At 46.8% G+C, this 223978-nt stretch overlaps 64 protein-coding genes across 70 annotated transcripts; 34 read left to right on the top strand and 30 right to left on the bottom strand.

Moving 5' to 3' along the window:
- Positions 1–136: 136 nt before the first annotated feature.
- E1B28_009726 (uncharacterized protein) lies at positions 137–578 on the bottom strand (the record flags this gene model as incomplete). The annotated part of the gene is made up of 3 exons (XM_043154639.1): positions 137–317; positions 386–462; positions 528–578. 3 exons carry the CDS (start codon positions 576–578, stop codon positions 137–139), a joined length of 309 nt encoding a protein of 102 aa, XP_043007094.1.
- A 21111-nt stretch (positions 579–21689) lies between these two features.
- Positions 21690–24006, top strand: E1B28_009725 (uncharacterized protein). Its single transcript, XM_043154638.1, has 12 exons — positions 21690–21876; positions 21940–22091; positions 22166–22246; positions 22311–22530; positions 22594–22603; positions 22667–22683; positions 22736–22952; positions 23010–23220; positions 23274–23467; positions 23528–23588; positions 23649–23762; positions 23830–24006. Exons 1-12 carry the CDS (start codon positions 21775–21777, stop codon positions 23861–23863), a joined length of 1413 nt encoding a protein of 470 aa, XP_043007093.1. The 5' UTR covers positions 21690–21774; the 3' UTR covers positions 23864–24006.
- Positions 24007–24972: 966 nt separating this feature from the next.
- E1B28_009724 (uncharacterized protein) lies at positions 24973–26542 on the bottom strand (the record flags this gene model as incomplete). The annotated part of the gene is made up of 4 exons (XM_043154637.1): positions 26427–26542; positions 26282–26373; positions 25423–26229; positions 24973–25355 (listed from the first exon to the last, which is right to left on the bottom strand). The coding sequence occupies exons 3-4, from the start codon at positions 25583–25585 to the stop codon at positions 24973–24975; spliced, it is 546 nt and encodes a 181-aa protein (XP_043007092.1). The 5' UTR covers positions 25586–26229; positions 26282–26373; positions 26427–26542.
- A 1386-nt stretch (positions 26543–27928) lies between these two features.
- E1B28_009723 (uncharacterized protein) lies at positions 27929–28759 on the bottom strand (the record flags this gene model as incomplete). Its single annotated transcript, XM_043154636.1, has 2 exons — positions 27929–28341; positions 28396–28759. 2 exons carry the CDS (start codon positions 28757–28759, stop codon positions 27929–27931), a joined length of 777 nt encoding a protein of 258 aa, XP_043007091.1.
- Positions 28760–28842: 83 nt separating this feature from the next.
- E1B28_009722 (uncharacterized protein) lies at positions 28843–30196 on the top strand (the record flags this gene model as incomplete). Its single annotated transcript, XM_043154635.1, has 5 exons — positions 28843–28945; positions 29002–29026; positions 29086–29194; positions 29249–29328; positions 29383–30196. 5 exons carry the CDS (start codon positions 28843–28845, stop codon positions 30194–30196), a joined length of 1131 nt encoding a protein of 376 aa, XP_043007090.1.
- Positions 30197–30315: 119 nt separating this feature from the next.
- Positions 30316–33396, top strand: E1B28_009721 (uncharacterized protein). Its single transcript, XM_043154634.1, has 15 exons — positions 30316–30511; positions 30571–30628; positions 30693–30976; positions 31036–31055; positions 31117–31248; positions 31309–31466; positions 31520–31613; positions 31671–31701; positions 31762–31840; positions 31914–32131; positions 32187–32231; positions 32284–32453; positions 32514–32688; positions 32745–33085; positions 33142–33396. The coding sequence occupies exons 3-15, from the start codon at positions 30961–30963 to the stop codon at positions 33157–33159; spliced, it is 1497 nt and encodes a 498-aa protein (XP_043007089.1). The 5' UTR covers positions 30316–30511; positions 30571–30628; positions 30693–30960; the 3' UTR covers positions 33160–33396.
- E1B28_009720 (uncharacterized protein) lies at positions 33397–36941 on the bottom strand. The gene is made up of 9 exons (XM_043154633.1): positions 36770–36941; positions 36612–36708; positions 36254–36560; positions 35397–36192; positions 34788–35348; positions 34618–34737; positions 34093–34560; positions 33888–34037; positions 33397–33826 (listed from the first exon to the last, which is right to left on the bottom strand). Exons 1-9 carry the CDS (start codon positions 36857–36859, stop codon positions 33554–33556), a joined length of 2862 nt encoding a protein of 953 aa, XP_043007088.1. The 5' UTR covers positions 36860–36941; the 3' UTR covers positions 33397–33553.
- Positions 36942–37717: 776 nt separating this feature from the next.
- On the top strand, positions 37718–38959 carry E1B28_009719 (uncharacterized protein; the record flags this gene model as incomplete). The annotated part of the gene is made up of 6 exons (XM_043154632.1): positions 37718–38031; positions 38086–38305; positions 38369–38441; positions 38503–38697; positions 38754–38824; positions 38883–38959. The coding sequence occupies exons 1-6, from the start codon at positions 37753–37755 to the stop codon at positions 38957–38959; spliced, it is 915 nt and encodes a 304-aa protein (XP_043007087.1). The 5' UTR covers positions 37718–37752.
- Positions 38960–41095: 2136 nt separating this feature from the next.
- E1B28_009718 (uncharacterized protein) lies at positions 41096–41695 on the top strand (the record flags this gene model as incomplete). The annotated part of the gene is made up of 4 exons (XM_043154631.1): positions 41096–41194; positions 41247–41284; positions 41341–41489; positions 41576–41695. Coding segments are annotated over 4 exons (406 nt in total), but the record flags the coding sequence as incomplete, so codon positions are not given.
- Positions 41696–42034: 339 nt separating this feature from the next.
- On the bottom strand, positions 42035–42982 carry E1B28_009717 (uncharacterized protein). Its single transcript, XM_043154630.1, has 5 exons — positions 42895–42982; positions 42716–42815; positions 42533–42650; positions 42374–42463; positions 42035–42315 (listed from the first exon to the last, which is right to left on the bottom strand). The coding sequence occupies exons 1-5, from the start codon at positions 42908–42910 to the stop codon at positions 42307–42309; spliced, it is 333 nt and encodes a 110-aa protein (XP_043007085.1). The 5' UTR covers positions 42911–42982; the 3' UTR covers positions 42035–42306.
- A 965-nt stretch (positions 42983–43947) lies between these two features.
- On the bottom strand, positions 43948–45345 carry E1B28_009716 (uncharacterized protein; the record flags this gene model as incomplete). Its single annotated transcript, XM_043154629.1, has 8 exons — positions 43948–44121; positions 44186–44277; positions 44337–44354; positions 44420–44752; positions 44878–44972; positions 45035–45112; positions 45173–45212; positions 45276–45345. 8 exons carry the CDS (start codon positions 45343–45345, stop codon positions 43948–43950), a joined length of 900 nt encoding a protein of 299 aa, XP_043007084.1.
- Positions 45346–45625: 280 nt separating this feature from the next.
- Positions 45626–45959, bottom strand: E1B28_009715 (uncharacterized protein; the record flags this gene model as incomplete). The annotated part of the gene is made up of 3 exons (XM_043154628.1): positions 45626–45756; positions 45811–45840; positions 45893–45959. 3 exons carry the CDS (start codon positions 45957–45959, stop codon positions 45626–45628), a joined length of 228 nt encoding a protein of 75 aa, XP_043007083.1.
- A 60-nt stretch (positions 45960–46019) lies between these two features.
- Positions 46020–52574, bottom strand: RPB1 (DNA-directed RNA polymerase II subunit RPB1; the record flags this gene model as incomplete). Its single annotated transcript, XM_043154627.1, has 15 exons — positions 52151–52574; positions 51906–52104; positions 51780–51850; positions 51034–51279; positions 50660–50983; positions 50361–50607; positions 50127–50304; positions 49997–50076; positions 49919–49940; positions 49821–49868; positions 49711–49771; positions 46951–49657; positions 46164–46892; positions 46093–46105; positions 46020–46026 (listed from the first exon to the last, which is right to left on the bottom strand). Exons 1-15 carry the CDS (start codon positions 52235–52237, stop codon positions 46020–46022), a joined length of 5019 nt encoding a protein of 1672 aa, XP_043007082.1. The 5' UTR covers positions 52238–52574.
- Positions 52575–52746: 172 nt separating this feature from the next.
- Positions 52747–53325, top strand: E1B28_009713 (uncharacterized protein; the record flags this gene model as incomplete). Its single annotated transcript, XM_043154626.1, has 3 exons — positions 52747–52801; positions 52866–53032; positions 53089–53325. 3 exons carry the CDS (start codon positions 52747–52749, stop codon positions 53323–53325), a joined length of 459 nt encoding a protein of 152 aa, XP_043007081.1.
- A 385-nt stretch (positions 53326–53710) lies between these two features.
- E1B28_009712 (uncharacterized protein) lies at positions 53711–55257 on the top strand (the record flags this gene model as incomplete). The annotated part of the gene is made up of 2 exons (XM_043154625.1): positions 53711–54284; positions 54338–55257. The coding sequence occupies 2 exons, from the start codon at positions 53711–53713 to the stop codon at positions 55255–55257; spliced, it is 1494 nt and encodes a 497-aa protein (XP_043007080.1).
- Positions 55258–55800: 543 nt separating this feature from the next.
- E1B28_009711 (uncharacterized protein) lies at positions 55801–56178 on the top strand (the record flags this gene model as incomplete). Its single annotated transcript, XM_043154624.1, has 1 exon — positions 55801–56178. The coding sequence occupies one exon, from the start codon at positions 55801–55803 to the stop codon at positions 56176–56178; it is 378 nt and encodes a 125-aa protein (XP_043007079.1).
- A 1817-nt stretch (positions 56179–57995) lies between these two features.
- E1B28_009710 (uncharacterized protein) lies at positions 57996–58479 on the top strand (the record flags this gene model as incomplete). Its single annotated transcript, XM_043154623.1, has 2 exons — positions 57996–58207; positions 58263–58479. 2 exons carry the CDS (start codon positions 57996–57998, stop codon positions 58477–58479), a joined length of 429 nt encoding a protein of 142 aa, XP_043007078.1.
- Positions 58480–59199: 720 nt separating this feature from the next.
- Positions 59200–60738, bottom strand: E1B28_009709 (uncharacterized protein; the record flags this gene model as incomplete). The annotated part of the gene is made up of 3 exons (XM_043154622.1): positions 59200–60224; positions 60282–60376; positions 60431–60738. 3 exons carry the CDS (start codon positions 60736–60738, stop codon positions 59200–59202), a joined length of 1428 nt encoding a protein of 475 aa, XP_043007077.1.
- A 232-nt stretch (positions 60739–60970) lies between these two features.
- Positions 60971–61463, bottom strand: E1B28_009708 (uncharacterized protein; the record flags this gene model as incomplete). Its single annotated transcript, XM_043154621.1, has 3 exons — positions 60971–61088; positions 61147–61274; positions 61335–61463. 3 exons carry the CDS (start codon positions 61461–61463, stop codon positions 60971–60973), a joined length of 375 nt encoding a protein of 124 aa, XP_043007076.1.
- A 168-nt stretch (positions 61464–61631) lies between these two features.
- On the bottom strand, positions 61632–63842 carry E1B28_009707 (uncharacterized protein; the record flags this gene model as incomplete). Its single annotated transcript, XM_043154620.1, has 11 exons — positions 61632–61786; positions 61843–61980; positions 62034–62156; positions 62219–62446; positions 62502–62823; positions 62888–62974; positions 63029–63199; positions 63253–63331; positions 63385–63482; positions 63546–63664; positions 63719–63842. 11 exons carry the CDS (start codon positions 63840–63842, stop codon positions 61632–61634), a joined length of 1644 nt encoding a protein of 547 aa, XP_043007075.1.
- Positions 63843–66220: 2378 nt separating this feature from the next.
- Positions 66221–68581, top strand: E1B28_009706 (uncharacterized protein; the record flags this gene model as incomplete). Of its 2 annotated transcripts, XM_043154619.1 has the most annotated exons (11): positions 66221–66401; positions 66456–66713; positions 66767–66831; positions 66886–67105; positions 67159–67248; positions 67306–67381; positions 67437–67501; positions 67560–67653; positions 67703–67817; positions 67888–68084; positions 68154–68581. In XM_043154619.1, the coding sequence occupies exons 2-11, from the start codon at positions 66675–66677 to the stop codon at positions 68579–68581; spliced, it is 1389 nt and encodes a 462-aa protein (XP_043007074.1). In that variant the 5' UTR covers positions 66221–66401; positions 66456–66674. The 2 variants fall into 2 exon arrangements, with proteins under 2 accessions (XP_043007074.1, XP_043007073.1); XM_043154618.1 differs by having other exon boundaries at positions 66252–66401; positions 66456–66831.
- Positions 68582–73532: 4951 nt separating this feature from the next.
- E1B28_009705 (uncharacterized protein) lies at positions 73533–74287 on the top strand (the record flags this gene model as incomplete). Its single annotated transcript, XM_043154617.1, has 3 exons — positions 73533–73575; positions 73630–74228; positions 74282–74287. The coding sequence occupies 3 exons, from the start codon at positions 73533–73535 to the stop codon at positions 74285–74287; spliced, it is 648 nt and encodes a 215-aa protein (XP_043007072.1).
- A 244-nt stretch (positions 74288–74531) lies between these two features.
- E1B28_009704 (uncharacterized protein) lies at positions 74532–76037 on the top strand (the record flags this gene model as incomplete). Its single annotated transcript, XM_043154616.1, has 5 exons — positions 74532–74766; positions 74827–75192; positions 75241–75405; positions 75460–75651; positions 75718–76037. 5 exons carry the CDS (start codon positions 74532–74534, stop codon positions 76035–76037), a joined length of 1278 nt encoding a protein of 425 aa, XP_043007071.1.
- Positions 76038–77231: 1194 nt separating this feature from the next.
- E1B28_009703 (uncharacterized protein) lies at positions 77232–80143 on the top strand. The gene is made up of 6 exons (XM_043154615.1): positions 77232–77465; positions 77515–77843; positions 77896–78220; positions 78276–78947; positions 79010–79704; positions 79760–80143. Exons 1-5 carry the CDS (start codon positions 77256–77258, stop codon positions 79661–79663), a joined length of 2190 nt encoding a protein of 729 aa, XP_043007070.1. The 5' UTR covers positions 77232–77255; the 3' UTR covers positions 79664–79704; positions 79760–80143.
- E1B28_009702 (uncharacterized protein) lies at positions 80095–83352 on the bottom strand. 3 transcript variants are annotated; one of them, XM_043154614.1, is made up of 12 exons: positions 83214–83352; positions 83047–83160; positions 82869–82981; positions 82691–82812; positions 81680–82638; positions 81479–81628; positions 81347–81422; positions 81167–81289; positions 80868–81106; positions 80692–80810; positions 80486–80635; positions 80095–80409 (listed from the first exon to the last, which is right to left on the bottom strand). In XM_043154614.1, the coding sequence occupies exons 3-12, from the start codon at positions 82901–82903 to the stop codon at positions 80316–80318; spliced, it is 2067 nt and encodes a 688-aa protein (XP_043007069.1). In that variant the 5' UTR covers positions 82904–82981; positions 83047–83160; positions 83214–83352; the 3' UTR covers positions 80095–80315. The 3 variants fall into 3 exon arrangements, with proteins under 3 accessions (XP_043007069.1, XP_043007068.1, XP_043007067.1); XM_043154613.1 differs by having other exon boundaries at positions 80095–80635; positions 82869–82927; positions 83047–83130; XM_043154612.1 differs by having other exon boundaries at positions 80095–80635; positions 82869–83160.
- Positions 83353–85218: 1866 nt separating this feature from the next.
- Positions 85219–89900, bottom strand: E1B28_009701 (uncharacterized protein). The gene is made up of 16 exons (XM_043154611.1): positions 89780–89900; positions 89698–89723; positions 89492–89641; positions 89325–89437; positions 89166–89263; positions 88605–89111; positions 88475–88551; positions 87385–88425; positions 86903–87329; positions 86779–86846; positions 86630–86724; positions 86472–86575; positions 86241–86408; positions 86035–86181; positions 85761–85976; positions 85219–85697 (listed from the first exon to the last, which is right to left on the bottom strand). Exons 1-16 carry the CDS (start codon positions 89816–89818, stop codon positions 85314–85316), a joined length of 3660 nt encoding a protein of 1219 aa, XP_043007066.1. The 5' UTR covers positions 89819–89900; the 3' UTR covers positions 85219–85313.
- A 72-nt stretch (positions 89901–89972) lies between these two features.
- E1B28_009700 (uncharacterized protein) lies at positions 89973–91054 on the top strand (the record flags this gene model as incomplete). Its single annotated transcript, XM_043154610.1, has 5 exons — positions 89973–90029; positions 90092–90322; positions 90373–90582; positions 90633–90836; positions 90887–91054. The coding sequence occupies 5 exons, from the start codon at positions 89973–89975 to the stop codon at positions 91052–91054; spliced, it is 870 nt and encodes a 289-aa protein (XP_043007065.1).
- A 940-nt stretch (positions 91055–91994) lies between these two features.
- E1B28_009699 (uncharacterized protein) lies at positions 91995–92585 on the top strand (the record flags this gene model as incomplete). Its single annotated transcript, XM_043154609.1, has 2 exons — positions 91995–92421; positions 92479–92585. The coding sequence occupies 2 exons, from the start codon at positions 91995–91997 to the stop codon at positions 92583–92585; spliced, it is 534 nt and encodes a 177-aa protein (XP_043007064.1).
- A 700-nt stretch (positions 92586–93285) lies between these two features.
- On the bottom strand, positions 93286–93747 carry E1B28_009698 (uncharacterized protein; the record flags this gene model as incomplete). The annotated part of the gene is made up of 1 exon (XM_043154608.1): positions 93286–93747. One exon carries the CDS (start codon positions 93745–93747, stop codon positions 93286–93288), a length of 462 nt encoding a protein of 153 aa, XP_043007063.1.
- Positions 93748–95893: 2146 nt separating this feature from the next.
- On the top strand, positions 95894–96358 carry E1B28_009697 (uncharacterized protein; the record flags this gene model as incomplete). The annotated part of the gene is made up of 1 exon (XM_043154607.1): positions 95894–96358. One exon carries the CDS (start codon positions 95894–95896, stop codon positions 96356–96358), a length of 465 nt encoding a protein of 154 aa, XP_043007062.1.
- A 1939-nt stretch (positions 96359–98297) lies between these two features.
- On the top strand, positions 98298–99941 carry E1B28_009696 (uncharacterized protein). Its single transcript, XM_043154606.1, has 7 exons — positions 98298–98545; positions 98595–98756; positions 98830–98923; positions 98977–99206; positions 99273–99479; positions 99527–99572; positions 99622–99941. Exons 1-7 carry the CDS (start codon positions 98470–98472, stop codon positions 99893–99895), a joined length of 1089 nt encoding a protein of 362 aa, XP_043007061.1. The 5' UTR covers positions 98298–98469; the 3' UTR covers positions 99896–99941.
- A 1157-nt stretch (positions 99942–101098) lies between these two features.
- Positions 101099–102125, top strand: E1B28_009695 (uncharacterized protein; the record flags this gene model as incomplete). Its single annotated transcript, XM_043154605.1, has 5 exons — positions 101099–101171; positions 101224–101385; positions 101451–101544; positions 101625–101851; positions 101908–102125. The coding sequence occupies 5 exons, from the start codon at positions 101099–101101 to the stop codon at positions 102123–102125; spliced, it is 774 nt and encodes a 257-aa protein (XP_043007060.1).
- Positions 102126–102201: 76 nt separating this feature from the next.
- Positions 102202–102573, top strand: E1B28_009694 (uncharacterized protein; the record flags this gene model as incomplete). The annotated part of the gene is made up of 1 exon (XM_043154604.1): positions 102202–102573. The coding sequence occupies one exon, from the start codon at positions 102202–102204 to the stop codon at positions 102571–102573; it is 372 nt and encodes a 123-aa protein (XP_043007059.1).
- A 367-nt stretch (positions 102574–102940) lies between these two features.
- On the bottom strand, positions 102941–104027 carry RPL19C (60S ribosomal protein L19C). 2 transcript variants are annotated; one of them, XM_043154602.1, is made up of 5 exons: positions 103962–104027; positions 103884–103903; positions 103475–103826; positions 103273–103417; positions 102941–103218 (listed from the first exon to the last, which is right to left on the bottom strand). In XM_043154602.1, the coding sequence occupies exons 2-5, from the start codon at positions 103885–103887 to the stop codon at positions 103132–103134; spliced, it is 588 nt and encodes a 195-aa protein (XP_043007057.1). In that variant the 5' UTR covers positions 103888–103903; positions 103962–104027; the 3' UTR covers positions 102941–103131. The 2 variants fall into 2 exon arrangements, with proteins under 2 accessions (XP_043007057.1, XP_043007058.1); XM_043154603.1 differs by having other exon boundaries at positions 103884–103898.
- A 1274-nt stretch (positions 104028–105301) lies between these two features.
- On the top strand, positions 105302–107808 carry E1B28_009692 (uncharacterized protein). The gene is made up of 5 exons (XM_043154601.1): positions 105302–105408; positions 105481–106436; positions 106495–106827; positions 106894–107011; positions 107065–107808. The coding sequence occupies exons 2-5, from the start codon at positions 105525–105527 to the stop codon at positions 107508–107510; spliced, it is 1809 nt and encodes a 602-aa protein (XP_043007056.1). The 5' UTR covers positions 105302–105408; positions 105481–105524; the 3' UTR covers positions 107511–107808.
- Positions 107809–107920: 112 nt separating this feature from the next.
- Positions 107921–110009, bottom strand: E1B28_009691 (uncharacterized protein). Its single transcript, XM_043154600.1, has 8 exons — positions 109847–110009; positions 109596–109787; positions 109446–109547; positions 109221–109382; positions 109071–109164; positions 108799–109013; positions 108543–108745; positions 107921–108470 (listed from the first exon to the last, which is right to left on the bottom strand). Exons 3-8 carry the CDS (start codon positions 109495–109497, stop codon positions 108117–108119), a joined length of 1080 nt encoding a protein of 359 aa, XP_043007055.1. The 5' UTR covers positions 109498–109547; positions 109596–109787; positions 109847–110009; the 3' UTR covers positions 107921–108116.
- Positions 110010–111776: 1767 nt separating this feature from the next.
- E1B28_009690 (uncharacterized protein) lies at positions 111777–112719 on the bottom strand. Its single transcript, XM_043154599.1, has 3 exons — positions 112256–112719; positions 112105–112197; positions 111777–112040 (listed from the first exon to the last, which is right to left on the bottom strand). The coding sequence occupies exons 1-3, from the start codon at positions 112433–112435 to the stop codon at positions 111906–111908; spliced, it is 408 nt and encodes a 135-aa protein (XP_043007054.1). The 5' UTR covers positions 112436–112719; the 3' UTR covers positions 111777–111905.
- A 541-nt stretch (positions 112720–113260) lies between these two features.
- On the top strand, positions 113261–114917 carry VPS4 (Vacuolar protein sorting-associated protein 4; the record flags this gene model as incomplete). Its single annotated transcript, XM_043154598.1, has 7 exons — positions 113261–113284; positions 113344–113455; positions 113508–113673; positions 113733–114068; positions 114120–114350; positions 114411–114850; positions 114907–114917. The coding sequence occupies 7 exons, from the start codon at positions 113261–113263 to the stop codon at positions 114915–114917; spliced, it is 1320 nt and encodes a 439-aa protein (XP_043007053.1).
- Positions 114918–116249: 1332 nt separating this feature from the next.
- E1B28_009688 (uncharacterized protein) lies at positions 116250–118351 on the top strand (the record flags this gene model as incomplete). The annotated part of the gene is made up of 8 exons (XM_043154597.1): positions 116250–116549; positions 116614–116725; positions 116811–117015; positions 117073–117082; positions 117159–117505; positions 117601–117849; positions 117900–118040; positions 118099–118351. The coding sequence occupies 8 exons, from the start codon at positions 116250–116252 to the stop codon at positions 118349–118351; spliced, it is 1617 nt and encodes a 538-aa protein (XP_043007052.1).
- A 321-nt stretch (positions 118352–118672) lies between these two features.
- Positions 118673–120439, bottom strand: E1B28_009687 (uncharacterized protein). Of its 2 annotated transcripts, XM_043154596.1 has the most exons (7): positions 120255–120439; positions 120015–120175; positions 119800–119961; positions 119653–119746; positions 119374–119594; positions 119121–119323; positions 118673–119050 (listed from the first exon to the last, which is right to left on the bottom strand). In XM_043154596.1, exons 2-7 carry the CDS (start codon positions 120088–120090, stop codon positions 118742–118744), a joined length of 1065 nt encoding a protein of 354 aa, XP_043007051.1. In that variant the 5' UTR covers positions 120091–120175; positions 120255–120439; the 3' UTR covers positions 118673–118741. The 2 variants fall into 2 exon arrangements, with proteins under 2 accessions (XP_043007051.1, XP_043007050.1); XM_043154595.1 differs by having other exon boundaries at positions 119653–119961; positions 120015–120189; positions 120252–120439.
- Positions 120440–120501: 62 nt separating this feature from the next.
- On the top strand, positions 120502–123153 carry E1B28_009686 (uncharacterized protein). The gene is made up of 7 exons (XM_043154594.1): positions 120502–120692; positions 120754–121447; positions 121500–121766; positions 121826–122091; positions 122159–122290; positions 122343–122846; positions 122914–123153. The coding sequence occupies exons 2-7, from the start codon at positions 120992–120994 to the stop codon at positions 123056–123058; spliced, it is 1770 nt and encodes a 589-aa protein (XP_043007049.1). The 5' UTR covers positions 120502–120692; positions 120754–120991; the 3' UTR covers positions 123059–123153.
- Positions 123154–123296: 143 nt separating this feature from the next.
- Positions 123297–126642, top strand: E1B28_009685 (uncharacterized protein; the record flags this gene model as incomplete). The annotated part of the gene is made up of 12 exons (XM_043154593.1): positions 123297–123467; positions 123525–123611; positions 123675–123785; positions 123835–123888; positions 123956–124039; positions 124103–124342; positions 124408–124497; positions 124556–124831; positions 124896–125006; positions 125067–125137; positions 125193–125227; positions 125294–126642. Exons 1-12 carry the CDS (start codon positions 123429–123431, stop codon positions 126640–126642), a joined length of 2547 nt encoding a protein of 848 aa, XP_043007048.1. The 5' UTR covers positions 123297–123428.
- A 327-nt stretch (positions 126643–126969) lies between these two features.
- E1B28_009684 (uncharacterized protein) lies at positions 126970–131138 on the top strand. Its single transcript, XM_043154592.1, has 9 exons — positions 126970–127204; positions 127271–127361; positions 127430–128021; positions 128144–128641; positions 128696–128905; positions 128964–129289; positions 129345–129498; positions 129555–129943; positions 129997–131138. The coding sequence occupies exons 3-9, from the start codon at positions 127842–127844 to the stop codon at positions 130808–130810; spliced, it is 2571 nt and encodes an 856-aa protein (XP_043007047.1). The 5' UTR covers positions 126970–127204; positions 127271–127361; positions 127430–127841; the 3' UTR covers positions 130811–131138.
- An 8634-nt stretch (positions 131139–139772) lies between these two features.
- Positions 139773–144099, bottom strand: E1B28_009683 (uncharacterized protein; the record flags this gene model as incomplete). Its single annotated transcript, XM_043154591.1, has 29 exons — positions 139773–139788; positions 139852–139919; positions 139973–140033; positions 140093–140153; positions 140857–140906; positions 140973–141104; positions 141171–141238; positions 141320–141406; positions 141477–141534; positions 141587–141610; positions 141663–141726; positions 141789–141829; positions 141894–141969; positions 142047–142160; positions 142234–142256; positions 142319–142342; positions 142403–142525; positions 142590–142621; positions 142679–142701; positions 142754–142798; positions 142857–142885; positions 142940–142977; positions 143028–143043; positions 143112–143130; positions 143199–143252; positions 143306–143326; positions 143380–143604; positions 143663–143747; positions 143854–144099. 29 exons carry the CDS (start codon positions 144097–144099, stop codon positions 139773–139775), a joined length of 1923 nt encoding a protein of 640 aa, XP_043007046.1.
- Positions 144100–144119: 20 nt separating this feature from the next.
- On the bottom strand, positions 144120–144445 carry E1B28_009682 (uncharacterized protein; the record flags this gene model as incomplete). Its single annotated transcript, XM_043154590.1, has 2 exons — positions 144120–144280; positions 144337–144445. 2 exons carry the CDS (start codon positions 144443–144445, stop codon positions 144120–144122), a joined length of 270 nt encoding a protein of 89 aa, XP_043007045.1.
- Positions 144446–144963: 518 nt separating this feature from the next.
- E1B28_009681 (uncharacterized protein) lies at positions 144964–147326 on the top strand. The gene is made up of 19 exons (XM_043154589.1): positions 144964–145097; positions 145150–145228; positions 145291–145304; positions 145363–145461; positions 145521–145530; positions 145587–145604; positions 145659–145684; positions 145742–145767; positions 145827–145864; positions 145919–145943; positions 146002–146013; positions 146064–146079; positions 146132–146174; positions 146224–146324; positions 146384–146443; positions 146506–146533; positions 146593–146647; positions 146711–146735; positions 146812–147326. Exons 1-19 carry the CDS (start codon positions 145033–145035, stop codon positions 147008–147010), a joined length of 939 nt encoding a protein of 312 aa, XP_043007044.1. The 5' UTR covers positions 144964–145032; the 3' UTR covers positions 147011–147326.
- A 927-nt stretch (positions 147327–148253) lies between these two features.
- Positions 148254–149420, top strand: E1B28_009680 (uncharacterized protein; the record flags this gene model as incomplete). The annotated part of the gene is made up of 8 exons (XM_043154588.1): positions 148254–148363; positions 148440–148476; positions 148553–148798; positions 148871–148946; positions 149008–149054; positions 149117–149171; positions 149240–149269; positions 149326–149420. 8 exons carry the CDS (start codon positions 148254–148256, stop codon positions 149418–149420), a joined length of 696 nt encoding a protein of 231 aa, XP_043007043.1.
- A 168-nt stretch (positions 149421–149588) lies between these two features.
- On the bottom strand, positions 149589–151209 carry E1B28_009679 (uncharacterized protein; the record flags this gene model as incomplete). Its single annotated transcript, XM_043154587.1, has 4 exons — positions 149589–150289; positions 150389–150416; positions 150470–150497; positions 150572–151209. 4 exons carry the CDS (start codon positions 151207–151209, stop codon positions 149766–149768), a joined length of 1218 nt encoding a protein of 405 aa, XP_043007042.1. The 3' UTR covers positions 149589–149765.
- An 881-nt stretch (positions 151210–152090) lies between these two features.
- On the bottom strand, positions 152091–156187 carry E1B28_009678 (uncharacterized protein). The gene is made up of 14 exons (XM_043154586.1): positions 156092–156187; positions 155991–156041; positions 155901–155938; positions 155662–155845; positions 155438–155605; positions 155250–155389; positions 155097–155195; positions 154802–155043; positions 154619–154749; positions 154446–154562; positions 152828–154389; positions 152558–152755; positions 152438–152505; positions 152091–152323 (listed from the first exon to the last, which is right to left on the bottom strand). Exons 1-13 carry the CDS (start codon positions 156115–156117, stop codon positions 152474–152476), a joined length of 2988 nt encoding a protein of 995 aa, XP_043007041.1. The 5' UTR covers positions 156118–156187; the 3' UTR covers positions 152091–152323; positions 152438–152473.
- A 25-nt stretch (positions 156188–156212) lies between these two features.
- On the top strand, positions 156213–158192 carry E1B28_009677 (uncharacterized protein). Its single transcript, XM_043154585.1, has 5 exons — positions 156213–156297; positions 156349–156926; positions 156987–157089; positions 157196–157374; positions 157433–158192. The coding sequence occupies exons 1-3, from the start codon at positions 156245–156247 to the stop codon at positions 157076–157078; spliced, it is 723 nt and encodes a 240-aa protein (XP_043007040.1). The 5' UTR covers positions 156213–156244; the 3' UTR covers positions 157079–157089; positions 157196–157374; positions 157433–158192.
- Positions 158193–161927: 3735 nt separating this feature from the next.
- Positions 161928–162762, top strand: E1B28_009676 (uncharacterized protein; the record flags this gene model as incomplete). The annotated part of the gene is made up of 5 exons (XM_043154584.1): positions 161928–162228; positions 162290–162372; positions 162437–162535; positions 162596–162655; positions 162715–162762. 5 exons carry the CDS (start codon positions 161928–161930, stop codon positions 162760–162762), a joined length of 591 nt encoding a protein of 196 aa, XP_043007039.1.
- An 857-nt stretch (positions 162763–163619) lies between these two features.
- E1B28_009675 (uncharacterized protein) lies at positions 163620–165377 on the bottom strand. 2 transcript variants are annotated; one of them, XM_043154583.1, is made up of 7 exons: positions 165288–165377; positions 165158–165229; positions 164587–165108; positions 164257–164525; positions 164157–164198; positions 163926–164103; positions 163620–163870 (listed from the first exon to the last, which is right to left on the bottom strand). In XM_043154583.1, the coding sequence occupies exons 1-6, from the start codon at positions 165349–165351 to the stop codon at positions 163990–163992; spliced, it is 1083 nt and encodes a 360-aa protein (XP_043007038.1). In that variant the 5' UTR covers positions 165352–165377; the 3' UTR covers positions 163620–163870; positions 163926–163989. The 2 variants fall into 2 exon arrangements, with proteins under 2 accessions (XP_043007038.1, XP_043007037.1); XM_043154582.1 differs by lacking the exons at positions 163620–163870; positions 163926–164103 and having other exon boundaries at positions 164177–164525.
- A 271-nt stretch (positions 165378–165648) lies between these two features.
- On the bottom strand, positions 165649–168825 carry E1B28_009674 (uncharacterized protein). The gene is made up of 12 exons (XM_043154581.1): positions 168616–168825; positions 168401–168565; positions 167910–168335; positions 167807–167856; positions 167677–167746; positions 167598–167624; positions 167410–167538; positions 167055–167353; positions 166944–166998; positions 166838–166889; positions 166148–166780; positions 165649–166082 (listed from the first exon to the last, which is right to left on the bottom strand). The coding sequence occupies exons 1-12, from the start codon at positions 168760–168762 to the stop codon at positions 165826–165828; spliced, it is 2310 nt and encodes a 769-aa protein (XP_043007036.1). The 5' UTR covers positions 168763–168825; the 3' UTR covers positions 165649–165825.
- Positions 168826–168841: 16 nt separating this feature from the next.
- E1B28_009673 (uncharacterized protein) lies at positions 168842–171763 on the top strand. Its single transcript, XM_043154580.1, has 12 exons — positions 168842–169138; positions 169267–169625; positions 169678–169997; positions 170048–170122; positions 170169–170223; positions 170276–170399; positions 170459–170512; positions 170569–170801; positions 170865–171013; positions 171071–171125; positions 171178–171476; positions 171532–171763. The coding sequence occupies exons 3-12, from the start codon at positions 169743–169745 to the stop codon at positions 171655–171657; spliced, it is 1425 nt and encodes a 474-aa protein (XP_043007035.1). The 5' UTR covers positions 168842–169138; positions 169267–169625; positions 169678–169742; the 3' UTR covers positions 171658–171763.
- Positions 171764–204956: 33193 nt separating this feature from the next.
- E1B28_009672 (uncharacterized protein) lies at positions 204957–205385 on the bottom strand (the record flags this gene model as incomplete). Its single annotated transcript, XM_043154579.1, has 1 exon — positions 204957–205385. The coding sequence occupies one exon, from the start codon at positions 205383–205385 to the stop codon at positions 204957–204959; it is 429 nt and encodes a 142-aa protein (XP_043007034.1).
- A 57-nt stretch (positions 205386–205442) lies between these two features.
- On the bottom strand, positions 205443–206107 carry E1B28_009671 (uncharacterized protein; the record flags this gene model as incomplete). Its single annotated transcript, XM_043154578.1, has 2 exons — positions 205443–205604; positions 205661–206107. 2 exons carry the CDS (start codon positions 206105–206107, stop codon positions 205443–205445), a joined length of 609 nt encoding a protein of 202 aa, XP_043007033.1.
- Positions 206108–207126: 1019 nt separating this feature from the next.
- On the bottom strand, positions 207127–207805 carry E1B28_009670 (uncharacterized protein). The gene has a single exon (XM_043154577.1). It carries the CDS (start codon positions 207770–207772, stop codon positions 207416–207418), a length of 357 nt encoding a protein of 118 aa, XP_043007032.1. The 5' UTR covers positions 207773–207805; the 3' UTR covers positions 207127–207415.
- A 95-nt stretch (positions 207806–207900) lies between these two features.
- E1B28_009669 (uncharacterized protein) lies at positions 207901–209901 on the top strand. Its single transcript, XM_043154576.1, has 3 exons — positions 207901–208185; positions 208247–208347; positions 208403–209901. Coding segments are annotated over exons 2-3 (1383 nt in total). The 5' UTR covers positions 207901–208185; positions 208247–208345; the 3' UTR covers positions 209784–209901.
- Positions 209870–212604, bottom strand: E1B28_009668 (uncharacterized protein). The gene is made up of 11 exons (XM_043154575.1): positions 212199–212604; positions 211822–212152; positions 211684–211761; positions 211395–211629; positions 211314–211337; positions 211173–211247; positions 210943–211108; positions 210832–210886; positions 210599–210776; positions 210440–210529; positions 209870–210366 (listed from the first exon to the last, which is right to left on the bottom strand). Exons 1-11 carry the CDS (start codon positions 212232–212234, stop codon positions 209979–209981), a joined length of 1656 nt encoding a protein of 551 aa, XP_043007030.1. The 5' UTR covers positions 212235–212604; the 3' UTR covers positions 209870–209978.
- An 83-nt stretch (positions 212605–212687) lies between these two features.
- On the top strand, positions 212688–213777 carry E1B28_009667 (uncharacterized protein; the record flags this gene model as incomplete). The annotated part of the gene is made up of 4 exons (XM_043154574.1): positions 212688–213071; positions 213119–213194; positions 213257–213504; positions 213565–213777. The coding sequence occupies 4 exons, from the start codon at positions 212688–212690 to the stop codon at positions 213775–213777; spliced, it is 921 nt and encodes a 306-aa protein (XP_043007029.1).
- A 391-nt stretch (positions 213778–214168) lies between these two features.
- E1B28_009666 (uncharacterized protein) lies at positions 214169–215836 on the top strand (the record flags this gene model as incomplete). The annotated part of the gene is made up of 3 exons (XM_043154573.1): positions 214169–214716; positions 214772–215431; positions 215515–215836. The coding sequence occupies 3 exons, from the start codon at positions 214169–214171 to the stop codon at positions 215834–215836; spliced, it is 1530 nt and encodes a 509-aa protein (XP_043007028.1).
- Positions 215837–215956: 120 nt separating this feature from the next.
- On the bottom strand, positions 215957–218268 carry E1B28_009665 (uncharacterized protein; the record flags this gene model as incomplete). Its single annotated transcript, XM_043154572.1, has 8 exons — positions 215957–216100; positions 216160–216344; positions 216427–216593; positions 216648–216758; positions 216838–216898; positions 216961–217502; positions 217568–217863; positions 217918–218268. The coding sequence occupies 8 exons, from the start codon at positions 218266–218268 to the stop codon at positions 215957–215959; spliced, it is 1857 nt and encodes a 618-aa protein (XP_043007027.1).
- A 95-nt stretch (positions 218269–218363) lies between these two features.
- Positions 218364–219631, bottom strand: E1B28_009664 (uncharacterized protein; the record flags this gene model as incomplete). Its single annotated transcript, XM_043154571.1, has 2 exons — positions 218364–219164; positions 219215–219631. The coding sequence occupies 2 exons, from the start codon at positions 219629–219631 to the stop codon at positions 218364–218366; spliced, it is 1218 nt and encodes a 405-aa protein (XP_043007026.1).
- A 2256-nt stretch (positions 219632–221887) lies between these two features.
- On the top strand, positions 221888–222467 carry E1B28_009663 (uncharacterized protein; the record flags this gene model as incomplete). Its single annotated transcript, XM_043154570.1, has 4 exons — positions 221888–222028; positions 222079–222144; positions 222207–222366; positions 222424–222467. 4 exons carry the CDS (start codon positions 221888–221890, stop codon positions 222465–222467), a joined length of 411 nt encoding a protein of 136 aa, XP_043007025.1.
- Positions 222468–223978: the final 1511 nt, after the last annotated feature.

Below are 223978 nucleotides of genomic sequence, written 5' to 3'. Positions count from 1 at the left end.
AAGCTCGAGACCAGACAAACATATTTGGTCATGTAGATGGTCCAAAAAGGGATCCAATATTACGATACAACCACCATCGGATTAAAATCATGAAATTTAATATTCCCAAAGAGGAAGACCACAGTTACACATGAAACTACACTAGGACACAGTCAGGGGGAGATAGAGAATCCAGACCGCTGTCACCATCATCAGAGCCAAATGATTCAAACGAACCCCCTACAACCATTCTGGAGACACCAAAACCTTCCCAACCTTCCCAATCGCCCAAACCACTCTCCACCGAACCTTCACCATCAAGAATTCCAGTACTGAAGCTGAACATTGAATACAATTCAAAATTGAATCAGCTAAATACAATTCTGCTTTGACAATTAGCACATACTGTAAAATCCCATGACTATCAGAAGCTTTCCAACCCTGATGCACATCCAGCACCAAAATGACTAGACCGGAGGGTATCTAGCAATGAGAACGACATCAGTCATTATGCATTCACGGTTGCAAATGGAAAATTACCCACATACCAAAAACTCTGGAAGAGGCAATGTCATCACCTGAGGGCCGGTATGGCACATTGTTAGCAATGGTACTTGGAGAATGGAGGAGAGACCTACTGACAGAAAGACTGTTGGATGTCGACTTGTCTTTGATGTAAAATTGGATAGAGAAGTATTGAATGCTATAAAGCACCACTGTGGCGAAAGGATACTCCCAGGTACCAGGAATGGATTATGACAAAACCTTCGCACCAGTTGTACACCTAGAAACATTAAGATTGATGTTAGCCTTGGCGGCAGCTGATGACCTCAATGGGACAATGGGACGTGAAGAGTGCCATCTATATGGTGATCTGAAAGAAGAAATTTATATGAAACCCCACCCGTGTCAGGAATTGAAAACTCTACTGATGCACTCAACAGGTGAGGTTTCAAGACTTACTCAGAGAATCATCTGTTGACACAAGTCAGGGGATTAGGGATGCACAATGAATACTACTAGAGGTTCACTACAGATTTACAGACTAGAGTGTGATTTGGGATTGGAAATACTTATCCAAGGGTTTGAATGGTTTCAGAAAGCTTAGAGGTGCTATTTGAGCAGTAGAATTCAGACAGAGCTTGGTTTGAGAGAGAGGAAACAGAATATATTGAGTAGATACTAGAAAAATAAGAGAAAGAAGCAAACAAACAGAGAGAGAAACAGAAGACAAAAGAGACAGGAACAAAAGACTACAAAGGCTACAAAAATCAAACCTCAGGCCTTATATACTATTCTGTTATCTATCTAATGAGTCATTAATGAGTCAATTAATACATGAGTACAGCTATGCTGACTAGAGATAAGAGATGAGTCAAAATGACTGTGCAAACCTGTGCAGAGATGACTTGCAAGCAGAATGTTCAGCTGGATTATAAAAAATTGAAGGGGGCCAGTACTTTTGGTTCATGACACCCGCGTCCCTTGACGACGGAACGGACATGTATGTCACCTCTTAAAAACCCTGTATGGACTAAAAGCAATCAGCAAGAGAATGGAACCGACAGTACATGGCATACTTACCTTGAACAGCATTTCACCATCTCAAAGCCGACTATGGACTGTATGTACACGCATTATTGATGGCGACTTTGCAATACTCGCAGTTTGGGTAGATGATATCATTGGATTCGGGACCAGCAGACATCTACTTGACGCAACTGGAGTAGCCCTATCAAAAGAAATTAGAAATCAGAGCTATGGGGGAACCGAAGAAAATGATAGGACTGGAGATTTACCGTGATTGAGCCAACCGTAGCATTCAAATTTCTCTTAGGAACGCTATATTGATGGTATTCTTGAAAGGTTCGGTTACGAAAGTGTGGATACGGTGACTATGCTGTTAGATCCTAATGTTATATTGAGAAAGGCACTAATGCGACTTAGTTTTGACTATGCTACAAGGTTCTTTTTGCACTTTAAAACAGTGCTACGGAGCGATATTTATTGTATTAAGAACTAGAGTGAGCCTCGAATTGCTAGTTAAAGCTAGTGCCGCTAGTAGAATGTGCCGTAGGCGCAGCTAGACCAGTTAGAGAGAGCCGTAGATCGTGTCAGAAAGGTCACTGTATGACCGTTCGAAACCTGTAGAACACTATGAGCAGAGGACTTAAGCGGTAATTCACCGAGTTCTACTCTCTACATTCTACTATGCACTGGCATATCAAGGGATTGTACTATTAGAAGACTTGTAGTCTTCACAGAACCGTTCGTAGCAGAACTTAACAAAGTCAAAAGACCTTCATACTAGGAGTACTACTTCTACGGGGGATTTAGTTGACAAGAAATCGGACATAGGACCGCACAGACTAGGAGAAATTTGATATGACCGTAGATCGAGTCCCGATCTGAGGAAAAGACAAAAAGACATGATACAGATCCCAGATCACAGATAGAGTACCTAGGAACCAGGCAGGAATGAACAACGGATCTCGGGAGTCCACACTGTTCATGTGCTATGGCGATTCGGAACTCTGGATCCATATGCTGGAACTACTTGGACACACAAAGTCCATATGATTTGATAACGTCGAAATGCAGGATAAGGTCCGTAGGCAGGAAATACCATATGATACGCCTATGTAGGTCCATTCTACATGCTGAAACAAGAATGGAGAATGGTCCAGATTGGTCCAAAACATATGATTCGAATACGGAAAAGCTCCGTAGACAAGATTCTGCACATGTAGCAGTCCCTAGCGATAAGACTCCGCATGGATTCGTAGCTACGGTTCATTATTTTTAGAGATAGAACAAGTAGAGATAGGATTACAAAGCTAGCATAGAAGTAGTATAAAAGCAGCTCATGTATCCGTAGATAAAAAAAAGTACTACCCGTGCGTAGGAAAGTCCTGAGTGGGTTGCCCCGTGAGTAACTGCTCTGACACCAATAGAGAGATTTGCCCTGTCTTTGTGCAGTGAAACGATAAGATTTGATTTGAACTATACGAGACCGTCGAGGTCAAAAACTAGAGAACTATCCGTCCGTAGGCCGCCGAGGTCTTGATTACTGTTTCGTGATCCGTCGAGGTCTTAGCGTTCGTGTCCGCCGAGGACTTAGTTTTCGTGTCCGTCGAGGGCAATAGTCTCCAATCGTTCGAATTAGTCTTACCGTAGACGAAATTCATAGTCCCACTTAGTCCACTGGACAATAAACAGAGCCCCTACAAACCTTAGAATCCCGTAGCTGTGGTGTTTTTACACTTGCAGTTACACATTGATTTCATAAGAACTTCATACGATACTGAGACTGTGATCTTGTGCGTAACCTTTGCCAAGCAGTCCACCCTTGCAATCTTTCCTGGTGTGTAGAGTTATTGATAGACTTTACATGGAGGTTTACTAGTTTTTGGGTTGATTTGGTGTTGGTGCTACTCCCATAGCTCTGATATTAGGTTGACTCTTGAGTGGTATTCTTCGCCCATTATCTGGTGACCACCGCAGGGGTGGAAATAAGATTACATTCAGTATCAAACGAAATATTGTGAAATTCCGGTAGTTTTAGCCCTACGGCGAGAACTACAAAAACAACAAAAAACAAAAGAACTTCTCTCAGAAAGATTAGTTCACAGCGACGTAATACTCGCACTTCACTAGCGGCTGGCAAACAAGTCTTACAGACACATAGTCTTACGGCTTTAGCATCTAGTACCCCAGCTCAAGTACCGAGAGCTGGTCAGTCTTCTCGATCTACGCGCAATTCTACGCAAGGAAGAGAAACTACCCAAGTTATCCCAAACGATTTAAGAAACCCCGGTTTCTCTTTTGACAGAAGTCCGAGAGAAGCTTTCCGAGATACGAGATCTACGCAAGGTCCTAGAAACCAAGCGTTAGAAAACTCCGTACGAAACCCCAGAGATTTTAACTGAAGACATTGAACCGTTTTCTTCACCGTTATCATCACTACCCTCCGAATACAATTCAGACTTCGACCTACGGGAAGAAGAGTTTTATTCTTTTGAACTAAACCCGAGTTTATTTCTTGAAAGACCGTTAACAAGTATGTCCCATATATCGAATGACCCAGTAGCGGCAGGTGCGCCAGATGAAGAAAGACCGATAAAGAAGTCCTGGACGGAGTTCTCTAAAGGTGCTTTGAAAGAATTAGACAAGGATACGTCGAAACGAAGGCTCCCCACATTCAACCGTCTAGATCCTGGAAATCTACGGGAATGGATGGCGGCTATCCTACAATATGGGAAAGTCAAGGGCTGGAAGTTAGATGAATCTTTTATCATTCTAGCAATGATTCAAATGGAGTTCGAGACCTCTCGACTCCTGGCACATCATTTACCATCTACGAGAGGCTATAGTTGGGCCGCTTTTGAGAAAGAGATGTTTGATTCGTTCCCGTTGATTAGGGATTTAGAAATAGGAGCACTGGAGAATTTAGATCTGTTGAAGGCTAGGTTCTCTGGTATAGGAGAAGAACAGCTACAAAAGCTTACTTCGTTTAATATGGAGTTTGAGTTTGAAGCAGACAAACTTGCAGGAAGTTTGTCAAATCGAGAGAAAGTACAGAAGTTTGCGGAATGTCTAGACCCGACATTCTGGCGAGAGATCAGAAAGAGGCTACGGGACCCTCACTACGTTCGAAACCTGCAGGCAGAAAAGCCCGTAGAAGTAGATAGTGGGTGGGTGGCTTCCCAGCTAGACCCTTTTGCTTTCTCCCAAGTTAGGGATATGGCTTTGACCATAAGTAATGAGTTAGTAGGCGATTGCTACGCACCACAGGGCTTAGATCCGGTTAGCTATACTCTAGGAGTGAAAGCGGCGGCTCCCGTAGGAACCCCTTTGATCACTCGTGCAAAAATCGAGCCTACGATAGCTCCATTGTCTTCGTACAAGAAGGAAATAGCTTCTGATGAGTTGACAATGAAACTTTTGGCCTCCGTAGACGCACAGAATACTCGAATGAACGACTTCGCGCGTGCAGTTTCTGAGCTTTCGAAGAAGATGCCTGACTTCAGTCAGCCTAACTTCTACAAAAACATGCAAGCTATGGCGTATCATAATGGAAGCCAAGGGCAGAGTAGCGGTGGATCTAGGCCTTCGAACCAGATCGCATCCAACTCTACGGCCGCGGGGCAGCCATATAGGGCGCCTACGGACAAAAATTGCATTATTTGTGATGAACCCGGGCATTTCTGGAGAGAATGCAGGCAAGCACAAGAGCTATCCCAGAAGAAGTGGATAGTTAAGAATGAACATACGAATAGATTGGAGATGTACGATGGGAATAACCTCCCACCGCCTGATCCAGTGAAGAAAGAATCACGAGCAGACAGAATTAGAGCTATCGCTAGAGAGAAGGGATGGCCAGGTGCTGAAAAGACCAGTTTCTTCTTACAAGGAGACTTGGATCTTGATGATGATCTCCCAGACCGTCAATCTGTGCCTACGATAGAAGTTTTGCTACAGAGAATTGCTGCTTTGGAGGTAGAGACTCGTCGCCAGTCGGGCGACAGCTCAAAAAACTAAAAGGTCCAATGATGGACTCCTCAGATAAGAGAGATAGATCTCGAGATACACAGAGGAGACCGGAGGACCCCAAAAGAATAAAATTACCACCAAAACCCAAGTAGTAATATCTACGCCGTCATTCTTAAGGAAACAACCGTATGTGATACCCCAGAGAAAGCCTTTCGAGGAAGAGGTCTCTGAAGAAGAAGAAGAAGCAGAATCGGATGAAGAAGAACCTCCGTCGCAGGTCGATAGACGTCCTTCTACTCCGCCGCCTAGGGTATTCGATAAAATTCAGCCCGTAGAACGTGTCCCACAACCAAGGGATTCGGTATTGCCCCGAAGTGTAATTCCTGAAGACAAGGGTGCTTCAAAATCTAAGAAGGTTCATTCCGAAAACGTGAAGAAAGCGTCTACGGAAAATCTTCAAAATGTTGAAACGAAAAGATATAAGCAACGGGTGATACAAGACCTAATTGACCAAATGATGGCCAATCCGGCTAATGTTTGCTTGAACAAGCTCACGGCTTCAGAAGAGTTCCGAAAGGCATTGCTACGGCGAGTTAGGAATAAGCACGTTCGAACGAAGAACTATAAAGCGTTCCTTCAGACGTTAGACTATCCGATAAAAGACTCTACGGCGGCTGAGGAATCTTTTGATGAAGAAGTGGAGTTTGTGAAAGTAGATAATATTGAGACCGTAGATTCGTTCGAAACCTTAGAAGAGGAAGAAGACGGATTGGAAGCGGGATCAGTAGTTCACCGAGATGTTGTGGAAGTTTATCGCACCGAGTTAGATTCTGAAGAAAAACAGAAGGTCGTGATAGTAGCTGGATTGTCCGAGGGTCTCAGATGTGTTTTTCCTGAGGTTAACGGTTCTACGGAAAGAGTAGAAGCGGTGATCGATGGTGGATCGCAAATAATCGCGATTGACGCATGGGTTGCTCAAGGATTAGGCTTGCAATGGGATCCGAATTCAGTGATTCACATGCAGTCGGCCAATGGACAGCTGAAACCAACACTGGGAGTGTGCAGAAATGTACCTTTCAAGTTTGGTGAAGTAACAGTATACTTGCAACTTCATGTGGTGGAGAAAGCTCCCTTTCAGATTCTCTTGGGTAGACCTTTCGATGTCCTAACGGAATCAAAAGTGCAAAACTTCAAGGATGGAGATCAGTGGGTTACGGTTTCATGCCCAAACAAAGGAATTCAAAGTGTCATCCCTACATACATGAGAGGGGAAGGCATTAAGATAAAACCTAAGCGGGAACCAACCCTACGGACGCAGAGTTCAGAGGAAGCGCAGAAAGAAAGAGAACAACGAGGGACTGAATCTTCAAATTTTCAGTCCACCTTGATGAATTGATAGAGGATCAAGGAGAGGTGGCTCTACAAATATCCGTAGATGCTCACGGTGTTCCACGAATTGAAAAATATAAAAATTTGATAAATACAAAATTCTCTCCTACGGAGCTGGCTGGAGCCTTCATAGAAGCTTCAAATAGTGAAAGGACTACTAGTCAGTCTGATTCGAGAGTGATGAAAAACATTGATATAAACGAAAAAGACCAAAAACACACAGAAGATACAAAACACAAAAACAGTGCTTCTATTTCTCCTTGTGTTACGGACAGTTTTCTTTCCTATTATTCATCAGCACCAGTTTCGAATTCCCTAGATTCTATACACGGTGAATCTACGGAACGAGAACGGTTGCTTTGTACTACTAGAAGAGGTTCAACCCTCGAAGGCTTCAACAGCCAAAAATTGGCACATCGATCGGACTCTTCTCAACAAGATAAGATAGATGAGCTTAGTGAGATCGCCGTAGACGACAGAGCTTTACTATTGAAGGCTCAAGATACCCATAGTCTATGTGAACTTGTTGATTCGCTTAGTACGAATTTCAAGGATCTCGCTGATGCGTCGAGAATTGAAGAAAATCCAGATAGATTGATACCCCCGTTGCTCCGACTACGAAGTTTTGTAGGGGGTGCGGTTGAAAATGAAAATGCATTTGATACAATGCTAAATGAAGCATCTGCGCTAGTGGATTATCACCAAAGGATGTACGAAAATCACTACCAAACCGACGAATGTATAGCCTTGGATTTGGATAGGTTAGCTAAGGATCCTGAGAAACGTGGAAAGACTTTGTTCAATGAACTAGCTTTTCATAAGGAAAGATGGTTGCAAGTCTACGGGACTATAGACAACTGTCCTAAGGACCTTTATACGGGTGAAACCCCGATAGATGAGATTCTATCGTCTACGGACTCTCTGAATGCCTACGTTATCGAACTTGATGCGTGTGTACAAGAGATGGGGCTTGCTCTACGCAACTTAGAAGGAAAGCTTTCGAGAGAAAGTCTTCCTACGAATTCATATAACACATTCTTGAGTAGCTCGCAGTCTATGGAGCGTGAGAACTATGTTTCCCAGGGTGCTACGGCGCTTGGAAAACATACAGTTCAGTCGGTCTACGGAAAATATAAGCCAGTAGCACTTAAAGTCCGACCACAATTGGCTAAGATGCCAGAAGAATTCCGAGTTCTTAGGAATATTACTGGGGATCCGCTTGAAGGGATGCCAGTACTATCACCGCACCCTCCTGCGTTCAGTCCAGGAGAACGGTATACAGAAGAACGTAGGGAAATCATAGAAAAGAATCATAATGAAGGCTTTCTATGGCCCGAAGAAATGAAATTGGTACACCATCTGATGAAAATCCAAGAGAAAGGATTCGCTTGGAGTGCAGATGAAGGTGGAACATTTCGAACAGATTTCTTCCCGCCGATTAAGTTTCCAGTGTTGCCTCACAAGCCCTGGGTTGAGCGTAATATCCCTATTCCACCTGGGATTTACGAAGAAGTCTGCCAGATTTTGAAGGACAAAATCGCAGCAGGAGTATACGAACCTACTACGTCGTCGTATCGATCGAAGTGGTTCATGGTACTAAAGAAAGATGGAAAGAGTCTACGGCTGGTTCATTCATTAGAACCATTGAATGCAGTCACGATTCAGCATTCTGGGATTCCACCTGGAACAGCTGAGATTGCTAGTAGCTTTTCCGGAAGAGCATGCATAGGAATGTTAGATATTTGGGTTGGATACGATGAAAGACTTATCGACGAGGAATCGAGAGACTTTACTACGTTCCAAACGCCCTTTGGTCCTTATAGATTAGTAAAACTACCTATGGGATGGACTAATTCAGTCCCTTTGTTTCATGAGGATGTAACGTACATTCTACGGGAAGAAATTCCTCATGTTACTAGACCATACATTGACGACGTACCTATACGAGGACCTAGTACTAGATATGAGTTGCCCGACGGAGGCTACGAGGTGATTCCTGAGAATCCAGGCATCCGTAGATTCGTTTGGGAGCATTTACAGAACGTGAATCGAATAGTTCAGCGGATGAAGTATGCAGGAGGTACCTTTTCAGGTCCAAAGGCTTTCATTTGTTGCGCTGAAGGAATGGTAGTAGGTCATAGAGTATCCTACGACGGTGAAAAACCTGTAGAGAAGTTTGCAGAGATCATTCTCTCTTGGGATCCGAAAAACTTCAGAAACAAAACTGATATTCGATCATTTCTGGGGATTGCAGGACAAATGTGCATGTTCATTAAGGACTACGCTAAGAAGACAAGACCATTGAATAAGCTCACTGGAGCTTTCGTACCATTTGAAATGAACGAGGAAGCTTGTGAAGCTGTCCGAGAGGTTCAAGATGGAATCCGTGATGCACCCGCGCTACGGCCCATTGACTATAAGAACCCGACGGGTATCACTTTGGCCGTAGATTCGTCTTGGCACGGTGTAGGCTATTACTTGTACCAAGTAGACCCCGAAAATCCAAAAATGAAGTTCTACAATTACTTTGGGTCTATAACGTTCAATGAGAGAGAAGCTCGCTTCTCACAACCTAAAAGAGAGCTCTACGGGTTACTTATGGCGCTACGAGCGTCGAAGTATCAAACTTTTGGATGTAGACCGTTGACCATAGAAACGGATGCCAGCTACATTAAAGGAATGTTGAACAATCCGGATAGTGCTCCGAATGCTAGCATTAACCGGTGGATTGAAGAGATCAGACTCTATCATTTTGAACTAGTTCATATTAAAGGACTTGTACATGGTCCAGATGGACTTTCGAGACCTCCTCCTGGTGGGATATCTACGCCTAGACCAGAAGGATGGGAAGAATTCCTGGTCGACGACGATGGTCAGCCAGTAAAGTTTCGAATGGGAGATGGAATCGAGGATGAACCTTTTGACATTGATACGTTCAAGGATGATATAGATCCGCGGTCAGGTTATTTGGTTTCATTAGCTGAGAAAGAACCAAAGTTGGCTACATCTGTCTTTTGCTATTTAGAAGACTTACGGTCTGCCGTAGATGAAGCAAACTTTGTAGATAAGATAAGAAATTGGGCGCTACGGAAACCTCCGGACTATGTTTCAACATTTTTGAAGCAAGTACCAGTGGTTCCGCCCGCCGTAGATGACAGTTGGAATGATTCTCATCCATATAAGCCTATACATGAATATATGAATGAGATTAAAAGGTTCGATGAGAAAGTTCCACAAATTGAAGAGTGGCTTCTAGATCCTGAAGCAGATTTTGTACGCGAGCTGCCTAAAAACGAAATGAACAGTTTCATTACATTGGGATCAAAATTCTTTCTAGACCCCGATGGGAGACTGTACAAACGATCTACGGATGGTTCTACGCAACATAGGTTGTATGTAGTTCCTGATAAGAGGATGTGGATGCTCGTAGCAAGTCACGATCATCTAGGACATAAAGGAATGTTTGCGACTAAGTCGATCTTGGAGAAACGATTTTGGTGGCCGCATATGGATAAGGACATAGATTGGTTTGTCCGTAGCTGTCAAGAATGCCAGGATCGAAGGCTTGATCTTTTGAGAATACCACCAGTGGTTACTCACACACCGTCGCTGTTCCAAGTGATCCATGTAGATGTTTTAAGTATGACTCCCGCTAGCAACAGTTGTAAACTGATTGTTCACGGACGATGCGCACTATCGAGATGGTCCGAAGCAAGGGCTATTCAAAGTGATACAGCCAGAATACTCGCAGAGTGGTTCTTTGACGATATCATTAGTAGATGGGGTTGTCCCGAGGAAGTTGTTACGGATAATGCACCACAAATGATTGCTATGGCAAGGTGGCTTACGGACAAATATGGTGTCCGTAGCATTAAGATTTCACCGTACAATTCTCAAGCAAACGGAAAGATTGAGAGAGCGCATTTCGATCTACGGAGCGCACTTTCGAAAGCCGTAGCGGGAGACCTTGCGAAATGGTACTGGTTTTTGAAGCATATTTTGTGGGCGGATAGAGTAACAACTAGGAAAGACCTAGGTTGCTCCCCCTACTTCTTTGTTACCGGTGCGGAACCTATACTACCGCTTGATATTGTGGAATCTACGTGGCTAGTAAAGTTACCCAACAGGTTTCTATCACGAGAAGAGTTGATTGGATTTCGAGCGCAAGCTCTAGCTAAACATAGAACGCATGTAACAGCTATGCGAGATAGAATTACAGAAGAAAAGCGTAGACGCTTGATCAAGTACGAACGGGAATATATACACACTATAAAACCCTTAAACTTTGAACCCGGAGACTTGGTTCAAGTACGGAATACCGCTATTGAAAAGAACTTGGATAGGAAAATGTTCCCTAGATACTTTGGGCCTTGCGTAGTCATTCGACGTACTAAAGGTGGCTCTTATATCTTAGCGGAAATGGATGGAACGTTGCTACGGGGAAAATATGGAGCCTTTCGCATCCTACCTCACGCGGCGCGATACCACATTGACCTTCCTACGGAAATAAAAGATTTAATTCAGCTATCTAAAGATGAGTTAGAAGCCATGGCTAACGAAGATGAATCAACTGAGTATGAACTTGGAGTGGATTACATCTTTGACCGGGCTCAAAACTTGAGGCTGAATGGTAATGCCTCAGCTACGGCAGAAAGTGATAATGAAATTGAGCTACCTAGCGAATCTGAGGATCCAATGGATGATCCAGTAAGAGTTACTAGGTCTGCTAAGAGGAAAGTCAGATTTTCTCAGATCTGACTGAACATATGAAACCGAAAAATCCAGTTAGATTCTAATAAAATCTAACTAGTGCACAAGTATACGAAATGACAGTAATATGAAAAGAGCGGACACCGTTTATCGCTACAGCCAGCCATTGTTAAAGAGTGATCTACGGAAAGATACACTACTGAATAGACTCCATAGGAGCGCCTGCATCCGCCTCAGTAGGCTGGTTTGTAGACCTCTCCTGTGTTGAAGTTGACGTAGCTGACTGTTCGACGGAAAGGGCGAGGCGGGAAAGGACTAGCTGATTTGCCTCGACGAGTTTTTCGTAGGCTGCCCGGTACGCTGCTCCTTGGTGAAGGATCGAAAAGGCCGATGCATTGACCTCCGTACGGAGGAGGGTCTGAATGGCGGCGAGGTCGGACGCAGAAAGGGAGTCCATACCAAAATGGGCCGGCATGCTGGCTATGACCTTGAGTACAGAGAGATGCGTAGACTCTCTGCATTTCTTCTCCTCTGTCCAACAAGTTGTCATAAGTGATGCTACGGCCACGAATAAAGAGAGGACGGTCCCAAGGTGGACACTCACCCTCAGATTCGGGCGTAAGGTCTACGCCTGCCTTATCGATACGAGCCTTCTTAGCAGGCTTTGCTTCGGTCTACGGAAAGATTAGAAATGATTTATATGAAACGAATAATGCGATCTACGGACCTCTTTCTTCTTGGAAATGCGAATTTTCATAGGATCCTTCCCTTTAGTGGCGTCCTTCATTTTGAAGTCGTCATTCTGATAAAAGGATTGAGCCGTAGATAGGTTTAGAACAAACTGGAAGGCTTACTTTATTGTTTGCTTCTTCAGTATCAGAGATTTCGATAGTAGCTTCGTTGCGAGAAGAGCTAGCTCCCTACGGCGAAGTCAATATTGAAAATTAGAAAGATTGATAAACTAAGAGCTTACATTCTTGCGCTTGATAGCAGATGCCTTGTTGCGCACAGCGCACATCTCGACGTAGAAGGATTTGGCCTTTGCGAAGTCAACGCTCTTATCGAGGGAGAACTGTTCGATGTCGGCGGTGACCATCTCGACGACGTTGCGATAAAGATCGAACGCGACATCGTCTTTGGCAGACTGGTAGCTTTGGAGCTTGGTCTGAACCTACGGCAGAAGCATTACAATGAAACAGAGACAAAAGAGCGGTGCTGAACGTACCACAACGTCAAGAAGCTGTTTGGTGAACAGCTCGGCGGACAGTTTGTTAGCGTAGGGACGCAACTGGCTGACTTGTTCAATGATTGGAGCAGCGCGTTCGACCCAGATTTTAGTGGGAACGAATTCGCTACGAGTGGACATTTTAAAGATATGAGAATGTAAGAGTTGAGAATTGGTTACTACGAATGCTGGTAGAGCTGGGTAGTGAGGAATTGACTATCTACAGTCAACCTTTTATACCTTTTACGCTCTACTATCCAGCCGTAGATGACTTTCTCTACCTTATGGTCCTAAAGGACTCCCGGATCCAACATCTAGTCAACAGGAGTTGACTGCTCATTTGTTTGGGGGAGAGGTACCTTAGGTTCCTGAAAATTTGACCGTAGATTCAAGTTTTGCGATTTGGACACCTACATGAACATACGGGTGTACCTACGGATCCTGAAAAGATAATCATCGCTTAGAAAAACTTATAAGCGAGAACCTACACGAGAGATGCATAGCGATAGGAATGATTGACCAATGTGCTACGGATAGATTCATCTAACTCCGAGCATAGAGATGAGCTACGGCCGATGAGACTTGGACTTAACAATTAGAGTTTCAAGTCGAGCTCATTTGAACTTAGTTCACACAGTATACAAATCAAACAAGTTTGATTATACTACAAGATATGAAATGATATTACAAAAGAAGAATTTTGGCGCCGTAGCGCGTACCAAAATACAAGATAATGAGGGCTAGACACCCAATACAAGTCCAATACCAAAAGACAAGAAAACTACAATCGTAGGCTATGGATACAAACAAGATATGACAAGATATAAGGCAGAAAAACTGAATCTGTCCTTAGTAACACAAACAAAATCAATCCTGTAGAAGTCTTTATTCTGGGGAATGGTTAGTGATAAGATAGAACGGTATATGAAGAAGCAACTTACCAAGTTGCCCTCTTTCGGAGCTTAGCCTTTTCACTACGCTTAGCCCAGAAGAGTTTGCGCTTCAACTTGCGCTTGCTAAGACTTGCGGGGACCTCAATCTCCTCACCGGCGCTCGAATCGTGATCGGTGCTCTACAGAGAAATGGTTAGATATAATCTACGAAAGAGTTAGAAGAGAGCTCACCGCTTCTTCAGCTTCGTCGTCAATAAGCATACCAGCCGTAGGCTCGGCCTAGCGATTATAAGAAGCAGAAATAATATGAGCAAAAGAAAAGACTTACCGGTTCTTCTCCCTCTTCCTCTCTGGCAACTTCGAGCTCTGGCTCAGGAGCGGCTACGGGAACTGAAACCTCTTCAGGTAATGAAGGCAGGGGTTCCTAGATGAAATGATAAGAAACATAAATTAGAAGAAATAATAGAAGAATTACGAACCGTAGATTGAGGAGGAACAGACTCCTCAGCCTCATCTTCAATGGGCGGAGAGCGTAGACTGACGGTGGCTACAGGAATGGAATTGCCAGCAATTGGCCATCCGAGTACCTCACCTAGAGCTTTGACTTGATCCGCAGTCATTTTGAAGTCTTCATCGTCTTGAAGACCCTTCAAAACTTCTACGGGATCACGACCAGCAGCCCGTAGCGCGTTCTGGCTGACTTGAATGTCTTCCCAGATGAGTCGAGCAGAATCGTAGGCTGCGATTTGTGCCCTTCGAGCCTGATCAAAGGCTTTGAACTCCCGTTGAAGGCGGCGAATGACCTTAGCCAAAACTGAAAGAGTGATTAGATTCGATCCACGGAAGAAAAGAGGCACTCACAGATGTTGTTACTTGAGGCAATCTCAAGTTTCTTTGCCCCAGTGTGAGAATCATCAGCGTTGAAGTACGAACACTTCTGCTTTCCCGAGAAACATCGCTGACAGGTTGGTCTACGGCCAGTTTTGCCACTTGGAGCCCAGATTGGGCAACAGTCTGCGTAGCCAAAATATGTGCATCGATTGCACGGCGAGAGACGATCGAACTAGGATCGAATATAAGAAAAGAATGAATGGAAAGATGAAGGGTACTCACGAAAGAGACAGAACGACCAGCAGCTATGATCGACTTGAAGCTCAATTTTGCTTCCTCAAAATTGAACTGAAGGTCCATATCTGTGCTAAGGCGTAAGAATTCGATAGAGTAGGAGAAGAATAAGAAAAACTTACTGCGCGCTTCTCCAATCCACTGCTCTGGAAAGATGTGCAAAGGGGCGGAAGACGTCCAGAGATCATCTACAGAAGCCCCAGCTTGACTGGACGCGCTAGCCTTACCTTTCCGTTTTCCTTTGGCTCGGGATGGTGAAGGATCGGATGACTGATCAGCCACCCTAGCCTCTGAATCAGAAGCTACGGCGACCTTTTTGGTCCGAGACCGAGTGTGATATGGCTAGAAACATAGTCAGTATAATAACATATGAATGAATGAGAGAAAAACTCACCCTTGGAGGAGGAGAACTCTCCTCGGACGAAGATTCCACAAACGCAACGCTTTTGACAAAAGCCTTTGTAGGCTTGGGCCGCTTAGACTGGGAAGCGCCCTCCGTAGATGAATCCGGAACCTAGAACAGAGGTTAGAAGTAATAAACAGAATTGAAAGAGGGTTCGTACCTTGCGCTTTCGAGCTGGTTTTGATGGTCCAGCAACCGGAAGAGAAGAACTACCCTCTGCCCTGGGTGAACCAAGAGCAGAAGTCGCTAGGGATGGACCCATAGCGACCCGGGAGCTTGAAGCTACCCCAGGGAGAGCGAGAGCCGGGAGAGAAGGAGGCTACGGCCGAAAACTCAGCCTATGTTCACTATAAAGAGACAGCATAGCTTACCGTAGGAAGAGGTTCTGACCTTGGGGCGTTCGGCAAATAGTATGCCGGAAGGTCCTGGTCAAAATCGAATCGCTAGAGTAAAAATGAATTTAAAGATAAAATGAGAAGAAGTTGAAAACTTACACCGAAGGCTTCGATTAGAGCAGTGGCATCTGCTTCATCAAACATCCACTCATCGTAGGGAACCTGCCATCCAGAAGCCCACTCGGAGGCCGTAGCCAGTAGCGAGAAGGCAGGAGTGATCCATCTGGCAGGTGCAAAACGAATTGTTTGCCGACGTAGATCCCCCTATGATGAAATCAGGTTAAAAAAAATAAAGAGAGGAATTGAAGACTTACCAAAAGACTGCTGTTCCTTCGGAACTCGTCAAACATCTCTGGAGTTTCGGTAAATTTGGCGATCAACCGGTTGTTAAGGTCGCCGAGCCATTGATGAACTTGCTGAAGCTGGGACTCCAGTATGTCGATAATGATGGGACTGGGGACGTGAGGTTCAGGATCGACGGCCTTGGCCTTGCCCTTTCCTTTCTCTTGTGCAGACGGCATTGGATAAAATCTACGGCGTCGCGTTAGTACGTGACACCGTAGAAACACATAACAAAAGAAACAATCTATGGGCCTCGGAGCAGACTCCGAAGCCTCCATAGATTGTCTACACACACCTCGAAGACGTGGAGTGTAGCAATGAAAGAGATATGAAGAACGGCGGCGAAGAGCGACCGTAGAGCAGGTGGGAGAAGGGAGGAATGAAAATTTCTGCTAAGTCCAACTGCTGCGGTTTTTATAGCCAAATCCAACATATGAACCAGCACATGACCGTAGAACATCACAGAATGTTGTAGAATATTCCAGATCTACGGAAATTAAAGCCTCGAGGCTGTTGAAATCATCTACGGAATGATGAGGCCATAATTAAGAAATGATGGAAGTAATTAACGACGGAACATTGCATCGTAGGAGTTCTGGCGTGGGAAAATCATTTTGATGTCGGAACATTTCCTTTTTGGGAACATTAGCGCTGGTCAGCATAGAGCTCGAGCTCAAAATTTCTCTAAGTCAGAGACTTGACGGTTGTACACTAGAGTGTACACCGTAGATAAGATTAAGTAGATCTACAGGCCATTTTGAAGGCTTTTAGTAGAACTACTAAATGAAAAAGCCGTAGATCAATTCAAACGATAGAAGATGATGTTGCGCTCAGTCCGTAGATGGACTGGGGACAGTCCTCTTTTGTTTGGGGGAGATAATGCGACTTAGTTGACTATGCTACAAGGTTCTTTTTGCACTTTAAAACAGTGCTACGGAGCGATATTTATCGTATTAAGAACTAGAGTGAGCCCGAATTGCTAGTTAAAGCTAGTGCCGCTAGTAGAATGTGCCGTAGGCGCAGCTAGACCAGTTAGAGAGAGCCGTAGATCGTGTCAGAAAACTGTATGACTGTTCAAAACCTGTAGAACACTATGAGCAGAGGACTTAAGCGGTAATTCACCGAGTTCTACTCTCTACATTCTACTATGCACTGGCATATCAAGGGATTGTACTATTAGAAGACTTGTAGTCTTCACAGAACCGTTCGTAGCAGAACTTAACAAAGTCAAAAGACCTTCATACTAGGAGTACCTACTTCTACGGGGGATTTAGTTGACAAGAAATCGGACATAGGACCGCACAGACTAGGAGAAATTTGATATGACCGTAGATCGAGTCCCGATCTGAGGAAAAGACAAAAAGACATGATACAGATCCCAGATCACAGATAGAGTACCTAGGAACCAGGCAGGAATGAACAACGGATCTCGGAGTCCACACTGTTCATGTGCTATGGCGATTCGGAACTCTGGATCCATATGCTGGAACTACTTGGACACACAAAGTCCATATGATTTGATAACGTCGAAATGCAGGATAAGGTCCGTAGGCAGGAAATACCATATGATACGCCTATGTAGGTCCATTCTACATGCTGAAACAAGAATGGAGAATGGTCCAGATTGGTCCAAAACATATGATTCGAATACGGAAAAGCTCCGTAGACAAGATTCTGCACATGTAGCAGTCCCTAGCGATAAGACTCCGCATGGATTCGTAGCTACGGTTCATTATTTTTAGAGATAGAACAAGTAGAGATAGGATTACAAAGCTAGCATAGAAGTAGTATAAAAGCAGCTCATGTATCCGTAGATAAAAAAAGTACTACCCGTGCGTAGGAAAGTCCTGAGTGGGTTGCCCGTGAGTAACTGCTCTTGACACCAATAGAGAGATTTGCCCTGTCTTTGTGCAGTGAAACGATAAGATTTGATTTGAACTATACGAGACCGTCGAGGTCAAAAACTAGAGAACTATCCGTCCGTAGGCCGCCGAGGTCTTGATTACTGTTTCGTGATCCGTCGAGGGTCTTAGCGTTCGTGTCCGCCGAGGACTTAGTTTTCGTGTCCGTCGAGGGCAATAGTCTCCAATCGTTCGAATTAGTCTTACCGTAGACGAAATTCATAGTCCCACTTAGTCCACTGGACAATAAACAGAGCCCCTACAAACCTTAGAATCCCGTAGCTGTGGTGTTTTTACACTTGCAGTTACACATTGATTTCATAAGAACTTCATACGATACTGAGACTGTGATCTTGTGCGTAACCTTTGCCAAGCAGTCCACCCTTGCAATCTTTCCTGGTGTGTAGAGTTATTGATAGACTTTACACGGAGGTTTACTAGTTTTTGGGTTGATTTGGTGTTGGTGCTACTCCCGTAGCTCTGATATTAGGTTGACTCTTGAGTGGTATTCTTCGCCCATTAGCACCAGAAGGAACAGGAAGGAAAATTGATAGTCGAGGTTTTAGTTTTGCAGAACACATGGGGAGTTTGATTTGGCCTGCCATGATTAGTCGGCCAGATATCGCATTTGAGGTGTCTCGAGTGGGTGCATATACTTCGAATCCTCCCGAGAGTCATTGGACAGCTCTAAAAAAGAATATTCCATTATTTGAAAGTGACAAAAGATTTACGGATAATGTATGGAGGACCCACTTCTCCCGACAACTCAAAATCCCCCATCTTCAACTCTTATGGCGCGTATAGTGATGCCAACTTTGCCTCCAACCCAAATGATTGAAAATCAGTTTCTGGTTATGTTTATATGTTCACTGGTAGTTCTATCTCATGGCATAGTAAGAAACAACCAACGGTTGCACTGTCAACTGCAGAAGCTGAATATTCTGCACTTACTGCTGCAACCAGGGAAGCCATCTGGCTTTGAAACCTCATCCAGGGTTTGGAATTCCCTTTTCAACATCCAACCCACATTTACTCTGACAATCAGTCCGCCATCACCATCGCCAATGATCCCCAGTTCCATAACTGATCAAAACATTTTGATATTGAAAATCATTTTGTTTGTCAGAAAATAGAGACTGGGGTAATAAAGGTCACTTACTGCCCAACTCGCAAAATGGTTGCCGACATCTTTACAAAGGCCCTGGTACGAGACACACACGAGAGGTTTGTCGAGGAAATGAGATTGCTGCCAGTTTGAGGGGGAGTGTCAAGAAAGCGTGGGAAAGTTCAACGGCATTCTGACAATGTTCCCCATGCCTTACACAAACCTGTCAGCAATGACTAGTAAATACATTGCTTACTCACTTAGTACAGACTCTAGTAGAACAGACATGAATATTCTAGGTACTATTCTCATGTAGTATAAAAGCCAGGGAGCTGAAGCTCTGAAGAAGAATCATAATCATCACACTGCACTAACACAATGGATTTAGCCCGGCCACTAAAACCAGCCAAAACCAGGTATGTAAATCCACGGCTTGCTTTCTGCAAGCGACTGTATTCCGGGTAGAGTGTCACACTCCTGGGGAGGACATTCAAAATACATTTGCTTTATTCTAAATTTTCATAGATACTGAACTCCATGAATTATATCAATGAATTATATCCTATATATAATGGGACAAAGAGACCTGATTATCAGCGATTATCAGCGATTATCTCCAAAAAATGATCTATGCGACAGGACCAGGGTAAATTAAAGCGGAGATCGAAATTTCCTGCGTGCACGACAATGTCCCCTCCCTTTGAGCTACAGTAACGTAGTATTTTTCATGTTCCTGTTTATTTATTCCTACTGTTATCTGACATGCATCTATACTTCAACTGTTATGAGATGTAACTTTTATATTCCCACACACTTTTTTGGTAATAATTTGTCATCTCTCACTGTCTCCTCTCCCCTTCTCTAACTGTACTGTTTTTCCACAGGTTACAGGTTTTTCTGTGCATGGGACAGGGAGGGAATGGGGTAGGCCACCCTGTACAAAGTTCTGTACACAGTACAAGTCCTCCACCTGCTATTTATGTCACCCACTATACAACATGTACTGATTTGGCACAGAATACTTTCCCCATGGGTTTGTACCTGTAAAATGGGATAGAGCATGGCCATACCTGCAGATAGGGAAGTTGGAACAGCACGGGTTGGTGGGTTTTCCTGTGCATGGGATGGGGCTGGAATGGATTAGTCACCCTGTACAAGTCCCATACCCACCATACTTTTTTCCATGGGTAACGGGTAGGACAGGTGTAATTACGCCTCTGACACAGGATGTTCACAGAACAGGTCATGTGATATGAATACAGTGGGCCAAGGGACACAAACTTTCCCCCCATGGGTGATTCATGCTGTTCACTACCTGCAGAACTCCTACAGAGCACAAGTAAGCAGGTGTATAAACATGCAAAAAAACTCGGCACAAAGGGCCGGGTCATAAGCTTGTCAAGTAGTCAGTTACTATCTGTCAGGGTATGTAGTGACTATTGCCCGCCGCAGGCGACGAAAATTATCTGTTGACTAACGTTAACAACAACTAAGCGAGCATCAAACCAGCTCAGTTCAAGCATATCTAACTGTGGTGGTGTGTCTAGAACAGGCCTAAATCCATCAATTTAGCTAAATCAACCACTTTATTCTACTTTGCCCCTACTTTGCGCTACTTTTCTCTAAATCAAAGGCTTGTAGTGCTACAGGAGAGCAAAGGAGAGGGGGGGGGAACTAGCTGGAGGACCAGATAATGCGATAAAGAAGTTTATTTGAGAAGCTCTATGTGTACAGTTACATGGGATGTGTAGAAAAGCCTCTATTGTAGAAGTACGACGCGTGTCCAAAGAAGAAAGGCAAACGTGCGAGGAGCGCGAGCGCGTCGAAAGCGGCGTGGCAGAATCACGTGGCCGTCCCGCTTTCCTGGAAACAGCAAGTTACCCGGAAGTGTGACATAACATCACCTTCCACCGCGGCCACGCTCGGCACACCCGCCGCTTGCGGCGACCTTCCCGTTATGGAGCGATCGGCCTAAATCCAGCGGACTAAGTATTAATAATAGTTCACGAGAGTTTAGAGCACGTGTACCACATGCCAGTATGATAAGATAACGGATAAGATAACCCTGTGGAGCCTTGCATCCATCGGCGAGTCCAGATAATCATATAGACAAGCCATGGTGATTCTGATGAGGAAGGCGAGGAGTAAACGTGGGTCCCCTTTACAGTATTATTATCATATCACATTTGACAGCGTCGAAAGGGATGCCAGGTCATGTACGCCTGGTAGGTCGTGTGCACAGTGCACACTGCTTCAAACTGTAACTGGGGTCCCACATGTGGGTACTCTGGTCAAACCCGCAAAGCAAGCGATAAGATTGAGCCCTCCTTCACAGGCAAACCTGCAGTTGGTCGTGGCTTTTAGGCTTTCTCTAAGCCGTTTGCATATGTACTTTCTTAGATTGTGTCACGTGGAAGCCTCACACTGTCCTGTTCCTGATCTTATTCTTATATATTCACTTCTCCTTGAAGCTTGAAGCTTGAAGGGTCCTGTGCAACAATGGAAGTAACTCGTGCCCCTCGCACGGGACTTATGCCCGGCGTATTTTTACCGCAGGAGCTTTGCTATCGGAATTGCCGAGCATGCACATGGTCTAGCGGTTTTTTTTATGATCTAGATTGCCGTAGCAGTCTTCGCAAATCACCTGGTCTGTTTTTCCCGCTCGAAGATGAAGGTATCAGATGGGTCTAATCGCTCTTGCTCCATGCGACCACATATACAGATGCTTTATAAACTGTCCCTTCTTCGTCGTGGCTTTTCCCTGAACCTCGGTGCTCCCCTCGTCTGCGAAACATTCCAATAGGAGGATTCGTCATGTCCGACAACGAGAAAGCTTTTTCTAGCGACGAAGGTCATCAGGAAATCCATGAGCGGCCGAAAGGACTCTGGGGTTGGTATAGCCATCCTCTCACCCAGGTGAGTCGGTTCCATTTGAACACACAAAAGGGCGTGGTTTCTCTGACTTTTTTTTTTACTCAGACATGTATGGTCGGTTTTGTGTGCTTCATGTGCCCCGGCCTCTTCAACGCCTTGAACGGTCTCGGTGCTGGTGGCCAAGTTGACGGGACCACAAATGCCAATGCCAACGCCGCCCTTTATTCGACCTTCGCCGTCTTCGGTTTCTTCGGCGGGTGAGTGTATCTGACATCCAGTGGTTCCTCTAAAGACATAGCCTCTAATTTCTTCTTTTTCGTCTCATCGACAGCTCCATCAACAACAAGCTCGGATCTAAAGTTACACTTCTCCTGGGAAGTTTGGGCTATTGTTTATACATCGGTTCATATTTGTACGTTTCCTTTGACATATTGGTGACGGAGGTGATTACGGATTGAAACCTCATACACATTTAGGGCTATGAATATTCACCCCAATGCTGGAGGATTTGTTGTCGCTGCTGGTGCTATTCTAGGAATATGTGCGGGGCTGTTATGGTCCGCGCAGGGATCCCTGATGTTATCATACCCCACGGAGTCGCAGAAAGGAACGTACATTGCTGTTTTCTGGTCAATCTTTAACCTTGGTGCGGTTTTGGGAGCTGCGATATCGTTGGGTCAAAACTTTAACTCGACGGTGAGCAAAATACTCATCATAATTGGATTATCATCGACTGAACTGATTTTTGTATGATTGTAGGGAAATTCTGGTAAGGAGAAGTTCCGATATATCTTGATGCGATTGTCAGGCTGATACTCAATTCTCTGCTTAGTCTCAAACAACACATACGTACGTCTCTATTCTTGTCATTGATAATAATCTTTTTTACCTCGATCACCAGATTGCCTTTGTCGCAGTGACGGGACTAGGAACGTTGATTCCAATGTTCCTCGTCAACCCCAAGAATATCATTCGTAGTGACGGAACGAAACCCACCATCCCAGTCGACCCGACGTGGAAAGTTCAGATTTACGGTCTCTGGGTTGCCCTCAGAACCGATCCAGCTATCATCTTACTCTTCCCCATGTTTTTCTCCTCCAACTGGTTCTACACATGGCGTCAGTGGCATTTCCCCATACCGGGCACTTCTTATTCTTACCTTTTTTTTCCTTTAGAATTCAATGAGTACAATGGAGCAATCTTCAACATACGTGCAAGGTCATTGAATAACTTCGTCTACTGGACTGCACAGATTGTTGGATCTGTTTGCATGAGTTTCCTCCTGGATCGAAAGTCCCTTAGCCGACGTACCCGAGCTTTCGCGAGTTGGGCCCTTCTTCTCATCTTGATCTTTGTTACCCATATTTGGGCCTACTTCTACCAGAAGTGAGCTACCACTTCTTTGATTCTTTTATACCTGACGTCTTTTCCTCGTCTAGACAATATGATCGTAACACATATCCTAAAGACCGGGATGATTTAAGGTTCGATATTGACGACTCAGGATACGGTGGACGAGCTGTCCTATACGTATTCTTCGGTATCCTGGATGCTGCATGGCAGACAACGATCTACTGGCTCATGGGAGCGATGTCTAATGACCCTGCTAAATTGGCATACTTCTCTGGATTCTGTGAGTTTTCTTAGACTTTTTCCCAGTGATTTTTCGATACTCACATGTTTGGGGTGGTAGACAAATGTATCCAATCCGCTGGTGCTGCCGGTGTGTGGAGAGCTGATGCTGTCGGCATTCCGTATGTTATCTTTGTCGCACCTTCCACCATTTTCTTCTTTGCTGAGGACGTCTGACAAAGATACATGAATGTATTCATCTCGACATGGGTGCTTCTCGTTGCTGGCCTCGCTTTCGCCTTGCCGATGATCCATTCTCGTGTCAAGAACCACACGGAGCCTGAGGATGAAGCAATGTATGTTCTTCTCTCTCCATTTTCTGTTCCTTCCCGTTCCATGTGACACTCATGACCTGATTTTCAGTGCTCGTCTGGAGAGTGAAGCTGCCAAGTCCTGAACAGGGGGGACTATTACATGATTTTACTATGTGTGATGTTTTTTCGTGACTACCTTTGGTTTAGCCTTTACGATGGCACATTTTTCGGTACGATATTAATGCCAAACACGTCTCCATGAAGCGACTACGGAGACCATTAAAAATTTCACTTATGCTCCGAAGCCTCAGGTAAAAATCCAAACCCGAGTAAAAGTAAGTATGCACCTACATACTTCCACGCGGAACGCACGACTTGGAATCAACTCCAAACGACGATGCATACGATCACCGCTGTAAGGATAAAAAAGTGTGAGTACAGTCAAAAGGTTGACCACATGGTTCTTGACATTGCCAAATTGAACTGTCCATTTGCTTTTTATAGTAGAGGACTGGGGATCAACTTACCACAAAGACTCGGAGCGGCGGGCGCTGTTATATATAAGTAATATGCCATGGTCAACCCAAGGATGCCAGAAAACCGTCCGGACGGCTTTGATCCATACAATCGCATCTTGAAATTGCATCAAAGCGCGACCATGCGATTCTCTCGACATTCCCGCCGCATAACCAGTGCCGCCGGGCAACAGGCTCGTCGTTCCGCCGTCCTTGCGAGGACGGTTGCGGCTTTCGCTGGTATTTGCTGTCATTGAATTGTAGGTATTTGTCTATGCCATTACAATACATCTAATCAGAAGAATTGACTCTTCCCGCGGCAGCTGAAGGGACAGTAACTGTCCCCGTTGTTGAAAGTCGGCGGTACCAACACTATACGGTAAGGCGGTTACCTGTGCTTAAAGTTACATATCATCTCCGAAACGATGGCAGGGGCCCCTCAAAGTTCAGAGTACGTTCTGTTGATAAATTATAGAGTGGTATTCAAAATGGTACTAATGCGGGGAGGAAGGATGATACACAGAACCGGCGCTTCTGACGAACGTAAACTCTTTACGAACATCTCGAACCCTTCACGACGAGATAATCAATGAAATCATGATGGTCGACGAAGGGTTGCGGTCCTTGGCGCGCTTTCCTAAATGAATATTGATGGAACAGAGTCGGTGCGTGCGGCAGAGCCTCTCAGCGACATACAACGTCAACAATGTAACGCTCTTCCGACAATCTTCTTGTATTCATTCCACACTAGCATGATGTTCGTGGTGCTGGTGAGAAGAGTGGGGTTGGACGTGGTCTAGTTGGTCTAGTTGGGAATCGGTGAAATGGTTGTATTGATGGTGGTGATGATCGTGATTGTTTGGTTGGTGGTGATGATAATGGTCGTGCTGGTGGTGATGGTTTTGGTATTCATGTCTAGGTTGTGGAGAATCCGAGTATGGTGGTGGTGGATTGAACGCATCCAAGACATTCATGCCCTCTTCTGAAAGGGGATCATCTTCGTATGATTGAAAAGTAAATGCTGATCCATCCTCCTCCTCCCTGTTTGCTTCCATTTCGTGTTCCCTTGCTCCCCCAGCCGAGAGCAGTAAGAGTAAGAATAGGAGTGCAAATAAGATCACTGCATAAACCCGTCAGGTCAACCATTCGTTCATAAATTTAAAAAAAAAGAGAGTTGAATTACTCACTGAAAACGACAACGAGCATGTAGGGAATCCAATTGAAAGACGGTGAAAGTTCGCAACCAGGACACGGGTGCATCTGCCATTCACGTCTGTTAAGTATTGTTGACGCGAAACTAAAAGAAGGCGTAAAAAATGCGCAGAAAGTGAGGGCGTTTATCGACTTCATGACTGCGGAATGGGGGAGAAAATAGTTCACGACCTTCGAGAGGTCTTCATAAATAGTATTGAAAGATTTGAAGCCGAAAACGGCGAGAACGCGATGCCCTGATCGTTGACGTTGAGTTGCCGTGGACGGGTAGGTGCAGTACTAGTGGTCGACCGCTGATGCTGTCGCGCTCAAAGTCCGTTCATTTCCTAGGCTCAAGAGATGGCGCCCACTGTCATCTTGAGAAAATCAGGACAAGAGTGCAATGACGGTTCAGCTGGGTTCAGGCATCCGTGAAAGAAAGGTTCAACTCTTGCAGGAAGTCACCGGAAGCGGTGGGGGTAACTAATAATGCGGGAATGAAGCCGATGAGGCCATAGAGAGTAAAGGGAAACCTTTCCAAGCTTCAGATCTACAGAACTGATTGCACCGGTTTCAATCTGGCGTTGATGTTGATCTGAAGCAAGTGGTTTCCAACGTTACAAACACAAGAAAGAACGACTGGGATCGGAGACAACCAGTAGATGGTATTCATGACAATTTTGTGGTATTGCTTGCCCAAAAGCAACGCAGAAGCCTGTCAGTTCCGGGAGTCCTCGATTCATCCGTCAATGGCATGCTGTCACTTTTCCTGGCATCGCATCCCTAGGCTGTCGCTGTCAAGTCTGAACTTCCGCTCAAGATCAAGTCAAGACACCATCGACATAGCTAGCGCACCATATACACTAGGATAGCAGTCCTCGTCAGTCTTACCCGACACCTCACCTGAGCGGTGCGAGCTTATCACGACATCGACAAAACCTACACAACTGTCGTTAATAAGTCCCTTCAACTGCAGTGATCCTAGCAAAGATAACAGCACCTTCTTGGTCAGCACCAACTTATGTATTGTACCATCTTCCGTGCCCTTGAGAGTCTGCCATACTGCTTTTTTCGTGGAACCGCTTCTTGATGTTGGAACAAAAGCAAGAATGCTTCAAACTCCGATATTCCCGATGACTGTGCATCCTGATATCAACCTCAGTGAGGTTAGAGCTTTGCATCGCGTTGGGAGTACTAGCCCACATGGGAGTGACGTGCATAGATTTTCATTGCTTATCACTCCATAACGGATGCCTTTTTATTTCAAGCTATACAGGGCAAAGCCCGCTATACAGTTTCTGAGATTGAAGGAAGGCAAAAAGTAATAAGTCGTGCTCGGGCCGATGCCCGATGGTCCGTATCTCCGAAAGAAAACGGATACAAAAACACGATTTCGATTTCAGATCCAATTCAACCAATTTCCATCGTACCAGGGGGGAAGCCTGTGACATCTTGAAAGCTAGTAATATAGAAAGGGAGAGGGACAGTTTATAAACCACATAGCAAAAGAAACAGGGAAATCAAGGGCGAGTAAACGAGGAAATACACTGTATAGGCTACCAGGCTGGCCGCGGCTGAAAGAGTTGGCCGACGACGTTATTATCAGGCGCAAACCTGTCCGACGCTTTGATTTGTTCACCACCAAGATCATGATCACTGATAGACCGACAGACTGACTGTCCTCCTTCTGAGAAGACGATGACCTTGCCTTATCCGATACTTGGCGTAGATCCTTATTGTTGTGAATCCATTCCGATACGCGATAATTTGAAGCTACCGCTGACATCAATTGTCGTTGTTATTGTTATATTTATACCTGGGAAATTCGTAGCATGCCAAATGACAAAACGCGTGCTTGAAAACAATAAGCACAAAACTTTGCTAACAGATAAAAGGGCGACGGTAAAAGTACAAGGAGCTCACCGTTCACCCTGTTTACCCAGGCCACCCTCACTCTCGAGCGTCCAGCACATCTTCCTAGCTGCCTCGCCTTGAGCATCATCGACATGGACTTCTTCACCACCGTCTCAAGCGTCTTCACTACCACTTCAGAGCCCGAGGATATTGTCCGTGTCCTAGTCAACGAACGGCAACAGTAAAGCTTCACCTAGCTTGTTATTGTATGACCGACGCTCGGGTGACTATGTCATGCCTGTGAGTACATCGTTATTTCACGACGAGATAACGTGTGTTCATCATTGACTTTCCAGATTGCTATGTTCCACGACATGACTCCGAGCCATTGGTCATTAATTCATTCCCGACATGCTTCGTGCCGTCTTGTACTTTTACCGCCCTCGAATTCGCCCACTTGTACTTTTTGGATTCGTTCTATCATTTTGACTATTGGTCAGTTTTCGGTTTAGGTTGATGGTTTCTTCGAAATTGGAGGGTAGAAGTGAGAACTTGGCATATTGTAGTAGTTTGGTTATAATCGATCAAGCCAAAAAGATTTCATTCATGCTGTCGACAGGACAGGCCGGCTGAGGTCGATATCTACGGTCAATTCGAGATAGACAACCGCGGCGTCGGCGGACTCCAAGACGGAACGAGTGCCATCAAATTGAAGCCATCGCTCTGGTATCTTGAACTTTGTCGACGAATGAAATCTTTTACGAGCTCTAACGCAGGTTTGGAGAGTATATCTTCGCTTTCACCCAAGGATAAACCCGTGTCTACGGGTCCTGACTTCATACCGTCTAGTTCGTACAGCCGGCCAGATTGACGAGATTTAACCAAACAAGAGTAGTGGTAGTCGACGTCGTCCGAGCCAGGAGAAAAGGTCGTGTCCCCCTCCTTGCCGGCAAGATTATGTATTTCTTCAAGTTCGTCGGATGCTTCTAGAGCCAGAGCGCGTTCATAGGGTTTCAGAGGTATGCATGTCTCCAAAAGTTTTTCTATCGGAGACCCAGACTCTGCAACGAGGTGAAATGAACCTCAGGTATGCATCGTGACAATGAAGAGCGCACCGATGTAGTTTCTGGCCTGTCCGTTAGATATCGAATGAAGAATCGCGTATAGTCCACAAGCAAGATTGATCGTCTGCCGGAACCAGACGACGTCCTCTTCTTCCCCGCTACCTTCATAAACCGTCCCAATCGCTCGTTCCTCTTCTAACTCCTTCTCGTATTCTTCTCCAATGGCTGGAAAGAGGATCACAAGTGCAAGAACTGGCCGGGAAACCGTTTCCAGGAGATCATCCTCGAGAGAATAGACATCTTGAAATTCTAGACCAGAAACGCCTAGAGAGTCGATGAGCCTGGAAAATATGTCAGGATTAGATTCCAGGGGAATGTATTTCTTTCGGTAAACAGGTTTTGAATGTGAGGACATAAGGGAAGGCGGCAACCGCAAGGCCGTGCCAGAAAGGGAATGTAGCCACGTTTTCACTCATACAGTCATCTCCCCTCCCCCTCATGTCAAGGCAGGACAAAGCAACGACTGAGAGACATACAAAAACTCTCAGAGAACTTGTAAAACGTCCAGAAAACAAGCTATGTGCTGACTGCAAGCGTAACGGTCTGTGTGGTCTTGCTTACGCGAAGATTTTGTGTCGTTGATATGGCATTGCTCAGATCCTAGATGGGCGTCCTGGAATTTGTACGCTAATGTGCCCATCAATGCTCTGCTGAAAAATTAAATCGGTATTGGCTTCCCAGGGGCGTATTTCTTTGTATAAGATGTTCTGGAATACATCGCGGCATGGGCACGCATATCAGTAAAGTCAAATCCGTGGATCTTGATGCATGGACGCCAGAGCAGATGGAAGTACGTCCATATCTCAAAGACTTCTTGGCACGAGAATTCATACCCTTTTTTCAGTCTGTCCAGAAATGGGGTAACCGTTTGGCTAATCTATACTGGGAATCACATCTGAAGGCGGGCCATATTCCCCCTGATCAGTGAGTTTCCAGGAATTTTCATCGGTTAAGCAATTCAACTCATGTTTCAAAAAGCAAAATGGAATCTTTTATTCGCTCAAAATACGAGTCCAGACGTTGGGCTATGGAGGGCCCACCTCCCGCTGATCCTTCGGTTTTGGACGATGAACAACCAACCCAAGTTGCAGGTGCTCCGATTTCCCAAGCTTCCCCACCCCCGCCACCACCCGCCACCACTTCACGCCAAGCAGTGCCACCAACGACTAATAGACAACCTCAAGGACACCAGTTACTCTCTACTGGCCTCGTGAACCAACATCATCCTCGTGCAACGTCTACTACTCCTCAAGCTGCACCTGCACCCTCTCAGCCGCCCGCGAAGGGACCAGAAAATGACTTGTTCTCCCTTGATTTCCATTCACCACCCTCCGCATCTCCTGTGAACAATGGTTCCGCTTCTCAAGCTTCCAAGAAAGATGCCAAACAGGATATTCTTTCTCTTTTCTCTGCACCATCTACCCAGGCTGCACCTTCCATGGGAATGGCGCAGTTTGGCGGTGCTACAGCGCAGCCTTCACCTTGGGCTACCGCTCCCGCCCCCAACCAAACGAACGTACAATCCACCAACATGATGGGCACAAGTGGGACTGGCATGTGGGGCGCGAACTCAGGCTGGACTGGACCGATAACACCAGCTCAGCACAATGTGTGGGGAACTCCACCATCACTTCCCGTAGCGCAACAACAGCCCAACTTGTTTGCTAGTAGCAATGATATCTGGGGAGGAGGTAATCAACAGCCCGATCCTTTTGGTTCTTTTGGGACTGCCACGACGACTGCGCAGAAGAAAGATGATACCTTTGGGGATATATGGGGAGGATTCAAGTAGCAGCATATATGATTCCTCCCGTGTACAAAACTTTTATACTAGTTATACAATACACTCAAGTACTCGATTTCTTTGAAGCTATCGTCCCAATCTTATCTAATCTCATCAGCATCAGTATCATCCGCTCCCTGTCGGCAAGTTCTGTTTCTTCCCAGTCATCATGGCAGAGGCAGATCCGACTACTCAATCGAACTATACTCAAATTACGACCGAAGATATCCGATTCGACTGGACTATCGACTTTGCCAAACATTTGATTACTGGGTCAGCAACTCACACCTTGAAGGTTGCCGAGGATCATGTCGAACAAGTAATGTACGTTGTGGATATTCTTTCCCCCCAATAGTATACCTTAATCTGAAAGAGCTCTCAAGTTTCGACACTTCCGATCTCAAGATTGACCGTGTTGAAGTAGAGGGAAAACAAACCAGTGTGGGATTCGAGTCGATTAACTTGTTGACGGTCACTTTAAAACTAATAGCGATCATGTCGTTAGTATGAGCTGGAACCGAAGCACGAAGTAATGGGGTCAGCTCTTCGTATTACTCTTCCAGCCGGCTTGAAGAAGGGCTCGTCGCTGAAAGTCGCTATTCATTATCAAACCACGGAGCAGTGCACAGCACTCCAATGGCTGGAGAAAGAGTGACGGGATTTCTTTCTCGGAACGCTTCATTTCATGGTTACTGAAAGACTATTACAGGCAGACGCAAGGAAAATCCTTTCCATATCTCTTCAGTCAATGTCAGCCGATCTATGCTCGAGCCATGGCCCCTGTTCAAGGTGGGTGTCTCGATGACTGTGTTCATCGATTGTGCTGACCCGTCGCTTCGGTTTCATAGATACACCCTCCGTGAAAATTGTGAGTAACGAGATTCTGAGATGGAACCAAACCCTTTCCTAACGGGTACCCTGTTAACAAGACATACTCAGCAAACGTGACATCCGTTTTACCTGCGTTGATGTCTGCCGTGCGAACTTCTCCATCTACAGAGGGTCCACCACACGACGGGAAAGTAATCGGAAAGGATCCTGTGACCTATCGCTACAATCAAGTATACAACACCCCCCAATCTCTTCGCTGCATCTCATTTTTGAAATGCCCTCCATTGTAGCCTGTACCCATTCCTTCCTACTTGATCGCAATCGCCTCCGGAAATGTAGTTTACCGTGCTTTTCCTCGTTTAGAGGATAAGAAATGGACGTCTGGTGTCTGGGCGGAACCCGAGCTGATCGATGCGGCGTATTGGGAATTTAGCGAGGATACTACCAAGTATTATACCCGATAGATCCTTTTAGATTCGTCACCACTCATGCTCTCTACAGGCTTATGGCAGCCGAAGAACAGATCGCAGGCCCGTATCGTTTTGGGGTATATGATCTTCTGGTGTTACCTCCTTCTTTCCCTTATGGTGGCATGGTATGAGGTGCTTGTTAATGAATTTCGTCTTTATTACTAACTACTTTCACGCCGAAGGAAAACCCTTGTCTCACTTTCCTAACACCAAGTCAGTGTTTTGCTCTCGAAAGACCGAAAGAAAGTGACTGAAAGGCACTCATAACTTCAGCTCTGTTAACCGGAGATCGGGCTCTGGTAGACGTCGTCGTCCACGAATTCACGCATTCATACTTCGGAAATGGGGTTACGTAGGTCATGGTTTCCTGCATAACTTAGTTTTGCTTAGTTTCTGATCATTCCTTTCACTCTACGACATATCAGGCACGCCTATGCAACTCATTTCTGGCTGAATGAAGGTTGGACGACTTACATGGAAAGAGTTCTATTACAAGTCCTACATTCTCCGGCCGAACGGGGTTTTTCATACTTGATCGGATACAAGAGCTTGGTTGACGATCTCAAACGATACGAGGAACAGCCGAAATATCAACGCCTCGTTATCGAGTTCCAGAAAGGCGAAGATCCCGATGACGCTTATAGTGAGTCCGTTTCCACTGCGCATAAGGCCATGCGTATTCACATACTTCGACATAGGTATCATTCCTTATGATAAAGGTGCTAATCTCATTTTGCACATCGGTAAGGTTTATATCGTGGGTTAGCGAGATCATACCAGTAATTTCCGCCACAGAAAGGACTTTGGGAGGCTTGGACGTGTTCCTCCCATACATCCGTGACTACGTGGACACATTTATGGGAAAGAGTATCACGACGGAGCAATGGAAGGCTCATTTATACTCGTATTACGAGAAACATGGCGGGGCTGATAAAGTCAGAGCTCTTGATGGCATTGACTGGGATGTAAGGAGGACATTGGTCATTCTGTACTTTCTCTGAACTAACCTTTTGGCATGATCCAAGGCATGGTTCTTTGGAGGAGGCGTCAAACTCCCCGTTGAGATGGAATACGACACATCTCTGGCAAAGTCTGCATATAGTTTGGCAGAGAAATGGGAAGCTGCAGGTGCTACAGCTGATGTATCGAAGCTAGAGTTTAAAGAGGGTGACCTCGATGGCTTCAACACCAATCAAAGGAGTAAGTTCCTCCCTCATATAATCAGCCAATACCTAAAATAACCACGGCTCGCATAGTCGTCTTTCTGGAGCATTTACAGTCCCTCAACCCGTTACCTTCTTCCCACCTCTTTCACTTGGGATCCTTGTACAAACTGTCTACAACCACAAATGCCGAAGTGCGCTTACGGTTCTACCAGCTTGTTCTTGACGACCCTAGATCCGATGCTGCAAAGGCGTTCGCTAGGGAGGCGGCAAATTGGGTCATTGGGGAAGGGACCGGGATGGTTGTTGGCAGGATGAAGTTCTGCCGTGATACTTTCCGCGCAGTCTATGGTGTAGACAAGGATCTGGCCGTGAAGGCGTTCTTGAAAGAGAAGAACTCTTTTCACCCTATTGCGAGGAAGATGATTGAAAAGGTATCTCTTTCCTGATTATTCCGATGGGTATCTGTGTTCTAAGGGCTCTCCAACAGGATCTGAAGCTAGTTTGAGAGGGTTCTTGTACCTCAAGGCTGAATGTGGAACTTGCGACTCCTAATCCAAAACATCGAGTGTTTCCTAGTTCATACCGCACAGGTTCTGTGCTAGTTGAGTATATGGTCTGGAACGGTGGACTTAGTTTGGTACCAAGAACAATCGTGTTTGTATCTCGATACCGACCGATCCATATCGAAAATACTGACTGTCGTCTGAACTAACGGCGACAGCAGCGGTGACGATAATGAATGAGTGCAATCGGAAACCGCCCGCTTGGTATATTATAATTAGTGAAAGTTAAAAAAACGCTATTCCAAATAGTGTGTGACAAAAACACCAATAAAATACAAACAAATTACGAAGAAGGGACTGGATAGAGCTGACATTCGGCAATATGTACTTACAATCCTACCGACCAACGCCCATTTTCAGCATCGCACCAACTACCTCAACTTCATCCCACCTCGAGTCGTTCGGTGACGACCCTTCCGACGCAGCGTTCTTCCGTCTCTGTATATAATACAGTGTGTTTCTGAAGTGGCGTATTATCATCTCAGGAGTTTGGACACCCTCGATTAGTCCCGGAGGCGCTCGTTGGGATGGATGGACATCCGGAGAAGAAACGTTGTCAATGCTGGAGGTAATCAGTTCCACCAGACTGTTAACGAACTTGGGTGCAACCTGTGAACAACGCAAGTATCAGAGATTTGATTGGACAAACGCCCAGCGAATAAAGACTTACGGCTGGAGTACCCCGATCTAGATAGTATAAGTAATGGTCAAGTGTATCACAGTACAGCTGCACAGTGACTATTTCTTCAATCGCCGAGGTCGCAATACGCAGTGACTTCTGCAGGCATTCCAAGACGCGTTTGCTGTCTTGGTGTGGATACTGTCCGGACCCAAAGTGTCAGTAGGCAATATCGTTCATGAAGGGGGTGCCTCACAGCTTTCACGCTTTCCGATGCGCCATCCTCTTTCGCCTTTTCGGGAATTTCCTTAGAAGGTTCGCCCTCAGTTGGTGGTGCCTCTTGCCACCACAGATGGCTAGCGAGCCCGACTGCAGTCGCTTGGTGACTCTTCTTGAGCAATTTCGCACCATGTAGAGCGGCTTTCGTGATGAGGGTATCGTAGTTATCCACTCCAAACACTTTGGCACCACTCAGGGTCCCTATAATAAGGGTTATTGCCTGCAGTTGCGCGCGCGATTCGGAAATATTATCTTCGTAGACGCTGAACGCCTGAACGTAAAAGTCGTACGTCAGGTCTTCGAAGCCGCATTCGTCCGATATCTGCGCAGACAAAAGGAAGAGCCGGAGCGCGATTGTCGGTGCTTCAACTTGTGTAGCGAGTATAGAGGTGATCTGTCGGACAAATTTGAGGATAGTCGCTACTTTAGTTTGCCAATCGTTCTCCTGGACAGACAAGTAAGAGTCTACTTCGCGCTCTTCTGCGAGTATTGAAATACTCACTACATGCTCCCGATTCTTGTAGCGCCGACATAGCTTTACCGCCGACGTTATTAGCGCAGGAAAGGTAAAACGCATGCGTTCACCTCCAAGGTCAAAATGTCTCCGCGCGGTTTGTAGGAGCTAAAGGTACCATCAGAACAATCGAGGCATAGGTAAATATTCGAACTCACCTCAAATTGGACGTCTAAAGGCTCCGCTTTGAATAAATGAACCATCCTTGCCACCCATCCCTGCTCTTCCGCTGTTTCCTCCCGCTCGTAATAGGGTCCCTGCCTTCTTGGATCCTTTATTGGCTGACCAGCCGCAACTTGCAGGGCTCCAGAATCTGATTGGTCCTTGATAAGGACATGGCAAAGCTCCAGGACACCATCAACGTCTTCCGGTGTCTCAATTATCGTCTCGTTCTTCAGCACCGAGGAGATAACCGAGTGTGCAATTGAACGTCGAGTGGAGAAAAGTTGTTTGGAAAGAAGAGGCGCGTAGTTTGGTATCGCCAGCAGAGTCAGGACTGACTGGTAGGAGTTGATGGGGGCGACGAGGAGTGCTGCGAGATTCGATGCGGTTTGTTGGGTGTGGAGGTCGGGGCTGTCAGAAAATTCCTTGACCTTCTCAGCAGTATAAGCCAGAACTTGATCGACATATTCAAGGCGGTCAGGATAGCAACTTAGGGAGAGGTTGGTGAGGGAGACGAAGAGGGCAGTTACGTCTTGTATTGAAAGATCGGGTCGGGCCTGGTGGGAACGTTAGTGGTGGGATGAAAATCGTAGCGAAAACCGCACCTTGATGAGTTCGACCACCTGTTTCCAAAATACCTCAAAAAGCTGCACACTTTCAGGAACACCCCTGAACTTCTTCACAGAATCTTCCTTCTCTTTCTCCTCACCGACATTTTGCTCCTTCTCCTTGCCCTTCCCTTCCTCGGCCTTGCTCTCGTCGCTGGTAACGTGTGCCACGCCATTAGGTTTCTCCGGATCGTCAATATGAGAGGTGTCGGAGGATCCCCAGGCACTTGCCTCCGCAGAAACTTCATCACGCGTAGTTCGTGCACTTTCACGCGTCCGAGCCTTTTGTGCCTTGACTTTCTCTGCCAAACGCCTTGCGGCAGCCTCTTCCTGTCGCTTTGTCTCCTCCGGGTCCTCGCTTTCCGCCTCGCGCGCAGCATAGGCCGCTAACCGATCAATAAGCGCAATTACTATTTGCTTAATGTTGACTTTTGGATGGAGTTGCGCAGTAGCCGATAAGAAAGGCCCTAACGTGTGCAGATGAAACTCGTCCGTGAAGACTTGTATGACAACTTCCATGAGATACTCCTGAGCGATGATATCCTTGCAGTTGACGACTTGCTCAAGAATGCTCGGTAAGATGATGCGTTGGTACATCTCTAAATCCACCCCATCGAGTTGACTCAGTCGAACAAGATTGGTTCCAACGAGGATACGAAGTTCTCTGCGCTCCATTTCTCGCTTCTCTCGATCGCGTGAATGACCTTGGTGTTGCAGTCGGACCCAAAGTTTGTTCATTTCGATGAAGTTAGTGAGGACAAATGAGATAGAATCCTGTAGGTTCCCCACAGGGCTGGGATGTATTGAGTTGACTTAGTGCGCTGTCGACCAAATAAGGCCTAGGGAACACGTACCCAGTGTCAATGCCGATAGGGAGGTGGTCCCTCGTCTGCCCACTGAGATAGTGACGAAGGAATAGACCTCGGATTGGATGAAGTACGCCTCGAGACATCTCCATCATATCTTTCATGATTTCCTTCACTGGTGCATCGGGTATGGACATGTACACGGAGCCAACAGTAATCATGAGATATAGTCGCGGTATGATGTTGCCGGCGTATTGAACGAGCTCGTACAAATCCGCTAAATGATGCCGACCCGCTTGGTGCGCTTCGAAGAGGTAATTTGAGAGGTGCCGTAGTGCATCGAAAACCGCCATATCTTGAGAAAACAGCGTCAGTCTGTCCTACTTCTCCGTGGTAGCCCACGCACATAATTCGTAGTATTGTTTGGGTGATAGCGAAGACGTCCGTAGCTCTGCGAGCATTACACTTGCACTCTTCAGGCCATCCATGAGTTGTTCAAGCTCCTGTTAGTTAACAGGATAGACCCATTCAGTTGCTTGACGGAGAGAGGAATCAACGACTTACCAGGTTTCTCTTCATTTGTTGAACTTGAATTTTGACCGTATTCAGTGCTTCGCTTAGGAGTTTTCCCTCCTCCATCGCCGGCAAAGCCATGTCGGACTATGGACAAAAGTTGGTGGAAGGGCGGTTTAGCGGTGAATGATATGTCGTAGACGTCGAAAGCAGCCCAAACAATATAGAAGTTCCCACGCAACGGCCCCACCTGTCCGCAGCTCATTGAATCCCGTCGTGAATTTCGAACGAAAAACCGGTACGTGATAGAACTATACAAATAATTACAAGACCGAGGGTCTTTAGAAGGGCCTTCAGAAACAAATGATATGCTTTTAATTCGCTTTCTGAAGTAAAACCAAAAGGTAGATAGAACGAAACCAAAGGACACAAATCAGCCTCAAGGTAAGGTGGAGTATCGAACTCTTGCGCGCCCGGTAAGCTGGGATGTTGTGAGGGGTATTGGTGTACGCTGTGAAAAAAATGCAGTAAATCCGGAGAGTTGGTTAAAAAGAAGTAATGAGTGGTCGCAACTAGAGCTCCTCCTTGTGGTCAGAGCCTATCGACCGTGATTTTGCCAGGTTCTAACTCTCGATCTTCAATGAACTGTTGATTAGGTCTCTCCATGCAGGTACTTAGAGCATTGTACAACTTTTGTACAAAATATATGCTCTTTGGTTAAGAACTTCTAACTCCAATGAGAAATTGGAACGTGGACCATCAAAAATAACAATTCCAGGACGACTACTAGAGAGGCAATGACACAGCTGAGATCTCGCAGAACAGGACTTGCATTCACCTAAGTATTCGACTGTCCGTTCACTTCCTGACGAAACACGGTCCTATCGAGAGTCGACCTTGAGTCCAACCAGAGCAGCAATTATAAACTACATGTGTGCGCGAGGAAGCCTTGAAGAAATTTAATGAACACCGGCTGGGCGGGCCGCAACTGACTGTTGCCCAACATCCACAAGGATAGACAAGCTTCGACAACGATGTCCACACAATCTCTTGCCGTTACCTCAAGAACATTTGCATTTGCTCGGAATAGTGCTCAAGGTAGGCCGCAAACAGGTCAAAGTCTGCCTGCTACGAATGATAGCGGTGGATCTTGGACAGCCCAAACACGACCTGCAACCGGTAGACCCCAGACAGCCGCCTCAACTCGTTACGAAGGAAACTATATCATCACAATCCTAGAGGGAAGAGGTATTGCAAGGGAGGTGGGTATGGCTGCCCTAGATATGGATACCGGTCGTGTTGTTCTTGTACAGGTGAGTAGTCTCCAGGATTGTTTCCAGTAGATCCTCATCAGGTGCCGTTATAAGCTTGCAGATTGCCAGACATATGTGAAAACGTTGCATCAACTACATCGACATCAACCCTCGATGATTCTGGTTCCAGATACCTTCTTGAGCGCCCAAGATAGAGGACGGGCTAAACGAACTAATCAGTCCACTACGTCTATGCTCGTCGAACTGGTGCGAGAAGAGTTTCAAGGCACTCCGATAGAGACGATACCGAGAAAGTATTGGAATGAAGAGGCTGGTTAGGACTCGGCAGTCAAATAATGAAATCACTTCCGATTTGACTAAGAATATTGTTTCACAGGGCTAGAGTTCATCCAGCAGCTTTGCGTCGAAGACGAAGAGCGTGCGGGAACTATTCTTGCCGTTTCTAATAAGTAAGTGAACTTCAAGGTGGATATATCCAGCTGCTCAACAAAATCATCCACTGGATTTCAGATATTACGCTCTTTCAGCTAGCTCTGCTCTATTCAAACATGCCGAGGTCAGGCTTAATACTCGTTTTGCCTCAGGATCGCTCCGCATCCGTTATGTTCCCGTCGAGGGAACGATGATGATTGATCCAGAAAGTGCGAAAAACCTTGAACTGGTTCAAAGCATGGCATATAAGAAGTCTGCGCATTCTTTATTCGGGTGCGCAGTCTGTGAAACCGTCATCTATACATTCGTCGAATCGAATATTTCGATAGTGCTTTGAATCATACCTATACCCCGATGGGCTTGCGTTTGCTCCGTGTCAACGTCTTGTCACCGCTTACTGGTAGGCAATTCCTTCCTTTGATATCCCGCTGGTTCGGTCGTTCAATTTTACCCCTCAGTGCAATCTTCTATCGATGCACGACTAGACGTCGTAGATGGTAATCCACTTGATGCGTCTAAAATTCCCGACCTCTAATCAGTCTCCCAGAGTTTGTCCAAGATCAGGATCTTTTCAACGAAGTCGCAACCGGACTTAGGGCTTTAAGCAAGCTAGATCTAGATAAACTTATTTCCGTGGTGAGCCAATATTCCTGGAAAGCTGGTCGTCTGTTCGAAAGCATTTCAATTAGCTGGTGTCATCGGAAGCAAGGCCTTCAACCACAGCTCAGGGAGCGTCGGCTCGCGTTTCCCAGATACTCAACTTGCGAATCATAATCCAAAATTTGCCCCTAGTTCAGAAGGTATTGAAGAACTCCAAGTCGCAGCTATTAAAGATCGTACACATCGTACGACCGTTCGAGCTAGTAATTGTATCAAAGTCACTTACCCTTCATTAGATGCTCTCGGATGAACGCTTGGAAAAGATTGACAAACTAATCCGTTCAAGTCTCAATGAAGACACCATCTCTGCAAAGGTCCAGTTTCGCCGTCCATTACCCGAGGTTAACGACCAACGTTTCTGCAGTACGGAATAGCCGCGACAAACGCAAGAGTATATGCTGTCAAGGTGACCTTTATCAGCTGTACATCGACGAAAACGCTAATTCGCAATCATGAGGCCAACTACAACCGCCTTCTGGATGTCGCAAGAGAAACCTATAAAGAAAACGTCGGTGACATATATAGCCTCAACAACACGCTTACCGAAGCACACGGACTTCCTCTGAACCTTGTCTACTTGGAATCAGGATTTGTCTTTTCTCTGAAAAAAAGCGATGTGGAGAATGGCTTGCCGAAAGGTTTCATTAACGCGAAACTGGCGAAAGGAAAATGGTGGTTCAGTAGCTTGGAGTTGGTAGGTCTAATGCTCCGTTTGCCTTCGTTGAGACCATGCCAAATGACGAGAAACAGAAGAAAATGAATGCGAGGATGAAGGATGCCCTGGATGAAACTCTGATTCTCAGCGACAAGTAAGATTTTACCCTTCTTCTCGATTGTGGCTTATAGAGGCGGACGTCAAGAATCATACAGGACCTGGTGGAGGAAATACTTGGAGATATCGGAGCCCTATACAAGGCATCAGAAGCTGTGACTCGAACCTTGTCCCATCTAACGAGCGGAACTCATTGTTGCTCTGTAACGCAGGTCGCGTTGATCGACATGTTATGGTCATTCTCTCATGTTGCGATCAGTACGTCTATCCTTGCTACAACTGAATATCCGTTCTGAAAATATGCTCCAGTGCGCTGTTATGGTACCAGTTCTTCCCTGTTCAGATTCACGGTCTTAACTTTCTCTAGTCCGCCCAGAATTCACAGGCACCCTTGCAATCAAATCAGGCCGCCACCCTATTCTCGAAACAGTCAAGTCTGTTGGGACTCTTATTCCTAATGATGTGTATTGCGACGATTCGTCTTCGTTCCAAATTATCCAAGGCCCTAAGTATGCTTTCCTATATTTCGTAGAGCACAGCGATCTCACTGAAACATTGCTAGTATGTCCGGAAAGAGTACCTACCTTCGTCAACTGGCCCTTCTGACCGTGATGGCAATGTGTGGTAGTTTCGTACCCGCGGAATATGCTAGCTTCAAGTGAATCCATACTTTCTAACACAACAGAAAACGTCTGGCTCTTGGCTAAATATTTTCATAGAATTCACGATGCGCTGCTTACTAGGCTTTCCAATGACGATGATATGGAGAAGAGTTTAAGTACCTTCGCCAGTGAGATGGCTACATCTGCGATGATCCTCGGTATGTTCTGATATTTCTCTTTATTTTGTCTGACACGCTTGGTCCATAGGCCTTGCCACACATAAATCTTTGGTGCTGATAGATGAGCTTGGGAGAGGAACGTCTCCGAGAGAAGGAGTGGGAATATCACATGCTATAGCAGAGGGATTGATTGAACAGAAGGTGAGGCTTGAAACATTCTTTCAGCCGTTTGATTCTAGTCTCCGCCACCAGTGCTTCGTTTTCTTTGCAACGTGGGTTTAGCGTTCTAATGTTTCATGACGGATTTTCAACTGACTAGAACGTAAACGTTCGCAGCCATTTCGCGGAGTTAAGTACTACTCTGTCGAGGCAGCCCACGGTCGTAAAGTAAGTCCTATCTTCTCAACCCGGTTCGGTAAAAGGCCTCATGATGCTTCAGTTTGCATTTGTCCGTACAGGTGGGAGATTCAGCCACCTCAGCGCGAACGTTCTCCCTTAGACAAGATGCAGAAGACACGTCGTTCCGAAGCAAGTTTCGGGATGACCTTTCAATACAAGTGCGTACTCACCCCCTTCCTTCGACTCTTTACGGAAACATCGACTGTACAGAATTCTGGATGGAGCTCCCAACGACAATACTCATTACGGTCTGTATTTTGGATCCCATTACCACTCCTCGAATCTAATAATTCTTGGAACTCAGGCCTGGAACTCGCAACGCTGGCTGATCTACCTGAAGATGCACTCAAAGAAGCCCATCGAGTGGCTAATCATCTGGCTGAATTGCAAACCCGACACCGAGGACACAGCGAGAGCAGCAAGATCGCATCGAGAAGAAAAGCTTTGCTGAGGGTAATCTTGTCTCCTGCTTTTTCCGTCCTGCTTCTTGGTGTTTTTTTTTATTCGACGCTGATCAATCCTCTCGGCTTCTCCGGTAGCTCCGCACGCAACTTACTCAAGCATACGAACATTCCGCACTTCCGGATAAGGAGCTTCTGGATTATATTGCGCGGTTCCAAACGGATATCACCAAGGCGTTTCTCTATAATGATTCGTGACTATGCTGAGACCTCGCTTAGCTCTGGTACAGGCACTATTTGACCCAGCCTCCGCCACACTGACAGTAGCTGTCTGATTTACCGCATTTGACTCGTCCTGTGCTTTGGCCATCTCCGTTTCTCTACGTGTTCTCTCTCGTTCTCTTTTTCGATGCTTCGTCACTGGTCCTCCTCTCTCGCGCCCATACTCCCCTCATCTTCTACCTATGGTCTTTGCATCAAACAATGATACCGATTGCAGATTACTTGTGTAGGCCGAAATTTTTTGATACTACCAACAGGTTCTCTCTGATGGAGATGACTCGCCAGCCCGTATATTTCACTGCAGTCGTTTGTTACTCGTGGCTACATGACATGGTCATAATATTTCAAGAGTGGTGTGTAAATTACAGCGCGATAGGGTTTCGAAAAAAACTTCGGCAAGGTCGTCTGCTTGTGTAGCTAATTAGAGACCTACGTCCCTCAACGTCCGATTAATATGGAATAACCAGATAGTAAAACAAATGCGGATATAATGGAAATCTAGGGAATCCAGGAGACTTGCGAGACAATATGTCTAGGTAGGCTATCGGAGAAGAGTCTTGATGGAGGGCAGACCACGGATGGCTTTTTTAAGCAGGCTGTGAAGGATTTTTTGTTTAGTGAGATATGTCTAGTCACAAGCTAGAGGACACGTACAGCTGTAGCTTCCTTCAAATGAGTTATGAGATCATTCCTGTCCTTCTCCTTCTTCAAACCAGCAAACGCCATCTTGGTTCCAGGAATGTACTTGAAATAGAATGAAATAGAATGTCAGTATTGATGAGGGTAAATGTGACGCAAGAGATGATGCCGCACCTTCTTAGGGTTTTCGAGGTACTCGAACAGGGTGTTCTCGTCCCATACTATACCCTTGTTGACGTTAGCAGCGGTGTATGAGAAGCCTTCGACTTGACCAGTATGACGACCAAAGATGCTAAGCGAAACGGCCGGGGCTGAGTTTAGTATTAAAAAAAAAAGGCGAGGTCAAGGAAAACTCACCCGTGAAGGTTGGGTCCGACTTTGTTAGGCTCGCCAGCACCGAGAGTATGACATTGCGCACATCGAGTCTTGAAGAGACTAGCTCCCTTTCCAGCGTCACCTAAATGGAAGGAGGTAAGTTAGTCAATTGAATTTAGAATTCGACGCAGAGCGAGTCGTGTAGTAGAGCCGCGACATACCGGATTTGAAAGGCATCTTTAGATAAGTCTAGAGAAAAGGGAGAAGGATGAAGAAGAAGAGAGTTGGGTCGGGGTCCAAGCAGAGGTTAGATGGCGAAAAAATCCGTCGCGAACCCTTTTTGAAGGCGCTTGCCCCGCCGTCACATGATTTTACATTTCCGGTCCCTCCCGGGAACCAATCGGAACTCGGCTATTGCTGGTGGGAATCCGCCGTGCCTGATCTCCGAACTCTTTAGCATCAACTTTGTCGGAGACCCTCGCCTCGACCGCCACTGAACTATAGGCCGAGGCAGTGACTATATGCAATGTCGAAAGGGCCAACATTACGTCTTTCAGAACTTCCACGGACTACTTATTAGAAGGTGAGTGATTGTGAAAGGTGTTATGAAGGATACTGATCCATATACACCACCACACCAGCAGTGAAGTTGGAGATTCAATTTATCGAATGTCCAAGCTTCCTCTTGAATTCCCTTGAAGGTTCCGCCGGGTTCAGCATTCGTGCTGCCACTGATCTTAGGGCTCTACCGTTGACAGACCGCTGAGCCAACGTTAAACCATGCCATTCACTAGTTTACTATGGGACCACCCCGGAGAGTCATACCACATTCTTAAACGATCCCCCGCCTTCTACTTTCATGAGGCGCGGCCGGACACCTCTCTCACCGGACGCCAAAATTTTTGTTTTACCCATGCAACTCCGCAAACTCCGGACCGTCGGGGATGAACGAGTTATGCAGCGAGCGTGTACACTTCTCCTACAGCACCTTCATGTGGACCGTGGCTCTTCTCCTCAGGTCAAGTCAAAGCTAATCATCGAAGACAACTCGACAGGAATCGACGCGAACAAAGTTATCTTTTTCAAGAGAAATGGAAGCATTGGATTCGCCCTTTCCAGTACACAAGAATGAGGCGGACGCCTTACCACCGACACAAGTTGTTTCTCCGCAAGGCATCTGCCAAGAACCATAGTCGGTGTCCGCAATCTGCACTCTGCCGACGCTAGTTCATTGACGTTACGGCTTCAAGCCTTAACCTAAGACAACAACCAACCTACGCATCTTCTCTCCACTTCCAGTAACCCGTCCTGATCCCCGTCATATACTCCATCATATCACAACATTTCGAATTCTCTTCCCACCTCGTCATATCTACGGGATGATCCCAAACTTCCTCGTCGTTGATAGAAATCGCTCTACCGTTGTCTTTGCTATCCCCTAGGACAGACTAGGCAGATTTCGAGAGCATCGTGAGTGTCTCCTACTGCACAACCCTCGGGCGGATAACTCACGATAAATTGCCTTACGACTAGATCCATTGGTGTCCTCAACAAACCACGAGCTTCAAACACCTTGAAAGCTTCTTTGGATCCTATATTCGTAGCTGAAGCAGCACAGATCATCAAATTCTGAACCAGAACCTTCAAAGCCACCAGGCCTTACCGAGCAAGTTGGGAGCAACTGGTAGGAGCGCCAGCAAGTCAGTAATTCGAGAAATCAAAGAAAAGAATCTGTTATCAACATACCAGAATTAACCGTGACACCTTTCCCCTCATACAATTTCGCCGCCGACCTCATGAAATGCAAAATCCCAGCCTTGGACGCAGTGTACATCGGCATAGTCGAACACGTAAAATACGAATAAATCGAAGCTGTCAGAAGCAGTTTACCACGGAACCCATGTCGATTCACTTCTTGTCGTTCAAAGACTTGCAACGCCAACGCGGCAGTGTATAGTTGACCGATCAAGTCGACTTCAAGGGTTGTAAGCGCTGGCTTTGTTATGGGCCGTGAAGAGGCGGTCGAGGGGTCGAAGGTAGGGAGCCATTGTCTCTCGCTGATACCTGCGTTTGCGAAGACTGTTGTTGTTATCACGTTGGCGAGCGGTTAAGCACATTGCGGGGGGAAGGAGTTCGAAATATTCCGGTAAATAGTTGAGACCGAATGCCGGGGGGTGAGTAGAAATTGGGAAGAATTTACTTACAGTAATCGATCCGACCAAAGGCCTTCACTCCACGTTCGTACGCGGCAAACTGTTCGTCCCAAGAGCAGGTATTAGCTTTGACAGCGATAGCGACTCTGTATATTTAATTAGAAATTTCAGAAGAAGTACTAGACTGATTGACCGAATTACCACTCACGTCTCAGTGCCTCGGTTGAATTCCCGTGCCATATCTGAGCATCCCTCTTCGTTCACGTCGACCATGACAACTTTCACACTGAGGATCAGTTTAAAGGTTGTCAGTAGAGTGTTGTGACAGAACTAGCAGGAGTCATACCCTAGTTCCACCAGCTTTCGACTCAACGCATATCCAATACCTTTCAAGTTAGCACTCCAAGTCAGAAAGCGGGAAACCCTCAGGAGAATTCAGGTTCACGTACCTGAAGCAGCACCAGTAACGAAGGCGACATCACCCGATAGTGAAACACTTGATCCTCCTTGCGACGACATCTTGAGTTCAGTAGATTGTCACAGAAGATCAAGAAGGGGACCTCATGAATTCTTAGCAAGAATATATGGTGTAACCCCCTCAGTCCATTTCAATGGTAATTTGGGATCTTGTGGGATGGTAATTGATAATACGTGTGAACGTCGCGATTCATGATAGTATATCTAACGTCGAGATTTATAATAGTACTTGTTAATATTCTACACGGCAGTGGTGAAGCACAGAAGGCAATAGCTAGATATATACGGATGGAAGCACATGAACCATTGCCACGAGACCAACTTAATCCCAAGACGGAGATGACTGATAAGAGTGGCTGCGATTTGTTCCATTCTGGTTGTGAGCCGGACTGGAAGGCGACCACGAAGGAGAAGTAGGGCTGTACGCGGGCGAGGCGGGGGAGTACGCTGGTGCTAGAAGAGGAATTGTTAGAACCAGAGCGCTCAACGCAGACCAAGAGGACTTACACGCTGGAGAGTAGGCTGGAGAGGTAGGCGCTAGAACAACCAAGAGTCAGCATGGCTGTTGATTTAATCAAGCACAACGCACAGTATTTCGGCGACGAAGGAGAAGCCAATGGTGATGTCGGCGAATACTTTGGGGATGATGGAGACATTTGTGTGGGAGCTGAGTCAAATCATCAGTATATGAAACACGATTATAGTGTTTGAGCCACTTACATGCTGAATGATGTAAAGTAGAAGGGAAACAATGTTAGTAACACAGTCAAGACAAGAAGATAGTAATACTTGCTTGGAGAGTCTACATGGGAAAGAACGGATCAGCTCGGATAACAGCTCGGATAACTACGAATACTTACACCGCGGGGACGCCGGACTGAACGAGGGACTAGTGGGAGAGTAGCGAGGAGAAGTTGGGCTGAAGGAAGGCGATTGCGGACTGTACCGTGGGGAAGTCGGAGAGAATGATGGTGACGTTGGTGAATACCGGGGACTTGTAGGAGAATATGCAGGCGAGGTTGGATTGAAGGCAGGGGATGTAGGTGAGTAGGTAGGGGACGTTGCTCCTCTGCCAGGTTCGTAAAAAGGTGATGTTGCATGAGGAGAGGTACCGAATGGTGAGGTAGCACCACCGAACGGTGACTGCGGTACAAAGCCAGGAGAGGTGGGAGAGTATGCATTCGGCGAGCTTGGACTGTACCCAGGGCCTGCGGGCGACATGGCGCCATGAAGAGGACTCTGTCCATAAGGCATCCATTGGAAGTTACTTGATTCGTCTCCACCATTCACTGCGAGAGGAGAGAAAGCAGCCTGATCGGCTTTGAATGCCTGATCTTGCCACATCGGCGAATTGGAATCGTACGGTGTCATCGCTACTTGACCTGGCGTCATACCGCCATCGACTTGGGCAGCAAGCATGGACTGGACAGGTAGACGGTGATCCACAATGGCATCTTTCAGCATGTCTATGTCAAGCGCAACCTCGAAAGCACCAGTCCCCATCGGCGCCATTTGACCAAACATCACATTTTCTGCAATACCGTGACAATCGTCCTTCTCTCCAACAGCCGCTGCCTCCATTAGAATTTCTGCGGAAGATAATCAGTCAATCAATCGGGAAGAGTAAAAAGAGAACAAGGTGCGTACCGACTGTCTCTTCGAACGAACACCTCATGAGCGCACCAGTATCAGCACGGTTGATACCGTGTCGAGTGATAGCCATCAGACTTCCACGGTGGGTCATGAGATCACAGAGGAGAGCAAGATGCCTGTAGTTCACGTATGAACCGTCAAACTCGATGACATTACGCAACTCTTTCATGATCGCAGCCCGTGCCCCTTCAATTCCAAGAACATTGAATATCTCCACACAGCTGTTCGAGTAAGTGCGCGTAAAATCGACACCGTCGAGGCACATAACTGTCTTCAAGTTGACACCATCTGTTTCCAGCACCCATTCCTTCTCTTTCTCCGTCACTAGACTGCCATCGTCTTTCAACTCGACCTTGTCGTGTTTCATGAGGAAGACACGCTTGACGCCTCGGACACCTCGTAAGCTGACAGAGTTGAGCATGGTGTTCTCGAGCTGCCGTAAAAATATGTCTTCCTCCACTGATTCCATACCATCGTCGTCCTTATCCGCGCCACCGAGTACCCTGCAGCGAATTACCAACTTCTCAGAGTTATCTTCACTCCATATGACGAAAAGATCGGTTTTGAAGCTTTCGGCTATGCGGCTGGCGACGTAGTTCATGGTCAGCTTACGGTCTATCATTTTGGCACGGTCGAGTTCGAGACGAAGCAGCCATGGCGATTGCAAGTGCAACTTGGACTCGACCTCTTCATCGGGAATGGCGAAGAATGACTCGACGAAGAGCTGGTCTTCTTCAATGATGGTGGAGCTGGGATCTGGATCATACCAGATTTCTACCGCTGCAGTGACCGTCCGAAGAGATGTATAGGCAAGTTCTTGCTGAACATTCTTCGCCAACACTGGATCGGATGACACATGAGGTTCGAGATAGACAGTCAAGGACGGTGTTTTGATGTTGGTGGCCACGTTGATGATTTCCTTCAAACGAGGTACACCGAGTGTCACGTTCTTACTCGAGACACCGGCATAGTGGAAGGTGTTGAGGGTCATTTGCGTTGCTGGTTCTCCAATAGACTGTGCAGCCAGTGTTCCGCACATTTCTCCTGGGTTAGCCACGGATTGATTGAACTTCGATTCGACCTCTCCCAGAACCCATTCGAAAGCCTCTCGATTAAGGTGGAATCTCTCCAGAACTCGCCGACAAGCGAAGCTAGCACGAAGATGCATTTTGAAGCGAAGGGTAGCATTTTCCTGCGCTTCGCGACTCAACGGGTCATTTCCACGGACGACTATGAGCCGGTCGCAAAGATCTTTCACTGCGTCGATGATATACGCGGGTTCGAGATCGCTGGGTTTTCGCCTGTCGATATGGAAGATCTGGATAGCATTTTGGACGATACGCTGCAAATTGACGGGAAGGTATTGGTTGACCGACGGATCTTGCCTTGAGAAAATGAAGTTCCGGAGTAGGCGACGGTCTTCACAGAGCACAGCATACTCTTCGTCGAGTTTGGATTGAAGCTCCAATGAACTGTCGTCGAGGCCGATCTGTAACACTCCAGGAAGGAACCCACCACTAGGATCTGTGACGTCGACACGATAGTTGTGCTCGAATTCCCTGTCGTTGAGTCCAAACGTATCCGTACTCTGCTTCTCGATGAACGCTCCATCCATGCCATCTTCACCGTAGACAAACTGAATTAGATCCCCGAGGGAGTTCCGGACCGTCCCATCATAGCATACCATCACATCTTCCAACGCTTTCACCAATCGACGCTGGATATAACCTGTCTCCGCGGTCTTAACAGCAGTATCGATGAGACCTTCTCTTCCAGCCATTGCATGGAAGAAGAACTCCTGCGGCGTCAGCCCACGAAGGTAAGAATTCTCGACGAAGCCTCTCGCTTCTGGACTGAAGTCGTCCTTGGTAAAGTGAGGCAGACTCCGATGGCGGAACCCGAATGGTATACGTTTTCCCTCCACACTTTGTTGTCCCACACAAACCGACATCTGCGAGATGTTAATGAAGGAACCCTTGGATCCTGCCACCACCATCTGCTTGACGTTATTGTCCTCCTTCAAATTCTTTTGCGCATACCGACCCGAAGTATCACGAGCAAGGTTAAGCTGTCGCTCCACCAAACTCTCGAATGATTCACGAATGGTCATACCAGGTGCAGCTTTGAGACGGTCGTGATAAGCATCCTCTATGATCTTCGCGACGTTTGCTTTGCTCTCCGCGATGGTTTGGGTGATGTAAGACATGGTTTCCATATCCGCAATCGTGTCGCCAATACCGATGCTAAAACCGTTGTGGAACAACCAGAAGTTTACGACCATCTGCAACCCGGTGAAGAGCTGCCTCGTAGCCTCGGGCCCCTTTTCTCTGAAAACGACGTGCACCAGTCCACCCTGTGAGGCACCGACGGTATCCTTCTTCACTATGCCAAAGATGATTTCGCCGTTGTCAATCATCATACCGTCGTCGAAGACAGGATTGGATGATTTGGGATCTGGTGCACGGTGAATGTTGATACCCCGCGGAATGACGAGGCTGAGAATTTGTTTCCCGGTCCACAATGGTTTCGGTTTGAGAATGGCAGGAACTGGAACTACACCGTCCCATTCCGGAACCCAGAGGAGAATGTTCTGCACATGATTCCAATCCAAGAATGTATCCCGTAGTGTGAACTTTCGAATCCCACAAAGTGTATCCTGTACGATTCCCATGACAGGCTTGTTGGCCTGGGGTGATATTATCTAAAAGTCGCGATGTTTACCATATTTCTCTGGGTAATTCGGTCAACTATTACCTGTCGAGGAACCCATGCTATTTGACTGAGCTCAGCTCGAGTCTCTTCACTTTGTGGTACACTGCGGCACATCAATCCCTTGTATGGCTGCTAGTGACCGATGGACTTACTGCATGTTCATTTCGTCGCCATCGAAGTCAGCATTGTACGGGGGCGTACTAAATCCGCTGTGAGGCAAATGCATGTAGGGTGGTGATACAATACTCACACAGAAAGATTTAATCGGAAAGCTGGCAAGAGGATAGATAAGTGACCGTTGGCTGTGGACAAGAAGGAAAGAACGTACTGGAATATGGCATTAAACGAACCCGATGACTCATCATACTCATCTTGTGCAAACTAGGTTGTCGATTGAATAGCACGAAACTGAAAAAGAGATGAGAATAATGCAGCCGATGCTTTTGCTGTCTACTCACTCTCCATCCTTTAGATGGCGCTCAACGATCCATCCATACTGAAGAAAGGCATCCGCTCGCTTGTTGTACCTGAGATCTATCCGTTCTCCTGTATCACGCACTACGTAGCGTGCGCCAGGGTAGGTGGTTGGCCCATTCCTAACTAGCTCCTGTAAATAAACAATGTTGTACGGGGTGACTGTGAACCAGAATCAAGTGAGCTTCATTCCATGACGGCATTGTGAAGTTGATTACCTCGTTCTGGAAACGTTAAATTCATTGCAATACTTCTCGGCACTCCGACTTCGTCCAACTCGAGATTAGGATCACCAGTAATCACAGTGCGAGCAGAGAAATCAACACGCTTTCCCATCAAGTTTCCTCGCAAGCGCCCCTCTTTTCCCTTTAGCCGAGCACGGATAGCCTTGACGGGCCTACCGGATTTCTGCAATGCCTGAGGAATTCCCGCTATGTCGTTGTCCATATACGTCGCGACATGAAACTATATCCAGCATGAGCATTATTTTCCGCAGAGGGACAATCAAGAAATGTACTTGTAATAGCTGTTCAAACTCGGAAATGACGTGAGCAGGAGCCCCTTCCTGCTCGCATCTCCGCACGTTTGCAGAGGCTTTAATTATGTCTCCAAGCTTATATGTCAAGTCGTCTTCACTCCGCATTGCGCCGCCGTCGACTGCGATACTCGGCCGTACTGGGGGAGGGGGGACAGGCATCACGGTGAGGATCATCCATTCCGGGCGGGCGTAATCTTCTGACAAGCCGATTAAATGAAGGTCTGAATCCGACATCTTCTTGAAGGTCGTGTAGACTTCTGAAGGTGTCATCAGCCTCTTATCTGGTTGCATGGATTTGACTTCCTGCGACTTTCGTGAGTGAATGTATAGAATGGTTTCATATGGACACAAACCTCGTCGTCATCCTTTGGCTTCTTGTACTGTAAGAAGAGCTTCAGGCCCTCCTTCCTTACAAGAGGTTGGGTATGACCGCAACCACCATGGCCTTTCTTTGTCTCTTCTGCATCAGGTTCGGCTCCTTCTTCCTTGGGATCATCGGGGTCGCAAACCATTTTTGTTTTACAGTGTGCCCAGACAACAGCCATGCGTTTTTTGGGGTCGCGGATGTGACGAATCTTGTCAGCAAAGTTGGGGTCCGACTTATTTTGTTGAGAATTCGATCAAAGAGCAGATGATGAAATCAGAACAGTCAGCAATTGTAACCTACACTGGAAGGATAACAAAGACACCCGAACATGCCAATCACAATATCGTCCGAAAAAAGAAGTACGAGGGGCTCAAAACATAGGATACAAGTGCTGGCCCTATACCTACTACACAAATTGCGTCACAACTGTGAGTAGGAAGCCTATTCCATCGCATGCCATACGACATGCATGAATTTTTTCGCACTCCTCGTTCAGCCCCCCATTTCACCACGCACCTCGTGGCCAACCATACCCGGACAATTGCAATGGGGGACGCGGCGATCAAGCGACCGAAAACGCGCGCCTCCCTCACCCAGGTACAGCTGCAGGCCTCGATTGTCAAGGCACACACGTGGAGCGGGTTTGGGGTTCTCCATGGTATGTGGAGAGAGCCCCCAGAAAATTGGGTGGTGGGGGTGCAAAACGAGTAGAGGAAAGAGTTGACGACTCACGATGTCGGCTTTCAACTTTCCACAGTTAACACATATACATTCCAGAATCTTCTTCACTTTGACAATGAACCCTTTCAATATCTGTCGTTAGGAGACGTCAGCCAACTCAAAAAGTTGATTACACACCAGGGTGAAACACAGGTCTCGCCAGCTCAATATGACCAAAGTGACCGGGGCATTCCGCCATACCTTCACCGCACGTCTGGCACTTGAAATTTCGGTCTATTGTTCCCATCCGAGGATCCATAAGTCCACCCATTTTTGGTTTGTGTGTAGTCTCATCCATGACTTCTGGGTGTTCGATTTTGGCAACGGAGTATGCTTTCTGTGAAAAGGTCAGGCAAGTTGACAATGAAAAGCAAAACACGCACGATCTCTTCTGGTGAGAGAATACCAAACTGCACCTCCTTTACCTTGCGCACTGGAGCAGAAGAAAAGGCAAATTGATGGCCCAACATGATGTAAATGGAGTGGAAGAAAGGGTAGCAGGCGATTAATGAGAGGCCAAAAGGGTCTAAAACGTCGTGAGTTGTTTCTTCTCGTGTTCGAGAATTTGTCGTCGACTTTTTGAGGGATATTGAGCAGTTTTCGAGGGTGTGCCGACGATGGGACGAGGAGAAGCTGAAACGGAGGAGGAGAGAGGAGGGGTCAATAGTCCGAGATATACAAGACTGGAAGTTGTCAAAATGACAATAAAAGTGCCTTGATACCAACTAAGACGGCGTCGAATAGAGTAGAAGAGGTTGAGCCGACGACGACGACGACGACGATGGGGTTCAAACAAGAACCAGTGCAGCTTCAGTTTACGGCTCCGTCCAAACAAGTCACATCTAAATCACGTTGTGACGATTATATAAGCCATCCGCCGTGACATTACCGCCTGAGCACTGACAATTTCTCTCCTGCGCAGCGTCATCTCCATCTCCTCCGATATCGCGCCTCTTGTTTCCTTGATTTTTTAAGCAGAATGTCTGCTCTTAGTAGCTGGCTCTGGGGAACCTCTCAGCTTGATGAAGCCATAGGTTCGTGGAGTCATCATGATCAGTGCATGATTCAGGAAGTTAACTAACATTTGTGTTCCCGCAGACAAGGCCACATCCGAATTTTTACCTGCCGGAACTGAAGATATCGCTCTCAACCTTGAAATATGTGATCAGATTAGGTCGAAATCGGCCCCTGCTAAGGACGCAATGCGTGCTTTGAAACGTCGTCTCAACCACAAGAACCCGAATGTGCAAGTGTTGGCGCTCAGCGTACGTATTCAGGCCGATTTCTCATTCCAGGTTGATGACTCACCTTGGGTGATAAGCTCACCGATATCTGTGTCAAGAATGGAGGAGATCACTTCGTGGCTGAAATAGCTTCTAGGGAATTCATTGACAACTTAGTTTCCATTCTCAAGGTTTCAAACCTGAACCACGAGGTCAAGAACAGCATTTTGCGACACATCCAAAACTGGGGATTGGCATTTGAAGGGAAGCCGTCCTTGAGTTACGTTGGGACAGTCTACAAAACGCTGTTGTCCGAAGGCATGTTCCACCTCTAGTTCTTTGTTCTTTGAGCTTAATTTCCTTTTCAGGCTTCAAATTTCCTCCAAAGGACCTCACTGCTACGAACTCTGTCATGATTGACACGTCCACTGCACCTGAATGGATTGACTCGGACGTCTGCTTACGTTGTCGCACGCCATTCACCTTCACTAATCGAAAACATCACTGCCGAAATTGCGGGCAAGTTTTTGACCAACAATGTTCGTCAAAGTCCATTCCTCTTCCTCACTTCGGGATTACACAAGATGTACGTGTGTGCGATGGATGTTACAATAAATTGCACAAGCGTGGTGAGAAAACGTGAGTCTTGACGCCGTCTAGTTAGCAATTCATGTTCACTTCTGTCAACAAAGCGATAAAAAACACCGGCATTCCTCTAGTATGCATAGCTCCCGGCATCGCTCCGCACAGACATTTGCGGACGCCGAACTACAGCGAGCTATCCAACTCTCTTTACAAGAAGTCGGTGCTGTAGGTGGTCATTCACGACCAGGTTATACCCCATCTCAACCTACTGGATACTCGGAGCCACCTCTTGTAGATCGAACAAGACACCCTCAGTCGTCGAAGACTGAAGAAGAGGATGACCCCGATCTGAAAGCCGCTATCGAAGCCAGTTTACGGGAAGCTAATGCTCCGAAACCCAGCGCCCCACTGGCTATAGAGACGCCCCGGAACGAGGAACCTTCCTTCTCTTATTCTGGGTCTACTTTTTCACAATCATATCCACCTGGCGTCTTGCCACCTCATCCCGTGCTGCCTAAAGTACCTAACTACGACCTCGAGCCTTTAGAGGAGGATGCCATCTTAACATTCAGCCAAACAGTCGAGCAAGTCCAAGCTCAAGGCCGTCGTGACATGTCGCGATACCCCGCGGTAAACGACCTGTATGATAAAGCAAATAGTCTGCGACCGAAGCTGGCATTGGGCCTGGATGACGCTGGCAGGAAGCAAGGTGGATCACTCAAAATTTTACTTTCATTTCTCCTCAGCTCACTTTTTTTATAGAGGTCCTGTCTGAAATGCATGATAAATTGTCTCAGGCTGTTAAACTGTACGACCAGCTACTTTCAGCTCAAGTCGCACAACCCCGTTGGAGGTCTCCCCAAGCTTCAGCTGCACCCTACCAGCAGCCAACTTACACCGGACATACTGCTCAACCCAATGGCCAGCAATCACAATGGGCTCCAAATGGTTATCAAGAGCACGCACCTCCGCGCGACATGAGCACACCTACGCCCCACTCTCAGCCATGGTATAACAAGGCACAGCAGAGTCAATACCCGCAACACACGACTCAATATGTCTCCCAACCGCAATATGCTCAGTATCCCATCGATTCGCAATCGCCTCCCTTGACATCTCAGTCATACACGCCTACACCAGTCCCACATTCTTCGCAGTCTCCACAACCATCAACATCGCATTCTCCTTCACTCTCGAGACAGAACACATTCTCATACTCTTCCCACCACGCCCCTTCACTGTCATCGTCACCCAGTCTCTCCCGTAGCCATACAATCTCCCACCCACCTACCCAAGGAGCTCAGCCTCACCAGGCCTCTCCACCCCAAATACAGCAACCTCCGGTCCAACAGTACATCAACCAACAACCAGCTCAGTCACAGTCACAACATGTTTATTCACAGCCCTCACCTCCTCAGACCCAATCGCAATATCAATCAACTCCACCACAATCACAATCATATCAGCCGCCTGTACAACCTCAATACCAGCCTCAACCTCAGAAACAACCTCAATATCTTCCTTCGTCGCCAGCACCGCCTATCGTGGCTTCACTCGCGCAATTCCCTGTTGCGCCGACCTCCGCACCGCAGACCTTCTCCATGTATGGTCCGACGGCCGGTCTTCCCAGTAGTATAGCGCAGACTGAAGAAAGGAAAGAAGCTTTATTAATTGATTTGTAGTTGGGGGTTTTTAGATATCTACCTTTCAAACCGATACTTGATTGTCGCCGTTCTTACTTATGGATCGTTGATGGTCATGGGTGCTGTATGTATGTATGACTATGCTATTACTTACTCCATAGATTTATCTGCTGCAAGCTATAATCAAAATCTACCCATAGTGTGACAAGGCTAGTAGAAAGAGGCGGGCCATTCCGCAGTACGTCATCGCCTCACTCTTTTACAACGACCACGACTTGAAGTTTGAACATCCAATTGGACCACTACACTTTCCTGCAGAATGAAGAAGTCAATCATGCGACCCAGGGCAGTTTGAATAAGTACGACCAAATTTTGTTGTGAAGACCGAAAACGCTCAGAGCTATCTCACTAGTCGACGTAGCAGAGGCCAATTAGCACGCCTACTCTATCAATACTCTATAGCCATCTACGGTTCAGCATTTGAACCGAGTCAACGCGCTCCCAGTTGGAGTCTGCCCAGGATACCGTGGCTTCCTCGTTTTCACAACTCAATCGAGCCTCATTACGCGGGTTGCAGAAAGGATGTGGGTGATTGATATGATGGTTGTTATTAGGTGCGTTTCTGATAACCCGTCCCAACTCCAATCACACCGTACTCAGACTCCCGATTCGCGCTTTATAACCCAAAACCGTCTGTCCCAGGGATTTACGAGACCTCCCAACTCTGTTGTTAATCTCCTCCGTTTTTCCATAACGGCTCGAGCTGAATCCCGGCTGAAGTTCTCAGATGTAAGGCGGGCATCCGCATTACTTGGTCTATCCTCGGCTCCAGCCGTTCGTGGTCTAACAGGACGTCTCGTCGCGGTCACTGTGACAGTAGAAGCGGTCTTTATCGATGGTGTAATCGTTGCAGAACCAAACTCGGACAGCTGTGAATTAGGTTACGATTTCAGTGTGTGAAGGTGGTCATTCTCCATGGTTTCCAAGGACCTCGTTTACTTACCTTCGAATCCAGAGACAATCGTCTTGATGTAATACAGCGGCCGCAAGCTCCATGCCCTGTTAAGGTATCCTTCTCGCCTCGGTTATTGTTGCAGACAGCACATCTTGCGGAGGACTGTTGCTGGCCCATGGTATAGATCGTTCAAAACAAACTGTCCCACTGTTCTCGCCGCTTTATACATAAACCTGGACCGGACATGGTAAAATGCCGCTATATTTCCGGGGTTAATCTAGGTTCTAGGTCGTGATAGAAGATTCAATGATGGACGGGAAACACGGTCCTCGAAGCCTCCCTCCGAGGCGCTGTATCCCTCTGGCGTAGTTATTAGCAGTCCAGTATAGCTTCTCGCCTTCGACTACCTCATTCAGGCCAACACTATATTCCTGCTGCTGCACTGTGGCTGGGATCTCAAAGAGATATTCCCTTCCCGGTCGTCTGGATGCATTCCAAATTTAACTTGCCGTGATTGACCTGGGGATGACTACCCAAGGTTGATTAGATGAGCCTATGCTGCTCCCAAGGTAGCTGACTTGATGAGCAAGTTTCAGCACCTCGTTACCCGTGAATATTTTTGTCTCAATTTATTGCATGAATAATCTGATCTACACCTCATCTAGGGGTGGTCTAGTAGTTCCGGCGGTTCCCATGTGGGACCATGCTGCGTAATCTATCTATCTATCTATCATCCCTCCCGCCCTCGATGTATCGCATTGAAAACCGATCAAAAACAAAACCGATGTCCTAACTACAGATATCTTATGTACCCATACTTTGCACGCTGGATGGAAGTTGGAATTGGCCGAAGTATACTATGTATTTTCTCAAGCTACTTTGAAGGCCTCCTGGAAACTAGAAATACGGTTCGGCATTCCGACTGATGACAGAAATCTTGAAATGCTTAGTTCGTACTTACATCGGTTTCAATGGGTGCTTCATATCAAATATATAATTAAATATGTTCATATTCCTTGAAGATGGGAGAGAAGACACCCGTGAGTCTGACTGAAAGGTTTGAGGGGAAATTTCAGTGAATGAGAGCGCGAACGACATCGTATGCATGGCCATTCAAGCAGTCAGTTAGCCTCAGAGGTTTATTATCTGATTTGCTGCTTTCAATGTCAACGGCCGGGCCGTTCGGACAGCGGGACAGGGGATAGCACAGCCACATTAATTCACTTTCGCGTTTTCCAACGCCATGGAACTCCAAGATTTATCTCAAGCTTTCGATTTTCCAAAGTTGCAGCCATTGATAATCAAACTCGACGAATACCTGACCAACCCAGAAGCCGGGTTCCCCAAGTCGACGGAAAGGCTTAATGACCTACCCCGCGAAAAGGAATTGAAGCCTGGCAGTGATGATCGATGAAGAGGCGAAGATGGGAATTCGCAAAATGCGAGTCCCAAGTTCCGAGGCGACTCAGTACGTGAATGCGATGTCCCTTCCTAAACCTTCAAGCTTCAAGTACAAGTTCAAATCGGGGCTTCACGTCTGCCACACCCGATACCCACCTTTTCAATTCTAGTCCTCTTTATTGAAGCAAGTACATACCTACTGAGAGCTCTCTTTATTTCTATTTCTTCAGAAGGAAGGCAGACTGAGGTAGGATTGAATCGCAATAAATTACAGGACCCTATTCTGATAAATTCTTCATTCAGTTTCAATCATACCACTCCCACTCGCCCTCAGAACGACCCTGTGTAACCACGTACTGAAAACATTTTGTGGAGCGGGTCTAGGTCAACTCCAGACTCTACTAATCTCCTTCGTTTTTCCATGACGGCTCGAGCTGAATCCCGACTAAAGTTCCCTGATCCACGTCGGGCATTGCTTGGTCTATCTTCAGCTCCAGCTGTTCGTGGTCTGGCAGGACCCCGTCTCGTCGTATTCACCGTCACAGTGGAGGCAGTATTAATGGAGGGCGATATCGTTGTGGTATCAAACTCGGAGAACTGTGGTTGGTTGCATTTTCGGATCGTACGGGAGAGGTAAGCCAATCTTATATATATCAAATGACATTCTTCACATTACCTTCGAGTCTAGCGACAATCGTCTCGTTGTACAACGACTACAAACTGCTTCCGCTGTCAAACCATCCCCGTTCGTATTTGCATTCCCGTTGCAGACCGAACATTTTGTGGAGGACTGTCGCTGGCCCATGATAAGTCGTTTATCTGAAACGGGCACTCTCCCTGCCAGTGCCTCGCCGCTTTATACACACTTGACCCACTTGACTGCAACATTACGGTTTTGCGGGTAAATTCCTCCGTTATCGAACGAGTATAAATATAACTAGAGTTGTGATGGAGATCGCCCTTGCGTGCTCAACGGGTTGGGAAAGCCGATCCCAAGGCTCAAGTGCTCAAGGCGCTGAATCCTCTGGCGCCCTCCTACTACTGCAAATGACTTTGCACCTCAGATTTCGTTCAGCGTCCTTTGGTATGTACGATCTTCAAGGGATCACGTATCTTTACCGAAGTAAACGACTGTCGGATGGCTTCCCACCTAATAGATTTCGATTCCGAATACATGCCAGATGTAACTTCCCGTGATTGATATATATGCTGGAACTGAAAAGTTGCTTGTACGAGTGCGAGAAGTTTTATTGCTTCCTTGCTTGATGAACGATGAACGATTGAACTGTCACAGACTCCTTTCGACCAATGAGCCTTTCGGCCGTTTCCCCAGAGCATAGGCAAGAAACAGCTACCGGTGCTTTATCACCCGGATGGGATCCGACTATTCGCATATGTGATGTCCTGCCATGTTGAGCTTACCGAGTCTTCCCTCGTCACCCAGTCGTATTTCGCTTGAATGAATGATCGATGTCATGTCAAGTTCCCGTTTATTGTTGCATTGAACAAAACTAATCCATGTAGTAGACTCCGTGGTTCTGCCGTCCATTGAAGTTGTATAAGGACGGTTTCCACAGGGTGAACGTTTCGAGGGGCAATAGGAAAAGGGTATATAAATTCCAACGTCAAGTCCGTCTCGCACTCTTCAAGCTAGCAGCCACCGCATCATAAGGGTTTACCAACTTCTCTTCTACCAGACTTTCATCTCGAAGATGTATACGTTGAGGCGCCGGTAATAAACAGGGAGGAGGATCTGCAGAAGGAAGCATATAATCCTCCAAAACCAAACCCGTCACCCCACTACCTAGGGTATTTTCACTCTCTCCACTCTTGCTTCTGGACAATTTTTCTAATTGACGTTCGTCATATAATGGGTCCCCCATTTTTATTGAAGGTAGGCAGACACGAGTCCGCGAACTTCTCGAGGAACGCGACGATAGAGAGGGAGGACGAGGGAGATGAACGCTTGAACCATCTGGAAGTTCTATGGGCCTAGAGGATCCCGAGCGGTAGGAAGAGACGAGAGAGCGAACCGAGCGCGTCCTTGAAGACCGATGAGCAGATCGACCACTGTATAGAGGCGGAGGCGTATAACGACCTGCATGTTGAGCTTCCTTTTTGAACCAGGGAGATAAATCTGTGGGAGGCATGAAAAGCGGAATGGGGAAGGCTTGTATGGTTGGTATGGGTCCAAAACCAAAGCCCTGTACGCCGTTCATGTTCTTCCCAAGTGGCAGTCCACTTTCAATGTCACCCGGACGATTGTATGCAGATTGAGACTTGTCAGAGTGGACTTTCAAAGCTTCGTGCATCTTCTCCATATCTGCCCTCCGCTCTGCTCTTGTAATCTTACTCTGTCGTAACAAAAAACAGACCGCCGCAAGCAAAATGGCCCCAGCGATTGAGAGAGGTACGGCAAGAGCTGCAGGAGGTGTGTTGTTGCGAGTAGCACCGAGATGGGAGGCATCCAAACCAGGAGCCGTATTTGCAACAGGGTTCGTAGCATTGGGAAGAGATGATATTGGACCCGGCGAAACGGGAGGCTCTTGTTCTGGAGCTTTAGAATCGACCGTCATGGGTATCTGTGCTCTCTCATCAGTCGGCGGTGTTGCTGGCTTCTTCATTTGAGGTACAGGGGCAGAACCAGAAGCTATGTGACAGAGGCATGAGTGCACTATAGATATTACAAACTGCGGGGAGGACATACGTGACAGAGAAAAGGAAGGAGATCGGTTCATGTTACCGAAATTATCCGTCATTTGAAGATAATAGGGCTGAATCGTCGTAACATTCGGTACAGTACTGTAGAGGATAGCATTGAGCGGCAAAAACAAAGGAATAAGGCGTTCTACGCACAGCGAGACGAAAAATGCGCCATCATCCTGTTGGACGGTAGGAAACATCGCAGTACCACATGCTTCAGATCCTGAACTACTGTCTGCACCCTGCGAGCTAACGCTCGATTGCGTTGAACCTTGACACACTTTGAACGATGGGGAGACGACCGCCTTGTCAGAGGCCCATTTCCCAATGACGGTGTCCCCAGGACCCAAGTAATCACCCGCTGAAGGACTGATCCAGTGAACCAGGTTTTCTTCTGCAGAGGCGACTCCAATAATAAAGGCGAGGAGGCAAAGATATAATCGTTCAGCACCGGGCTGCATAGTAGGATAGTGTGTTATGGTGAGGGTCCAGCCACGAATATACGAATACCAAATGCCGTCAAGGCGAGATGGAGGTAAGAGGAAAGACGTGAGTGCTGAAGCAAACCACCTTTAGAACACGAACACGATCGGACAAAATAATGACAAAGTAACAGTTGCTACTACGCCCTTTGAAGAGCCGGCTGGTCCACTGAAAGTCATTTTCCGACCGTTTTTGAAGTGCTCGAGCTCCTCAGCTGTCAACATGAAATGGTGTGGATGCCGTTGAATCAACCTCCATCTTCATCTCGGCGAGACTTTCTCTCGAAGGCGCTGTAATCGCACGATTAGTAAAGTCTTCGAGCTGTTCTCTGCGTAGTAATAGTCAGGTGTCAGCTAAGGAAGGTGAAATCCGACGTATCAACGTACCTTTTACGATCTCTCAAGGTCACCAACATATCTATCACATCGTCCTGGTCCTCAATCAACAGCTCGCCTCCAGGGAGGCCAGTGGCCAAACTCTTTGCTAGTGCAAGTGATCTTCTGAAATCGTCCGTCTAATGAGCATCCATGGATCAGAAGAAAAGACAAGCCTGGTTGAGGATGAAAAAACGTACAACTTGACGTATAGCTTCTCGTCCCTGCGGTGTAGAAGTTCCCTCTGCGCTTTGCGTGAGTTCTAGGATAGTGGCCAATTTAGAAAGTAGACTCTGGAAAAGAGTCGTTGGCAATGGGTTTGTAGACATTTGGCGTACTGTAAGTAGGCCCTGACTCGGAGAGACGCCCAAAAAAGCACGAATGATGGAAATCCCGGCAAATACTCATCATTTATCTTCTCACTCAACAGATTAATAATAATAATCTCAATTTATGAGAGACATGCTATTGTCATGAAGTACAGAGTCTTGTTCGCATCACAGAAAACGTTTTTTATGTAGGAAAGTTATAGGATTCTCGTTGATAAAGCCAATCTGTTCTTCCCGGAAGTTGTCAGGAATGAGCGTCGTATTTTGACCATTCAACTGCAAAAGAACCTCATTCTGAGGGGTGTACTGTGCCCATGAAGGTCCTGAATAAGGGAAAAATGAACACGATTGAAAGACGTATGAACGAATTACAACTGACGTGGTAGGCCTTTTCCATCATTCGGGTCCAGGCTAGTCACGAATGAAACCCAATAATCAATCATAGTGCGACTCAATGGTACGTCAGCAGGGTTTGTTACGCCCCCGAAGACGAAGAGGACTTCAGAACCATGTGAAACTAGTAAAAATGAGAGTTCAGTAAGGTAGAGTGGGTGGACTGTGTTGCCTCACCTCCGAGCGACGGGTTACCTGCAGGTTGTGGTTGGGTGAATAAATACCCATAAGTTTTTACTCCAGCCTGTGCGGCAGTTTGCTGCCACAGACGCCGTTGCGACTGGAAGCTCACGTCTCCGTCTGTAGAGCGAGCGTGCGGTTGTAGTCCAAGGAAGACGGGAATCAAAAGAACGAGTACTGACTGATAGCAGCGAATCGCTTATAACCTTGAGGCAGACCAAATGTCTCATTGCCGGTGTTAAAAGGCGACCCCAATGCCGGAACATCAGGGTAGAGCTCGAGCATCCGGTCGATTGCACTGTCGAGGGTTTGCGCGCTGACATCGGATGGGGTAAGATTCGCAAGGAAGAATTCTCGCAGAGTATCGTCGTTGTAAATCATATCTGGGTCTCTGGGTGTGAAAGCAGTACCTAGAGAACAAGATTCCCGAATAAGAACATCTTGTCACAACAGCGAACCTCGTACCCTCGTCTAGATTGGTCCCGGTGATAAACGGAATTCGTGCAAATCGTCCCGCCTTGAAAAGTCGTGAGGGCCGATCGGGTATGAATCCACCAGGTCCGTCGAGAGTGGGATCAAACCCAAACAGCTCGGGGGCTTTGGAGATCGCTGTGATCACACCGTTCAAGATGGACGACGTATTCGCAGTCCTCAAGCAATCGAAAGTGTGACTCGTATTTGCGAGGGAAGCACATTCCGGTACCCCACCTACAAAGTTTGCCCAGTCGACCTCACGAGCTTCCGCAGTATGTTCAACAGGTGTTGCGGCAGAACCTGATTCAAAGATCTGTTGAAGTGTTGAGAAACATCAATAAAAAAGCGGAGCACCGCCATATCGTGTGGCGACTTACAGCTGCTCTTGCCACGTTTGAGAAGTCAGGATTCAAGAGTTGAACTGCTGTCATGATTGCCCCTGCACTTTCTCCGAATACCGTCACCTAGCAAAAAGCTGTATATCATTTTTCACCACCTTGTAAGGTGGAGCCACTTACCTTAGACCTATCTCCTCCGAAATATTCAATGTTCGCTTGTACCCATTCTAGTGCAGTGAGTTGATCTTTTAGCGCGAGATTGAGAGCGTACTCGCGACTTGCTTCTGCACCCTGGGGAAAACCTAAGGGACCGAGCCGGTAGTTGAAGCTTACGAATATGAGAGGAGTTTGCTGTCCACATATTGAGTATGCACCTGAAACAGCATTTCTGAGGGACAACCTACCCGAGCGACACTTTGCGCAACAATTGCACTAGCGTTGTAAATATTTGCTGCGCCGTCTTGGAATCCACCACCGTACGTCCTTGGGGGAGATATAAGCGAAATACGCTGAGAAACCAATAAAGGTGCTACTACCAGAAAAATACGGGAAGTTTCGCGTTTTCTGAAATGCCTGAAGGGCGGAATACATTGATCGTTAAGCAATCCTCTGACATTTCCGTGGGAGAGGACCCCTTTCAAACCGAAGTTGACAGTTGAAAGCTTGATATACATATAGGCCAGTTCAGGTAACTTACCGGCTGCAAACAAAACCGGCTGAAGTTACTGGCATTGAAGGTCGCGCCGCTGAGTCGAGTCTTCAACACGGGTGGCTTCAGACGAAGTTGTCCTAACGGAGGCTCCGCGTACGGTATACCTGAAATTCTTATATTAGCTGATGATACGTCAGATGAAAACGGTTGATACACACCGCCAAAGAAATCTTGTTTCAGCAAAGAGACATCCCTTCCTACCAAGGTCGTTCCACCTAGACTGACAGTAGGAGCAGTAGCGGTTACCCCAGAAGCAAGAGCTAGTAAAAGAGAGAGATGCATTATCAGTCAACGGGGGTGAAAAAGGACGTTGGTGAGATTTCACCTTTGGCTTTATATCGTCTCCATTACCATAGTAGCACCTGATAAAGTCCATGAGAGGCAGCATCCATATCAATCACGATCACAGATGGAGTTTCCGTGCAGCATCGTTTGTGCACTGGACGTCATCTGAAACTTCATCGAAGCCGCAGGAGAGGCGCTGAACGCCATGACCCGGCAATTTAGGCCGGTGACTGACAAGTGCGTTGGTGCGAACGGTCCCTCGATAATCAAGAAACGAAGCGCATGTGATGGCTTCCATTCGTGTGTACAAGGAACGAGTTATACGTTCGTCGTGTATCGAACGTCGGTAATACAAAAGGGAAGTGTCCTGAGGCAAATCATCTCAGGATCCTCTGTCACCCGCAGCCAGCCCTCCACAAACGTTCCACCGGTTTGCTACTTGCTCCTCAGATCCTTCGCTTCCCCGCCGAGCGGCCGCCAACAGCCAAGTGGCTGACAGCGTGAAGTACGATGGCAATCAATAGCCGACATGCATACCCACAGTGTGCCCATGATAATATCTAGAAGCGGTATACGTTTCGCAAACCGATGCCTCGTTGAGAAGAAAGCACACTGTTCTGTGAGAGATTACGATAATAGGTCTCGAAGAGCATATCTGTGCCTTTCAAAGCGATCACAACCTTGTATGGCCGGAAAAGATCAACAAGTTCGAGGTACAGTCGTTCTCAAAAACCTTGCGCCGCGTCTTTCGCGCGTGCGAAAAATTAAAAAATTCAAAAAAATTCAAAAAATGCCTGTAAATTATTTTAATTCGCTCTACGTCTCAATTCACATCTTTTACTGCTGGAACTGCATCAGAATATCAAGTGCTACAACATACGTCCAGAAACAAGTCCGGAAATAAGTCAAAGAAATGAACAACGCTACTGAATCCGACCATGTCAGCGACGACGGTGTGCGGGCCCAACGACACTTCAGCTTGGTGAAAAGGTACTGAGATTCATATGATCAGTATAGACTGACATTCCTATATCATCCTGAGGATTTTATAGAGGATGGCGGCAAGGAAAAGCTATTTTTACGGGGCACTCTTCCGCTGAGGTACAACGTGGTAACCACAGCCCCTCGGAAACATCAATTCTGGGTTGGGATTCTGGAAAATAGGATTTAGGTCGATGGCAACAAGGGGTTCCAGAGTGATTGAGAAGATGTGTTTATTGAAAAAGAGGGAAATGGCATGAGTGAAGACTGAAGAGGAAAAACCTGTTTGACATTGAAATTTCTTAGCCCAGCTTGCAACCAGCTTGACAACAGCATAAACAGGCTACGGGTATGATATTAAGCAGCTGGAAGGGAAGTCTACGAAGCCTTAGAATAGGGAGTGATTGAGGACCTTCGCTCTCGTCTCGTCTCTGTTGAAATCTTCTGGAATTTCCCTATGTTGTGCTCATACTGCCCTGCAATTGGACGACCATACTTCGAAGATTCACTGTCAACAAATATAATCTGTTCAGCCATGTAGTTTTGAATGATGTGATCCAACCACGCACTGTCAGTGTGAAGAGCTTCATAATGCTGCAAGGCAATTTTTCCTAAGTACTTCTGATGGAGTCCAAGCTCAACAAGCTTTCGTTGGATTGTTGGTATCGATATTGACTGGCCGCCGTGCATGATTGCCAGGTAGTCCAGATTTCGTGAAGCGAAAACTGAGGGTGTCTTGCACACCAGCTGATTCAACTCGACGGATACAGCGGTTTCGAGAAATCTTGGATGTCCTTGAGGTAGTGTGAGTGCTCTGACAGCCCTATGTTTCTCTTTACTCCATCTCCACTGCTGTACACTGTCATCTGAAACACCCAGAGCATCCAACACGACATCGAGAGCCTTCTTCTAGGAGGTAGTACGATGCATGTTTCTTCATATCTGTGTTGATGTGACGGTAGACCATGACATTTCCGGGCGTTTGCGACTGAAAAAGGAATGCATATAGAGTGGAATAGAGCTACACTGAATTTACAGAGTTTTTTGAATTTCTGTGAATTTCTTTGAATTTTTTAATTTTTCGCACGCGCAAAAGACGCGGCGCAAGGTTTTTGAGAACGACTGTAATAGAGACGGGAAAAAGGATGGTTGATTATCAGTGTGATCAGTAACTTGACGCACGCCAACGGCTGTCCATGACTCGTCTTCCTTGACCTGGCAACGTGCTGTTTCTGGTATATTGAAACTGTTTCGTTTGAAAAAGAAGTGACGAGAACGATTTCGATGAATCCTTGGGCGTGTAGCATCGAGTTCCAAGATACGCTAAATTGATAGTCACATGGTAGAGAAGAACGGCTTTGGATTGCGATTGTGCGTAAGAGTGAGTGCAAAAGCGCGAGACTGACAGCAGTGAGAACCGCGCGCCGCTGCCGTCAGTGGACTCGCACGCGTCGACGTCGCGAGGTTCCCTTGCAAGCTCTACTCTTTGCTCGAGAGCTCTCATGCCTTCAACGCACACGGTGACTATCGCTTCGAAAAACCCACAATACTCAGCAACTAGGAACGGGGTCCAAGGTGGGCACTTCTCCGTTCTTCGGGGAAGCCCATGTTTACAACATCACTCTCCAGAACCTGTCAATATTCTCAAGGAAGAGACAGACAAAGTCTACGTTAGCTACATAAATCTGCAAAAAAGATTCGACGAATGGATTCCAAGGTCAGAACTCCATTCAATTGCCCCCCAACCTGGTCCTTCGAACGTTGGAAAAACCGTGCCGCAAAAACGAAAACGAAGGACTGCAAAGTCGAAAAGCTCCGGGTCGCGCGGCCATTCAGCGAACAGTGGCGATGAAGGAACAGAATCAGACGGTGGACATGGTGTCGATGGTCAGACTCAGGTCATCATGACTGAGGAGGATTATGACATTCAACACCATAAGGCGCAAATCGGTGCGGTCAGAAATTTTGATAAGGTCCATTTCGGGGAATGGTTGATTAGGACATGGTGAGTAGTCAAAAAAAAAGTCACTTCGAAAGGAAGACTACCATTATCTTCCAGGTATTTCTCACCGTACCCTCTAACTGAGAACGAAGATCCAGAGCCGGTTTCCACGTCCAGTTCGAGTGTTGCTCGTATACCTGGCGTATCGAGAGCACGCGCCGAAGACCTTTTCGCAGGTGGTTTACACAAAAGCCATGGTCAACATAGATCCGTTCTATGGGTATGCGACATGTGTTTCAAGTACATGACGGATGGCTTATCCTGGGAGTCACACAAGGTACAAAAGGTCCTCTCCAAACGTTCGAAGATGTTGACCCGCGATTCCAACAGAAAGTCTGTACGTTTACCCGCCCCCCAGGCCGAAAGGTCTACCAACGCGGAGCACACATAATCTGGGAAGTAGACGGAGCGAAGGCGAAGGTATGCCACAGCCAAGCACAATGATTCGCGAAATGTATATACTCAACTCCAATACAGCTTTACTGTCAGAACCTTTCGTTGTTCGGAAAACTGTTCATTGACATAAAGACGCTTTACTTTGACCTCGACAACTGTAAGTTTCTGCGTAGAAGGCCTGTTATATCCTGACTTAACATTCACTTTACTAGTCATGTTCTATATCCTCACAGACGCTGCACGACAAAAAGACCATATGATGGGTTACTTTTGCAAGGTGAGTAGCAAGCAACTTGCGTAACAGCGTCATGCGCCGACTCAAACCCCCAACGTAGGAGAAGCAGTCTTTTGATGATTATAACCTCGCATGTATCACAACACTACCCCCTTACCAGAGGCAAGGCTACGGGATGCTAATGATCGAATTTAGTGCGTCATCTGCATTCGACCTTTCCAGCAAATCTAACTTTACCATCAGGCTATGAACTCTCTCGTCGTGCGGGTAGAATTGGTACACCAGAACGACCACTTTCTGACTTGGGTTTGAGAAGTTATGTGGCGTATTGGATAGCGACCTTGGTTCGCTTCTTCCGGTACGGTCCTTTGTCCATTTCCTCGTACCTGGTTTCCTTCGTTAGATCTTAGTGTTTCGTTTTCGATTAGAAAACTACTTTCAGTTCTCCCTGCTGGCACCACTCGTATTTTCTCCAACGGTATTCCCCCGGACTTAGGTGGACGAAGCCGCGAAGGGTCAGAAGACGGTGTTTTATCACCCTCAACCCAAAGGCGAAGGAGAAACATCAAAGGTTGGGAGGGTGAAATAGATGATGACGATGGGGCGGATCTGATTGACATCGACGGTAAACTTCTGCCCAATCTTCCTTCCTCTTCCTTACCTCTCATTTCAACCTGATCTCCCCAATATCTAGAATCCATCAACTCCCTCCGCAATTACGTGACCACCTCAAACCCAGACGGAAGCGCGTCCACACACCTACAAATACAATGCAGCCTTGCAGATATCTCCCGTGCCACTAATTTACGGATTGAAGATGCTGCTTTTGCTTTGAACGAGATGGGGATGTTGAGGAAATGGGGACATGCTCCACCCCCTCGAAAGGTGGGAGGATCGCAAAGTTCACGGTCAGGCCTGAGCCCACCCATCAAGAATGGAAATAGCAATGGAAGCACAAGGTCTGTCTCCGTTCTTGGCGGTAGTGCTGCTGCTGCTGGGGATATAGGAAATGAGGGTGATAATGGCTATGTCATAATCTTGACGAGAGAAATGGTAGAGAAAGTGGTGGAAGAACGGCACGTTAAACCGCCTTGTATGAAGATGCAGTATATCTTACTTTGAACGAGTTTTGTTATCGTATGAGTTGGGATATCCGGTTTTTCTTCTCATTTGTCTCTTGCCCTTTGAAATCAGACTTTCTGTTGCCGGTAGCAAATAGCATCTATAACTTAGATCATATATAATAGTCATAAGTTATAATAAGGTATCCGTTGGTCTTATGGCTCTGAAGGCTTCTGCATCGTCCCAAGGCCCCCAGCAAGCTGGCAAGTTTATCATGATCGACCTCTAAAGTCGAAGAGGACCAGGAGGAGGATCTCTAAATTCTTCTTGACGGAAACCTCTGGATGGTAATCCCTCTGTGCGGATTGAGAATCTGCCGCAGCGCGATGCCCGATTTCTCGTTTGTTATCTAAATGACCAAGGACGGGGAGTCGTCAGAGTGAAAACAAGCAAAAACCTGACCGTATCGAGGAACGGAGGATCAACCACCGCAACTGCTCCTCTGAGTGCTTTGTAAAATACGTCAGGCTCGTCCAAACTGTTCATATATCTTCGGATCAAGGTCAGAAAATGTGAATCGAGTGCTAGCAGGTACGCTTTACCCCACGAATATTCCTGTTGGAACGCCGCAAACGCTGTTGGGCAGCAAAGAAACGGTATTCTGTGGTCTGGCTGACACAAGATTTGCGCAACATGCACAATACTTGCCCAATAGTAGATCTCCGGTTCAGGTAGAGGGTGTTGAAACCCACCCCCCGAATTGACCACGTGTCGTGACAGACGTGACGATAAGATAACCAGCTCACCTCGCGGTGTCCGACACGACTTGCTCTTCGACTCGTCCTCGACGGCCAGCTGTCACTTGTAAGCTCTGAGAATTGGTGAGGCTATTTGTTCCCATATCTACAATGTACTCACAAATTCCCTATGATTCAATTTTTGTCTAGGCTTGTCAGTCAATGTTTTTTCTTTTTATGAAGGCTGAATATGGGTTGATTAAGTTACAACGACGGTTACAGTAACAGCTAAAATCATGTTATTTTATATGATACCTTACGACGTGATTTCTTTTGCTTTCCAAGTGGGGCAAGTATTTGGGATGCACGGTCATCAAACGAAAGCCCAGATGAGGAGTCTGATCTCGTAGAATTCAGTTCCACTGATGGAGAAACTGAAGGCTCACGATAAGATGAGAAATCAATGGATATCGGCACAGGACTTGTTTCGGTTGTAGTGTCCTCGCCTGTTCTAAATGCTAGTGCTATGTTATCGATAGCTTCGAGGACGGTGCTAGAATCGTCACTGAGTTCGAGAAACCTCTTGCCTGCCTGTATGAACGAATCTTGTGCCTGGTACATCTCCATTAGAGCTGTTGCCCGTCGGCTGCTACGACCAGCTTCGGCTCTAATCGGTAATGGGCTGACGACCTCAGGTGAGCATGAAGGATTGACATGGAGACTTGATGTAAATGATGTTGTCGCAGGAACCGAGTTGGTGAGTGATCGGTTATCCGAAAATTGGAAAGGGGACACGGGTGTTGACAAAAAATCGCTGAAAAATGACGTGTTCGAATTGAAGAAGTGGGTTTCAGATATGTGAGAGGGCAGGGGAGAAGATGGTAGATCTTGAAAGGAGAAAGGAGAGTCGAGAAACTGAGTTTCCGACACATGTGAAGGTGAGGGTGGAGGCGGCGGTGTCTCCGGACACAAAACGATTGACTGTACGTGGTTGGCAATCTCGGAGAAAACGATTGATCTAATGTTTGAACCTATTTTATTCAGCCCTGTGTATTTAGAATTTAGGAAGATTCAGGAAGATAGTTTTTAAATGACATACCGCATAAAATTGAAGTTTCCTCCTCCAACTTCTGTAACTCTCGCTCATCGACTTCGTGTGAGCTATCATAGTTGACGTCGGGTTCCTTCTCTAGTCCAATGTTATTCAGCTTCTCGTCTGTTGCCTCGCCTTCTATTTCCAGCTCCTCAAGTGTGAATTCGTGTGCTTGGATCTTGGATCGGTTAGTAGAGACTGAGGAAGATGAAATTATGGGTGCAGTAGGTGCGGATATGGCTCCCGAGCGAATGTTTTTGCGGTATTCATCCTGAGCATCCCTCTGCTCAAAGGACTGGAAAAGATGTGGGATAACGGAGGTGATAAAAACATACACCCATACATCGACCCGGGGTAACCGTCCACTGCGTGTGTATGGAGCAATGTATTGGCCCTTGATGCGCCCATTAAATCCTTCAAGAGGATTGTTTGTTCGTGGAATTTGTTCGGGTGGGATGTTGAGTCGGTCCGAGGCTTCGGAAACGCCAGCGGGAGACCATGAGAGCCAATAATCTTCACTTTTGAGGTGATACTGTAGGAGATAGTTGAGAAATAGCAGCCCGCCTTTAGCTTGTTTCTTTGCAAGTGAAGAGCGGCGCTTTCCGAGAGCTACAAAGTGCTGGCGCTCAACTTCAAAAGCTTGCTTCGCCTCATCGTAAGTTTTGATAACTCAGATTAGTTGATGAAGAAGCTTGGCAAGGCGGCGACGAACATCTTGACGATCTTGGCCAATAGGAACACAACGAAGAAACCGGTTAAGTGCATTCTTCCAAGACTGCCACACATGGAAAATACAGAGGAGAAGAAAGATTGCTGGCCAGTGATGTGAGAGGGCATTTCTTTCCCATGGGTCTTGATCCGTTGTAGCAACTGAGATATTGATCTCCTCATCAGCATTGTTCCTCCCAAGTCCTTCTTTCCATGCTCCCAGAAGTTTCTTTAGAATGCTTGTGTCGTAATCTGCATGGGCAGCCTTGGCATCTTTTCGTGCTGAAAACAATAGTACACCAACTGGAACACCCCGTCGGCCAGGGCCTAGAGCCATCAAAATCGTGAGAAGAAGCTCAGATGAGCAGAAACCAAAGGTAAGGTCCATCAAGATATGCTTGTTATGTGCGTATTCCCAGGCTGCTTGTTTCATTTCGGGTGTTACGAGAACGAGCTCCAGACGCGAGTTCTTGTCATGTGCTAGCTTCGGTTGATAATGAAGGCACGATTCTGCAATCAAAGGAGATGGGGGACAAGGGTCTACAAGACGAAACCACGATTCCAGAATCTCTTCAGGTGCACAGCGTTGTCGTATACCAAAGGAGCGGTTGACAGTGCGGTAGATGGAGGTTGTATCGTACGACTCGAGGAAATATCGGTGTGTACGGGACCCGAGGTCATCGCCAAAGTTTTCTTTGCGGTACTTCTCTATTTCTGACCGTAGGAAATAGAGACTTGAAGCGCCACGGAGTATAAGGTCAAGTGCAAACAGGCGGATAGTGGGATGAAGTGGAATTGGCGGGTTTCTTTCGACCTCGGCAAGAAGTTGGCAGTCAGGGGAATGAGAGAGGATTCCAAAAATTCGGTTGATGGCGATGAATGATGATTCTGTATATTTGGCGAGTTCGGGGAGTTAATTCAGAATTAGCACAAGAATACATACTGTTGTTCTTGTCATGCGTAGTTATTACCTTAATCCAGCAGGGACATCCGACATTTTCCCAAGGTATATTTCGTTTTCCAGTCTTTGAAGCATGGCGGCCTTGGGTATGATCTACTCCTGCAAGACACTGAAAGAGTCGTTCATGTCGCTCATATTTATCTATGTGGGGTCTCAATCAGATCCATCTTTTGTAGAGATAAGGATATTCATACCCCCAGCAAGGTTACGGGTTCTAAGATCTTCACAGGCCAACTTTGAAGTAACATCACGTTCATTATTTGGTGGAATATACAGATTTAATTCCGCATATAGCTCTAGAGCTTGCTCTATTTTCATCTCATCATAAAACTATTCAAAAAAATTCAATTGATTTCTATACCTTGATCCTTCAGAGTATATTGGAACTCATGATGTTCAAACTTGGTCGCCATTTCTTGTAATAGGATATTTTTCGCTTTGTCGCTGAGCCGAAGTTTATCCGGTATGGTTCTTTTCAGTGCACTGATCTTCTCGGATTTCATATTGTGAGGCTTTGGAACATTTGTTAATGAGTTGATCTGAGCCATGAGCTTGAATTCTGTCATGGTGCTGATTTGGATGCTGTGAGGAAAGCGAGATCGAGATGGGACACGTTCCGGCGTTTCGACGCGACGATTCACGTGGTGGTGGAATTCGAACATGTGGACAAAGTACTTGCCATTTTTATTTTGTTCTGGGCCGGGGACGGGACCAAGGCTGTTATAAAAATACATGAATAAATGGCTAGGGCAAGACTTGGTACGAAATCGGCGGGACGTGTGACATTCTGGGTTGTGACAAAATTCGGGGGGTGAGTTTAAATTCCCAGGTAGAGTGGTCCGGAGAGCAGGGTCAGTCGGAGTACGGAAAATGTGAACTCACCAAAACTGGTTCAGTTGCTAGTCCTCTCCGAAAGTCAGAGGATATTCGTCTACGCTTATCACCGGCGCTACAGACTCCTCGTCGTCATCGTCCACAGATGATATTTCCGTTTCAAAACCGTGCATGACGGTTGTTTGCTCAACAAGGTTATTGAATAGGACTCTGTCTTGATGGCCGATAGAAAGAGTTCAGAAACGAGTGTCGCCGGGTCAAGAGCGGAGGAGATCCAGAGTGTCCTGCAGATTTCAACGTCGGCAGCGGGAGCCTCGTTCTTCGAGCATGATGGCAAGGGGCTAAGAAGCAGGTTCAGCAGCACAGACCTACATTCGTCGTCAATTCGGATAAGCATTGGTTCTCGCATTCTGATTCACTCTGTGAGAAGCATCAAGTTCATTCATGTTTTCGGTTGCAGATGAAGGACAACGTACCATTAACATGCCGCCTTCAAGACACGCAAGAGCGTCGGTATCCTCCACGTGTACAATAGCCGTGTAGAGAGTCCCAAGAAACGAGAAACAAGCTTCTGGTAGATTTCGTTGTTTCGCAGTCGTCAAGCCAGGGTCGTGACCGCGTTTGATTCTTCACCATAAATATCATCGCCATGCATCCCCTTTCCCTCCCTCTTCCATCATGAGTTCGCTTCGAAATATTGTAGTCCTGATATCCGGGTCAGGTAAAAATTCCTCTCCTTGTCTTTCTCTTACTCCTTTAGTTTACCAATGACTAGGAACCAATCTCCAGGCTTTGATAGACGCACAAAACACGGAATCTCTCCCACAAACCCGAATCACACTAGTTCTTTCTAACCGGAAAGCCGCATACGGACTTACAAGAGCTCAACAAGCGAACCCTCCGATACCAACAGCATATCTCGCTTTACAACCTTACCTAAAAACAAATCCTGGAAAAACTCGAGATGACTATGATGCAGAGGTGGCCAAGATCGTGTTGAAGGAGAAACCAGAGCTTGTCGTGTTAGCTGGGTGGATGCATGTCTTTGGAGACGGATTTCTCGATTTGACGAACGGAGCTGAGCCACCTATTCCTGTAATCAACCTCCACCCTGCTTTACCAGGCGCGTTCGACGGTGCAAATGCCATCGAGCGAGCCTACGAGGCAGCACAGAAGGGGAAAGTAACACACTCGGGAGCAATGGTGCATAGAGTGGTTAAAGAGGTCGATCGAGGAGAGCCGTTGATTGTTAGAGAGGTGCCGATCGAGAAAGACGAACCCTTGGAAACCTTTGCGCAGAAGCTTCATAGTGTCGAGTGGGAGATTATTGTGAAGGCGACGAAAAAAGCGCTGGATGAAGTGAAGCCTATACAGGTATGTGCTGCCGCCCTTCTTACCCTGCGCAACAACCTCTTAGTTGTCAACAGGCATGAAAAACAATGTACCGAAGACTTTGTATTCACTATTTTCAGCCAATCTGAACTTCAAGTTTTGGCGACTAAATGGGCACTCGACCTTGTGATAGTATGACGCTGGCCCAGCGCCCATGACCCAGTAATTCTATTCACAACACCACAAACCCTTTCCCAATTGAACTTGAACCCCTGACTTGATTCGAAATCGGTATAAATATTGTACGTCAAGGAAGATTACTCGGGTATTCGAGGCTTTCGCTTGATGTCCCATACCATCACCGTCGGCACGAGCTCATTCAAGTATACCCTCCTATCCGAACCACAATTGTTAGCCGAGATTTCTCGTATTGCTCTCGCACATTGTAGGGGTACTCTTCACACCGCATCGTTCCAACCCAATCAAGCACCTTCGAATGGTATTGGCAACCAAGACGTCTCTGTAATCGAGGATTGGGAAATAGAAGGGGAACCATGGAAATTGCGAGCGATATTTGATGGTGAGTTGCGGAATGAGAGGGATTGAACACTTAATCTCATCAAGTATCGAACGTTTTCAGGACACGCGAATGGCAATGAAACTGTCGACTTTGCCTCCCAAACACTTCCTTCCATGATCCGAGATCGTCTAAGCGACATTGTCAGGACGGAGTCAATCTCGACCGAAAACATCAAGATTTCACTCGCGTCGGCTATCATTGACTTGGACAATTCAATAACAGAAGGACTATTCTCCTTATTCCCCCAAGAGAAGTATATCAACAACCTTACCGATGAGGAAATCCAGAAGGTAGTCAATGACAAGGATACCGGCGGTGCCAATTTCACCAAAGTCGCGAGATGCATGCGAGGAACGACGGCTATTGTTGCTCTCGTTGGCCCGAAAGGAGATGTATGGGTCGCCACAATTGGCGATTCTCAAGCAGGTGCATAGATACCTCTTCCCAGTAACGTTATCTAACCTTGGTTTCTAGTTCTCGGTATGAAACGGGGTGCAGGAGAATGGTCAGTTAGAGTCCTCAGCTCAAACCACAACGCCAAGGACACGATCGAAATCGAGAGAATCAAGAAAGAGCACCCCGGAGAAGAGCTCGTAGTGACTGATGATAGGGTGTTGGGAGTTATTGCGGTAACTCGAGGTGACTTTTCACTCTCTAATGGACCAATATAAATATACTAACGTTTGTCCCCAGCAATCGGCGATCACCTCTTCAAGCTCCCATCCGTATACACTTCTCGCATTTTCCGCAATGCCTTCCAAGGTCTCCGTCCTGGATCAGAAGAGATGATAAAGAAGATCACCGAACGGAATCTCACCCCTCCTTACCTCTCCAATTCACCGGACATCGTACATTTGAATTTGAAGGACGAAGGAGCATCGCATGGTACGTAAATGACTTATATCGTTCAGGAATGCCTCTCATTGACCTTGCCTATTCCCTGTTATGTAGCATGTCTGATTCTCTGCTCAGACGGTCTCATGGATCTCTTCAGTGGTGGGCACAACCGAACTAACGCTCAACCACTGAACATTTCCAAAATGGCCGAGTCGTGGATACGAATGGTAGCAGAGGAAAGTTTAGTTCCGTCAAGTAACTCTGGGCAGAATAATATTGGGGATGCAAAATCTAACCTTGCATTGCGACTTGTATACGAAGGTCTTGGGGACTCTAGACGTGATGAAGAAAGAATGTCGTGGATGTTGACTTTAGAGATGCAGGAAAAATGGATGGATGACACGACTGTGATAGTTGAGGGTATCACCTTATGAATATGGGTTGGAATCATGAAAAACCCGTTTCTCGGCTAGTGCTACGGAGCTGAGGACTGCGAAGGTACCTCCGAGTCGTATTCAGTGGGTCCTTCGCAGCCCGAACACTCTCAGATCGTCGGATTATAGGTTTCGAAGAGTTCAATTACATAGACAATAATCCGGATCCCCATAACGCGAATAACGAGAGCAAAGAGCAGTGATTCTGAGTACACCGGCTACTCGGCCCTCTCGAACAACTCACGTTTCACCGTTTCGCGTCTCAACCTCCATAATGATAATTTCAATACCATGGAACTCCAAGATTCCTTTCAACTGTTCGGTGTTCCAGAGGAACACTTGCAGCCGTTGGCCATCAAACTTGACGAATGCCCGACCAACCCAGACTCAGCCGGGTTCCCCAAGTCGACGGAAATGCCTATAATGACCTACCCCGCGAAAAGGAATTGAATCCTGGCAGTGATGAAGATGGGAGTTCACAAAATCCGAGTCTCAAGTTCTGAGATGCTCAATATCGAAGACAACGCGCTGATGACTCGACTATGCAGCTGGAGAGAATGAAGGCGATGGGGTTCAGTGAAAACGTCTGGACTGACCATCAGCATTGTCAGCATTGGATCGACATGGCACTTGCCGTGACTGATTCCGCAAGGCTTCCCGTTTCTCTTCTTGGCGATACGCTGCAGAGCGCGCTTCATCTCGTTATCAGAGAAGGATTGGAGATGATGATAATACAAGGCCAACTCCAGTAACCTCCTTGAAATCAGCGTGTCTTTCCAGAACTGAAAGTTTTTTGTCGCTATGTAACGGTACAGAAGTAAATGAAAGTACTTTACGATTCATCCAAGACCATTCAACCTCGACAATTAGCCTAATACTCTCCCAAGGTTGCACAATGAATTTGAAAGCGTGAATCTTCTTGTTGACAACAAAGATTGGTACAGCTTTGGCAACGATATCAATGAAATTTGGAATTCGCAGACATTATGAGTTGTGAATGGGTAATGTGCAGTTTAATCCACTACGACCACTGCTGATTGTTACTGGCCGTAAAAAGAGACAACATCGTGAAAGCGGTAAAAGCGTCAATTTCCGTTGATTGACTTGATACATGGGTACTAACGTCATCTATGTCGATTTTTGGGGTTCAGACGATGAACGGGCGGAAACAACAAATAAATACAAACAAAAGCTGACCGGCTCCGTCAATCAATTAATATGAAGCACGGTAAGGTCTATCGAGTGCGTACCGTTTCAGAGGAACTCGCATCGCTGACCATCGGCCTCGGAAACTCCACTACCTTCAAATCTGGATTTCCGAAGTTGATCGAAGAGCTTAATGACTTACCCCGCGAAGAGGAGTTGAAGCCTGGCAGTGATGAAGAGGCGAACATGGGAGTTCGCAAAATGCGAGTCCCAAGTTCTGAGGTGAATGACTCCTTAATGGAAGATACAGTACGCTGATAACGATATGAAGTTGCTAGAGAAGATGAAGGCGATCGCGATAAGTGAAGACGTCTGGACCAACAATTGGATCACATTTGCACTAACGGACGTTGAGATCTTGAAGAGGGCTCACTCAGGAAATTATGGATCCGTCTATAAAAAGCACATGGAGTTCGTGACTTGCCCAGAAGGCAATGTTATCGAGGTTGTCAAGGAATTAGTTCCACCGCAAATACTGCATCTCCTTGCAACAATGGCTGTGTCAAGTTCGCAGTATGAGTACTGGCCGTCTGAGGATCTCTGTCGTGAATTGGTGACCGTGATATGCAACTCGTTAAAGGACTTCCGGTTGTGTCCTAGGTAAGTTTTGTTGTCATGCTTCAACGTTTCCTCATCAGTTTTGGTCGAACAGACAAACTCTGTCTGGTTTAAAGATAGTTTTCAAAACGACCAGCGAAAAACATGGCATCAGACATTTTGCTTATGGTCCTATCAGTGACCTTTATGTGACGGGAGGGCCGGATGTACACCCGCTGGTGTTGTGGGGGGAGATCGATTCAAATTGCCAAGGAAGAGATTTCACGAAAGCTCTCGTCTCTGTTCACGCCTATGCACGATTCTTGATCCAGCGAAATATCCTGAAAAACCCCACTCGTTTCCTTGTTCTCTACGTGTCGTACGATGTTTCACGGGATGGCTTTGTATCAAAGTTCACCATCTTCGACGTGGTGAGAAAGGTACAGGTATTTTTTGTCTATCTCAATACTTTCGCTCTGCTAATCAGTCGTCCAGACGCAGCAATCAGAGCTGGAATTGAAACGCTGTTCATTGTCAACGGAAACATCGGAATTCGATGGAGCGGTAGAGTTCTTAAAAGTGTGTGCTGGGCTCCTTATGGCGATGTGCGGGGTAGTTGAAGACAGCAAATCATATATTCACCGCACTGTCAAGGCGTTCCAAAACATAAATAAGATGCTGAAGCCCTTGCGAACGAAAACTGGTCAGTCAAAAAGAAAGGATAGCGATAGCGACGACGACGGTGAGAACGACGACGATGGGAACGATGATGGCGGGAACAACGATGGTGGGGGCGATCATGGTGAGAACGACGATGGTGGACAAGGGAGTGGCGGGCAAGGTTTATCCAAGAAACGTCGAGGTTCAGGACCCGACCGTCCTCAGGGGGGAAGCAAACGTCCTCGCAGGGGTGGTGGTGGTGGTGGTTCGGCATCCAACAAGGGACAAAGAGTCACCAAAGAGGGACAGAAAAGGAAGATCCTCTGCACAAAATATCGTTCGAGCTCTAGAGGATACTCGGATGCTGAGGAGGAGCCTCATGAATTCGAATGGGAAAGCGAATCCAGCTCCTGCCTTGAGACCTTGTCTCTCGTCGGTACCACCATCCAACTGTTACAACCAATTTCGGAGGCCTTGGATGATATCAGAGATTGTCTGGAAAAACCGGTGTGTAGTCATTCTTCGATGAGGTGGGCTTTGGTATTGACTGTGGGTGTGGGTCTTGATAGGGAGAGGTGGTATTTGTGAAAGATTGTGATCGAGGGCAACTCCTAGCAGTGGCTAAGCTGACGAACATACAAGAGGTCAGAATCCTGAGAGATCTGCAAGTATACAGCGGCGTCGCCAGAATCATCGCAGAGAAGAAGGTCAAACGAGGTCTCCATCTTCTAGTCACCCAATATGCTGGGCAAGACCTCGAACTCTACTGCTGGACTGGTGCAGGACCTCATGCAATGGAAGTAGTTGTCGCCTTACTCAACACCATGCACAATATCCACAATGCGGGCATTGTTCATCTAGATATAAAACCTGCCAACATCGCAGTCCCGGTCAACGCCACCAAAGGGGTCCCAGCTGCTACAATCCTGGACTTTGGTATTTCATGCAGGGCTACCGAGGTTCTCCATGAATCAATCGGGACAGAAGGTTGGATGGCGCCTGAGATGGAGAAAACCAAGGGTATTGAGAAGATTAATCTCAAGTTGGCAGATGTCTGGGCTGTGGGAAAGGTGTTGCTGTTCATGGCCAGCCGCTGCTCCTTTGATGAAGAACAAAGGACTTTGGTCGTGATGCTAGGGAAGAGGATGTCAGTGACAGATCCGGACTGTCGACCGTCTCTCACCGAGGTGCTCTGCCAAGTTCCATCAGTATCAGGCCAGTAATTAGAACAATCCTGGGAAATTGTCTACATGTCCACTTGTCGGTCAGTATCATCATTATTTCAATAATATGCAGATAGTTTTCAGATCTCTTGATAGTTACATTGTGTTTCTGAGGAGGGCATTTGGGACAAGACCGAGCCCAAAAACGCGTTGTATTGGTCTGCGTCTTCTAATTAATTCCTCATTTCCTTTTCGACCATGCTAACCCACCACGGGTCCCGGTCAACTCCAGACTGTACTTCAATCCTTCGTTTTGCATTGACGGCTTGAACTGAATCCCGGTTCTATCCTAAAGTTCGCAGATGTATGACGGACATTTTCGTGGTCTACCACAGGCCCGCCTCGTCACAGTGGAGGCGGGATTAATTGAGAGTATTATCGTCACAGTTATAGTCGGTTGCGTTTTCGGAGATGCAAGAACAATACGGCGACTAGGGTCCAAATAATACTCCATCCATTAAGGCACCTACAAGTAGTTCCTTTGCAATGTATTTTACATGATCTGCTGGGATAGCGTAACAGTGATTGTCATTCGACAGACTAGAGTCCCAACACGCTGAAGACTATTGGAGAAGTTAAAATTCAACGTGCTGCCACACCTTTGATGCAAACCGGGGGCTGAATACGAGTACCTTCGACCTCTCTCGGGATGTCAGTTTCCAACTCTACATCCGTCACCTTCTGTTGCATGTGAGCTGAATGCTCCTTCAACCACCGAAGTTATACCGATGCCATGCCGCCCTGAACTAAGAGGGCGAACGCAGCGAACCATAAATTCAACGCGTCTGCTTCTGCCGCTGATGTCATTGTATTGAGGTTTACCTTTTCCTCTGTTTCCTTGAAGCAGGTGCTCCGCCGCGACTGATTCCACCGGGCTTCCCGTTTCTCTTGGCAATACGCTGCAGAGCGCGCTTCGTCCCGCTATCAGGGAAGGATGAGAGATCGTAATAATGCGAAGCCAGCTCCAGTAACCTGAAAAGAGAGATCCGTGAGGTCAACATGTCTACCCAAGCTTAGAATTTGCGTACCATTCTCCCCGAATGTCAGTATTTGTCCGAATATATGGGCGTGTCGTCAAAATGAATTCGTTGAACAGAACCCACTCAGGCTGTGAAATCAGGCAACAAGAGGGATGGAGTGCAACACTCTGAATATGCGACTTGTCAATTAGGGAGAAAACGGTGTCACTGACGAAGGCATATACCTGACCGTCCTTGACCGTACAATAGCCCGTTTTACCGTCCTTGTGGGCCACCTGCATGAAGAAACCGATAACCAACGCCTTTCGAACATTCTGGTAAAGTTCCTTTCGGCCTGAAAGCGAGACCACATCTATTCCGAGTCGTTCCATCGTTCGCTGAAGCTGATCGCGAACGTTCTCTGCTTGAGCTAAAGCTCGCCCAGAAACATAATTTTGCCATGCCCAATTCTTGTCGTACTTGTCTATAAAAAAGCTGGGGGTTAATTGGAATGAAAGACGGAAGAGAAGGGAGAACCACCCACGTTGGAGATACTGATTGAAAACATTGATTAGCGTCAGATGATCGCTTCCAGGGACCAATAAAAGAGCTTTGGCTTCGTCAGCTTCTCTTTGTGCATTAGCCGGTCGAACCCAGATATTAGAAACTGGCCACAGAGTCAGCTTCAACACTCAGATAACAGTGCGTTACAAGAGTGACGCACCGGAAAGCATAGCAGTGATGGTGAGAATTTCATTACTACATTTGAGCTCTGGACTTGCGATGAGCATTTTTGAAAGCTGTGGAAAACAACGTGTTTGAATATATAGACATCGTAATAACAAAGATAAAGAACCTGAGGGTCGAGAGGGAACTCGGCCATTGTTCTCCCTAAAGCCGTGATGTTACCCTCGTCGTCGATTGCCGCCAGATCATTAAGAAGTGCCAGTGCCCGCATCAGCGTCTCTGCAGAGGGGGCGTCTACGAAGTCAAATCGTATAAGATCCTACAAGCAGGTTAACATGCAGTGAAGAAAGTCAAGGAGATAAGAACATACCTTGATACCAAGCTTAAGCAACTCCAGAACAGTGATGCTGAGATTACATCGTAGAATTTCAGGATATGTTTGCTCCTCTAATTCGCGTATGAAATCCTTCTCCGTATAAAGTCGGAAACACTTCCCAGGACGTGTTCGTCCAGCCCGTCCAGCCCGTTGTTGTGCCGAAGCCTTGGAGATTGGGGTAACCAATATAAACATTACTCCTATCCGTGGATTGTACACTTGTTGTTTTGAGAAGCCGGGATCTACGACGTAGACGATACCATCTATTGTCAACGACGTTTCGGCAATGTTGGTAGACACTACGACTTTTCGCCCCGGGGGTCCAGATGGAGATACGGTTGAAGGTGCTGGATCGAATATTCTCTGCTGTTGTTGCGGAGGTAGAGATGGATATAGGGGTATGCATACGAGAGGTCCAACAGAGTCGGGGTTTTGGTTCACCATATCATCTGCTTCGAGCTTGATTTTTTTACAAGCATCTTCAATTTCTTCCTCTCCCGTCAAGAAAACAAGGATATCGCCGGGATCTTCTGCACGATGAATCATTAACACAGTTTTAATAACGGCCTCAAAGTAATCGGGTTCAGGTTCTTGCGTGTAAAAGACCTCGATGGGATATGTTCTTCCGGGGACTTTGAGCAGGGGGGCGGTAGATTTTTTCGAGAGGCCAAAGTATTTTTGGAATTTGAGTGCATCGAGAGTGGCGGACATTATAATGATTTTGAGATCGGCGCGACGTTTGGCAAGGTCTTTTAAGAGAGCCATGAGAATATCTGTTGCAAGGGTACGCTCGTGGGCTTCATCGAGAATTATAGTCGAATATCGTGTGAGGTTGGGGTCATTCATGGCTTCACGAAGAAGCGTATCATCAGCCATGTATTGGAGGAACGTTTTGCCAGGTTCGGTCATATCTTCGAAACGGACGGAATAACCGACTTCACAGCCAAGGTCAACTGGATCGAATACTGAGTAAAGAAACAGGGCTCAAGATCACGGGTCGCTCACCATCCATCTCTTCTGCTACACGCTTTGCCATAGATATAGCAATGTCTCGCCATGGTTGTGTGCATGCAACTAATTTTCCTTTGGTGTGTGGCAAATCGGAAAATGCCACAAATTGTGGTATTCTTGAGCAGAATCATGAGGACTGCGGGATTACCGACGGATAGACAATATGGCTCACTGGGTGGTCTTTCCGGAACCTGTTTCTCCGACCATTACAATGATTTGGTTATGGCTGAACTATCCCAATTATCAGTGCATGATTTCTGTTCGAGCAGAGATCGTTTCAAACGTCTTGAGGGAGGAGGGAGAATGTGATTTCTGGACTGAAAGACGAACTCGAAGTTTACACTACTTACCATTGCCAGGAATTCATCCATCTGAGCAAATACGGGCAACTTTTTGCGTGCTTCTAATATTTTTCTGTATTGTGCAGTGTGAGGCTTCTTTGTGAAAGGATTTGTCGCATGGTCCTATAAGTATAAAAGCCATTATTCCCTCCTTTCCACAACAGAAAGATACGTACCAAAGCCTTGCGAACCTGCTCCCCCTTTACTTTTCGAGGTATGAAGCCTAATAGCGGCTGAGACGAGGATGAAGCCTTCTTCAAGTCCTTTCTATGAGCGAGGTATGGGTTATCGGTCATGACGGGAGGTTCAATAAATCACATTTACGTAAGATATGCGCCCGCTTGATCGCTTGCAACACTTGCAACTTGGACTTGCGTTTGAATGTTCTGATACCAATGATGTCTGCAGAAGCCATTGTCATTGAAGCTTGAAGACTCAAGGGGTTCGGAGAAGGGTGGTGTGGCGAAGACTTGAGTGTAGTGTTTCTCCTTGCGTTTCTGGTCAACTTCACCATATTTCTTTCACTGGCGCCGGTTCCGGTAAGACATTGAGAATGATGGGGATGCAGAAGTTTTCGTCGTCGACACTGAGAAAAGCTCGGGCACGACGGTGCTGGTCATCTCGAACTTTCCATCTCATCTGCCAGGGCCGTGGCTCTTGAACGCTTTCAGTCTCGCTGAGATTTATCCGTTATAAGTTTCTTCTCAATCGACACGTCCCGGTGGAGTTGAGAGACCGTGTCCCTCTATCCCGTTGGAACCCGGACTCTGTATACTCTTTGAGTGTCCACTGGCTGGAGTCGGGATACTACAACCCTCACCAGTACGATTTAAGCCAAGGCTATCCACCAGCATCACCAATAACTTCCAGTCAATGTATTTTCAATCAAACCTCGACATTTCCCCCCCGTACGTTCTTCACCCCGTCTTCCTGATTCGTGATAGTTATTAGTCGCCCTAGCACAAATACAATCCGTGCATACTAGATGAACATGTCCTTCTGCGACTCACGACTGCGAACAAGGATGACTTGAAAACAGGTGGATGTACGCCTCTCGTTGAGTTACTACTTATACGTACCGATGCGACTAGTACTGTCAGATACCCTTCCAGCTATACATGTTGAATACTAGCCAACCATCCGCGAAGACCCGGTGCCTCAAGTTCTAACGAAAGACCAGATTTAACCCGGTCTCGATTTGTCGGATGTTCCGTCGTTGTTCATAGCACGGTTTTACCGCCGAGATCTGGAGGAACATGTATGAGGTCTACACTAAACCAGGTTGATATGTACAATGACGAGAACCGGATGGTAATATACATCGGAACCACCTTTTGTTTCCTCCTTGTTTCCCTTCAATAATTGATGTGGTGGGATCCATCATATGTTACTGCTGAAAAAGTAGTATGCGCGTGTCAACGTCATTTAACGAAAGTCCTGGGAGCATGGTCACTTACCATAGCCCGTTTCAACTCACAGTCGATGTTTTTTCCAGGTGAGATTTGTCACCCCAACTTCTTGTCAAGAAAAATATCGCTCGGCGTCCAATACGGGGAATGATCATGTACTAAAGTGGTATATTCGATTGGAAGACATCCGTTAGAACTGTGGGGATGAGACGAGTCTCCGTGAGGGTTTTGTAGTTGCAGCTCGTCGAAAACGGCCAAGTTGAATACCGAGAAGTGCCCGAGGTCTGATGGAGTTTCTCGGTGACTCGTTTGGGCGCTGCGCGACGATATTGTCGACTCCGGCCTTGCTGGATAACGTAATCGATTGAGTGAGCTGAACAATGGCTGCGACGACGACGATGCTCGTGTTTCACAAGAGTCAGGAGAGGTCGAGGTATCATGTTGCCCAATCGACATATCTTCGGAGGGTTTAGTAGGGCCTGTTAATGCAATATCAGCGCTTCAGTCATTGGGGAAATGGAATGACTGACTGATAACTCCCAGCTGGATTTTGCTAGCTCAAGTCTGTGGTGCGGGGGATTTGTAGGTCAGAATTACCCAGACCTTGTCGAGCAATAAGTATGTGGATCAGACTCGCCCACAATCTTCCGTAGATCACCGTTCATATCGAGATGCCGCACACCAGGGAGAAACGAGTTTCCAAAACATTCATATGGAATAGCATCCAGAAGCACATCCGGGCACTCTGGTTCCAACGAAAGAGCATTGCAAAGAAGCACGATCAATTAGATTCTCGCCTGGACCACAGTAAAATAAACATGAAAGTCATGGTAGTACACACTATTTCGATCAAATTCGAGTCCACATTCATTGTCCGACCAACTCTTTAAACTCGGCACCCCAAGTTGGGTTCTTCTTTAGCTCCTCCACAAACGTATCAAATCGAGGCGAAACACCAGCGCCAACTTTACTGAGAGCTGCTACCGCTCTTAACGCGCTTCTCTGTAGTTCAGCGGCCCGCTCTAAGTCTTGCTTGACTGTATCCTTTGTCACTTGTGCTCCCTTCATCGTTTTCTCGAGCTGTGGAGTGGCTTCATCTAGCCGTTGAGATACAGCGGCAGGCGCTACTTGCGATAATCGGAAAAGCATCATGTGGGAGATGACCTTGATTTCATCCGAATCATCTGCAAGGCCAGAGAAGACGCGACCGATGAACTCGTGCAAGTCGAGCTTCGTCAAACAAGTATCCAGCTATGCATCAAAGTTAGTTCCTAATCCGGGAAAGTAAAAAAAATAACAACAAAGTAAACTAACCAGCGTGTACATGGTCTCATAGGCGGTCTTCCGTGCTTCAAGACCATCATCCACCTTGTGTGTCCAAGGGCCCATTTGCACTGTTCTAATGAGATCCTGGTTGACGATCGTTTCCTGGTACAAGTTGGGAAGGAGGGCGTTCAAATGATCCCTGACGAGATGCGGTTTGGTGCGAGCAGCGGAATTCAAAGCCGATAGCGTCAGTCGACGAACAGTCTGAAAGGGGAGATATCAGTACACAGGAATTTTTCGTAATTGATCTGCTCGAACGAACCAAATCACTGTCCACCATCAAGGAAAGGAAGTCGACAAGAAGTGGTGAAAGAAGTTCATCATAAGATTGTGCAGTGTCTGCAAAGGTGTAGCGTATGGCCGAGACAACCGTTGCCCTGGCTGCAGGGTCGCTATCACGGATTCGGGCCTGCAAAGGCGAACGGTAAAGTCAGCATAGCCTCCTAACGACTTTCAGATCTTCCTTACATGAAGCTGCGGAAGATATTTCGATGGGTGAGTCGTTGCTAGCTTGCCAAGGCATGCTGCAGCAACATTTCGCGTTGCTTCTTCAGAGTTCTCCGAATTTTCAAAGAGAGGAACCCATAGTAGATCGGTCACGTTTTCGAGTTGGCTATTTGAGCAGTGGGTCACGACCTGGGGTCAACCGAAGTCAACCATGTCAACCGCGAGTTATAGACATGATGAGCACTTTCGTACCTCCTTCAAGGCATGAAGAGCCAGCAAGCGTTTCTTCGCATCGCTCTGCACAAGCTTGACTATCGCAGGAAGGAATTGATGGGGATTGCCGATCGCGATATTACCTAGGTAGTGGGGCTCTGAGTTTGAGTGCTTGGTTTTTTGATATTGAGACTCACCCGCCGCAAAGGCGGCAGCTGAACGAACTTCTTCCTGTTCGGCAGAAAAGTGTTCGATAGCGTTGGCGAAGATATCTTGCTGGGGAGTCATGTCACTAAGGAAAGGTATCAGTACTTCGAGTCTTGAAAAGAGATCTTTTGCCACTCACATGAAACGACCTAATTCGCCCAGGATGAGAAGGCTGAGAACAACTGTCGATACTTTCGCTTTTGAAGACTTCTTATAACGATGAAAAGTAAATCCGTTGAACGACGCTGGACATCTATCCTCACCTTGATATGCTTAGCATATTCTACAATGGTTCCAGCTGCAACACCCTGATGGCTTCTCACTACTTGTGCGACACATTTGGCTACATTAGCCGGATTGGCATCCACCCTGCCAACTTTCTCCACCGTGAGGACCAAATTCGGTACAACATGCGTAGCAATTTGTTCGTCCGCGCGGATAAGAGCAGCATAGAAGGCCAACAACGAATCGAGCGCAGACCCGGAAACCAGAGGAGAGTGAGAAATAGTGTAGATAGTCGACAAGAGGAACTTCTCAACCTCCGGGAAAGTGATCGCTGGGGCGAGTTTGAGCAGGACGGAGAGTGTGGTGAGGGCCTGCGAGAGCAACGCAATGTCCGAAACAGTCAAGTAGGGCTTGATATGCGTGATCAGAACACTGGGTAATTCAGCTGGTACACCGGCAGTATAACTTGAGGAGTGAAAGTTAATAGAACTCAATGATTTCAAGAAACGGGATGAACAACCTCCTCAGCAGAACATCGATAGCGGTGAAGGTCTCCGTTTTGCCGGCCCTCCCGGCTTTCTTCAGAAGACCAATCAGCCATTCGACGCACCCATTGACCCAGTCGTCTCCGACGGTGACCTCGCTAGCGACTTTGATTATAACCTTGATTGCACCCTCGGACCTTCCATTTTGCCGGCAAATTGCCTCCCATTCTTTCCTATCTTTGCCCTTCATCATGTCATTCGCGCAGATCCATAAATCGGCGATGCAGTCTTCTGCATTTGCTCGGACTTCGGCGTCTGTATCGTGATTTGTCAATCGTACCAATGCGAGCTCGTAAAGTTTGTCGGTCCAATCTGTGTTCTTCACTGGCTTCATCGCCTGTAAAAGAGCAGAAAAGACACGGAAGGCCTCTGATGCAACACGGGGGTGACGCTCTCCGACAGCTTTGATTAAAGGTGGCGTAAGAGTGGGCAGAGAACCGATGAAGGCAGGGGGTGAATGGGAGGAGAAGAACAAGCTGAGAAAAGACAAGCATGAGAGGTAGAGTGTGGAAGTGGAGGTCGTCGGTGGTTGTGATAAAACCGATTTCGAGGTTGAAGTGATTAATGGCACTTGATTGGATAAACTTCCGGGCATAACAGTCAAAAGTGAAAGCAAGAGCGAAAATCCAGCTTGAAGTGTAGCTGGAGGTGTTTTCGGGGCCTTGAGTTGATTAAGTAAGGCTTTAGAAAGATTGGGGACCTGCCCTTTCAACAAAGAGTAAGGGCTTCCTTCTGTCTCCATCGTATCCGTATCTCGTTTTCGCTTCCCGTGGGTGACATCTTCTGCAGTCTGCGAAAGACCACCATAAACGGCTGTCTGACTCAGAAGAATGGCATATGTGGACCAGACTTCTAGCTTGACAGTTTCTTCACGATCACCAAAGCGTGAAATAAGAACAGGAGAAACTTCCTTGTAAACGACGGAGAGCAGTTCTGGTCGCGTAGCTATAAGAGCTGCGAGAAGTTTTGTGGCGGAACGCCGAATCTTGTATGAAGTGTCTTCGTCATCGGAATATCTTGTAAGCAGTGAGGAATCGCACAAAGCAGTATAGACCGAACACGCACTCATCAAGTTCGGCGTCGTCGTCGTCGCCATCATCATCCACGTCCATTTCCTCTTCCTCATCTCCACCCGCGTAATTCTAAAATACATGACAAGTGAGATGAAAGATATCCACCGGTGGTCAGTACGTACTGGATCGTATTTGATGTATTGATTCCCGACTTGAATGACACTCGAGATGTAAGGGGTGAGTTCACCGGGACATCTCAATAACAACACCTCCAGAGCCTGTAAACATCCCTCCCTCAGCTCGTCATCATCCCTCTGAATCGCTTTAGTGATTGGGGGAACGATTTCCCCTAGCGATTGCGCGATTTGTGAAGGCGAATGTCTCGCAACAGCAGCAATCAATTGCACTGTGGTCCGTTGTTTTTCGATGTTCGCATTTGCTGCTAGATGAGGAAGTACACTTGATTTCAACAATTCGTTGAATAGTCCCGGTTGGGAAATGGGTATGAACTGAGAAAGAGTGACGATGGCGCGTTTTCGTACAACGGGGCGAGAGTGAGAAAGTAAGGGGGCAAGGACAACCAACGGAGGCGGAGAAAATGTCGCGCTAGATAGGTTTTGAGGGAACCGGCTGATCAAAATGGAGAGGATAGACAGTGTCTCTACCAGGGCTTCTGGCGGCGTGTCAGACTGGTTCACGAATGTACATCAGCAGACGTTGAACGTGAAGCTGTGTATATGTACCTTTTCTGCCTGGCCTAACAATTTGGGCGTTAGTTTCGCACACGCCGAAGCAGATATCTTTCCATCGGCCGGTAATTCAGCAGTAATGGTCTTGAGGGCTTGCATACAGATTCAGTTTGTCCCGCTAGTATGTCCGATTTTGAAGTATAAAACACGGACCTAGAGCCGAGATATCCCGAAGTTCATCATCCTTGCCACCAGAAAACTCGATCAACTTGTCTACCACCATCTCCATCTGTGTTTGACGCAGAATCTTGATTAATTGGCCGAGACTGGAGAACGACAGAAGGTCAGGAATCAGCCACGATTGCAAGCAAGGCACGTACCATTTGACAGCTTGGTTTTTGACCTCTGAGATCTTATCCTCAACCAATGCAAGTACTTGTCCTAATACTTTGTTTTCAAGCACTTCATCTCCAACGAAAGAACCTTGGTCTTGCTTGATCTCATTCATTAAATCGTTCAAACCCATGAATCTAAGGAAGATAAAAAATGAGTAACATTATTCTCGCGCACACGCGATTATCTGTACCGAAAGTCCTGGTCTGGCGATTGCATCTACATCCAAGGTCATGCATTAGTAGTTGGTCGCGGAAGGGCCAGATCGTTCGTGCCTTCTCTATCAATCCATTCATGAGGTAAGATTTGGTCATCGTGAAAAAAGAAAAACTGCAAAAGAATTATGAGAAAAATGAACGATGAAAAGGGATCGTGGTGGCGTAAGGGTAAGGTGAGTCTCCAGCTCGCTAAGACTCAGAAGCGTGACATTGCGGTAGCCGGTGATTACAATTTCTTCGTAACACGACGATGGCTAAGCGCAAACAGAACAACGAAAGCGTCTCTGACGATGAATCCTCAGACGTTGTGAGCCCTGATTATTTGAAAATGTCCATCTATACTTCATTCATTCGACCTCCACTTAGTAGAGCATGATCAACGTCGATTTCGACTACTTCAATCCAAACCCTGATGTTGATTATCAGGCCATAAAACGACTTCTGGGCCAGCTGTTCCAACGAGATGCAGACGCATTCCATCTACATGAGCTCACTGAACTCATTCTGAGTCAACCCGGTATCGGCTCGACGATCAAAACGGATGGAAAAGAGAGCGATCCGTACGCTCTGTTGACGGTTCTGAACATGCATATGCATAAGGTGTGTGGGGAACGCGACTTTTTCGAGGCCAGAATTGATACAAAGTCCAGGATCACCCATCTATCAAAGCTCTTACCTCTTACATCCTCGAAAAATCTTGCTCGAACTCTAGTTTCCACAGTTACCTACACGGGCTTTTCTCTCAGACCGAAAAACATGTTGGACTGGTCATTTGCGAACGCCTAGTTAATATGCCCGTAGAAACCATTCCTCCGATGTATCGCATGTTGACCGACGAGCTCAAGGCAGCCATATCTCAGGTATACGTGATTTCTTCTTAGATGACGCGGCGCTGAGTTTGAGCTTCTAGAACTCGGCCTTCCAATTCACCGATCTAATTTTCATATCCCGAACATATCATCTCACGGAAGAAGACGAGTCTTTCTTGATCAATAACGCCACAGTCAGGACTTCTTCCAAGAAACGTTCCAAAAAGTCACAGGAACCACCCGAGGAAAAGAGACCTGCCGATGGGATATATGATTTCCACCCTGAAGACGTTCACATAAAAGCAGTGCGTCCTGATTACTCCCTCCAACGCCCTTTTGTTGAAACTCTCCACAGTTGGCGAGCTACTGTGCAGACTATGAATTTAACAGAGCCCCGAGCGAACCTCGAGACAAGGAATCTTTTGGGCTCGATACACGAGCCAGGGTGATCATTGTTCCAGTATCTCGGTTTGAGGAACTCGTGAAGCGAATGAATGCAGCATATGCGGTTAACGGATCTTGATTCCTGTAAGCACTGTACATGTATTGTACTTGCACAGAGAACACAATAACCCTTCACAGTGTCATACGTACTCTTGGCTCATGAAGATTTTCACTACGCCAACGGTTTGTTCGGTTTACAGACCACTTGTCGCGGGTACTGTCGAGCATTCGTGCAGTGGCACTTCTCACTTCCATTCAATTCATTCACCCTTTTATTGAGGGAGGTCTGGACGCTCAACTAAGCGAGCTTATAATTACCTAGTAGGGTCGCCGCCATTGGTTTGACAGAAGTAGCAACACACCGGATGTTGACTACATACCAGACTAGGTCTGGGAGGTATTAAGCTCTGTTGTTCTCCCTTTTTCTGTTGATCTTTTTGTGTCAGCATTGCTGAAAGATAACAACTTACACTGGTTTTCAAGCTAGATCGCAACTCAACGGTGAAAGTTAATGCAATCTTGATCCCTCAACGTATTCAAAATATTGAAACTCAGAAGGCCAACTGCCTACCAGATAATCCTTTACCGAATATTCCATCGGTAATCAGGTGAAGACCAGTGGTAAGTATGAAAGGGTTAATTGGACCTTGACCTCAAAAAAGTACAAAATGATCAACCATGAACTCTTCAACACTATTCGAAAGGAGAAAAACTTTCCAAATCCCTTCTTATCGAGGTGCGCAGTCATCTCCTCCGCATCTCTAGTCGGCTCATAGTCCCCACCGTGTTTCGTTGCTTGGCTGTCGTCTTTACAATTGCTCGTTTGAAGCGCCGAACTTTCCATAATTCAATCTTCCTGAGACGATGCGGGAGAGGTTGCCGTCGTAATATAAGCAAGGGTGACCTGGACCAAGCTGAAAATGGGCTTATATACGAAAATTGAGCATATTTGACCTGTGGTCTTCCGACAGCTAACGGGGGGCAACGCGTTGATTTCACGGCTTTCGTGAATCGACTGGATGCTTTATAAAGTCAACCTCGCGATGGATACGGCGATTGTATGGTACGTTGGACGACTTTTTGGCTGTCGTAGAACAAGACATATAGGTTTTCTCGAGTCTCTTCCTCTCTCGATTGCCCGGATCTACCTACCCCCAAGCCCGACTTCGCTTAACGGCTATTTTCTTGTCTATCCTCTGCTTCGTGGCAGGACTTGTCCTCGTCATAGTGCGCCGTTGACGCGGGCTTCTTCCTGCAAGCCCTCAACTACGACCTTTGTTCAGCTTGTACTCTTTGTTCTTTTTTCACAGGCGACCGTCCTTTCCTCCATCGCCCTCGTATTTTCATTTTCTCCATTCAAGCGCTCTGTCCGAACACCTCCGAGCTCATTCTCTGAACGTCGGCTAATTCTAGTGTTTCTCATCGGTTCTCAATGGGCCCGTTATCGTGCGTTTCAACCTGCTATCCGGCCCAAATTCTTATCATTTGAACGAAAACCCACAGGATCCTCGCATCTGGGCTCGGTAGTTCACGTTCTGAACACTGCTTCGAATCCGTCACTAGTATTTTTTTCGTACAGCCTTGAGCGATCACGACCAGGCCCCACCTGAATACAGCGTAAGTCCGAGTCACAACCGAATGGCCGAATTTCTCATTCTCTTCGATTCTATCGTTAACTCGGGCTGCTTCGTTCGAACGTCTATCATTCTTTTTCTGAATAAGATAGATGTCTTCAGAAAGAAATTGCCAACCGTGCTGCTGAAGAGTCATTTTTCAGAGTATACTGGAGGCAATAATATTAAAAAGGCGGTGAAGTACATTCTGTGGAAGTTTATGCAAGTGAATAGGGCCAAGCCTAGCGTTTATGCTCAGTAAGGTACGAGTTCTTACTTCTTGTCGTCATGATGGATCTGACACATTACGCTGCTTTTAGTATCTAGTACCATCCAAGCTAACGATCCGACAAACATCAGGCTGGTGTTCTCAGCGGTCAAGGGAAGATATTGCAGAACGCGTTGAAGGCTAACGGAGTATTTTGACCTCAAGTCCTGCATGGCTGGGCAGTAGGATTGGACGTCGACACAGGATGTGGGATTATCGATTATCTCATTTTAATTTGCAGCAGCGAAGAACCCATCACTCACCTTGAATTGCGAAAAGAATTGCAGTAATGTATCTTTTACTACTCTTTTTTCCGAAATCAACAAGATTTATGATTGTGCTCGAGTAGGTACTCAAGAGCTTTACTGGATCCCTACATACGACCTACTCCACCGTTGCCTTATTCTAGGGAATCTGTTTCGATACACCTTAGCAGCTGCAACCGCAACTAGCGCACCCAATCCCCTTGCCACACGATGCCTTCGGGTTGCACTCAGCGTACGACTTGCACGTCAACCACTTCCCAGACCCATCGCCTGCAGCTGTCCAGCACCATTTTCCATCACCAGGGGTGCCACAAGCCTTCCAACAGTATCCTCCTGAACAGCCAGAAGGCGCGTCATAGTAGCACGCGTCGTCATTTCTAGTGGTCAGGGTGCTGGCTGCAGTCGTGTTGTCGAATGGTGCTAAGGATTCCCATGTCTTTCTGCGATCTTCATGTTTAATGGGATGGTCAGCACATTTGCGGACGTCGCTCGCATGATTGCTCTCGTCGGCTACCATGACACCGAGTGCGCCACATTCTGCAGCGGCGGCATCATTGGCAACGGCGACACAGAGACCCCCAGCGAGCTGGGTGGCGAGGAAGATGATACCAGCGGCGAATTTCATCTCTGGAAAGTAGAAAATACAAGTTTGACCATTCATATCAGTATGTTTGTACGTGAATAGTGGCACGGGATGGCCTACCTGATTATGAGTTCTTAGCACGTAGATATGAGGAGCACTAGATGGGACTCTAGTTTGTGAGGAATGGCACTGTTCAAGAATATCCCTGGCTTTATACCTCGAGATTTAGTTAGTGAACCCGACCTGACGATGGCTGCACCGACCTATGATTCGGCAGCCTGAGGGCCGGCTCACGCGCTGCCGCACGGACTTGTCTGCGACTCTGTGGGTAGATGTCGCCAATGTAAATACTGATAATGAGAGCGGGTTCCAAGAACCATGTCCGTGTTGACCGTCTTGGCGGTTTTAATTACAGCGGTTTGCAGAACGTAGGACGCGAGCGGTTTTTTTTCCCGCGCAAATTTCGATGTTCCGACTGAACCTTCTAAATAGTAACTTATTTCAAATAGGTTCAGACCGTATCTCCACGTGACACTTAAACCTAAATTTGGATATTGTCGCGTAGCAATCTCCATATTTGGAATGTTATATAATAATATATTGACGCCAGGTCTCAGCACGTGATTACACACAGTTTGACCCCTAATTTCATATCAAGTTTGAACGGCTTATGCGTATGTCTGTGGAGAAATCGAGTTTTTCAAGTTTTTTCAAGTTAGAAAAAAAGGGGAGAAAGAGGGAAGGGAGAGAATATCTTGAAGTACCGTAGACCTTGAATACAAAATATTTTGGCCCAAAATTCACGCCGTATCTGGTTCTTGATGAATCGACGTTATCTCAATCAAAACCATATAAGGTATTTCAAAGGTATTTTCAAGTCGGGCGTAGGCTTATGCCGTTAATAGCAATTGCCTCGTTTGACTTACAGCGACATCCAAAATTGTAGCGCAATTATGATTTTGTGTAGCTCCCCGCCTTTGTTTGTTGTAAATAAAGCAAGTAATCCAAATTTGGTAACCATGAGGTAATTGTGGGTATCACGTTGCTGAGGGGACAAGGGCGGGGAAGCAGAGCTCCTACGCCGATTGGCTGGATCAAACTTCGGGCGTCGGGATGGTTTGCCAATTTTGGAATACTTTTTATTTACTACAAACAAGGGCGGGGAGCTACACAAAATCATAATTGTGCTACAATTTTGGATGTCACTGTAAGCTCTTGGACAATCATTTTCAAGATGACATGAGGGTAAATGAGTCATCTCGCAAATTTTGCAGCAAGGTACAATGACGTACGACGACGATATGATAAGATAACCGGCTGGGCATAGCCACCGGCGGTCGCTCGTTCTTCCTCGACGGCGTGAGACAGCTATCACTTCTAAGGTTTGCAAACTGGTGAGTGTATTTCTGCATATATCTACATTATACTCTCAAACTCTTCGTGGTTCAATATTTGTTTAGCCCTCTCAATTAAAGATTTATTCAAGATACCAATTCACTATTTACAAATTATACAACAGATTTGCTGTCCTTCAATATTTGTTGTAACTGATTGAGTCTTCATTTTCTTGTGATAATTTATTTTCAGTGACCAGCTCCTGTGTCATCCACTGACTGGAATCTCAGTCATTTTGTTTGCCACAAGAGTAATCTGATACAAATATGAAGTGGCCTATGGAATATTTAACTCAAGGGAACTTGTAACTAAGGCTATGGGAGGCCATCTGCAAGCATCAGACTGGTCGGAAGTTTTGGTCGGAACATCAAAATTTGGTCGCGCCCTACGTTCTGCAAACCGCTGTAATTAAAACCGCCAAGACGGTCAACACGGGCATGTTCTTGGAACCCGCTCTCATTATCAGTATTTACATTGGCGACATCTACCCACAGACAAGTCCGTGCGGCAGCGCGTGAGCCTCAGGCTGCCGAATAGATCGCCAGTTGGCCACCTGAGTGCAGCCACCGTCAGGTCGTTTTCACTAACTAAAGGCGATTGAATCTCGAGGCATAAGCCGCATGATAAAGCCAAGGATACTTGAGCAGTGCCATTGCTCACAAACTAGAGTCCCATCTAGTGCTCCTCATATCTACGTGCTAAGAACTCATAATCAGGTAGGCCATCTGTGTCACTATTCACGTACAAACATACTGATATGAGCGGTCGAACTTATATTTTCTACTTTCCAGAGATGAAATTCGCCGTTGGTATCACCTTCCTCGCCACCCAGCTCGCTGGGGGTCTCTGTGTCGCCGTTGCCAACGATGCCGCCGCTGCAGAATGTGGCGCACTCGGTGTCATGGTAGCCGACGAGAGCAATCATGCGAGCGACGTCCGCAAATGTGCTGACCATCCCATTAAACATGAAGATCGCAGAAAGACATGGGAATCCTTAGCACCATTCGACCATGTCGACACTTCAACCGGTACCCTGACCACTAGAAACGAGAACGTGTGCGACTACGACGCGCCTTCCGGCTGTTCAGGAGGGTACTGTTGGAAGACTTGTGAGGCCGGCACCCCCGATGAGGGAAAGTGGTGTTGGACAGCTGCAGGCGATGGGTCTGGGAATTGGTTGACGTGCAAGTCGTACGCTGATTGCAGCGTGAATGCATCGTGTGGGATTGGGTGTGCTAGTTGCGGCTGCAGGTGCTAAGTTGTGTCGAAACGGATTCCTTAGAATAGGCAATGGTGAAGTAGGTCGTATGTACTAGGGGTGCGGTAAAGCTCTTGAATACCTACTCGAGCACAATCATAAATCTTGTTTATTTCGGTTAAAAGAGTGGTACAAGATAATTCTTTTCGCGGGGTACTTACAGTCCTTGAATCCAACCTGATTGACCTGGTCGGGAACTCGAAGATGCGGTACAGAACTTCTTGATCAATTATTCGCCTTCGGAAGGTTGTGAGATGTAGTTGTCTAAGGGCTTTTTTACAAGAGTAAATGGCGATTGATAAACTTTACGACCTTGCTGAGAACGAAGAGAAGCTCGAGGAGTATTGAGATAGAAGTTGCAGGCAAAACCGGATAGTTGAGTGCACTCGAGACCTTGTTAAATTGAGCGGAGCAATGTAAATGCAGACAAGTAGAACCATAGTTCATAAACTCTGTCTTCACAACGAAAGTGACATACCTTGTCTGCATTTCATCGCCAACCGCAATGCCATTCACCCAATGATAGCATTGGGGCTACTCTCCCGTCTAAGAGATCACTGTTACCGACCCCTTGAGGGTAATTCGATCTTCGCGACTTCACGCAGGCTGTGGTAAACAAGTGGTAAATCTCTTTTTGGCCTCCAATCCGCACGAGAAGGATTGTCCTCGCACTTCGTTACCTCTCATATTTAAATTCAACTTCGAATCGCCTAGCGCACGCAGCCGCGTGAGTGCTACATGCTCTTCACTTCCGGAACAACCTGTTGGCTAAGGGATCTTGATGAGGTCTTGAAACGCGAGCCTTTCCTCGAAAATCTTTCGCCTGAATGCCCTCTTGACGATCCAGGTTCAATTAGTACCATCGATCATGTACAGGAGCGTTTCTGAAAAGTGGTTCTAACTGACCTGCATGACCCCCGCAAGTTAACAATCCTTCAAACCCGATATTTCCTAACCCTCAATATGCGTGACCCATATCTTCAAGTTACAGCCATATCTCCTCGTTCCCTCACCAGACCAACATAAAAACTAGTTTGCATCATGACTTCTTCACATAACCTCGCAGTGGAGTGGCTCCGTCGACACCAAGTCGGGATAAAAGCGAAAGAATATGTCGTTTCTGTCGTGAGCCAACCGAAAACGAAACATACGTAGTATTTGAGTGTGCTGTTCAACCGGAACTAGAGGTCAAAAGGAATAGGGTTTTATAGAGCAGCGATGGAAATCAAACCTAGCCTTCAGCTTCAACTCCTGGTGCAGGCGAGGAATTATATGCAGATCCCGAACAATGCAATGAACGATCCCAAATTGATATCGCTGCTAGCGGGGTATATACTGTGGTCAAGAAGACGACAGGTACTACGAGGTTCCGGATGAACTATATTATTCGTGAAAGTGAGTACTCAAAAGGCGATATAAAGGAAAACTATGTGCAGCGAGGACTTACTATCTGATGTAGATATCGTTCAAGGCTACAGTGTTCTACGTGTGATGAAGATTTCCAGGATCTTGCGCTGGAAGTGCTTTGACTTTCTTCGGCTGCTACTGGGCTGATAGTGCGTGCGTACGGCAAGTCGTTGGCGTGTGACTTCGTGTGGCATACTCTCACGGTCTTTTAAAGATTTCACACCAACAGTACAAAGATTTTCGCACTAACAGTCCGCTGAGAATTCAAATATTCAAGTCGCGGGTGCTTGCCGTATATCTATCCAGTATTAATGGCGTATCTGGATCTCATTCAACGCATCCAACTTATCATTGGAGGAATTTTTGACATGACGATCCCGGAATTGAAATGCTCCAGCCACCAAGTGAAAACTACCAAAGTTTGACACAATATCAAAATTGACACCCAACTACGTCTGGGAAAACATCATTGAGGTGAGCTTTTTCTCTTTTTCTTTTGCCTTTTCGTGACAAGATAGCTGAGGATTTCAGTAGTAACCTGATTAGTATCGAAACAATCTTGATACCTCAAAAAAGTACCCAAGGGACGTTAAAGCGCTGTACACGAAAGACTAAGTACCTGCTATGATTTAAAAACTACACTCGGTAACCAGAAAACGCCCTGGTGTCAAAGCCGGAATCTTGGCCACGGAAAACAACCTTCCATGAACTCTTCGACACCGGCTGCCGCAAACACGAAAGGCGACCTCCCAAACCCATTCCAAAGCCCTCCCCATCGAGGTGCGTCATCATTCCCTCTCGGACTTCCAGTTGGCTAATCATGACCTAGCCGTGCTTACTCTCTTTCACTGCTTGGCCATTGTCTTCACTATCGCCCGTTTGACGCGCCGAATTCGCATACGTCGATTTTCATGGGACGATGCATGTGCCGGCGTCTGCTTGCTTCTCATCGTGATATATATGGCGGTAGCCTGGACCAAGTTGAAAATGGGTGAGATACAATATACTGAACCTACATGAAATTCAGGATTTTGAACGTATTTTGACCTGTACTTCTCCGACAGATAATGAGGGGCAACCGGGTGATCTCGAGACTTTCAGAAAGAGACTGGAGACGATGTATAAACTCAATCTTGCGATGTATGCTGCGATTGTATGGTGCGTTTCAGTTGGATAGCTTTCACCCTGTTGCCGTTCTGATACGCAAATAGGATTTCTCGAGTCTCTCTTTCTCTATCGATCGCTCGTATTTTCCCCCCAGGCCGAATCCGCTTGACCGCCATTATCCTATCGATTGTCTGTTTAGGGACAGGAATTGTCCTCGTTATGGGCAAGACAATTGCCTGTAGAGCGCCGTTGTCGCGGCCTTCTCCCGCAGACGGTAAACCACGAATTGCTTGCACGAAAGCTATAAAGACTTTCTTTATTGTTCAGACTGTTGGTAAGTTTGCTCGCGGTCTACTTTTTCTTTGCAAGGCAAACTCATCAAAACGTTATCCTTTCGCAGGCGACATCTTGTCGTCTGTCGCCCTCGTCATATTCCCCATCCGAGCACTCATCCCGAACACTTCCGAGCTCCACCCCTCAGAAAGACGGCTGGTTCTAGTGCTTCTCATGAGTACGACGGTGGCACTGGCAATGTGTCTTGCTACTGCAGTATTTATCTCGAAATCGGATTTGTTTCGATTGACGTTGTTTTTGGATTTGGAGGAAAGTCTGTCGAGCTCGTTTCATTCTAAATAAACCTCAAGCTTCCAACAGGCATCGGTATCCCTCATGGTCTGCAACTTCCTCGTCGTCATAACCAGTGTTTGGCGTCTCCTTTCCCGATGGTTAAGTTGTCTAAGCAAGAGCAGGGGAGCTGAAGAAGAAGAGACGGAAGATAGTCATGATCATGGCGTTGATTACAACACAGGCGAAGATCCGCTTTCGATACCAACTTCCAGAGGTCTCCGGAGCGGTAATGCCACCAATAACATTGACACGGTGATCAGTTCGGGTCGTACGAATACTACCACGACATCGAGGTTTTCGACGGTGTCAGCGCTGACGGACATTGCTGATATTTCGTTCGGGTCGATGGAGCTCGTTGGTCGGAGATCGGAACTTGATTCTCATTCGAACCATTGACAGTCTAGACGTGTGATAAACTAATTTGTTTATCCTTGTAACGGACATCTGTATTTCTTGTGGTATGTTTTCGGTTATTAGGATCGAAAAAAAAAACTGCGACGTCAGCAGAAATTCACTCATCCCGGGCCTGTCGATTTAAAGCAAGTCGGACGAAGCTTCCTCTTCCTATTTCTCTCAAAAACACCTACCTAGAAACTTAAGTTTGAGCACATACATCACCCCAACTTGGTCGAATCAACCTGCCGATGGAATGTGAGGACTGGTCTTGACAAATCCATTTTCCGTGCTTTAGCCTCTTACCACTGGTACTCATCTCCGTGCATGAGTCGCCTCAGTACGTCAATGGCCAGGAATTAGCGAAGTGAGAAACTGCGAAAACTTAAAAGGCGAGTCACGGGATCAACCGGATCACCTTCCACATGATCGTTGGATAGCGCTGGGAAACCAGGAAACACCTTCAACACGGCCAGCAACCCTTAAGAATGATGAACAGGAACTCCGTTGCAACCGGCCCTCCTCTCTTCTAAGCGATGACTATGAAATCTCAGGACAAGTACCACGGAGCCTACCCCGTCAACGTTTCAACGCTCTGTCCCTGGCGCCGCAAAGGTGTCAACAGCCCATATCCAATTCACCGGTGGTCCCCGGGGTTTCGCACCTATTCGAGAGCCAAGAAACCTCCAGTGGTCACTGGTCTTTCAACACATCCAATTTGAATCTATCATCGTCAAAGTGTTCTTTAGTTTATGATGGCATGAAGATTCCAATGCTCGGCTAAGAGGCAAACGTCCCTAATATGTGGCAGGGTGCCGCCGCCACCGCTAGTTTTAAGTATACAACGTCACGGCATGGACATTGACTAGTAACTATTACTAGGTCCGGTGAGAGCCGCTTTTCCCCCTTTTTTCCTGAATGTCAAGATAGCTGAATATCCGAATCAAGGACATATTCCTCTGGTTTCACAAGCCAGATTTCGAGGTCCTCAAAATCAATTCTCGAATCCGTTTTGTCAAAGCATTCAAAGTGTTCAAGCAGCGCTGCGTACGATATAAATTGTTACGCTTAAGTAGAAAGACCAGGTAAGTGCCTGCCAGATATCATCTATGTATGAAAATCACGACGGTAACCAGGTGAAATTTTACTGGGGAATAAAAGGCAGGTGGAACAGCCGGAAACTTGATATACAAAAGACAACTACCCATGAATTCTTCCATACCGGCTGCAAATTCGAAAGGCGACCTCCCCTCCCCTTTTCAAAGCCCTCCTCATCTAGGTACGTTCTCCTTTTCCCTTGCGTCTTCGGTTGTCTCACAGTGAGCATCTAGCCGTGCTATCCCTCTTTCATGGCTTGGCCATCGTCTTTACAATCGTTCGTTTAACGCGTCGAATTCGCATACGTCGGTTTTCATGGGATGACACATGGGCTGCCGTTTCCCTGGTCTTCCTCGTAATATATATGGCGGCGATCTGGCACAAGTTGAAAATGGGTGAGCTACCAGCATTTGTGCGAAGTGCAACTTTAAACGTATTCTGGTCTGTGCCTCTCCGACAGTTAAAGGAGGGCAATCCGTCGACCTCCAGACCTTCAGAAATAGACTGCGTACGCTGTATAAGCTTAATATTGCGACGTATACTGCAGTTGTATGGTGCGTCGCGTTCGGACGGTTGGACCCGTCCTCCATGACTTTCGGGATGTCGCTAACCAAATTATCTCTTCCACATGCAGGTCTTCTCGGGTCTCCCTTTCTCTCTCTATTGCCCGTATCTTCCCGCAAGGTCGACTCCGCTTAACCGCCATTATTCTATCTATCATCTGTTTATTAACGGGACTTGTCCTCATCATCGGCAAGACGGTTACCTGTAGCATATCGTTTCCGGACCCTTCTCCCGCTGGTAAACCACAGGTGGATTGTATGAATAGTATAGGGTCCTTATTTGTTGTCCAGATCGTTGGTACGGTTCTCTCGGTCTACTTTCCTGTAGGGATGACTCAAAAAACGCTCCAACAGGTGACATCCTTTCCTCCGTCACCCTCGTCATTTTCCCCATTCGAGCACTCTTTCCGAACACCTCTGAGCTCCCCCCCTCTGAACGCCGGCTGATTCTAGTACTTCTCACGAGTACAACGGTGACACTCGCAATGTGTCTCGCCACCGCTGCATCCATCTTGAAACGGGATCCGTTTCGAATGATATTGTTTTCGGATTTGGAGGAAAGTCTTTTCTAGGCCATTGCATAACTACAAGTTTCTCTACCTTTACTGACCCCCTTAACTCTTTCTCCATTAGGCATCAGTATCCCTCATGGTCTGCAACTTCCTCGTCGTTATAACCAGTGTTTGGCGTATCCTCTCCCGCTGGTTTTCCCGGGAAAAGAGCAGTGGTCCCGCCGAGGAGGTACAGACCGCTGAGGACCGTCATGTCACCGTTTACAACTCTGGTGAAGATTCGCTTGCAATTTCACCCAGTAGCAGAGGCTCAAGGAGCACGAATACCACCAATAGTGACTCTGCGACCAGTTCCCATCGCACGAATACTACGACGATGTCGGGGTTTTCGACGCTGACGGACATTGCTACATTTTCCCTCAGGTCGATGGAGCTCGGTGCAGTCGGTAGTAGATCTGACCCTCATTCGAACGGGCGGCAGTCTGGACGCAGTGTGATGGCAGGCTAGCCAACTTAGTTGGAGGTTGTGAAGAAAAAAAATCCCATTTACTCTCTGTAGTTTTACATAGTATTTTCTCGCTGGCTTGAGTATCTGGTCAGTCGGGCTTTGCAATTGGACTGTGAGGACGGGGGATTCCGACAAGGATTCTAGTAGCTCAGTGCTCTTTGCTTTCCATTTCCGTCCAGATACTTACCGGTAACGTTCGAGCAGTGCCTTTCAACGGTATTTCAGTGGCATCTAGAGCTCGTACGCTATACAGTAACAAATGAACCCTGTGGTGCTCACTCTTGGCCTCCAATGCAACACTACCGTAAGCTACCCGTACAGTATTAGTTTCAAATCACGCTCAGCTCAATTAAAATGTAATAAAAATCTGGTGTACCCGGGGAATTTGATTTTCAAGTAGACGATAGCATACACTGTTGCATGGAGGGCAGTAATACGGACATATACGAGGCGTGAGGGAGCTAGTAGATAGACACTTTCCAGCCAGTATAGCTACTTCCAATACCGACTGAACAATGGCACCAAAAACTAAGTTGAGAGACCGGAGGGGCGAGTAAATCATGTCTGGACGGCAGCTTCGGTCTCGACAGCATGGATACCCTGTCGCTTCTCGGCAATGCGGGCAGCACGACGTTCTCTGGCGGCCTGAATAGGTTTCAGTTAACGGAAGGAGCGAATGAACGAACAGATTCAACTGACCTTGTTCCTGACACGTCTGGCCTCCATTTGGTCTGAGAGAATCTTCGTACGGGTCTTCTCGGCCTTGGCCTTGTGGATATATTCCATCAGGACACGCTTGTTCTTGAAAACGTTACCCTTGGATTTCTGGTAGAGGGAGTGGTACCTGCGAACGGAATGAATACAACTACACTAGAAAGAGAATTATAGTGCAGTGACTCACAAGTGCTTGTCGATCTTTCCGGCCTCTCTGTACTTCCTCAACAATCTCCTCAAGACTCGCTGTCTCCTCATCCACTGAACCTTGGTGGGCATTCTGGCCTCAGCAGTACCCTTCCTCTTACCGGGTCCAGTGTGCCTTCCCTTGCGCTTGGCAGCGAGAAGATCCCTGGTACGAGCACGGGAGTGGACGGTAGCGGGTTTGACGATGATACGGCCATCCTTGATAAGTTTTTTGACATGAGTACGGGAGTTGGCGTTGCCGATTTCAGATTGTTCTGCGGGGTCAAGCCAGATTTTACGTTGGCCGACGCCAACGACGGATGCTGCGAGGCGTTTTTGGGAACGAAGGTTGACTGTAAGGAAGAAGATCGATGGTCTTTCTTTGTTTGGCTTTCAGCATTAGGACGTACCCATCTTGAAACAACCTGGTCTATCAAGGAGAAAAGTAAGAAAAGGCTGTACAACTGGAGACTGGCAGCAGTTCGCACCTTGAGTTTCTTCAGGTGAGGTCTGTTGTTGTCGACTCACCACACTCTCTGGCAGGCGTATCGGGAGCGACGAGGTTACGTCAGCATCAGCCACCCAAAACCTTATTTGTAAGAACTGTGCAGTTGGGTCACATGGTTGCAAATGCCTGCCGCCGGTACTTCCCGTCGCGAACCGAGAACCAGGGATATCGCTGGTACGCAAATCCCGCGCTGTCTTCATGCAAGATGGCCATTGTAAGTGGAATGAATGATTGTCTGGGTCAAATACTTACTAAAATCGAGTGCTTACCGGATTTTCTGGCACATTTTTCTCTCTTGTACATATGTTACAATAACTGGCAGGTTCCTGATTTTTTTAGCAGGCCAGCAATCTGAAACTCTATCTTCAATACTGACGCTTGTACTTATTCTTTTGACAGCTTGCCTCAGCATGCCCCTGCTCAAAGTTTTCCCAAAGCCGGAAGCTGACAAGATATCTATTCGGCAGGGAGAACACTCCCGGAAAAGCCGGAGGCGTTTGTTTCGTTCAACATAACGGTCACTGTCTTACTATCTCAGCTCATGTTTTAAGTACTCCCATTGTTTTATAAGCCAGGATAGCACAGACGTGTACTAGTTCCAGACACCGGGAGTGAGTTGTGACATTGGAGTCTCGACATCTCATGTAAATTTGATCCCTTGTCAGCTCCTTTTGATTATATTTGAATATTTTGAGTCACTGTATGACCCTGCTATAGCAATAGCTTCGAATCCCAAGCATCGGGTTGATTTGAGATCAAGGGGCAGGAGAGGCAGAAGTGAGTATCACCAGCTTGGTGTAGCATCTATCGGAGAGGTGTATTACCTATCCACGAATAATGATCTGCCAATGCCGGCCAGCAGCATCGCAAATCGACACTGAACCGTGGCTTATTGAATGGGATTCGATGGATCACTGGGATCACGAATAGAACGTTTGAGTGTATTGACCCACACCCACAGAATAGCCCCTTTTGCCAATGCTTTGTTGTCCTCCGTGTTGTTCTGTGGCCCTAGCCCGCATGCAAGGAATCCCGGCAACGCTGGCAGAGTGATTTTCGCCATTTGACAACTGAAAGGGAACTAATTGTTTTTCGAGCGCAGCCATGGGAATCCCCAGCCTTGAAGCTTGAGGTTGCAGAGGAAGTGCGATTCTAGGGATTTGCGAGAGGAATAAGCCAGTTATTTGTGGCCAATTAGCCAGTTGTGTAAGCCTAGCCTATATCCAGTAAGACAACTCTTTGACTAACCGGACAATGACCAAGGTCTGACAGTGGCATGTAACAAGTTACCGAACCGTTACCGAAACGTTACTCAGCTTTCTTTCTTTCGTACCATCATCATCCCCTCTCTAGCTCAAGTTCTCCCTACCTGAGTTCTTCTCGGCGCAGCGAGCGGGAGAGGCTTCTCCCAATCGCATACAGCCTCAGTTAATTCCTTTTCATTTCTCTCAAAAATCTAAACGGTGCACGTGTTAACCAACATGATATTGTCGCTGTAGATATCCCATTTATCGATTATCTCGAACTTCATCCACCCGCAACCATGCAGCTTTCCAATTCTAATAACCAGGACTCAGCACCAACCGACTCCCAGGAGTCTGCAGGCGAAGCTCCAGAGGAGCCACCGCATGCCCATACAGGAATAGCCCAAGACACCAATGCCGTCCCATTACCACCCCCGGAGTCCGGTACCTACGACAAATCGCCTGGCCACACATACGGTAGTCTTAAGAAGCTCATCGAGGACCAACATCCATCCCTCGCTCCTACCGCAATGAAACCCAATGGCAAAAATCCTAACCAATCTCCCTCCGTGGCCTCCTCGAAACTCACAGTCCACAGCAATGGTTCCACGTCACCCCCATCCTCACCAGCGTTCTCCGCTTCCGACCAGGACTGGCCTAGTGCCCCGTCGACAAGACCAAACAGTCAAGCCCCAAGTAGAGTCCCAAGCAGAGCCCCAAGCTTGTCCGGCGGTCAATCAGGAGGCAAAGTACAGCCTTTGACAGCTGCAAATAAAACAACGACGAAACCCTCAAGCGCTCACGAAGGCGTTGTCCAGCGCAGTGTCTCTTCGTCATCGGCTGCTACGAATCTCACATCTTCGCAATCCACAGTCCGACCCAAAGCGGCCTCCGTGCACAGCAATGACGGAGACAAGCACAAGTTCAACTTGAGAGATTTGTTGGGTGCGAATTCGGGAAAGCTCGTTAGGAGGTCGTCCCAGCGATCGACGGGTAGCAGTCGAAAGTCTGACTCAGAGAGCGTCGATGGTGACTACGACCGGAAGAGTGTAGGAAAAGGTGGGGCCAGATCTACCGCGGGTGATAGCACAACGAGCTTGAGTAAGAAATATGGTGTGTGTCAGAAGATAGCTATTGGGAAGGGTGCAACCAGTGTCGTGAGGCTTGCTCACAAGTGGGATAGAAGTGAGGAGAAGTTGTATGCTGTCAAGGTACCTCTTACTTGCTCGCTTTGCCATTCTCTTTGGACCTGACACCCTTTCCCCGCAGGAATTCCGCAAACGTCGGAAAAACGAAACTGAGAAAGACTACATCAAGAAGCTCACCGCTGAATTTTGCATATCCTCTACTTTACACCACGTCAACATCGTCGAGACTGTTGACCTCGTTCAAGACGAAAGCCAGCACTGGTGTGAAGTCATGGAATTCTGTCCTGGTGGCGATCTTTATGCGGCGATTAAGAAGGGTGGAATGAGTCCTAGTGAGGTCGAGTGCTGTTTCAAGCAGATTCTAAGGGGAGTAGAGTATCTACACAGTCAGGGCGTTGCCCATCGGGATCTGAAGCCGGAGAATCTGTTTTTCGATACTAAGGGACACTTGAAGGTGTGTTGCCTTCCTATCACAGGCCGCGGTGCTTTGGAATTGACTTTCGTTTTGTTTTGGATGTAGATCGGAGACTACGGAGCATCGACGGTATATAGGCTACCTTGGGAAACGACGATACACATGTCGACTGGGCTCTGTGGAAGCGAACCCTATATCGCGCCGGAACAGTTTTTGGGCAAACGTCAGTCATCAGTCTTTCTCATGTTTTGCTCGCACTTATCTCTTGTTTCTCAGCATACGATGCACGTCTCGTAGACATCTGGGCCTGTGGGATTGTCTACTACTGTCTCCACTTCTCGGAGCTTCCATGGCGCGCCGCCCAATCTACCGATTCACTTTATGCTTCGTACCTCGCCGCGTGCTCCGCCTCTCCTGCCACGACCGCCTCTAACTCTTCGAACCCTTCTTCATCCGGTTCGTCAGCCCACTCTTCCTCCAGCAACAACTCAAACTTCCCGCCCACCATATCTAACCTATCTCCTCGGGCCTGTCGTTCTTTGTTGAGGAGGATGCTGGAGCCGAATCCGAAAGAGAGGGCTACAGTGGAAGAGGTTATGAAGCATCCATGGATGAAGGAGATTGAGATTTGTTGGGAGGTTGACAAGGCAAAGCACGTTCACGTCAATGCTGTGAGTATGGCTAGACAGATGGAGAGGACAGAGAAGTTAGAGAGGGATTGATCGATTGAATCTACTTTTGTCTTGAAAGCGTTCTCCCTTTCATCCCTCCGTCTCTTTGTTTTTCTGGGACCTGCTTGCGACCTCCTTGACAGATACAAGTTGGTGTTCCTTTCCTGTTTTCCTTTTGCTGTCCCCTTTATTCCTTTCCCTGTACCACCTTACTGCTTCGTAGTTACCCTGCATGCATGAGTCTGGCTCCAGCTGCTTCTAGTATTCACCGTGTATATGTAGTCCACCAAGTAATGACAATGAACGTTGATGTCACTTCACGTGGCACAATAACCGAAGTAGGTTAGAACAGGGGACGTCAAGGTGGAAGCAACTGCCCAGAGTGTGCGTTCAACGGGCTGTTTCTATTCTATGAGAAGTCCTTGCGTTGCTTTTATCGCTAAACGAAGCTGAGACCCATTAGGAGAAACCGTATATTAACCCCAACGACAATTAACCCTCCGAACAGGTTCTTATGAGATATCTAGATTATGAAAAAGACCGAAGCCCGTGTCTGTAGTACTTGGGTTCGCTACTTATTTGAACATATGTATGTACAGTAGCGCCAATCTGGCGTCTAAATAATAATAATAATGGCCAGACCATAGGTATTATGCTTCATCGACCAGTGGTCGACACCACTATCGTTGGTGCAGGCCGCGTCGTGAAATCTGGTGGATTATTGGGATCAATGGGGTAGTTGGATATCGTCGACAAAGAATCGTTTAGCTCCGTGAGTTGCGACGGGAAGCCCGTGGATGCAGTATCAGAGCTCAGGCTGGATATAGAATTGCTCCAGTCTTCTGAGGAGTCAGCAGCAGTGGTAATGCCAATGCTCTTCTCGCCACTGTTGTACTCTTCTTCCTCCCCCTCCCCCCCCTCCTGATCCCCGCTTCGCTGGCAACGTGTAAAGAGGCGGTGAATGCTCGTGGCTACAACGAGGAGGTTGCATACCATGAGGGCAACAGCACCCTGGAGAGTGAAAACGATATTGGTTAACGAATATTACCCAGTCGAGTATGAGATAAAAGGACTACGACGTACCTCTATCTTAGCGGAATAAGTCATCCCGAATGGATCTCTCCTGATGACATAGAAAGACTGTGCCAAACACGCTCCTAAAGTTAACAGTGTGCCGGTCATAAGCAAGTATATCAGCCTGCGTTCATCCGCCGGGAGGTTGGAAGAAGTTATTCTGAGGGCATAAAGGGGAAAGACTACAAGGATCGCAGAAGAGATAATGTCACCTATGAAATCTAGTGTTATGGGGTTTCAACAGTAGTGGTGGGAAAAATTTCACCTGCCACCTGGGTAACGAATATCGTGATACCACCCCTACAGCTCATGATAGTTTGATATTGGCTCAAGAATTCCAGGTTGCATAGAGCGGATTTTATCGGGGTGATGATGGAACCGAAAACGAAGCAAGCCACAGATAACATCAGCGCGGTCCGACGAAGTCGACTGGGAGGGAGAATCCGAACGATAGACAAGCAGAGGGAGATTCGGGACGTCCTGGAAAATATAAATATATCTAATTAGATTTCGGGTCGAGGACAAGTTAAAACGAACCAGACGGCCGCAGTGAATAACCCTATCCCTAGTGATAAAAACAACTGGATTTTCTTCTGGTAAACGGAGGGAGTCATCGATTCCCGGTCTTCTCCTGAGTTCAGAATCCTCAGCGATGCCCAGCTCAAGCACACAATTAACGATACGCACTTAATGCCATCCTCACCCATTCAGAAGCCGTTTGAACGGTGAAAATGATCAGTGAGACCACAGCCCAAGCGTCATCCCATGAAAATCGGCTTATACGGATTCGTCGCGCCAAACGAGCAAGAGTCATGATTATTGCGAGGGCCTGGAATACGCTTATTACAACTATGTTTCCGAGGTGAGAACAACGTTCGTGGTTTCGGCTTCAGATATCAGATAAAGACGGACCTCGATCAACATAGTTATCGAATGGATGGGTGAAAGCACGACGGATTTTCATGGTGTTCTTGGGGGGGGGGGGGCGTCGAATGGAATTCGATGCTGGGTAATCTATTTTAAATGAACGACTCCTCCCTGAAATATATTGACAAAACCCACCTTTAATCCGCCAAGCGTAAAGACTGAATGTTGTGAAATGAGTTATGCCGTGTTAGCCTGTTTCTGGGAAGCAAGGTGTCACATTGAGGGTTCGCGCATGGACATAGAAAGCAAACGTTGAATTGCACGAAGTACCCAGGGTCAAAAAAAAATTCGCACAACTCCACGTCAACATCCCAAAGATGCCCTGAGCTAAGTTGAAGGTGTGGTTAGTAGGTTCATGTTTAACCGGCTGCAGTATGTGAACGCACAAAAAAATAGCACAAGTCCCGTCCGGAGCTAGATCACAACTCTTGAGTAGATCTAATTTCGAGGGACATGTTTGAATGGGTTAGGTGGGATCGCTTTCGTGGCAGTTGACGGGTTGGGAAAAGTTTTACGTCTGAGCGCCGGTACCGTGATGATAACTTACTTGAGATGAGAACTTCGACAACGCGGATCAAAGGGGAATATTCCCTCAATTTCGTGCCGTTAAGTCTGACAAGCCTAGACCACGAGACCCTTGAGCTTGAGCTTGAACGGTAAGTATTCAAATATTCAGTGTCACTACCAATCTGTGGCACTACATAAGTACGGCACCGATTCAAAATCCACTCGCTTACAGTTGTCCCCAATAGTCGCGTTCAAAGTTGAAACAGCTACTTTGTAAGTCTGTAAGTCGGCCCAGCTGTAAGTGCCAAACAACTGAAAAAGGAAGGTGATTAGTAAGACTGCCGCGCGACACGTTTGAGGTTTCCGTGAGCTCCCCCCCACCCTCCACTGCTTGCTGGGACTAAGTTTTGGGCTTAATTAGGACAAATCGACTAGCTTGAACTATTATGAGAAAATATAGAGAGTTTTAAACTCAAAAACGGTAGAATGAACGCCTGACGTATTGAACTGGGGTGGGCATTATCTTTTCGAGCGAGCTGGGCTGGCGCGGCAGTCTTACTAATCACATTCCTTTTTTGGTTGTTTAGCACTTACAGCTGGGCCGACTTACAGACTTACAAAGTAGCTGTTTCAACTTTGAACGCGACTAATGATGGGAGATCCAATGTGTTCGGGTCAAGTTCGGGTTGTTACAGCCGAAAAATTGCAGCTATTAGAATAGCAAGCTGAAGGGAATGGGGGAGTGCAGGCAGTAGATGGGATACACCGCACGACGAGGAGCGTAAGACGTGGGGTCTCGCGCAGCCGTTCAAAGGGGAGCAGGGGATTTACTTTCAAGGTCGTTTCGAGGCCTATAAAGACTCAGGAGCCCTAATTTGAAGGTTCCTCGTACCCTGATCCAGTCCTTTGGAGGCCAAAAGAGTCGATGTCAGTCCAACAGTTTTTGGCCATCGGATTTTCGGGTAAGGGCCACAAGGCATGAGGGTCGCAGGAGTTTCCAGCCCTGAGCAAAGCCAAAAGAGTGGAGAACGTTCGTTGGAGACTTTGTGGACTCCAAATTTCAGGTTTGAAGATCGACTGACATTGACAATGACAGTGACAGTGCAAGTCGCGCTTTGTTTGTGCATATTTTCCATCATGTCGCGGTCACATGATACCCATTCTGTACGAGGAATGGATCCGGCATCACTCTGCAGGAAGCCACCTTCCGCCTTCATTCATTTCAGAGGTCATTAGATTTAATTAGTCTAATCAAAGTCTAATAATGGCTGCCACTGCGCATTACAACCTCGGAAAACAGGATTCTTGAAGGGACCTATAACAAACTTGGCAAAGGATATGACTGAGAATCTATCATTCTCTCTATCGGTCTGAGTGACAGGACTGCTCTAATATGATATATCATGATCATGATGTGTCATATATGAGAGCCTGCCTCCGAGCTAGTGATCCGGGAAGTTATTGCATCAATTCCAGGTCACAACAGGAGAGTTAGGATATACCTCTCCATGCAGCCATTGTCATTACAATATTGAAAATCAGATGAAAGAGTCAAGACATCATGCAACGGACGAGTCCGGGCGCGGGAACTGAAATACAGTAGAGTTTTCGGTCCTGTGTGCACTGCCAGCCCTCAAGGCCTCAGAGTCCGAACGCATTACTAGCAATTGAGTCTAACAAACCAGAAACTTCCGAGGCCCGCCCTTCTCAATCTCCCCCGTAATGCCACTGTTCTTCAGAAGTGACCCAAACTGAAACGCGACTCCATCGGTGAGTTCCCTTTGAAAAGCTAACGCCAAGGGTTATTGTGGACTGAACGCCACAAATATAGATTCAGTAGTTATGACGGGAAGCTTGTGATGAAACTAGAGGTACAATGGGTGAATCAGAAATATATAGATAGGTCTAGTGGTGGCAGTTCGTATAAAGAAGGTTTGATCATATATCAACGTATCCAGCCTCTTTGAGCAGCCGTCGCGTGTGCGGTGTATCAGGTTTGATCTCCCCATTCAGGGGTGCGAAGTATTTGCGGAGCTTATTATCGAACTTTACCGGGTAGAAAAGACCCTCTGTCTACAGAGACAGGCATAAAAATGAGTACATAGGGCCAGGTATGTAAGGGGAGAAAAGAACTAACCGTCCGTGTCCGACCCTTTCGCGTTATATCGCCACAAACCTTGCCTCGTAGCCAATTTCCGCCGGCTGTCCTCACCCAGACCGACTCACCAGCCTGGAAAGTTCACAAGTAAGACGGAGGTCGTCGAAGGCTTCATGTTAATCAATTTTACCTGGAACGTATAACCCCATCCATCATCCAAGTCCTCCGGTAGAGACTCGTCACCACTTGATTCACCTTCCCGGAGGTCTTGTGGTGTGGCAGGTCTAAGCCTCTTGGAATCGTGAGATTCCGAGGACGAAGCAGCCGCTTTACGTGTTGCTCTCGTTGCTCTCGGCGATACACTAGGCATATTGTTCGATATAAGATCAGAGTGTCTAAGGAAATGAAAGAAGATGAATTGTAGTGCGTGGGGACGGCGATAAGACAAACCAAGGAACGCAACGTTGACGTTCGCTTTATATACTCTGCGGAAGCGTGATGACAGATAGTGATTTTGCTGTAGGCGGCAGTGATGCAAATGATGTTGAGATGACTGCTGTGTCTCGGGGACAGATGCTGAGGTGTTCAAGGGATTGAGGCAGTGCGGGGGTGATGTAGCGGGTAACGGACTTGGGGAAGGCAGGCTGAACGGGGGTCGTCCTTTATAGGTTTCCGAGAAGCATGCCACATGTTGGCAACGCTTCATGCCAATCAGTATAATCATAGATGGATTACCCCAGAATGCCACGTTAGGGCCGAAAATCAAAGCGCCCTTCCACCTTTGCCACCTTTGCCACGAGCCTGGTGAAACACAGAACAATGAGGAAACAAAGAGTTTATGGCCATCATCCTAGCTCGGAAAACAAAAGAAGACAGGGAGCCATGGCCCATGATAATGCCCTTGCCTCTCACCGTAAAAAACACTCGTCGTCAACGAACATTAGGTACCACGAACGAGAGATCACAAGTTCGTATGTACATATTGCATTCGGCTGCAGTTCCAGAAACCTGAGGTGAAAACGCGCTGCTTCGGTACACAGAGCACGAATCGAACTCAAAAGGAACTTCAAACACGGGGAAGCTAGACGGGACGGAGACCGATGCACGAGTTGTTACGTAACTTTCTTATTCAGGAAAATGCGGGCGGCCGGGCCGCGCGTAACTCCTCCATCTCGAACCCTCATACTCCCTTCAAATGGCCAGTTCAACCAGCCTAGATGTATGTGCTATTCTCTATTTCTATCTTTATCTACAAAGCTCATTTCAGAACCCTCTTAGCGGGCTATAGAAATTGTACAGAAAGCCATTGACGAAGATGTGAAACAGAATTATAGCGAAGCGTACAAGTTTTATATGAATTCTCTCGACTACTTCATGCTTGCTTTGAAGTGTAAGAAATCTTATCACTCAAGTTACTGATCTCATAATGATATATTTTGTAGATGAAAAGAATGACAAGTCTAAGTTGTTGATTCGAACCAAGATCAACGAATATCTTGCTCGGGCGGAAACTCTAAAAGAACATCTGAATGCGCAGGCTGATAGAAGGGGGAAACAAGCTATGGGGGCAAATGGATCGAGTTCTGGTATTGGAGGTGGAGGAAAGAAGTGAGTGGCCCTCGTTTCATGTTTTGTACATCCGTTCATCATAGTTGATTTCGAACCAGGAAGGATGGTGAAGAAGATGACACCGACCCGGAAGTGAAGAAATTAAGAGCAGGACTCGCAGGCGCAATTATTTCCGAAACACCGAATGTCAAATGGGACGATGTGGCTGGGCTTGAAATTGCGAAAGCGTCGTTAAAGGAAGCCGTTATATTACCCATAAAGTTTCCACATCTGTTCACTGGAAAACGTACGCCGTGGAGGGGTATTCTTTTGTATGGACCACCCGGAACTGGAAAGTCATATCTGGCCAAGGCGGTGGCGACCGAAGCCAAAAGTACCTTTTACAGCGTCAGTTCTAGTGACCTGGTCAGCAAATGGCAAGGTGATTCTGAACGGTCAGTTTTTGTCTTTCTTATCTTACTGATTGTCACTCACGTTTGACAAAGACTGGTAAAGCAATTATTTGAGCTCGCAAGAGAATCGAAACCGTCTATCATCTTCATCGACGAGATCGACTCGTTAGCTGGAACTCGTAATGAGTCAGAATCAGAAGGCTCGCGGCGTATTAAGACGGAGTTCCTAGTTCAGATGAATGGTGTCGGGCACGACGATACAGGTGTTCTGGTTCTCGGTGCAACTAACATTCCATGGCAGTTAGACAATGCCATCAAGCGACGGTAACGACGAGTCTCTTTCCAACATGTGGTGTGATTCGTTCTAATCACAACGAATTTTAGATTCGAAAAGAGAATATATATTCCTCTTCCTGGCCCAGATGCAAGACGTCGAATGTTCGAACTACATGTCGGGTCCACCCCTTGCGAGCTTACCCCGAAAGACTATCGAACCCTGGCTGACCAGACAGATGGATATTCGGGGTCAGATATCGCTATTGTCGTACGCGACGCTCTCATGCAGCCTGTACGAAAGGTGATAGCAGCTACGCATTTCAAGCGCACGCCCGACGACGAAGGCGAAATAGCCAAATGGACGCCTTGTTCGCCTGGGGATCCGGACGCAGTCGAGAAGACATGGTCCGACATCGAGTCAGACGAGTTATTAGAGCCTCCTTTGAGGCTGGCGGATTTCTTGAAGTCGTTGGCCAGTGTTAGACCTACAGTAACGGAGGCAGATATCAAACGACATGACAATTGGACCAAAGAATCTGGGGAACTCGGTACGTGTTTTGCATCTTTACTCATGGCATCTGCATCCCCTAATTGCCTCGATTAGGGAATGACTGAAGGATTTAAATTATCTTTGCGACCGTTTTGTTTATGACCTCAGTATACCGTTGGAATCTTTTACTGTCCGTCTTTCCCATACCTTCGACGATAAGATTTCTGGGGAAACGAAGTAATGCCAGCCTGGTCATCCTACGTCCGTCCAGTTTTCTCTTGGATCTTCGTGCGTTCCAGCAAACTTTGTAATCCAGATCGTTAGAAGAGACTTATGTCGTCATTCACACGCTTCTTGAAGTCTCGCTTGGTTGATCTTGCTAAGTCACCCCCTGCGGATCATAATTCAACAATTACAATGCGCGGTACAAGTACTACTGTCTGCAGCTTTTAGGTCTCATTGACATAGTCTGCCTCCCCCTCGTTTACAGCCTGCTGCTGCTTGTTTCTGATTATTACTCCTGAATATCCAGAATCAAACGGCAACCCAGTTAAACGTGAGTACTTGAGTACTCATCATAGACAATCACGCTGACCAGGGAGCAAAGAATTACGAGTAGAAGTCGCAGGTGGAACACCGAATGTCGACGTTGCTAGGCTTGAAATTGCGAAGAGGACGTCATGTTTATTGAAGAACGTGTGCCGTCATGGGAAACCTTTTAGATGGACCACCCGGAACTGAACAGTCAACTTCAGCGTCAACTCGAGTGACCTGGTCAGCAAATGTCAGGACGATTCTGGACATATGGTCATTTTCCTTGTCCGTTTGTCTGGCCCTACTCACCTTTATTACCAAGATTGGCAAAGCGATTGTTCGAACTTGCAAGAGAATCGGAACCAACCATCATGTTCCTCTATGCGATCGACTTGCTAGCTGGGATTCATAGCCGAAGGCTCGCGGCCTACCAAGCCAGAGTTTTTGGTCCAGATGAATTGTTGGGCAAGGGATACAGGAGTTACGGTTCTCGATGCAGCTAACATTTACTACTATCAAACGACGGTAACCACTCTTTCAAACCATCGGTTGGATCCGTTCCGATCATCATGATCTCTAGATTCGACTCTTCCTGGGCCAGAAACAAGACGTCGAATGTTCGAATGACATGTTTGGACCAACCCCTGTGAGCTTACACGGAAGAACTACCGAACCCTAGTTGACAAATATTCAGGGGTCAGATATCGTTATTGCCGCACACGCCAGACACCCGGCTCCTTGGAAGTTGTTGGCTAGTGTAATGACAGAAAGGAATTTGAGAATTCGGTATGTGTTTCTGCTTCCTCATTCACCTCAGCATCCGGTAACCGGCTTAATGAGGGAACAACTGAATTTCAAAAGAATGATTTTCACGACGATGTGTGCTATCTCTCTTTCCTTCTATGGTGAGACTTTTCGGTTGCATGCCTTACACCCCGGGAACCGTCCCTCTTGTCATCCCACGTACTTCTCGCTTGGATGACCTAGTCAAGTCACTTCCCTGCGGATTATTACAATCACAAGTCAGTCATTCAAAACAAATCACCGCAGCAGGTACTACCGTCCGCAGTCTCTGGCATGACCTTTACAAATCTTTTTTAGCTCCCCACCGCTCACCCGCTCAAGCCCCCCACCCCCGCCCTCTCTCACAACCACAGCTTTCTTGCTTGTTTTGGTCAATGATTCTTCTTGAATATCCAGATAGCATTGGGAGCCATTTGAATGTGAGTGTGGCCCAGTCCTGCCCTTACGGTATCCAAGGTTTTCATTCTTTTTTTGGTGTATTAGGTGGCAATTGAACATGTTCAAAAAGCCATCGAACATGATATGAACCAGAGATATAGCAAAGCATGCGTGGGGTATCTCGAGTCTCTACCTCATTTTATGCTTGCCTCCAAACGTGAGTTTTTCAATCGTCAATCTGTAATGAACCCTAGCGTTAAAGACCATGATTCTCTTGTTCCTGTTGACTTTTTTATACCTAGAAGAAACGAATGTAGGGATGAGAGCTCTTATCGTCCAAAAGATGAAGGAGTACCTGGACAGGATCGATGTCTTGAAGCGCAAGGGTTCAAACACGGACACTGCGGCTAGCCGAGGTCTCGCTGTTGGACTCGAGCGACGTATTAGTGTGCCACCTGGATTTCCCAAAGAACCAGATAGACATGAGTATGATCATGATCATGGCGGGTGAGCTTACACTCTTGTCTCCTATAAGGCTGTATTTGAACGTCCCATTCCTATTAGCACGAGCTTGGTACGCAGTTCCGCTATACTCATGTGCAAAAAAAAAGGGAATAAACCAAAAGCTTTGTTTATTTTTTTAAAATCAGGCACGGCGCACAGCCCCAATTCCGAAACCTACCTCCATCATACATCCCCCGAGCGCACCGAAAGAAAAAGAAACGCAGTGGAGTGACATCGTCGGTCTGGAGTCGGCCAAAACCGTACTAAAGGAAGGAATCGTTCTACCTCTCAAGTTTCCCCATCTCTTCATGGATAAAACCACGAAGAAGAGGATTCCGATTCCGAATGTTATTTTACTCTACGGGCCGTCGGGATCGGGAAAGAGGATGTTAGTTGAAGCTCTCGTTAAGGACGTGACGAGGGTTTGTGACGGTAATCCTAGGTTTGCTACGTTCCGTTGCAGGGACTTGATCGTGGATGAAAGAGCGGTGGCGTAAGTCCTTGCTGGTATTGTCTTTGAACCTCCCAATGCTACTTTTTCCTTGTTTCGATGGCTGGTTCGATCGGATGACACCACACTGTGTATAGGTCATTAAAAGACATCCTTCAACATGCCAAACTTGGCCCTTCACCTACTCTGATTCTAATTGATGGACCCGAGGCGCTATACCCGTACGGTCCGGATCGTGGTATCGATATTTCACCTTCGGACAAGGAAAGGCTTCGGTCCATCGGGACAGAACTGTTATACCACATTGACCAGTCTTACAACTTCAACGTATTCTTGATATTTTCTTCGAGAGTTCCTTGGGAGGTTCATCCCGTGCTTAGGAAAAGGTGAGTTACTGTTTAGGTGTTTTCCGAGTTCCGACTAAACGGCAACGTAGGTTTCGGAAAAGGATTTACGTCCCACTTCCTGGCAAAGCGGAACGGAAGGAGATGTTGAAACGATTTACTAGAAGTGAGGGAACGAGGAACTCCAAGTTGAGCGAAGACGACTACATCAAGTTGGGCGATATGACGAATGGGTAAGTTTTTAGTTTTTCGTTGTTTTTGCTTTCGACTTTTGCCCCTTTTTTTCTTTAGCTATTCCGGCCGGGATATAATGACAATCACGCTTGATGCTCGGATACAACCTCTGAGGAGAGAGATTGTTACTTTCTCTCAGGGCATCGGAGGTTATGGTTATGACGGTCTCAAAAACGAGTCAGGGGAACCTCCTGCGATCTGTATGGTGGATTATATGATTTCTCTCGTGGGTATGAGACCGTTCGGGGTGGTTGATAGACGATATGTGGAGTGGTCGAACCAGTGTGATATGGCGGAGGAGAGTGTATGATTAGTAGTACGCGATAACTATTTCTCGGATGTGCATATGTACATATATCAGTGGAACCTAAGTTACAACCTACCTTACCTTTATGAAATTGAGCGCGATGTCAAAAGTATCTAGGACCGTCGAGCGCTCTTCTTTCTAAAACCATGGTTGTACACGATTATGTGGTAGATGTATGTAAAGAATGGTAGCTGGTACAAGATGATGATGATATTATACTTGAACAAACCGATTATTGACAAAAGTGTCCCACCACTGAGCATGCGCGACATTGCCTTCCCTTGACGTAAGAAGCCTCGAGGCTCGGTGGGACTGGATCGTGTGCTCGGGCGAAGGGGATGGATGATCAGCCACCCTTGCAGAATCAATCCAATGGGCTGCCCCCCCGGATTGCTACCCCTGTGGCATCGTCCTGACCTCAACATCGTCGACCCGCGTACTCGTGTGTTGCACAAAGTCAGGATCCGACGAGAAACTCAAATTCACATCCGAAATCCTCGTTAGCTCAAAATTATAGGTATCCGAATGGTCAGGCTTCGCGGTTTGGCTCGTTGTATCATGAACAGGAGTGGTAGGTCCAGTTCGAACGTATGATGATCCAGATTGGTCGCCTTCCTCGGCGTGGGCGTGTCGACGGAAGAAAAGGGTATAAAGGTTCGGGACAACGACAACGGAATTGCAGACTATGAGTGATATTGATGCCTTGGGGGGGGGGGGGGAATTCAAGTGTCAGTCGAGTATTATGCACAATAGATGGATGGGATATGCTTACCTCTAACTTTGAGGAAAAAGTGATAGCAAAGGAGTTTCTCTTGACGATATAAACTGCGTGAACGAGACAAACGATGAATGTCAAGAAGGATGATGTGAACAGCGTGAGGATAAGTCTTCGTTCGCTTTTTGGTAGGTCTGTGGTGATGTGCCAGAGACAATGAAGTGGTAGAGCGACGAGAATAAGGGCTGACGTCAAGCCACCTAGAATCCTCATTAAACCACCGCTGTACCGAAAGGAAGGGGGGACTTACTAGCAGTTGTGATGCCGAACAAGGTACCACCACCCGAACATCGAAGCAGACCTGGACTAAGGACGTTTGTGATTCGTTTCCAGGTACATGCAGTATTGTAAGCGATGATGAAGGCGCATCCGATGAGCAAAGACGATACAGCGTAAATGATGGAGAATGTGCGATGTCGACCTGGAGGGAGGATTCGTGCGAGAGAGAGGGAAAGACTTGCTCGAGAGCACCTGATGCAGTTGGTCTGAGTTGCGGGGTTTTGAAATTAAAAATGAAAGTGACACCGACCACAGAATAGCGAGAGAAAATGAGAGAGAGACCGAATATATCTCTATAAGATGGGCAAGGTATTCCATCGGTTCGGTAGAACTCCTGGTTTGGACTCGGAAACACGGTCAGCTGAGAACGCTAATCAGGAAATCTTAGACAACGCACTGAGCTTGACTCTAAGCCAGTCAGTGATAAGGTAGAGTACTATGAGCAACAGTGCCAGACACGCTAACCAATCGTCCCATGAAAAGCGGTGTATACGAACGCGACGGATGAGCCGATATAATGTTGAAAGAATAGCGATAGAATGAAAGAGGGTGATTACGACTAGAGAAAGAACTTGGTTATGGAAGACCCTAAATATCAATAAAGAGGCTGACCTCGACCAGATACAGAATCAAATGGATGGGGTAGATCTCCCGTATATGGTTGAGGTGACACGTCCCGAACGACCATCACTGGAATCAGAGCTGCGTGGAAGACGATGCAGATGGCATTGAGGAAGGGAGAGTATTCCACATTGTTTGACTCGACGTTGTCGCTGTGAGAACGGAGCTGTCAGTGTCAGTCAGTGTAAGCGACTGTGAGAAATGAAGCCAGCTATGCAATCCTCTCACCACCACTACGGTACTTGTTTTTGGGTCGTTCACAAATTAAAGCTATACCGGATTCGCTCCAGAATGAACAGTCTTCCAGCTGTATCCGAAATTGTAGCGCCATTCTGGACTTGCGCGCCTAAATAATCCAAATTTGGTAACCATGAGGTAACCGCCCGACGCCCGACGTATGGATTGGACCAATCAGCGTTGTCCTCAGCGTGACACGAACGGCCCAAATTTGGATTCGTGGTGTCAACGTCACCCTTGTCATCACCCACGATGCAACTCTCCAGAAATCAGCTACCCACATCGTCACGGGTCGACTCGAACGCACTGGACAGTGGCGGCGGTCTCGACTTGTTGCGTCTCTGAATGACGCAGATATTTCGTCTCCAAGGCCACTGAAGTCCAGATCCTCCCGACGGACGGCTCTCAACTCGGTCCCCCCAAAGGGCCGGGGTAATTCATGATACTTGTTGTCTATGAAAGGTTCTGACTTCGATCTTTCTTTTCAAACTAGAAAGCACATTCACCTCTCAGCCTGGAACGCAGAGCGGAACTCAGTGTGCAAAAGGGGCTTGAGAGCCTGAGAACCCGTGACCGTGTTATGCCCCTGGGTCCTCTGCAGTCCAAGATCCGTTGTGATGGTCGTCCCTATTCTAATGGTTCCCGAGTCCCCTCCCCCAGATGCTACTTAAGCTTTTCGCTACCACTTTGGCACATCTGCTGACTATCTCCTACTTCCCTTTCCAACTTTCATGTCGTCGTCGTCCTTCTTAAGGATAACTGGAAGAATAGTTCGCCTACCATGCTCTCGACAATGGACACTATCCAGAACGTCTCGGATCTATGCCGGGACTTCAAACATTGGCCAACGATGGGCAAGCTCAGCGTCGTCGACATCACTACCGAGAGCCAGTTGGCGGAGACCTCAAATTTTCGTAGCAGGCGGCTTACTCCTCCTTATCGGTGTCGGCACATCGAACATCTTCTCTCCCACCATTCGCGCTGATAGCGACGATAACGAAGATAAGGATAACAGCACCAAGTCATCAGATTCACTGAGCTCCCTAATTCGGTCCTACATCGTCTATTCGCTGTGCTCAATACCTGCACTCGTGGATTCCGCCCCTACTCTGTTGCAGGCATTCACAAACATACCCGTCATCGGCAATATCACGGAAGGGTTGGTTCGAGTTACCTTTTTCAATCAGGTACGTCCTCCCTTGAAGCTCCGAAAATCAATCCTCACTTCGTTGTTCCCAGTTTGTAGGAGGTGATACAGCAGCCGGAACGATCCCCTTACTCCGGGCACTTCGATTATCCAACAAGGGTGCTCTGTTTGCGTACTCCATTGAAGTAGACGAACATGAAGCTACCGCACATTCTGCCAAGAAGCAGAAATCAGCAGATCCGACCCACAAGCGAATAGTGAATGAGATGATTCGATCCATTGACGTCGCGGCAGACTTTGAAGACGGAATCCTCAAGGGTGCTCCCACTGGAAGGAGAACCTGGGTTGCAGTCAAGATGGTGAGTACTGAGTTCCAAGTACTTGAAATAGCTTTTCCCCTGACAAAAGAAAATTCTAGACCGCTTTGCTACCAGATGCTCAATCTCTTATCAATCTTTCCAAGTTTCTGATAGACACGCGGACACCGCTACCCGTTCCGTTCCCTGGCTGTCCACGCTCAACCGACCTTGACGTTTTATATGGCCGTCATAAACTCAATCGAAATGGCGGCCCGTTATCGGATGACGATGTGATAGCTTTACGCGAGCTTCATCAAGACCTAAGACGTATATGTGCTCGTGCCCAACAACGAGGGGTAAAGATAATTTTGGACGCTGAGTATAGGTTAATTCCGATTCTATTCCTAGCGGTAATGGTTTCGTGCTGAAGTTTTTGTTGTCTTCTCTTTTAGCTGGTATCAGCCTGCCATAGATGCGCTGCAGCTTTCGCTCATGCGTGAATTCAATACCACCGCGTCAAAGGATTTGAGTATTCCAAATGTGCAGCCCCTTATTTATGGGACTTTCCAGGCTTATCTGCGAAGGTAAGACGTACTCAAAGGCTTTTTGGACGTGCTCATCAGGTGAACCATGCAGAACACCGGCTTATCTCGAGGAGGCATTCAAAGACGCTCAGATGCATAACTACAGTCTCGGTGTGAAGCTAGTACGAGGTGCATATCACCCCCACGAGGTTGCGGCACTCAAAGAGAAGAAGAAGGGCAAACTTTCGTTTTCTATCACGCCTGAATCTCAACCGCCTGTATGGTCGACGAAAGATGAAACGGATCGGTGTTATGATGGGTGCTTGAAAAAGCTGATTGTCGGTATTAAAGACGATATACAATCCAACGGACCACAGCCGATGTTGGGTGTTTTGTTCGGAACGCATAATTGGAGTAGTAGTCGGTTGATATTGAGTGAGCTTGTCAGGAACGGTGTTGCGAGGGAGGAAAGGGTGGAGGGGGAGAGGGAGGGTGTTGTGGTTGTTGGGAATGAGGTTACGGAGAGAGTTACGCTGGGGCAGTTGTATGGGATGAACGATGCGCTTTCGGATTATCTTGTGAGGAGGACGAGTTCGAGTGCTCCTTTGGTTATCAAGTGGGTGGTTTCCTGTTTTCCTTTTTGCAATTTGGGGCTGATGATCGGGCTCCCTTCTTCCACCCAGGTATGTACCGTATGGTGCGTTGTCAGAAGTTATGCCGTACCTTAGTCGAAGAGCGATCGAGAACAAGTCTGTCCTTGGTAATGGTACTGCGAGAGAGGAGCGGATCCGGGCGAGGAAGGCGATTGTAGGCAAGTTGTTCGGTTGAAGGGGTACTATTTTCCTTTCTTTTGGGATTTCGTTTGTTTTGTATACCTTGTGTATAAACAACCGTTGATATTCATGAACTACAATCCATTCTGACAAAAAGCCACTGCACTCAGGCAGGAACTAGAACTGTAACTCTGTGACAATGACAAGCACGTATGACAAGGTGGGCCAAAAGTGGATATAAAAGGAAAGTTTCTCAAGAAGCACAAAAAAAAACAACCAGCCTCATATTAATTATATGGTTCTTTTATAGAACTTCCCACGGTATATCCTCTCTTACACCTCCCTTGTGGATACCTCTACATTGCTTGACGCGCGATATCCTCCTCCAATAATCAACCGACGAACCAACTCAAAGCCAACCCATAATGACAGAATTGTCTATGAAGAGCGATACCATTAAGCGGGTCAGCTAGATTATCTTCATTTGACTCATCCAACTGCAGGTCTGAACACCCTCGCAGCGCTGTTCCTTCCGCTCAGACTTCAAGCCATACACCGACGACCCACCTAGTATCGAAATAGACCAATTTGACGCGTCTCCGTTTTCGGCGAGTTGTTCTGTTATTTGGGAATCGGATGAAGCGACTCATGGATATCATTATCATTTACAGGAATCGTTCTCTGGGATGCTCGGTGAAGATGAGTTACTCGGGACAGAGAGTCGTACAGCAAATATCCATACCCTCGGCCCAAAGGACGTAGAGTTGAGTTTCAACGTCGAGGTACGTGCAATTCCGAGTGACTCGCCCCGTGCTAACAACCGTCGTTCAGCAAATCACCGATATCAAGGAGATCGACCCTGAATGGGACGATGAGGAGATTGACGTTCGTGGACATGCTCTCCAGTCAACTAAAATATTAATCTAAAGCGCTTGCATATTCGCTATTGTAGGAACTACTCGTTCTCTCACCAAAGATGCCAAACCGACTATCGACGATCATGAAAGACCTCCAAGAGCTCGACAAGAGGGCAAACGTCAGTTCTCTTTCTGCGATCCTACCTCTTGCTCATCACCTGATATACCTATACCCTCTACAGAGCATCTCCACGTTGTCGGATTTCGACCTCATCTCTGAATCTAAGGACGGGACTGGGATTTGCTTGGTCCGCAAACGGGGTACGAAACAGACTTATACGATGAAACGATTCAAAACTAGCCCCTCCCATGCGTGGCCGCTCGAACTGAACGTCTTGGAGATGATCAACGACCGAGAAGCGCCGTTCTTACCCAAAATTTGTTGGAGGGTGTTTGAAGAGGGCTGTTTTTCGCTTATCATGGTACGTTGGTGTTTTCCTTTCCCCGCCATTATGAATTGTACATTCGATTCTGAAGCGGCTCCTAGAAATCGTATCCCGGTGGTAGTCTTCTTCATTTCGTCGAACAGAATGGTCCTCTTCCCCGACTTCACGCCACGTTATATGCGTCTGAACTTGTGAGTCTCATTCATCTTAGTTCTCCGTTCTCGTTCTGAAAACAGGAAATTGGAATAGGTAGAAGCGCTCTCTGTGATTCACGCTGCCGGGATTCAGCATAGGAATATCAGTCCTGCCTGTATCATGATTGATGCTACCGGCCATATCGTCCTCGTCGGTTTTGAACACACGTGTGTTGAGACTGAGCATACCCTATGCGCATCTGGCGCCGTTCGTTGTGCAGAACAAGAACATAAATACCAGGCACCGGAACTTCTTCTCGGCTGGACGCACGACTATGCGGTAGACTGTTGGGGGTTTGGATGTGTTTTGTATTTCATGATGTATGGTCTGGTTAGTTGTATGCGCTTTGCTTCAAATGTCCCCCCGCTTTTGACCTTAGGTTTCGACTTGACAGCATCCTTTTCCTGTGGGTATCGGCGGCTGTGATTGGCGAGAGAGCGTTATTCGCGGCCAGGTATCGTACCTCGACCAAGGTGAGCAAGTCGCATGCGAGCTTATGAGCGCGGTGAGAATTGTCCTGTTTTCTCTTCTTTTTCGTTGGGGTTGAGAAGAAAGCTTTGGTTAGTGCATGGAACCAAATCCTGCTTTCCGAATGGATATCCTGGAAATCAAGGGCCATGATTTCTTTGCTTGTGTGTGAGTGCTGTTATGTTGTGGAAAAGGGATGACGTTGAAGGCGGTGTGAAATCAGGAATTGGAGTTTGGTTCATGAAAAGAACGTTGAAGGTACGTGATTGTTCGTTTGTCTGGTGGGTTCGTTTAACCTTCCCCTCTTTGTTTTTCACATTCTAGTGCCTTATATCCCTCTATCTGATTCTGTTGCTGCCATGAAGGACAAGTCCGCAAGCACCATCTCCATCGAAACCGTTCGCAAGCCTATTTCAATCTCCACGACGACGCCACAATGCTCTTCATCCGAATGGGATGCGCAAACACAAACACCCGCCCCAGCCTACAGTGTCAAAGCATCTCCCTCAATGTTTTCGTCGAAAGCCCGGCAAGAAGTTCAAGACTCTCTTCCCTCGATTTTCCGTATCGGTCATGAGAAGAAGCTTGATGAGCCAAAGCCACTCTATACAAGATCAAGGTCTTCAACCGTGGAAACTACGTGCTCTTTAGATCCTGTGGACATGTCGAACGTCGATTACACCGCTCTACCTTCTCCCGCACCGACTTATGATTCCCTCCGACGCCGTCTTGATTGTACACCTAGTCTCACGCAGGAAGAACGTATGGCGCGATTTTGGGAATCCTTGGACGACGATATGAAGATGAAGACTCCGGATATGGCGCGCTGTTCGGGCGAGCTGCCGTACTTGCCACGATCATTGGTGTTTTCTAACAAGTTACGCAAGAAATTTGACACTGGCACTGGCACTGCTTCACGATCCATGGTTTCTCTATCACTTGTTGGTTCCTCTACTCAGCGGCTTTCTCAGCTGATTACTGGTAAATTTGGTTCGCCGTCAAGTTTGCAACGCGCGCGCGTACTTCGCAAACATGAGGTTTCCCCGTCGCCGGGGATGTTGGTGGTACGATCTGATACTGTTGATATGGAAGATTCAAAGCTTCCTCAAGGCCTTGAACATATTGGTAGCGGGATTGGCTTTACTTACCGTCCGCCAGCGATACCTCTTCCTATCAGCGATGCTATCTCTCGATCCAAAATAATGCGGCCCATATCGGGGATTGGGATTCGCTTCGGGCGGAAGGTGAAAGTGGGCGGAAGGAAATCGACTCGGTGGGGTGTTTCAGAGACGAACAAGAAGGAGGTGACGACGGTGGGTGTGGGTTGTGGGAGAAATGAGGAAAGCGAGACGATGGTGAACGTTGTGATTGGACGACTGTCGTCCTCGTCGTTCATACGCGTTGGTGGCCATGGGCAGAAGTCGAGTTTGGAGAGTGGGAGAGGTCGTTGTTCCGTTGACCGAGAACCACAACACGATGTTGATGTTTTTCGAGTTGGGTTGTTACCGGAGGTTGTGTCTCCCGTCACAGAGACGGAGAGTACGGTTAATAATTCGCCGTTTGCGGATATGGCGTTTTTCGAGACGGATGGTAATGGCTTGATGGGGTCCGAGACGCTGAAGGGGTTATACCGGGATCATGGTGTGCAGAGCACGTTACGCTTGGTTCCATAGATGACTGGTTCTTTTTTTTTCGTTTGATAATGTAAGTATCTGTTGTCTTTGTATGTATGTAGTTGGACAAGAAAGTCTGCCTTGTGGTTATTGTTTGGGGTGCCATGATTTCTGAACGCGTTCGCATAGTTTGAGCCTTGTAAACAAAAACCTACCGCTTGGCTTCAAATCCGAGTGATAGTCGATATCGATATGTCCTCGAGCTTCGTACTGGTACGTATTGACTTTGATAAGAGACCATTGAGCTCTTCAGTATAATTTGTCACTGTGCAAGTGGGCTGGTACGGAGCACCGGCCGATGTCGATGAACTTCGGGCCGCTTTAACCCTTGACCACAGACCACCACTAGGCCCGTAAACACCCAATACCTCCATCCTAGATTCGTCGCATTTCCCATCTCTGCGACTCTATCGCTACTTTTCTCATGCAGTGTATGGTTGAAGCGAGGCCTTATAAGAACGATACAAAACAAAGGCCAAGTCCTCGACCACTGATCTTTGAGAACGTGCTGGTCGGTGCAATCGTCCATGCTTGGTAGGTTCAGTTTTAGTCCAGGTTGGAGGTGAGTTAGTTCAACCTCATAGATGCCCAATGCTGTCCTCTAAATCTGACTGCTTGGGCCACACAGTTCTTGAGGGTTCTGTGGGCCTTGTATCTAGAAGATTGGTCCCGGAAACCATGTCACGACGCGAGCATCAGTTTTACCTCCGTGTTCTCTCGTGAGTCGTATATATTCTGCCATTCAACGTTCTCTTTTGTTTCTGACTGGGCGATAATGTTCTTACAGAAATTTCAACTTTCTTTCTCTCTTTCTTTTCGGAAATCTTCACATTCACACCATTGCTTCAACCTGAAGACAACGTACAAATGGCTCGCTTTCCTCGTATATCTTTTACTCCATTTCGATTTCGAGGCCACGAAGACAATCCCGACGCAAACGTTCTTGACGTCGTGGCCGATTCTGATTCCGAGGCGTTAATTGGCTTTGGTCACGGGAACGTCGGCATATTACCATATATAGTAACACTCCGACATCCTGATTCGTCATCTACACTTCCAACCGGGCCGACCAAACCAACCCGCTTTTGAGTCAACGAGGTTGCCTCAACGACGAGCTCTTTGAGCTCAGCCCACAAACATCCTCCTCTTCGCTGTTTCACAACCTCTTCTTCATTTTCTCTCTCTTAATTATCTATGTTATGCCCCGACACGGCCAGGCGCCATCCACGAATATCCGGAATCGATATCGCATTAATAACAAAAGTCGCCTCAAGGTCATTCGAGGAAACATTGACACCGACCCAGTCGTAGTCGATGAAGACGAAGAGAAGAATCGCTTACTGCAAAGTGTGGCTGGGGTTGACCAGGACGACGCAAACGTGGGTTCTTCCTCCTCGCCTTCACCCCTTCCTCCAGCCAATCAGATTATGCCACACCCCCTTTATTATTGTGGCAGTGTGTTCCGCGGTTTCGCTTACTAATGCTATTATTTCCTTTTTAGGAGCACCATTTACAAGCGGTTCTGTCTGCAGCGGCGCTGCAAAACGGCTCAACCCGGGGTTCAGGCAAGGAGAAGGAGACGGATAAAGATAAAGAGGAGTCTGCGCCTGCAGTTTTTATTCCTGTTCCCGACTCGACTGGACTAGCCGACAATCATGAGCAGTTCTATCCACCTAACAAGTACAAGGATCCCTCTGGATACTTCCAATCAACATACACAGTTGAGGATTTATTCGATGCATCGCTAGCCAATGGTTTTAGCTACGTGATGGACGAACGGGACATGGAATGGCTCACCAAGAATAACGAGGAGGCTCGAGGTGAAGGTACAAGTGCGCAAGGTGCGGTTTCCGGTACAAGAGTTTCTTCGCGAAGTGCAAAATCCAAGGGAAAAGAACCGGACTCAGTCCAACCGGTCGTCATCACAGAGGACGAGTTTGAGTTGGTGATGGGTTTATACGAGAAGGTGACACATGAGGAAACAGAATTTCTACATCATGTTCGTCCCCTTCCCCTCTCGGTCTGCGCTCAATGTGATCTGACCTATCGACAGAGTCTCGAAACTGGCATGACGTTTCCCCCGTTCGCCGACTATCAAGACACCTTTGCATCACCACTTCCATCTGTCACTTTCGTATCGTTCACCCCGCCTTCTTGGTTGCCATCCCCTGCCCATCTTACTCAAATAGCGAGGGCCATCTATCCTTATTGGAAAGAACGCAAACTGGAGCGAGGAGGTCGTAGGATAATTCCAACAGTCAATGTGGGTGCCTTTTATAGCATTCTGGCATATCCTGAAGTATTCAATCTCACTCCTTCAGCTGGACGAAAACGACGCGTTGAATGAGTCATACATTTGCTTCCGTCGACGAGACGTCAAAACTGCGAGGAAAACACGTGCTTCTCAGGTTTCGTCGTACGACAAGCTCGCCCGCCTCCAAGTCGATTTTGCCTCTGTACTCCATTTGGCGAACTTGGTTCTACAACGCGAACAACTGAAACGAGAGGCTGTGGCACACTCTCAACATATATGGGAGGAGCGTAGAGAGCTCGTTGAGATCAGGCTTAAACATCCTACAGTCACCGAAAAGGGCGATGAGGAATTGCTCAGGGATAAAGAACGACCATCTAGGAGGTCCGAAGCGACGTATGTACTTACTGTCGATATCCTGGCTGGCTTCGAACTCACCGCATTTTTGTAGACGAGTCAAGATACCGCCGAAACACGAGTCTCATACCGCCAGTCGACCTCTGTATATATCGCCAAAGGAGCGCTACGAGAATTATCGAAGCAGGCTCGAACAGGCTTTGCAAATCGCGAAGGAAGTAGATCAACCATGGGAAGACATTACCGATGTATGTTTTTCTTCCAAGCCTTTACGTATGTAGTATTCTGACGACGTTTTTGGCAGACTGGATATCTACAGCCGCCTTCAGCTTACGCTTCGCGTTTGTTCAAGTACGTCACTCCACCAGATACGCCGAGGTCACTCTCGCCCGACCTTGGGGATGGAACCGGCCAGAATTCCGGTACCAGTGGTGTCCGCCAGAGACGTGCCGTTCGTTTACGCTATGGACGGGGTGGCAGAAGGTTCATCGACAGACGTCCATCATTCGTCGATGCAACTACGTTCACCTCACAACGCAAACGGCCTCGCGAATATGATGATGGCGAGGTAGATGAAGAACGGGACCGGCGGCTCAGAGATCGGTGGAGATTTGACTCGGATGACAGTCCACCTTCCGATCCAAAGGCTGCAGACGAGCAGGATAGGAAACTTGTGGATGAGTTTGACGTTAAGTAAGTCTTCTATCTCTCGGTTTGTTCTGCTGTTAAACATTCTTCACCCCTAGGCAATTGCGATACTCGCTCAACTTGATGCATGAGTCAGACTACGCCCACGTCCTCAACGACCCGACGCTTACACTAACCACATCGGATGGACAAACGCGAACTGTCATTCCGTTTCGACCCAGCATACCCTCTGCTCTCCCAATACACCAACATAACATCTCCCGGCCGGCGCAAAATGTAGTCCTTGCGCCTGCTGCCCAGCCGAACACAACCACTTCATCTTCATCTCGACCGGGTGTTTTTATACCTGTGTCACCAGCACAAGGAAATCACATTGAAACCACCATACCGCGACCTGGAGAAATTTCTGCATTGACCGCTCCTTTACGAGAGGCAACCTTTCCAGACTTGCAAAGCAAACCTATCCCCGCATCGTCGTCTACTATTTTAAGCCAAAGTCAGCAGCTTTCCCAATTTTCTCAGCCGGCCGCGAATGGTGTGGCACGCCCTGCGATCAACGTACCGTATGTCGTAAAGACAGAGCCGGTGGCGCCCTCATCTGCCAGTAGTCCCTCCCCTCAACGATCGCATCAGCAGTCCGTGTCGGCTCAAAATCAAGAGGGCGGTGGTGAGCAAAAGCCGACTGTTAACGGTGTGGCCCAGCCTCCTCTTGTCAATGGCCATGCTTCAAACCTGGACAAGAGTTCTTCTGTGAACTCGAACGTTCTGCACCTGTCTACCACGACGGATATGAAGCTGAAGCTTCCTCCTATCCGGCAAACACCCAAGTCCAGTAATTCAACAGGTGCTCGTGGTGGTATTCCGATTCAACGGCCTCCTTCTTCCCTTGGTGGGAACGCTAAAGTGATCTGAGAGGTTTCGTTATATTTTTTGTCGAAACTCTCTTTCTTGTTCCGGGACACATAAGTTGCATAACTTAAAGATTACTTACTACATACGTACTTTGAAATATTTGTAATTTTTTTGTCGACTTCTCTTGTGCCATATTCATACTGACCGAACTCCCCTACTCTTCGTCGAAAAGAATTGATTTCCTTATGGTAGAAGTCAACAGTAAGATACTGTATCAAGCAATTGCGCAAGGATGATTTTTTTCCTGATGTACAATGTCCTGGTCAGAGACCGTCACCACCTCCAGTGCAGGACCATGAATGTTACTTACAGTAATTTTAAACTGGTCGATGTTATCCACAATTCCGCCACTTGTGCTCGACGGACAGCTTTTCGTCAAAGACCGTCATTGATAGCAAGCTGTGAGGAGAGATTCGAGAACAAGTTTCATTACCGTATGGCCCAATGTACGTGATCAATCAAGATCCGTTGTTATTCAGTGGCAACTAGTTGTTGCTCTTTCCCAGTGTTCCTCCATGAAGATAGAGAATGTCCAAGCGAAACGACTTGATCATAACTCCGAGTCGAAAAAAATTTTGACGCCGAGATGTTTATCGACATGGAGATGTTACACAAGGATCCGCTCGCAAGTTGAACACACCACCAATCTCATCATGATAGAACGGTCTCGAGGTGTCACTGCGAAGACGAACGATGAACGACATGAACATGAGCTTGAAGCTTCGAGGCGTACCATAGTTGTATTTCTATCGATGCGAGATAGACTGAATTGAATAAAGTGAATATATTAAGGATGGTTCATCAACAAAACCGAGCTTTCCTAGCAAAATATCGAGTTGCTCAGAGTGAGATTTTACGTGCACGCCGTTGAATTCAAAGAGAACAAGGCCTCACTTTAACTTAGCGCAAAAAAAAAATTGTCGACAACATAGAGCGTGGGAACACTTACCAAATTTGGAAATTATTATCTTATGTCTCCTTCTTGTTCCGCAGCTGCAAACTTCCGTCCAGCCCTATACAATTCTGGGCACGCGTGGGGGAAGAATTTGACGGCCAATGTCCGCGGGATATATCAGATGATTGAATCGTGAGAGAATTCGTTACCCGTCCCCCTTATCTCATTGTTTTTAGCGCCTTTCGCCAGTGCAACGCAATCAACGTCGTTTAGACCTGGTCCTCTTCCATCTAGAGTTCTTCTGACCCCTTCGGGGCGTCATACGTTAAAATTGGAACAATACAGAGAAGTATTTAATTGGTGGATCAATTGGACTACCGTTTTGATCGTTTCATTGCGTCATTTTTGATTGTCACCCTGCATCATTCCTTAAACCAACGTGACATTTTGATTTTGGCATCAATGTGACATTTTGACATTCTTATGTGTGCGGCCCCAAGACAAACATACCATAACGCCCACGTGAAAATTCATCACAAACCACAACTTACACCCTACGTCTCCCAGTAGAACCTACACTTACACCTACGTCTCCCAGTATACAAGTCGCGCGATGCCAAAAGAACAAGAAAAAAAGCAAGTTATCTTACCCTTCCTGATCCATTAAACATACAATCTGTGATGCGCAGTGTTGAATAGCGTGTAAGAACAGGAAAACGTCGGAGTCCGTCGGAGCTCCGGAGTGCGAGAGAGTGGCTAAAAGGAATGTATAACCTCAGTGGTGGTTTGACACTACGATAATAGGGAATACCTAAAAGGAATGTATAACCTCAGTGGTGGTTTGACACTGAGGTGTGAGTGTACGTATTTAGTAACTATATACTCTAACAGAGATTAAAGGCACGTGTAATTTTGACATACAACACTCCCCCTCAAAATGAACACTAATCAAAAGTAAGTCCGAGCATGGATGCGAAGCGTACGAATTTAGCCCGAGACAGGGACTTCGTAAATGTATCTGCAATCATTAAGTCGGTCGGAACATAAGATAAAGAAATTTGTCCTTGTGAAACTGTTTGTCGGATCCAGTGGAAATGGACGTCTATGTGCTTTGTGCATGCATGAAATGTAGAGTCCTTTGATAAATGAATAGCACCTTGATTATCGCAGTATAAGTCCATTGCGTCGGATCCGCTGTCGGCGTTCGGTAAAATCGGTCTTAGCTCAGATAACAACTTGTTGAGCCAAATTGCTTCTTTGCCGGCGTGAGTTAACGCGACGTATTCGGATTCCGTGCTGGAAAGCGTAACAATAGGTTGCTTTTTTGTACTCCAGGAGACCGCTCCGGATCCGATAAAAAATGCGAATCCTGAGATAGAATGGCGGTGTGTGTGTGACGCCCAATCGGCATCCGAGTATCCGGACAGGTATAATTTGTCTCCTCCGAGTTCGAGCTTAACGTTCCGAGTTCCTTTCAAATAACGGAATACACGTTTAACGGCATTTAGGTGAGTTGTTTGGGGAGATTCAAGAAATTGAGAAAGGGTATTAACGGCGAATGTGATATCCGGGCGAGTCATGATACTTGCATACATCAGTGAGCCAATTGCTTCATGATAAAAGGATTTTTCGTCGGAGTTTAATGGATGCGGTGATACGGCAGGAGATTCGAGACTAAGATCAATTCCGGGTTCCATCGGAGTATCTATCACAAATCTGCAACTCACCTAGTTTCTTGATGTGATATGGAAGAGTGATAGAAGGAGATTAGCAGTGAAGCTTAGATGGAGAGCACAGAGATGTTGTATGAAGACAAAAGATGTTGTTAAGTCTGAGGCTCTAAGGCTCAGACTGTCTAGCTTATATACATGAATTCTATCTAGGACCCCAGATACTATACTAAGACCTCTAATACTCTATTTGAATAGTAGCACATGGTGTGCTTGGTAATTGTCTGATTGGAATACTTCAGGTACATTCCAGAACAATGGTTTCTTAGCAACAATCTGAGAAACCATATGGTACACTGGGTAATCCTGGGAAACCACATGGTGAAGCCTGGGAAACCATGTGGTGCAGTGGGTAACACTGAGTAAATATATAGTACTCTGGGTTGCCCAAGCATGCTTGGCAACAAGGATCAACATCTAGACATCTAGCCTGCCAAGGCTGTTACTAGTGCGATCTAGATCTAACATAATTCCCCCTGGATCTGATCTACAATCTGAAGTGTCTAGAATGGTCTAGAACAAGTCCAATGGTCCACTCCATCTTTGGAATATCTAGTGATATGATAAGATAAACATATGGCACAGATAAGATAAATGTTAGATAGGGATAAGACAGTGAAATCTGTGACAGTATCCGCGGTCCGAGCGTCCTGTAGATCCATACGCGTTACAATTTGGTCAATGTACACATGTTGGTCCAGGTAGATTTTTCGGGTTTCTCGGTTCCGGGATGAGCTCATTCCTAGAAACCAATTAAACGCACCAAGGTCAACGAGTTCGAAGTGCTCGCCGACTTGTTTCTTTGCAAGTGCATTAGTTTCTTTGGAGTCCGCGATGAGAACAAAGTCATCCATAGCGCTGGCTATAATGCTCCAAACTGTACCATCAAATTTGTAGTAAACAGCTTCATCCGCATTACATTTGGTGTACTGCATGGTTCTGTAAATTTTCTCCTCCTTCACTCGGGTCCACTCATGTGCTCCCTGCTTTGTACCGTATAAGGATTTCTTAAGTTGGCATACTATTCGCTTTCCGTGAAGGTGGGTTGGAATGGATTTAAATTCGGAGTAGTACGGAGGAAGTTCCATGTAGATTTTCTGGTCCGGTGGCAGTGTACCATAGAGATAGGCGTTTTTGACATCTCCATGGTCAATTTCGGCTCCGAGACTTGCGGCGACTGCAAGGAGTGTACGGATCATTGCCGGACGCACCGTCGGAGCGAACGTATCTGTGTAGTCTACGCCAAATTTCTGCGTAAAACCCTTTGCAACTGCTCTCACCTTGTACTTGGCAACTTTTCCTTCGGAATCCCGTTTTCTCTGGAGGACGCATCTAGATCCGACGAGATTGACACCTTTGGGTAACTCTACTAGATCCCAGGTTTCCATCTTTTCGATCTGATCGTATTCGGCTTGAAAAGCCGGTCTCCAGAGTTCCGCTTCGGGTCCGGTCAATGCTTCCTCTACACTTGGTTCGTCTTCTACGGCGACCATCGCTTCCGCGATTAATTCCTCTAGATTGAACAGGACTCCCCCTGGTTCTAATCTTTCATCCTCGTCTACAAATCCGGCGAATGCGGCGTCCTTTCGGGGTTTGATATGATGAGCCTTCACGTTCATGTTGTTCATCATTCTCCAACCACCGGGTCTGGGTTTCGCAGCTGTTGTTCTTACAGGACGGCGATTTATTTCGGGTTCCGGAGTTTTCGGCGGTGTTGGTGGTGGCGGATCGTCCGGGATTTGTGGCAATGGTGGTGGAATAGCAGTGGGGACTTGTGGCGTACTGGAAATGCTTGGATTGGACTCGGAAAAATTCCTAGAGGTTGGAAAATCAGGTAAGTCTGTCTCCCCCTCAATGTGAGCAGTTCCAGGTTCGAATTGTTCGTCTTTGTTGAAGACTACATCCCGTTCGACCGAAACTTTCCGCTTTTCGGGCCAGTAAATTCTGTACCCTTTGGTTGCTTGGTCGTAACCAACAAACCTGCCTTCCTTTGCCCTTGAGTCTAGCTTTCCAGCTTCTAAGTCCTTCACCCACACTTTCCGTCCCCATTCTGGTACCTTTGCAATGTCTGGTTTTAATCCGGTTCCGGCTTCCAGCGGAGTTTGATCATTCTTCAGTCCTCTATGACGAAGTCGATCTTTAACCCAAAAAGCATGGTTAATTGCTTTGGCCCACAAGTTCCGGGATAACTTGGCACGTATCAACAGTGCGCGAGCCATGTCCAGTGTTGTCCGGTTAATCCGTTCAGATCCACCGTTGGATTGCGGCGAATCGTGGGCTGTCAAATGACGAATGGTTCCTCTAGACGCAAGATAGTTGTCAAATTCTGTAGACAAAAATTCTCTGCCTCGGTCTGCTCCGAAAATTTGGATAGGTTGGTTCTGTTGAGTCATCATCCATGCCTCATACTCCTTGTACTTCTGTAGAGCTTCCGATTTATGCTTCATGAAGTGTACCCGCGATTGCCGAGTGTGTTTGTCGTGGAAAGCAATGAAGTAATTGTGACCACCTAAGGATTTAATGGGTGCAGGTCCCCAAACATCGGCCGTGACTTTTCCGCCAACAACTGGTTGGAACGATTCTTCTTCGCTTTCCTTCGGAAATGGCCTCCGAGTAATTTTCGCTTTGACACAGTCTTTGCAAAATTCTCGAGGTGACTTCGGATCAATTCGGATTCTGGTGATCATTTCGTGTTTGATCATGTAGTCAATGTCGTCATAGTTGACATGGGCAAGAATCCGATGTGCTTCCATACGACTTAGAGTAATGTCCGGAGTAGATGATTCGGCAGCATGAGCATGATGATCTGTGATACGATAGAGATTTCGGATCCAGGGAATTCGGCCGACGATTTTTCCATCGGACGTTTGAATAATGCATGTACTATCGTGGATTGTAAGTTTGCATCCGGCTCGGTCCATGCTGCTGACAGAAATAAGAGTGTAGACCATTTGTGGACAATAATAGATGTTCTTCAGCGTAACTTTCGTCGGACTTTTCCCGGGTCCCATCGGAAAGTAAACCTGCATATTCCCTTTGCCTATGGCATTAAAAGATCGTCCGTCGGCAGCCGTAATAGGCTCCGGAGGAATTTCGACGTAATCACTTATACTATCGCGATCTGGGGTAAAATGGCTGCTTGCTCCACAATCTATAATTTTATCGGAGTCCGTGTGGGTAGCCGCGTTGGCTGTATGTTCACTTCGGAAATTCGACGTAATCCGGTGTTCGGACGCTGCATAGTCCACAGAACTAGTAGCTAAGAGCGCAACTCCGTCGGACTTTTCCTCCTTTTCGGCTACGTTAGCACCCTTTGCAACTTTCTGCTTCTCTTTCAGCAATGCCTTAAACCAGGCAGGCGCACTATCCGCCTTACCTCCTCCTTCAGCATAACAATCAGTCTTGATGTGACCCTTCTTGTTACAATTGTGGCAAGTGGTATCCTTGTGGGGATTTCCACTACCTCCACCTTTTCCGCTTTTTCCGCTACGGTTCCCTTTTCGGTTTCCATCGGATCCGCGAACTTTATTAAAGGAAGCTACAAGGGCCTCCTGCGACTTCTTCTCCTCCGCCTGCATTAGCGATTGGTCATACTCACTTTCGAGACTTGATAAAAGTACTTCAATATCGACTGGTTGACTGCTGTTTCGGGCTATGATGGAGATCAAGGTGAGTACGGGTTTGTACATGGCGGACGATGATAGGGAACGAGTGATGTTAGATGTAAACATAAGGTCGTCAACAGGGTGTCCCATTTCGGCCAACTTTTCTCGGAGTTCCTTCATCTCCGTAATGTGATTCTGGAGGTTTCCGCCTTCCGATAATCGCATGTTTTGAAGTTTCGTCAATAAATCGGCTGCTATAAGCGATCCGCGATTTTCGTTGACATCTATAAGCTTCTTCCAAACGTCGCATGCTGTCGGTAAATCTTGGACCCGTATAAAGAGTGATTTCGGAATGGTTTGATAAATGAATTCTCGGGTCTGAGCCTCCTTCTGGTCGTACTCATCCCATGCATCCTCATTCTTCTCTACGGCCGCTTCTTCTACCGGTAGTAGCAACGATCCTTCTTTGTACCACTTCCCATCTTGTTGTAACACTAATTTTTCCGGCTTCCATGCGGTCCCGAACAGGTGCCGTTTGAGTCCTTTGGACACGGCGTGGTTAACGATTCTGGACTTGTAGTCTGACCAGTTCGCACTTCCCTCCTGTAGGGTAGGTAATTTCTGTACCAGTTTCAAAGCTGTCGAGGACGACACGGTTTCGTTGCCGGGGCCCATAACCTGTGATGCGCAGTGTTGAATAGCGTGTAAGAACAGGAAAACGTCGGAGTCCGTCGGAGCTCCGGAGTGCGAGAGAGTGGCTAAAAGGAATGTATAACCTCAGTGGTGGTTTGACACTACGATAATAGGGAATACCTAAAAGGAATGTATACTATAGAAGGTAATATGAGTACTTCTGAATAAGGGAAAATAACAGAAGACTTACACCTCAGTGGTGGTTTGACACTGAGGTGTGAGTGTACGTATTTAGTAACTATATACTCTAACAGAGATTAAAGGCACGTGTAATTTTGACGTACAACACAATCCTCTTTATTTCATTCTTTCGTCTTGGTTGACGGCGGTGCAAACGCGTACTCGACGCCCGGGAACACGTAGCACGCAACGCCGAAAATCAAGACGCCTTTCACATTAACCTTCAAATTATTGTTTTACAGGAATTCCAGATGTTGACTTCACGTCGCATCGGTGATTCACGCGCTGACTCCAGGTCGTGCGTGAAATAAGACTTGATTTCATATCAGTCGTCTTTATGTGTTCCTCACTATATCGAGGTTCCCATGGCCCCTGCACAAGGATGACACGCTTTTCCGGAGTGGTAGACCTACGGGTCTCAATATTTATTTTTTCGTTTCTTACGATACAGGAAAGGGGCGGGGCGTGCTAACAGTGACCAGGGGAGCTTTCGAGAGCTTCGGGAGCTTCGGGAGCTCTGGCAAAGCCAACCGGCTAAGGGGGGACAGTCGCGGATTGTGATTTAGGACTAAGTGTGTATAGAAGTTATATTCTTACACTTTTCAGAGTCAACTCAGATCAAGGGGAATAGATCTTTCCTTTGTTTGACTTCAGCAAGCAAGGGTGAATCATAATCTGAATAAGACGTTAGAAGAGGCCTGGAGCCCAACTTGGAACCTAACTTGGAACTTGGATCCGCAGGCCTCAGGGCATACGGTCCACTTCAAACTGTTTATTTTTCGAGTCCCCGAACATCTACAATACTGTAAAAACAGAGTAAATAACATCACATTGAGAATCCGGTTCAAGTTCCTGCGAGCCCTTGGAGGGAAGTCATACCGTAACCCCGCACATGATTAATTGATTGGTGGCTTAGACGGTAGACCCAACACAGGGACCAGTTGAATCCCGTACCAAAGACTGAGACCAGGGCGGCAGGACCAGGGGAGACAGTATCCACAAATTATGAGCATCTGCGGAGCTAACAGGGGGGCCAGGCGGTCTTGTTTTGCGTCAACGGGCGACTCGGACTTTGAAGCGGTGGAGTTGGATCGAGCCTTGTGCCATCCATATAGTCTGCTCCTGGAGCACTGGCCCGGGGGGTCGAACCACTTCCGCTCTAGTACAGTTACTTTACCATGCAATTTGGAACGAAGCTTCGGTCAACGGTTATTAGTTGCCACTTGTTTGAATTTACTCCAAAAAAAATAGTGGTAGTTTACAAGTTAGCCTACCGCAAGGGTTGCTCCCATCCGATTTAGCGAGGCAGACTATGAAGAAAATAATCATCTAACTAATGTTGAGGACCGAGTTGTCCAGAGGAGTTGACGTGCTTCACGCGAATTGAGTCTTACTCCTCAAAAATAAAATTCCACTCCGACTCCGCTTTTTGCACTTGACGCGCCGCCGTTTCGTTTGAGCGAATCCGCCTATCCAGTACCCTTACTCCCAAGTGTGTGATTTCTGATCAACCAAAGGTCAAATGGGTCACTGCTTGGACTCGGAGGTGTTCTCTCTAATATTTTCACTCCCCGGGGCAAGTATCTGCTCCGGGACTCACTGGGACATTGGGCCAACGCGGTCTTGAGCCATGCCTCAGGAACTCAAAAGCCCTAGGGAACTGAAACCCTCCACACAAAATATCGGTACTGCCAGTGTACCAGAGCTTCCCTAACCGTGTCACTCAGTGCAAAGGTACGATTACAAAACGCACTCATGATACGGTAATATACATACATAAGTACAACAAATCCATGATCATGACAGAAAATCCATCTTAAATAATACGAGAAATATCTCTAGCAATAGATTATGTTTTTTCACCAAACAGTCGGCCTGTAAAAAAGTCCATTCGTTCAGCACGAAAACCGAAAAAAAAAGCAAAAAAAAAAGACTCACCCAAAAGTCTCCCCAGGAGCTAACGAACGGACAGGCGTCGCATGTCCATCAGCCCCAGCGTATGGAACCTACGTAGAGTAGTAAGAACCCCATCCACCATCAGCGACTCGGCTAAACTCACGACATTACCCCACCAACTAGCAATAGCCTTCCCTATCATACCGTTCCTCGGATATTGAAGCCTATACGGGGGGTGTTAACAAAAAACAAATCGCAACGGTGGGGTGCAGGGCATACTCACGCAAAAAATATGAGAATCACTGAAAAAGCGACTCCAGCGTCTAAGGCCGCAGAGAGAATATCTGTTTTTGTTATCGTTAGCGGCTTGCAAATTCCCAATCTGGACCCTCTCGTACAATTGTATTTCTCCCACCAAGAAAATCGGTATCTGAATTTTAAAAAGGGGGGGAGAGGGTAAGAACAAATTTAACGATCTTCGAGCTCGTAGAATGAGTTGACGTACTTTCTAATCAGATATTGGAAAATAAACCCAACAATCCTATCGCGAAGGGGGGGACATAAATAAGCTCAACAATCCCGTAAAGATGAAGAAGAAAAACCAACAACTTACGCAGATGGTACAAAATTAATAGCAGTCGCGGGAGGTAGTAAATTCGTTCCTGCAAACACAATGGGACTTTTTCCCCCCAACCACTTTAAGTAAGTTGCACGAGTAGGATGGATCTCATGGAAAAATAAACGCACAGACTATGGCGAAAACACCCATGTTTAGCGATGCATGCACACGGAAGATTAAAACAAAGGAAAAGGAGGACCGGAATCTTACTGGATGTATTTCACGAAGGAATTCGGATATCGCTTGCTGATAAGCCACGGTATTGCTGGCGCGATTGCACCTATCAAGAAGAAATACACGAGGGCTAGAAAGGGAAATAATAAGAATAAGAAAAAAAGCAGCCTTCGTCGGTTGTAATTTTTTTTCCTTACGACTACAAGCAGTTTAAATCGTTAGTAATCCGGAATAGAGTGTTCATGAATACTCACTAGTATATCGAACCCTTTGAAAACAACCGGCTGGGTCCCACCAAACCCCACTACAAGGTGTGTTCAGCAAAGTTAGAGAGACGCGAAAAAGAAAAGAAAAAAAGAGAGAGACGTACCACCATGGAAGATACTCCGAATACTGCAGTAAAGGGACATGTAAACCTAACACAACATAAAACTCAGCACACAGAAATCTCAACCAGAGAACCTCTTCGTACCCATCAGGTTGATCATAATCACACATTTTCCTATTTTCCAGAAAAGAAAAAAGAAAAAGTCAACGTCTCGCCGATGAAAATACTCTCAAAACCCACGTTATATTTGAAAACATCCAACTCTGCACACCGAGCTGAGTCGTCCCAGCCACCACCGTTCCTACAATCTGAAAAAAAGAAAAAAAAAAGGTACAATTAGCAATGACGAACAAGAACACATTTAATCCCAATGCGAATTTTCTCCTCACCTGTGCCCAAAACATCGCTCTCGGAGGGATCTTCATATAATGCCCAAGCTTGAGGTCACCCGTGAACACCATTGCTTGAGCCATCGTCTACCCCCATTAGAATGAAATTGATTTAGTAAAGTGTCAGTGGAAGCGGGGGGGGGGGGGGGGAACTCACGATATACCCCCACGTCTTGAACATCAACATCGCAATCGGTCGTCCAGGGAGAGCATACCTACAATATCATTCGTTCAGTAAACTTTGTTTTTCAAAGGCCAAAACGTTACCCGATAATAAGTTCCGTTATGACACTATAAGTAACAGGTAAGATGCAGAGCCTAAACGATCAACCTAGCAACATACTTTAGCGCAACCTTCTGGTTCGTGATCGCTTGAACAATACCAACAGGGACAACATAGACCACAGCTGTTTCGGAACCAAGTGTTGAGTTAAATTCTATCGGGAAGTGGAAGGGGAGGGGGATTTACCTATCATTATCGCCAGTATCAACGCCCACACCGGCATATGTCTATCCAAAAAAAAAAAACAGTAAGCACGCAAAAATCTCTCTCTCTCTCTCCACTGGCACTCACGTCGGCCACAACTCGATACTAATCACTCCCAACGCAAACGGAACAACAAATACAGTATAATACCACCAATCAGGGACTACACACACGAACGATTAAAACGTTTCAGTCAGTTTATCAAAAATATCATCAATTGGACATGACAAACCGACAAACCTTGCGGATAATGCGACATCAAACGAGCATGAATGTCAGGTTGCTCCCTAAGTGAACGGCGAGCTTGATTCCATATCTGTTTTCGATAATAGATAAACGTATGTGAAAGTGTGGCTTCACGGCCGGGGGGTTGGGTTAATGATTTGAGCCCTAGAGGAGGGAGGAGGGAGGAGGGAGGAAACCGTACCGGTGATAGTGGCGAACGACAAGCTGAAGAAGAATTTTTATTTTTATTATATCCTTTCGATAATCTGAGAGCCGAGTGGTCATACCCATAAGACAGCGCAAAAGTCGTGCTAAATGGAACGAAACGATAAGTGAACTTGTCAAAAAAAATCAATCCAAGGTTGACTGACGATAGAAATAGCGGACTATAGTCTTTGTATGCTTCAAGGTCGAATGTCATATCGGGAAGTTTGAGAATTCGAGTAACATTATACGAATGATACGTATTGTCGAAACACGACTTGTTCAAGATCCTGAAAACAGGTAACCATGTCAGTAGATATATTCAAGGAGCAAGGGGGAAGAGAGATAACGGACGGCATGTACTGGGCGAACCAGACGTTGTTGAACTAGGGAGGTGACTTCATTAGAGTTCAACAATGACCTCACAATCGATCAACCCTTACGTATAGTATCGGTGTTATTATCCCTTCCGTGAAGGTCAGTTCTCGCTCCTCAAGTAGTCAAAGAACGAAACCTACAGTAGAAGAATATGAAGCCGACGATGACGTTCGCTTGTGCCCACCCTAGAAGTTCAAGTTAGAAGCGGTTCATGGAAAAGGGATAGTACTGGGTGAGCCGAACATGGCGTTACTAGAGGAGAGCCAATGTATCTATCAGGTGAAGTGAATAGGGACCCGACGGAGAGTATGCGCAAATCTACGCACGCGATTTGAACCCAATCGAAGGTCAAGATGGAAAATCCCTTCAACCAAAGTCAGCTAGTACGTCGAGAAACATAAGGTTTTAACCTACCAAGCCATTGATATAGCTGAGGTTCGCAAGATGATAATCAAAAAAAATGCAGAAAGGTAAAAACTGTCGGCGGAAACGACGAACCCGAAGAGTTGAGCTACAACTGTTTTGAGTTGAGGGTTAGTACAACTTAAAAGCGCCACAGGCACAGAACATCAAATGGTGACCCACCAGGATTCTCAGGCCAAATCCAGGTTACCCACGAAAAGTACGAAAGCGCTCGGACTGTCGATATCAATCAGTCCGAATCCACCGGGATATCGAAAAATAGCACGAACAGAGATAGCCGGGTAGAAAATCTGAAAGAAACGTTAATCAATAGTTTGTGAGTATAGTCGAAACAGCCACTCACACCAAGCAAATGAAAGTGCAAACACGAGCCAAAAATATTTCTGGCGTGACATGCCACCACGAGTTCCAGCGCCGGTGTAATACTCCGAGTGGAGAGCATTGAAAAGAGCACATGTCACAAGGTTCGTCGGCCATATCATTGAGGGAGGATCGACAAGAATACGTCGGGCGATTCCACCGATTGAGAAACCAATAAACTGAGTGGACATTACCAGAAACCATTGGTCTGCGGAACAGGATGAGGAGGGGAAAACAACAAGGGATGAGGGGAAGGCAAGACGTACAGCTGAAATTGTATACTTGCTTGTAGAACACACGCTGGACGGCAATGATGTCCGTAGCATATGCTGATTCGGAAGCCACGGAAGCCTGTAAAGACCGCGGTTGGTAAAAATACGCTGAAAGGAGAAGGTACGTGACCAACCATGACCTAGTGAGAGCATGAGGGTCTGGACATTTGCGGGAGTAGGAGGGCACTCACTGTTATTAAGACGTGTTCTTTGATAGAAAAGGGACCAGGATTCATTTCGAGGCCAAATAATGTCCAATGTCTTGGAATGTAGGCTGCTGCTGCACGTCCGAAGGGGTAGGATAGTAGTAATGGGACAATAGTGGTGAAGGTGATGGAGGGATATCGAAACATGAAGAATTGGTTCACGCCAGAGAATAGGATTGCTGAAAAGATGCCAATGACCCATGCTCGGAGAGTGGACACCGGCATGGTAGGGTCATCTGTGTTGGCTACTGCTGAACGGACCTCTGGATAAGGACTGTCGTCTTCGAGGTCGAACTCGTCGCTGTCCCAGTTGGGATCGTCAAAGTAGGCAGATGATTCCTAGAGAGAATGATTACTAAGGGTGAAGGAAAGTTGAATGCAGGGTTCCATACCGGCCGTCGTTGAGCTTTTTGAAGAGATCAAGAGTCGTGAATATGATTGATAATAATGAGAAAGACTCACATATAGAGTCCAAATCGCTGGCCTTGATAGAGTCGCCGTCGACTGTGTTGCCACTAAGGCCACCTGATGAAGACTCGTCGGCCCTAGCAACCTCTGGTATTGCCTGCATCCGCAACGGATACCGATCTCGACTCATCTCTAAACCACCTTCCAAGCTCGCTGGCGGTTTGCAACCAAAAGCGTAGTGACAGTAGGTCCCGGGCCAGGCACGCGTGATTGTTCGCAGTTTCCCCGCTGACAATCATATGTTCAAGCGCCAAGTCAGCAAAATTCCCGTAACAGCGTGGTGTGCTCAATACAAGCGGTGGGGGTTGTCGTGGTCGTTGCTGTGGGGTAAAGCCAAGGTCAGTCCAGTCCCACATCCGTCCTTAGGTCGGTCCCGGTCGGAACGTGTCTGGAGACCGGAGCGGCACCGGTGTTGCATGCCGCTTAGCTGTTTCCTTTCGCCTCGAGCAATCTGTGAAAAAAGCAACTTTTACAGAAAAAAGCGGCTCAAGCAAGTCTAATTTCGACAGTTTGTCGTAAGAAACGCAACTTTTTTTGTTATAAAGGCACGATCGATCGGGTCGCCGGCTGAATTTTTATTTTATTTGAAATTTACGAAATGTTGCAGGGTCGAGGACGATAGGCAGAATGAACTCGGATAACTACTCCCTTTTTTTTTCTCTCTTCGTTCCTTCTGCAACACTCATTTGAATGGCCACAATATCGATAGGAACAAACTATGGCGCTCTTCTCCTCGGTGCGCTGTGCTCGTCTTTGTATGTCCTTTTCTCACTTGGTATACTTCCCACTCATATATTCCCTTGACAGATTGTCCGGAGTGCTCTTTATGCAGTGTTTTATCTACGGTCGAATGTATAGGCGGGATCCGGTGGGAATGAAGATCTTCGTCAGTTCATCCTCTTCTTCTATTCCCATCACCATCCTTAAACACGGTCACGCTTCTTTCAGATCGGTCTCATCTGGCACGCAACTTCCCTCGCTTTTCTCACCTCGCCATTGACAATTCTCGTTTCAAAACAGGCTTCTCGACACACTTCATAATGTCTCGGTCTGGGCTGGTTTGTGGTCGTGGTTTGTGGTCGACTTTGGAGCTCCAGAACGGATTGATAGCATACCAAAGTAAGCTTACCGTGTTTTTTTGTTTTTGTTTTTTCTTTTGATTTGACCCGTCTTTTTAGAGGAATTCCCGTACGTGTTCTCTGTTTCCATGCATGCCGTAACCCCGCGTCTTATAACATTGGCAGCTGTCTGTCAGCGTAACGGTGTGTAACTTCAATATATGTTTCCCTCTATACTCACTGCCGTTGGTTCCTCAGGGCGTCCTTACCCTTCTCGTCCACGGGTAAGCCAGCGCCCCAGTGTTTCATCAATCCCAAATGTTAATGAAACTCCTCGATAGCTTTTTTGCGTATAGGATATACAATCGTGCGTGTTACCTCATTCTCATCACACATGTCAACCCTCAGTTTTTTCCATTTCCAAAGTCCTTTCGAAATATCGACTGCTTGTCACCATTCCTATCGTAAGTTACCTCCATACATCTGATCGCCGTTTAATTCAAACACCCTTCTTTCAGGTAGTTTTGGCTCTACTTCGAGTCGGTGAGTTGGATCTACTTCAAGAGACCGACTAAATATTGAATGAAATGGGGTCGGGTAGGTTTCGCTCTAAGTAAGTTACCTTCTAGCGTACTCCATCCATTGCTCACCTCCACACTTCAGCGACTGCGCATCTCATGTACGTTCGTCTACTTGGTGGATATGAACGCCTACTTAAATCTGGCTTACAGGCTGAAGGACCGTAGCCTTGCCGTCTTCAAGGATCATCATACGGTGGGTTCCATTCTCGTTGTAGGGAAATAATTCAATTTACCTTTCGTAGTGGATCTTCTCTCTTGGACTGGGGCTCTCATCTGGAGTCGATATTCTTATCACCATCACCATGATGGCCATTCTTCACGGCTCTCGCTCATCGTCGTTAAGGCATGTTCCAAAGGTCCTATTTTTTATTGCATTATCTCTTACCCGATCCCGACCTGCAGCCTCGATACAGTGATCAGGTCCTTGATCTTGTACACATTGGAGAATGGTGCTCTCACTACGTATGTCACCGAATTTCAAGGAATCCCGTTTCCACCTGATCAATATGGATCTTCTCTTATAGCGCCGCAACTATTGTTTCGATGATATGTGTACGTTTGAACCTACAATTTCGCATCATTCAAATAACTGCTGAGATCTTGACCTTTAGTGGCTAGTCATGGATAATCTCATCTTCTTAGCATTACACTTTATCATCGCGAAGCGTACGTATAAGCTCTTCCTACCACACTCGAGCACTCTCTAACGACCTTCTCCTCCTCCTCTAGTATACGCAAATTCGGTTCTTGCCATGTAAGTCCCCTACCGTGGGGGATCATCCGTTCCACGGATATTGACGTGCTTTTTTTTTTAAAAAACTCAACCACAGGCTCAACTGCCGCCGAGCACTACGCCGCCAATCCGGATCCGAACACACAGATGGAGGGAACGACCTGGCGTTATCACCTGGTGGTGTGGTCATTTTCAACAAGACGAAAATGCATCATCATCATCCGAGTCATCATAAGAGTCATACTGCGATGGAGGTGAATGTGGAGAGGAGTGTTGAGTTTCGTGTGGAAGCTTAGTGCCCTTTTTTTGCCCTTTTTTTCTTTCCCACCTTTTTCCGTCGATTGTGGTTATTGGTTGTCTTTTTTTTGGCCACGCGGTGGAGATTGGGAGCTACGTGGTTAGCTGGTGAAATAGTTGGAAAAGGGTTTGTTTTTGTGATGTTGATTTTTTTTTTTATTCGTTCCCTCCTTCCTACCCTTCCCTTTGGGGTTTTGAAGATTTACATACTACTTATGGTTTTTACGCGCGGTCGATAATACAGTGGTAGTAGTTTAAGTTGTTATATATATATCTATATATCTATCTCTATATCTATCTGTGCATTTTAATTCATGACTCGAATTGGGATGAGGAAGTACTTGCCGTATATGGTAATGTAGACGGAATTGGACCTGGTCGCGGTATCACTCTTTTCCAACGCGGTCTACCGGGATTCAACAATTCAATATTCAACTCGCAACGACACAGAGCGGGTATACCTAGGCGGGTTGGTATAACTCCTCCCTTTGAGAAAACGGGGGCTTTGATTTACAACCAGTCAGTCACGGTTTGTTCATTCCGAATCCGACATCGACGTTCTTCCGAACGGTTAGCGCTTTAGCCGTTAATTGGTGCAACTGATTGTCGACCGACATGGCCCCCATTTCCCAAGGTCATGTTTGTTGAGATTCTATTCAATCTCCTTTTCCTCTAATACGCCGACACCATACGCATCTTTATCGGTATAATTTCCCGCTCCCTCGGTATGTTTTGATCATGAAATCGTTGTTTTTTTTTCTTTCCTTCCTTGCTTTTCCTCTTTTTTTTTTTTTTTTTTTCACACTCGACTTGCACTTGACAGATCTCAACTGCACTGGGTTCGTTCTTTGAAATTGAAAAAAATCAAAATCATCGGGTTCTCGTTCTGGACCGAAGTTCGACGATTGCCGGACGAACTTCACCCTGGACCCCTGGGTACTACAGTCCGGCGGAGAAGTTACAGTCTACAGTATGATGTAAATTCTACTCAGGGTTCGGTGACTTTAGAGCACGAGCGTCGAGCACTTTTTACTTTTTTTGACTCGGACTCGGAGTATCCAAGGAACCAAACAACCCTCCTTCACGATTTTTTCCGCTGCGGCCCCCACCCACATCTTTGGACAACGAATGATTTAAAAAATTAAAAAAAGAGCCATCTAGGATCTTCGGAACAACATGGGCATGGGACAGAAGAGGGGGAGGGGGTGGGGGGGTTTATAAACTCACGCCGTCTGTTGTAAAATGAAATCTCATTGGCACCCCACCTCCACGATGATGAACAAACTTGCATTGCTACCCCTCCTTGTTGCAGGAGTTGCTGCTCAACAGTCAGGTGTCACTACAAGATACTGGTTCGTTTTTTGATAGACCCCTTCCGACGTCCACGTCTGTCTACTCCGCTTACTCCCTTGGTTTTGCGCATTTCAGGGATTGCTGCAAGCCTAGCTGTGCATGGACCGGAAAGGTATATACCGTGACATACCATCTTCACCTTCACACCCCGATTCCACTAACCCTATTTTTTTTTCGTTTTCCAACAGGCATCCGTGACAAAACCCGTATTGACATGCGATAAAGCAGGAAACACACTCACAGATGCCAGTGTCAAATCTGGTTGCGACGGCGGAACCGCTTTCACCTGCACCAACATGTCACCTTTCGCAGTCGATAACAACACCGCGTATGGTTTCGCTGCTGTTAAACTTGCGGGTGGTACTGAAGCTGCTTGGTGTTGTGCGTGTTATGAGTTGACGTTTACGAGTGGGCCGGTTGCTGGGAAGAAGATGGTGAGTTAAATTTGTTGCTTTTTAGGTATAGCCTAATATTGATATTGATATGTTCCCTCTTTTCCACTGTAGGTCGTTCAAGCTACGAATACGGGAGGTGACCTCGGAAGTAATCATTTCGATATTCTTATTCCTGGAGGAGGAGTTGGTATGAAGTCTTTAGTCTTTACCTTGGGAACAAGTACTTAAATCCCCCTCCCCCCCTCCAGGTCTCTTCACTCAAGGATGCCCAGCCCAATTCGGTAGTTGGAACGGGGTATGGGTCGTTTTTATCTCTCTCTCAACTATCGCATTTCTCTTATTCGGAAATTCTGCCAGGGTGCTCAGTACGGAGGTGTTTCCAGTCGTGACCAGTGCTCTCAACTTCCTGCATGTGAGTGCCTTTCTTTCTTTCATTATAAACGCCCATATCGAACTCCCCGTCTGATAAACGATTTATAGCCCTCCAAGCCGGTTGCACCTTCAGATTCGGTGCGTAGTATCGATCATATAATGTGAAATCGAGGTTAAATGACACTGGGATCTAGATTGGTTCCAAGGAGCAGACAACCCTAATGTGTCCTTCCAGCAAGTTACATGTCCCACCCAGCTTACGAACATATCTGGATGCACGCGCAAGTGAATATGAGGATTGGGTGGTTATGGGTTCATGTACCAAGAAACACCAGACGATTGCTCGTTTTTCGAAAGCGGAAGGAATGTCGTTATTTTTATATCAATACCATTGGCAGAGTTGATTTTTTTCTCATCTGAAAGGGGGGGTCCCTGAAACGAGTTAGACGGTGTAGATCGTTCGACCCCAGCAAGATATATGGGTGTAACATGCAAAATACGACTAAGCTATATCAACATCAACGAGGACAAGTGTTTCTCCCTTCAAGAAAGCCAATGGGTAACAATAACTGATTAACAAAACTACTTGTCCTTCTGGAACCCTCCTCCGTTTCTTTGTTTCTTTCCGTGTCTTTCAAAAGACAAGCAAACTCCCAAACATCTGTCCTCGTCCACCTGACCTTCTCCCAGAACCAAAACCTGATGCGATACCAGGACCCGGCAAAAAAGGTTTGTATTGCCACTCTCGAGGATGATACGGAGCAGCACCGACGTTCTCATCAAAGGAATCACGTTCTTCGTTATCCCATTCGGAAGGTCTGACAGGTGGAAGTGGCACGGAAGCTGTTTTTTGCGGTGGTTCAAGGTTAAAGTTGAGAAGAGATGCGGGTATCCAACGAGCCGGGGACGGAGCTCGTCTACGCCGTTTCTGGTTCAGGCTTTTTGAGGTGGCCCGAGTGGCGGTGGTGGTGATGGTGGGATCAAGAGATTCGGCGACTGGAGATGTGGTACTACTACGGCGGCTTCTGTCTTCGCCGTCTGTTGAAGATGGGGTGGTATCCTGTACCACGTTCACGGGTTTGAGGAGACAACGACGAATGTGACGATTCAGATTGGACGCCACTCCAAATCGACGACCGCAAGCTTCGCATTGAAAGGCTAGAAAATTTCCGGGAGTTGAGAAGGGAAGGTGGGTTCGGGAAGGAGGGATTGTCGTCAGCCATTTCTGAAGGGCTCAAAGACAAATCAGTACGCCACCTTTCTCACCGGTGTGAACGAGGAGATGCTGAGAGGGAATCCATCGTTAGGCTTGTTCAGAAAGAAAGAAACTTTCTTCACCTTTCTGAGCGTACTGGGGCGATCGAACCTATCGATAAGAAAGAGGTTGAAGGTCAGGACGGCTGCAAGCAGAAACGACGTCGAAACAAGCTTATCGCGGACCTTTTGTGGCACATAGAGCAAGCGTGTCTACGCTCTCTGGTTAACGTACACTCAGCTCCTAGGGGGGCAACGCCAACGCTATTGGGCTCGTTGACGCAAATCATACTAGGAGGCGGTGGCGGCCTTTCAGCACTTGGATTCAGGGTGACAGCCATCTCTGAAAGAGTCGGTAATCTGGTGCTGGTTGAGGCCCGAGAGGGCGAGATGGACTTTTTATGAGGAAAACGGGTAGAATGAGGATCAGAATTGAGCAGAGACGACGGAGGCTCTAGTGGTTGATCGTGGGTTGAAGGAGGAAACCAAAGATGCTGATATGGGGGTATTTCCTCGGGATATAGATCGCTGAACGGTCTTGCCAGATAATCGGGGTGTGTCATGCCGGTGGCGTGTTGTAGAGTTGGCATGGATGCAGAGGTCGATGCCTCCCCGGAATCAAAGAGAGAGCGGTACTCGTGATCAAGATAATGCAGAGCTTGGGGGGATCCATCTGAGAAGTTCTGAATAGCATTCGCACCTCCTGTGGTATCTCCATCTACCGGAAGCTGAAAAGTGGGATAGTTGTCGATGGAGGAAAAGTTGATGTAGGACGCTGTGGGACGTTGGGAATAATGGTGGGGAGGGGTGGCAGTGACCGACATTGGGTCGTGGTGGGCGAAGGTTCGCGGAGGGGCATGGAAAGGAAGAGAACGGACGATACGCAGACAAGTTATATATGCCGGACGTTTTCGAGCACAACCAGCCTACATATCTTCGCGGACGGCCTTTACCTAAACACGAGAACACTATAAGTCCTCATGGCTGCCCTTCAGAAGCAGCCTCTTTTTTTCTTTACACGGTATCGTTTTCCCTCGCTTCTAATTCAATAACAGATAGTCACAGCTTTGGGCAATGTTTTCCGTGAAGATCAGCCAAAATAAGCAATAGTTCGACGGCGATGGAAGATTAAATAACCTTGCCATGTAACCCTCTGGTAACCTCCATCAGTGTCGTGGCCAGCATCATCCCACAGTTTTTCATTCGGCGGAGGTTCGACCAGCCATTATGCGAGCTGTGCCGTCCTTAGCAGCTTCTTCTTACCTCATGGTTCGCTGCAGTCATCTCAATGCCTCCTCTTTCTCCGAGAACATCGTCCTTTGCAGCGCAACAGTAGCAACCGAATGCATTCCATGACAGCTGGCTAAGCGCTCCTACTCGGGTTAATGACCCTTTTTCAACCTAAACAATGCACTGCTCCGTCGTCTCGATATGATCCTTCCAGGGATTCTGTTTCTAGCAAAAAACGTGTTGATCGTGGAAACTCCTTGTACCTTCCAGAAGAGGTAGAACCGTGAATGGACTGTCACAAATATTTTCATTTGAGTGGAGTGCGCATGAACCCCCTCAACTGGGGAAGAAGGGAAGGGGGGGAAACTAGTGTGCTCAGTGGCGTGAAAACGTAAATTTGGCCGGGGATCGTCGTAGCACTAGTTGCTGAGATCCGTAGAAAAATCGCAGTGCGACCGACGTTCTCACTCGCTCGCTCGAACAAACTGTTCTCTTCTTTCACTTTGGCCTTTTTTACATAGATAGTAGGTATTGAGTAGAAACTCCAGTAGATAAATAGAAATAGACTACAGTAATGCCAAGAACCAGGGATGACCAGTATCTTGATACTATGGAAAGATCTCGAGAGAAGAAAAACACGCGAAGCTTCGCTCAGACAAACAAATGACTCGAACCCGTCATTCCCGAGTACAGAAGTTTATCTTTTAACTGCCGTAAGGAAACACAGAGACAAGAGAAAAGACACCAGAAAGAAAACCCAATCAAACGGAAAGGGAAAGCTTCAGCTCGGACTTCCATCACAGCAACTAAAACAGAACATACCACGTTTCCCGCCTATCCACCGGTAGCTTCGTTCATTCATTTGAACTTGCTCAGGAGCTTTCCGCCAGCTGCGATCAAACAATCAACTTCATCTCTCTCCCTTTCTCTCTTTTCACTTACTTTGCGCCAAACTTTCAAGCTGATCCCTCGTGTTACGGCCGGCAACTTTATTGACTGCGCTCAGGGCATATCCAAATGCAGACGAACCGGCGAAAGGGGCTGAAGAAGAAGAACTTGGCGACGGATAGTTAGCGTTGCTGTTGTGGTTGTTGAACCCATTCCCAGCCTGATATGGTCCGGGGGCCGCGGAAGTAGGCCCTATGGAAGTTGGAAATGAGTATTTTGGAAAACAAAAAGTTCGCAAACGGGTTGAATCATAGCAGAACTTACGCGGAAGAACCTGAGATGGTTGGTGACGATGATACCCTTCAGAGGGTGGTACCCACGACCCAGGCATTGGCCCAATACCAGGTGTCGGTGTCGGGGAAGGTTGTGTATATGATGGCCTATATCCGCCATAGTGGTTATTGTCATTGTTCGGCGGTCCTATAGGGTATGAAGGGCCATGGTGATATGATGACCCAGGCTCATTGACGGGTGCCTGAAGGAAACTTGAGTTGGATGGAGGCCCCTGAGGCGTTTGATGAGTATAAGGAGGATAAGAAGCATTCGTGCTACAAGGACTTTGAGAAGATGAACCAAAGGTGTGTTGCAATGCATAGGGGGCATGAGGTTCGGATGGGAACGGATAATGGTTTTGATTTCGGGGAGGTACAGGAACACTGGATGGGAACGTGGAGGAGGGAGAAGAGGAATATGAATTCATGACTGGAGATGGACCAACGGAGTTGATAGCCGCCTGGGGAAAGAAGATTGGGGACTGGGAAAGATTCTCTTGTTGAAACGATGTCGGCTCTGTAGGTCCAAAATGTGACGAACTTAGTGGTGGGGTCGGCGTATGTGTGAGATGGGGTCGATAATCGTCACCTTGGTAAAAAGGTTGCTGTGCGGGTGGGGGGGGACGGTGGTGGGTATGTTGTGACTGAGGCTGGTTAACGCCCCATTCAGGGGGAGGCCAATGGGGTTGTGTTAGTGGTTGCGCTTCAGGAGAGGGAAATTGTGGCCCTTGAGGAAAATCAACGAAACCTGACACTTCAGGTCGACTGGAAGTCTGTGATGAGGGTCGATTTACCTCAGGTGGATTCGGTCTTGATGAGGGACGAGATGTTTGGGAGGGTGGTCGAGGTCGTGTCGAGGGGGGGCGGGTTGCTAGATTTGGACGTGGGCGGGAGGAAGGGTGTTGCGGAGGAGGGGATAAAGGTGGTCTGACGTTCGCCGAAATGCTCATCGTCGCCGCCAGTGCGGATGCATGCGGGGGATTGAACGAAGGCACTGAACTGGCCGCCGCTATTATAGGTGATTGGAGCGGAGCCGGAGATGACGGTGACGATATTCTATGTCTGGCAAAATCATCTGCCAGGGTAGTCATGTTGGCGGGCTGGTCTGTAGTTGCCTGTACTTGTGGCTGCGGGGTACTAGGATGGGAATTGAGTGCAGGACCGGGAGATTGCTGAAGATTCGATATCGAACTGATAGCAGCGGGTATAGGATTAGAGCTAAATGGTGCCGGTTGAGGAGAGGACGTCGAAGGTACCGTCGAACTAGTATCCGTACTTTCCGATGGAGCGCCGATTTGCACTTCCTCTGCTTCGAGAGAATACGGGGGAGGTGGGGGCTCATCTTTACTCTCTTTCTGAGTACCCAGCCACTCTTCGTACGCCTGTCTGCTACTACCTGCAACTTTGTCCTCCGGGTCACCATCTATTTTGTTCATGTCTTCATATCTAGGACGTGACGACCAATAGTCTTGCAGTTCCTTGGAAGGAAATGATTCATGAATCATTCGCTCGCTCCGAAGGCCTTCTGCCGCGAAACCACAGATTCTCATATACCTGCCACCGAAGATTTAGAAAATAGAAACAACATAATAAACCTTTTTGGCTCTCACCAATCAGCAGGTATGTCGTATCCATCTGCGTCGAGAGCCAGGAAGGGAAATTTACCTCCATCTGGTAAAAGTCGTGCCTTCTCAACCACAGGTATGAGAGCCGTCCCTTCATCATATCTACAGCAGAAACTGCATCAGAGAAACAAAAATGAAGTCGAGGTGGAAATCCTCACTCATCCCACATCGCCCCGTACATAGACCGCACTCCCAAACGTTTGGCACTGAATATCTGTTTCCACAAGAACCTCCCACCTTCTCTCTTGATATCGTTAAAACCCCAACGTCCATCTTTCAGATTGAATCCCTGTCGACGAACTTGTTGGAACGAAATCATCAGTGCCGCAGGAAGGACTTACAGAGAATCCCGGATAAACAACGGGAAGGTAATCAACCTTCCTTTTCCCTTCTTCGTGCCTCTTCTTTAACAAGTCAATATCTGCCTTCATCTTGAATTCCGCAAAGTTCTCAACGTCCTGGTTATTCCGCAACCGTCCAACCATCCATGGAGAAATGGCATCAAAATCGTTGAGCCAAACATCGAGGAACTCGGGGTTGCGATCGGCGTCTTCTGTGGCGGTTCGCCAGTAGGTTGGTGTACCTTGAAAATAGAGTTAGAAAGCAAGCTTGAATTTGTGTTCTCGGAGTAATCACCTGCCATGACATATGCTCCTCCAGGTGTGATAGAGCGAATGGAATCGACAATATGTCTTACGAGCGCTGGCGTATGGTTTCTTCCCTCGAACCCAAATCCTGATCGATACGATCAGATAGGTGTTTCTGAATTCGATCCTAAGGAAAACGTACCCCACAGGGCGACGACCGGCTTCCCTTTCTCTCTCAAATAATTCGGACTTTCCAGGATACGTTTGTCGTGTAACAGGTGATTCCAATCCGATTCTAATACTCTCGCAATTCGATCTGCAGGAACACCCGAAACGTCATACCTGTGTCGAGGTGTGAACACGAGACGTTGGGAAAAGCGGAGAACATACATTATTGTGAACACTCTACCCTCTTTCTCAGCCGCATCTTTGACACAATCACCAACTTCATCTCGGAGACGACGTATTCCCGTATTCCCATTCTCTATGTCACACTGTCCCGCGAAACGCTGGAGAAAAACACCGTCAATTCCGTGTTGTGCCATCCAATGAAAATGCCTATGTTAAAAAGGAATCAATGACATGTGCGCCAGAGAAATATGTTTTTTCCGAACCGTTGGACGGTTTTTGGGTTCCGAGAAGAGAACAGAAAGGCTTGTTCCCCTGTTTTGTGTTTCAATCCCGGAGCTGGATAGAGTTCTGAGGAATGATACTCTGATACATCGGGCCAGGGATCGATAGTAGGCTTTCCACCATCGGGTATAGGATAATTGAACCAATGTAACCAGCCATGATGACCTTCATAAGGGCAAATGAGTTCCAAGGATGGAGTCGGTAAATTGAGCCTTAATACCTGGATCGATAGGTTTACCGTCACCAGCGCATGTAAACCTGTTAAAGATGACTGAGAAAATGAGCTTCAGGCTCTTTGTGATGAACGTACCATCCCTGGTACCCGACAAGAAATTTATCATGAATAGTCGAAGGATTGGCTCTAGACTGTTGGTTAGTCCACATCATGGGCATCGAAATGGCAGGGTTAACCTCTTCAATGTTTTCCCATTCTCCATAACGATTCAACTGTGCGACAATGAGAGTAAGAGCGAACAAAAGCGGCTTGTCACGGCTGTGCCCATCGCCGAGTTGCTGGTCGCAGCGCCCACGACCTGGTTGACATATTACTACCATCACCCTGCGATGAACAACGAATCCAAAGATCTTGCTCACGCTCTCGTCGAGTTGCTGGCAAAGTATGCTCATAAGCAATACAACTACTCGATCTGACTCAACCTTGGCCACAGGAAACCCTCGACATCACGCCTGCTGGTTGGAATATCTGGGATCCCAGCATCTGGGAAGACAACATTTGCAGATCTGTTGCTTAAACACATAACTGACTTGCTGCTGAGATCTGAACCTCCGACTCACGATCGCGCGATTGTCGTTGGATTGGACGGATGGCATCTCACTCGGGCTCAATTGGAGGAATTTCCGAATCCCCAAGTTGCCAGAGATAGACGTGGAATTCATTGGACGTTTGACTCGGTTGCTTATCTGCAATTTCTTCGAACCTTGCGGGACGACATAACCCCCTCAACCCCAACCATAAAAGCCCCCTCATTCGACCACGCTACAAAGGATCCTACCCCAAATGCAATTTCAGTTCATCCATACCATCGTATTGTTATCGTCGAAGGCCTTTACACAACCATCAACGTCGAATCATGGGGAGAAGCAGCACGTCTATTGGATGAACGAATCTTTCTTGATCTCAGTGTCGAAGATGCCCAGCGGAGATTGGTCAAGAGGCACGTCAAGAGCGGCGTCACGAAGAACGAGAAAGAGGCTGTTTGGAGAGCAGAGAATAACGATATGCCCAGTATTGACTTATCTTTTCTATCGGAAATATGGTGTGTTCTTAATCCTGCTTCTGTGACAGATGGTCGCTTCGTCGTCGCAAACATGCTGAAGCCAACGAGGGTGATAAAGAGTATTAATGACCCGGTTCTTAGTCGTAGTAACAAGCGATAGAAAGAAATTTGGTGGTGAGTTGTGTACCAAAGTCTAAAATGATTCACCCGTGTCATAACGTTAGTAGAGGTTCTCAAGTTTTCTGGTCCATAATACATGCCCTCAGTTGTATACCAGATACATTGATTTTAAATCCGACGGTACCTGCTTCAAGTTACGTCTCAGCATTTTTACGTCAACGGCGATTAGTAGTCCCAGTCCTTCGACTGATGGTTGGCGCTGATCCTATCCCCTCAATTCCTCTCTAGAACTCACTGAACTTCTGACGGAACTTGATCCACCTCCTGCAATGAGCCGTGCGGTCGTTTTATAAGTCTGTGCTCACAGTCATGAGTTCATGACCCTCTGATTCAGGTTAAGCTCGCGTGAAGCGGTCGACGAACTCCACTCAACGAGGCCAACTACAGCGGCAAATTCAGCCACCGTCAGAGCCCGGAGTGCTGGAAGCATGATCCAGTCGAGTAAAACCTCTCCAGCAGATTCCAAAACCAAACAGTGTCGCTCGGCATTTATAACGAGCTACGACCAGGGAAGTGCAAGTTCATGGAACTCGTCAGGCTTGATAGCGTGACCAAGATCTTAAGAACGAGTTTTGTTAACTTTGGTGCATTGCAGGTCATATACCCCCGGTTTGAACGTATCGCGGGCAAAATGGAGAGTAGTCCAGAGGCGAGGAAGAGCCAACCACAAGTCCGCCATTGATGGCAAACCTGGCCTAATGCACATGGGCGCTTTGGTGGTATCCAGAGTCCCTATATGATTGCGCGAATCTCGCAATCCAGTTTCTGGACAATGGTCTTGCGCGGAAAGTCTGCAGAAGCGGAAGATTTCGGCCAGTATGTCGTACGGGGGACGACGGATAGGGTACATGACCGACTATTATGCAAACGGGATTTTAGATGCCCTACTATATTGACTGAATCCTTCTAGCCCAGCGATGTATTTCGCTGTCGAGAAAATCACCTTCTAGCAGTCCAGGCAGGATTGATTTATTCAAGAATCCTTTCCCACTCCCCACCACTTCATTCATCCTAGACAATCTGCACACACTGGGTAGGAGACCCACTGCAGCCGGTGTAAATTCATGTTTTCAGGCAGTATGGCAAATTGCGGCTTGAATGAAAGCTATTACTCGAGACATAACCTATCCATTCAAAAGTTACAAGATTTTTCATTACAACGAGGAGGGCCATTCAAACAGGTGAACTTCAAGCTGGGCTTACTTCGTCGCGACCACAACAGCTACTAGCTATGTGCAAGAGGAGATACCTGGCCGCACAGCATCGTTTGTCGATTTTAAAGTCCTACGTCGCTCAGTCTAAACACTACACGCAGAGAAAGCCTGACTATCTTCGACATTACTTGAAATGCGAGTCCTGCCACCCATCTCATTGCGGTTCCCTCGAACAAATCAAAGAACGTCGCGAGAACCAGAATACCAATCCGAGTATTTTCATACGTCCCACATCCTCCTCGAACTGGTACAAATCCAAGCTCATCCGGATCTTCTAGTAAATGTCGATCATCGCCCTCAGGGTAAGGGTAGGTTTGGGCCTTGAGGTCCCTTCAGGACAGGCGCGTATCGAGTAGCAGCCAAAAAGCCCTGACGTGAACCCATCTTCGTGAAAATCGCGTTGAGGTACTCGCCAGCGTAGCTGATGGAACGTTTGCCCTGGATCGAGCGCATGAGAGATTGAACGCGAATGGCCTGGTAAGGGAAGGAATGTTGGACCAATGATTATATCGATTAGATTCGGCAATATGTTCGGTCATTCATGCCTTCTCCTATCCGGAGGGCCATCAGCCTGCCGCAGAATGAGGGGTTTGAGATCATTCATGAACAGGTCCTTGTATCGTCAGGAAAACGAGCAGAAGGAAATGAAATAAAGTAGAAGTGAAACGCGATCGCAATTTGCCTTCCGTTCCGCTTCTCACGAACTGTAGAATATGTTAGATAGATCAAACGCGACCAAACGACTCTTGGGCATGAGCTACGGGCGGAAAACAGTTAGTTGGGATTTTGTAGACGAGAGAATCGAAACGCTCAATTCACGTCGCTGTGCAGTATGGTATAGTCCTCACTCCACTGGAACATTCCCGGTATACAGCGTTCTTCCTCCTCTGTCATACCTTTGAGAATGTTCAACGCAGTATCGGATGACAGGCCAGAATAATATGGTCGCACTCTTCTGTCACCCCGGAGGCAGTGATGAGTTAAACCTTGGGATGATTTACACTGACACGAGTCAAATGAGAGTCAAATGAATGTAATATAAGTTGGAGATCCAACGTACTGCTTCTCGGCGGAAAGAGCGACCACAGGCGTTGCGATTAATTCCGTAAACGGTAACACGAATAAGAAACCTACTTACCTCCCTCCTGGTATCGTCAGCCATGAGGGTTTACCGATAATTTGCAGCAGGTGATGGTTGTGCGTGAGTTGTATGGAACTCACGATGAGATAGTTGTCGTTTAATCCTTCAGAGTATCCATTTCTTCTCAGATAGGCTACTCTCCAATGCTAATTTCCTCCCATGCCTATTCCATTGACTCCACTAGCCGTCCTGCGAACGCGTTGAACCTCAGAACATCGTGAATCAATCTCCACATGTGAACCAAACAGCGTGGCTGACAGAATATTGTGAAAAGATTGTCCCCAGCCCACTCAAGGCTCCACGATCTCGAAAGTCAACTCGGTCTGGGCGATCGGTATAAGTGAATTCTGGTCAAGAAATCGCACAAAATTTGGGTATGTGCATAGATTAACACAATCTGAGTCCGAGACACTGATGAATCACCAATACTTCTTGGGATCAAGTGAATACGTACAAAGCCACTGTACAACACATGAAGAATCTGTAACTTGACCTGTCCGACATCTACACATGCTTGCCATCGTTAGATAGGGAACTGCGTCAAGTCTAGAATGAGAACATGCAACAGTTGAACGAATTAGAAATGCACATATCCACGTCAATTTCTTCCTCGACTGCAATACTCCTGGTTTCTTGAACCTGGCAGTTTTTGCATGCCCTCCCGGACGTGCGCCTCATGCCCATTGTATTCATTGAGAGCCTGGTAGTATCGCGAGTTTTGATTGGAGTAGCAATAGAGACACAGTGAACTTAGAAGCATACCCATGTGGCTGCAAGACTCCTGAACCAACAACCGCCACTAAATTCTTTACTAAGTCGTAAACGGATACTCTCGCCCCTCATGCGTAAGATGAAGGTCCCGGCGGTGTCATTTCTACTCAACCACAAGACACAAAGGTGAGCAAGCCAGGATGGTTCCCCAGGAAAATTTGCCGACCGAAGGATATGCAGGAATATGATAGCGACTACGCGGTCACCTGAGCGTGAGTCCGAGGTCTCGTCTTTTGACTGTGCGAATTTCTTTCCCTTTTTATCCTACAGGTAAGATAGATCCAGTAACGCTTTATCGCCTTCTCAGTCACACCCTTTGGCAACACGTTTCTTCTCTTCAAGGTATTTTTCCTTCTCGGTATTTGCAGGGCGGACGTTTAATCTGCACTCAAATACGTCACGACCTCGTACCTGCCAGCGGGCCTTCGCTGGCCCACATACACCATGTCATTATAATCAACTTGAGACAGCTTGAGACTATCAGCTTGACGAGAAACGACGACGAATCAGCGCACAGGCCCATACATGACATTACGTTTCAACTTCATATTGGGCTGGTGAGTTTGAATGGTCTCCTTTATTGAATGACATGTCGCATCTTAGCCTCCAGATTGGGACGGAGAACTGTCCAATATTATCGTTAATGTTTCTCCCCACCACCATCGCCTCGCTCCTCCCCAAGCCCCACCCCACTCTCGCTCGGTCTCTGAGAAGCTCTCAGCGCGTCAGACATGACCGTTACCAGTTCATCCAGTTTTACTCTCAAGGCAGTACATTGGCAGTACGCTCAGTAGTGTTCACAGAATTCAGAATTCAAGGATCATTCATAGGCAGGCAAAGGTGCGTTCACTCGCGTCATGGATGACTCCAAGCACTCACGAGTACTTCAAGATGACCATGAACTCTGCCAGAGGCAATAGAACGATTTTCAGCCACCGATCGTTATGAACACAACGGCTTTCAGAGCTGTTGCCGTTCGGTCAATTATGACTCACCGCACGGCATGTAAAATCTTATAAGTACCAGTATTGCGTTCGCGGCATGGGTCCTTTCTTCCTCATGGTCGTAATGCCACCTTCACGTCACTTGGGTGCTGGGCGTTGGCAGCACCTCTACCTCTCTGTGTTTCATCGGTTACCGATGTCTTTGGCGATATTCAGACAGGGAATTCAACCCGCCTTGAATTGAAATCCCTTTAATTAACCGGACGCTGTTGATATCGATTCACAGCCAGGCCTTACCGTGTTCACCGTTAAACCCCGAACTCCCGCCACTCAAGTACTCACCCCCCACGTGTTAACGGGGTGTTTTATTGAGAGAATCCATGATGGTTCAGGGACTCTTGCATCAAAATCAACCGGTGGACTCGGAGTGGGATGCGAGGTGGTCAGTGATCCGACAAACGATGTCTATCCATACATAGCACCTGTCATGGAAGCAACTGTTCCTACCGCTGCGCAAGTCACGCTGTCAGAGGACTCTCCCCGTTGATAATGAATCGGGAAATCCAGGTCCTACGCATCTGCCCATTGGCAGTGGCCCGAGGGACCGCGAAATCGCCGGCGTTCCGATCGCATCATAACGGTCTCGCGGGAGAAGGTGGAAGATTAGGTTCACTATTTTACGGTTTTGGGATTCTAGATCATACTTGCAGAACGAGAATATAAGCAACCATCTCCCCCGAGGCGCCCTTTTCTTGTAGCATGCCTGCCATTCCCCCGTCAGACATCCCAAAAACTGCTGGTCCGATTCTGTTGGGATACCTCCTGAATTATGGTCTCCACGGTGTCCTTACGGTCCAGACGTACAACTATTACAACGCCTTTCCAAATGACCCCACTAAAGTCAAAGCTGTCGTTTACGGCGTGTATATCTTAGAGACGATCCAAACTGTCATGATCACCTGGGACGCGTTCCAGTATTTTGCCTTCGGATTTGGGGACGCATCGGTATTGAGTCAGGAAAATTTAGTTTGGTTTGACGGTTGTATCATGGACGGGGCAGGTGAGCTTGGGATATCTATCTGTGATGTCCGGATCTGGTTTCTGATCGATTAGCATCCCAGTTGCATTTGTGGTACAAACGTACTACGCTCACAGGATTCATCTGTTGTCAAAGTCAAAAGTGCTGATGGGTGTGATTGTATTGGTGGGTCTTTCGGCCCTCCGTCTTTGCAAGGACTGAGCTTCTTGTTTTTTTGAATATTTCATAGATGGCACTCGTGCAATTCGGGGGTGCCATCGCCACAGCAGCTATAGGGAAAATGGTCGGTCAGTTTTCGAATCGAGACAAAGATTTCGTTGCAGCAGGCGTAAGATTCGTTTTCTGTGTCCCGGTGCCAGTCGAAATCTCAAGGTTCTGCCTTTTCAAGATCTGGTTAGGAGGAAGCGCAGCATGCGATATTGTGATAGCAGTTTCGATGACCTACATTGTGCGTGATGCGTTTGAATAACCCTCTCTACGCCTTTCTCACTGCGTTACACCCTACAGCTGTCCAGTTGCGATCCAGGATATCAGGATACAAAGGACGTTTTGTAGCGCATCATCCGATTGACGATAGAGACTGGCACTTTGACTGGTTAGTAGAACAAGGTTCCTCCCTCATCTCCGACCATCACTCTACTTCCTCGCAGCCGCTGTGGCAACAGTCGACCTGATCCTCTTTGTCGCCTTCCCCTTATCAACATATCACCTGGCTCCCGGTATGATATTGGCCAAGAATTATTCGAATTCTTTGTTGGTTATATTCAATAGTCGACTGAGAATTGTGGGTGGGCGAGGACAGTCGAGGCTGCTCGAGTTGCCAGTGATATCTTCTTCGTCGGAAACAGAGTTTCGTTTTGGAATCACGGAATCGACGGGAGGCGAAGGCAGCGCGTCGTGGGCGTCGGGTGACGGGTCAACATCGGGTTTAGACGTAAACAACTTACAAGAGGTCGAAGCGATGCAACGGTCGAAGGAACACACGTCCCGTTCAGCTTGATGGACGTGGATTTCCGCGGCTGCGGTACGGTTAGAACGGTGTATTCTATCTCTCAATGTAGGATATTGGTACAGACTATGCGAAGACCTACCAATTGGGCGTAAGGAAGAAATTACCCAATTAGTTGAACAATTTAAGGCTTCTCGGGATACCCATGATGCGAAGCAACCAAGGGACCTTGAAGCCGGCGAAGAACTTGAAAAGGCTCGAGAGCCTAATATAAATATACCACACTACACTGTACCACCCACTGTTAACCCAACTTTACTTGACTCCGGGGCCCCTGGTCCTAACCTACGGACTGAATTTGATACATATCCCAACTTCATGAGTGACATCCGAACATGCTATAAAACTGACCTAAAGATGAAGTGGTATCAAAGTCGTCTCGCGAATCGTGGATAAGAATGTTCAGGTTTTCACTGTTGGTCTAGACTCTTAATGCCTGGTTTGGCCATTGGTTTATAGAATACAACATGTCATATCTTCTGTTATTTTTGACCATTCGATCGTCTTTTGCGGCTTGACATACCATTCGTGGAGTAACGCCACCCACGTTTTCGAAAGTCAGAATAAACTTTTACTCATGATACATGCCGCAGAAGCCAAGATTTGTGGGCGGAGGAATATTCCTTGTCTCCACTCCCGAGTGGCGAGTGCTGACTGTTCATAAATTAGTTGCTAACAGAACGTTCAAGGAGCGGACGAATTTACGAACGGTTTTCATACAAAGGTCCTACAGTACGGTAGATTGAATGAAAAACTCGTCGATTACATACGCGCTACTTCTTTCTCCCCTTGCGATTGTTTGAATTTGGACCCATCTTGGCCGAACAGACAGTGCAATACCATGTCTCTGGAACTGGTCTGCTGAGACCGACACAAGATAGATGGAACTGGAAAACGAGTTGTAATGAGTGAGCGTTAAGAGCAAGACCGAGGAACTCACCCATTCGTATGGACAACCCCCTTCGTTGTCGCAGGCTATCATCTGCAAACCAAGTAAATCATATATGCCAGTAAAAAGAGGATGAAGGGAAAAGGCTCACATCTCCGTAACTGGTCTTTTGGCAGAAACAATAGAGTTTATCGTCCGCGTCTTCATCTTCATCCCCTTCTGCGTCTTCATCTCCTTCTGCATCTTCGTCTGCTTCGTCTGCCATTTCCGTTTGTTTAGGTGGAGGGTGAATCTGGCGGGACAAACGAGACCGGCTATGTGAGCCTTTAGTTGTAGTGCCTACTCCTGACGCAGCTGGCGATATAGAACGGCTTTTGGTTGGGGGTAGTTTGATCGAAGGTGACGCAGCTGTTCGACGGCCTAACAAAAGAGGGGGAGATAAACTTTCCAACAGACAAAAGAAGTAAATAAGAGGACGCACGTTTAGTAGGAGTACTTGTTCCACTTTCCGCTGCCACCACCGCCGCCGCCCCCCCTTTCCTAGTACCTTCCGATATTGAAGCACTCGACGGTCCACCACCCAAAGCCATCTTCAAACTCTCGCTGATGCTCAACGTAGGATCTCTTCCACTCAACCCTCCAATGCTCCCTCCTCCACCACGCACCATATCTGTACCGGTTAGACTCGGTACTGCAGATAGCAGCCCCGTCCTGGTGTAGTCCGGTATAGTGTCACCTTGCAGTTGTCGTACTTTACTGAGGTCGACATCGAGGCGCGCTGCTGTCCGGTTGATCAACTCTATCAACCTCTGCGCCAATGCAATCTTTTCAACAGCAATTTGGTCAATTTCTGTGTAAGATTGTTTGATTCTAGCCGGGAGGTGATTGACGGACTTTGTGGAAGACGAGGGTGAGGGTGATGGGGATGCGCTTGAAGGCGTGGTTCCTCGGAGAGAATGCTTCATCCATCGGGAAGAATCTGATTCGATTTGTTGGTGTAACTCTGTAGATAAGTTAGTCAGAAACGCGGACACCTTTTGTGGCAACCGCACGTTGTGTTCTGGTCTCTTTATGCAAGATCTCCTCAAGCAGATATTTGACTTCATTCGGAACGTTTTCTATACCTTGGAACGAGAGAAACGGAATCAGTTGAGGGCAGCGATGCAGAGTCAAAGGACGAACTATACAGGAATTCTGTGGCGATGTTGGCCGCGTCTTCGAGATTCTGCGCTGAAACTGAGTTCATGGCGGTTGAGTGCACCCCGCCGTCGGGTATCACGTGAATTGCATTTGACGCGCGTCTGCACAATTCGAGTCTCATGTTTGAATGTAAGATAAAAACAGTAAAACAATTTCTGTTCATTTTTCGTCGGCTGATTGATTATCTGCCAGAATTTCACAGTACTTTGTGCGATGTCGCCCCCGACCCAACCAGCTTCACTTGGCACGGACGCGATGACAGGTTCCTTCCCTCCGGAACCGTTCGTAGGTCCAGCCTCACCACAAGCTGTACAAGCGATAGTTTTTTCATCTAACTATGTGACCTACGGTACAGTTGACATGTTCAGCGAAATGACATGCCCATCCAAGCCTGGTATTGAAGAATCGTGCTCGAGAGATAAGACGTCGCCTGCAAATGATCCTTAACAGTGGTACCCTCCGATCCGTTTCTTCATCTGCCTACAAGAAACGGGGCTGGTGTCTGTATAACATACAACATTCAAGTCGATGCCTTCTCTTTCTCAATGACTGCCGCCAGGGTCTCCAGAACAGTAGGTGGTGCCAAAAATCTATTCTTCTTCGATGGCGAAGAATCATCACCTCCCTCATCAGACTGACAATCGCTTTTCCGCTTCTTGGCCAAAAAATGAAGGTAAGCTAAGCTATGCCTTGGAGTGGGTGCAGGTGCGGCGTTGACCGGAGGCGACGAAAACCAAAGCACTTCGTTCGTCTTCGGGTCTCGATCAAAGTGGCGGGCTGAAATCGGGTTGCGTCGGTCAACATCGGAACTCATTTCTTGATCGACAAACAGGATCACTTACTAGTTTCGGGAGGCAGTTTTTGAACATGCACATTGTTCCCTAGAGCAGGTCCCCCAGCCGCTGTAAGAACAGTCCTATCAAGAGCTGGCTTCGAGCTGGGTGTAGGTGCTTGCTGCTGTTGGTAAGTATGGACGGTCTGAGCCGTATTTCCAGGGGTCTGTTGAACATGTTGCTGCGCCGAAAGCGTAGCATGGTTCTGAAGTGCATTGAACGTCAGGCTTTTGCTATGCCCGGCATCTCCCAGCGCGCGACGAGACTTTCGACCCGTGCCATCGGCATTCGTAGTCTCGACTTCCGCAGGCTCGGACTGCTCGAGTAAGCCACCAGGACCTTTTAACTTCTTTTTCCCCGTGGTTAGAAACGGACTTGCCAATCGACTTGGGTATACGGCCCGCTCGAAAGGGTATATTGGCATGAACTCATCGCTTTTACGAACTTCTTCGGGAATGCAAGAGTTCCAGTTCTTAATTCGGACGAAGATGCGGTCGCGGTCGTTATATCGTGAGTCACAAACATACAGCGGAAAGCCCGGCCACCAGAAGGGCGCACGAGGCCTTCCCCGAATATGCCGTGCAGTGAACTGGCAAGCGATCTTCTCGATGATATCGGCGAGGGGATGTTCGGCGAAGTGACCTGTTCAGTGAGAAGATTAGTATGTATGGATGTTGTTGGTCACTAGACTGGCCGCACTGGTTTTGAAAACCTCTCCTTCCCAGAATACTCGGTTGGGGGGATGGTAAGTCTAGCCGCAGACGGCGTGAGTTTGAATCATACGTAGAGTAAAGAAGGGAGTTACCTGCTCGGGCCTATAATACCACGAAACTGTTATTCCGACCTGTCCCTTCTTCGACCTGTGACGGCCGTAAGCAGAGATGATAGATGTCTCAAATGACAATGGTTGACCCACTCTTCCTCTGAAATCCAACATCGAAATACCTGAGCGATGATGGGCCGCGTAGGGTCATCAGGGTTGCTTAAATGCAACCAATCTGCAAGTTTCACTGTCCAACCTTTGTAGTGTACTTCATCCACGAATTTCTTCTCTCGCGTTATGACCCTGTGATTGGTCACCCCTGCAACACCCTCCCCGTCACCATGGACTGGTTTGACATTTCCCGGACCCGCTCTTAAGGATGCAAAGTTTGTGGTCGAACTGTAAGGTGGTCCCGATGGGGGATTACTTGAAGTCAAAGCTTGGTAAAACCTCTAGAAGGAAATGTCAGTACCGGACTTTAACGACAGGCTCAAAGGAGAGTGACAACCTGAAGGAGGAGAATGTTTCCGTAGGATTCAGTACAAGGTTCGTGCCATCTTCGTGCCTTCTCAAAAAGACGAATCATTTCCTTATCGAATTCTTGTGAAGTTGCGTATTCGTTCGAACGTACGCGATTCTGGCAAAATTTGAGATGCATTACGATGAAGTTGATGAAGGGGGGAGGATATAATGTACTTCAATGATTTTCAGCGAGAGAGGTGCCTGTGATTGAAGATGTGAGCTTTAGGTTCTTCTGGACCCGTCGAACACTTGCCGTCGATGTCGATGTCGGCCAATTTGCGACTTCGGGAATTTCTTCTAGCGACGATGCAAGCCTGTTTCCACTGATCAAAGGTCATCGTCAACAACGACCGGACCGGGAAGAGGTGGAGATAAGCTCGTACATAACATCCTTGTGACTCTTTATCGCATGAACGATGGTGGTGTACACGGCCTGAACAATCGATAATGAACGCAGTGACTTGCCCTAGCAAGATAAACCCGTACCTGGTTTCCTTCTTCCCACCAGCCTTGCTCTACAAACCCAGGCCACCGTGGCAAACTCCTCTCCAACTGCGTCACAATCTCTTCGCTCACAGAGTCTCGCTGTCCTACACCTTCCATTCTCAACTTGGCTGCAGGATCGTCCGAGTGGCCTTCAGGCTCTGGTGACATGCCACTGACGTCAACTTCTATTTCTGGAGAAACCTGACGAGTGATTTTGGATGAACTTGCAATCGGGGCAGCAGCTGGAGCAGACTTCGGCGGTGCAGGGATTTTTGTCGTTGTCGTCGTCGTAGGCGCTGTTGGTTTCACAGTCGACGGAGGAGGAGCAGCAGTCTTATGAACCTTTTGAGCAGACTGAGGTGGTGGTGAGGTCGAGCGAGGTGTGGGTAACACAGTGTGTCTCTTCCATTCAGCTTCAAGCACTTTCTAGAAAAAGTAGAAAAAGGGAATATGAATCCGGTATGCGAGGATCATTCTAAATGTCAATTCACCTTAAGCGTTTCCGCGTCATGAGTTATTTGACTTCCCTCCTCGTTATAGAATAACGCGTTCCAAAATACCAACGCCAGGTCTGTGTATACATCCAGACAGTCCCTGTATCGATTTTTCTCCAGAAAAGCTTTGATGTTATTTAGACAGCGAGGTTCCGGGATTATCTGTATTGACCAAGCTCAGTCTGAGAACTCCACAAACCGACGTTAAATACCTCAAAGTATTCAGGCCACTCATTTCGGTCCACCAAAGACATGAATATGGTGCTAACATTCCGTCTTCCCCTTCCCGGAGCTGTCGTATTCGTAATAACATTGATAACCTTCTCAATCGCTGCCCTTTGTTCGCTAGTGATAGGCATTAGCACGACCTTGACGTCGAATTTTGAGGTAAAGTCACAATTTAGCGACGAGCTTTGGAACTCTTCTGTCACATGACCTGGAGTATTCTCACTTGACACTTGCGTTCATGATCATGAGCTCTTACTTATTTATCCATGATTCTAGTGGACATAATCACGGCCGAACCTCGAGCTCCCTCATTGAACATGGCAGCGATCAGACCGGTTTATGTGCGGCCCTTTTGCAATATCTCCAAAGGAAGATATACTATTGAATTCCAAGCTTCATCTCGTGCTTTCAGGACTAGCACCGATGTATAGTATGTTTTCGAGAAAAGAAAGAAGGGGATAAGATCCAATATTGCCCACCATATTACAAGGCTATATCGGGATTAAGGTGTGCCTTCTGTAATCGACTACATACCACCTTGTGATATCGTCCTCTAGGTAACTTCACTGGCTGGCTATGACGCCCTATAAGAACCATCTGGCTCTAATGATACTTTCTTCAAATTTTGCTTGTAGAGCCGTGCCAGAGCTAGCGGGAACCGCGAAGTTCAAACCAACTCAGAGCGTCTAGCGATGTCAACGATTACGGAGGTTACTAAGTTGATGCTATTCTCCAATGCCTTTCAACTCTTCGAGAAACATCAACCCTCGAAATGTTTTCCCAAGCCTGCCAATTTAACCATACGCTGCTCGTTATAGCACCAATGTCCAGAACTTCTGATGTCGCTGAAATTCGAAGTTTCCGCATCTTCAAACTCACAAGAGTGTTCACATCACAACGTGATCAGCAGTCACGAAGGAGGCTGCAACTTGAAGAATCAGTACATTACGATGCTCACTGACACCTTATCAGGACGGGTTCTCAACAATTAAAAGTATGTATACATAATGGAAACTGGGAAAATCACTTTCTGATATTCCATTTAGCCGCTTACATTCAGAGCACAGCCCTTATAAAGCTCATTTGAACCTCCAAAACCCCCCCAATTCCAATGTCATCTCATAACTTTTCCCAACTGCGCACAATCCTCGGCATTCTCAACAAGAATGTCGATATTCTCGAGGAGTCGTGCAAGGCGAACGGAACTCAAATTCCAGATCTAAGCGAACCTTTCCACCCAGATTCCGAAGCTTTTCGTCGGCATAAAGATGCTGCCGAAGCCGCGAACACCATTGCAGCAGCAGCACAACATATCGCTGCGATTTTAACAGCGCCATCGGTCTCGTTGTATCATTCTGTTGGCGGGGTCAGTATACACTAGCATTGGTAGTTGCAATCCTCTAATCGTTTCTGTAGGTGTTGCAATCGGCAGCCGTACGCGTGTGTCTCGAGGCTAGCGTTACTGAGATACTACGTGAAGCTGGGCCTCAGGTATGCTGGGTTCTTCGATGCCGTGTGTCTGTGTTGACTAGGACAGGGATTACATGTGGATACGATAGCCAAGAAGGCGAACTTGGACTCGCAGAAACTCAGTTGAGTGACTCAAGTGTTCGATCTGTAAAGACTAACGCTGCATCATGGAAGGTCGCCTCCTCCGTCTCTTGGCCACCAATCATTTCTACAGGGAAGTTACACCGGAAGTGTTTGCTAATACGAGAATATCAAGCATGCTGGACACCGGGAAACCTAGTGAAATGGTTTTAGCCGAGTGCGTAGAGGTTCTGGTTCCGATCCCTTTTTGTTCTTCCATTAATTCGCGAAAAACAGTCCTGAGCACAAGCACGACAACACAACAGGCGTACCCGCACTAGTGGCTATGAAGTGAGCTTCTTTATAGACCTGGAACATCTCCCTTATTTCAATCCTCGACTTCCTAGCCTAGACGAATCCTTCAAGGCAGCCGCCTATATCTGGGAAGCCCTCTCCGAACCTGCCAAAGCTAACACTGACGGGTCACTTACTTCACCTTCACCTTTCACTCGAACTTTTGGTTCAGGCGTAACGCTATATCAATATTACGAGCGGCCGAATCAGACTTTTAGGGCATCAAGGTTTAGCATTGCTATGAAAGGAATTACGGCTTTCCGTCCTCCGGATAATGATGTGAAAGGTACGATCGCTTGTTCCATGTTAATACATTTGGCATCGTGACGCAAAACACTCTAAACCATAGCGTACAATTGGGCAAGTCTCCCGGCTGGATCACGAGTCGTCGATGTGGGAGGAGGGATTGGCAATGTCACATATAGCATTGCGAGCAAGTTTGAGGGGTTGAAGTTTGTTGTGCAAGATAGACCTGCGACTATTGAGGATGCGAAGGCGGTAAGTGGGCCTTGAACATATCGTCGCCTACGCTAATTCCTCAAATCTTTATTGTAGTGGTGGGCCGATCAGATGCCTGAAGCTGTCTCTTCGGGCAGAGTCGCTCTGGAAGGTAAAACTTCCCCTATCATCGTGGCTACTTGTGTAACCTCCATCTTCGACAGTACACGACTTTTTGACTCCCCAGCCTCAACATCTCCAGCATAACGTCGCCGTCTTCATGATCAAGCAAGTCCTGCACAACTGGTCTGATGAGGACGCTGTCAAAATCCTCAAATACCTTCGCCAGGCTGCCACTCCTGAAACGGTCCTACTTGCCATGGAGTATATCTTACCCTATGCGTGTCGTGACCCTGGCGATGCCATTGGTGCAATACCTGGAGCGGTACCACGAGAGGCTCCGGAACCGTTGTTGGCCAACTATGGCTTGGCGGGTGAGATGGAGTACCTTTCGGATATCAATGTGAGCGTTATTTCCATTTAATTCTCTGTTTGGCTCTCAACCATTGACATCGTAGATGCTCGTTCTATTCGATGCCCAAGCTCGTACTGCACCCCAGTATGAAAGGCTCTTCCGAAGTGCAGGATGGAAGTTGAGGTTTGTTAATCGGGAGGTACAGGCTTTGGAAGCTGTTCCTTTGTAGCAACTTTTTGGCGAGCGTCAACGCCGATTTGTGTATGTAACTAAATTCGAGTTATCGGGGCCGTCAATGTTTATATAGCTGAAACTAGCCTTGACCCATTGCAGCGGTTATATTAGCTCGACCGTCAGTGTTCTGGAAAAAGAACTTTCAAGTGAAGGAGGAGCACGATGTGGACGCCATGTCGTCCGCTGCGACACGCTACCTATCTACAGCACATCGGGGCCGGCCCGGCCTTGAGACTCGGTTGTCCCACCCCCCGGATGGTTCTGATGTGCTTTTGCGAGCAGTCTCGGTGAATCTACATGCGCCTAGTGTTAGTCAGGCGTTGCGTTGGCTTTGTTGAGGGCTTGGGGACATGAGGGGTTTTTGTCGTATGTAGACAGGGTTAACTTCGACGTTTAGGTTTAAATACTAAAAAGAATCTGGGTTATTGCCAGTTCCTCGTACCTCGGACTCAAAAATACATAACTTCCAACCCCAACGGTCCTCGGCACCAAGGGAAAAGGCGGGGCTGCCACTACTCTTCCACACGAAACTCAACACTTCTCTCCACATTCACCTCCATCGCACCCTTTGTGTTTGTATGACTCTTATAAGTTATTCGATTTCATTTGGTTCAAGACTACAATTCCATGGCCACTGGCAGCAGGTCCCGCCAACGATCGGAAGTCATTGACCCTCGGACTCGTCGGATCGGTGTGTTCGAAGGTTGTTTGTCGGCGTAGAGCTTCGCGGCAGTTAAGCCTGTAGAAATATATATGAAAAGAACCCCCCCCCCCCCCTGAAGAAATATCAAATAACCCGACTTACAATGCAAGGACAGAATTTGCGTACACTAGAGGGGGAGGGAAACCGTCAGAAGCGGCTCGAGTGTGGCTGGAAGAAGTATAACCTACACTTTCCGATGATAATGCATCAGGAAAAAGGGGTCTGACGCTGAGCGGCATCAGAAAAAACCTACTTTACTAATTAGTATGAATTAGTACTAATTAGTAGTAATTCATACTAATGTAAAACTAATTGGAACTAATTGGAACTAATTGAATACTAATTGCTACTAATTACTACTAATCACTAATTGGCACTAATTGGCACTAATTGATGTTAATTGATGTTAATTCCTGCGAAACTTATCACACAGAAATGAAGGGGGAAAAACATAATCATATTAGAATATAGTGTAGTAACCATTTCTATCACTGAAAGCATTTACAAAGAAAGTAGAACACTGATCTAAAACAGTACTCGAGGTCCATTCCGGTGGTACAACTGGGCCAAATCTAGGATATAAGTGAACACTACGTCTAAATGACCAGACCGGAACAATGCTGGCATCACGATAACCACTGACACCGTCAACAGAAGGGGAAATTTTGTAAAGTCCATGAGATGGTTCAGGTCTGCGAGGGAAAGTAGTAAACCACTCAACGTATGCGAGATGGTCTGCTACATTTTCCTGCTCATCAGCCTGGAAGAGCAGGTTCTTATGGTTATCAGATAGAGTAAACAGGACGTGAACACGGCCAACACGATAACCTGTACAAAAAGTCAGTTCACGGCACTGGGCAGAAACAACGAAACAAACCTTTGATACCTAGTGCTTGTCCTTCTTTAACATTTACCAGAACCGTATCAAACCGTCCTGGTACAACATGTTCACGCTTATTCTTACGGGAAGGGTTGATATGGGCGCTGTCGACTACAATAGAAGCTGCTGTATTTGTGTTATATATGTCGGGAGTAGTCCACTTAACACGGTGCCATACAGATACTCGCGTGAAAGGTATGTATAAATTTTGTGACTCCCGGATGAGGGCTCGTGTAGTGAGCTCAGGTCCACGTATGCTGGTAACATAATGAGCCAGAGCGTCCTTGAAGTGGACGGCACCGTAAGCTGATGCCAGGATCTCAAACGAGACAGCCTTTCTGGTAGGATGTCTCGTCATTTTCATTGTGCGTTCGAATGTCACTCCGGGCGTAACATCGTATAGTAGAGGGGGTGATGCGGTGCCGGATAATTTGTGTTGGATGTACTTGATATGGCGGTGGAGCTTTTCGTGGCGGTCCAACCAAAGAACCATCTGAGGGAGCTCATCGCGATGGTTGGTTGCACGGTAAGCATTTTTGGCAAGGTCAATGTGTAGTCGTTCAGTGTATTCAGTGTTGTAATTGTCGGCAGTACCAAAATTCTGGATATGGACATCATAGTGCTGGCATCCATGCAGCTTGGGAATCTTGAAGCCGGTGCATGCTCCTAGCTCAACAAATATATCTTTATTGATGTGAAAACGGGTGAGGGCCTGTTTGAGGAGTTTAAGGGTGTCGGTAGTATGAAGAGGGTACTGGGCAAGGTATACGAAATCCAACATACCCCGAACAGCCCCACAAAGGCGAGAAGATGAAGCGGCGCCATGGAGTCGAACATCAATAACGAGCCCTAAAAGAAGTCGGCCAATCATCTGGTGCTCTGTTCCTGTGACGCAGGAGAGCCCGGATATCCCTCGCATGAAAAGTCGTATGTTGTGGTTGGGTGGGAATCGTCGACAACGAGCATCTATCTCGGCTGCACCAACAATATTAATCAACCAAGCAACAAGATGCTTGATGAGACCTTGATAGAGCTGGTGGAGGATATCAGGAGTGATTGATTGGAAGATGTTGGTATAGGGTAAGTCTTTCCAGAACGGTTCCGCGATCGGCTTCATTCCATGTGCTTTACATTGGCGATGAAACTCGGTCGGACCGTGGGCAATGGATTCGAGGACATGGAGAGCGTCTTGAAGATCTAGAAAGGGTCCGTTCATGCCGTCGTCGCCCAGTTGTTCGGGTTCCGTTGGGCAGAGTGCAGGGCAACGGTTGCTTTTGGCTATCGTTGTTAGAGTCTGCTCTGGATAATCGGCAACGTAGACAGCTAGAATGGGGTGACCACGCCGAGATACACCCTTCCCGTCAGTGACTGCCACACCATGCAGCCCTGCTTCTTTCAAAGGGGAAAGGATGTGTCGCATGCAGGAATGAAAAAGATTGGCGAGAGCGCGTCGGCGCGCAGACTTGTTGGTCATATGGCTGAGCTTGGAGGTGGGGAGATAGGCGAGAAGCACATATGCACCATGGGATGGTTTTCGACGAATTTCCTTTGGTATATTTCCGATACTCATGTATACAGGATAAGCTGTCTTATTACCGAATACTGTAAGTTGCGTTTTGTCAGAGGATACGATAAGGGGTATGATTGTTGCGCCAGGATGTGTTTTCTCAATTTCCTTCTAAACAGAATGAATGTGAGTCTTATGTGACCAAGTTTCAGGTATTTACAATGTAGAAATCACCTGAGTAGACCACCACCATCGTCCTGTATGCATACTATGGTACAGTCTTGTCTGACAGGTGTTGTCGGTATAGTGTCGTTCGGGGCAGACAATAAGGTATGAACTCAAGTCCGGGTCTCTCCAGAGTGCTCTGATACATTCTATAACATCTCTGTAATAGAACTCGAACGCCTCGTTGGCTACAACAACCTCTTCGCGTTTGAAGGGAGGGCGGCCGGGTAGTTGAGTATCGATGATTTTGTTCAGTTCTTGCGTTGTCTTGAACGATAAGCCGAGTGCCTCTACCACCTAAGCAGATAGATTAACATAATGAAGGAGACCTATGCAAAGAAAGAAATGTACCCCTGGAATTTTCAAGAACTCGTTAAATGCATTAGAGCCGGGCCCGCGTAGCTTCGCCCATCTACCGACCTCCCAGTCAATTTCAGAGACAAACGGTCGCCAAAACGCTGTCCCACCACCCAATTTCCGCCGATAGTGAATGTTCGCTTCCTCGGAGTTTCCCTCCAACGGGCGTCCTGCGTGGCCTGGAAACGGGACAATGAACGGGGGTTGGCGAAGGCGATCTTCGATCTTCAATCGTTGTGTAGTTTCAGGTAATGGGGTCGCCTCATCATCTGAGTCGGTAAGTCGTTCATCGATGATCACATCTTCATCGTCTTCATCGCTCTGTCCCTCTCGGGTGGGTTCCCAATCATGCTCGTGCATCGCATTCACCTCATCCTCATCAAAGTCATCCAAGCCATGTTGTCCAAGTTCTTCTTCTTCTTCATCTTCGGCGCAACTGCTTCTGCCGTCATCGTTATCCACAGTATGGGTCAACCAATCTCCGCCATCTTCATCGTGAGCGTCCTCGTCGGTCATTGCATCTGCCGCTTGACCCAAGTCCTGCATAGTGTAGTCTGTTCCGAAGAAATCCCCACCGAAATGTACCGGTTCACTGTCAAAGTCAAAAGAATGTAGATTGTCGATAGAGTAGGGTATTGCAAAGTCATCTGGAAGTTCAATATCGTCGGAAAAGGCAGGGGGGGTCGGGATTCCACTCAGGGAGTTACCATAGTCGATGCAGAGGGGATTCGTCGTTTGATTGAAGTGGTGGTGTAGGCCGGCTGAGGTGAATTCTCCACCACAACCTTCGCAAAATTGAGGCATATCGATGCTGCCGAGATACCTCCCTCCACAGACAGAGGAAGATAAACCGTTGAACAAGCTATATCGACTAGATACCTCCCTCCACAGAGTATACTGTTGACCCACCTCCTAACGGCAGACGTAGGGAGGCCGGTCAACAGCATGGGGGTCGTTGTGGTAGTTAAGTAAAACACATTGTCACATGAAGTAACGGAGTCACATTGAGTTACGTAGTCACACTGAGTAACAGAGTCACATCAAGTAACTGCGTCACAAAGTGTCGCAACTCTCAGTCACACCTGTTCTCCTCCCACCACCATCATCGTCATCCAACCTCCTTCCCTCTATTCCTAGCTGTAGGATAGAGGCTTAGGGGGTTGTTCTATCTTCATTCCTGGATGTAGGAGTGCGATAGTCGGACGGTCTCAGCCTTATTGACCCTGGATGGATGCCTCGTTTTCAATCGCTTAGATCCCCCACGATTATGGTTCTCCTTGCGCTTTTTGACTTCTCAGGTTCGCGAAACAATGATTGTCGACATCTTCAGTACCCGGAACAGTGGTTATTTCTAGGAGACATTCAGAACGAACCGGCTTCAGCTTCTGCACGATCCAAACTTTCTTTTATTATGCCTGTACCAGATAGCCCTCCACTGTCGGACGAAGTGGATGAACAGATAGATTATTGGTATTCGAATAACATAGTAAGTGTGTTTTGAATGTATATAACAACAAGCACTAAAAATCATCGTGTATAGCCCGCATCGCCAGCCATTTTCATCTCGGGTGATGGAGTACTATTCTCCGTACCTGTGCCCACCATACACCGACGGTATCCGCATAGCTACATGTGTAGCTCCAATCCACATGCAACTCTGGTGCTCGCCAAAATGACGCCTCCGGTCGACGTAGAACACGAGCGAGTCGGCTACAACTTGTATTTCTTCCGTCAAGATGAGAACAACCCCTTCCTTCCAAATCCCTACATTGAGTGTTTTCTGCGTGAATTCGCCGACCAGGATAATCCGAGCCAGTCATCGATCCCATCTTACGCATACGAGCGTCGTCCTTGGCGTGGACCCATCTTTGCGATCTGGGAGAATGCCAGCAATGAAAACTGGGTGTGGCCGCTTAGAGTTAGTGAACTGAAGAGGTGTGTCTGTTATTTCCGTCATGTTATCGTTATACTGATCACTACTTATAGTGATCTTCACTTGCACTACGAGATCCTACTCAGTGTCTAGCGGCTGAGGGTGGAGGGTCACACTAATCTGTAATTGTCGTGTAGGTGTATATCTACAACAGAATGATCTACGCAATGCAACTCTCCTACATATCAACAGAGTATTCCTCTAGAACATGCCTCCAACATGACCCTGATACATGGCCATTGAATCGTACGGATCAACTCCCATATACTGGTCATCGGCCGGTTTACGTTTGGTGGGCGTTCGTGGTTGCCCGAGTCCATATGATCGTTGTTTGGTAGGAGTGGCGGGTTCTACACATCTGTCAGGGCGAAACCTCTGGGTGTCAAACGTGTACACACCCTGTTGTTCCCGTTGATGGCTTGTAAGGAATTTCCATGGGCTCGGAAAATCATAGGATTCGTTTGGGATGTCGATGTTATCCACCCCGCTTTCCGAGACTTGCGTGACTGCGATGCTCTTCATGAAAGTTGAACATGTAGGGCACTTATGGTCACCGACGGTATCCCTGTGTTCCATCCAGTCACAATCCTGTGGTTTGTCCTCGATGGGATCGCTCTCTGGCTCGGTGATACTGTCAAAGTCGCCGATGGGATCGCTCTCTGGCTCAGTGATGCTCTCGAAGTCGGCAGGGTTGTCATCGGTTGGAGAAGGAGACTGCATGGTCGGTAGCAGTCTCACAATCTATATAGATAGTTTTAGTCCGTACTACGGTAATACTTTGTCACCTACGAATGGCTGGTTGAAGCGGGCGGCATCTATTCCCATCGTTATGAGGGGCTGTGGATCCCCGTCGTGATCGACACAATTGGGTGGGCAGATTTTGATATCGATATGCGTATCCGTCGCTCTGCGGAGGACGGTATACAGCGTTCCGTGAGGTGGAGGCATAGCACAACAATAAGGAAGCGCCGGCTCCGGCGCTTCCTTATATGGATGACGCGTCAAAAGTCACATGTCTTATCGTTGGTCTCTCCTGTACCCCCACCACTCTCTCCATACACTTCACTCCTTATCACGTATACTTCGCCTAGCTGTAGGTGTGAGTTTTCAGACTTAGCGGTTCAATTGACGAACATCCATTGTGCGATCAAGACAAGATCATGGCTTGTACAGACTTCGTAAGTATGAAAACACGCTACATAGCAACTGTAAAAGCTGATATGTACCCACCGTAGATTTCCACCCAGCCTAACATCACACTGCACGAGCCTTCTACGCGTGTGTACGGCAAGCACACTCACTTGGTCGCGAATGGACGCCTGTTCACCGTCATCAGCCGCTTTCGTAAAACATCCCCTTCTCATTTACCTTCGCACAATGCCCTCCATTTCTCCAACCCGACCCACCGCGCCCTTGTCCACCTCAAGGAGTTCAACTGGATTCACAAATCCCATCCCTTCCTGCCACTTGTACCTCAGTGGAATGTCTTCAAAGGCTCGCTTTTCAGCTGCCTTGACCACAAAGATGATAGTTTTCCTTATGTTCGCCAGGCTGCTGGCGGATGTAGGTTTTTTCTTGCTAGAGATGTCATGCATGCATGGGACCAGCTAGAGAAACATCTTCGAAAGCTGGTGCTCGCTTTGCTGGCAGAGGGAAAGCCGGATGCGTCCTTGATCGACCCGACTATCTCTCTATGGACATATCCAGCGTCATATGGATATCACCATGGTCATGACTCGCTCGCGTTACTTCAAAAAGCCGCACAGAATTCCAGGGATGCCTTCTTACCGTTAATTGCCGCAGGAACACTCGGTCTGCAGTGGATAAAGTGCAAAGAAAGGCTTCATCTAGATTACAGTTGGCGAGAACGTTTACAAACTAACAACGGCATACATCCTGAGTGGTTTGGGGCGTTTGAGAGATCGTACGCCAACGACAAGGACGTTCTGCGAACAGGTGGTATAATCGAGGCCACACATCCCACCACGCCTTTGTTGTTGTCCTTTTACCGGCAGCTGAACGTGCCACTGTGTGTTCACTGGGGTGAAATTTCGGACTTGAACGCAGTTAGCAAGGGTAAATACAACGAGACAGGAACGAGTATCTTGAAAGATGGTGTATGGTCTGTTTACCGCCACAAATTTGAGAGTCTGGTAGATGTTTTCCCTTCAAACGATGAGTTCTGGAGACTGTTCAAGGGCCAAAACGATGTCCCCTCGTCGGTACTTGAAGAAACACGTTCCGTCGAGCATACGGCGTTCACAGACCCTGCTGGACACGAATATGCACCTTATCAGAGCTACTTCAACGTACCCGATTTAGAGTCGCCTAATGTTGAGAAAAACTCCGGTCAGCGGCCTGGTGAGACTTGGCGTGCGTTCTTTGCGAGCCGAGAGGCGAGAAATCGGGAACGAATGGCGTTGGAAATGCCCGGTCAGCGACAGGCCCGCGAGAATCGTGAACGAGAGGCTGCCAAATTTCACGCACCTGGTCGCAAAGGTGCTGTATGTTGGTATTGGGATAATCGGAGCGGGTTCAGAGTGAGGACATGTCTCACTCGCGGGCAAGTAGAGAGCGAGTGGGATCGTCTTTCGAATGAGCAAAAGAGGTACGACGGGTTCTCGAACACCTGGGATCTCTGTAGCGATTTTGGGGATTTCGATCCCGACTCGGACGAAGATTGGGAGGTCGATGCAATGCAGAACGATGGGGAACTTCCTGTGGACTTAGCGCCGAGTGCGGGAGGTCAGGAGCAAGGAGATGATGAGGAAGGCGAAATCGCAGATGAGCCTCCAACCATTGAATTGCCAGAACTCAGTTCAGGCGAGGCGCTCGAAACCATTGGGGGTCATACAGGAACAGAAGAGGAGGTCCCGCCCTTCTTTGTTCCTATGACAATGGAAGAGATCGCCTACGAACAATATGGTTTCACTGGCGACGAATGGGACAGGGAAAACGTCGGGATGGAAGACATTGACACCACCCGACGTCTGTTGGGCAACGGTCGCTGGCAAAGCAACCCAGCAAACGCCTTATTCTCCGAACCTGACCCTAGAGCTGAAGTCATGGAGAAACTGCGTCAATTCTTCCACCTGATATCGCAGGAACAGACACCATCGTTCCATCTGCCAAGCCATGACCTCTCCGACCCTTCCTCATATATTTGGGATATGGAAAACTGGGAGTTCTCTGTCATCCCGATTACTGTCGATGGCGAGAACTGGTACGTTGTACGCAGGAATTCTGACGGTAGTGCCCCGGACAAGGTTTTGCTCCTTAAGTGTCCCGTATCCATTCTTCACATCGTTCGCTGTGCTTGGGGCCCACAACTTCACGTCATAGCATCTCAATTGCTAAAGTTCGGCATCAGATTCCACACCCTTGTTCGCGGGTTTCCACCACCTCTGCCCCGATCGACTCGCGAAGCTAGGGATGAGAAGGTACCGACCTGCCATCTCGGCTATCGTCATGCAGGCTATAAGCCGGATATCCACGATTGGCGAGGCTATGAAAGAGAACGAGATCTCTTCTTCCGTTCAGACAGAGGCCGCGCAGCGGTGTTAGCTGGTGGATTAATAGCGAGGATGGCGACAACAACGGTACCAGAGGAGAATGTCATATTTGGTGGGGACCCCGACCGGCTGTACAGGCAAGGTCGATGTTTTTGGGAGAGTAAGGGAGCGGGGTACTGGGACGACTTCCTGACACCTGTGGAGGTTGACATGATCTGCGGCGTATATATGGTGGAGAAAGGTAAGTCTCCAGCTTTTATGATTATTCTAACAGTATTTAATTGCGTACTACCAGATCAAGCCAATCCGAACCCGTCAGAAGCCTCTCATATGTCTTGGTGGCCATGCCCTTCTCCTTTCCAGGCCGGCGGACTCAACATTGACTTTTGGTCAAAAGATTGTGAAAAATGGTTCCTTAATCGCCTGCGAGAGTGTTCCTCCGGCCAGGGCTCTCTTATGAACGCGACTAGGTGGCGAAAAGCCGTTGCATTCACGTACACCATTCCAAAGATTGTAGAGAAGAACCGCCAGATGGCGCGCTTGTTTTTGGAGCGTATCATATAGATTGTGATACTCGAACGCTGTATTTCTTGTATATCTTGGACACGATCTATGTAGCCACTAGTGAAGCAAGTGTATTTTTTTATATCTGTCTAGAAATCTCAAATTTTGGCTACCTGTGTTACTGTGTTACTGTGTTACTGTGTTACTGTGTTACTATGTGTGAGGGAACTCCGAGAAACCCGCGGACCTGCGCCCCATATGTGACGAGTGTTACATACCATGTGCAAACTCTTTCCCGTACCACGACAATCCCCACCATTCACCAGCTGTCGGCGTTTGGGCATGGGATACAAGAGTTCTAGGATTTATTACTTACCAGATCGTTTCTGTTACACCCCTACTGAGACTGGAAGCATTCAAAACAATACTATTACAACCTTCATTCCCTGCTGTTGCGTGGAGTTGCTACGACAAAAAAAATTCGCTTATTTACAGGCATATCTGTTAACCCCCCCTACGTTCTCTACAGTACGGCAGTCTGTCCCCTTTCCTAGCTGTAGGAAGGAGATAACTACGCCTGGCTAACCCGACCCTGATTCGCCAGTTTGCAAATCGCGTAGTTCACCTGTCGGTGTTTTTCTCATTGGATTACTTCACTGTCAGGCTCGCGAAAAGTTTTATCGATGAGTAACGAAACAACTCACCAATTATGGTCTGGCCATGTAGGTGACCCGTGGAGCAGGCTTCGTTGGTTTCTGCCTTTGCACCATCATCATGCCCAAAACTACCAAGGGTGAGATCTATCTTCGTACTCCAGCCATGTCTGTCTTTTTGCTAATGACTTAGAAGGTAAGAAGCCTACCAATAAGCAAGAAAAGAATAAGAAGAAAATTACACCCATAAACGGTGGGTTGTATACTTATTACTCTAAGTCTCTGCACTAACTGCACCCTACAGATGATGCCAGGCTCAATAATATGGATGTTGACATAGATCCAAACGATGACAGCCGCGACGTTGAAGTGGCACCTCCTCGTGCTCGTAGAGGTCGCAAGAAGATGCTTCTTACCGAAACTGACGAGGTCGAAGGTGAAGACAACTCGGTGCCCAAGAACAAAAAGAACAAAAAACAGAAGAACAGCGAGACAGATCCCAATGAATCTGCTCCTACGCGCGCTCTCCCTACTCGTCAGAGTAAAAGCAAAGCTCAAGAGGAAGGCGGTTCGTCGTTCTCTTTGGTTCCTCCCTTCTTAGCCGCCCTCATGTTTCATAGTTTGGATGACTGCCGTTCGTAACAAAGGATTGGGTGCGAGTGCAGCATTTGAGAATCGGAAACGCGAACGTGCCCTTTCAAGTGCTATTCAAGAAGCCGAGGCGAAACGTCTAAAAGCTTCAGGTCTGTTCGTGGGTTTTCATGTGATAAATCTCGCTCACTTTTCCTACAACGGCGTAGGCGATAGCATCGCCCGACCGCCTAGTTTCGATAAATCGGATACAGATATTCCGATGATAGAGGTGCTGGATACCTCAGGCCAGGCGGTTTCTATGCTTGTTGATATGACAATGTAACTGATGCACTTGCTATTCTCCAGCTGTGAAGAATAGCAAAGTTGCCTCTAAGTCACCCAAGCCTGCAGCAAGTAACATGCAGGCAAAGGTTACAAAGGTGGTGGCCCCCAACAATAAGCCAAAGAAGGTTCCGGAGAAGGTGTCCGGTACCACGAAAGTCACCGCAGTGCAACCGTCCAACAGTAGAAAGGGAGGAGAACCCCAGCCGCAAACACAAGGTACCTCTACGATACTTCGTCGTATTGCAGAGGTTCCTCTATCTCTTTCCACAGGGCATCCCCCAAGACTTGACGATAGTTCTTCATCTGAAGAGCTCGGACGTCAAACTGGCAAAGGAAAGGACGGCAGTTCGCAGTCGGAGGAAGAAGATGAGCTCAGTGATGATGAGGACGACACGCCTCTTAACGCCAAACAGTTCAGTTACGAGGTATGTCTTAATGGTTTGTTACCTTCACTGCTTCCCTATACTTTTTTTTTAGCAGGCGACAGTCATCAAGGCGTCCACAACAGTTCTCCCTACTTTAGATAATACTGATACCCTTTTCGACTCAGACGTCGATGATGTGGGTGCAGTGGTTGACCGCTCGTCCCCTCCACCGGTGTCCGATATCTCCTCAGAGGAAAGCGAGTCCCCCCCATCAGCTGAAAAGATTCAAAAAAAGGTAATAACTACAAGAAAAGCGGTTCAAAAGGTTACGGCGGAGTCTTCACGCAACACCCCAACGATCAATACTAATGTATGTATAACAACCTATATCATGTACAGCGGGCCTCACTACTGACTATCCCTGAGTCTAAGCAGCTATCAAAGCGCCATCAGGATCACGCCAAAGAAGTAAGTTTTAACTAATTCTGTGACATCCTGTCTAACTACGGAATCAGCGCCCGGTGATCCAGGGGATCTCTCGAGGAATTGCTGAACACAACAAAGTCGTTTGGAGTGAAGGGGCCACGGCTGTCATAGGCAATGGCAAGTGTGCTTTAAAGCATCAACCGCCAACCCTCAAGAAGATTATCAAACATACGATCAGGGATGTACTCGAATACGCCGTGTTCACAGACATGCTTCCAAAATATGCGGCTCCCGGCGCGTTCGTGAAGAACCTGTTCCTGAAGAACGCGCACAAAGTTGGACGGCAGAAAGGGGTGGACCAGCAGACTACCGACGAAGCCCGTGAAATATTCGAACAGTTTGACAAGGACCCCACTTTCCTTCATAATCTGGCTAGTTTGGTGACGTATCCGGCTTTGGATTTCCACAGTTCTACCATCTAACGACTGCGTTTACTCCAGCCGATGACACGCTTCTTTCAATTCCGTGCCCGCAGCAAGACCATCGCAACGTCCATTGTTACTTCACACTATAACGTGCATGGTACCAACTTTCGTGCCATCGCCGATGTCGAGAGCAGGAACGACCTATACATATACCCCTCCAAGACTGAGGGAAAAGCCAAATCCGGGAAAAAGGTGCGTCGTAAGTTGTGTTGGTTGGCGACGACGGAATCTGATTTGTTCATACTTTGTAGACCTCTTATAGCCGACGCCCACTCAAGAGCAAGCCTTTCCTCCACGAAGCGGTGATGAACCATTGTCATCAATGGCTCAACCACGGAGGATCGGGTTCTATCATGACATTGTTCGAGAAGCAATTTACTGAGCGGGGTGGTGAAGTTTCGATTCCTCTTCTAGCGGCTTCTGCTGCAGCGGTATGTTGTGGTACTCGTCGTTGGTGTTACTGGTACTTGAAAGGTTCTTTTTTTTAAGATACATAATGCACTCAAGGATACAAACATAACGGCTAAAGTCAAACCTCCTTTCAACGAGGAACTCATAAGGGAAGAATATGAAAGGAAGGTACAGTTGTTGACTCAGATGAAAGATGGGAAGGACGAAGAACATTTCCATAGCATCATGAAGCAAATATATGCATATGCTCGGTAACGTCTCCTGTTGTTGTTTTTCGACCGCCCGCTAACCATTCATTTATACAACTGCAGGGGTGGACCATTCATAGGCCACGTCGAAAAGACTTATAATTTCAGTGATGACTCCGACTCGGATGGAGAGGACGGAGACAACGATGACGTTGAAGAAGGGGCAGGGGCAGGGGAAGGTAGTAATCAGCATTCCCGCTAATGGGCGAAGTATACCACTCAAGAGTCAACCTAATATCAGAGCTACGGGAGTAGCACCAACACCAAATCAACCCAAAAACTAGTAAACCTCCGTGTAAAGTCTATCAATAACTCTACACACCAGGAAAGATTGCAAGGGTGGACTGCTTGGCAAAGGTTACGCACAAGATCACAGTCTCAGTATCGTATGGAGTTCTTATGAAATCAATGTGTAACTGCAAGTGTAAAACACCACAGCTACGGGGACTCTAGGGTTTGTAGGGGCTCTGTTTATTGTCCAGTGGACTAAGTGGGACTATGAATTTCGTCTACGGTAAGACTAATTCGAACGATTGGAGACTATTGCCCTCGACGGACACGAAAACTAAGTCCTCGGCGGACACAAACGCTAAGACCCTCGACGGATCACGAAACAGTAATCAAGACCTCGGCGGCCTACGGACGGATAGTTCTCTAGTTTTGACCTCGACGGTCTCGTATAGTTCAAATCAAATCTTATCTTATCACTGCACAATGACAGGGCAAATCTCTCTCTATTGGTGTCAAGAGCAGTTACTCACGGGCAACCCACTCAGGACTTTCCTACGCACGGGTAGTACTTTTTTATCTACGGATACATGAGCTGCTTTTATACTACTTCTACGCTAGCTTTGTAATCCTATCTCTACTTGTTTTATCTCTAAAAATAATGCACCGTAGCTACGATTCCATGCGAAATCTTATCGCTAGGGGCCGCTACATGTGCAGAATCTTGTCTACGGAGCTTTTCCGTATTCGAATCATATGTTTTGGACCAATCTGGACCGTTCTTCATTCTTGTTTCAGCATGCGGGATGGACCTACATAGGCATACCATATGGTGTTTCCTTCCTACGGACCTTATCCTGCATTTCGACATTATCAAATCATATGGACTTTGTGTGTCCAAGTAGTTCCAGCATATGGATCCAGAGTTCCGAATCGCCATAGCACATGAACAGCGCGGACTCCAAGATCCGTTGTTCACTCCTGCCTGGTTCCTGGGTACTCTATCTGTGATCTGGGATCTGTATCATGTCTTTTTGTCTTTTCCTCAGATCGGGACTCGATCTACGGTCATATCAAATTTCTCCTAGTCTGTGTGGTCCTATGTCCGATTTCTTGTCAACTAAATCCCCCGTAGAAGTAGGTACTCCTAGTATGAAGGTCTTTTGACTTTGTTAAGTTCTGCTACGAACGGTTCTGTGAAGACTACAAGTCTTCTAATAGTACAATCCCTTGATATGCCAGTGCCTAGTAGAATGTAGAGAGTAGAACTCGGTGAATTACCGCTTAAGTCCTCTGCTCATAGTGTTCTACAGGTTTCGAACGGTCATACAGTTTTCTGACACGATCTACGGCTCTCTCTAACTGGTCTAGCTGCGCCGACGGCACATCCTACTAGCGGCACTAGCTTTAACTAGCAATTCGGGCTCACTCTAGTTCTTAATACGATAAATATCGCTCCGTAGCACTGTTTTAAAGTGCAAAAAGAACCTTGTAGCATAGTCAACTAAGTCGCATTACCGCCATGACGATGAACCTCTCCAGACCGTTTTTGCTAAGGGTGGTAGTGAGGAAGTGGAAGTTGATGTGGATGAGGTGGATGACGATTCTGGGTCTGATCAGCTAAGTGATGACTGAATGTGGGTTTGGCGTAGGACTTGGACTAGTATAGATTTATCGTTTGTCATTAGTATACTTGACTGTCAATGACCATTGCCGTTTACTCGAATTGAAAGAACCCCAAGCCTGAACCTACTAATCAATACTAATTGGTATTAATCTTGTGCTATTTCTCCACTAATCGGTACTAATTTGTATGTTAATCTGTGCTAATCGCTGTGTTAATTCATACTAATTACATGCTAATTAGTATGAATTAGTAGTAATTAGTACGAATTAATTTGATAACCTAGCGAATTCATAATAATTCATACTAATTCATACTAATTGAATTAGTGCCAATTAGTATCGATTATTATTAATTAGTACTAATTCATACTAATTCATACTAATTAATAAATCTGCATTTTCCTGATGCGCTGCGTTGAACGTCGTCGGCGTGCGTTACGGGCGGTCGCACGTGTGAACGCCACGAACGCGCCAACGCACCCAACGCGGCTCAGCGGTAGGTTAGTTAATTCCGTGAGATGAACGCGCGCCAACTAACGCTCGGTCGCCGCGGCCAACATCAGCGTCGACGTGCACTGGGAACGCATGTACACGCACTCAACAGGTCAATTTGCCTGTGTATACTCATTTAATAGGGCTTCATTTATGTTCAGAACAAGACAGTAATGCAAAAAAAGACATTTATTATGATTGTTCATTTAAAATAAAATACAAACAGATGCTAATTAAAAGAAACTAATGGCACTATCAGCCCTTTCAACTCTCTCAACTTTCAACTCAATGGGCAAGCAGATTCGAAGTAAAAAGGTGGAAAGTCTGAAAATGAGGAATCAATACAAATTGAATGTAGAAGGAAGGATATAAATTCACATGGGTTATGATGTTCTTGGGTCATGTTCTAGTGGAAGGAGAATCATAGTCAAGACAATGAATGTACAAAGGAAGGAAATAAACTCACATGGGATGGTGTCAATCGAGAGCGAGGGAGAGGGACAAAGATATTGTGGGATGAGAGGGGGGAGGGAAGGGAACAAGGGACAGCAATAGTCGTGCACAGAATTTAAATGTGCCGCGCTAACGGCACTAAAAACTACTACTAGGTGCAGCAAAACACACTCCAAGCACGAAGTGCGCAAAACCAAACCCAACACTAGCAATTAGCGTAGTTGATTTGTGGAGGTCGGTATCAATGGACGCTCTCAGCAAGGTTCACTGAGAACTCTAAGATAAGACTTCAAGGGTGGGGCTTTATATGGTTCAAAACAAATTCAAATTCTGTGTTCACAAGTCAAAATGACAAAGGCTTTCTACGAAGTTCACTACTTCGAGGAGGTGTTCAATTCTTTCTAAGTTCAAATAGAACTATCAAATTCAATTCAAATTCGAGTCAAAGCGACTCTACAAGTTCAAGGTTTCCAAGTACCAAAGTGGCAACAAATTCAAATCAAATTCAAAGTTCAAATCCAATCTTTTCCAAATACAAACACCAACTTTGAAGAAGTGGGGCAAAGTATGAGCCAGAGTCCCCTAGTGAAAGCACTTAGGCTTCTGTCGTAGGTTACTGGGGAAAATACTGCTGCTACCACCCTCCCTTATATACGCCTTTTCGAATAAATAATAATCAAACGTCGAAGATATGGTAAAAAGTCGAAAATATAGAGAAATCCCTTTCAGAGATACCAAAGTACCCTTAATCAGGTATAGTACATGTCAATTAGATATAAAACTGTCCAGAATATAGTATTCCTTATTCCTTTTCCTCATATTTTCTTTATTCCTGTTCCGAGTCGGATATCTTTGACATTTGCATGTGGATACATCCTGACCCCTTTTTGTTTCTAAGGCGAGTCCCCATGTGCTCCCTTGTTCTCTCTTGTTCTATCCGATCAGGAATAGTCCAAAACTGCTCGATCTACATTCCAGGGATCGTTCCTATGGTTCTTTCCTGGTAGAATGTCCTTTCTGACCGGACATCGTCGACATCCGCCCCTTTTCTTGTTTCCAGCTGTAAGTTACAGCCACCGGCATTGTTTCTGTTCCTTAAGTCCGAAGTGGACTTTAGATAGTTACATCCGTCCGATTGTTACTTCCAGATGTACTTCTAAGAGTTGTTTCCGTCTTTTCAACCAATATCGAAGAAATCAATACATTGATAGTAAAATCAAGTGTCCCCATGTTTGCTACAGGTAATTGCGAGTGAGACGAGGCCTATCCAAATGAACGAAGGTTTTTAAAGGCTGCTTCATCAGTTCCTACAGGTTTCGGAACGTCGAAGACTCTCATCTATAGGGTGTTTCGTACTTTCTGTACTTCGGATAACCCACAAATAGACCCGTGCTTTGACTAGCAGCTTGGGCTTGCTCTAATCCTCATATTATGTTCCCATTTTGATTATATTATATATAAAAATGTTAAAAATGCGTTTATTTAGGTACTAGTAGATTATATCCGCAATATCTCCCTCTAACAAAAGAAAGGACTGTCCTCAGTCCATATTATCCTTGTCCGGAGTCAATCCGCAATGTCTACGACCTGTTTCGCAATGTTCTTTGGTTGATTAGACCTCCTCGAAGTCCAAAATTTCTTTCCCGAGGACTCTAAGTCCCCACATCAATCGGTTCCTTCATATATCTCGCTTAGAAGTGTTATCGATATCAAATTGAATTGATTATGCACTAGCGAGTTAGCCATCAACTCGTTTTCGAGATCTGTAGCTAAGGTTTCCTTATTTAGAACTTTCCCACTCCACTACTTCCGCGAGAGGTATGTTCAAAATATTTCTAAGTCAATTCGGGGTTTGCTGATCGCCCCTTTTATATTTTCAAGGTTCAAGGGTTCGTTTTTCAACTTTCCTTCCTCCCTTATTCTACCATGTCTTCCTCTTCGTCGCTTTCGGGCCTTTCGCCAGCGGCTCTCAGCGATCTTTCGTCCTTCAATGAGGCCATGTTCACAATACACCGCACATTCGGCGACGCAATCACGTTCTCTCCCTCTGAAGAACTTTCACGCGACGGACTCCTCCTCTGTGCTCTCAAGCATTGCGGAACAGAGCTGGTACGTGTTAATTCCCCTTCTCTTCCTTTCTGTTTCATTTCTGACGCGTTTCGCACTCTAGGATCGCTTGGCTTTCGAATTCCACAAGTTTTCGTTTCATCGAAGCTTCCCTCCTGCAGTGGGATCGATCCTTTCTGCTGCCTCAAGGATAGCGAATTCTCAACGTTACGAAGCTTTCTGGGTGCTTTCTGCTGATGAACTTGCCACTTGGGCGACATATAACCTTGTGCGTTCCATATTTCTTTTCTTTTGTCTTCGATACTAACTGTCTTCCGTAGCCTCAACATAACTTTAAGGCTGCGCCTTCCGTCAACTTTCTATACGACGTTCTTCCCGATCTTGAACTTCGCCCTTACTCTCCCTGGCATCCCGGATACCGAATGGTCCGCATGATGTCTTCAAAACGACGCCGGTCTGAAGAGAACGACAAGAAGGCCTCTTCCTCTGAAGTCGAAATCGTCGACGATCCCCCGGCGAAACGTCTCAAACAGACCGCTATGCGCAAGGTAAGCCGTCATTTCCGCTCTTAGACTTCTTCTAACCATTCTATAGCCAACGTCGAAGAGATCCAAGGCAGTAGTCTCTTCTGAGGAAGAGGAAGACGAAATCGAGTCTGAAGAGGACCTGAAACCTTCTCCTTCCCCAGAAGTAAGTTCACTTAATATTTTCCTTCTTTCTCAAGGCTAAACAATATCTTTGTAGCCGCTTACCAGACTGTCAAAGAAAGATCCCCCTCCGCCTTCGAAAAAGCAACTGGAGGTGGTCATATCCCAACGTCCGCTCCCTAAGCCTTTGCCTAAGCCGGGACGTTCTCTGGTAAGTCTCTTATTCTTTTCTGTTTCTCACTATTCTAATAATGGGATTAGATTCCGCCCTCCGATTTGTCGAAAATCAAGAAGGTCGAGATCCCTCCAGTAGCCAGTTCGTCGACTTTGTCCTCCGGCCCTCGCACTACGCGCAGTTCAACCGGTACCCTCCTGAAGGTCAAGCAAGATCCTTCGAAGACACCTGCAGCTGGTAAGGTCCCCGAGGTTCGAAAGGATAAGGGGAAAGGCAAGGCTAGGCCTAAATCGCCATCTCCCTACGTTCCGAAGCCTTCGAAATGGTTTTCCAATCGCCGATTCGACATCGTAAGTCTCCGTTTTATACTCATTACTTCTTTTCTTTTCTAAGTCATTACTTTTTTCAGCATTCGCAAACCCAAAAGCATCCGCAAGGTCTCGACGCCGATAGTAAGTTATCTTTCCAGTTTCTAACATTTTCTTGTTTCTAATTCCTATCTTAGATGTCCCGCTCCGCTTCAACGTTCCTGAGGCAGACGCTTTTTCGCTTCGAGATGTTCTCGAGAGCGGCCGGACTCTTTCTTCAGTAAGTTCTAACCGTCACTCTCTTTTTCCTAAGCTGATCCAACTTGAGCAGGAATTAATGCTTCCATGCTTCTCCTGCGCCTCCGCAAAAGTCAAGTGCGAGCGCTCTACAACAAAAAGCGAGAAGTGTGATCGATGCAAGGTGTCTCGGTTCCCGTGCAGTTGGATTCTGCCGAAGTCGGAGTCCTGGTCTAGGATGGACATCATCCGGGACTGGGCGAGTTCGACCCCCAGCAGTAAGTCCTTGTTTTCCATTCTATTCTTTTGACTAACGTATCTTTCTAGACTTCCATTCGCGTCTAGGCGAGCTCTTGCAGCTCTTGAAGATATATGACCAGCTCAATGAACAAGTGCGGTCTCTTCAAGATTCGATTTCCTCTCTTCGTGCCAGCATCGTCGACAAGGCTCACGAGGTCCAAGATGTCGCCATCAACCCGAAGGTAGTTCTCGAATATCTTCAACTGCACCCGGACGGTCTGGCGCTCTCTTCGGAGACAATCCGTGGGCTTAGTGCCCTTTTTGATTGGCCGTTGGAAGATGGAGAGGCAGAGGGGTTCACGGAGGTCAAGGTGGATGGGTCTTCGACGACCTTTCTCAACCCGACAACCGGCGAGTCCTTCTCTGTCGCTCTTGGTTCGACCAGTGCCGCTCAAGTACGTTTTCTTTATATTTCTATCCATTTTCCCTTTTATTTTCCTTCCTAAATACTCCTTTCCTTTCAGCAGAACGCTCCGGAACCAGTTCACGATGACAGCGCGTCAGCTCGGGAAGTTGAGGAATCCGTGGTTCAACAGCCGGGTCAAACGGTTGTCGAGGGGAAAGAGCGTTCGATGGAGGCACCATCGCCTGGGGATGTTGCCCCGTCTTCCGATCCTCTTGGACGTTCACCTAAGTGTAAGTCCAGCTCATATCCTAGATATCTTCGACCTCACTAACTATTCCTGTTAGAGACCTTCGCCGATATCTTGTAATGGACTATTGCATGGACTTGCGGTTCTCGAGACATTGGTCTCGGGACCTATTCTTTTCTTATTTCTTGTAATGCTTCTATCTGTTCAGTAGTATACATACTACTTTAAAAAATGTATTTCTATATCTTTGCTACTGTGTAGCATAAAAATACACTCTGTATTTTTCTTTCTATTACTGTGTGATAAAGGAATTAAGAGTCTTCGAAGACTTTTGACTTAGACCGAGTGCCTTCGTTAGCCCCTGTCTAGTGACTTCAACGATATCGAAGAGACCCCTAAGTCCTACTTTCCCTTATTCTTTTCTATATTCCCTTCTATCCTGACAAACATGAAGCTAGCCATTGAAGTGCTGTATGAGTTATTGGTTTCTAGTAAGTCCATTCTAATGTCTTCGATACGCAATCTCGAATCTAGACATCGAATAGAGGCATACCCTAGGAACTTTGTTCCTTATGTAGGGCTTTCCTACTACATTGCTGGAGACCAGATCGTTCTTCGTACGCCTCTTTCGCCTAAACGAGAAGCTGAACTAGCCATCCAACTCCAATTCATGGTTTCCCTTCGCCATTCTGATGGACCTTACTTCAAGTTTGTCCTCACGTTCGATCCAGCACAGAGACCTTTTATCACGGGTCCCCTCTGCTATCACATTTTTCCTACGGCTGCACGCTCATTCTTTCATCGACTTGCGAACGCTATGGCTCGAGTCGGATTCCTGAAGCTCGAAATTGCCTCAATTCCAGGCGCTGTCGAAGCTTGGTGCATCGCCGTTTTCTATTCTTTCTTCATAGTATCGGATTCCATCCAATATGTTCCTCCACAAGCCTACTATGGTTTCTTTGACTTTGAACTCAACACTGCTAGGTACATATCCGCAGATTTACTGTAGCCTAAATCTTCGAAGTCGAGTTCCGATCAAATTTCCTTATTTAGACATGATCTACATTTCCTACGCCACGCTGTCCATAGTATAGATCTTGTTTTCAATGTGCTTTTTCTATTTTCTTTTACTAAGACCCCATCTTCGACATTGAAACCATATGTGTCTCGATGGCATCTCGATCATCCTCATGGTTTTCCTTATGGTTCTCTTGTTTCTTAGAGTGTAGGGTTTATTCGGAAGATCGAATTTCCGGCAATTCTGGGCTGTTGCACCAACATCGACGATCCATTCTTAGCCGTTGCTTAGTTGCAAAACGCAAAATTCTGTTCGAATTTCAAGTCCTCTCCCCCTGACAAAAGAACTGTCAACTCCGCTGACTATACCTTTCGGTATAAAAGCTTCAGTGAGGCCATTCCTATCCTCACCCAATTTTCCGTTCTTTTTACTTCTACACTCTCAACTTGTACCGTCTTCGATATGTCTACTGCCAGCAAAGTCCCTGCTTGGAACGGTCGTGACCACTTCCTTAAACACAACGATGCTTTCATCAAACATATGGAAGCCATGCTCGCCAGCAATATGAGCGTGCTCGCCGATGAAGGCGCTCGCGCTATTGCCAACCGTCTAGTACGTTGTTTTATTCGATTCCTTTTCTTCGACTAACTTCCGTAGTCTGTTTCCATGTCTATCTACCACATCGCGAAAGATACCGAGGCCTTTAACTTCATCAAGAAATGTGTCGAGCTTCTCGAGAAGCTCCAGAAGGTCCCCGGCGTGTCTGAGGTTCCCAGCTACTGCGGTCATCTCGCTTTCGTTCACGAGGTGCAGGCCATTCGTACCAAGCAAGAGGAAACCCTTCGTAACAAGGCCAAAGGCTCCAAGCGCTCTGCTGTACGCTTCCTATCTCAATGATGTCGAAGATATTCTTAAAAGTTTCTTTCCTTTAGAAATCTGCGGAGTTGGTCGGGTCCGACTCTGACGAAGATATGGAACTCGTCGCCGACGCTTCCATTAAGCCAAAGGTACTTTCCAACTCTGTTTCTGTTTTCCTTACTAAATTTCAGGAGATGGAGGGGCTCGAAGCCTCTATCCATTCCGTCCTCAAACAGAAAGAAGGCAAGTCCGCTGGTAAGGACGTTGCCAAGGGCAAGGGTGCCCGTGCTAATTCCGCCCTTAAGTTCAAGAAAGTCAGTTTCTTGAATTCTTCGATTTCTGTTACATTCTAATTATTCCTTTCAGAGTGGCCCTAACGGTACTTCCGCCATGGCTTTGTCCAGGGCCAAGAAGGCTCGCTTGCCAACTCCAATTGTTGACACCGCTGAAGAAACACCCGGTATCTCTCTTATTCCTTTCTTACTTCGTACTGTCCTGACACATCGAAGAGGAACTCCGCCTTCGTCAGGAAGGCCACGAACGTATTCTTCACATTGCAGGGCTGCTGCCCTTTGCCAACCTTTCCAAATACGATCCGGAGCATCTTCTTTCTGTTGCCAACTTCTTGCGCACTGAGGCGGTTACTCTTCAGCATACCATCCTTTACGCTCACAACCAGTACAAGTTCACTATTTCTCAGCTCGACGAAATTAATCGTGTCCGCCTTGCTAAATTAGGTATCGACGATTCTATGGACACCAAATCCATCGAGGAGGCCATCAAGGACATCTCTGTCCAAGGCGAGACCTCGAAGACTGGCTACGTCTCCGCCTAATTTACCAGTTTTCCGTTTTCCTTTTCTAAGTAAAATATATAACCCATACACTTCGCTTGGACTTATACTGTACTTGTCGTCTGTAGCGCTGTTGCGCAAATGTGATTGATTTGAAGTTGAGTTTAGTCTTCGACATCGCTTTCTTCAACTTCTTCGAAGTTGTGTCCGATGTCTGCTTCCTCTTCGCTAAGTCGCAAGTTAGGAATTCGGTCGAAGATATAGTCTTTGTCCGGACCATACTCAACTTCTTCATCTTCTTCTACTAATTTATCTAACTTTTCTTTAGACAAATGTATAAGTTTTTCTATTTCCGAAGGTAACTCGATCGGAGTATATCTTGCCACATGAGGCAGAACTCTGAAAGCAGCATACTTTCCTCTCATAAGAGTCCCATCCATTTCTGCTAAGATATACGAACCTCCTTTTGTCCTTCTAATTACTATACAAGGACCAAAGTATCGAGGAAACATCTTTCTATCTAAGTTCTTTTCAATCTGAGTATTTCGAACTTGGACCAATGTACCCGGTTTTAAGTCATACGGCTTTATAGTGTGCATAGTCTTGTTCAAATTTTCTTAGATTCCTTCTTTTATTTTCGGATACCCTTTGCACCATATCTAATACATGTGTACGATGTTTTGCTAGGGCTTGAGCACGAAATCCAATAAGTTCTTCCCTGGTCCAAACCCGTTCAGGTGTTTTTACTAACCAAGTAGCTTCTACCAGATCTAGAGGCAAAATAGGTTCTGCCCCCAAAACAAAGAAGTAGGGTGAACACCCTAGACTCTTCCTAGTTGTAATTCTGTCTGCCCACAAGATATGTTTCAAGAAATAAAACCAGTGGTGTAAATTCCCACTGGTGGCTTTTGCCAATGCTTGTCTTATATCAAAGTGTGCTCTTTCTATCTTTCCATTGGCCTGAGAATTATATGGTGAGATATGAATACCTCTAACTCCATATTTGTCTCTTAACCATTTAGTCAAGGCTAACATCTGAGGAGCATTATCTGTTACGATCTCTTCAGGTGTTCCCCATCTACATAAGATGTCGTCAAAGAACCATTCCGCAAGTTGCCTTGCATTCTCATTGGCGATACCTCTTGCTTCAGACCAATTAGACAACGCGCATCTTCCATGCACAATGTTCTTGCATCCTCTACTAGCAGGTGTCATTTTAATAACATCAATATGTATTTTTCTGAAATAGAGAAGGAGTATGGGTAAGAACTGGCAGAATTCTAAGTAACTCCAATTTCCGTTCTTGACAAGGCTTGCAAGACTTGACAAACCAATCCACATCTTCCTCTAAGTGAGGCCACCAAAATCGCTTCTCAATAAGAGCTTTGGTAGCAAACATTCCTTTATGCCCTAAGTTGTCATGCGATGCAACTAGCATCCACATTCGCCTCTCCTTAGGTACAAATAATCTATGATGGCTAGAACCATCCAAAGACTTTCTGTATAATCTTCCTTCATTGTCTACAAAGAACTTAGCAGCCCTTCGTATAAATTTACTCTCTCTGATGCGGTCATTAATTTCAAGACATCTGAGTCTGAGTTGACCAACCAGTCAATAATCTTTGGAATTTCTTCATCTTGATCAATTGCTTCTTGACTTCGATGAATTTCATCATATGGATGGTCCCTTGACCATTCCAAGTCTATTTCTGATGGGATAACTACCACTTCTTTTAGTGAATAGCTTCTAGCCCAACTTTCTTTCTTATAATGAAAGGACTCAAAATAATAAGCCCAAAGTCTTTCTTCATCTCTGACTTCTTGCAATTCTTCCTCAAAATCCACTACATTTGTAGCTAACTCTGTGAAGTCTACAACTTCATTAAAATATCCTGACCTAGGATCTATATGATCCTTGAAGGTCTCAAATTCTAATGGTTCTTCAGTCTGGTTTTCACCCATCCTGAATTTTACCGGTTTTCCATCATCATCCTCTAGAAATTCTTCCCAACCTTCTGGTCTCTCAGTTGACTTGCCACCTGGTGGCGGTCTTGATAAACCATCTGGCCCATGTACTAATCCCTTGATATGGACTAAGGTAAATCTCCAGAGTCTAATTTCTTCTATCCAACGGTTGATACTGGCATTTGGCGCGCTACTAGGATTGTCTAACATTCCTTTGATGTAGCTAGCATCGGTTTCAACTGTTAAGTTTCTGCATCCATAGGTCTGATATTTGGTAGCTCTTAGAGCCATCATCAAACCATATAATTCTCTTTTCGGTTGAGAAAACCTTGCTTCTCTTTCATTAAGGGTAATGGAACCAAAGTAGTTGAAGAACTTCCTGCGAGGATTTTCTGGATCTTCTTGATATAAGTAGAATCCAACCGCTTGCCATGAAGTATCTACCGCTAACGTAATTCCATTAGGATTTTCATAGTCAATGGGTTTGAGTGCTGGCGCATTTTGAATAGCTTCTTGAACTGTTCTCACAGCCTTCATCTCCGCTTCCCCAATGACAAAAGGTACGTTCGCTGCAGTCAACTTAGTCAATGGACGTGTAATTTTCGCATAATCCTTAATGAACATTCGCATTTGTCCTGCTGTGCCCAAGAAAGATTTTATATGCGTTCTGTTTTCAAAGTTTGCAGGGTCCCATGATAGGATGACTTCCGCCAACTTTTCTACTGGCTTTTCTCCTTCATAGGACACTCTGTGTCCTACTACTAACCCTTCTGATACACACAAGTATGCTTTAGGACCCGAAAAGGTTCCACCAACATACTTCATGCGCTGAACTATCCGATTTACGTTCTGGAAATGTTCCCAAACAAATCTTCTAATTCCTTTATTTTCTGGTATGGTTTCAAATGACCCCTCTGGTGTTTCGTATCTAGAGGCCGGTCCTCTGATAGGAACATCATCAATATATGGTCTTGTGACATGTGGCATTTCTTCTCTAAAGATGTATGATACATCTTCATGAAATAATGGAACAGAGTTTGTCCAACCCATTGGTAGTTTAACCAAACGATAAGGACCAAATGGAGTCTGGAACGTAGTATAGTCCCTTGACTTTTCATCTATCAGTCTTTCATCGTAACCAACCCAGATGTCCAACATGCCTAAACATGCTCTTCCAGAAAAGCTAGAAGCTATCTCTGCTGTTCCTGGTGGAATTCCTGAGTGTTGGATCGTAACTCTATTCAAAGCTTCTAAGCTATGAACTAAGCGCAGACTCTTTCCATCTTTCTTCAAAACCATAAACCATCTAGACCGATAAGACGAAGTAGTGGGTTCGTAAACACCAGCTGCTATCTTATCTTTCAGGATCTTGCATACTTCTTCATAAATCCCAGGTGGAATAGGAATATTCTTTTCCACCCATGGAGTATGTGGTAGTACTGGAAATTTGATTGGAGGGAAGAAGTCTGTCCTGAAGTTTCCTCCTTCTTCTGCACACCAAGCAAATCCTTTTTCCTGTACTGTCATGAAATGATGCAACAATTTCCTTTCTTCTGGCCACAAGAAATCTTCGGAGTGATTCTTGTCAATGACCTCTTTCCTTTCTAAAGTATATCTTTCTCCAGGCGAATATTCAGGTGGATTAGGAGATAGTTCTGGAAGTTCCGCTAGTGGATCTCCAGTAATATTCCTTTGTACCCTAAATTCTTCTGGCATTGGTGCAAGTTGCGGTCTAACCTTCAAGTGCACTGGTTTATACTTCCCAAATACAGAGACTGGCTCTGAACTTGTTAGATTCTCGGGGTTTCCGTAAGGAGTTTCTGAGTTATCATTGATAAGTGGGTTCTCTCCACTTAATCCTTTTTCTATTTCTTCTATTCTAGCGCTAGAGGCTAACAAGGCTGTGACTTCTTCGAAATCAGATTTACTAGCTAAGACAAACGCTTCTGCTAATTCTACTGACTCAAAGTTATTCTTTTCTGGTAATTTATACCCTTCTATCTCAATTTTATTATCCTCAAAAATAAAACTCAATGCAACCTCTCCTTGATCATCTAGCAATTCCTCAAGGCTCATTGAAAATTTTCTATTTCTGAATTTTCCTCTCTTTTTAATTCATCTTCTCTTTCTTTTCTAGCCTGTCTGGCTCTAGCATTTTCTCTTCTAAGGATTGGCTTCTTTATTTTATGGCGAATCTTAATTCCCTCACCTCTAGGGTAAGTTGGTATAGTACACTTTACTCTAGTATTAGGGCAAGTGATTACTATGAGTTGATCCCCATCTGGGAAATTCTGCACCTCTGAGTTTGTCAAAACGTCGAAAGGTCTTCCCAACAAAATCTGATAAGGAGCATCTTCGACAACATGAAGTTGTAAAAAGACTTCTACTTCACCAAATGTGAAAGGTACATTCCTTGCTAATCCTTTAGTCCTTTGTAGTTGACCATTTGCAGATTGCATAACCACATTTGTGTCTGGATCCCAAATCATTCCAAGTCCAATAGCTACAACCATATCTACTGCAACTATCTGAGATCCACTATCTATGATAGTTTCTACTCTTTCTTTGGACCCATTGACTTCTGGATAAATACATCGAAGACCATCCATTACATTAGCAACTATAAAAACATTACGCTGCTGTTCCATAGGAAGGTCTCTAATATACTGTTCCACCGGATCTTTCTGAACTATTGAACCAGCTTCAAGCTGTCCTCTAGCTTCTTCCAAAACTTCAAATGTTTGGTCAACTTCGAGTTCATCGAGATTGACGAACTCACTTTCCGTTCCAAAGTTAGAAAATTGCTTTACTAACTTTTCATCTATTTCTGCTTCGAAAAAGGACTTCGCATCCCTTCTAGGCAATCTTCGATTTCTAAGTTTCCTTAACAAGGCTTTCTGTAATTCCGGCGAAGCTTTTATAGCATGCGACGTCGAAATCTCAACTTCCTGTCTCAGAATTTTGTCTGCAATCTCTTCAACCGCTTTCTGCTTTACGACTTTCCAATCGTCATTATTCAAAGAAAGTTTCTCCGACTTAGGCCTAATAGCCCTTCTAATGTCTTCGACTTTCTCTGAAATGTTCCGGCTTCCTTGACCTTTGTTTCCCTGGTCTTCTTCTGGTTTCCTGGGTAAAGCAAAATCCCTTGGTTGAAATATCCTCTCAATCGGTTCTACCCGATCAAAGTGTCTCTCTTGAGGATCTTCCTTCTCTGAAGTTTGTTCCTCGCTAGTTTCCTTTTCTTTTGACTTCTTCGAAGTCGGCGCATTATCATTTTCTTCATTTTCTTTTCTCAACTGTGGAACTACGTACTTGGATCTATCAAAGTTTTTCGGCGGCGAAATCACAACTTCTGGCTTCAATCTTCGAGGTTCCTCAAGGGTCTTTTCCTGGGCCTTATCCCTTTTACTGCCCTGCCCTTTCCTTGGAACTTCTAGTTTTTTGAGCCATTGAGTTTCTTCATCAGAACCGATAATACTTTCGATTCATCTGAGTCACCCATTTCTTTGATAGTTTCTTCCAGCGCAAACTGGAAGTTCGAGACCGGCGTTGGCTCTTCTTCGACTTCAAACATTAAGCTCTGCGCCATCACCGAAGTCTTAGCCGTCCATCCTTTCTCTTTGGCAATTGCCCAAATCCTTTCCGCACGAGTTGGTCCTGGTTCCCCGAATCTCACAAACGGAACCCGGTCCCGTTCTTCAACTCGAACTTTCCATCAGCATTCCTTCTCAAAATTCCTTTCGCCAATAAATCTGCTTGTTCCGGACAGTCCCTCACGGTATGTCCTTCCTTATTGCAGAACCAACACTGCATATCCTCGACCCAGTTAGACTTTGACGAAGACTCATTTCCATTGCGCGTTCTATCGCCAGGACGTTGGTATTGGTTTCCGTTATTCTGAGTCCCATTTCCGGTGCTCACTTTCATTGTTCTCATCAATTCAAGGAGTAATCGGTTATTATTTTCCGTTGCCTTATTCTGTTCTGAGACTTGCTGTCCCAATTCTCGGAGTTTCACATTATATGTGTCCATTGAAGACGAAACTTTCTGTTCCCATTCGTCTTTGAATTTCTTTTCCCTAGTTTCCGGGACCGGTGGTCTCAAAAACTGATCTTCAGACTGCCTTACACCATGAAGCATTGTATACCCTGCAGGCGTTAACCCCGCATAGGTATCTCTACCTGATTGTCCTACTTCTGGTAAATATGCACCTTGTATCATCGTAACAGACATGTTGATAGCCGCTTCCTGAACATCTTCGATCATCCACAGATCCTGACGTTTCTTTAGCTTTTCAGCGATGTCCATGTCCTTACTGGACTCTGCCATGGCTTTGGCAAACAGATGTTTCCGTAACTCCTCCGCAAAGCGGGGCTCCAAGGTGTTGATATAATACCGGACTAGGTCCACATTCGTAATCAACGGCGGATTCACATTTTTCAACTTCTTCGATTCTAAGTTGAATTCACGATTAAACGCAGCTAACTTCGAGGTATGTCCAATCGGTATATACTTCGCTTTCTCGCAAATGGCAAGTAGACGCTCATGAGAGCCAATCTTCCTGTCCTGCGCTTCCGGGAATTCCTTAAGTAACTCTTCTCGGAATTTTTCCCAATCATAACCTCGAGATGACGGTACAACCTCCGCTAATAGCTCTCTGGTTGCTATGTCCATCTGGGTCATAGTAAAATTGATCCGTGCTTCACCATTCTCTATGTTATGGAACCGGAAATAATCCTCTAAGGCTGTAAGCCAACCTTCGAAATGTTCCGGGTGATCTTTACTAAAGACCTGAAGTCGCAACTTGTATTTGTCCCCTTTCAGGACATCTCTCGCTTCTTCGGAGAGCTCCATCCAGGAGTTCTTTGGTGGGCGATCCGACATTTCTGTCGGCGCCATCGACTCATTTCTATTCGACATTCTAAATTCTGATTCTACGTCTGACAACAAACTCGATAAAGATGATTCACGTGAGGAAGATGGTAATGGTACTAGACTAGCAGTACTAATGCCTTCTTTGACGGTAAAATACCCTCTTTTCGTCGGCGACTCAGCTAAAGATTGATTTATTCTTAACCGGGCTGCTTCCGAATCTCTTATTTGTTCTGTATTCCTTTTTCTCAGTTCCTCAAGCTTCTTCTGAATATTTGAGAGACTGTGATCAAACAATTGTGACTGTCCTGCAACAGTCGAAGTCAAAGTTGTTCTTTTCTTAGAAGTCTCTAACGCTTTTCCTTTATTCGCAACTGGTGGGTCGCTTTTAGGAGCAATTTTGACAGATTCTTCCGTAAAGTTCAACGGGCATAGGGTAACTTCTCGAAGCGAACTTCTTCGAAGTCGAGATGTACAATGTAAATGAAGTCTTTTCTTAGTGATACCACCCCCTGCGGTGGTCACCAATGATAACGGCACTAAAAACTACTACTAGGTGCAGCAAAACACACTCCAAGCACGAAGTGCGCAAAACCAAACCCAACACTAGCAATTAGCGTAGTTGATTTGTGGAGGTCGGTATCAATGGACGCTCTCAGCAAGGTTCACTGAGAACTCTAAGATAAGACTTCAAGGGTGGGGCTTTATATGGTTCAAAACAAATTCAAATTCTGTGTTCACAAGTCAAAATGACAAAGGCTTTCTACGAAGTTCACTACTTCGAGGAGGTGTTCAATTCTTTCTAAGTTCAAATAGAACTATCAAATTCAATTCAAATTCGAGTCAAAGCGACTCTACAAGTTCAAGGTTTCCAAGTACCAAAGTGGCAACAAATTCAAATCAAATTCAAAGTTCAAATCCAATCTTTTCCAAATACAAACACCAACTTTGAAGAAGTGGGGCAAAGTATGAGCCAGAGTCCCCTAGTGAAAGCACTTAGGCTTCTGTCGTAGGTTACTGGGGAAAATACTGCTGCTACCACCCTCCCTTATATACGCCTTTTCGAATAAATAATAATCAAACGTCGAAGATATGGTAAAAAGTCGAAAATATAGAGAAATCCCTTTCAGAGATACCAAAGTACCCTTAATCAGGTATAGTACATGTCAATTAGATATAAAACTGTCCAGAATATAGTATTCCTTATTCCTTTTCCTCATATTTTCTTTATTCCTGTTCCGAGTCGGATATCTTTGACATTTGCATGTGGATACATCCTGACCCCTTTTTGTTTCTAAGGCGAGTCCCCATGTGCTCCCTTGTTCTCTCTTGTTCTATCCGATCAGGAATAGTCCAAAACTGCTCGATCTACATTCCAGGGATCGTTCCTATGGTTCTTTCCTGGTAGAATGTCCTTTCTGACCGGACATCGTCGACATCCGCCCCTTTTCTTGTTTCCAGCTGTAAGTTACAGCCACCGGCATTGTTTCTGTTCCTTAAGTCCGAAGTGGACTTTAGATAGTTACATCCGTCCGATTGTTACTTCCAGATGTACTTCTAAGAGTTGTTTCCGTCTTTTCAACCAATATCGAAGAAATCAATACATTGATAGTAAAATCAAGTGTCCCCATGTTTGCTACAGGTAATTGCGAGTGAGACGAGGCCTATCCAAATGAACGAAGGTTTTTAAAGGCTGCTTCATCAGTTTCTACAGGTTTCGGAACGTCGAAGACTCTCATCTATAGGGTGTTTCGTACTTTCTGTACTTCGGATAACCCACAAATAGACCCGTGCTTTGACTAGCAGCTTGGGCTTGCTCTAATCCTCATATTATGTTCCCATTTTGATTATATTATATATAAAAATGTTAAAAATGCGTTTATTTAGGTACTAGTAGATTATATCCGCAATAGCGCCATGAGGTTAGTGTAGCCAAGCAGCCGAATCCACAGACCACTCGGTCATTGTGGCCTACAGTGTTCACATCATTACGATCAATGATGAGTGCTGTAGGCCGCAATGACCGAGCAGCCCTCAGCGTCACACCGTCACTATAGCTGTTCAATTCCTACCCTACACTTATTCGAAAATTTTTCAAACTCCACCACACACGTAACTTACCCCGACTTGTCCGAGCTAAGCGCCTTCCCACCAGCCGCCCGCAGTCGTTTTTTTTTTTGAATAAGGGCAACAATTTTACTTTAGTGTAGTGCAATTTTCAACTTAGCTGTTTTTTTAGCTAACATTGTGTCAGCACACTCAACTGTTGTTGTCCCTCATTGCATTCCCTCAGTCATACCAACCCCACATTATTTAGCTAAACTTGTTTATAAGTATGTCTAGAATAATTTAATCAATAAATAAAAGGGACTCTAAATGAATGAATGTTGATGCCCGTTCACTGTAGACTCAACTTGCGCTAACGCGTGTCAGGAAATATTCTAACCAGCCCCACAGTGTAACACAGTGTCACGCCGTCCATGCTGTGGGTGTGCGTTGGGGGCACATTGGGGGCGCATTGGGTGCGTTCAGACTGTCGACAGTGTGTCAAATTCCCTGATTGGCCGACGCTGTTCAACGCAGCTCAGCACCAGACCCCATTTTCCTGATGTGTGAAACACCAAAAAGATGAGATTATCCATGACTAGCCACTGAAGTTCCAAACGTTGAAGCAGTTTGTTGAATTAAGAAATGCAGTTTTCAACTTACACATATCATCGTAGTGACAGCTGCGGCGCTATACATAGAAAGTGGTCAGGGGTCGCGATCGGGAAAATGGGGAAATCCACATCGATACCTAGTGAGAGCACCATTTTCCAGTGTATACAAAATTAAGGAGCTGATCACCGCATCAAGACTACACATTGTTGGAATAAGGTAAGATTCAATTTCAATGTAAACAAAACAGGAAGAGGACCTTAGAACATAGTACCTCAAAGACGCTGAGTGAGAGTCGCGAAGAATTACCATCATCGTGATGGTAATAAGAAGATCGTCTACAGACGAGAACACCAGTCCAAGAGAGAAAATCCACTACAAAAAGGCAATGAAGATTAAGAAGTCATTACAGTAAAACTCCCTGCAATGACACGGTGAATGTACTCGACATTGAGCCTTGAAGTTAATGAGGCTAGGGACCTTCAACCTGTTAAGCCAGAAATAAGTAGGCGTCTGAGTCGTTCAGACCCCACAGGTCGAACGTATATAAGACGCACAGTCGCTGAAGTATTGCAGGTGAACAATGGATGAGAGACAGAAATCCAGATCGTTAACTTACCAAATGAAAAAGCTAACTGACTCTGCCCCATTTAACCTTCAGACTGAAGGCTTCAGTCTTGTCTCAGAGTCTTATGGACTGGACCCAACTCACCGATTCGAAGTAAGGCCAAAATTATCTGAAAGAAGAGTGCACCAAATTCAAGCATTGGACGATGATAGGGATGTGGTGACTTACTATAGGAATGGTAACAACCAGTCAATATTTCAGAACAGATCAGAGAATATCGCAAACTCAAAAACAGCTTTCATTGATGGACTACTCAGGCTGGCATGGAACTTGGCAGAGTAATTCAGCAAGAGCTGGCTGACTTTCTGGATCCCGGGACGTCATGTTCCTCCCAAGCATCAAGACCAAATTCCTTTGCTCTTCATCAAAGGAGCACGGGCTATGGGCCATTGATAACAAAACCTTCCCAATGGACCATATGTTGGCTAACTTTAGGTTGATCTTCTCAGTCCACTTAAGCTCCTCCATCTCTGGTGCCATCCAACCTTCTGTACCGGTTGGTTCATAGATGACATTCGTAACCCTGCTTGCGACTCCGAAGTCCAAGATCGTTACCGCCGAGTCATAGTTGTTGTCATTGACCAGGACCGCAATGTTGTCAGGCTTTATGTCCAAATGGACAAAGCCAGCCGTGTGGATATTGTGCATGGTCCTGAGCAAGCCAGCCACTACTTCCATTGCAGGAGGTCCATTGCCACTGACCCAGCAGTAGAGGTCGAGGTTTCGCCCAGCATACTAAGTGACCAAGAGATGTCGACCTTGTAGCTTCTTTTCTGCAATAATCCTGGCTACGCCGCTGTACATCTGCAGTTCTCTCAAGATTCTGACCTCCCGTGTGTTCGTCAGCTTAGCCACTGCGAGGACTTCATCACAATCTCTGACAAGCACTACCTGTCCCTATCAAGGCCCACAGTCAAAAATAAAGCCCGCCTAATAGAAGAATGAATACACACTGGCTTCACTTTGATATCATTCAAGGCTTCTGCGATTGGTCGTAGTAGTTGGATGGTGGTACCGACACACAACATCTCAAGGGAGGAGCTGGACTCATTTTCCCATCCAAACGTGAGGTCCTCCTCGCCATCCGAGTATCCTCCAGACCTCGAGCGATATTCTCTGCACGCGACATCGGTTTTGTGATCCTGTTCGCCATTGTCAAATGCTGCACCACCACCATCTCTGTGGGGGCATTTGTCTTCTTCCTGGGGACGGCCAGTTCCTGAGCCTCGACGTTTCTTCTTTCCAGTTTTTGTTGGCAGGTTCTTCAACACTGCATTCATCTGTTTGAATGCCTTGATGGCGCGGGTAATTTCTGTCGGCTCTAGTGGTAGCTCAAGCCTCGCTGTAAAAAGCCCAACACATGCTTTTACAAAGTCTACTGCTCCATTGATCCCCAACATTTTCACTGATCACGAATAACGTTTCAGCTCTAACTTTGATTCCTGCATCTGGATGACTAATTAGCAGAGCGAAAGTATTAAGATAGACCCAGATACCTGTCCTTGCCACACCACGTCGAAGATGATGAACTTTGATATGAAGCCATCCCACAAAGTGTTGTACGACACGCAGAGAACGAAGAAATGAGTAGGCATTTCCAGGATCTCTTGCTGGATCAAGAATCACACATATGTGTATACAGAGACGACACCCTTCGTGTAATCTCTTCCTCGGCAGCTTGAATCAGTCTCCCCCCACAACACCAGCGGGTGTACACCCATCCCCGCTTCTGTCACATGAAGGTCGCTGATAGGACCATAAGCAAGATGCACGGTATCATCTGGCCTCTCTTTGTTGATCATTTCCAAAATTATCTTAAAGGCAGATGTGGTTTGTCTGTTCGACCAAAACTGGTGAGAAAATGCTGAAGGATAAGAACAAACATTTACCTAGGACACAGCTGGAAGCCCAATGAGCCGGATATCATGTCCACAAATTCCCAACAGAGATCCTGAGATGGCCACTTCTCATACCGCAGCGATATAGCTATTGTCACCAGGAGATGCAGTATTCACTGGTAGTGATGTGCAGGCTCAGGCTTGGCCTGAAGCCTGGGCTTGGGCTCGGCTTGAGAGGGCTTGGGCCTGTAGATTCTCAAGCCCGAGCCCTGAGCCCAAGCTCCGGGCACTAAGCCCACAGCTTGGGCCTGGGCCCAGGCTTACTGTACAAAATCTCAAAAGAAGTATGGCTGTAAAAATATCAAATTTTTAGTACATTCTATGAACCCAGAGCCACCTTCCTTTGTGTCTGTTGAACTTAGTGCCAGAATTTGGCAAAGAAAGCCGTTTGGAAGTAATCGGCAACAGTGGGGGCCAGCAGCCGGCATATATTTACAGCAAATTTATGGTCATGTGAATTATTTATATTAAATTCAGAGCTGGCCATTAATACTTCGGTGTAATGGACCATTTTGGTAACCTGCCAGTCCCGAAAAAGATGTACATTGATTACATATTAGAAGCCTGGGCTCAGGCCCAAGGCTTGGGCTTTCCAAACTGCAAGCCCGAGCCTTGAGCCCTTCAAAGCCTTATCCCGGGCTCGGCTCGGGCCGGCCTAGGGCCTGAGCCCGAGCCCGCACAACACTAGTATTTGGGGTGCAACCAAGTCTTTGACAACCTCGATGACATCTTCTGTGCAGGCCACGAACTCTATGTGATGATTATAGGCCCATCGGGACTCGGGTCCAAAGCTTCCTGACTGAGCCTTCTTCAAAATCTCAATTTCCACCAATGCAAGTGTGAGGGCCACAGGTCGGTCCAAACCTTCCTGAACGAACCGCTTGTCGCCTTCATTTTCTCCAGCAGCTGTGTATCGTTATCAGTATGCTGTATCTTCCATATTAAGGAAGTACTCGCCTCAGAACTTGGGACTCGCATTTTGCGAACTCCCATCTTCGCCTCTTCATCACTGCCAGGTTTCTCCTCTTCGCGGGGTAAGTCATTAAGTATTTCCGCCGAGTTCGGCAATCCACGTCCTTCCGCAGGCGAGTTTCCAAGCTTGATAATCAACGGTGCCAGGGTTTCCGGTTCAACGCCCTCCACTTGCACTCGCTGTAACGGCTCCATGCTCGAAGGAAGGAAAAGGGCTCGATAAGCACATTGAACGCTCGGACAAAACAAGGGAAAAATATTAGATAAGATAAGATACAATAGATTTTACGTGGGAACGTTCTTTATAAACTATAGTCCTTTGTTTTGGTTTGACCACCACTGCAAGTATTCTTCACTTGCCATCCCTTTACTTGTGGAGTAGTCTGAATCTCCCTCTTTCTCCGTCTGTTTCATAATCCTCGGATCCACAGCTTGTTCCAGCTAGTTACCAAATGTCTGCAACTCGACGTAGCTGACATGTTCCGCCTTGAATGGCCTGTGCACGAACCTTCGTATCAATCACAACTTAGATGCTTGGGCTTTGCGCGTTGACCATGGGATGTGGCTGCTAGACAAATATTGTTGAGTGGCATGATTGCGAGACCACTGTGCGTATAAGCCCTCTCGCATTGTTCTCGTCCTTTTCAACTAATTCCTCTATCTTCTCAGCATCAAAACGCCACCTGTACACACCTCTCAGAGCACAAATAGTCCAGCATAGAAGATTTCTGTACACGAGGGCTGTGCGACACGCCTTGAAATCCCCGCATGTACGCGTTAATCATACTGGAAACACGGCCTTCACTTACCATGATTCGATTCTAGGCCGATCGCCTCTTCTAATCCCAGAACACGATATTCGCCTTATCCTGCTGAATACGAGTCAACAGTTGAAAATGATGTAGGGAATGAAACCATCACAGCTCATAGGTCTGAAAGTCGTGACAGAGAAGGCGAAAACGAAGCACGATTCGCGTCACAGGTTTTCCTCTATGTCTGTGCAAACTCGAGCCTGCCCTCGTTTTTCGGCTCCTTCTCAAATCCTTCGAGTGCCCATAGAGGCGATGAGATACCCCAGTTCCCACCATCTCTATCTCGGAGCTCTAGAAGCAGATTCAATCCTGGTCTTAACTTCCCGTTTTCCCTAGACCGTCTCCCTCCTCCCCACACTCCGTCTCGACAGCCCCAACGTTTTTGGACTAACGATGCTCATTTTGCACCTTCAACTTCCTTCCGTTTTCCCTCTTCAACCATCGATTTGCCCCCGGAACTCAACTCCACCGGTTTCCCTCAAAGACGCCTATTAGATTTTGATGGGCAAACACACAGAACTCATTCGTACTTCTATGCCTATTCACCAACAGAGGTCACAGCGGATCGGTGTAGCAAGATTCGCGAAATCACTAGCCCATCAAAAGTTGAAGTCCCTGGAGAACGGTACGGACCATCGATATGCGTATGTGGTCGTGGCCATAGCCAGGAAAATATAGAGGACTATGACTTGGAAAGGATCTTACGCACTTACGACGATGAAGAGATAGATGTGAACTTGGAAGTGTTTGAAGATGAGCCTGTCGTGTTGACGCCTGCTGGCGAGGTCTATTACCACAAATACGAGTTGTCGGATGACAATACTTCCCTCCTCGACGCATCAGGAGATCCCGATGAGAGGGATTCTGGCGCCTTGGACTTGGACCTAGGCCCGGACAACGAGGTTTCCACTTCACCTCTATCGCTGACCGTGACACCGTTAAGACACCTCTTTCCGCTTGGATTAGTGGATAAGTCAGAGTCACGGATGTTGTGGAATAGGGAAACCTCCGACCAAGAAGCGGCTTTTCAGGGATTGGAAGCGATTTCCACTTCAACTCCATCGCTGACCGCCGTTACTCCCTCAGGACATCTCTTTCCACTTGAATTAGTGGATGGGTCAGAGTCAGGGAGGTTGAGTGGGGGAAACTCCGATCAAGGAGCTCGAGCTCTTCAGGGATTGAAACGCAGAAACAGTACTGTAGTGGCAGAAAGAGCGGTTAAACGAGCTCGGCGCGGTCGAGCGAAAGCTGTGGGTAGAACAGAGCGTGGGACACAAGGCGGTAGTTCCATTGTCAGCGGTGAATCTCAGAGTCAACCTCAAAGTGTTCGCTGTGGTCAGAAAAGGCGGATTGCACCAAAAGGAGCCCGTGATGCACGCGTACCAGTCGCATGACCAAAGAATTCAGATGTAGTGGCGGGTATTGTTTGAAGAGAAGAAGTAGAATTTAAGACCGATTTTAATATCGCGATGTATTATCAGTTGCATGGAAAGAATAGTGTATCATTGCCGAAACTCCAGGTTTGGTTCCTTTCAGGAATCTGCACAGTGCGGTGTCTTTATTACATTGACTGCAGAGGATACAGAAAGTCACACAGATTTCTCCTTCAATCGCACCCACAACTTCCCAACCTGCATCGTATAATAATCCAATACCGTATCCTCAAACCTTCCCTGCATCATTCCCTTGGCAAACTCGACCTCAAATTTCTTCATCAACATGCACACGACTATCCGCATCTCCATCATCGCCAACTTCCTACCGACACAGTTCGCAGGTCCAGCAGAGAAGGCAAGGAAAGCCTGAGTGTCGTGGTTGTATTCCGCGTTTTTAAAGATACTAGGCTCGAGTTTTAGCCTTTCACCTTCGTCGAGCCATCGTTCCGGAATGAACTCTTCGGGAAAAGGAGAAAAGTTTCGGGAATCGCGGTGGACGGAGTAGAAAGGGATGTTCACGTTCGTGCCGGAGGGGACGTAGCTAAAATCAAAGGGGGGTTTGGTCAATGAGAAGGTTTAGACCCGGAATGGGATTTATTTATATATATACTTACCCTCCCAAGATCATTTTCCCAGAAGCATCAGCCCGAATTCCTCTTTGACTGCCGTTCAGTGCTGGAGGCCAAAGTCGAAGTGTTTCGTTTCTGAAAAATTATTATGAATTTTTTGAATAGAGTTCTGCTTGAAAAAAAAAAAAAAAAAAAACGACATACATGACACCATTCAGATATGCCATCTTGGCCTGGGAGGTTGAATCATCCCAATGGTCGCCTGTAGCGTCTATCTCCTGCTTCAACCTTTGATAGACGTTTGGACGGGAGATGAGGTAATATAAAATCATCGTCAAGGTCATTGAGGTGGTGTCGGAACCGCCTATTACTGCAACAGTAGCTGACAGAAAAGGCTTCAGTGCTGGATGATAAGGTTTCAACGCCGACTGCCTCACCGTCAGCAATGGCTTGAGGCCCATTGGGTTTCGCGTCGGGATTTCCTTCATCCAGCTATCGGAAGAAGCGATTAAGAAACCTCACCTAACACCTAATAGGCGACCTCTCACCAGATAATAATACAAATCCCTCCTTTTCGATCCTTCTGCTGTGCGCTTCATGGCTCTTTGAAAGCTATTGTTCCTAAACGCAACAAGCCCACTATTAAAGAATCGAGTAGGTAACTTGTAGGAAATTCGTCCGAGCCATGGTACATGAGAGCCAATCATCGCTCCACTGTCAAGGGAAGAATGAGTATCTCACGAACCGCAGAAAATGGTTTGTAAAAAAAAAAACGTACACAAAACCACTTCGGATCGCTTCCCATAGACCTTCCGGATCCCCTTGCTGAAGCATGTTCGAACCGCCAGAAAATCTAGAAAGGACAAATCAATAAGTAAGGCTCGAAATACAGAACGTACTAACGAGAAGGATGTCTCACACGAAATCAGTCATTAAATCGTATCTGATTGAGGAGTCCCTAGTTAGAGACGACGTAATAGATTGTGTGCTGCAGACATACGTGTAATATCGGAACCACTCCCCGATGTCCAAGTCACTCCTTCCATCTTTCCCAACAAGGGAGAGCCGTTCAGCGAACAAATCGGTCTTGGCTCTGACAAGAACCTCGTATTCCTTAAGAGCATTGGTTGTAAAAGCCTTGCTCCAAGGAACCCGACGATGTTTATGCTCGTCCAAGTCGCGAAGAGCGAGTAAGGAATGAATTTTTTGCGTTTCGGGGATTCTACCATCCCAAACTAAAGAAATTGAAGTTGTCAACATTCGTTTGAGATTGCTCTGGATTAACTCACAGGGGCCCTTGGGAATGCCATTCTTACCCAAGATGGGATCGATGGCTTCAACAGGAAGAAAGGATAACTCGTTTGGACCTGGGTAAGTAGGTACGATTTGGCAAATTATAATAAAGTACCTGAAACGAAGAAACTTACCGATTCGTACGACATCTCCATATTGGCTATGCAAACTCTGATAATAAAGATGCTGCTTCCCGCTCCTCCCGACAGCTGCTCCTTTCAGTTTCGTGATCTTGCAGACCAGGGGCCCTGGGTACGCTGCGAGAGGATGCCATGGTGAGAGACGATAGAGGAGTGTACAACCGATGATGGTTATGTAATATCCAAGCACAGAGAGGACTCCCTGGATGAAACTAGTGTCCGTAGGCTGCACAAATGCGAGTAGTAGTCCTGGAACGACAAGGAGCAAGATAAAGAGATTCTTCAACGCTATGGTCTCTGTCCTTTTGAAGATGAAGTAAGATGTCTAACAGCGGGTCAGTACTTGAAGAAAGATAAAGTAGGTTGCTTACCACTCCAGCGATTCCGATTGTAAGAGTAGGGTCCATGCTATCTAACAGAGAACCTTCCTGCACCCGGACTTATGGAGGGAAAAGGTGAGGTAGACATGGTATTAATATGCAAGTCAATCCCGGGGAATCCAGGATAACCGAGTAGCAGTCCGATCCTTCGAGTTTCAAGCCTCATCCCCATTGACTACGACACGCTGAACCCCGCGTTTTGGGTAGATGATGAGATGCGTGCGCACGATGGACGAGAGGAAAAGCGGGAAGAGATGAAAGGGAGTGAGGCTACCCAACACACCGTGAATGGTGAATCCAGACCAGACCTGAACGCCAAAGAATCGGTAGATAAACTCGTAGGGTCAAACTTTAGCGTTGTAGTAGGGAAAACGAACTGAGTAGTTTGTCAACGAGCGTGTCATCTCTCTCGCGGGCTCGATCTTATCTCCGAGTGTCGTATTACCCTGCTCCGGGTCTCCCTTTCAGTTTTCACCGCCCATGTCATCAATAGGTCCTCAGCTTCCACCTCATCTACAGCTCGTCAACTCCTCAGAGCAAGAAAATACCGTCGCTGGTCCTCATATTCCCTCACAACTGTTGACAACCGCTCCTGACGAGGAAGGCGAAGATGAGGATGATTACACACCAGCTCTACCACCAGATTTAGCTTCAACTTCAAAACCCAGTCCTGACCCTGCAAGATCTTCGACTACCAAAAAGATATTAGGACCAGCACTTCCACAACACGGTTCACATTCCGACGACGACTCGGACGACGATGTTGGTCCCATGCCTCTTCCTGCCGGATACGAAAATCCAGCGGATGTAGACGGGGTGAAGCAGTTCCTCGAACAGGAAGAAAAGCGACGCAAAAATATCGAGGTACGCCATCCTTTCCCTTCAAGTTCCTACCTCATTCTCTCCCCCAGGAAGCAGCCAAACCAAAAGCCCTAAAACGAGACGAATGGATGCTCAAACCACCCTCCTCTTCCGAACTACTAAGCAGTCAGTTCTATATCCTTTTATCAAGGCCGTCACTACCATTACTAATGTTAACCTTTAACTAGCACTCGATCCAAGTAAACTAACCAAAGGTCGTCAATTCTCCCGTTCTACAGCACCAGCCAAGACCACGGACAACTCTCTATGGACTGAAACACCTGCAGAGCGGCAACACCGGTTAGCTGACGAGGTGTCTGGGAAAAAACGGAAAGCTGCTAATTCAGTGGACCAACTTTCGCCGGAGGAGGTTATGGAAATTAGTAAACGTCGTCGGAGGGATGAGGAAATTAGGCAGAGTGTTTTGGATCATACGGTGCGTTCTCTACACCCGTCTATTTTGCACCAACACATTAGAATGCTCTGTTCTGTTCAGAATAAAGTACGTGGAGGGGCACTCGTTAATACCCATGTAAAGTCCATCAAGGACGATCAAGAGGACGATAAGGATAAAGCAATATGGGATCATAGTAGAGATATGGCTCTCGGTGGACGTCTCATGGACGATAACTCGAGAGACAAAATGATTCGCGACGCGAGAGGGCTAGGGGATCGGTTTTCGACGGGCAAGAGGGGAGGCTTTCTTTGAGGTAGGCGGTGGGCTCTCATCGGGCTCGCTTCGCGCTGATTTTTGCCATCATTAAGTGGGCTTCAACAGTGACTGTTTAGTTCGCCTAGAGCCAGCACTTCGCTGTCGGGCCCTTTGCACGGCATTTAATTACGGTCATCTTGGGTAGCCCCCCTTTTTAGGTTAGAAAACAACTCAATTGCACAAAGTCAAAATCGCGGTATTTTTTTCTGATTGCTCGCCCTTCAAACCCGGGAAGCAAAGACAAAAACTTGCAATTTGAAATATCAGTGGCTCCAGGTACCCGTTACGCCAGGAATTTATTTTCAACTCCGCTGACTCAGGAGTAAAATGAAATGGCGGATGAAACCCATATAATACTCTCCATGGCTTTAACTATCAGAAGGTTACCATGTCCATCCACCAAGATTCCAATCCCACTATACTCCTCTTCACAAATGCAGAATACGGCCAAGCCAACGTCTTCTTCAGTGTCGCCTACGAACTCGGGACAACAAGCCAATCTAAAATCCACGTTGCGTCCTTCCGTCCCTTCCACAAACGCATAGAGGGACTACAGGTACACATCGCTCGAGAAGGAGCGATGACGTTCCATACTGTAGCGGGATTATCGTATGAAGAGGCGTTGGCGAAAAGGGGAAAGGGGGCTCAGGAGTTGGTGCATCCTGGTAGGTGGAGAGGTGCTATTGAGTGTTTGGGTCATTTCGGGTATGGGTTGGTACCGTGGTCGGTGGAGGAGTATTATGAGCAGCTTGTTTCGATCCAGAGTATCATCGAGAAAGTCAATCCAGGGCTCGTAGTCATCGATTCATTGTTTTTTGGTGCTCAAGATGTGTGTCGGGGGATGAAAAAGAAAGTCGCCATCCTTACGCCTAATTCTATCAAGGATATCATTGGGCTCCGACAACCTTGGTTGAAAGGATTTTGGAAGTATCCTTGGTATGTCGCGTTTCTATTTCTAGATTCTTTTCTCATTCTTCATTCGTTTACCCAGTGTATCAACAGGTTACCCCTTTCCTATCCCACTACACCTGATTCCGGCGAACTTGTATGTTACGTTCCGGATGATATACACCATAGCCACCCAACCCCATCTCAAAGCCATTAATCACCTCCGAAAAGAACTATACGGACTCTCCAACCCCATAACCCACGAATTCACCCTCGACACGCCCTACATCCTCCCTTCGACGCCCGAAACCGATTTTCCCGGTCTACTCCCCACCCCCAACCTCACGTGTTGCGGACCCATTGTCGTTCCATCGTTTAAATCCATCGACGAAGACGACGAGTTGAAAACGTGGTTGGAAGAATCGGGGAGACAGCGCACGGTGTTGATCAACCTTGGCTCTCATGCTGTTTCTGGCGTTGAAGCCGTAAGACAGATCGCAGGCGGTATTCGCATTTTGTTGGCAGACCGGTCTCTCAGTGATAGTGAAGAGGGCGGGAACACTCAGGTTCAGTTTCTATGGAAGCTACTCCCGGACGAGGCGATCCGTACGGCGTTGAGGGAGGTTATAAAAGAAGAGATGAAAGAAGGTGTGGTAAGAGTTGTGGATTGGTTGGAGGTTGAACCTAGAGTCATTTTGGAACATCCGAATGTGGTGTGTAGTGTCCATCATGGGGGGGCGAATTCGTTTTTTGAAACTATTGAGTGAGTTTTTTTGGGGGGTTTTCCCCTTCCTTTCCGTGAGGGGGTTTGTTCCTTACCGAGTTTGTTTTTTCTTTGCCCCCTAGTGCCGGAGTCCCGCATATTGTTCTCCCCGTATGGCATGACACGTATGATTATGCCTCTCGTGTGGAGACTCTTGGAATTGGTGTATGGGGAAGCCAACGATCAGCCCCTTTTGCTAATGATGAAGAATTCGGGAACGCGCTGAAAAGAGTACTGAACATTGGTAGTAGAGAAGCTGAGCTTTTTCAGAGTAACGCGGTCGCGTTGAAGGCGAAAGTAAACCGATACGGAGGTGGGAGAAAGGTCGCTGCTGAGAGGATTCTGGAACTTTCTGGGGTCGGTGAGGCTACTTCATGTCGAAAAAAGAGGGTTTCTGGTTTTTAGCGCAGACTATTAAGTTTTGGGACCCATAGGGACATATAGCAGGTTTCTTTACATTCAACGAATTATAGACGTACGTTTAACAACGTTTATATCAGTTCGTGAACAGACGAAAAGAGCCCTTCAAAACGTCCAAAGGCTGCCGACAAGGTCTCTACCCTCCCCATCATTGCCAAACAACCCTGCACGAATCCGCTCCTCCACGTCCTGTTCCATAGCCAACGCAGGCTCCTTTTTGATCTTTCTATTCACTTCCGTTTCGAACAGCTAAAAGAAACAACCAATTTCTGTCAGCTTCATCCGTGTAAGAAGAACCGGCCACAAACCGTAGAATATGTATGATCCAAAAAATCCTCCATCCCATACTTTTGTTTCGTAAATGCCTCTGAAAATATCTTGACAAGTGTGGATACCGAAGGATGATAATGCGATGCATGGGTTTGAATCTCCCATAGGGAGCTTTCGATGGCCTTTGTTATGAATGGGTTCTTTTCTGATGCGTTGAACGGGTCTGATAGGGAGAGAAGAAATAGATGGGATGGGAGTATATGTTAACGTTGGACAGCAATGTCAAATATGGGTTGGTAGCTTACCGTTCCCTGGCTCTCCATCCCGATGAATGAGAGGCATCAATGCAGGATGCCTTTTGAGCATGTTATATGTGAACGGTATAATCATTACTATCGCTGCCGGTGGTGCGCTGAGGGACAGCCGCGCAAGGCGTTTTACGAAGGATGCGACTAAAGTGGCTGGTAGATGCCTGGACGAAAAAAAAATTAGAGGATTTAGATGGAGGGAGGGATACAAGACGCACGTCGAGCTAAGGAACAGTTCGATCATTCGGAAAAACCGTGCGCGGTGTTTGAGGTGAAGAACGTCGCGGTCGAGGAACGCGTATAAACGTGTGTAGAAAGAGGGATAGTCTCTGAAAATGATGGATGGAAGAAAAGAAAGAAACGTCATCAGCGATTATTCAGCCGAAGAGAAACAAAGGGTACGCATACAAATTATACTCCTTCATCAGCGCGTACAGCCCATTCAAAGCCAGGAGCCCTGCTACTCCCCCTGTGAAACATGAAAGATATCAGTAATAAGAAGAAAAAGATACAAGCTTAAATACAACCCACCATAATCAACACACACCCCAATCCAATCCATTACCAACACCGGTCTCGTCAAATGTGGAAGTACACCTCTATGCATCACATTAAGCGCACGTAGAACTAAACATTTCGTCCCTTCCGGATCACCCGGTATGGACAACTTGGGGAGTAACGCCAGCCATGCACGCGTGAATACCGCTCGATGGGATGGTAGGGAATGAAGGGATTGGTGGATATTCAGCGTATGAACTCTTCCCTCAGATTTCGTTTTCAATTTGGCTTTAGAGTCCTTATCCTTGCCTTTGTCCGGCTCATCAAAGAACTTCCTCCAATCATCTTCGTCGTTCTCGTCATTCTCGGCAAGGGGTTCATCCTCTTCTTCATCTGATTCATCACCTGCCTTCTTCTGCCGTTTCGTCTTTGCAGGCGCCTTCCCCATCTCTTCCACCCACCACGCGTTCAGCTCGCTCGAGTCGGTAGGGAACGTCGTGAGTTTCTCCAGGAAGGATAACAGGTTCTGAGACGCGTATGGGTGTTCTTTGACAGAGACTTTTGATATAATTGAACTTTCGACCCCCAGCCCGAATGAGATCAAAACTAGAGAAGGAGCAATGAAAAATCACGAACTCACCCGGCTTCTCGCAGAAAGAACCACCTGATATCGTCGTGAACGCTGAGCCATGTATCGTGAAACGCGTCCAAAACGTCCAGATCGACCAGTCCTTCTTCCCTTTCTGACAAACCTGCGCCTCGCGATCGGTAGGACGGAGGGCAAACGATGAGTGCATTTACGATTTTGCGGAAATGTGATGCGTGGAATTGCGGTTGCGGTGAAGTTGAAGAGGAGGACGATGATGACGGAGAGTGTTCGGAGAAAGAGGTAGAAAGGTATTTTTGTAACGACATAAGAATTTGTAGGGAAGATACCTGGAATTTTCCATTTGGTAAATCGAAAAATCCAGCACAGAGAAAGAGACTGACCCTCAACCCTTTCTCTTCATCCTTCAATAATCCAGTCAAGACGTCCACATATCCATTCATCTGCTCCCATAACCACGTCTTTACAATTTTCTCATTCTCTTCATTCGCTACGACAAACTTTCCCTTGCGGATAATCATGACAAATGACCTGTAGAGCGCGTACACCGATTTCGAGCATTCTTCTGCGGTGAACGTTGTTGTAGTGAGGTCAAGAAGGTCAACGAGCGGGTTGAGGGAGCTGTTGTTGTTGATGGCATCGGTAATTTGCTGTTCAAGTTTTTGGATAGATTGGGAGTTTTGAGAGTTGGTTGTTTTGCGTTTTTTCGCGGGAGAGGGGAGAGAACTGGGCATGGTTCTTCGAGAACGAATTTGAGGACAGAAATTTTACAGGCGTTTTATTACATAAGTAAAGTTACAAATCGAGAGTATAGAGTAGTATAGAGTTGCTACCTCATTGGATTCCAGGACCGCAGAGCCTCATCAACCTCGTTCAGTAACTCTTTCACAATCGGATGATATGCCATTTCTCCTTCTGTATCCGTTCGTGTCCTGCTTGTCACCAAAGCCAACGGCACTACAGTCAACGGGGAAAGCTTGATAGAATTACGGTATGCACGAACGATCGATTCAAATCCATCGGTATTACTGACTCCCGGAGTCAACGCAGAAGGAGCAGAAGGAGGAGAATAGATAGCGCGTCTTTTATTGGGCTGTTCGGTGGTGGTCGTGATCACATCGAGTGAACAAGCCGTAGCGTGTCTGTTTCGACGTTTTGTGCTAGCGAGATCTGCTACTTCCCTAGGCCAAAAAGAGCGACGATGGAATATACCACCGAGACTTGAAGATTTGTGGTGAGGAGGAACACGAGTAGAGACAGGGATAGGAGGTGCCACCGTGTGTGTGGTAGCAATAGAAGTAAAACCTTTGGGTAGACCATGAGCAGTAGACGAAGGCGTAGTCGTGGGGGATCTAGTGTGTTCCTTGAGTTTTGGAGAGATATTGCCAGCGTCTATAGGAGGGGTTTGAGGGAGATTTTTATCTCGTTCGGAGAGAACCCTCGTCTTTGAAGAGGATGCGTGGTACGTGGATACTTCCGATGAAAAGCCAGGTTGAAGTGAGGTTATTGTTGACCTTGAACCAGGCCACTTAGCGATCTTCAAAGGTTTGACGTCAAGTGGAGCAAAAGAGCCAGGAAGCGTCAGATTTTGACTTATGGTAGATGTTGCGGGTACCGGAAGCTCTCGAGTCTACGGTGTGTGAGTACATCAGGATTAGGAGCAGAAGCGAGCTGTGTGACCTTGGTGCCCTTTTCGCCTTTAACGCCATCCCCCTTCTTCAGTTTATCCCCAATCACATTCTCCTTCGAGGCTTCGGCTTGAAAACGATGAGGCTTCTTCTCCCTATCCACAACACGCGACTTGAATGAGGAGTTCAAGGGCTGTTCAGGTACTTTCAGGAAATCACCAACACCAGGAGTTCGCTTCGAAAGAGCCTTTTGTGTTTGTGTTTGAGGTATGCTAGAGGGCACTCGCTGGGTCTCCGATCCACGCTTGGCGAGTTTGGGTATCAAAGCCGAAGATTCTGTACTCGAGACCCTCCCTGAACCTGTAAGTGTGTTGCCAGGCGGACCAGTTTTGGTCCTCGTCCTAGTCCTTCGCGCAATTCCGGATGCAGGAGATGTAAATTGTTCCACGAGATAGTTGGATGTAATCATCGGCGTTTGGCAGTATGCGGAAAAACAAATGAACGGCCGGAGGAAAGGAGAGAAAGGTTGAGCTGGTGCGTGCGGATGGCGGTAGGAAACAAGAACGGTCGTGACCCGCAATCACCTGAGAGTATCTCGACTGTCGACACAAGCCTGCAGGGAATTAGAGCCCTTTCCTAATTTCCCTTTTCCCATTACGGTCGGAAATATGGCAGATAATCGAATCAAGTGCAGGCAATTAAGAAGCGGGCCTCGTAAAAATGTTTTCAATATCGTCTAGTTGACGTTTCAACTTATTACATATACATCGCTCAGCTACTCCCAATATGTGGTGCAACTGGAGCAACTTCAAAATATGGTTTCCCGGGGTGGATGACCCCTGGAGAGACAGTTGAACTTGTTATATCTCAGTAGATAATTCAGTCTATATTCCAATTTTTTGAGGTGCATGTGTGATATGCCACATGTTGTATAAATGAACATTTCACTTTGTTCTCTCCTTATTGAATCTGGACCCCCAGACCTTCCAGGTGGCTCTATTTCAACATGCCTCCCTTCAACTTCCCTTGACCCACTGAGCTCATCTATTCAGGATCAGCCTGTTTTCCAGTATTTCAGATCCTATTTCCTTACTGTATATTCAATACCTTCATCTATATGTTCCTGTATGTCTGAGGGTGAGTTGTTTTAAACTTGTTTTCTTTTGCTATGTAGTTCATTCATTGTCTTCTACACAGTGGTACAGATAACCTCCTTTAATGCATACCCCCTGGACTTTTGGTTAGGTGAAAAACATATGCATTGTTAGAGGATGTGCAGTAATGAAATCCAGGCTCAAACTTGATTAAGCTAAAGCTGTATTTTGGAACTTCTACTGGTCAATAATCTGAGACTGACATTCCTAAAATCTCAAGGGCTTTTCTTATGGCAGTGAGTGGCTCAAATTAATTTTTTGGGGCATGCTAGGTGTAAAATACTCTGAAAACACAACGAAGTAGTGATTCGCAACATTTAAGCGCCACGCCGCTAGCGAGGCGCGGGCGCATGTACTGGCAAACATCCCGCGGTTCATCTCACCTCACGAAAGGTAACATTTTGGCCCACTTGGTCCGCGACAGAATTTTCCCTGCGTAGGATCCAGCCAAAGCTCGTTTCTTGAACATCCCAAGCAGCCTTGTATATCATCAATTAGTCGCTGGTAACTATGAAGGATGCATTGTCCACTCACTCCCAGCAACTCAATATAATATAACCCCACCGATCCTAGCCCACCTTCAATATGTGCAACCGTGACGAGCTGTACGATTGGTCAACGACAGTTAAGAATTCTATGAATGAATAGTATACCTCCGCAGAATATCAAGGAAGGAACCGACGACTGGTTGTAACCGAAAGTGGAACGTCCCTACGAAAGCGTTTTTCGTATGGCACAATCGAAAGCATTGATGACATACCTGAGCCAATCGTTTGAACATTGCGAAAAATCGCGCCTCCATTCCTTGGAATCCAATTTAGCGGGGTTCTGAATAACCCTGAGTCTAGGCCTACCTCATCGCATTTCGTCCACGATAAGTCTTGACAGTAAACTTGTTCTGTCCAAACGATCGAGTGATGTTAACCTCTGCAGTAGTATAGACCACCATTTCGGTGTTGTTTTTGCCATTTGAACACAGTCGCCATGAAATAACACACTCCGTCTTTAGTCTTGTAGATGTCACCCCGCTTGATTTCGGTGAACTGAGAACGTGTCACTATGGCCAGTTGTACATACGGAATTAAACAGGTAGGACGTACCTGGGAAAGATCTGATAGACCGCCGTCAATTTTCCTCTTCTTGCCTCGAGTGTGAAAAATGGTAGTTTGGGTGTAGTAGTTGTTGTTGTCCTGATCTCTTCCGACGCTCGAAAATTTGGCGTTGCGGATGTTGACTTGAGATGCACCCATTGTAGATTGAATCGAGTCTGTCATTGAGGATCGAGGGATGGCGTGGCGTGGCGTTCAGGAAAAGATATGGGATATGGTGGTAGGCATGTCAAAAATGCTGTATAATGTATCGGCACAGCAGAGACAGCCTGTGCTAGCGGGGGCCCGTAAATGATTGTGAGGATCATGACGATCCATGGTAACAGATGCGCGACGCGATCACGAGCCGTGTGCCGAGTACCCGCCGACTGCGGCTCAAACGTTCATCGATGACCCCACGTCTGGACTATAATTAACTCTCGTATCACACTGCAGTTGCCATGACTGTGTCTATATTTGACCATGCTTCTATTTTCAGGCACTCCCATTTCTCGTATAAAAGGCGATTCGATTGTCTGTCCTTTCTCTCACCACTTTACACATCTCACAGAAATCATGGGTTGGTTCGACAACGATTCTTCTCAAGCTCAGGCCTATGAAGAGGTTCGTTCTCATCGTCATCACCTCTCGTCTTCGAGCTCACCTTCCCGCAGGTAACAAACGCCCCTCACAAAGCCGCGTTGTCTCACGAGCTCATCGCTGCTGCCGCTTCTTACGAGGTCTGTCTCGAACCTTCCTCTTTATCTTTCGCCATCTCACTCACTTTCGTTTCCCGATAAAGGCCGCCAAAGCCTACGAAGATCACTGCCAGACCAACGGTCAGCCCGACTCCCATGCCAGGGCCAAAGAAATCATGGCAGCGTTAGCTGGCGGCTTCGTCGACAGAATGGTCGAGACCAAGGGCTTGGACTATGTAGACAAGGAGAAAGTTAAGCACCAGGGTAAGTCTGTCGATACACCTTAACAAACCCCGTTGCCAACTGTCTTCTGTTGAGCAGCTAGTAAACACTACGAAGAAAACCTTGCTGGGCAATATAACTAGTGTATCGTAAAACAAGGTTGTAGAAATAGTACTTCTTTTGGTTGTGTATGCGCAGTGATGTACAAAGCGGAGTTACAATCGTAAACTCCGTCGTTTTCCCATCTTCGGCACCCGCCTGAGTCTGTTTGCGAGAATCTCTCACACAACGTCTGCCCAATAAACGGCTCTATTCCTGTTCCAACGCTTTTAGATCTGTTACGAGTCGTCTTTCAACATAGATGGTTCCAATCACAAAATCAATCAGCTCCGCAACCTCGATATATCACCTGTCCAGCCTTCATGATTTTTTTGCCCCGTTGCTGTTTCGGCTACCAGAGAGGATGGACATCCTCAATTGCAGCCAAGCACCCAGGGAATTCGGTTGGTTGGAAGTACGTCTGTGCGGTCCTGGACAGATTTTGAACTTGGATAGACGGTGATAGTGTTGGCGAAAAACTTGAGGGCGAGTGGTTGGGATGGCATCCATTGGTGTGTATATCTCTCGAAGGTGATCGTGTCTTGGTGATATGGATATGTCCGAATCTAGTTCTTTCTCTACACACCACTTGCGTATCAAGTCTGAGGTGGCTTATCGGTTTTAGACGAAAGACAGTCCATCCCACCATAAAAATCACTCAAACTTCTCACCTATAAACTGGAACATGACTAAGACTCGTACACGCAACCATTACTCCACGACGAAGCGCTAGAAATAGGTTCCTCAAGGTAGAATCTATGGCTCAACTAAGAACTTCCTATCTGCTGTGCTCTGCGTTCCCCCGGCGTTCTAGATGTCAAACCTTGCGGACATGGACAGTCTAGAACTGGTTTCTGCCTGAAATACGACCCGGGTGATGCTATTACACGTTACTGTATGTGTCCCATCTACATCCACATCTACATCTGCGTTGTTTGGAAACCATCCAACGGTACTGATTGATCATACCAGACCACCAGACTGATGGCTTTCTGCAATTTCCCAAAGTTGACCGAATACGCGTTCCTTACTATGGCCCGTCCCGTCTTAGACTGTTTAAGGGGCTGAGATGACTAGGTTGAACGCCGGCGGTTGGAGAGACTGAGCGTCCACGACTAAGACGCGTTTGATGATACGGTACTGGCTCCGCTATACGTATTCAACTCTTCAGTGCGGGGGTAGCTATGACTGGGCATGTGTTTGGATTGGGAACGAGAGGTGGAAGGAACGCCAATGTTTGGCATTGGATTGGAGTATCCGGCGGGCCATTGAAAGGGGGTGGTATGGTTTGTTGATGGCCATGGGGGGGTCCGGGGAGAAGGCAAGTTGTGACGTTGACCATTTTGCTACGATTGAGATGGCCATCTCCTTTATGAGTGTGGGCCAACTTACGGTACTTGATGAATCAGGGCTCCGGTGGATAATCGAACAGGAGCTTACGAGTTAAGATCGACCAGAGAACGTGGTATCTAATGGACCTCTCGAACCTGAAATGAAGAACCCCTTTATTTGCAACTTTGGGATTTTTGTATAGATTCAAAACCGCGGATGCCGG

Source organism: Marasmius oreades, chromosome 6 (assembly GCF_018924745.1).
Source record: "Marasmius oreades isolate 03SP1 chromosome 6, whole genome shotgun sequence".
Taxonomy (NCBI): Eukaryota; Fungi; Basidiomycota; class Agaricomycetes; order Agaricales; family Marasmiaceae; genus Marasmius; species Marasmius oreades.
This window is presented reverse-complemented; position numbering and strand designations above follow the sequence as displayed.

Excerpts from the sequence above, each read along its gene's own strand:
- E1B28_009687 (XM_043154596.1), bottom strand. The coding sequence starts at position 120,090 with ATGGTCGTTCGGGACGTGTCACCTCAACCATATACGGGAGATCTACCC. Across the intron at positions 119,747-119,799 it reads CTGGCTTAGAGTCAAGCTCA|TCCAAACCAGGAGTTCTACC; the intron begins GTGCGTTGTCTA and ends CGTGTTTCCGAG. Across the intron at positions 119,051-119,120 it reads CTTTTTCCTCAAAGTTAGAG|GCATCAATATCACTCATAGT; the intron begins GTAAGCATATCC and ends CCCCCCCCCAAG.
- E1B28_009701 (XM_043154611.1), bottom strand. The coding sequence starts at position 89,818 with ATGACCAAATCTTACCTCATGAATGGATTGATAGAGAAG. Across the intron at positions 89,264-89,324 it reads TCGGGATATCTCGGCTCTAG|CCCTCAAGACCATTACTGCT; the intron begins GTCCGTGTTTTA and ends TCTGTATGCAAG. Across the intron at positions 86,409-86,471 it reads CTCTTCATGCCTTGAAGGAG|GTCGTGACCCACTGCTCAAA; the intron begins GTACGAAAGTGC and ends GGTTGACCCCAG.
- E1B28_009677 (XM_043154585.1), top strand. The coding sequence starts at position 156,245 with ATGAACAACGAATCCAAAGATCTTGCTCACGCTCTCGTCGAGTTGCTG. Across the intron at positions 156,298-156,348 it reads CTCGTCGAGTTGCTGGCAAA|GAAACCCTCGACATCACGCC; the intron begins GTATGCTCATAA and ends CCTTGGCCACAG. Across the intron at positions 156,927-156,986 it reads AGAGAATAACGATATGCCCA|ATGGTCGCTTCGTCGTCGCA; the intron begins GTATTGACTTAT and ends CTTCTGTGACAG.
- E1B28_009686 (XM_043154594.1), top strand. The coding sequence starts at position 120,992 with ATGTCGTCGTCGTCCTTCTTAAGGATAACTGGAAGAATAGTTCGCCTA. Across the intron at positions 121,448-121,499 it reads GAGTTACCTTTTTCAATCAG|TTTGTAGGAGGTGATACAGC; the intron begins GTACGTCCTCCC and ends CGTTGTTCCCAG. Across the intron at positions 122,847-122,913 it reads AGTGCTCCTTTGGTTATCAA|GTATGTACCGTATGGTGCGT; the intron begins GTGGGTGGTTTC and ends TCTTCCACCCAG.
- E1B28_009691 (XM_043154600.1), bottom strand. The coding sequence starts at position 109,497 with ATGAAAATCCGTCGTGCTTTCACCCATCCATTCGATAACTATGTTGAT. Across the intron at positions 108,746-108,798 it reads ATTCGTTACCCAGGTGGCAG|GTGACATTATCTCTTCTGCG; the intron begins GTGAAATTTTTC and ends TAGATTTCATAG. Across the intron at positions 108,471-108,542 it reads CTTATTCCGCTAAGATAGAG|GGTGCTGTTGCCCTCATGGT; the intron begins GTACGTCGTAGT and ends TTCACTCTCCAG.
- E1B28_009703 (XM_043154615.1), top strand. The coding sequence starts at position 77,256 with ATGAAGCACGGTAAGGTCTATCGAGTGCGTACCGTTTCAGAGGAACTC. Across the intron at positions 77,466-77,514 it reads TGCGAGTCCCAAGTTCTGAG|TTGCTAGAGAAGATGAAGGC; the intron begins GTGAATGACTCC and ends AACGATATGAAG. Across the intron at positions 78,221-78,275 it reads TCTTCGACGTGGTGAGAAAG|ACGCAGCAATCAGAGCTGGA; the intron begins GTACAGGTATTT and ends TCAGTCGTCCAG.
- E1B28_009692 (XM_043154601.1), top strand. The coding sequence starts at position 105,525 with ATGCAGCTTTCCAATTCTAATAACCAGGACTCAGCACCAACCGACTCC. Across the intron at positions 106,828-106,893 it reads ATACTAAGGGACACTTGAAG|ATCGGAGACTACGGAGCATC; the intron begins GTGTGTTGCCTT and ends TTTTGGATGTAG. Across the intron at positions 107,012-107,064 it reads GGAACAGTTTTTGGGCAAAC|CATACGATGCACGTCTCGTA; the intron begins GTCAGTCATCAG and ends CTTGTTTCTCAG.
- E1B28_009690 (XM_043154599.1), bottom strand. The coding sequence starts at position 112,435 with ATGCCTAGTGTATCGCCGAGAGCAACGAGAGCAACACGTAAAGCGGCT. Across the intron at positions 112,198-112,255 it reads GATGGGGTTATACGTTCCAG|GCTGGTGAGTCGGTCTGGGT; the intron begins GTAAAATTGATT and ends TGAACTTTCCAG. Across the intron at positions 112,041-112,104 it reads GAAAGGGTCGGACACGGACG|ACAGAGGGTCTTTTCTACCC; the intron begins GTTAGTTCTTTT and ends CTGTCTCTGTAG.
- E1B28_009702 (XM_043154613.1), bottom strand. The coding sequence starts at position 83,333 with ATGACCGATAACCCATACCTCGCTCATAGAAAGGACTTGAAGAAGGCT. Across the intron at positions 83,131-83,213 it reads AGCAGGTTCGCAAGGCTTTG|CCTCACACTGCACAATACAG; the intron begins GTACGTATCTTT and ends TTCACAAAGAAG. Across the intron at positions 80,811-80,867 it reads GTACGGTCAAGGACGGTCAG|AGTGTTGCACTCCATCCCTC; the intron begins GTATATGCCTTC and ends TCGCATATTCAG.
- E1B28_009674 (XM_043154581.1), bottom strand. The coding sequence starts at position 168,762 with ATGCCTATCACTAGCGAACAAAGGGCAGCGATTGAGAAGGTTATCAAT. Across the intron at positions 168,336-168,400 it reads ATGACGCGGAAACGCTTAAG|AAAGTGCTTGAAGCTGAATG; the intron begins GTGAATTGACAT and ends TACTTTTTCTAG. Across the intron at positions 167,857-167,909 it reads GGTGGGAAGAAGGAAACCAG|GCCGTGTACACCACCATCGT; the intron begins GTACGGGTTTAT and ends TCGATTGTTCAG.
- E1B28_009725 (XM_043154638.1), top strand. The coding sequence starts at position 21,775 with ATGTCCGACAACGAGAAAGCTTTTTCTAGCGACGAAGGTCATCAGGAA. Across the intron at positions 23,221-23,273 it reads TGGGCCTACTTCTACCAGAA|ACAATATGATCGTAACACAT; the intron begins GTGAGCTACCAC and ends TTCCTCGTCTAG. Across the intron at positions 23,468-23,527 it reads GGCATACTTCTCTGGATTCT|ACAAATGTATCCAATCCGCT; the intron begins GTGAGTTTTCTT and ends TTGGGGTGGTAG.
- E1B28_009684 (XM_043154592.1), top strand. The coding sequence starts at position 127,842 with ATGCCCCGACACGGCCAGGCGCCATCCACGAATATCCGGAATCGATAT. Across the intron at positions 129,290-129,344 it reads TCTAGGAGGTCCGAAGCGAC|ACGAGTCAAGATACCGCCGA; the intron begins GTATGTACTTAC and ends GCATTTTTGTAG. Across the intron at positions 129,944-129,996 it reads GTGGATGAGTTTGACGTTAA|GCAATTGCGATACTCGCTCA; the intron begins GTAAGTCTTCTA and ends CTTCACCCCTAG.
- E1B28_009675 (XM_043154583.1), bottom strand. The coding sequence starts at position 165,351 with ATGAACTCAGTTTCAGCGCAGAATCTCGAAGACGCGGCCAACATCGCC. Across the intron at positions 165,230-165,287 it reads CGCCACAGAATTCCTGTATA|GTATAGAAAACGTTCCGAAT; the intron begins GTTCGTCCTTTG and ends TCTCGTTCCAAG. Across the intron at positions 164,104-164,156 it reads GGGGTTGTCCATACGAATGG|TTCCATCTATCTTGTGTCGG; the intron begins GTGAGTTCCTCG and ends CTCGTTTTCCAG.
- E1B28_009673 (XM_043154580.1), top strand. The coding sequence starts at position 169,743 with ATGTCATCTCATAACTTTTCCCAACTGCGCACAATCCTCGGCATTCTC. Across the intron at positions 170,224-170,275 it reads CTTGGACTCGCAGAAACTCA|GTCGCCTCCTCCGTCTCTTG; the intron begins GTTGAGTGACTC and ends GCATCATGGAAG. Across the intron at positions 171,126-171,177 it reads GGGCAGAGTCGCTCTGGAAG|TACACGACTTTTTGACTCCC; the intron begins GTAAAACTTCCC and ends CATCTTCGACAG.
- E1B28_009681 (XM_043154589.1), top strand. The coding sequence starts at position 145,033 with ATGGCCACAATATCGATAGGAACAAACTATGGCGCTCTTCTCCTCGGT. Across the intron at positions 145,098-145,149 it reads GGTGCGCTGTGCTCGTCTTT|ATTGTCCGGAGTGCTCTTTA; the intron begins GTATGTCCTTTT and ends TTCCCTTGACAG. Across the intron at positions 146,444-146,505 it reads GAGAATGGTGCTCTCACTAC|CGCCGCAACTATTGTTTCGA; the intron begins GTATGTCACCGA and ends CTTCTCTTATAG.
- E1B28_009678 (XM_043154586.1), bottom strand. The coding sequence starts at position 156,117 with ATGGAGAATGGGAAAACATTGAAGAG. Across the intron at positions 155,196-155,249 it reads GCCGGTCGTCGCCCTGTGGG|GATTTGGGTTCGAGGGAAGA; the intron begins GTACGTTTTCCT and ends CGTATCGATCAG. Across the intron at positions 154,750-154,801 it reads TTGTTTATCCGGGATTCTCT|GGATTCAATCTGAAAGATGG; the intron begins GTAAGTCCTTCC and ends GTTCGTCGACAG.
- E1B28_009696 (XM_043154606.1), top strand. The coding sequence starts at position 98,470 with ATGAACTCTTCGACACCGGCTGCCGCAAACACGAAAGGCGACCTCCCA. Across the intron at positions 98,757-98,829 it reads CTGGACCAAGTTGAAAATGG|ATAATGAGGGGCAACCGGGT; the intron begins GTGAGATACAAT and ends CTTCTCCGACAG. Across the intron at positions 99,573-99,621 it reads CTTCCTCGTCGTCATAACCA|GGGAGCTGAAGAAGAAGAGA; the intron begins GTGTTTGGCGTC and ends AAGCAAGAGCAG.
- E1B28_009717 (XM_043154630.1), bottom strand. Across the intron at positions 42,651-42,715 it reads GTCGGACCCAACCTTCACGG|CATCTTTGGTCGTCATACTG; the intron begins GTGAGTTTTCCT and ends CGTTTCGCTTAG. Across the intron at positions 42,464-42,532 it reads ACCTCGAAAACCCTAAGAAG|TACATTCCTGGAACCAAGAT; the intron begins GTGCGGCATCAT and ends TTCTATTTCAAG.
- E1B28_009721 (XM_043154634.1), top strand. Across the intron at positions 31,249-31,308 it reads TGACCTATCGCTACAATCAA|CCTGTACCCATTCCTTCCTA; the intron begins GTATACAACACC and ends CCTCCATTGTAG. Across the intron at positions 32,689-32,744 it reads CTTCAACACCAATCAAAGGA|TCGTCTTTCTGGAGCATTTA; the intron begins GTAAGTTCCTCC and ends CGGCTCGCATAG.
- E1B28_009720 (XM_043154633.1), bottom strand. The coding sequence starts at position 36,859 with ATGGCTTTGCCGGCGATGGAGGAGGGAAAACTCCTAAGCGAAGCACTG. Across the intron at positions 34,561-34,617 it reads ACAAGAATCGGGAGCATGTA|GAGAACGATTGGCAAACTAA; the intron begins GTGAGTATTTCA and ends TTGTCTGTCCAG. Across the intron at positions 33,827-33,887 it reads TAGATCGGGGTACTCCAGCC|GTTGCACCCAAGTTCGTTAA; the intron begins GTAAGTCTTTAT and ends CGTTGTTCACAG.
- E1B28_009668 (XM_043154575.1), bottom strand. The coding sequence starts at position 212,234 with ATGGACCCTACTCTTACAATCGGAATCGCTGGAGTG. Across the intron at positions 210,777-210,831 it reads GCCTCAAGCCATTGCTGACG|CTACTGTTGCAGTAATAGGC; the intron begins GTGAGGCAGTCG and ends CTTTTCTGTCAG. Across the intron at positions 210,367-210,439 it reads GGGAAAATGATCTTGGGAGG|CTACGTCCCCTCCGGCACGA; the intron begins GTAAGTATATAT and ends CTTTGATTTTAG.
- RPL19C (XM_043154602.1), bottom strand. Across the intron at positions 103,418-103,474 it reads GGAAAGATCGACAAGCACTT|GTACCACTCCCTCTACCAGA; the intron begins GTGAGTCACTGC and ends TTCCGTTCGCAG. Across the intron at positions 103,219-103,272 it reads CCAGACGTGTCAGGAACAAG|GCCGCCAGAGAACGTCGTGC; the intron begins GTCAGTTGAATC and ends AAACCTATTCAG.
- E1B28_009670 (XM_043154577.1), bottom strand. The coding sequence starts at position 207,772 with ATGGAGCCGTTACAGCGAGTGCAAGTGGAGGGCGTTGAACCGGAAACC.